This window comes from Mustela putorius, unplaced genomic scaffold (genome assembly GCF_011764305.1).
Source record: "Mustela putorius furo isolate JIRA1106 unplaced genomic scaffold, ASM1176430v1.1 tig00000129_pilon_pilon_pilon, whole genome shotgun sequence".
In the NCBI taxonomy this organism is placed as follows: Eukaryota; Metazoa; Chordata; class Mammalia; order Carnivora; family Mustelidae; genus Mustela; species Mustela putorius.
Genome location: NW_025421290.1, coordinates 35,782,975 through 36,069,928, shown reverse-complemented (window position 1 = coordinate 36,069,928; position 286,954 = coordinate 35,782,975). Strand labels below are relative to the sequence as shown.

General features: G+C 45.5%; 4 protein-coding genes across 8 annotated transcripts; 2 read left to right on the top strand and 2 right to left on the bottom strand.

Moving 5' to 3' along the window:
• Window positions 1-24,681: 24,681 nt before the first annotated feature.
• Window positions 24,682-48,359, bottom strand: ALKBH1 (alkB homolog 1, histone H2A dioxygenase). 2 transcript variants are annotated; one of them, XM_004739161.3, is made up of 6 exons: window positions 48,154-48,359; window positions 45,240-45,348; window positions 41,402-41,531; window positions 30,202-30,292; window positions 27,045-27,238; window positions 24,682-25,855 (listed from the first exon to the last, which is right to left on the bottom strand). In XM_004739161.3, exons 1-6 carry the CDS (start codon window positions 48,325-48,327, stop codon window positions 25,426-25,428), a joined length of 1,128 nt encoding a protein of 375 aa, XP_004739218.1. In that variant the 5' UTR covers window positions 48,328-48,359; the 3' UTR covers window positions 24,682-25,425. The 2 variants fall into 2 exon arrangements, with proteins under 2 accessions (XP_004739218.1, XP_004739217.1); XM_004739160.2 differs by having other exon boundaries at window positions 41,402-41,564; window positions 48,154-48,358.
• Window positions 48,360-48,365: 6 nt separating this feature from the next.
• LOC101692281 (SRA stem-loop interacting RNA binding protein) lies at window positions 48,366-55,728 on the top strand. Its single transcript, XM_004739162.3, has 4 exons — window positions 48,366-48,514; window positions 51,828-51,886; window positions 55,066-55,173; window positions 55,609-55,728. The coding sequence occupies exons 1-4, from the start codon at window positions 48,418-48,420 to the stop codon at window positions 55,678-55,680; spliced, it is 336 nt and encodes a 111-aa protein (XP_004739219.1). The 5' UTR covers window positions 48,366-48,417; the 3' UTR covers window positions 55,681-55,728.
• Window positions 55,718-90,791, bottom strand: SNW1 (SNW domain containing 1). The gene is made up of 14 exons (XM_004739159.3): window positions 90,686-90,791; window positions 85,426-85,579; window positions 80,693-80,854; window positions 70,704-70,799; window positions 70,509-70,615; window positions 69,416-69,520; window positions 67,926-67,995; window positions 66,953-67,018; window positions 64,902-65,018; window positions 63,335-63,476; window positions 60,417-60,513; window positions 58,590-58,707; window positions 56,482-56,645; window positions 55,718-56,402 (listed from the first exon to the last, which is right to left on the bottom strand). Exons 1-14 carry the CDS (start codon window positions 90,697-90,699, stop codon window positions 56,204-56,206), a joined length of 1,611 nt encoding a protein of 536 aa, XP_004739216.1. The 5' UTR covers window positions 90,700-90,791; the 3' UTR covers window positions 55,718-56,203.
• A 32,286-nt stretch (window positions 90,792-123,077) lies between these two features.
• On the top strand, window positions 123,078-244,806 carry ADCK1 (aarF domain containing kinase 1). 4 transcript variants are annotated; one of them, XM_004739158.3, is made up of 11 exons: window positions 123,078-123,189; window positions 131,769-131,914; window positions 134,884-134,967; window positions 175,505-175,708; window positions 202,462-202,620; window positions 213,453-213,611; window positions 221,163-221,279; window positions 234,825-234,974; window positions 236,191-236,388; window positions 241,406-241,599; window positions 243,133-244,806. In XM_004739158.3, the coding sequence occupies exons 2-11, from the start codon at window positions 131,780-131,782 to the stop codon at window positions 243,302-243,304; spliced, it is 1,572 nt and encodes a 523-aa protein (XP_004739215.1). In that variant the 5' UTR covers window positions 123,078-123,189; window positions 131,769-131,779; the 3' UTR covers window positions 243,305-244,806. The 4 variants fall into 4 exon arrangements, with proteins under 4 accessions (XP_004739215.1, XP_044927734.1, XP_044927731.1 ...); XM_045071799.1 differs by lacking the exon at window positions 131,769-131,914; XM_045071796.1 differs by lacking the exons at window positions 234,825-234,974; window positions 236,191-236,388.
• The last annotated feature ends 42,148 nt before the right edge of the window (window positions 244,807-286,954 follow it).

Here is a 286,954-nt window from a genome sequence, read left to right as displayed (position 1 = left end):
GCAGGTAGAGTAAATATATGAAACAGTTCTAGCCAGTAAGATAGAAGAATTTCTGCGGAGACCCTCAGAAAGAGGGATTTTTCATTCACAGAAATTAAGCCTCTTTTTGTCTGCTTCCTTCCTTCTTACTTGATGCAATGATGTGAGGCCATGACATCTGGAGCCATGGAAGCCATATGGAGACCATGAAGACAGGAGCCCAGAATAAAAAGTCAACATACCCCAAAGATGCAGGAGTCTGGGTCTTTGATGATATAGCTGAACTGCACACACCCTAGCTCTGCCTGACTTTAGACTTAAGGAAACGATGTTTCCTAATGGTTCAAGCCATGGTCACTTAGGTTATCTCTTACTTGCAGTCCAATACATCCAGACTCCTGCAGACTTACACCACACTGCTAGTGAACATCGGGGAAGCCAAGGGCAGGGGCTCTCAGACAGGAAGCAGGAACTGGAAAGTGGTCACACTCCTGGGCAGTTACTCGCTCTTCCAGCCTCCCCTGTGCTTCTGAGAACTTGTATCTTTCTTCATTCTTCCCTGCACCAGCGTTCACTGATGCAACAGTCACACAGCCAAGCCCTCTCTGTCTGCACTTTCCTGCATCTAAGAGACCAGCTCAGGGCGCAACAGCGTCTCAAGCTCAATTCCAAAGTCTGGAAGAGAGAGGAGGCTTGACCCCGTTGTGGGTCCTGTATTTCCCTGACACCCTGGGGGCTAAGTCACATGCTGGAACACGGCTACCGAGGGCCCCTGTGTGTGTGTGTGTGTGTGAGAGAGAGAGAGAGAGAGAGAGAGAGAGAGGTTCTTAGAGAAAGGGGAAGCATGGGCTAAAAGATACCCCTAACTATCTACCTCATCGGCTGAGCAAAAAAGGGAGAGAAGATCCAGGTTATGTCACAGAGGGGGCAGGGAGGGGCCTTAGAAAGACGAAAAGATTCTGGCAGCAAGTGGAAAAGCTGGGAGAGAGACGAGCTATCTCTGGCGGCCGGGGGTGGGGGTGCGGGTGTGTAGCTGCAAAATTCCTCAGGAAAGAAGTCAAAATTCAATCCCCTACAGACTCTCCTTGAACGAGGAGTGAAGGAGGGAGGTGGCCAGAGAAATAAGGAGGAAGGAAAGGAGTGGCCCTGCAGAAGGAAAAAGCTGTCACGGAGAAAACAGAGGGTAGCACCGGACGCGCCTCGAACCTCCGCGCCCCTGTCCCCCCAAGAGGGAAAGCCAAGGATTAGGCTGATTTGAGGCCCCAGGACGCGTGCTGGCGTGCGTTCCCTGGCAGTCGCCCAAGAGGTCCCTGAAACAGACTGGGGGCACCCTCAACGCTGTTTCCCCCACCGAGCCGAGAACACGGCGTGGAGGCCGGAACGCGGCCCCCAGGGTCACCGGCTTCGCACGTGGTCGCGCAGATACACGCCACAGCCGGAGGGGGCGCTGCGGAGCTCGGAGCGACTCCGGGGGCTCGGAGCGACTCCGGGGGCTCGGAGCGACTCCGGGGGCTCGGAGCGACTCCGGGAAGGGCGCTCGGCCGGCCGGGGCGGGACGTGGGGCGCCGGGTCTCCGCTGACCCCGGTTCCCTCTCTCGGGTGCACCCGCCAGGTCGGGGCGGAAGGCGTGCGCAGGCGCAGACGCGCGGCCGGAACAGAGCTGGGGGGCGGGGGGTGGGGGCTGAAGGACGCGTTCCCGGAAAGCGCAGGAAGGAAGTCAGGGCGGCCAGATAGCGGGGCCTGGGGCGTCATAGTGGACAATTCTGGGAACACAGAAGCTGGGGTCGATTTGGATCTAACCCCGTCCCTTCCTCCCTCTCTCTCTGCGTTCCTGCATCATTTAGTAGCGCGTTCCTGCGCCCCTGCACACGCACTTTCCACTTGGCCACCGGGAGGGGTCGGGCGTGCTCGGTTCACTCACTACAGGTCATCCAGAGCCGTGCTCCGCGCAGAGGAGGTGCTCAGCAAATACTTCTTCCGTGAGTCAGTGCGTGGGACTTTATCAGCGGAAGAAAGGATCCAAGACATAAGCTGATATGTTGGTTGTCTAATCAGGGGGTGCTCCCGGGGAAGAGTAACCTTTACACCATTTTTGGATTAAAAAATCAAACAGAATATCTTGTGTGCCTTGTGATTATATGAAATTCACATGTCACTGTCCAGAAATAAAGTTTTATTGGTACACAGCCATGCCTGTGCACTTACTGTTGCTTTTGACTCTAGGAAGGCAGAACTGAGTGCTTAGTACACAAAATGTAAGTGGCCCACAAAGCCTGAATATTTACCATCTGGCCCTTTATAGGAAAAGTTGGCTGAGTTCTGGTCTGGCATTCTCAGGGATTCCTTAGGTTTTCAGCTACTTCAGAAAGAGGTAGATGCTGGCATCTGGTGGATTATGTGACAGGGAGTGGCAAGGGTAGAGAGGACTGCAGATATTAGGATCCTTTGATTGAAGGCTTAGAAAGCAAGGGCAAGTTCATGGCCAGCTGTAGGCAGTACAGGAAAGAGAGCAGGCCTAACCTAAACTAGGTAATCATGAAATCAGGGACAACCTGACTTCCTGAGACACTCCCATGTTCTGTTCTGGTTACTGTAGGGTTTAAAAACAAGTTCCTAGGAAGCTGCACAAGTGGGTCACAGTGCTGTTTGAAGACTGTTTACATACCATGAGCTTTAAGAACACTCTGGTAATGATGGTGGGCAATGTTAGCGTCTCACCAGGCTCTGTCCTTAGTCCTATTATATTAGCTAATATTTATGGAACAGTTTTTCTGTACTAGGCACTATCGTAGCACCTTTCAAATATTATTACTTCTATGGAATAGACTTTAGTATATATATTTAAAAGATTTTTTTTATTTGAGAGGGAGAGAGTGCATGCATAGGAGCAGGGGGAGGCAGAGGGAGAGGGAGAGGAAGAAGCAGACTCCCAGCTGAGCAGGGAGCCCAAGGACCCCAGGACCATGACGGAGACAAAGGGGCTTAATCGGCTGAGTCACCCAGGTGCCCATCTCCATTTTGCAGATGAGGAAACTAAGGCTGAGTGAGACTAGTGTCCCTCTATGGAGACTGAACAAGGAAGTGGGTGGGGTCAGGGTCCAAACTTAGATCAGCCTAATTTTATAGTGTATTTTTTTAAAAGATTTATTTATTTTAGAGAGAGGATGAGTGTGCCAGTTGGGGGGAGGGACAGAAGCAGAAGAAGAGAAGAAGACTCCCCACTGAGCATGGGTCTTGATCCTATGACCCTGAAATCATGACCTGAGCGGAAATCAAGAGTCAGATACCCAACGAATTGAGCTACCCAGGCGCCCCTATGGTGAATTTCTTAAGCAGCAGGCTATATGGCCAGTGATGGGTGTTGGGTACATCCTAGTCCATGTAATGCCCCTTGAGAATGACACAGTGAATCATTCCGGGTCTGATCGGGAGAAGGGAAACCACTTTGAGCACTTGAAATGGAGGGGAGTGGGAAGCAGAGTACTGGTGATAGAAAAGCTGAGAAGCCAGTGGAAGACAATAAGAGAGCTCAGAATTAGTAAAAGCAGAAAGGGACCAGCGCTCCGAAGCTGGAAAGGTGTCCTAGTCTGTTCAGGCTGCCATGAGAAATACCACAGACTGGGTGGTTTAAACGGGGAATTTATTTCCTAGAGTTCTGGGGGCTGGGAAGTCCAAGATCAAGGTGCTGGCAGGGCAGAATTCATCCGGAGACCTCTCCTCTTGGCTTGGAGGTGGCCGCCCCCTCACTGTATCTCTGTGACCTAAAGGGAGGGCTGTCACAGCACACTACCGGCTGGACTGGGAGTTCCTGAGGCCCGAGAGGGCTGAGCGCTGGGGCTGGCTGCCCGAGATCAGCCGGAAAGGCCTCACCGCCTGAAGGAAGCAATAAGGCTGCTGCTGCCCGAGCCTCCTGGTTCTACCAGCCTCCCTCTCAGGCTGTCACTGAGGCAAAGTAGCCAGCCAGCACCGTGAGCACAGAGCCTCTTCCAGGGTCCTGCCTCCTCACATGGAGAACTTAACATCCCATGGGTGGAATCACATCGCCCCTTCCTGGGTTGCTGTTCACCCCCTCACCTGCCCCCCTTGAGTTTGTGGAAAGAAGTGGGGGAACCCCTCTCACCTCCTCCAACTAGTCAGAGGTCTTGTACACAGCTCTTCTCTCCCTTCCCTGGCTTCGAATATTCATCCCCTATCCTCCTTTGTGCGGGGAGGTGGGGTGTTTTCAGGAGGCTGACACCCGTTCTCTGCAGGGCCCAGTGTGGATGGCACAAATTAAACACATTACAACTAAAAAAACCCCCACAAAAAACCTGAAAAACAAAAATTAAAAAATGGCGGGGGAGGGGGGTACCTGGGTGGCTCAGCCGGTTAAGCATTAGCCTTCGGCTCAGGTCATGATCTCAGGGTCATGGGATCGAGCCCTGCATCGGGCTCCCTACTCAGTGGAGAGTCTGCTTCTCCCTTTCCCTCTGCTGCTCCCCCTGCTTGTACTCTCTTTCCTTTTTCCTTTTTTCTTTTTTTTTTTTTTAAAGATTTTATTTATTAATTTGACAGACAGAGATCACAAGTAGGCAGAGAGGCAGGCAGAGAGAGAGGAAGGGAAGCAGGTTCCCTGCTGAGCAGAGAGCCTGATGTGAGGCTTCATCCCAGGACCCTGAGATCATGACCTGAGCCGAAAGCAGAGGCCTGAACCCACTGAACCACCCAGGCACCCCTTGTACTCTCTTTCTGTTAGATAAATAGATAAAATCTTTAAAAAAAAAAATCTCTTCTTTGTGCCTGAGCAAAGAGAGCAAGCTCTTCGTGTCTCTTCTTATAAGGGTATTAACGCCTTTGGATTAGGATCTCATCCTGATGGTCTCTTAATTACCTCCATAAAGGCCCTATCTGCAAATACAGTCACACCAAGGGGCAGGGCTTCAACCTGCAAATTTGGGGTGGGGTGACACAAACATTCAGTCCATCACAGGTGAAGAACGAAGGTGGTGTTGGGGAGCCCCGGGATGGAATCAGGTGGTTTCTGACAGAGACCTAAGCAGCTGGAGCCAGAGACACAGAAAAGATTCAGCAGCTGCTGAAGATGCTGCCCAAGGTGGGGGCGCCTGGGTGGCTCAGTGGGTTAAGCCTCAGCTTTTGGCTCAGGTTATGATCCCAGGGTCCTGGAATTGAGCCCCGCATCGGGCTCTCTGCTCAGTGGGGAGCCTGCTTCCCTTCCTCTCTCTCTGCCTAGTTGTGATCTCCTTCTGTTAAATAAATAAATAATAAATAAATAAATCTTTTTTAAAAGATGCTGCTGAAGGCAGAGGGAGAAGCGGGAAGGAGACTGACTTCCTTTTCTCATGCCTTCTAGTCCCCCGTCTCCAGCCAAACTAAGCAGGAAGCCAGCTAACTCAAAGTCCTGGGACATGCAGTGCGTAGGAGTCAGTCCCACTTTGACACAGAGCAAGGGAAGGAGAAAAATAGAATTGGGGGCTTGGATTGGGCCAAAGAGCGTCACAGAAAGTCTCTTGCTCCTCGTTGGTGAGCCTTGAGCCACTGTATTTAACAGATGAGCCAACCTATGCTTGTTCCAACATCGTTTCCGGAAAGATACACAGGAAGCAGGACCAGTGACATAATTTGGGGGCCCAGGGCAACATAGAAATTCTAGGCCCCTTGGTAAAATATTATTAAAAATTTCAGGACATCAGTGACAGAACAGTTAGGTGTCCTTCTGAGCATGAGGGCCCGTGTGACTGTAGAGAGAGTTTATCCACGAAGTTGGCCCTGATAAGGAACTCCTAACACGATTACCTCTATAAAGTGGTCCTGAGCGCTGGGGAAGGGAGGGAGGACTTACTTATCATATTATACTCTGGTGTACATTGAATGCATGTGTCACTACCACAAATTAAAAATATTTCACTCCTGGGACGCCTGGGTGGCTCAGTGGGTTAAAGCCTCTGCCTTTAGCTCAGGTCATGATCCCAGGGTCCTGGGATGAGTCCTGCATCGGGCTCCCTGCTAAGCAGGGAGCCTGCTTCCCTTCCTCTCTCTCTCTGCCTGCTTCTCTGCCTACCTGTGATCTGTCTGTCAAATAAATAAATAAAATCTTTAAAAAATAATAAAATAAAATGAAAAAATAAAAATATTTCACTCCTAATGAATTTGAGCCCAGATAGGCACAACCACCTTAAGGACACAGAGGGCCTTCCAGATTAGCAGAACTTGACACAGTAGTCTGACTGAAACCACTGATCTGTCCTGGGGCACCTGGCCTGGTTGGCTCAGCTGGAGGAGTGTGTGACTTAATTTTGGGGTTGTGAGTTCAAGCCGTACATTCGGTGTAGAGATAACAGAAATAAATAAACTTAAAAAAAAAAAAAAAGATTAAAAAAAAGGAAGAGAGCACCTGGGTGGCTCAGTGGGTTGAGCCTCTGTCTTTGGCTCAGGTCATGATCCCAGGGTCCTGGGAACGAGTCCCACAGTGGGGTCTCTGCTCAGCAGGGAGGCTGCTTCTCTGTCTCTCTCTGCCTGCCTCTCTGCCTACTTGTGATCTCTGTCAAATAAATAAATAAAATCTTAAAAAAAAAAAAAAGGAAGAAACCATTTATCTATCTCAAGAAAAAATACGTTAGAAATGGGTTGCCAGGGTGGCTCAGTTGGTTAAGTGTCTGCCTTTGGCTCAGGTCATGATCTCTGGGCCCTGGGATGGAGTCCCACATCGGTCTCTCTGCTTCTCCCTCTGTCCCTTACCTGGCTTGTGTTCTCTTTCTCTCACTTTCTCTGTCTCTCTCAAATAAATAAAATCTAAGAAAAAGAAATTTTAAGAAAAGGGTTACCAGATTTTACATATATATTTTTATGTTATATATTAATTATATATATAAATTTTTATACATAAAATAATTTAAATAAAATTTAAATTTTATATATATATATAATTTTATGTAGCCTATATAGACGGAACATTTTATTAGTATAGAATTATTTTATAAGTTTAAATGTGTGGCCCGCACCTCTCAGTGAGAAGATATCCGTCAGAGAGATCGTTGGAGATAGTTGCGATCATTGCCATTTATTGTGCTGCCAGCCTCAGAAGCAGAGTTAGCATTTTTGGTGTGTTTACACGTCTTGGTCAGGATAGGTTAGGTTTTTGGTTTTGTCTTCAGGATTCTATTTACTTCAGAGCGAGAGCGAGCACAAGCAGTGGGAAAGGGGAGACGGAGAAACAGGCACTCTGGGGAGCGGGGGTCCTGACAACGGGGTTGACGCCAGGACCCTGAGATCAGGACCTGATCCGAAGTCAGACGCCTGATGGACTGAGTCCCCCAGGCGCCCCAGGATAGGTTAGGGCATGTTGCTAAAACCGATGAGCCCGACATTTCAGTGGCACATAACAAAGGCTTATTTCTCACTCAGTCTCTGTCCAGCAAGTGGCAGGCACTACTCCGTGCTGCCCTCTCTCCGGTCCGTGGCCATCCTCACAGTGGCCGAGAGAAGAAGGACCCTTGGGGAACATCGCCTGGCTTTCAGAGCCCTGGGTCTGACGTGGCGTATATGACTTCCACTCGCATTTTATTGGCCCCAACAAATCGCATAGTCAAGCCCAAGGTCCGCAAAGCAAGGAAATACAATCCCATCCAAGGGAGAAGCCGTGAGTCCTCATCAGCAACAACACCATCTATCACAGCGAAACATCGCAGAAATCTGGATTAACAGAAAAATCCGTGGACGTGATAAGAACTCACCTGGCAATCTCAAGCTCTCTAATTACACAAGTCCCTGGGCCAGAAATAAAAATGAGATCATTTGTTTCCAAGTCGATCCCTAAGCCCTGAGCTAATCACTGCTCATAAATACAAAAGTGAGACTAGAAGCGTCCATCTGAAACCAAGCAGTAAACGATCTACATTTTTTTAATTGAAGAATTTATTTATTTGACAGGCAGAGATCACAAGTAGGCAGAGAGGCAGACAGAGAGAGGAGGAAGCAGGCTCCCCGTGAAGCAGAGGGCCTGATGCGGGGCTTGATCCCAGAACCCTGAGATCAGGGCCTGAGTTGAAGGCAGATGCTTTAACCCACTGAGCCACCCAGGTGCCCCAACAATCTATATTTTGTCACTCTCACCATGTGCCGGGTTAAGCTTTCACTTTTTATTGCCTGGTGGATTCTTCGCCCTGTGATTAAAGTATGTCTCTGGGAGAGGCAGCAGACCTTTGCCCAGCCGTCAGCGCAGTGCAGAGGGCATGCGTTCCAAGGGTGCACCCACTTGGATAATTTCACGTGCGCACATGTGCTTTATCCTGGAATTTTTAATCGGAACCAGTGTCGAACTACAGTCTTCCTAATCAGTGTTGCATTTACGAGGCATTCGAATACACTCAAGGCATGGCCGGAAAATCCACCCCAAGTACAGTCCCGAAGTGTGGTGGTTCTCAAGTCCTGGCATCCGAATAAAGAAACAGAGAGGTCTTGGAAATTCCAATGCCTGGAGCAGCCAGGCTGGCAACGTAGGAGGTCAGAAGGATGAAGAAGGGCACGGACCCTCCGACTCGCTGTCCGCAGGCTGCAGGAAGAGAGGAGACCCAGAAAGTGGCGAGCCTGCCTGCACTTCTAAAGGAAACAGCTACGGTGCAGCTCTGGCCAGTTGTTGCTATAGAGAAAAAAAACCTTTTTTTTTTTTTTTTTTTTTAAGTTGCAAACCAAATTTATATGGGGAATCTGCTGGCTTTATATAGTGGCAGTGATTCAAAATTGTGAAATACAGTGTGGGCCCAATAAACACCTTTGCAGACTGTGTTTGGGGCTGTAAACCTGCTCTCCCTGAGGCAGGTGATCAGGGTGAAGACCTTGAGGAAAGGAGAAATCTGGAGGGCAGGAGAGGAGGCGTCCCCAAAGGGGGACCGTGGGATGGAGCAGAGAGCCAGGAGGACGCGCGTGGGGTCAGCCACCAGAAGGCAGAGACCTGGGGGGAAAGACAGAGGTCGAGAGAGGAAATTCAGAAAGTTGGTGACATGGAACTGCCTCGCTCTCCTTCTCATAAAACCTTGAGGAAGACGGGCTTTTGGCATTGGTTGTTTTGGGAGTCGGATTAATGCTTTCTTGGTGGTCCATTATCGCGCTGAGACCGGCTCCAAGAGGTTTGCTCTGAGTGGTGTTTGAGTCTCCATGAACCGCCCCTTGCTTTGAGCCCACACTGCAGTCTGGATTCCCCTCAGGGCAGGGGCGGGGAGGGGAGGGTGGTGGCAAATTCGGAGCCTGGGTCTTGCAGGCAGGCAGAATGGGGTTTGAATCCCGGGTCCCCCTGCTTATTTGTTCAAAGCGTTTCTGAACCCCGTTGCAAAGCGGGGATAAAGCACTCCATCACATCATGCCGTATGTAGGGACTTCCGGGGTTACTTTCATGTGGGATCGCAAAGGCACAGGGGGAGAACGCACGCTGATCATCAAACACAGTAACTGCCCAGTAACAGCTGGGCAATCTATTTAAAACTTTTATTTCTTATTAGAAAACAATGGAGAGGCGCCTGGGTGGCTCAGTGGGTTAAAGCCTCTGCCTTCGGCTCAGGTCATGATCTCAGGGTCCTGGGATGGAGCCCTGCATCTGCTCTCTGCTCAGCAGGGAGCCTGCTCCCTTCCTCTCTCTCTGCCTGCCTCTCTGCCTACCTGTGATCTCTGTCTGTCAAATAAATAAATAAAATCTTTAAAACAAAAAACAATAGAACGGCCCTCCTGGTCTCTATGCCTCCACTTCTTGTGAGCTTGGTAGTGTGATTCAGTGCAGTGGGGCATAATTTCTGCTTTACCCCTGTCTGGCATCTTACTTTCGGCCTTGTGCTTTTCCCCGTGGTGCCTGCCTCTGCCTCTCTCCCGAGAAGAGGGTTCATTGCCATAGCCTGCGAGCTCTGCGGAGAGGGAGAGGGAACCATGTATGTATCGGTGCCTCAGCCCATCCTTGTGCAATGGGGGAAGGCCTGCTGCCCGCCGGAGTGACTTCCTCCCTCCCTCCTCTAGTACTGTGCCATCCTGGCTTGGCTCCCCAGGGAGAAGAGTGGGGTTTCATCATTATGGAGGAAATAGCATGCCAAGGATACTTATTTTGGTAATAGCAGCAAGTAGGAGCCTTGCTCTGAGGAAGTAGTGTAGGAAGACTTCCTTTGGCTTAGTAAAGCCCACTCTATTTATTTATTTTTAAAAAATTTATGTATTTGGAGGGGACAGAGGGAGAAAGAGAGAATCTCCAGCAGACTCCGCATTGCGTGTGGGAGGACTCACGCAGGACTCAGCCTCATGACCCTGAGATCATGGCCCAAGCCGAAATCAAGAATCGGATGCTTAACCAACTAAGCCACCCAGGAGCGCAGTAAAGTCCACTTTATAAAAGACCTTTTATGACCACGTATAAGGACCCCAGGAATCTTCTGGAACGAAAGTTCCAATCTCCCCTATTCTTAGTCCTCTCCAGCTGAAGTCAGAGGATTCTGTTGGGAGGGAATCTAGATGGTTCTTGACTAGACCTCGCAGCAGGATTATCATTTCAACCTAAAACTACGGGAATAAAATTACCAAAAGAAGTCTTTGCTTATGACTCAAATTAAAATGAAATGAAAACACACACACACACACACAGAGGCGCGCACACACGCACACCAGGCAACAAGGATTGCTGTAAACCAATCGAAAACAGTGGTTATTTTGTAGTGGGATGGGTGGCAACTTTTACTCTCTACTTTAAATATTTGTGCATTTGTTTGTTTGTTTTTACAACAAGGCTATTAGTTTCATAATCACGGAGAAAATAAGGTTCTTTATTTCTGTTTTGAAGAGAGAAGAAAAGAAATGGATGCAGCCTAGAAGCTGGAACACTGCAGGTGAAGAAAAAGTGACTATTTAATGCTGGTTGCTGGATTCGAGAACAGGAAGTAGAGAAGGGAGGCAGGAAGTCCGGCAGAAAAGACGGAGGGAGGAAGGCTGGCGAGGCAGGGGAGCCCGCAGGCAGCCTCCCAGAAGAGGCTGGGTGTGTCAGGGCAAACTCTGAGGTTTGGGATGGCTGGTCTGGGATGAATTAATCCAGAGTTGGGGGAATTAAGGCTCAGTTGTTTTGACAACCAGCCCCAAGTCAGAAGTTATTTCTTATCCTTAGTGAATGTTTACACGATGATCTCGGCCCACAGCTTCTGCCCTCCGAGTGCGACTGGCTCTGACTTGAGTCCAGAACAAGAATTTTGAGCCCTGGATGTGAGATTTACTGAGGAAAAAGTGTAGCAGGCAAAGTCAAGTCTTCCTGTCTGCTGCTCGGTTCAGGTAATCACTTGAATGCTTTGTAGGCCCAGGGGTCTCTGTGCTCCATGCTGGGGATTCAGAGGCAAGAGAACAGGCTTCTCTCCAGAGGAGGAGCTCGGAGGCAGGAAACAAGAACCTCTGACCAGCTACGAGCTGCAGTTGAAGAGATGGCTTGGAGGTGGAGAGAGCACTTGTGACCACAGGCCTCTTTCACTTGCTGTCTGTGTGACCGTGGGCACACGACATGAAGGCAGACTCCGCATTGAGTGTGGGACCCCCACGCAGGATCAGTTTCCTCATTTGTGAAATGGGGATGATAATAGCGCCTGGATTTTAGGGTTATCGTGAGGATTAAAGAGATAATGTCTCTGGAGTCCTTAGCCCAGAGACTGGCGTTAAGGGCTCCATGTTAGCCATTGTTCTGGACACAAGTGTTCAGGGGAACTCTAAGGGTTCCAAGGAGGGGCCCGGGATCCTCCCACAGGGGGCCAAGGAAACCACAGATGCGTGAAGTGGGTCTTGATGGAGGAAGTAAGAGTTGGGTGGACAAAGGCGGGTAGTTTATTGTCAGCAAAACAAACGAGGCACAGAAATATATGGTGGGTGGGTTGAAGGCAATAGCTGTGTGTGTGTGTGTGTATGTGTGTGTGTGTGTGTGTGTGTGAGAGAGAGAGAGAGAGATAGAGAGAGGAGCTGACTTTCAGTGGCCCTAGAAATGTTAAGTTGGCTTCAACTTGAGAAAACCCTTCTAAACCAGGCTAACGGCCCTGAACTTTATCTTTCCCTTGAAAGCACAGGGTGTGTGGGGCAGGGTGGCATGAGAGAGTTAGCTGTGTTTTTGAGGTTTCTAAGCAAAGAATAACAGAATCAGATATATGTTCTGAAAAGTGGGTTCTGGAAGAGGGGTCCGTCCATTCTGTAGAGTGGCCAGTAGCTCTGGCTGTTGTCTCCGGACTGGCCACTAGAGGGAGGTCTGGGCCCAGAAGTGGCACCACACTGCCTGGCATTGAGGGGCTGCCTGTATGGGCGGCTGAGTAGGGGCGCCCCGGCGTTGGCGGGGGCAGCCAAATCTCGACTCACATCAGCTCCACACCTAGGCTGAGGCCGACTTACCCTATTACAGACAAGGGCACTGGTAAGTTTGGAAGAAAAGACAAGACATGCTGTGGGAACCTTGATCTCCATGCATCTAACAACCTACTGAGCTGTCCATCTCCCTCCCAGGTCATTCTCCCTTTCTTCCTGTTCCTGCCTCTGGCCCACTCCGAGTGTGTGGACACCCCAGTCTGCATGGCCAAGCTTTTCCCACAAGCTCACAGATAGCCCAGGGGTGCATCTACTGGCGGAGAAATCAACCTGAGGTTGGGGCCCATGTAGACCCGGAGAGAGACTTGAGCCATCAGGGAAGAGAATTCTGGGGTCTTGGGTGCTCAGAGCACAGTCTAGAAGAGGGTCAAGAGCTCTAACCAGGTACTTCCTTTGGCTGTGGCTGAGTCACTTCTTGGGGAGGGACGTGGTTAAAGGAGGGACCCAAGGATGTGTCCTCTTTCAGCCAGATCTTGAGTGGAAGCATCTTGTGTTATTTCTGCCTTTACACCCAATATTTGGCAGGGAGCCTAGCAATTAGTGGGTTCTCAGTAAAAGCTGTTTGAATGAATGACTTCTCCTCCACCTCCTGACTGGCTTCTTACGTGAGAGAGCCCAGTTACCTGTCCTTTGTTGAGGCTTCTGTGATTTTAAGAAAGATCTGCAAGTTCTTTCCTGAAGAAATGGAGCCTCACCCCCCTTCTGGGACAGCCTGTGAGCAGCTTGAAAGTGTGGATGTGCTACTTTGGGAACTAAGTCATGAAGGCACTGTCTGTGACTTTCTCCCCTTTATTCCTTGGATTGTTGCTCAGGAGAAGCGGCTGCTGTGTCAAGCGAACACTCAGGCAGCCCTGTGGAGAGGCCTGGCGGGGGGCGGGAGTGGAACTGAGGCCTCCTGCCGGCTGCCAGGCTAGAAGCTGGTTGACGCCCCAGCTCCGATCAAGCTTTGGATGATGGCATCCTGACCTACAGCCTCATAACCATGCAGCTGTCACCTCCTGAGAAACAGTGTGAGATAATACATATTTATCATTTTATGTCATTACACGGAGGGTAATTTGCTATGAAGCAATAAGGAACTACCACAGGCTTCAAGGGGGCTCCCCCAAAGTAGCACTCTTCTTTCCTTCTCAGGTTTTGTATAAGTCAAAAAATAAATCAAGGGGCGCCTGGGTGGCTCAGTGGGTTAGAGCCTCTGCCTTCGGCTCAGGTCATGATCTCAGGGTCCTGGGATCAAGCCCCACATCAGGCTCTCTCTGCTCAGTGGGGAGCCTGCTTCCTCCATTCTCTCTCTGCCTGCCTCTCTGCCTACTTGTGATCTCTCTCTGTCAAATAAATAAATAAAATCTTAAAAAAAAAAAAAAGTAAATATAGAAGGTGACGTGTCACCTATTTATTAGCAACAAGAGGCCAGTCTTCCACCAACTGAGCTGGCTGACACTGAATGGAGAATTCGGGCAGACTTACCCAGTCCTAAGAAACACTTGTGGAGACAAGTCTCCCCTCACAGAAGGGTCTAGAGGGGGAAGAAAAGTGACCAGCAGAGAGACAAGGTGTGGGTCAGAGTCAAAATGCCCACATGTTCTTCCCAAAATGGACAGTAAGTCACTGCTCATACCCCTCCCCCCACCCCCAGGGCAGGAGGAGCAGTGGGGTGAAGAGAGTTCTAGAAGCTCTGATAATGAAGCTTCCTTCACAAGAAGGAAATGTCAGGAGTGAGGAAGAAGTCTCCCACCTCATACCCTTCCCTTCTGTCTGTCTCTGGGCCTCTCCCATGCCAGTGACCTCTTTCTTCCCCACAGGGTCAGCACCCCCGGGGGGGACTCCCACCCCTGGAATCTTGCTACTACTTCCATTCTTCTGCCGCTTCCTGTTGTGTCCTGGGAACTCTTTGTTAACTTGGCGCTCTGCCCACTGCTCTGCACAGACCGGCCCGTCTCTCTGGACATACTGGGAATCAGGATGCTTCTAACTTGTCATTTTGAGACTGAGGACTGTGTGTTAAATTGCCAACAGCCGGAACCATCTCTGTATAAATGTGACATCATTACTTTTTTTCACAAAGACCTTATCAGGGAGAAACATTCCATTTTACGGGTGGGAATGCAGTTCTGGGGAAGTATTTAACGGCCAGCCAGCAGTGGCAGAAAGCCAGGAGAAAACGGAAAATCCCGTCATCCTTTCTGACAGCGCAGTAATAACATGCGCATCTGTTTCATGTGTACAGCTACCTCAAAGTCTGGTCACACCTACTTCTCAGTGTTGGGAATGTAGCAGAATATTGATGCTTTCTTCCTTTGCTCTTTCTCGAAGATGCACGCTTCTCACTAGTCAACACGCCACAGCTCTAGCCTGCGATATTCCAATATCCGAGGATTCTCTCCCACTTGCTTAAAAAAAAAAAAAAAAAAAAAAAATCTTGCTGGGCACCTGGCTGGCAGGCTCAGCTTGTGGAGTCTGTGGTTCTTGATCTGGGGCTGTGAGTTTGAGCCTCACATTGGGAGTAGAGATTACTTAAAAAACAAAAACCCACAACAAAAACAGCTTGCCACTAACCTTGAGGTCATCTTTGACCTTTCCGTCCAAATTACGTGTCAACAAAGGCCTCATCATTCTTGGATATGTTTCTTTGATTCACCTTTTCATGTATTTGAGTTTATCCAAATGTCTCTTTGATTCACCTTTTCATGTATTTGAGTTTATCCAAGTAACACAGGAGCATGGAGTGCAGAATCCTGGAGTAAAAGGAGAAAGGTGCCCCTGGCTGTTTGTTTACAAGTTCTTCTCATCCCACTCCAGCTGCCCCGTTGCAAAGTCACTCTGCCATTCCCCTCTTCAGGAGGGGTCTGTTTCCTGGTCCCTTAAACTGGGCTGACTTGGGACTTGCTTTGACTTGCCGAGCACTGTGGCGTGCTGTTGCGGAGTTGCCGGGCCAGCCTCGGCGGGTCAGCGGTTCCCTGCTTCTGCTCTCCCGGCGCAGGGACGCGCTTAGGGGGTCCTGGAAGGAATCTGGCTTCTCGCACTGCAGCGAGAAGCCAAGGAGGCTGAGGTCCCCGGGCTGGTGGCCACCACCCATCCCTGCAGCTGGGTCAGAGCTGGGGGGGGGGGGAGGCGGGGGACCCAGCGCAGGAGTGGCCTAGCCAACCCCTGGAATCAGGAAAGAACAGGGTTTGGGGGGTTTTGATTCTCTAGCTTGGACCGGGTTGTTAGGTGGTAAAGGAGAACTGGGCCACCCCCACCAGCCCTCTCCTGCTCCCCTCTTCCCAGACCCCTCTTCCCAGACCACTATCAACACCCTGGGTTCATAACTGCAGGGACTAAAACATGGAAGTGTGATGGCGCGTGCTCGTGCGGCCACAGATGGATTACATCACTCTTGAATCCTGCAGAGCCCGTCGTTGCGCTGACGTCCAGCCCTTTACCCATCCCTCGTTCACGGACACGGAGGCTGTTTCTGATTCTCGCTGCAGCAAGGAGCAGCCGGTGCACGTCCTCGTGCCTTCCCGCCTCCCCGCTCCAACCCACCCCTGCGCGCCCCTGGGAGGTGAGGGGGGCCGCAGGGACAGGGCAGGAGTCGGTGCGCAGGAGCCTCTGGGTAACCCCGCTCCTCTAGGGAAAGAGGGCAGCGCGCGCAGCGGAGCCCCCGCCGATCCTCTCCCCTTGCCTGTCCTCCCGGGCACGATGAACCGGCTGGAGAGGAGCCCAGGGGAGGTTTATAAAGGAGCGGAGACGCGGGCGTGCGGTACGAGCGCGGGAAAGCAGACGCCCCCTCCCCGTCCCTCTCTCCCGCAGGCTCCTCCGGCGGGGGTGGGGGTGGCTGTCCCAGAGGCTGTGCCCTCCTCGGCGCTCCCTGTCCCTCTCTGTTGTCCCCGGGGCGCTTCTGAACCCCGCGTGATTGGCCGTGGTGTTGCAGGAAAGGGCTTGAGGGCGGGCGTCTGGGCCGGGGGAGGAGGCGAGTGGCGGGGGCTGCTGACAGCGCGCTTTGTGCCTCCGTGTGGATGTGACCGAACTCAGGGATGTGCTGCTGTTCAGTGAAGCGAGGCATTGCCATGGCAACCCAGCTCTCTGCTCCCAGCCAGATGCCAGAGCCCTTAAATTATATTTTTCTGGCTGAAAGCACCTCAACTGCCTCCGGTCTCCAAAGCAATGGGACTGTGGGGGCACCAGATGCCTCTCCCTCATCTCCAACCGTTCAACAAAGCCCAAGAGGTGATGGGGGTGGGGGTGGGGATGTGGGGGGGGGGGCACAGATGAATTTTGTTTGGGGGAGGGCCTGGGAAGAGCCTCTGGTGAAGGGGGTAGGGGGGAGCCCTGGGCAGGCCCCACTTCTCTTATCTCCTGGTCCAGTGATTGGGGGTCACCATTCACCATCACTTCATTCTAGAAGGTAAATTGTACAATAAACATCAGTAGAGATGGCCATCGTTTCTTCCACTAATCATTTCCTTGCCTTCTGTCCATTGTCCTCCCTTTGAAGGGGACGCTGTCCCTGGCTCCCTGGCCACAGCTGATGGACGGGGGTAGACAAGTGACCTGGAGAATATCGGGCTGATTCCCTTTCAGCCATTTGGATTTGGCTTTATTACCTACAAGCAACCAACCTGGAAGGGCAGGGACCGAAGGGGCCACTTGGGGGCAGCCCTGTGTAAGTAAAGTCTGCAAAGAGGATATGCAAAAAAGAAGCAGACAGGAGGAGGGCAGCCAGGACCAGTGAGAGGTGGAGGAGGGAAATGGGGCAGTTGGGGTGGTGCTAATGTCCTTCCTGATTCTGGTTCACAGGGAGGCCGGGGCCACTTTCTGCCCTCAGTGCTTTTTGTCATCAGATTGGTTTGTGTCTTGCAGAGGAATGATCCCTGATTGAGGCATCAGGAGTACTTGGATAGCGTTTGGCTGACAATGCTGGAAATGCTTTTCTAGCCACATCCCTACTCAGGATAAGGAGTGATTGTCAGAAAAGGCTGCTTAGGGATTTATACACACACACACACACACACACACACACACACACACACAATGCGGCTGCTAACTTTCTGCTGCCAATTATTTGCAAAGAACTTTTGTGATACACAATGTCACATTAAGAGTCTGACAAAGGGGAGCCTGGGTGACTCAGTCGGTTAGGCATCCGACTCTTGGTTTTCGCTCAGGTTGTGATCTCATGGGTTGTGACATAGAGCCTTAGGTTGGGCTCTGTGCTCAGTGGGGAGTCTGCTTGCGATCCTTGCCATCTGCTTCTCCCCCTGTTCATGCTCTCTCTCTCCCCAAATAAATAAATTAATTAAATAAAAATAGTACGGCAAAGAAAGTTTTCTTCAATCACCAACAGTGTTTCATTGAGCAGCTATTACGTACCCGGCGGTATTCTAGGGATCAGGGAAACATCAGTGAACGTGACAGGAACAAGCCCGCCCTGAAGGAGCTTGTTCTTTGGAGGAAACAGATGACAGAGTGAACAAAGAGACACCAGCAGACACTGTGAGGGCTGTGAGCAGAGTAAACAAATCTCTTCACATGAGTTGCACAGAATCCACTACAAAGGTTTGAAAAAAATCCTCAAAGATTTCCAGATGAAACAGAAGAGATCATAAATGGCCTTGAGCCGAAGAGGAGGGTTGTGAGGTTAATTCTAACTGACTCTTGGCTTTTATGTTCCTTCTTATAGGGAGCCATTCAGGGCCTCTCCAGTTGCACCTTGCACTTGGCCCCTAACTGCCTGCTTATGTGAGAGTTCTCCGCACTCACTGTGGGACCTGAGGGCGGAAACGACCCCTGTTAAATTCCCATCGCACGGCGACTCCCCTTCTCTGATGCTCAGTAAACAGTCATTGGTGGATAAGCAATGGGGCCAGCGGCTGACCGCCAGCATCAATGTTCATGTTTCTTCTACTCCTGTAGACAATTTTCCCACTAGGGGACACCTCCCAAAAGCAGGAGTTGGCTGATGGCACAGACACGGCATGGCTGTCTTCTGAGATGAGAGAAGTGTCTTCCACAGCCAGAAACCCAGGAGAGCTGGCTTATTCACTTTTTTGTAGCTGTTGAGATGGTGCCTTTGGCCTTTGCAGCACTTGGGCCTGTATCTGATGGCTGTCATGTAGGGCTGGGAGCAAGGAAAGCAGCCAGCCGCTGGTCAGGCACACTTGAAGGCCTAGTGTCACTCTGGGGATAGGACTGTTAACACGTTAACGTGCCCAGGGATTGTACACGTGCACACTCCCACCAGTGAGCCCAAATCAGCAGATTTTACCTCTTTTCCCTCTGGCTCTTGCCTCAGAGCTAACGGAAATACTGCACCACTGACACTGTCTGCCCAGCCCTGTCCCTAGCACTCAGTGATCCTTTCCAGGGGAGAGCACTGCCGTGCCCACAGTGCAGTTCAAGGTTGACAGCTTATTGCCTTCACAAGCAAAGCCAGTGGGCACTTTCGTCACAGAGTCAGAACAAAATGTCTAGCTACAACAGACTACCTAAGCTTAGGAGAGACACAACCGTGATGGAGGCTGGTTCTCTAGCCAGCCCATGAGGAACCTGAACCCAGAGACCACAACAAGAGCCTCGCAGTTGCTGCCAAAACCCGCTGCTCACTGTGTCACGTGACACAAGACTAGATCTTATCCGTAAGGTTACTGGCAGATTTTGGAGAAAGATGAATTTCCTCCCTTTCTTATTACTGAATGATTCTTAATAGGATTTGCTATGCATAATTTAAAGGATTCACAGAAGTAATGCCTAAATATGCTCTTATAAAAACATCAGACAACACAAAAGCATATAGAGTCCCCCTACTACTTCCCAGTCTCCTTCTCACTAGTACATTAGGATGTATCTTTCCAGCTAGGTATTTATGAACGGGTATGTGCATATACAGGTAATAGTCTTATTTAGTTTTCACATAGTATTTTTATTTTTTTAAAAAAGATTTTATTTATTTATTTGACAGACAGAGATCACAAGTAGGCAGAGAGGCAGGCAGAGAGAGAGAGGAGGAAGTAGGCTCCCTGCAGAGCAGAGAGCCCAATGTGGGTCTCGATTCCAGGACCCTGGGATCATGACCTGAGCCGAAGGCAGAGGCTTTAACCCACTGAGCCACCCAGGCACCCCCACATAGTACTTTTAGATATACACTTACATATACATAACTGTACATATAATTTTGTTTTTTAACAAACAAACTGTACGGTTTGGTTTTTAACTGTACATACCATTTTGCAATTTATTTTTCAAATAACCCATGTATCTTGGAGCCTTTTTCTATCAGCCATTCTTGCAAAGGGGTGCATAGTCTTAATATACCGTAGTACGTGAACCATGATTCAATGAACTCTTTTCCTACTAACATTTGGGTTGTGTCCGTACGTCTGTTCAGAGGTGTAGCAAGAGGTCAGGGCGGCCTGAACAGAGTGGGTACGATGCTCAAGAGGAAATGGAGGCCAGGGAGGGCAGGGAGCAAGATTAGAAACAGTATAAGTATTAGAAACGGAGTAAAAGAAATTAGAAGATTTGGGGCCCAAGAATTGCATGGTCTGCCTTTGTGCCATGGCCTTGCTCTGGGGCTGGGGGGCATGAGCATGGGAGGAGCCGGGGGGGGGGGGCTCCCCCACTAATCCATCTGAGAGATGAGAGAGCCCTGGGCCAGGGCAGTAGCAGCGAGGTGAAGAGAAGTGGTTAGATTCTGGATAGATTCCCAACATTTACTGTGGGATTAAAAGTGGGGTGTGAGTGAGGAGACCAGAGATGATCATCTCCTTGATTCTGCCACGTGGACAGGCACGCTTGAATTTGTGTCTCCTTACCTACTAGCAAGTTAGGTTCTTTTCACATGTTTACTGACTATCTGAATTACTTTCTCGAGAAGTAGCGGTTTTTTCTCTCCTTTCCTCTGGTTCATGCATGATTTCCTTAACGAAAATCTCGTCTGTGGGGCTTTTGCTTGCTTATCCAAACTCTGAGGTTAGTTTTTCATTTTAGAAATACAGCATTGCCAAGCCCGCAGATAACCCAGGATTCCTCGGGCAAATCTCTTTACAGATGAGAAAACTGGGGCTCGGTTCAGGTAGTTACTCCAGGTCGCACAGCTCAGCGTGCCGGCCGTTACTAAAATTTTGCTTTCCTGATCACCACTCTATTTCACTTTTCATCTACTATACCATCTTACTAGAAATCTTTTTTTTTTTTTTTACCAATAAACCTAATGAGAGCCAACAAAGCCTTTTCTCCCTGAAAACTCACCTTTGGATAGCTGATCTAAAGGAACGTCAGTAAAAACGTACTAGCCAAGCTAAGGCTCCGGATTTGCACCGCTTTTTTTTCACTGTAACCTTTGAAAGGCGGGGTGTCTTTCCTGCCTGGCCCTGCCCGGCCACGCTGAGATCAATAATCATTTGGCTCCTTTCCGCCTCATTACTGTTCTAATTTGCTTTCATCAAATCCACCGAAGGTGTGAGTGTAATTTTTTTCCCTACTCTATTAAACCAACCTTTTGGATTAAGGAAAAAGAGAAGAGGGATAAGACCGGCTTATCTTAGTGAAAAAGGAATTGGGAAACTCAGAACACGGCAAGCCAGTTCATGCTGAGTTGGGCTTGGTCCGCAACTCAGCTGTCTCCCTGAGGGCCTGGGGTCCTTCTAAGAAAAACCCGATGTAGGGTGCTGGAAACAGGCAAGCAGCTCTACTGAAGTAATAAGCAGAGTCACAAGAGGACCCACCTTAGCCTGGTAGTTTTTAAAAGTTCTATGTCCAGAGTGGGGCTTGAATCGCGACCCTGAGATCTGGAGTCCCATGCCCCACTGACTGGCCAGCCAGACATATTTTAAAGCAGAAGGATCAGAAAGACTGAAAGGATCCAGAGTGGACTGGAAGTGATGAGGGCACATACTTGCAAAGGTGAGTGGACACTTGCCAAAGCTGCTGGGGCTGAGTGGCATGGGCATCGGATCTGCCCCCTTCTAAAGGAGCACAAAGGCCTTCTTTGAAAGAGCAGTTATGGGGCACCTGGGCGGCTCAGTGGGTTAAGCCTCTGCCTTCAGCTCAGGTCATGATCTCAGGGTCCTGGGATCGAGCCCCGCATCGGGCTCTCTGCTCAGTGGGAAGCCTGCTTCCCTCCCTCTCTCTGCCTATTTGTGATCTGTCAAATAAATAAATAAAATCTTTTTAAAAAATTAGGGAAAAAAAAAAGAAAGAATAGTTAAGCTGGGTACAGAAAATTTAGAAGATTTAAGAATACTCTAACCCTCTAGCCTTCTCTGTGCACGTATAGTCTGTGCATATACACTCTGTGCATAGAAAAACACTGGCCAAATGCAACACATGCGGTGTTTAAGCTGTGTTTCTCAGTTAACCTAATGAGCATTTCCCTCCACGTATTTAATGTCTGTATGACATGATTGATAGTGGCCATATAGTATTTTTAAAAAAAATATTTCATTTATTTATTTGACAGAGAGAAACACTGAGAGAGGGAACACAAGCAGGGGGAGTGGGAGAGGGAGAAGCAGGCTTCCTGCCGAGCATGGAGCCCAACGTGGGGCTTGATCCCAGGACCCTGGGATCATGACCTGAGCTGAAGGAAGATGCTTAATGACTGAGCCACCCAGGTGCCCTGCCATATAGTATTTTATTACATAAAATTTTTCCTCAAAGAAGCCTCTTTTGTTAGACCATGTTGATGTTCCTGGATTTGGAGATTGACAGATTTCAGGTAGAGGCAGAATTACCAGGTCAGAGTATTTCTTTTTTTTAAAGATTTTATTTATTTATTTGAGAGAGAGACAGTGAGAGAGATCATGAGCGAGGAGGTCAGAGGGAGAAGCAGACTCCCCGTGGAGCTGGGAGCCCGATGTGGGACTCGATCCTGGGACTCCAGGATCATGACCTGAGCTGAAGGCAGTTGTCCAACCAACTGAGCCACCCAGGCGCCCCCAGAGTATTTCTTAAGGAAAAAAAACCACACACACACAAAACCATGACCCCCCAAACCCATGAACATTTATTCTTTAAAAGAGAAAGATTTAAAAAGATTTTCAATGTTGGGGGGAAACTCAGAAATACATAAAAAGAACAACTAAACATCAACTATAATCCCACCATCATTCATGTTTTGCTATATGCCTATCCTTTGAGTTAAAAAAAAAAAAGCATGTAAACATTCTATACCAGATTACACAGTTTCATGACAGACTTTTCTTATTATAGTATGAGTATTTTCTCGTATCTTTACCTGTTCTTCCAAAACTTAACTTTAAATGGCTACAGATTTCCCTTGTATGGTGATGTCACAGTCACTAGGATAGAACCACAAAGGCAGGTCACTTTTTGCAAAGACCAGTGCCTCTTGATAGAAAACAGTGCTCGATAACCACTTTCCAAATGAACACATGAACTTCGCCAACCAACTCCCTGCTGCTGAAAATCAAGCTCATTTAGGACTCCACTGTTACATTCTTACACCAAAGTCTTGTGGACAGCTCTAATGACTACTTTTGACTCAACTCCTAGAAGTGAGTGAGTGGGTCGAACGGTACACATTCAAAAACAGAATTAGGACGACCATACAGTCTGTCATCAAACGACATCACTTCTGGGAGGACAAGGGTATGGAACCCAGGACTGCCACCACATCCCCACCGGCAGTGTGTCATCTGAGTATCGGTTTCCCCAGGCGCAACGCTGTGACTCTACAGTGCATATCCTACCTCGTACTGAGCATCTATTCAGTATAAAATAATAAAGGGAAAAAAAAGATCTTCCCTTAGCTCCTCCCCCTGGCTTCAGGTTCCTGTCTCGGGGTCCAGCTTCCTTTCTCTGGCATCCACCAACACTCTGCTCGAGGCTGGCTCCCTCCCTCAGGCCCTGTGGCATCTGCGGCCACGGCTCAACTCTGTCCTGTGCACGATGGGGAACAGCCCCAGGTCATCTCTAAACGAGCGTGACTGTGTTCTCATAGGACTTGACTTACGGATGCAGGAATTTGGCTTTCTTCTCATTTTCAGGTGTTACAAAATACTATTCCAACTCCTGACTTTTTCTCTCCAGCCGCTTAGAAACGTAGAAGCTGTTCTTAGTCCGTGGGCAGTACACATGCAGGAGGTTGGTCAGCACTTGTCATCTCCTGACTTGGAGAATGTCTGGTGGACAACTAAAACCAACCAAACCTGGGGGAGGGATCATCCTCACGGAAATGTGGAAAAAGTCACCAATTTTTTCCTTTTTCCTCAATTGCCTCCTTTTCTGCTTACTGTGAAAATAGAGTCACATTATAGAGCTTCAACGATAGGTGCCTCACAAAAATAAATAAAACTTAGAGAACTTAATGGTGTCAATAATTTTCCTCACCGTCCCAATCAGCACATCTCTCGAGGGAGTGTGGGCTGGGAGACTGGGATCTGCATTTCTCTTGGCGGGACCATTCCCACAGGCTTCTCATAGCACACATCTCACTTTGTGGGGTTTGAGTTTAGAGTCTGAGTATGTACTTTTTCGGAACCACATTGTTTCTAAACACAAGTTAGCACCTTCGTCTGATACTCAACTAACTCAAGAGCAAACTATTCTGATGCTGAAGAATGGGCTGACCTACTAGATTGCTAAACAACAGATGTGGATTTTCAGTGGGTCCTGAATGATATACAACTAAGGGAAAACAAAAGGGATTTTTCCAGTGGTGATTTTAGTAATTTAAAATTACTTAAAATACTTTAATTACATACCACCATACACTAATTTTGAGGTTATTTAGGTATAAGGGATGAATGTATTAATTTTTAATTCTTAAAAAACAAGTATCAAAATATAAACTCAATATACAATGTTCCTAAGAAGAAAAAAGGGAGGACAGAGACACGCAGACTCAGGAAGTCTTGTCCAAGCAGCAGGTATCCAAGTGGCCTCTAGACAGTCGTTCACACTGACAAAAGGCGATGTTTCTGGGTCCATGCAGTAATAAAATACCGACACCATGTTTCTAGAAAGGAGCACTAAATTCCCATTATCAACTGAAATGGAAGTTGGGAGTCAATACTATCTTCATGTCATGGATGAGGAAACTGAGGCCCAGAGACATGTAAAGCAGCTCACCTAAGGGTATGGTGACTCGAGCTGGTGGGGGTACAAATATTAAAACTTGGTGCTTCATGCATTTCCCAAGCTGCCCACAATCACAAAAGATAGCAGTGACTAGAATATCAAAGAATATTCTCTCCTGTGAGATAATCACAGAGAATACTTAGGGCAGAGCAGGATGGTACAGGGCAGAACCAGCTAGAGGGCTTCAACAGCATGAATGACGCAGCAAGTAAAAGCAGGAAAAAGAAAACTAATCCCAGATTCGCTAACCCTCGAAGACAGATACAGATCTTTAATTTAAAAGAGAGAGTTTTATTCATGGAGAAAACAGTTACAGAACACCCTTGGGGCTTTTTTAGTCCAACAATTAAAACTGCATTAAAAAGCCAACAGGAAGAGTTTAGACCTAAAGGAAATCTGGAGAAACTACCACTCCTCTTCCTGTGGCTTTATATATATTTTATCTTTTAGGTAAGAGAGAGCTGTGATTAATTTCTTTCCTAGGAGACGAGGTTTCTAGTTCCATTGTCTTCATGTGTATAGGATTTTTCTGTGAAGGCCAGAGAAGACGGAAGGAAAGATCACTGGGTGGCTGCAAGAATGAGGAGGAGCCTACTGACTGGTTCCTGGGACCAGGATTTTATCACAAATCATTAGAAGGGGTAGCAGGAAGGGTGTCAGGTTTCCCATTAATAAAATTTGAGGTATTTAAGGCTCCAATAACATGGCAACTCACTTCTGCCTCTCTCAGAGGTACGGCAGAGGCTGGGAAGGCTGTTCTGGCTGCTTCTTGGACTTCTCACATACAACAGAACCAACATCTAACCAGACTGGCCCATGTCCAACACATCTCTGAGCGAAGTGGCTAGCTGCTTTACTCTTCAGGATGGGTTCCAAGGCAACACTGTGATCCATGATGAGTTTTTCCCTGTCTCTGTTTTTGGCTTGTCTTGATGTTAAAGTCTATGGCAATACAAGAAAGCATGGTCATCTACTGTGAGACCTGCCTGAGGAAAAGAACGGGCTCCCCAAGTCTCAGCTGTCAGGGTTTAACTTCACTCGTTTTACTTGGCAATTCTCGTCATCCAAGTGGCAGAAACCTTCTGTGGTGATGTCTCTCTTCTTCTCCTCCATGGGTTCCACAGGGAAGTCCTGGTCTGTGGCCAGTACCTGTCGGACAGTCATGTTCACACGAGCAGTCTTCAAGTAGCTGGTGCACACCTGCCAGTCCTCCTCGGAGCAGGGTTCTACCACGGAGTCTCTGGGGAGGACGGTGGGCAGAGGAGTCTCTAGGCAGCACGGCAGGCTCTCCCCCTGAGGACTTGGAAGGACCTTTGGGACTGCATGATTCAACAGGCGGCTGAAACCTGACATTACCATGATGTCACCGCTGTGCATGAACATGGCTGTGGGCACCTCATCTCTTTTGAGGCCACCCAGGAGAAAGATGGCAGACTGTCCGAAGCTATAAAAAAATAAGTAAAAGAACACACAACAGTAAGTTTTTGTTACTAACCAAGGCTGGGAAAGTTACTGCCAACTGCATTCTTTGCATATTTCAGCTCAACACCTACTGCTCTCACATCCTTTTTAATCTGTGTTAAGAGCCTTTGCTTCCAGCTTGCGTCTGTAAGTGACCAACCCATGATCTGCTGCTCAAACTTAGCAGAGCCCACAAGACTGCTATAACATAAAATCTGAAGCGCTTAAATAAGCAGATTAAAAATTTAGTTTTACTATTACCCATATAAGTTTTAGTGATGCATCTTTAAGATTTAAGCCTCCCAATAAATTGAGTCCTTTTCTATATTTATCATGCCTGTTCACTTTTTTAAAAGATTTTATTTATTGGGGCGCCTGGGTGGCTCAGTGGGTTAAGCCGCTGCCTTCGGCTCAGGTCATGATCTCGGGGTCCTGAGATCAAGTCCCACATAGGGCTCTCTGCTCAGCAGGAAGCCTGCCTGCCTCTCTGCCTGCTTGTGATCTCTCTGTGTCAAATAAATAAATAAATGAAATCTTAAAAAAAAAAAAAAGATTTTATTTATTTATTTGAGAGTGAGCGAGAAAGAGAGCACATGTGCAGGGGTAGAGGGAGAGGGAGAATCTGACTCCTCACAGAGCGGGGAGCCCGATGTGGGGCTCGATCCCAGAACCCTGGGATCCTGAGCTGAAGGCAGACACTTAACTGACTGAGCTTCCAGCCTGTGCATTTTAAAGATAAGGCAATTAATAAAGGACACCGTTCAGGCACTTTCTTTGTAGGATACAGCTGCAGCACTTTGCCCAATTTAAACTTATGTCTAGGGAGTCAAGAGAGTAAACTAGTCAGGCCTCCATGCTTTTCTCTTCCTTATTCTGAAAAGGTTGCTTGTTTTGCCTTATGGCCTTCCACACACACTGATGATACCTTCCAATACAAAAGGTAGACTCCATGCATCTTAAACACAAACATTAACTGTAATTTGGTTACTACTCTTAAGGACGAGGTTAATTTTACTTATGACAACATTGTTAAGACACCCAGAAGTAAAAGACTGTAGAGTCCAACCATTTCTTAAAGTCCTATGTTTTTATTTATTTAGTCAGTTTAGAAATGCTTTTGAATAAGGAATGAAGTGGCAGAAGGTAATCCCAAATCCCTAGAACCAGCTTACCTGAAAGACAGCAGGGGTTTGGAGTGATCTAGTTCAGATCTATCTACGTGGATTCCCAGTGTGGAGTCCAATCTGTAGTAATTCAGGATACCTGCCTCGGCTCGGAAACCCTGAAATCCACAGGCTGCGGCTACTTGCTCTGAGAGGAAAGCCAGGTCAGAAGGGAAAGGTGTATAATGATCGGCTGAGTATTTCTTTGATAAAAGTAGGGAAAATAAGAAAAATAAACAATGATCTCAGGAAAATACGAAACTGTGGCATAAGATTAATTACCACTTTAAAATGATCTAACTTATATGTAATCCTAACATAGCATGATTTATCCATCTGTTTTTGAGGCATCCAGTAATCTAATGAGATGTTCAAAACAGTGAGCACCTAGGACACGGCAGGCACCATGCCGCACAGTGCTAAATCAGACAAGTCCCACCCCTGCATGGAGTCTACACGTGAAGCAATTACTATATCTCTCTCTGGTATACTTTAATCCCAAATAGGATCATTTTCATAGGACAAAAAAGTGACTCAAAACTGTCACTGCCAAGAGGCACATGATGACTAAATGTGATGTGCATCCTGGAAGAGAAAAAGGACATCAATTAAAAACTAAGAAAACCGGGGCGCCTGGATGGCTCAGTGGGTTAAGCCTCTACCTTCAGCTCTGGTCATGATCTCGGGGTCCTGGGATCGAGCCCCGCATCGGGCTCTCTGCTCCCCTCCGCCTGCTTCCCTGCCTACTTGTGATCTGCCTGCCAAATAAACAAAATCTTAAAAAAAACAAAACTAAGAAAACTGAATGAACGCTAAGAAATTATGAATGAAATATGGACTTCACCACTGTAATAATGCATTAACATTGGTCCACTAATTGAGACAAAGGTACCATAATAATGTAAGATGCTAACAGGGATAACTAGGTGTGGGGTATATGGGAACTCTGTATAATCCTTTCAGCAAATTCAGAACTATCCTAAAATACAAAGCTTATTTAAAAAAAAAAAAGGAAAGCAAGCAAGCAATTCTAATACAATTGCCACTTTGGTTTTGAGCCCCCAGCCCACAACACGGCATGCTGCCAGCTTCACTGGTCAGTCTGATGGGATGACATGTTCAAAACATCTGAACTGAAACTACCTTACACCATGGTCAAGACAGAACCTTAATATGGAAGTAATTTCCAACATTTACCTTTCTGAATTATATGTAGCATGTAAAGATCACAATACTCCTTTTCTCTTAAATAGAACAAAACAAATCAAAGGGCAGAACACTCTCTACAAAACCCAGCAGCTCAGAACAAGGTGGCAGTCTCCTCGGCAGACAAGGACGAGGGCTGCTCTGCTTGGTAAGCTCACAGCGGCCCGATGTCCCTCCTTTGTTTTGCTGCTGTTCTCATGTCTCTCTCTGCCCAACAACCTCAAAGCAGATTAGCAGACCCACTTCTGTCTCACCTCTCCACTAGCACCCTGACGTATCCCAGGGTACAGACGTATCCCAGCTGTAGCAACAGAGGCACACCTCTGGAAAGAACTTTGGCCAGAAGTGACCTTTAACTTCACATTAAGGAAGACTTTTGTAGAAGGTCTTTAATGGATGGACAAGCCTCTTCATTTGGAATTTGTGTTTTATGTTTTCTTTTTCCTTAAGTGCACATAAGAAGAGTTCCCATTTAATTTCCCCAAACCAGAGAACTATAAGGTTTTTCCTCTACCCTTTTAAGTTTCAATCCCTCACAAGATCAACTGGTCAGAGGGGCACGTGGGAGGCTCAGTGGGTTAAGCCTCTGCCTTTGTCTCAGGTCATGATCCCAGGGTCCTGGGATAGAGCCCCACATTGGGCTCTCTGCTCAGCAGGGAGCCTGCTTCTTCCTCTCTCTGCCTGCCTCTCTGCCTACTTGTGATCTGTCAAACAAATAAATAAAATCTTAAAAAAAAAAAAAAATCAAATGGTCAGAGCTACTGTTCTAGCACTAGGTTACCTCTGTGGGCTTTCAACCCTACCCCCAACTGTCTGTGCACTCGTCTTCTTACTTCTCTTTCACTTTTTGCCGTTGAGTCACTCAGTTTCTGATAGTTTCTCACTCCACATTTTTCTTATTAAGTGAGAGTAACTTTAAGCCCTTGGGGAATAGCAGCATCAGCAATAAATATAATATCATAAAAAACAATAAGCTAACATGTATTGTGTTAATGCACTTAACTGCTCAGAACAAGCAGGCACTGCTGCAATCACGACGCAGGCATTACACCTTTGACGCTCGCCACCCCTCCACCCCAACCACATTAGGAGGTACACACTATGGTAGGCCAGGTTCAAACCCGGGCTGGCTAACCCAGAGAGAATCACCTGGCTATTTCCCCAAACAGAGATATCCAGTCTTCCACTGAATCTGCATCAGTGAAAGTAAGAATTATGTCATGAACATTTCCAAGCAACATTTATCATTATTTTGAGCAGTTAATGTAATTGCTAATAGGCTGATTTGATTGAAACTATGGAGCTTTTAGAAAGTTACTAGTTAGCAGGAAGATGGTCTATACCAATCTCTTTATTAAGTTTATTCTCAGAATGAGTCCTTCTATTTGGTGACGAACATCTAATGGAGGCAAGAGGCACTAAACTGCCCATGATAAAGGAGGTACTTTTGGAAACATGGAGGTCGGGAATGAAGAAACTGTACCTCAAGAAAACACCAGACTTTGTTAGCTGAAGGACATTCTTTCCTATCTGTGTATTGCTCAGACCTTATACAGCAGGCAAAGGTGCCTTTAATTGAGTTGATGGAGAACACCAGAAGCATATGGAGTTCCTTTTACTCCAAACAGATATTAAACAATAATGGAAATAAAGGTTTTAATTGAGAATTGCTCTTGAATGCAGTAAAGAAAAATCTGTACCCTTGAAATGTACTTAAGAGAAAGCACCAATGACGTCTGATGAAATAATACGACGTAAGGGCATATGAATTTTCTCTTGGGGGAAATTATTCATTCTTCTTGGGATACTGTTATCAAGAGGATTTTAAGAGATAAATGAAAGAGATCCTTCCATCAATGGATAATCTGACAGTGTACAGGTTTGCCCAGGAACATATCCAACTACTGAGCCCAAGGAGTGTAAAAATGAAGACAATGGAATTTGCAAGAACTCCGCGTACCTTACTGTCCCAGTTGTAATGGTAGCCTAGAGTCACCCAGCGCAACTTCTCTAGTAAGCTTCGGGGTCTCCGTTTATTCACTTCTTTGTTCCTGTGAAGATTGGGGACAAAAGAGGATTTATTCACCTCAAATGGCAGCCAACAGCCCTTTGCATGCATGGAATTTGGTATTCCTTGGTATAAGCTGTTAGCAAAGACCTTGAGAGGGGAAGTGAGAACAGACAAAGGAGTTGACCCAAATATATAACACTAAAAAACATGTTAGCATTTGTTTCTTCTTCCTCTTCTTCTTCTTCTTCTTTTTTTTTTTTAAGATTTATTGGTTTGAGAGAGAGAGAGTGCATGTATGCTGCGGGGGTGGGGGTGGCGACGGCAAGGGGGAGAGGTAGAAGGAAAGAATCCCAAGCAGACTCCCTGCTCAGCAGGGAGCTGGGCCAGGGCTCAATCTCAGGACCCTGAGATCAGGACCTAAGTCAAGATCAAGAGTCGGGCACTCAACCGACTGAGCCACCCAGATGTCCCCATGTTAGCACTTCTTAGTCCTTGGTTCTAAATCCTCTGCTGAATGGGATCAATTTTATTATTATTTTTTAAATATTTTATTTATTTATTTGTCAGAGAGAGAGAGAGAGAGAGAGCGAGCACAGGCAGGGGTGGGGCAGAGGGAGAGGGAGAAGCAGTCTCCCCACCGAGCAGGGAGCCCGATGTGGGGCTTGATCCTGGGACTCCATGTTCATGACCTGTGCCAAAGGCAGATGCTTAACCAATCAAGCCACCCAGGCGCCCCCATGTTAGCATTTCTAATTTTTAGTCCTTGGTTCTAAAACCTCTGCTGAATGGGATCAATTTTAAATGGCAAGTTTCCAGCATCTCAGTAATGATAAGAACAACACAGAAATATCTTTACCTGTCCATTGGAAATGGGACCAAGGGCACTACAGGTAATTGAAAATTTGGCTAACAGAACAACTGAACAATTCGGTTTGCTGAAAGTGATGTATAATTAATTATAGTTATCACTATGTTTATAACGATGGTAGCTTCCCAGAATTATAGGTTGGGGGAAAAAGTTTGGCAAAATATACATTGTATACAATAAAAAATAACTGGTTTAACATGACTTCTTCAACCCTGTCTAACAAAGCTTAGATAATTGAGGCTTAGCTAACAATTAAGGACCACTGTAATTGATATGGTTTCTGACATCCCCTTGTTCAAACACAGGAAGCTTCTGTAAAACAGAGAGGTGCCCTTTTTGCAATTATATCCTGTCTGATCAAATCCATGGGATTAACTACTCTTCTTCTAGAGGAAGAAGCTTCTTTGATTTACCTCTAAATATCTAAAAATACAAGAATGCCAGGCCTAATAATTTTAGGGTTTGTTTCTCCTATGCAATTTACATCAGTAATCAAACAATTTTTTTTGGTTCAAGAACCACTGCTGTTTAAAAAAGAAAAGATTAGACTGCTTTAAGGAGTTTACATTTTGACAAGAGATGACAGGTAAGTATAAGAAAAAAATCAAAGGAAACTTCAAGGCAGTATAAAATTTGTACTAAACTGTAGAACATGAGACTTTGAGGGCCACTGGAATTAAGAAAAAGCTATCTAATCAGTTAAGTCCTTATGGCAGAGTTGGGAGTTGAACGTGGCATTGAAGAATGGCTATCATTTAAACAGAGTGGAGCAGTGGGCAATACTGGCGTACCACCTAGGCAGAAGCAAAGGGTTTATTAGAGGCTCAGACTGTAAGTGGCACTCGCCTTGATGTTTGAAAGAGTTTACAAAATAGATGCTATCTGGGGGCACCTGGGTGGCTCAGTGGGTTAAGGCCTCTGCCTTTGGCTCGGGTCATGATCCCGGGGTCCTGAGATCTAAGCCCCGAGTCGGGCTCTCTGCTCAGCAGGGAGCCTGCTTCCTCCTCTCTCTCTGCCTGCCTTTCTGCCTCCTTGTGATCTCTGTCTGTCAAATAAATAAATAAATATTAAAAAAAAAATAGATGCTATCTGTCCTCACAAAGTTTACAGTCTAAGGACACTGTGACACAGATATACATCAAGGCCAGTAGCTAAAAAGGAATGGAAAAAATACTCATTGATTGAGAGTGGTGTAGAAAAAAGGCAGAGCCTCTGAAAGGCCTGTTTACAAGGTTGGTTGTTGGCAGGCATCTGGAACTTGGACTCTGGGGAGGTTCACACCATTCCCAGAACTGCTACTCACTATGCCTAAATTTTGTGCAAAACAGTATGGTTTTGTTAAACAGCTGTTTTCCTTCTGGGAGCCTGGAATTTGGTTTGTGTCACAGAGAGACTATGAGACCAGCCCCCAGTAAGAACCTGGGGACTAAGTTTCCCTGGTGGACAACAATTCATGCATGTTGTCACAACTTACTATTGGGGGGAATTAAGCACACCTTGTGTGACTTCACTGGGAGAAAACCCTGGAGGCTTGAGCCTGGTTTTCCCAGGACTTTGCTCAATGTGTCTCTTCCCTTCACCTTTTTGGTTTGTATTCTTTGAATTAGAGTTAAGTCTTATCCACAAGGACAGATATGTGCTGACCCCTCCCGGTGTATCATCAAAACTGGGTGTGCTCTTGGGGATCCCTGGCACAAGAGAAGACAGGTTATGATTAGCAGTTCAGGGGAAACAATATATATGCATGGCCAGTGACTGCAACTAGCTGATGTGAACAGTTACCATGTAGAACCACCATTCATTATTTTATTTTCTATGTGTAAAAACTAAAAACTGGGGGGTGGGGGAGAAAGGAATGCATAATTACTAACACAACATGGGTTCTACCAATGTTTCTTCAGATAAAGATACAAATAAAAAAACTCCCTAATGATCCCCTCTGGAGAACATAATCTATTTTAGTAGCCTTGAGATAGAAAAATAAGAATGACCTCTCATCTCTGGACTCCTGAGAATACTGTGGTTAACAGTGCATAGCCCACTTAGTTTCTGCCAAGTGGTTTCCAAATTTTAATGCTCAGGGGAATCACCTAGAGGGCTTGTTAAAAACCAAATGGCTCGGCCCAGGCCTATAAATTCTAATTCAGCAGGTCTAGGATAGAGACAAAGAATCTGTATTTCTAATAAGTTCCCAAGAGATAGGGATGCTGCTGAATGAGGGAACACACTTTGAGAAATACTATGCTAGCCAAAATTAAAAAAAAGATACCTTCCACCTTTCTAGATCAATAAAGGATCGTTTTATTCTTGATGAAAAGCTCATGCTATTATATCAAAATTAGATTGATCTAAACTAATAAAGGTAAAAGAATGCAGCTCTAAAAATAATTCAGGGGGCACCTGAGTAGCTCAGTCAGTTAAGGATCTGTTCTTAATTTCGGTTCAGGTCATGATCTCAGGGTTGTGGGCTCAAGCCTCGCGTCGGGCTTCACACTGAGCATGGAGCCTGCTTTAGATTCTCTCCTTCCCTCTCCCTCTGTCCCTCACCTCTACCACCTGCCCTAACATAAATAAATAAATAACTAAAAATAATTCAGAAGGCGATGGCATTTTAGACATTCAATATAGTATCACCAAGCTGCTTTTCCATCAAGAGTCAGTCTAATGTTCCTCAGGACAGGGCATACGCTATTACAATTAACACAGTTTTATGGTATTGTTAACAATAAAATCATCAAAATCATAGTAATAATTGAGCACGAATAGAAACATCCTATATTATACCTTTTAAAATCTTTCAGAAAACCAAAAGCACATCTCTTTTCTACCTTAGCTGTATCACTATAAGGAAGGCTTTGGGCTTTGCCTTGTATTATTGAGGGAGGCTAGTGTAAGGGTGTAAAAGCATTAAGTCTAGGCCACCTAACAAAAAGGGAAAAAACTTAAAGACTTGTGTAGTAAAAGAAGAGCTGTGATCATTGATTACACCATCTGAGGATGATTTTATACACACACACACGTTTTGTGTAATGTGTCAAACCCAGGTAGGTTTAAGATTCCACCCCTCATTTCATAGCCTCTGAGAACACAATTTCCTTTCTTTGTATGGAATTTCTGGTAGGAAAGTAACAATAATTATAAGATTGGCCTTCCAGATGTGACAGTAGGACAGGCTAACACTAGTCACTTCCTGTCTCAGCACTACTTAGGGACCATTCTGGTCCCTGTGGGTTTTGGGTAACCAAGATTCCAAAAAACTCAGTATTGATCACTGTGAATAGTTTAAGGCCAAAACCAAATTTAACGCATGCCCAGATGATTTTCAAGCAGGAAATACTGAGAGATGAGTAAGGGGGGGGTGGGGAGAGGTGGGCTGTTCTCTTTTTAAACTTGACTTGTCTAAAAGGAGGCCAGGAAGCTCAGTGCCAAAAGAGCTGCCATATCTGCTCTAAGGAATGCAAGGGATATGTCAGTACCTAACTTTAAATCTTGATCCAATTATCCAGAAGAATGTTTTTAAGCAAGTATGACCCTGATTATGGGTTCTCACTGCAAACAGAAACATACTGTGCTCCCTGCCCCCGCTGCAGCTCCAAGCACTGGTAGGAGGAGGATGGATGGGTGAGCCTTCTCCTCTGGTCAATGTGCCTACACAGCAGTTTGCTCACTTTCTGTCATGGATAAGTGCTTTATGTAAGTGCTGGTATTTCTCTCAGCAATCATGTCCTCTAGTGCTGCTTTCAAATGCACCCTAACTGCATGGAAATGAACTGCCCTGCTCGTCCACTCTTCGTGCAGTGTTAGTTTGAGTGTCGTAACTAAGCACTGGGAATTCCTTCCCTTCCTTGCTTCAAGGGACGTTAGTGAATCATTATGAAAGCAACAGTACTTACTCAGGGCAGAAAATGTCTAAGATTGTTTATGATAAAAAGCCTTAAAAACCCCATTACAGATATTTGTTTTTTCAATCATTTTTTTAAAATTTTATTTCTTTACGTAATCTCTATACCCAGTGTGAGGCTCAAACTCAACGATCCCAAGATCAAGAGTTGCCTACTGACTGAGCCAGCTGCACACCCAGCTTTACTATGGTCTTTACATGTAACTGACAGATCTCCCTCTCTCTGACTTCACTCCAAAGCTCAGTTCCGTATTTCCAAAGGCATACTGGACATCTTTGCCTGGCTACTTCAACAGGCATTTCCAAAAACATTAATCCCCAAACTACACTAAGAATTTTGTCTCTGCTCCTTCTCTTCTTCCAAACCTATTTCCATTAAAAATCTTAGTATATAATGGTACAATGAGCACGGAGTTGCAAATATTTTTTTGAGAGACTGATTTTTTTTCCCAGAAGTGAAATTGCTGCATCCTCTGGTAATCCTATTTTAACTTTTAGAGAGACTTCCAGAGTTTTACATAAATAATTACAGCAGCTAAGACAAAGAAACAACCTGAGTGTCCATTGATGGGATGAATGGATAAAGAAACCACGATACACAACACATAAATGAATACTATTCAGCCATAAAAAAGGAAATCCTATCATTTGTGATAACATGAATCTTCAGGGCATTGTGCTAAGTGAAATGTTAGTGAGGGAAAGACAAACACTGTATGATCCTACTTAAATGTGGTATCTAAAAAATCTAAAACTTGCAGAAACAGAAAAGACTAAAAGCTGCCAAAAGTGAGGGTGGTCGGGTATGGATAAGTGAGTTCTGAGGATCTAATGTATAGCACGATGACTACAGTTAAGAAAACTGTATTGTGTATTTGCTAAAAGAGTAAATCTTAAAAGTTTTTATCATGAGAAAAAATTTTGTAACTACGTGAGGTGACTTAACTTACCTAGATAATTATTTTGCAATATTTACATACCAAATCATTATACACCTTGAACTAATATAATACTGTATGCCAATTATGTCAATAAAACTGGGAAAAAAACCCTTCACCAAAAAATTCAATTTTACCCTGTAAGTGCTACAGAGAAATCTGCGGATAATCCTTAACTTCTTGTCTCCCACTTCTCATAATCTCTTGGTCACCAGGCCTTGTTGACAATGTCTTTTCTATTAATAAGCTAAATTCTTAATTGTGCTTTTTGCAACAACTGTATTTTCTGTCCATATTCCTCACTGTAAAGAATTGCCATTCTAGGGGTGCCTGGGTGGCTCAGTGGGTTATGCCTCTGCCTTCGGCTCAGGTCATGATCCCGGGGTCCTGGGACCGAGCCCCGCATTGGGCTCTCTGCTCAGTGGGGAGCCTGCTTCTCCCTCTGTCTCTGCCTGCCTCTCTGCCTGCTTGTGATCTCTATCAAATAAATAAATAAAATCTTTTTTAAAAAAAAAGTTACCTTTCTAAAGTGAAAAATCTGATTAATCCTGATGAATCTCCATAGGGATTCATAGGACAAAGTCCACACTTTGCCAAAAGGCACGCAACCCCCCTAATAATCCAGTTCTTACCTTTCCCATCTTACCTCCCTTCCTTTTCCCATAGGGGGCACTACCCTCCCCATCCTTCATGGCTGTGCCTCTGGCCATACAGTTTTCTCTACTGAAATGCTCTTTCCTCTCCTACTCTCTTCTCTGTACAGCAAATTTTTCTGACTTGCTTTTGCATACACAGTTTAACCTCACTTCTTCAGGGAAATCTGTCCTAGTTTCAGTCTGTCCCTCCACTGTGCCACCACAGCACTTTGCGACTTCTATTCACCTACAAATTCTGTATGTCAGTACCTGAATCCTTCCTTTAACTGTCCCTTCCTCAAAGGCAGGGAGTGAATTTTAAACTTCATATCTGTTTTAGCATCAAGTATTTCCTAAAACACAAATGTACATTATTCAGTAATGAAAATAAGATGAAAAGGTACTATATAGTCTTTAATTGATCCTTCTCAAATTCAGCATGTTTTCATCAACCTAACGGAGGGGGTTATCAATTTAGTTAAAGTAATATTTAAAAAGCAGTTTCTAATATAGACAAAGAACTGTGGTTGGCACTGAGGTTACAAAGACTTCAAGGTCTGGGGCAGAGGAGGGGCCTGGCAGGCAGTGGGAGGGAGAAGGGCCCCATGACTGGATCCACTCTAACAAGTGCTTATAATAGTTTCATAAACAAAGTCTTAAAGGAGTAGAAAAGGGGAAGAGATTAATTTTGCTTCCACACTGAGGATATTAATGCAAAAAACTTCCACATATACAAAAATGGATGCAAAACATTTCATAAGCTAACTTATGGAATAGATAAAGCGAAGTTGCTTTATTGAAATTAATATTTCTCCTCATCATATTCTTCTTCTTTTTTTTTTTTTTTAAGATTTTTATTTATTTATTTGTCATAGAGAGAGAAGCGACAGAATGGCAGGCAGAGGCAGAGGGAGAAGCAGGCTCCCTGCCAAGCAAGGAGCCCGATGTGGGACTTGATCCCAGAACGCCGGGATCATGACCTGAGCCGAAGGCAGCCGCTTAACCAACTGAGCCACCCAGGCGCCCCTCGTCATATTCTTTAAGAAGTTATTTTTGAATAGATGATATATTCACAAAATTCAAAAGGTACGATAGGATCCACTTATTAATTCCACAAATATGTGGTAATTATTGTGCACTGAAGAGTAAAAACAGAGGGCAAGGGGATGAAGAGTGAGGGAAAATGGGGAACTATTTTTAATTTAATGATAAGGGAATCATCTCTCATAAGATGATAAAACCCAGACTTAAAGGAAGCAAGTCCCTGATTACCTAAGGGAAGAGTTTTCCAGGTAGAAGGAACAGCCTGTACAACGAATCTCAGCTTGTCTGATGTGTTGAAGGGAAAGCACGGAGGCTCCTACAGCTAGAGCAGAATCAATGAAAGGACTGGTCGGAGATGAAACTGGAGGTGGCTGGGGGATGGATCACCAAGGTCTTTGCAGGCCATGGTAAAGACTTTTGATTTTATTCTAAGAGTGATGGAGTTGCATTAATGAATTTTCACTGGCCTTTGTCCCTGGCTCTTGGGAAGGAGGTTTTAAATCCTTGAATTTCTTGGAGAAATAGAGGGGTATCTTTGTTATTCACAGTGGGCCCTATGCCACAGCTAAGTTTATGCTAAGGAGATGACTCAGGATAGGAGTCTGTCAGGCTAGGAAGCCCAACCATGTGATTAGAGGGATGGAGGCTTTCAGTCAAGTGATTAGCTAAACCTCAGAGGCCGGGCTGGGGACTAGAAACGGAGTAAAATCATGTGACTAATAATTCAATCAAACATGCTTAGGTAGTGAAACCTGCAAAAAACCCTGAATACTGGGTTTGGGAGAGCTTCCTGGGAAGGTGACACTTCCTGATTCCATGGAAAGAGGACATGGAAGCTCTGCAGTCAGGACCCTCCCAAACATCGCCCTACATTTTCCTCATTGGGACGGTCCTGACTCGTATCTTTTATAATAAAACTATAAACATAAGTATGATTATATACTTGAATTTCTTTCTTAAATTCTTTGAGTTGTTCTAGTGAGCTATGAACCTGAGAGGGTCATGGGAGCTCCCCTGAATTTGAAACCAGTTGGTCAGAAGTGTGGGTAGCTTGGGATCTCCCAAGCTTGTGCCTGGTGTCCTAAGTGAGACTGGCTTGGCTGGAGACCCTGGAGACCTAGCCCTCAACTTGTGATGTCCTTGTCCATTCTGGATGATGACATCAGAACTGAACTGCAGTACTGAAGATGAGAAACTCTAAGAGAAGTGCAGGGATTTCCATACAGACTGAAGAGGGGCGCCTGAGTGGTTTGGTCAGTTAAGCATCTGACTTCGGCTCATTGGGGCCCTACGACAGAGCCCTACATCAGGCTCCCTGCCAAGTGGGGAGTCTGCTTGTCCCTCTGCCTGCTGCCTCCTCCACCCAGCTCATGTATGTGCACATGCTTTCTCTTACAAATAAATAAAATCTTAAAAAGAAGAAAGACTGAAGCGGCATGAGAACAGACACAGGGAGACGGGCTAGGAGGCTACTGCAGTCAATGATGGTGGCTCAGACTGAGGCGGCCATGACGAGATGCTAAAAATTGATTTTACTATGGTGGTAGCCTTCCTATATTTGCTAGAGTTGGATTTAAGATTTTTGAATGGCTGTGTTGTGGCTGCATTCTATTGCTGGGGTATGTCACTCTTGATTTATCTGGTCTCTTGCTGACAAACACTTAGCATGCTTCTCATCCCCCACCCATTACGAACAATGCTGCAGGGAAGATGCTTACACCTAACTACTGCGATCTTGTGAAGGCTCCAGCGACACTATGCACTCACAGAACTAAGGTGCCCTAATTTTGTGAATAGACTTATTTTCCCCTCTAAGTTCAAATATTTCTTCTTCATTTCCTACTTAAAAGTTTCTTCTTCCTTGACCACAGAACACTAAAAAGTTAAAATGGAAAGGATCCTTAGAGGTCCTCTGGCTCAGCAGTCCTCAATGTGGATATTATGGTCAATAATCAGAATTTCTAGGGAATCTTCTTCAATGACAGGCCCTCTCCCTTTCTGAGCTGCTCTGGAAAAGTGGGGACAGCTGGCATGTACTGTCCAGGTGACTCCAACCATGATCCAACCACCTGAAATGTCTTATCCAGTCCAATCCCTTTGTTCCCAACATAAGGAGATCAAAACACGTATCACATAGTGACAGAAGAACTAGGGTCCTAATCAATTTTCAATGCCACCAACAATGTCTGAGCCTATCACTTTCTTCCAACCCTGGACAACAGAAGGTAGGACCACCACATTTTTTATTTTTACTAATTGGCAAGACAAAAAAAAAATCAAAACCCCCAAAAAGACCCTCACCACTGTTTACAATGATTTATTAAGGAGATTCATCTGAATTATCACGGAAGATGATAACTGGGATTTCTGCAGTTATTTGTCAGAAGGAATAAAATCAATTACTTGAAAACACAGGCTGGTTTAGCCTCCAACTCTAGCTCTCTAACAAATTGCACTCAACCATGATCTTCCTATACTTCACCCTCAGTTCTAAAGAAGACATCACCAATAGCTTTACAGAGGGTGTTTCCCACTGCTCCTGCCTTTCTCATAACCTGCAGACCAAGAAGGCTTCAAAAGAAAACCAAATAATTTTAGTTTTCCTTTCCTCTTGCAACTAAAAGAACTCTTCTATTTCCCCTGTTGGAATCAGTATGACACAGTTTCTGAAAACTGAACCATTAGAGATCCTAAGTCCAAAGAGAAGACACAAAGCCAGAGCAGGGGTTTTAATGGGCTGCTCCGAAGATTTCTCGTATATTACCCTGTTTAATCCTCACACTGTTAAATGAGGGAAGGACTACTATGAGGCACAGAAAGGTTAAGAAACTTGCTCAAATTTACATACCTAGTAAGTGGCAGACCTGGGATGAGAACCCAGGTGGTCGTAGAAAGAGAATAATAGACCCAATTAAAAAATAACTTTTTCTTCCTTGATACCTTCTTCTGCCTAGAGGAATTATGTCTCTCTCTGGCCCCCACAGCATTTTTCTAAACACCTATTCTGACACTTTCTAAGCTCTGCTATAATTATTCCTGTTGACACTGAGTTCCTGCCATAGACTATGCCCTCCTAAGTACAAGGAAAGTGTCCTGAGAATCTTTGTATCTCCAGTGCTTAGCATCATGCCTGTATACAATTAATCCTCAATAAATTTCTGTGGAACGATGGGGCACCTGACTTCAAAACAATTATGTATTTGTGAATGAATAAAGGTTGATTCAACATTAAGGTGCAAACATTAGTTCTCATGAGGAACAACTGATTATAAAACTGCTAGTAGCGGTGACTTCATCTAGGAGGGCAGAAATAAAGAGGTTTTGGTGTTAATTTCTTCCAGGGTACAAGTCTTCAAAGGAACTCACAGTTCACTTTTTAAAAACATCTTATTTTTTTAAGTAATCTCCACATGCAATGTGGGGCTCGAATTCACAACCCTGACATGTAAGTTTTGTGGTCTACCACCTGAGCCAGCCACACGCCCCTGGAGCTCACTTTAAGTAGAAAAAGGGCTGAAGCTGGACCAGTTGATGATTAATGAGGATAAACTCAAGATCTGAGCTATGATAAGGAAATACTTAAAATGGATCTCAATTTAATGTAACTGTCAAAGCATCTGTCCAAATGTTCCCAGGGGAAAGAATGTAACTGTGCTGCTTCTGCCTGGAAACAAGGAAAAAATACAGTTCAGTTACTTTCACTGCATTGTTCTAGAGGTCCTCTAAGGATGTGCAGGGTGCTGAGCTGAATATGAACACTTACCTCAGAAACTCTTTGCTCTGTTCCCACAGGTCCTGAGTCTCTTCCTGGGTCATGTGCTTGTCCAGGTTACACACATTTGGTTTCTGGGAATATAACTTAAGGCACTGCTTCACCCAGTGCCACTGGTAACCTGGGAGGAAGGGGTTTGGGATAAAAATAAATCCTATACAAAAGGACAGGTGGGGAAAAGGAGAGGAGAAAATTCTCCATCAGTTATTGATATAACTTGTTTTCGATGACATCCTTATACACACTACTGTATTATTTATTCCCTCTCCCCCTTTGCTCATGCTTTGTGGCTTCCACATTCATAAGCAAATGTTCTCATTCCTATTCTCTGATTTTAGAGGAAGGGAAGAAATAAAGAAATTCTCAAGAGAAACAAATATTCCACAAGTATCTGCTGTGTTACCCCAAGGCAAACTTAGAACTGCTCACGCCACAAGTCACCCCTCAAATCTGTACCAGGTATTTATCATTAAAAAAAAAAGATTTTATTTATTTATTGGACAGAGAGAGAGAGAGATCACAAGTAGGCAGAGAGGCAGGCAGAGAGAGGGGGGGAAAAGCAGGCTCCCCGCCAAGCAGAGAGCCCGATGTGGGGCTCGATCCCAGGACCCTGAGATCATGACCTGAGTTGAAGGCAGAGGCTTTAACCCACTGAGCCCCAGTATTTATCATTTATAAAGGTGGTAGCTGCTTCCTGCAATTACTACCTTTGTGAGCGCTCAGTGGCCCCCCTCCCGGCCTTTTCTGTCTTCTAGTATCTGGCTAATAATTCTTACATTAAATTCCCCTAGTTAAAATAAACTGGTGTGATTTCTGCCTGTGACTGAAATCTGATGGACAAAACAGGGAAGATAGACGCTGTGAAGTACATCCACTCAGGACGGCACGATGCAAATACCTACAGCACGTGTGTGGAAAGGATTTTGTGACCTTGACAGTAGTCTAACGTCATTCTTCTCCTGTGTCGAAGAGGAATAACAATATTTAACTGGAATCCTATGCAGGCAAAGGATCCATTCTTTAAACACTCAACGAACATATGCTATGTACTTTCTTAAGAATTAGAGATGAAAAACTGTCCTCAGTGAAGCCTCTGGTGACTGAACAGCAGAGACCGCCTTTATCAGACAATGCCTTGCAGAAACCTGGCTATAAAAGGAAACAAAGGTTGAAGAGCAGGCATGGAAGAATAAAGAATTTAAGGGGAGAGTTTATGGTTTTTAGGGTTGGGAAAGGCCTACGCATGCTTACAGATAATGCAGAAGAACCAGCAGAGATTGGAACTGGTCGAAAATGGGAGAGAGGAAAGGAGCAGAGCAAGGTCTTAAAAGCTGGAAGGGGTGAAAGAAGGTGGAATCAAGAAGGTGAAGGCACTGGCTTTGAACAGAAGGTGATCCTCTTCCTCTAAAATCGGAGGACAGGAGAGAGAACATTTGTTTCTGAGTGGAGGCTACTTCTGCACTTCATGCACCAGCAAAATTCTCCAAGTAACTTTAGAGTATGACAGGACTGTCAATATTCTGAGAGAGAGAGAGAAAAAAAAAAAGATATGAAAACCCCCAACTTACCCACCAACAGCATTACTTCACAAAATAAAGATTATAACATTCCGTAAAATATCAGATTAAAGGAAGACTACTGCTTACCCAGTAACAGGAAAATGAATACCTTTTAGACAGTTCACTCTAGACGACTGTTGCTTTCTTTTACTGAATTAAAATTTGTCTCCTTTTAATTTTCATGCATTGATCTTAGGTTTGGACACACAGAGCAACCCCTAAATTAGTTTCACATTCTTCAAAAATACCTCTAGCTTTCTCTCATTTACCAATCATTTACTATGTGCCATGCATGGGCTTAAGTACTTCACAGTGTACTCACATTTAATCTTCACAATAACCTTACAAAGGGAGCACCTTTTTATACACATTTTACCTATCAGAAAACCAAGGCCAAGAAAGATTAAGAAACTTGCCCAAGGTCATATAGTGGACGGTAGAACCATGACTTGAACCCAGGTAGCCTCGTGTCAGAACCTAGGCCTTCACTACTAGTACCTACTGCTCTCATCCCTTTGTGGTATGACAACCTTTCAAATGTTGGATGCTGTCAGGTTCCCTCTCAGATTTACTCTTCTTTCGACCCATGACTTCCTGCACATTCTTAAAAGGACAGGTTGTGGTTACTCAGGTTCCTTCACAACAAGCAGAAGTTCACACAATCCCTCTGATCAAGCCTGAATCAGAGATGGTCATTTCCCACGTTCTGGACATCGAACTTCTACTAAATGCAGCTTCAAATGTCAGGGAAGACAGAATGAAGTCTCTGAGGGTACCTCTAATGAGGTACCAACTCACAAAATGTGACTTAACTGTGAAATCCCAGAAAACCTCAAAATCAATACAATTATTTGGACAATAGATAAACCGAAGTAGGGTTGATAGCTTTGTAGTCTTAAACAATTTGTTAAGAGAAGAGGGCATAGCAAGAGAGAAACAAGGCCTTGAAAACAGGAGGTAGGCCTGAAATGTCAAGGGCAACCTTCAAGAACAAAAGGTACATATAAGACTACTGGTGATGGACGCTCCTCATTCACCCAAATTCATGGCGAGCCACACTTTCACACATTAAAGCCATCATCTGACTCTTCTTTCATGAAGAATTTAAGTGTACGAGGCCTTTTAGGGAAGTACTGATACTGTTATGCCATCCTATACTGTTAACAAATATATCAGTGGTCATAATTATTAAGAGCTGTGACACAGACCTGGCCCATGGCATAATGAAAACTGGTATTTTTTTAGGCATTTTTCTTGCTTTTAATCTTTGAAATCACAAATACAGTGTTAACTTTATGTCCTCTCCATGAAAAAGGATGACAGATAAAAGCTTATTTGATCACATAAGGCATTTCTGTATTTTCTATTTAATCAATTTATTTGAGAGAGCGAGAGCATGAGGTGGGGGGAGGTGGGGGGAGGTCAGAGGGAGAAGCAAGCTCCCCGCTGTGCAGGGAGTCTGATGCAGGTCTGGATCCCAGGACCCTGGGATCATGACCTGAGCCAAAGGAAGCCACTTAACCGACTAAGCCACCCAGACGCTGTGCATTTTCTAAACAGTTCATAATAATTAATCTACAATGGCCCCATGATCCTAAAAGAAAAAAAAAAGATTAGGGGCGTTTGGCTGGCTCAGTCAAGAGTATGCGACTCTTGATCTGGGGTGTGAGATTGAGCCCCATATTGGGGGCAGAGTTTACTCAAAAAAGATTAAAAGCATTACCCATCTTTCATTATGTTAGTTTCTAGATGTGTAATGTGAGCTACCCAACATTACTGAAGTGCAAAATGCTAAATGATTTAGTTTATTAGGGCTTTTTGATCGCATTAACTCATTAATGTTCTTTTCAAAAGCTCAGCCTTAATAATAGCAACAATTTTTAGGTTGTTTTCTTTTTTTTGCCACACAAAAACGTAGAGATTTTGTGATTAGAGCGGCCATTATGAATTGTTCCGTCATTCAAAGTGGTTCTTCTGCCAGAGTAGCTGTTTGGAATTGTGGCAGGGAGCCCAGAATCAATGTGATAATTTTTGATTTGTACCTGGTGTGTCACTTTCTGCACTTCAGGTAGGCACTACTGACTCCTGTTCTAACCTTTGGAAATTCTAAATAAATGGACATCTTAGATGAGGCAGACTTAAAAGGAGTTTGGGAGTGAAATATTTTTGTGTTCAGTTTTCCTCCTTGTCTATTTACCTGCTTACAACTCCTCTCCTGAAATTAGACAAATGATTATCTGATTTTGTCTTCTGAGGTCAGCTGCACTCACCAGGATAGCCTTGGAGTCCATAAGCTTGCCACTTGCTGACTGGCTGAAGTCCTGCTCTATGTGCATCGTGGTCACTGACAGAAGACACACTCAGCTGAAATCTAACCACCTGGCAGAAAGGAAAGAGAAGTTGGAGGGCTAAAGCTATTTTGCAAGTCAGATCTGATAATCTCGAACTTCTAAAGATATTTCTGGTATAAGGAAAAATTAGGAGTCCTAAGTTTGGGCTCCTAAACTTAGTTCTACCACTTACTTGATGTAACACTTAGGTAGGTCAATTAACTTTTTTTTTTTTTTAAAGATTATTTATTTATTTATTTGATAGAGAGAGCAGAGGCAGAGGCAGCAGCAGGCAGAGGAAGAGAGAAAAGCAGGCTCCCTGCTGAACAGAGAGTCCAACATGGGGCTTGATCCCAGACCCTGGAATCATGACCCGAGCTGAAGGCAGATCTTAACCAACTGAACCACCTAGGCGTCCCAAGTCACTTGACTTCTTAGAGCCTCAGTTTTGTCATCTATATACTAACAAATATTAGAAAGCAATACAAAATTAAGCAGTAGGAGAAGCAGGCTACCATTTTGTATGACACCACACCTTTGTAGATTTCTTCTAAGGCTCTAAATTGTGAGAGATGTACTGAAATATTCTCAGTGAAAATTCTGTTGACCTCAATTCGGTCCAACAATAACGCTTCAGAGGCACTTGTATACAGTTGGTGTTTTAACAGACTTGTGAGGAGCATCAGGCAGGGGAGGTTAAGAGAATGAAGAGAGTGCTCCAACCAGACAGAAAAACTGGAAAACCCTGTTTCAGTAAAACTGGAAACCCTGTTTGCTAAAAGCATGTTTATTCTTTTAGATGAAACTTCAAACTGAAACTCAGAGCTTTTGCCTTTGTTAATCACTGAGAAGTTTTCTTTGCATATAAGAGCATCTTACGGATGGATGGCTCATTAAATTGGTTAAGGGATCCAATATTCAGTCACTAAAGTAAGGACATTCAGAAAACAAAATCCTTTATTCCTCCATTAGTAACAAACTTAAGAGTCTGGCTTGCCTTAGAATACATCAGATGTTCTCTTCCAAAATGATATGATCTCTTATCCTATCAACTTCACCAAGTGTAAAGATTTCCAGAAAAAAATAGCAACTAGTGGCTGGTCTATTATTACCAGTCTCTGTAATAAAATGGTTATCTGGAATGTTCTGAGAGACCTCACCAGCCAATTGTTCCAGGTACTGATAAGATGTTTTTATTTCAAACACTTTATAATGATCTTTCAAATAGACCATACTTAGTGATGCACTGTAATTCAGCAACACCCTCATATCTGAAGTTAAATTTGTGGACCTATTCTCCATGCTAAGTTGAAACAAACCTCTGAGTCTTTAAAAAAAAGCCCTCCTTCCACTCTTGCCTGTTAGCTATCACTTTCTTCATTGCTCATTAGTTGCTCTTATAGCAACTTTCTTCTCCGGTTTGCTACTTTCAATCTGTTTTGAGTTGAGGAACGAAACATCCCAAGGTTTTGTTTTGTTCTGTTTTGAGATTGAATCCTTATTTGAGAAAGAGAGGGAGAGCACAGTGAAGAGTGAGAGGAAGAAGCAGACTCCCTGCCGAGTAGATAGTCTGAATGCTGGGGGCTCATGACCTGAGCCAAAGGCAGAGGCTTAACCAACTGAGCCTCCCAGGTGCTCCTAAATATCCAAGTTTTTACGTACTGAATGGATAATGTATTTATTGAGTGCTTACTGTTTAAGATACTGTGCTAGACATAATCATCTCCTCAGAGGCTTACATTCTGAAAGTATTTTTGAGAGAGAGAGATAGAAAGAGAGAGAACAGGCAAGCACAGCAGGGTGGGTAGAGAAGGAGGGACTCTTAGGCAGGCTCCATAGGCTCATTGTGGAGCCTGACGTGGCACTCGATCTCACTACCTTGAGATCATAACCTGAGCTGAAATGGAGTCAGAAACTTAACCAAATGAGCAACGCAGGCACCCCCATTCTAGAAGTATTTAAGTATTGCAGCAAAATATGGGCAAAAGGAGCTGAATGAGGATCTGACCCATGTATATTATTCTTAGAGAACTGACTTTCTGTATGCTATTTTGACAACTCTAAGACCACTTCTGTAAACAAACGAAGTTCCTAAGAAGCTGAGTTCTAGACAAATATGGTGCTACGATAGCATTCTGATTTTATTGCGGGCTATATATAAGCTTAGAAAGAATTCTGCATGCAGCCATCTGTGGACAACACTAAGGCCAAATTAAAGGATCAGGGATCCTCAGTGCGACAGCGACGGTAAAGAAATTACGCATTATAGTACATTTGTGATTCTCCCTGTACCCCCTGTCCTCCTTTAGGTTGCCTTTCTTATTCCACGGGGGAAGGTAGAAACAATGGATAGTGTTTGGATTCGTTTGCCCTTTACTTTCAAACGTGGAGAGATCATCTCAATCGTTCAACGCCCTCTTGCTAAAGGGCCCAGGGACGACAGGGAGCAGTTTTGTGGACAACGGTTTAACAACATCGATCCCTCTCAGTTCTGGGACTACTCAGGTAATTGCCCCCCCCCCCCCAAGCTGCAGAGCGTTATCCTAACATCTATGAATACAATTTATGCGTTTTTACACAAACCGACGTAAAGATGCAAATGGACAGTTAATGTTAGGAATACAACAATTCCCAAGCATTGAGGCCGCAGCCAGGAATGGCCGCGTGGAGGAACCGCAGCGCAGCTCTTCACCGCCGAAGTGTGACGCTTCGTGGACACTTAAACTCCGCGCCCACGGAGAGCGGGAATTACTCAATAACAGTCTGGCAGCGAAAAGAGATGAGGAGGACCCTGAAGCCCCTCCAAGAAGCGAGGCGAGGCGACCGGGGACCCGGGATGCTCCTCTGTCCGTACCTTGCGGGCACCAGGCCCCGAGCCGCGGGGTGCCGAGAAGTCAATGACCGCTCCCAGGTCTGCGGTCCCAGGGCGACTCTGCCGGTAGAAGCGGAAAAGCTTCCGAAAGGCGTCCTCCCCTGGCTCTGCCGCCAGCGTCGCTACAGAGCCCACGGCTGCCGCCATCTTCCCCATGTCGCTGTCTGGCCTCTTCTGACCCGGAAGCAGATCTGCAAGATTCTTCCGGGGTCGCGACCGCAAGTCGCAGACGTCCTCGATCTAAAGATGGCTGCCTCTGCAGTGAGGGGTGCTGTGGCGCTGCGAACGAGTGTTAGCCGGCCCGTGGCTTTTGTCAGAAAAATCCCCTGGACCGCGGCCTCGAGTGAGTGATGGAGACGTGTTAGGAGTTGAGGTTTTAGGTAAAAGCGATCCTCAAAAGCACTGCTTTCGGCGGAATGCGTGTCAGCGTGGTGGCTGGATTAAGAGCTGTGGTTCCTGAGCAAGCCAGTGAGCAGAAATAAAAAAAAAATTTTTTTTTCAATGAATCGTTCAGGGATGCCCCTTAAGCTTTTGCGGCACGTATTCAGGGTCTCCTGCCTTTCCACTGTGGCTCGGTGGAACGGTTCGTTACTTGAAAACTTAAGATTTACGATTTAGAAGTGATTATTTTGACAGCGGTGTGGAGGGTGGATTCAAACTGGCAAGACTGAAGGCGAGGAGACGCATTAAAAGGCAATTTCAATAATTTAGTTAGTCCAAAGACGAGGATCTGAAATAGGGTAGTGGTAGAAAGGGGGTCAGATCCGCTTATGTTAATAAAACAAAATCAACGGCTTTTCGCGGTGGCTTGCGTGGGGTAGGAGTAAGGAATGAGGGAAAGGGAAGAACGAATTCCAGGTTTTTAGCGTTGGTGAATATCGTGGTTAAATGTAGGGGAAGCAGATTAAAGAGGAAGAGGAGTAAAGTTGAAATGTGTTGAGTTTGAGAAAAGCCTGTGAAGTCTCCGTCAGGCAGTTGGACAGAGGAGACGGTGTATCATTTATTGAGAAGCCATGCTGCCTAGGTTAGAATTCCACCTCGGCCATTTAATAGTTGTGTAACCTAACGGGAGGTAATTTGGGAAAAGGGCTCATTGTTTCTCAGTTTCATCAAGCAATGGAGTCAGTGATACCTTCTTGATAGGACTTTTGATTGGGTTAAATGAGTTTATATGTAAACCACTTAGACTTGTGCTAGGTACAGACTAAGTACTCAATACATGATAGTTGTTTTCGTGATTACTATAATCACTATAAGCTTATGGGAGAGGCCTAGACTGGAGATAGAGGGTTGGGAGTAATCAGTATTGAAATCTCTCATCAACATTGATTTTTGTCATTTGCACTTTTGGAAAAAGGTTTTTAAATTTGCTTACCCAAAATTTAAAAATCCATCGTCACTTTTGTAGGTATTCATGTGTCAGGTCATCTCCTTTAAACAAAAGAATGGAAATAGGATTACTCACTTCTTAGCTTTTGTGGCCCTGGTGTGAGTAGTAGAATGGGAAATAGATTGTTTTGGGCCTCACCTTCTTAATATGTAGCAGATGAAGATCTAGGCAGTACAATGTCTTGCTTAGGCCCTGTGAAACTGTGTAAAGGCTCCGGGATTTCACCATCATCCTGTAGTTGCAAGTTTCCAGACCATAATGGGTTGGTTTAAAACTCATAAAAAGAGTGTAACATACAATTTTGAAGCAGTCTTTCTTGGTTCATTCATACATTCAGCAAATATTTCAGGAGTATCTGTTTGAGGATGACATTGTTCTAGATGCTTGCAGCAGTTTTTCCGTAACAGTTATAGGTAATTTGAGAAGACGGTTACCTTCCAGAGCTTGTTTGGGAAGTGGATGTTTTCTAGAACTTTTAATACCTTGTTTAAGACATGCATATTTAACACTATTTTATTTAGTGTTAAACAAACAACATGTTTGTCCTGGTGCTGATCCATGAGGTCCTGAATTTGCCAAATGGTTTGACCAACTATTAGAGTGCTTCTGAAATTTAGTGTGTGGGGGTTGTTGACAGATTACTAGGCATTTTTTCATTAAGCAGGTACTGCCCTACTGTTGTCAGTTACTGTTGACATAGTGGACTCAACACTCAAGGAGTTTATGGTGTAGTGTAGTGGTGAGGGTGAGGAGACTTATAACAGATACAGGCAGTTGTTGAACCAGTGAAGTTTAGATGAACTAGGGGGAAATAACCCAGTAATATGAAATATTAATCAGGGAAAGTATAAGCACTGTAGTTCAGAAGAGATCAGGTAGTTTTTGATCTTTAAGATGATGTACTATGCATCTCTGAGGCCTCACAGGGGTAGTGCATTGCCTTGTATGGCAGTAGAAGCCCAATAAAATAGTATTTGGCTATATTTGCCCTGGGTCCTGAAAGATAGTTATAATTTAGGCAGGAAGAGATAAGATTACTGACATAGCAAGGGGAAAGAATGACAGGCGAGGGTGGGAATCTGTAGGACGGACACATAGAGCTTTCATTTGCTGTACTAGAGAGTAACTATGGGCCAGCAATAGATAATAAGGCAGGAAGGGTAAGTAGGGTCATCTCAATAAATTTTAGAGTGTCCACTATTTAACAGAGTTAAACTTTATGAAAGGGAGGTAAACTGAGCGTTTGTTTGAAAATCCCTAATATGGCTGGCAATATACTGTATTCTAATTATCTGTCTTGTGTGTGAATTTCTCACAGGGATTATTATCCATGTACCTAGTACAGTAATTGATGAAGACAGTCATCTGCTGGGAGTAATGACTACAGTCGACTCAGCAGTTTATTTGCCCGCACCCCATCATTTCCCCTCATCTCTGGCACATTACAGCTTTATACAGATGGTTGCTGGCTTACTATGGTTTGATTTACAGTTTTTTGACTTTACAGTCAAAAAGTGATAGGTGAAAATAATAGGCATTCTGTTTGATTCTATTTGATAGGCATTCTGTTTGATTTTTCCCCCATGCTAGTGATAGGCATCGTGATGCTCTCTTGGGTTAGGAGCAGCATCAGCAAGGGGCATCTCCCAGTCAGCCATGTGATCACAGGGGTGAACAGCTGATAGACTTACAGCCATTTTGTCCCTATATAACCATTCTGGTTTTCATTTTCAGTAGTCCATTAATTACGTGAGAAATTCAACCCTTTATTATAAAATAGGCTATGTGTTACGGTTTTGCCCAATTGTAGGCTAATGTGAGTGTTCTGAGCATGGTTAAGGTAGGCTGGCCTAAGCTCTGATGCTCAGTAGGTTAGGTGTATTAAATGCATTTTCAACTTAGGATATTTTTGACTTATGATATCTTTATCAGAGGTAGCCCCATCATAACTTGAGGAAGTAGTCAGTACCGTAGCTACTTCCTAAATCTTAAGGCTTCAAGGAAATGAAAGTAGTTCCTGTTCACAAAAAGTTTGGGGATTCTAGGTCCCCTCTTGGTTTCTCGCTACAATCTAGGATGGAGGATGCAAAATACATTAACTACTTTTTTTTTCTTTTTAAGTAATCTGTAATGCCCAGTTGTTGGGCTTGAACTCGACCCTGAGATCAAAAGTCACATGCTCTACCATCTGAGTCAGCCAGGTGCCCCAAATATATCAACTAATACATTAAGTACTTTTAACATGGTTTTTTTTCCTCCTATACAGGTGAACTGAGAGAACACTTTGCACAGTTTGGCCATGTACGAAAGTGCACTGTACCTTTTGTGAGTATTATCTTTTTAAAAAAATGTTATCCTTTAATTTTTGATCCTCTAATTTTATCCTTGAATTCTTGACTTTGTTAAAGCCTATCAGCTTATATGATTTTTTTAAAAAAAAGGTTTATTTATTTATTTATTTGACAGACAGAGATCACAAGTAGGCAGAGAGGCAGGCAGAGAGAGGGGGAAGCAGGCTCCCCGCCAAGCAGAGAGCCCGATGTGGGGCTCGATCCCAGGACCCTGGGATCATGACCCAAGCCAAAGGCAGGGGCTTTAACCCAAGAGAGGGAACACAAGCACGGGGAGTGGGAGAGGGAGAAGCAGGCTTCCCACTAAGCAGGGAACCCAGAGCGGAGCTCCATCCCAGGACACTCGGATCATGACCTGAGTCGAAGGCAGACACTTAACAGCTGAGCCACCCAGGTGCTCAGAAGTTTACTTCATTTCTGAAGGGTATTTTGGCAAAAATCAAAACTAAGAATTTACATTTACTTTGACCTAGCAATTCCATTTTTAGGAATTTATTCTACAGAAATGGTGTGGTCAAGAATGTTCAAAGCAGGGACACCTAGATGGTTCAGTTGTTTAAGCATCTGCTTTCAGCTCAGGGTCTCTGAGATTACCAGGCCCTGGAATTGAGTCCCTCATCAGGCTTCTTGTTTCACAGGGAGACTGCTTCCTCCTCTGCCTGCTGCTCCCTTTACTTGTGTTCATGCTCTCTCTTTCTGAAAATAAAATCTTTTTTAAAAAAAAAAGAAAAAGTTCAAAGCAGCTTTGTTTAATAATATAACTGGAAAGAACCTAAATGTTCATTAATGGGATTAAATAGATATTAATTCACTGATACAATGGAGTTTTAATACAGGTAATTAAAAGAATGAGGCATAAGTATTATGGACACAAAAATTTTTCTATAAGCTTAAAAACTAAATTTTTACGAAGAGGATGAAATTCCTATTTGACGAACATTAAAAAAAAACATTCTCCGAGGGCACCTGAGTGGTTAAGTCCATTAAGTGTCCAACTCTTGGTCTCCGTTCAGGTTTTAATCTCAGAGATCATGAGTTTAAGCCCTGCATTGAGCTCCACACTAGATAGGTATGGAACCTACTTAAAAATTTCTCCCAAAATAGTAACATTTTTCACCATTTCCTTCTTGAAAGTGTAAGCAAAATTATTTGGGACCTGGAGTTAATACCTTAAACAAAAGAAAACTTTGAGGGGCGCCTGGGTGGCTCAGTGGGTTAAGCCTCTGCCTTCGGCTCAGGTCATGATCTCAGGGTCCTGGGATCGAGAGCCCCGCATCTGGCTCTCTGCTCAGCAGTGAGCCTGCTTCCCCCTCTCTCTGCCTGCCTCTCTGCCTACTTGTGATCTCTGTCAAATAAATAAATAAAATCTTTAAGGAAAAAAAAAAAAGAAAGAAAACTTTGATTCTTGGTAAAACTAAGTAAAATGTTAACAGGAGAAAAGTTAAAGGAGTTTTTTTGTTTAAGATTTTATTTATTTGACAGAGATTGTCAGTAGGCAGAGGTAGAGGGGAAGTAGGCTCCCTACTGAGCAGAGCGCCCTATGCAGGACTTGATCCCAGGACCCTGTGATCATGACCCGAGCCGAAGGTAGATGCTTAACTGACTATGCCATCAAGGTGCTCCAAAAGTTAGTTTCTTTCTTTACTTCCTTCTTTTTTTTTTAAGATTTTATTTATTTGATAGGCAGAGATCACAAGTAGGTAGAGAGGCAGGCAGAGAGAGAGGGGGAAACAGGCTCCCTGCTGAGCAGAGAGGATGACTCGGGGCTTGATCCCAGGATGCTGGGAGCTTTAAGCAGAGGCTTTAACCCACTGAGCCACCCAGGCGCCCCCCAAAAGTTAGTTTCTGATAAACAAATTCATGTATTCAAATCCAGGTTCCTTTTTTTGTTTTTGTTTTTAATTAAGATTTTATTCATTTGTCAGAGAGCAAGTGAGTGCACAAGGAGCTTCATTCAGAAAGAGAAGCAGGGTCCCCACTGAGCAAGGAGCCTGCTTTGTGGACTTGATCCCAGGACGCTGGCATCATGACCTGAACTGAAGGCAGATGTTTAACAGACTGAGCTGCCCAGGCGTCCCATCCCTTTGTTTTTTAAAGATTTTACTTTTTATTTACTAATTGACACAACAGTAGAGGGTGCGGGAGAAGCGGACTCCCACTAAGCAGGGAGCTTAATGCGGAACTCGATCCCAGGATCCTGGGATCCTGATCTGAACCGAAGGCAGATGTTTAACTGAGCCACCAAGGCGCCCAGAAATCCAGGTTCCTGTATCTTAGAATGCACAGTACCTAAGTTTTACACAAACACACATTTTTAAAGGCTTTTACTAACAGAAATGGGCATACGGAAGTAGAGGAGAAACTAGCTGAGGTAAGGAGTGAATCACCGGGATATTACCAGAAACTTCCTGCAGTAGAAGTTAAGACTTAAAAAGTCACCTTTTAAATTTGGGAACAATTTCTAAAAATTTGGTTTGGGGGTGGTGCAGAGCATAACGTAACTTTGTAAGAAGATTGGTGAGGTACTGAGTGAATAGACATCTTTATATCTGTTCTTAAATAGTGGGGCTGGTGTGGTGGGGGCAGGGTGCACCCAAACACACTAGAATCTTCTCCACATGTGCTGTGTATAGGTTGGATGATAAGCACTCTGTGTTTTGCACAAAGTAGCGTTACTTCAACCTAGAGCTAGGTAAATGAGGGTAATATTTTTTTTTTTCTATTTTTCACTAGGACTATATAATTATAATGGTAGTGGTGGTGATGAGAGTAATTTTTCTCCAAAACTACAAGAAACAAACTAGGGTTTGAGGCCAAATTTTTTAGTTTCTAGAATCGGGGAAGTTAAGAGTTGTTTCTTTCTGTGATCAAAATGTCCCTTTTATTTAGTGTGGTTTGTATCTCGAATGACAGAAACTTCACTGCCCATATTTTACTTCCTCCAGTGGCAGGCAGCAGAAAAGCAGAATAAGATTAACACAAAGTTGACCTTTGGTAACTAGGAGGCTAAGTATGTATTAAAGCAAGGTTTTTGACATTTATTAAAATCTCAGTTATTCCATTTGGGCAGATGAAAAAGTTGTTAGTTTGATTGGAGTTCATGAAAACTTTCTCTAGTTCATAATTAATCTTTTCTAAATTTTGAATTTTTAGGACAAAGAGACTGGATTTCACAGAGGTATGGGTTGGATTCAGTTTTCTTCAGAAGAGGAACTTCAGAATGCACTACAACAAGAACATCACATTCTTGATGGAGTAAAGGTAAATATTTTTCTGTATAACATCATGAGCTTTCTGTATATCCGTTTAGTAGTCAGAAGTATGGAATGACAAGGACTTTGGGAGATTTGTAACTGAAGTTCCTTTAATATTGGTTAAAGAGTGGTGGTGGTGGAAGGGTGCCTGTCCTATGGTGTCTGGGGAGGGTAGTTTAGGAAGACCCTTTAACAGTTAGCAAGGTAGATCTAACACAGAACAGTAGTCTGCTTACAAGGTAGGGAGACTGGCTTTTCCACTTACTGTGCAACTTTGGGTTAAACTGATTTAGTCTTAAGACCAGGGATCAGGTAATATCCTTTTGACTTACTGGTGCTGACTCCCTCATAAAAGGCAGTCTTAAAGTTGCAATCTTCAGTTGGAATGCTTTTGCAGATACTATCTTTCCTTACAATATTTATTGGATTTTTTTTTTTTTAGCTCTACGTTCAAGCTCAAAGACCAAAAGTTTTGCAAGGGGATCAGACATCTGATGAAGAGAAAGACTTTTGAGACTATTACTGCCTGTTAGAGTAAATAAAATAAAAAATTTTGTCTAAATGTTTTTATTTGAAACAAATAGTTGCACCAAGCAAGAGCTTAATTTCCCCACTCCAAATTAAAACAAAACGTAGTAGGGGCAAACGTCATTTGGCAGGACAGTTCTAGTATGTGAACATCCTTCTACTCACTGTGGCTGGGGCAACTTTATTCATCAGCAATCATTCTTACACAAAATATTAACCCCAAAGTACTAATGTCACAAAAAGAAGTGGTCTTAATTTCATGTGTGGGGTAGTATGTTCTATAAATGCCAAAAGGTAGGAGAAGCACAAACACAACCCACTCTTTAAAAAAAACTAAATAGTTCAAAGAATTTTCCCCCTCCCCCCTGACTCCCGTAATAAAAAGTAGTGCTGGGGTCTGACACCCAGATTTGGTTTTTATCCTGGCCATGTACAAAGTGTTTTTCCCCATCTGACTTGCATCATTAGGGTTATGGGTAAAAGTTCATTGACTTTGAAGAGAGGTGTGTCTACTCCTTTCTCCTCTTCTTGCCTTCATGCTCATGTTCCTTGGGGCGGCTGCTATCTGATGGTCTTTTAGAGCCACCGTGCTGTTTGGCTTCTTCCAAAAACTTGTCCAAACCGAAAGGATCTTCCTCAAACTGAACTGGTCCTTCTCGGCCTCTTTGTCTGCGGTCTGAACCAGAAAACTCCTTATCGGGAACAAATCTAGGGAAAAAGAGAAAGGACTATGAACTGCTTTGTTTTCACTGGTTCAACAGTGAAACTGCGCTGTCTGCTTAGGTACCTGTTGGTCTTTATTCTGGCTTCTAGGTCATCACCATACATGTCCTTGTCCAGATTTTTACTGGGCCTATAAATATTCTGGGCCATATCTTTGCCACCTCTCCAGGCTTGATCATAAACGTTGTAAATTTCATCTTCTCCACCTGCAAAACCACTGTCCATACCCTGTGGGAAATAAAAATGTATTAAAAGTTGGATCTGACTACATTCATGTAATCATTACTAGCGTACATTTTCAGCAATCTGAACTGCAAATCAAAAAGATCTTCATAAAAAAACAAAGTCCATAAACTTTATTCTTACCAGGGTTGGTCCATAAGTAAAGTGCTAATTAACAAGTTTGACCACTTTAGTGAAGTAGTCATTAAAATTGGATAGTAGGGTGCCTGGGTGGCTCAGATGGTTAAGCGTCTGCCTTCGGCTCAGATCATGATCCCAGGGTCCTGGGATTGAGTCCCACATCGGGCTCCCTGCTCTGCGGGGAGCCTGCTTCTCCCTCTCCTTCTACTGCTCCCCCTGCTTGTGCTCTTTCACTCCCTCTCTCAAATAAATACATAAAATCTTTAAAAAATAAATAAAATAAAATTGGATAGTATAAGCAGGTACTTAATTTCAGTTGTACAGATAGTGGCAAGAAGACAAAAGAACTATAAAGCATTTATCTGATGTTACTCATTTATTAAATAAGTAAGTTCTATGCCCAACATGGGGTTTGAACTCAAAATCCCAAGACTAAGATACGGATGCTGTACCAACAGTATCTCATGGCATTTAGAATAATGGTGCTATACTTCTTAACTCCCTGAGAACATCACTATTATAGCATGAGACAGGCTCTAAGAGCAAATCCTAAGTCAACAATGAACAAATTTGTTTCATATACTTGGATGGATCCTCAATACAGGGCTGTGCTCTTCTAGAAAAATTTTTATCACAGCTTTGACATAAGCTTAAGCTTCTAAGATGTAACTGTCCTAAGTATGTGCCTAGGTGGAACTTGCACGCCTAACCCTCCTTTGCTCAGGCTGGTAAGTTACCACTGCACTGTGTTTAAGAACACAACCTTTGACCCCTCAGGCTAAAATTACATTACATGTTAATTTTAAAAAACTGCCAGTTTTATCCCTAAAAACAAAATTTTGAAAAAAACAAAACACAAAAAAACCAAACAAAACCCCCACAACCTTTGAAATCGAACATTTGAATCTTCTATCAATTTCTAGCTAAACCACTGTTCCTCAATTTTCTCATCTATAAGTAGAGATTATAATGAATAGTATGACTTCACATAGTAAAAGTGAAAGACTTAGAATAATGCCAGGAATGTAAAAAAGTATCCAATTAAGTTATTATTAACTAGAAGAGCATATTCAAATGCCACCTTCAAATCTTAAAGATTCAAAGTCATAATAAATTTTTCCTCTGTATCCCAGTAGAACTTTATACTTCCATGTATTTATTGCTGTCTGCCCTGTCCTTACTTATACATTGATATGTCTTTTCTGGTAGACTTGAATATTCCTTGAGGGCAAAGGCACATCTTTGATCTCACTGTCTAATGCACAGTACATAATCAGTGTTGGGTGGATTAACACATAAAGGCACTTCTTCGGGCCTAAGGTATCCTAGCTGGTTAATAACAATAGCTATTAGAAGTCAGATTTCCTGACAACTAGTCTAGCACTTAAATTTAGTTTTACAGCTTCATCATTTAAAGATCTCAAGTTATATGTTTCTTTAGCATTAAATTTGTGTTTCAAAGATCAACAAAAAACCCAAGATACACTTTTGTAGGATACTGGCTTTACTTTATAAATAAAAGACTAATACATTAAAACCAAGTTTTATCAACTTATTTCATTCATTTTTTTAATTGTATCTTAAATTTTAGCCAACTGTAGAGGTCAAAATCAGAGTTGTTTTATCTTATGTCAAATAAAATGAAATAAGATAAAACAGTTTTATAAGTTATAACACACAACTACTAATTTTCTCTCTCACTATGCCAGCACACCTTTGGCTGATCCAAATCTATGACAATGTTAGTTTTCCCTGAGGACTGGTATTCATATCAACACTTAAGACAAGCTATGTCTAAACTCCTGGTACCTTGGATTGGTTGAAAAGCCTTTGGTCATACTGAACTTCATTGGACGTTCGAGGATTGGGCACACCAAGAGCAATGACTTCACTGATATCTCGATTTTCATTTCTCTGTAGTTTCGACCTGTTTCAAAATACAATGTCACTAATAAAACTCTTTACAGATGAGCTGAATTTCAATTTCAATACAACCAATCTCAGAAGCAAAGTTAATGAATATGTCCTGTTCATATCTTGTGAACATATATTCCCTGATAATGCATAATCAGGTTGGCAGTTCTTATAGCATTTCAGAGACATGGTTATTAGAAGAGGTAGGGTTTTATAATCAGGCCTTCCTGTTAGCTGAAAAGAACTGTCAAGAGACTCACTCTTGACACGAATTCTTTAATATAACCAATCACCTTATGGAGAGAACATGCTGAGATATGAAATTGCTACAGCCTATACTTGCTATTATACGAGGACTGCGGCGGGGCGGTGGGGGGGACTGGATGCAAATCAGATGTATCATATGAATCACTGTCAACAAGCCAGAATCTGTTCTTTACCTAAACCACATTCAGTAATTTTATCCTATTAGAATTTTGAGGAAAACATGTCAATGACTGAATTACTCAGAATGATTTTCAGTATTCAGATTATCTTAATGCCCCTGCTGTTCCAGTATGTATGCAATCTACATCGCAATGAAACCAGAGTAACTGTCATCATTTATTTTACCAGAAACTCAGGTCTTAAAATAATTTCTACAGACAACCTGATTTTCACGCAATCACAAGTTTACAGCTTTTCTATGTTATCAATTCCCATAAACACTTTATTGGTTTTAAGGGCCCAATTTATCTACAGAGCCATTTTGATTTTTACAGCTTAGGAATTTCAGACCAAGAGTATCGTTAATTGTGCGCTTTCACATTTCATGTCTCTCTCTCCTACACTGCACATTTACCCATGACTCTAAATTCAGATTTCCTGCTTCTCCATGACTTCACTTATCCAGGAAGATGAGCTATGCCATTAAATAACAAAGAGCACCACCAGCAGGAATCATCTTTTTCATGTTTAAGACATGACTTGAAAAAATGGATTGTATCAGCTCACAAAGTGATGAGAGCATGGAAAACTGCTCATATGGAAAGAAAATGTTTTATATTTGCATTTAACCCTCATTCAGAATTCAGTGTTCAGCTTTTAGTGAAGCATAAACTTCACCAATCCTTACTTTAGTGCAAGCCCCATACATGTGTTTTGTTTGTTCCATGCAGGTCTGCACTTATTAGCAGTGCTGTATTAATTTTTCCTAGGTCATTTTATACAGCAGCACTATCTTTCTGAATTTTAAGTAACTACTCATGAGAAGAGGCCAATTTTCACTTCTCACAAAACCTGCTCTTCTCCCCCACTGTACTGATGACAGATCTCTGCATACAGGCTCTCAATGAAGGTACAGAATCTTCTTCCCTGTCTAGAGGAATAGGCGTGTAATAAGCTTGTCTCACCACTTGAAACAGGAAAATAACAGATCAGAACAGTCCTATCTATTACCTTCTTTTCACAAACATGATCTCAATTCCCTTTTCTACATCCCTATCATGCACAATTCTAGCTGACTCTACAAGGTGATGAAAAAGGATTTCTTCCAGGGACAGTTAATTCCTTTGCTAAGAAAAGCAAGCATCAGTGTTAAGAAAATAAGTGCTGATTTAGGAAGTTATCAATCTAGAGAGGAAAGGGAGAGAAGCAAACTGGTCTCAGTGGACTAAAACTCTTCTTGAAGAGGTTCGCAAAAGCCAATACTCATATTTCGCATTTACCTCAAATAGCACCTACCTCTTATCAGGAGCTGCCCTGGAAAGGTTCCTGTCGTGCTGTCTCTCTTTTCGCCTGTCATGCCGGATTTCATCCCTCTCACGTGCCTCCCCATCCTCTGTGTGAACAGAGTTGAAAATTATTTCATTGCTATATTACCCATTAATATTTGGAACAAAGAGAATATTCTTTAACCCATGACAGATAATTCCACGGACTTCTTTATAGTCACATTCGGCCTTTTAACTCACTTGCAATTAATTTAAATCCAACAGTATTGGTTTAGTTTTTGAATGTGAACTCCAGAATCATGCATGCAGCTCACGTGTTTAGACGCAAAGTATACTGAGGGCTTTAACTTAATTTGAAATGCATCAAAATTGTAAGACGAACTGATAAATGGATAGAAAGATCAGTAGATAGATGATAAAGCAAATTAAGCAATATTAATTGTTTTTTAAAAAGTTAACTGTAGAATCAGGTGGAGGAGATACGGATGTTCACTGTATAATTCTTTCAACTTTTCTGTGTGTTTTTAAATTATCCTATTAAAATTTCAGGAAAAAATCAGGTGTAAATTTACTCCTGTATCTTCAAAGACTGGCTGAATAAAGAACCTTTTGCTTGTGGTCCACAGGGGCTAGTTCTATCTTGATCTCTACCTACTGTGTTTATGTCTATCTTCATTTTCTCTTCTCTCACCAGTCTGAGGGGATACAGCTTTGGAGCCAGCCTGTCTGGATTTAAATCCTGTTCCTAAGACAGATTAGCCATATGACCTCGTAGAGGTCACTCAATCACTCTGAGTCTTCGTCTCCTCCTCTGTACAGTGACAATCCTATAACCTCTGCAAGGGGTTGCTGGAGCCAGGATGATAAAGGCAATACATGTAAAGTGCTCAGAGCAGTGTCTTCCATAAGTGGTATCTTCCAGTAATAATAATAAACATTCGTTCTTTTTACTATCTGGCAACACATTTTTCAGAATTTAAGCTAATTCCTCAAGGACGATTCTGTGGTTTTTTTTTTTTTTTTTTTTTTTTAAATTTCTTACCAGTGTAGAGAATTAGATATAGGGAAATCTGACTTCTAATTCCCTTCAGTGGCTAAGTGTATGACAACAGGTAGGTCTTTATATCTTGCCTCACTAAGTCATTCATATATGATTCAAGGAGGTGGACCATTACTTCTAGTAATTCCGGTGACTTCTCTATAGCTGAACTCATGACTCCTCTGACCAACTGCCTGCTTGACACCTCCATCTTAAACTTACCATGTCCACAACTAAACTAATCTTTCCCTCCCAAACCTCTTCCCTTGCAGTCTTCCCACTATTAGCAAATGGCAACTCAACCCCTCCCTATTGCTCACGTCAAAAGTGCCAGAGTCATCCCCGACTCTCTTTCTTTCATACCTCTACCTAATCCAAAAGCAAATTTTGTCAACTCTACCTCCAAAATCCATCTGACCATGTTTTCCCTGCCTCTCATCCTCATCTCATCTGGATTACTGCAAAAGCCCTCCAAATGGTTTCCCTACTCCTCCACATGCCCATTTCACCCCCTGCTCATTTATGGCCAATTATGCTGTTCCATTCAAACTCTTCAACTGCTTCCCTTATTATCTGAAGTGAAGGCCATGTCCCTAAAATGGCTGAAAGACCACACATGATCTGGTCACCACCCTTCCTATTTATTTGAACTACTCTGACACCTCTTCCGCTATTCAGCTTTCTTACTTCACTCCAGCTATACTGGCCTCCCTGCTTTTCCTTTACCACACCAGGTATACTTTTACCCAACTAGGGCCTTGGCACTCACTGTTCCTTCTATCCAGGGTGCTCTTCGAAGCCCCAGATACCTACAAGGCTCACTTCCTTACTTCATTCAAGTTTCTGTGCTAATGTTACCATCTCAGAAGTAAGGTCCATTCTGACCACCCTCTCCATTTGGTCCTTTTATCCCCCTTCCTGTTTCATTTTTCCCCACAGCAATTACTACTATACTATTATCACTAAATCATCTACTAATGGTAATTAACTTTTCTGGTCTGTTTACACTCATTGAAATGTCCTCAACTACACCGCCAACCTAACAGAAATCCTTGTGTCTAGAAGAGAACCGGCATGTAGTAGATGTTCACTATGATCTGAGTGAATGAACTGCTGCACTAGTCTAGGATTTACTAACAAAACAAACCACCCTCACAACTTTCTTGAATTAGAATTACTCTTCTCACTCTAAATGAATTAATATATCAGTGTAAACCACTAAATAAAGCCAGAGGGAAAATATTGGCAGAGTTAATGATTACAGGTTTATCAGCCTATAGGACAGAAAAAGTGGATTGTTTTATTATGTGGAAGAACTGGATTATTCAGTTGATCTCATTTTTCTAAGTTTCAAGAAAATTAAAATGAGAGAAAAATCAAGCCCATCATTTGAGTAATACATGATTTTTAAAAGTACATTACTCTGAACTTTAAAAATGTCCACTGTAGTCCCATATTGAAGGCCCTTCTTTACATACATATTCTTGGGGTGCCTGGGTGGCTAGTTGGTTAAGCGTCTGCCTCCGGCTCAGATCATGATCCCAGCAACCTGGGATCCAGCCCCACATGGCGGGGCGGGGGGCGGAGGAGATCCCTGCTCAGTGGGGAATCTCCCTCACCCCTGCTCTTGCACTCTTGCTCACTCTCTCTCTCCCTCTCAAATAAATATAATCTAAAAAAAAAAAAATTTTTTTTAAATATATAAAACACTTTCAACTGCTACAGCTCAGTGGCAGAAGTTACTCTTTCATTTCTATATTATTTGTGAAATATCTACATTTTCTTTCTAGATGGGTATTGGCTTTGTGTGCAGTAAGAACAGTGAGTCTCTGAAATGAGATACGTATTGTTCACACTGTAAATTCAATTTAGGAAAGACAGTGTCATACCTTTTTCCACATGGGTTTTGATCCCAGCTCTTCTCTCCCTGGCTTTCTGGGCCATTTCTCTAAGTTTCTCTTCATGTTTCTCCTTTTCTTTTTGAGCCATCTTTCTCTCTACTTGAGCACGCATTTCTACAGCTTCACGAGCCTGTTAGTAAAGTTGAAAGCTAAGTAAGACACGGTTGGGGGAAAAGTTACAGTTATCATCCAACAGCCTGACTCAAGTCTGGCTTGAAAGAGCAGGTATAAAGAATTCAGATTTGTTACTGCTGATTAAAACAAAGATTCTTGTCTACTAAAAGAAAGCTTGCCTGGAAGACACTGCAAACTTACATTTTTCACTCTGGAAAATGTCTTAGTGGTTGAAACTATATAAAGACCCCAATTAATCTTGCAACTCACCGTTTGACTAATCCTTTCTCAGAAACTACCCAAAAAAATAAAAGTTAAACAAAACTCTAAAAAAGAAATTTTCAGTGTCAGTAACATAGCAAGACTTGATTATATGTTCAAAATCAAGCAAGTCTATTCAAGATAAAGCCTTAACAAGAGATGATTTTTATAAGGGTGCTTGCTGCAATGCAGGAGATATACTTTTCTATGTTCTAAATGCATGCCATAATGTATGTGAACTTATAGGTCACACAAATTAATAATATTAATGCCATAGGGGCAAATGGGTGGTTCAGTGGGTTAAAGCCTCTGCCTTCAGCTCAGGTCATGATCTCAGGGTCCTGGGATTGAGCCCCACATCCGGCTCTCGGCACAGCAGGAAGCCTGCTTCCCCCTGCCCTTCTCTGCTTGCTTCTCTGCCTGCTTGAGATCTCTCTGTCAAATAAATAAATAAAATCTTAAAAAAAAAATAATTATGAATGCCATAATAGTAAAGGGCAACCAATATTATAACTATCATTTTCTATAGCTTTCATCAGAATGTTTATTTGCCTTTCTATGTTATCCACCTTTTGGGAGACATCTATATTTAAAATAGAAAAAATTATGAAATCTAAAAACAGTAGTCAGCTTTTTAAAAATGAGATTAGGGGCACCTGGATGGCTCAGTCAGTTAAGCGTCTGTCTTCGGCTGGGCTCATGATCCCAGGGTCCTGGGATTGAGTCCCACATAGGGCTCCCTGCTCTGTGGGGAGTCTGCTTCTCCCTCAGCCTCTGCTTGTTTCTCTCTCTGTCAAATGATTACATAAAATCTTAAGAAAGAACAAATAAATAAATAAAAATGAGATCAGCCTACTGAACATCGTTCTGCAATGTCATGAGGAAGCAGGATCACCAGTGGTTAGGGTGTGTGTACAAGTCTGCAAAGGCTGAGACCAGGTACAGAGCTGCAGATAACACGTGCCATCTCTGGTGCACATACCGCAGGTGAGAGCCTCTCTGGGAACTTACTACTGTAGCTTAAACAGCAGTATCTTACATAAGTCAAACCATCATGCTGTATGGCTTAAAACAGTGATGTATCAATTAAACCGGAATGAACAAACAGTATCTTAGGTAACCAAAAATGGACTTAACGAATTATCAAGAGCATTAAACCCTTTCATTATAAGAGACCAACCTTCCGATCAGCAATATAGAGGGCTTCGGCCAGCTTGGCAAAGTTCTCATTGATGTGAACTGTCTGAAGGCCTCTTCCATCAGCAGCTAGACGTTTGTCTAATGGAATTGTATACCCCTGTGTGACAGCAGGCAGAAAACACCAGTCATAAAAAAGCAGCAATAGATTCTTTAAAATTAGATTTAAATATGTCCATTTTGACCACCACTGAGCTGAAGTTCTTTTTCTTACATCTTTCTTCCCAATTATGCAAGGGCAGCAGCAGCTAACACTGAGGGTTTTTCGTGGAGGCCAATTTTAAAAGCACTTCACATGTGTGGTCCTGTTTAACTTCACGGTAACTCTGGAAGGCTGGTAACGTTGTGTTTCCATTTCACAGATGCTACTACCGTGGTAGGGAGCTTAGGTAATGTCCCCAAGGGCACACAGTTAATAAATGGATGAGCTAAAATTTAAACTCGGGCAGTGTGATGTCAGAGCCCAAGCTCTGAGCAGAGTCTCATGTCACTAATTTTGAGTTACAATAAAAGGAAATCACTATCAAATAGCTAAGCAGTTGTGCCTCAAGTAATAGAACAGTCATACAAAAGTGGAACAAGTCACTAAAATCAGAGTATCTATAGGTAGTTTAATGCACAGTACTGTTGTAATGACTAGTCAAGATTCTTAGAATACCATACGTTTTAGTAAATGGAAAAAAGATGAAATTTGACAGAAAATTGAGAATCTGTGTTTTGAAATTTTGCATCCTATTTTCCTCCATAACTCGAGGAATATGCTTGAACATCCAGGACATTTCAGGCTCAGCTTTATTTTTTCAGATTTATGACTACACTCCCAAATGTTGACCTCTTGTCCACAGCCTTTACTCCTAATACAGGGAAGTGTTACAGAATCAGTTTAAGATACCACATAGTTATGTACACATTAACAAGTCAAACTGGACCACCCGATAATTTTTTCATTATAGGATGAGTGCATAACTTCCCCGTAAGAAATAATTTATAGGGCGCCTGGGTGGCTCAGTGGGTTAGGCCTCTGCCTCCGGCTCAGGTCATGATCTCAGGGTCCTGGTATTGAGCCCCGCATCGGGCTCTCTGCTCAGTGGAGAGCCTGCTTCCCCCTCCCCACTCCCTGCCTGCCTCTCTACCTACTTGTGATCTCTCTCTGTCAAATAAATAAATAAAATCTTAAAAAAAAAAAAAAAAGAAATCATTTACATTTACCTACAAATTAAAATGGCCTTCTTCACCCATTAAAAATAGAACTATGAAACACAAATTGGGGGAAATGGGGAAACAGTGATTAGAAAATATATTTCAGGGGTGCCTGGATGGCTCAGTCAGTTAAGCATCCAACTCTTGGTTTCAGCTCAGGTCATGATTTCAGGGTCCTGGGATTGAGCCCTGTGTTGGGCTCTGCACTTGGGTAGCGTCTGTTTGTCCCTCTCCTGCTGCTCCTACCCAGCTTGCGTGCTCTCTCTTTCTCTCAAATAAATGAAATTAAAAAGAAAAAGAAAAGAAAATGTATTTTATATTACAGATACTGATACGGATACAGATTCAGATTTTACAGATACTTCATAACTCGAAGCATTTGGTGCTTAGAGATATGAAGAATTTAAATAGCTTATGCATACCCTGTTATAAACAGAAAAAAATGTTTAAAAATTAAAGCACTGAATATATCCAAACATTTACTATTTTGTCATCATATAAACTGGTTTCTTTAAGAAATAATTTTAGATACCAAGTTCTAAATTTTCTGAATACTATCATTCATTGCTATGTTACTTTATTCTACCTATCCCTTCTCTACATGCTTCTGATAACTACAGTTCACCAAAAGAATCTACACGGTATTCATGTGACTAGAACACTACGTTTCCATTACATTAAAAAAAGAAAATTACATAAGTTGGGTGTTCCTTTTTGAAAACATTCAGCTAAATGAGATGCTGAGGATTTAATTAAAGTTTCTGAGGCTAAAACTCTTTCCTGTTTTCTAGTAGGTTCTAATCGTAGGAGACTGATTTTATGAAACTTAATTACCTTTGCATTTTTCCAGTTTGAAATACAAGGAGGAATCTTCCACTCTTGTTGCTCCTTCACAGTCATCTGAGTGAATGACAGAATAAAAGAGACATTTTTGGATTTGTAGTCCAGCTAGAAACCCAAGTGCAATCTTCTCTTCAAAGACAGGTTAATGAACACTGATATGTGAACAGATTTAGTCAAATGTCAAAATTCCATTTGTTTGGTAGCACTATATATTATGTTTCCATATCATGGACTCTAGTAATAACTTTAATATAAAAAATGGAAAATAATCTATAAATCTATTTTTGACAATTATAAATGCTAGTTAGTATTTTTCCATATGTAAAAGTGATGTGAGAAGCACCTGGGTGGCTCAGTCAGTTGAGTGTGTAACTCGTGGTTTTGGTTCAGGTCATGGTCTTAGGGTTGCAGGATCAAGCCCTGCATTGGGCTCTGCGCTAAGTGGAGAATCTGCTGGGGACTGTCTTTCCTTCTCTCTCTGCCTCTCCCCCGTTCATGCATTCATTCTCTAAAATAAATAAATCTTTTAAAAAATAAAGAATTGGTCTATTAAAAAAATAAAGTGACAAGACTTCTTTAAGATGAAAATTTGCTCTTTTAGTTGGATAATAAATCATACCTAAAAAATGGCACTGAGATTATCAGAGGCCTATTAATTCCTCACTTTCTCTAATTATAATATCCTGCTTGTCAAATAGCAGACCCTGCTCATTCCATTTAAAGGAGAGGTTAGGCTAGTAACTGAAAATTAATGGCTAACATTTTACACACATTCTCATAAGCACTCTGGAACTACACACTATAGTCCTGAGGGGGGTCCCCATTTGATCTTGAAAATCAAATCTAAAAAACAGTGTGACAAAATGTACCTGTATAGGCATCTATACTTTGTTCTATAGGAGGTTATTTATAAAATTAATAATCATGAGTATAAAAAAAGATGTTAGACTATAGTAAAGATTACCTTTCGGCTAGGAGAATGCATGACAGGTGCAGGAGGAGAAGGTGGTCCTCGGGGAATCTTCTTATTGATTCTGAAGGATAAATTAAAGCACAACCAGAGGGTGTTAGACATTTTTCCATTTTGGTTACTATGTTTCAAGTTTCCCCTTCCCATTTTTATATATTTTTATAAATAGAGTATATAATGAATGTTCATCTATCATACCTCGGTCACTCAGCTTCCACAACTGTTAAAACACAGCCTACCTTGTCATCATTACTACCCAGCTCACCTTCACAATATCATTATCATTTCATAGTGTAATATACTTTTGGTTTTTTAATGAAAGCTCCACACCCAAGTCGGGCTTGAACTCATGACCCCAAGGTCAAGACTCACATGTTCTACCAACTGAGCCAGCAAGGTATCCCTACCTTTTTTTTCTTTTTATTTTTTAAGAGAGGGAGTGGAGAAGGATGGAGGGAGAGGGAGAAAGAGAATCTCAAGCAGACTCCATGCTCTATGGAGCCCGATGTGGGGCTCACAACCTGAGATCATGACAGGAGCCGAAATCAAACGTCAGATGCCTAACCGAGTAAGCCACGGAGGCACTCCTATTTTTATTTTTTTGAAGTGGGGGGAGGGGCAGAGGGAGAGAGAGAATCTTACACAGCCTCCACACCCAGTGCAGAGCTTGACATGGGGCTCAATCCCAGGACCCTGAGATCACGACCCAAGCCAACATCAAGAGTTGAATGCTTTACTGACTCAGCCACTCAGGTGTCCCTTTTTTTTAATACAGCTTTACTGAGGTACAACTGACATGCAATTAACTATGCATGTTTAAGTCTGACAGAGTATACATCCGGGAAGCTTATCATCACAATCAAGATAGTGAACATACTTATCACCTCCAAGTTTCTGCATGTTCCTTGCCTATTCCTCTTGTTCCCCTCATCCCCTCTGTCCTCCCCTCCTTCACCACAGGCACTGATCTATCTCCTGTCACTACAGATTAGTTTGCATTTTCTGGAGTTTTATATAATTGGAATCATACAGAGTACTTATTTTTGTCTGGTTTCTCTCACTCAGCATAATAATTCTGAGATTTACCCATATTATTTCATGTATTCAACGTTTACTCTTTTTTATTAAATTGATTAATTAAAACAGTTGTTTTAATATCAATAGTATTCCATTTATAATTAAGTGTCAGAATTTATTTATCCTCACTTACTGATGGACATTTGAGATATTTTGTTCCTCTCATATCTTTTTTTTTAAGAACAGGGTTTTATTGGGATGGGGTGGGCTTAGTTTTTCTGCCTTGGGATGGGTCAGATTCCATATTGGGGATGGAGTTTGTCTTTCTCTCTCTCCCATTTGTTCTCTCTCCCCCTTGCTTACGCTCTTTCTCTCTCCCAAATGAATAAATAAAATCTTAAAGAAGAAGAAGGAGAAGAAGAAGAAGAAGAAGAGGGGGTTTTATTCTCACGACGCTACCTACTTACTTGAACCTTGGAGGCTCCATTGGGTCTTTCTGCATTTCCACCATCCGAATAACTCTCTGTTTAGCTCCAGAATTGAAAGCCACTCCTTGTTGAGATGGTGTGTATCTGAAGAATGCAGATGAAACTAAAGGTGTAACTAGTTCAAGCTCAATAGGTATTTTTCTTCTGTTATAATGCTAAGCTAGACTATACTGTTAATTCCTTTCATAAAGTATTAATAGAAAGTTGCAAAATACTTAGGCAGAGCAGACAGTAATGGAAAATAAGAGAACAGCAATAACGAGTTATAAGCAAAATGTAAATGAGTCATATGAGTTCGCAAATAATCCATCCCTGTCCATTTTCCACCATGGAAGGCACAGTGTTCAATTTCACAGATAAGAGGTCTAGAAAATGGTACCTATTTTGTAAGTTTGCATGTGCAGAAGGAACACCCCATAATGTTCCCAGCAGGCAGCTTAGAATTAGTAGTTCTTGACTAATCACAGGTTGTAAAACAGAAAAAAAATAATAGTAGCAACCCTACAAGCTCTCATTTCTCCTATAATACCTACGTGTGAATCATCTCTCTACACAAGGATTTAAGTTGAATGAAATCCCTCAAAATTTGTAAGTATTTTAAAGATGCCTATTATTACATAAATGGTATCAGTACACTATTAATATCCTGTTATGATACTATTATTACATGTTATATAACTACTATTACATAATAAATTATATTATTAATATACTAATATTGTTTATACTATTATATAAATATTACATAAATACATGTTATATAAAGCCTATTATATACAAATGGGAAACTATAAGCAATATCTGTGGTTTGGATCTTATGCTGTAAGTAACTATTAATTTCTAAAAACAAAAAATATATTTTGAAAATAACCTAATAGTTAGTATCTTTTACTAGATATCTTTAAAAAAATTCTTCTGCTTTCAATAGTCTGCACAGAGTCAACAGACTTCAGGTCACTATTCCAAAAAAAATGACATTAAAATATTACTAAGTAGGACAGTGAAAGAACACCAAGACCCTTAATCCCCATCAAGTCTGACATGAAACGAAGCCTTCCAGGCAAGATCTTACCGAATATACTGAGCTGGAGCCAGTTTATCAGCAGCTCGAACTGGCATGGCGGCAGCGACCTTCTGTGATACAGATTTTTCTAAGGCTACCCTTGTCTTTTCTGTTATCTGAAATAAGAAATACCATATTGAGTGTCTGGAAGTTAATAAAGATGTAGAAAGTCATCTAAAATACTTAATTTCAATGCCTTATTACCTCTTTAATGGCTTCTTCATCAGGTCTTTGCAGGTCTGGGTCATCTGCATTCATGACTTCCTTGGGAACCAGGTCAGTATACTTGCTATAAATGACCTAAAATGTTCAAACACAAGCAGGCTCAAGAAAAGCAGAGAATGAAAAGAAGCAACCTCATTAAATCATTTCAGAAGTCAGCACACTTATAAATTTAGGACATTGATTTTGTCTTTTAGATTTTAAAACCAAGGAAGCTTAAAATATATACACAAATTACTGCCCTGGCTATATAAGTTAATAATTTTCCTTTGACCTCATGTATTTAAATTATTTGAGATCTTCTAATCAAGTCAGTATCCAAATAAATTGTGCCAACAAAATCTTATGCATCAGTGATCCCTATTTTTGAGGCTAAGACTTGAAATTAATGATGATATAAATTGCCTGTAGTACCATTATCCTGGATTACAAGCTCATCAGAATTTAAGTCAGGTTTCCAAATAATTTCTAAATTCACTGGGCCTAGAAAATTTCATTGACCTCACCCTACTTATGTTTGTCTTTTCTGGCATCAACTCTATTCACAGACTAAGAAAATGAACATGTGCCATGGTAAAAAAACCCAGAATACTTCCTTCTGTGGGGGAAAAAAAGAGGAAAAATAAAACCCAGTCTATATACATAGCGTATTTTACACTCATTGCCTATATTTAGGACAGCTATTGTTTCTATTGGGCTCACCATGTTTCTATGAGGCTGACGCTGATGTGGTAGAACCACAACAAAGAGTACTACTTACTTTTGTGTCCATCTATACTTTCTGAATACTTTCATAAAACCTTACATGGCAGACTATAGAAAAAAAGAGGTACTGGAAATACAGCATTCTAGATTTTGCTGCTTGAGTCAGGAATTTTTGATACATATAAAGAAAGAACAACTGATGAATATGAAATAAAACCAAATTCCCAGGTACTTAAGACCTTCAAAAATTACTACTATGAGCCAAAGTCTTATATCAACAAATGTATTCTACCATGACATTCCTTACAAATAGCTTAAATAAGGGGTGCCTGGGTGGCTCAGTTGGTTAAGCATCTGACTCTTGATTTCAGTTCATTTCATGATCTCAGAGGGGTGAGATCAATCCCCGTGTGAGGCTCCAAGCTCAGTGCAGAGTCTGCTTGCTATCCCCTTCCTCCGTGCCCTCCACTTCTACTCTCAGTCTCTCTCATAAATAAATAAATAAATAAAATCTCAATTAAAAAAAAAATAGCTTAAAGGAAATGCAGGCTATTCTTAATTCTTATTCCAAACAACAGAGCAAAAAATACTTCCTGGCCTGTACAACCTGACCTGGCTTTGTCTACAGCTTTAATCTCCCCCTGTAGCTCTCACTTCCTCATTCATTATGCTTCAATCACATTAGTTCTTCCTGTTTTTTTTTTTTTTTTTAGCACAACATGCTTTTCCCCCAGAATTCTGGGCCTTGAAAGTGGTGCTCCTTGTTCTTCATGAGAGTTTGCAAGCTAGGACACTCAGTTCAAAGGTCATGAATGCACTGATGAGGCCTCTCCTGACAATTCTTGATAAAGCAGCAACCCCTCCCCACCCCATCACTCAGTGTCACAGCACTCCAATTACTGTTTTCAAAGCATTGCTCAGAGTATGAAATTATTTTCCACTTTACTTGCTCATCTGTATCTCTATTAATGTAATAATAGCTAAAACTTATTAAGCACTTCTTTTGTGCCACTATTCTTTTGCTTTATATATATAAAATACCTGAATTTTTCTCTCAATCCTGAGGTTATGTACATGTATATGTATATGATATGTATATGATGTATACATATATGATTATATCTATGTTACCAATGAGCAATCTCTTATTCATTCAAGTATCTCCAGGGCTTGTAACAATGCCTGGCCCACAGGAGGCATTCAAGTCAACATTTTTTTGTACAAATTAATGAATATAAGAATTTTATTTTATTTTTTTTACTTTTTATTTTATTTATTTATTTATTTATTTCCAGAGAGAGAGAGGGAGAGAGAGCGAGCACAGGCAGACAGAATGGCAGGCAGAGGCAGAGGGAGAAGCAGGCTCCCCGCCGAGCAAGGAGCCCGACGTGGGACTCGATCCCAGGCCGCTGGGACCATGACCTGAGCCGAAAGCAGCCGCTTAACCAACTGAGCCACCCAGGCGTCCCGAATATAAGAATTTTAGAGACGCTCATTTCTATGCTAAAGGTGATGATTACTGTAGGCCCCGCAGAATGTTCTCTATCCCAGAAAAAAAAAATCTCATGACTTACAGAGAACTCTCTAGCTTGTTTTTCTCAGGAATGAGACAGAGATCAGGCAAGAAAGTGTATATAGGGTGGCGCCTGGGTGGCTCAGTGGGTAAGCCGCTGCCTTCGGCTCAGGTCGTGATCTCAGAGTGCTGGGATCGAGCCCCGCATCAGGCTCTCTGCTCAGCAGGGAGCCTGCTTCCTCCTCTCTCTCTGCCTGCCTCTCTGCCTGCTTGTGATCTCTCTCTGTCAAATAAATAAATAAAATCTTTAAAAAAAAAAAAAAGAAAGTGTATATAGTTTACCACAAAACATGACCACTGATAGGTGAGCTGCTAGTGTCACTAACCTCTCAGTGTTCATTTGGAAGGGACCTTAAAGTCACTCTGGGGACAATAGTGAGGCTCAGTACATTAAGATCACACAGCTACTAACTGACCTCAAAAGTCTTAACTTCTTTTCAAGACTGAAAAATCTATACCACATCAGTTTAAAATTATATAACAGTACTCTAGAAAATAGTATCTAGACTATGAAGAGTTAATTACTTTTACACAGCAATCATACAGGAAGGGATTCCAAGTAAACGGCTCCCTGGTAGACATACACACTCAGCAAAGTCTCAATAGTAATTTAGCATACAAGAGCCATTTGCTGCTTCTTATTTGGGTGTTCCAAAGTTAATAACCCTTTAAATGAGCATCAGTAAGATTCTAGCATCTCAAAAGCTGAGTGAAGGACGTCTGAAGAGCAAGATTCCTCCATGGCGATTAACTATAAAACCCCAAATTTTTATTGCTTGAGAACTAAATGTGCTAAAGAAACTCAGTATATCCCAGGAGGCAAAGGGGCTAGGGAGGGTTATCTGAAAAATACAATATATTCTAGAAGGTATGAGGAGCATAAATGAGCTGTGTGAACCAGACGAAGCCATAAGTCATCTGTGAAACTTTGTTTTATTACTGAAAACTGGCAAAGAACTGGACTGACTCGACCGGATAAATGTTCAACATATTTAGCACTTGGGGGATAAAAAGAAAACACCATCTTTAGACTTAACTTGTTTGTGAAATCATATGAACAAGGCAAATACAATTTATCCTGGGGTCAGTTTAAAGTTGCTGTGAGTTGTTTTTCTGGGGGGAAAAAGGGGTTGAAGGCATTCGTTTAGGTAATATCATGTATGTAACATTTCCCACAGAACTATTTCAGAAGGAAAAATGTAAACATCAAGGCCTTTTATTTTAAGATTTATCACTCAAGTCACAATCGGGGGGGGAAAAAAAAAGGATTTAGTTCCATCAAAATTTAATTAAAGAAATGTTTTTCCCTACCAAATTTGTATTACTGTAAGTCTTGTGTATACAGTATTTATTTTACATGTAGAGAGATCTATGGCCTTAGACTTGCCCTAGAACATTATCCCTTGCTATCTTGCCTTTTTTCATCTCTTACACCTAGGGCTAGCATTTACCATTCTTGACCTTTCACTATTAATACTTCAGTGAGAACTCTCACGTTTCTGAAGAAAACCAGATCCTTCTGATATAAATCAGAAATCTTTGCACTCTAAAACAAATTCAATAATCCAATAAGCTGTTTTCATCCTATGCCAAAGACTCTGAACACCAGTCTCCTGAATGATATTGAATTTTTAAAGCCCCATTTTAGAGCCACATTTAGTAGCCAAAACAGGAAAATCAGTGTTTTGTTTTTTTTTTTTAAAGATTTTATTTATTTATTTGACAGAGAGAAATCACAAGTAGATGGAGAGGCAGGCAGAGAGAGAGAAAGGGAAGCAGGCTCTCCGCTGAGCAGAGAGCCCGATGCGGGACTCGATCCCAGGACTCTGAGATCATGACCTGAGCCGAAGGCAGCGGCTTAACCCACTGAGCCACCCAGGCGCCCCAGAAAATCAGTGGTTTTAAAATAGGGCATTGCTGCCACCTCCAAGGCACAACAGGCATTTAATAGGTAGTGGCAGTCATGTTAAACATTATACAATGCTCAAGTCAGTACCAAACAATCAAGAAGTGTCCCCTCCTCCCTATCTATTTGCCAACATGTACTCAGTTAATGTTGAATTATTACATCCATTCAAAAATTTCATGCATTAACCCATCCACTTTTTTAAAAAATTAAAATACTTATTTATTAAATCTGTGTAAGAAGCTCAAATGTATATTCCAGGGCATAAAGTCCAGCAAGGAAACATATCTACCAGGAACAATGTTAGAACAATCCAAATAGCCACTCTATTCTATCTTCCTCCTGAATTAATTCAGTGCCTTGCTCATTCTGTTAAAAAAAATCTTCACTGTGTGTGGGTGTGTGTTTAAAAACTATGTTTTTAGAGTTTTAGGTTCACAGCAAAATTAACAGTAAGGTACAGAGAATTCCTATATACGTCCTGTCCTGACACATGCACAGCTTCCTCCATTAGGATTAGGGTTAGGGGTTGGGTTATGGACATTGGGGAGGGTATGTGCTATGGTGAGTGCTGTGAAGTGTGTAAACCTGGCGATTCACAGACCTGTACCCCTGGGGCTAATAATACATTACATGTTAATTAAAAAAAAAAAAGGATAAGGGTTAGGGTCAGGGTTGAACCTCTGAGTGGTACCTCTATAGAATATTAGTTCTGGATTCATCAGTAATGGCTGCATTACAGACAAACATGTACAAAGGAACATTATTTTAGAGACCTTTTTGGGCAGAATACAGAAATCTAAAAATAACAGTTCTAACACTTTTAACACTCTAACTCCATTCCACTTTCAAACCAAAATAATCACCAACATACATGGTTGTTAGAGAAAGAAAAGAAAGAAAGAAAAAAAACCTTTCAGACATTCTCTGGGAATCAGAAAATTTGTGGTTTCCAATATTAAAATTTAATGCAAAATTGGGCTAAAATGGTAGACATTCAAAATTATCAACCTGTCAATACCAAACTTTTGTCCTAAAGTGTTGCCTTCTCCCAACCAATGAGAGGAGAGGCAGTCCATACCAATAAAGAATAGCGATTATTCCAAAGAATGAGAGATGTGTTAAAACAAAGGCGGCTAAAGCCCAATGAAGGCCTCCATGGCACAAAGACATTGTATGTCCTGCTGTATAGAGACCTATTTCTTCCTTTCGCAGGAATGAACTATGCTTCCCTACTGGCTCTGCTATTCAATGAAAACTGCTATTATTTCTCCAAGAATCACTGACAAATGTCTGTGTGCCAAGCTATCAGGCACAAAGGTGACAAAGAGGAATCCTGAAGATATATTTTCTGTCTTCATAGAGCTTATAGTCAAATGACATAGATAGTGGTGAAGTAAAGCAAAAGGTGATGACTGCTATGATAAACACAGAGAAGAGGAAGAAAGGAAACCCTATTTAGCCAAGGAAGATTAGGAGGAGTACCCTGAAACAGTGAAGAGCGAGCTGCAGTTTGAAAGCAGTAGAATTTCATCAAAGAATATGGGGAGGGCTTTCCCATGCACAGGAGGGCATCCATGGGAAGTTCCCATGGTAAGAGAGAATGTGCCATATTAGGGGAGCTTCCAGTAGTTCCTCATAGCAGATCTTCAAAGAAAATGCCTGAAAGCTTTTTCTTCTTCTTCTTTTTTTAAAGACTAAAAAAAAGTTTTAAGATATCTCTACATCCAATGTGGGGGCTCGAACTCATAACCCCATGATCAACAGTCACATAGTCCACTGACTGAGCTAGCTAGGCACCATGAAAGTTTTTTCTTCTTTAACAACCACTCACAATGGTGATTACTTTGTACTGAAAATAAACAGAATGGCTAAAACTGGACTTTTTGACTTTTGGATTTCAGTATTCTGGTCATGGGAGTTGAGACTAGGTTAGAAAGGTAGGGAAGTGGTCAAGTGTGCCATAAGGAGATTGGCTGTTTACCCTTAAGGTCATGGAAAGATTCTAAGTGTGCATACTTGTGCATGTGTGTATGTGGAGGAGAGAGAAAGAGAAGGCCAAACAAACAAAGATGAATTTGTTTTCCTAGGCAGGCAAAACAAATGCCAAGGAGATGGGTTAAGACTCTGCTGTGGTAAATAAAGCAAGAAACGATAAGGGCCTGAATTAAGTAGCACAGAAGGGTACATAGTTGAAAAGTGTTAAGAAGATAAATCATGGTGACTAAACAGATGGAGAGCTAAATAAACAAAATAAAATGGAATGTGTTCGGCAAAGTCTTTTTAGAGAACACATAGCTTTATGTGTCACATTTTACATCTGAATATCCTTTGACCCCGTAAGTCCACTAAGAATCTATTTTACACAAATATTCAAGTCCAAAAGGTATTTGTATATGGATCTTACAAAAAGCACTGTCTGAAAACTAAAGAACTAGAAACCAATGCTTTTTTTTCTTTGAAACCACCAGTGCTTAAAAATAAAAATATAAACCCAAGCACACCATGGAATTCTATATAGATTTTTATTTATTTTTTATTTTTTTAAAGATTTTATTTATTTATTTATTTGAGAGAGAGATCACAAGTAGGCAGAGAGGCAGGCAGGGGAGGGGGAGAAGCAGGCTCCCTGCTGAGCAGAGAGCACAATGCAGGGCTTGATCCCAGGACCCAGAGATCATGACCTGAGCCAAAGGCAGAGGCTTAACCCACTGAGCCATCCAGGTGCCCCTCTATAAAGATTTTTAAAAAATAAAACAGACCAGGGTACCTGGGTGGCCCAGCGGTTAAGCCTCTGACTCTTGGTTTTGGCTCAGGTCATGATATTGAGTACCATGTTAGGCTCTGTGCTCAATGCTGAGTATGCTTGAGATTCTCTCCGTCCCTCTGCCCCTCCCCTACACGTGAACACACTTTCTCCCTAAAATAAACAGACTTATATATAAGCAGACCTATATATACTAATAAAAATCTTCAAAACAGGGGCACCTGGATGGCTCAGTGGGTTAAAGCCTTCAGCTCAGGTCATGATCCCAGAGTCCTGGGATGGAGCCCCGCATTGGGCTCTCTGCTCAGCAGGGAGCCTGCTTCCTCCTCTCTCTCTGCCTACTTGTGATCTCTGTCAAATAAACAAATAAAATCTTAAAAAAAAAAATCTTCAAAACATATTAAGTAAAAAAAGCAAGTCTATGAAAGTTATGAATATTAAAACCTCATTCATGTTAAAAAAAAAAAAAAGATGTTTGTGTGTGTGTATGTGAAGTGGGAATATGTATACATCAATGTCTAAATCCACAACAAAGATCTGGAAGGATGGATATCATTAGAGTAACAGTATTTACCTCCGTGAAGTAAAGTGGGAGAAGCAGGCAGAACTGTATATACATACTTAAGTACTGCTGATACCTTCTACAGTAAGAACTTATTATTAGTGTATTTTTAAAAAATCAATAAAATAATGGGGGAGAAAGAACTCCCAGACTTTTAGCATAGTCAGTCAGAAGATATCACTGCCAGTGGCTAAGTCAGAGAATAAGAGAAGGTAGATTAAGTGGAAAATTATGCACTTAATTGGGTTTGATGAGCAGTGCTTTGGGAAAATCTAATAGATCTGCCATCACAGGCACTAAGATATAAGGACCTGGAGCCCAGGAGAGAAAACTGGGCTGGAGACATAGATCCAACAGTCAACAAACTAAGTGGCAATTTTAGCCAAGGGAATAAATTAGATAAGTCAAAAAGATGGCGTTGTGAGAAACAAAGTCTGAGAGACTTTTGCCAGAGTTTATCTCCGCAGACTGGCTGAGATGAGGCTCTATTGCAGTGAAATGAAGAATGAAACAAAGTGAAGAAGTAGAACAGGTTAACAACAAGCAAAAAGCTTGAAGGAAAGTGAAGGCAACTAGGTGGAAATTTGGTGGTAGTGAAAGGGAGTCCTGAGGGTTGTCAGGGAAAAATTTTTTTTACAAAAGATGAGATAAGAAAAGCAAGCGTATTTAAAAAGCTCACAGGGGGCGCCTGGGTGGCTCAGTGAGTTAAGCCTCTGCCTTTGGGTCAGGTCATGGTCTCAGGGTCCTGGGATAGAGCCCTGCATCAGGCTCCCCCCCACCCCTGCCTGCCTCTCTGATCTCTGTCAAATAAATAAATAAAATCTTTTAAAAAAAGAAATAAAAGCTCACAGGAAGGAGCCAATAGAGGAAGGGAGATGAAAGTCATGGTTAAGAAGAATAAGAAAAAGTGAAGTTGTAAAGGAGAGGTTAAGGAATGAGATTCAGGACACACGAGAGCACAATTGGCAAGATCAGGTTTAGATACATGAGCTTTCTTAGAGAGACAAAAGGAAACATCAAGAGAAAGCTGTGTGCGGGATAAAGAAAGCAGACAATTTTCTTCCAATAGTCTTTGTATGCAAATAGATGTCATCTAGTCACCTGTTAAGCTAAGCAATGGAGAGAAAGAGTTAGAGCTTGGAGGAACACCAAGGGAGCCCAGCTGAGACCCAAGACACAGATGTGCATGACAGTGTAACTGTTTTCCCTAAGAACTCAGGAGTTCTTGACGCAGGAGCAGAGGATGGATTGTCATCAGTGTAACTTTAGAAGGTAAAATGAAAATGTTTCTAGGACAGTGAGACAAAGGGCAGGTACTGAAGGTTCTCAACTATTCTTTCCCAATATATTCAATTCTAAAGAGATCTCTACCTTTATGTGGAGCACTTATTTACAAGGGAAAAAACTAGGTCTTCTTAAAAACAGTTCCTTGGCTCTGAGTATAGCTGCTCTGTGATGAGATTATTTTAAGTAAATTTTATTTTTGGTCTTTGGATTACTTTGTAAGCAGGGCCATCATAAATCTAGATAGCAAGTGCCAGTTTCATACTTAAGGGAGAAAAAAGTTAGTGTAATTCAAATGAACTCTTAAAATAATCAGATATCTATGTAAGTACTTTGTAAGTACACGAGAAAGAATCAGAAGACTATACACAAAATCTAAATTTTCACTTTTTTGCGGGGGCTGGAACTGTAGATTTTGAACAAATTTCTAGTATTTAAAATATGTTAATACTATAAAAGAGCTTGGGATGCCTGGGTGGCTCAGTTGGTTGGACGACTGCCTTCGGCTCAGGTCATGATCCCGGAGTCCCGGGATCGAGTCCCACATCGGGCTCCCAGCTCCATGGGGAGTCTGTTTCGCTCTCTGACCTTCTCCTCACTCATGCTCTCTCTCACTGTCTCTCTCTCAAATAAATAAATAAAATCTTAAAAAAAAAAAAATACTATAAAAGAGCTTTAAACAATTAAAATTTAACAATTTCAAATTGCTTTTAAAATGTTAAATACATATGTTTTCATCAATTTGGGAGTCATTAAAGTCATTGCTTTAATATATTACAACTGCAATATATTGCTATAATATATTGTTCATATTGTTATGAAGTCCTATCTTCAGTTAGCCTAAGTATATTTCATTGCTACTTTTTTTTTTTTTAATTGTGAGAGAGTATGAGAATGCATGAGCAAGGGGAGGGGCAGAAGAGGAGGGAGAGAAAGAGAGCGAGCATCCTCAAGCAGACTCCCCACTGAGGGTGGAGCCCGACACGGGGCTTGATCCCAGGACCCTGAGATCATGACCTAAGCAGAAATCAAGCTTAACCAACTGAGCCACCCAGGTGCCCCTCATTGCTAATTTTTATAAAACGAATTGGCCAGATATGTATCATTTATACAGTATAAAACAAAAACAAACAAAAAAACCTCTTCAAAAAATATCTATCATTGAGAGGATTACCTTGTCTTTTGACTGTCCTTGCCGAGCAATTGCATCATATTTAATTTTTCCTTCAGCATCCACTTGAATGGCCAGTGCATTTGACATTTTTTTCTTTCGCCCCATATCCAGCGGATACTGGGCCACATGGATCTCTGGAAAAGCACCTCCATCTCCAAAATCCTATATATTAAAAAGAAAAGAAGAATATTTAATTGTAATTTCAGATTCAAGATACATTCATTCACTCAACAATCATTGAGACGTTGTTATGCTAGATGCGAGAGATATAGCAATAAAGAAAACAGAGGTCCTTGGTCTTGTACGTTATATATTCTAGTGGGCAAAGATTTTTATAAAAAGCCTAATCTTTCGCTCGTGAAAATGCTTTGAAAATATAATGGGACTGCAAAGACAGGCTACTTTCAATAGGGCAGTAGGGATGGCCTTTGTGAAGAAGTAACGTGAGGTATAGCCTGAATAACGAGAATCAGGCATGAGAAGATTTAAGGGAAGCACTTTCTAGGCAGAGCAAATAGCGTGAAGGCCTTGCTGCAAGAATGAACTTGGAATGTTCTAGGAAAGAAGTCCCAATGTGGGGCTGAAGCCTGCTGTGGACAGAGGAGAAGACACACAGGTGATAAGCTTGCATGGGTAGAAAAATCACCAGATCATGAAAGGGGTTTCTAAACCATGGCAACAAATCTGGATTTTTACATATTTACATAATTAAGAAACTAAGCAGAGTGTTTAGGACAAGGAAAAGATTTTTAGTTTTAGTATATGTAATTTTCTTAGTAACCACTGAAGTTACACTAGCACAGGAACGTAAAGAATTTTTTTTTTGAATCAGATTTTAATATCAGATTGATTCGTGTTCCATGAGAAGCAAATAAAGAGAATAGGAAAGCCCCAGAAATGAGTTCACCACATTTCTAATGTGATTGTATATAATTATTTAGAAGACAGGGCAAAGACTTCTAAAGTAGAACAAGCTAAGTAAAGCCTGTTTTTGTTTTTAAAGACTTTTTAAAAAAATTTATTCATAAGAGACAGTGACAGAGACAGAAAGAGAGGCCAAGGCAGAGGGAGAAGCAGGCTCCCGTAGAGTAGGGAGCCTGATGTGGGACTCTATCCTGGGACCCTGGGATTATGACCTGAGCTGAAGGCAGATGCTTAAACAACTGAGCCCCCAGGCATCCCAAAGTAAAGCCTTTTGATGAAGTTTAGCATTACAAAAAAAGGTAGCTCATCAAATAAGCAAAGAAATAGTAAATATAATTTTTAAATAATTTTATTAAATTTAGTAATATTTGCTTAGGACCTTATTACAATATACAAAATATAATCCACACTCCTTTAATTCTTTTTTTAAAATCTTTTTTTTTTCTTAAGATTTTTATTTATTTGACACAGAGAGAGAGAGATCACTAGTAGGCAGAGAGGCAGGTAGAGAGAAAGGGGAAGCAGGCTCCCCGCTGAACAGACAGCCTGATGCAGGCCTCGATCCCAGGACTCTGAGATCATGACCCAAGCCGAAGGCAGAGGCTTAACCCTCTGATCGCCCAGGCACCCTCTTCTTTTTTTTTTTTTTTTAAAGATTTTATTTATTTATTTGACAGAGAGAGACACAGCAAGAGAGGGAACACAAGTAAGGGGAGTGGAAGAGGGAGAATCGGGCTTCCCGCCTAGCAGGGAGCCTGATGCCGGGGTTCGATCCCAGGACTCTGGGATCATGCCTTGAGCCAAAGGTAGATACTTAAGGTCTGAGCCACCCAGGCACACCTACACTCATTTAATTCTTGTGTTTCTTCAACACGTCATATTTTCACATGGAAAAAATTCAAGTTTAACAAAGTTAGTGATTTTCCCAAGATGTCATAGCTAGCATATGCAGGACCTGAACTCAGATCTTATGACTCCAAAAAACTTTGTATTTTCTACTGAACTAAAATTCCCTTCTTTTAGTTCAAAAATGGTCAAGTCATACTATTAAAAAATGATAGAAAAAATATTTTTAAAAATTTTTATTTAAATTCCAGCTAGTTAACATACAGTGCAATACTACTTTCAGGAGTATTACTCAGGGATTCATCACTTACATACAACAAGATAGGAAAAAATATTAAAATCAAACACTTAGAGGAGGTTTGACAAAAAAAAAAAATCAAAAAGACCGTATGAAAATAACAACTTAAAAAAAAAAGATTTTATTTATTTGACACAGTGAGAGAGAACACAAGTGGGGGGGAGGAAGACAGAGGGAGAGGGAGAAGCAGGCTCCCCACTGAGCAAGGAGCCTGATGCAGGGCTTAATCCCAGGACCTTGGGATCGTGACCTGAGCCAAAGGCAGATGCTTAACCAACAGACCAGCCAGGTGCCCCCAAAATAACAATTTTTATAAGAGCTTCTCCTTCAAGAAATATTCCATTAGATCTTGAATATGTGATTTCCTAGGTACAATATGCTGACCTGCTGAAGAAAAATTCTGACATTTTTAAAAACAAATAAACAATAAAGCTAAGAGAGACATTTTCTTATAAACTGGGCAGAAAACTGTTACAGCATTCCCAAGAAAGGTGCTACCTGTACCAAGGCCATCACTGTGACACATGCTCAGATTTGCTGGGGTTCTTGAACTATAATAAGCACTTCAGAACTGTGGATGTGGCATTATGCAGTCATTAAGCTTGCCAGAAAATCATAGCTTTTACTTTGAAAACTAGAACAAAATGCTCTCCCCACAGAACGTTCACTCCCCTACAAAAGCATTCACAGTATTTCCAGATTAGCTGGCCATTTTGGTTTGATTTTCAAATAAGCTGTTCTGTTCCACCAGGATAGATGAAACCTTTCGTCAAGTAAGATTTTAAAAAGTTAATAGTCCCTGAATGTCATAATGCTGAAATGGAAATAAGGATGAGATTTCTGTTGTATGTAAAATGATGCCTGCCACCCCTGCCCTATGATCTGTTGAGAGGCAAACAAAGAATATCCAGCATCCCTCCAAAGAGACCACTATCCTTCTCTGATGATGTGATAATGCTAATCACTACCTTTTTGCCCCAGATAAGAGGGCATTATAACCTCCTTGATAATCTTTTATTTTGTCCTGCTTCTCACAAATTACACCATCAGTGAAAACAAAAGCAGTAACAACAATCTCATAGTAATTTTAGTAAGGCTGGCCTTCACACATTAGAATTAATAAGGTCTAGAGAGCTGAGGAAAAATAAACAAGGACATTTTTTTAGAAGACATGATCTCATTGGGAGTTTGTCTTCAAGGCTCTAGCGTGTTCTGGTAGGTAGGGAGGGATGCTAAACATGGGAGAGACTGAGAATACAGATGGCATCTTGTTGGGTGCAAAGAAACAAATTTCAGTCCAATGAATACTTAGTTTACCAGGATCACCCCTTGGAGACATACAAAAAAAGGTAAGGGCTCATGCCTTCCACATTTGTTAGGTAAAAATCACAACCATGAAAGGATAGAATGTAACAAATTTCATAAAATGAAAATATGTGGGTATAAAAATGAATGGTATAAGAACAGAGAATTTTATTTTATTTTTAAAGATTTTATTTATTTATTTGACAGAGAGAAATCACAAGTAGATGGAGAGGGAGGCAGTGAGAGAGAGAGGGGGAAGCAGGCTCCCTGCTGAGCAGAGAGCCCGATGCGGGACCTGATCCCAGGACCCTGAGATCATGACCTGAGCCGAAGGCAGCAGCTTAAACCACTGAGCCACCCAGGCGTCCCAAGAACAGAGAATTTTAATAGGGCAGGGACATTCCTTGGGAAGTGGAGGGAGAAAATTTGCAGGAGTCAGAAGGAATATTGAGAGATGGAGAAGAAAAAGGCTTGATCAAAGAGGACGTGGTCTTGGGGAAGCAAAATAGTTAAGTCTCAAATATTTGCTTCTCTTCCTGAATGAAAACGGTGGTCAAGCATGGGAATTCTGCCCTGGAATCAGGGAAAGGAATAAGTACTGAACAGCAGTACAGTATAAAGAGTAACTGAGAGGACAGGTACTGCCAAAGAAGTTTGTTTTCTGGGAACAAGCTAGAGATTTAAAAAGATTTTTCCAATTTTCTTCTTTCTCCCTCACTGCCTCCAAACCAACCATCAAATTCTCTTATACCTTCTTAAAAATGTATCTAATCCATATATTAGACCTATATAAACATTCTCAAACTGAAGACAAGAAAACAGATGAAGAGAGGTCAGGATCTGCCCAGGATCCACAAATAGTAAGCAGCATAGGTATGACGCAAAACACTTATTTTAATTTATTCTTTTAAGCTTCTTGCCAGTGCTTTTGCCACTATATTTAATGAGAAGGAAATCAGAAAAAGATATGCTGCTGGAGTTTTCCCCAGAGGAAGGCTGTCTCTGCAGGGTTAAGTAGCATTGTGCATTCAAGGAGAAGGGAGGGAAAGGCACCTGAACATAAATGTGTTCTTCCCTTTTCTCCTCCCATTATTTTCCATATGCGGTAATTGCTGTATTTATAGAGGATATGTTAGTTTCTTTTGTACAAGTTTAATAGTTGGACATAAGAAGACACATAAGCAGGTACAATAATCTTGTGATCACAAAGCAGTGATAATAAGCAAGAAGAAAAAGATCAATGCCCTAAGGGGAGTATATGTCTTACGAACTCACAACCAGGATTTCTAGCATACTGGCATTCATATGCAGAAGTTCTAGGGTTTAAATTTATTCTACAAGGGTCAGCACAATTACTTACCTCTAATAACCGAGGTATCCAGCCCTTCCGGTACCCGTACGGGGGAGGTTCTCTTCGGGAGGAGACCAGTGAGGTCTGTCGTGATCTCTGGGATCTTGCCTTTTCTTCAGCCTCAAGCTGGTCCTGAGATAGCTGAGTAGGTGCAGGTAAAAAGCTATAAGCAAAGATGATAAAAGTCAGAATTAAAAAAAAATTCTTACATTTGATCATTGTAATTTGGCCATCAGAGACTTTTACCATAATACCTTTTCCCTTGAGCAGAAGGTCAAACATTTCAATGATTTATGGCAGTATGAAATATCAGTCATTTTATTTTGTCTGGTAAGAAATAAGTATCGGAGACATACAATAAAAAATGTTTGACTAGGTGCCCAGAATAAAAGAATTAATAGATAATTCATGTAACAGATAAACTACTGAGTATACTTTGACATTTCCTTTCCTATAACAAGCAAGGAAGCATCCTCAATTACCCAAGGGATAACTCCCCAGTATATGGTTGCCTTAGTGTCTTTACTATTTTCAGAGTCCTTATTTTTAACTGGTTTACTTTTAAGCTTCTTACTTTTAACATTTTAGTGTCAATACAAAAAAAATAAGGATCAGCACTGAATGTAACAAAGAGATGGATAAAGGAAAATACAAGTTGCATATTTAAGTGTGTTTTCCCAAAAGTATCTAGTTTAGAAGGCAATTTAACAGTTAAGAGGTCAAAGATTCAAAGCAGAAATTCTAAAGATGTAGTTTGTTATTCTTTAATCAAAGTAGCCTTTCTATCAAACAATTCTTTGCAACTTTGTAGTATGATAAATATTATTAGCGATACCCCAAAGTACCATAAAAGGATCCCAATAAATGAATACATTTAATGGGAAAGTTAAGGTTTCTTCGTGATTCTTGGCTAGTAAGCGTATCTGAGTAAACAACAGAACTTATTTATTCAAAATATTGATCAGCTGGGTGCAGGTACTATGCTAGGTAGGCAATGAGACTATAAACTGAGAAAGACGGGTTTCAGTTTTGTAGAGGAGAGACAATCCCTCATACAAATCCGTAATTACAAATTCTATTAAATGATGAAGGAAAAGTACAAAGTGCTAGTGACAACATATATAAGAGGGATCTAATCCGATCTAGAGTTGAGTACTGTGATGGTTAAGAGCCCAGAGTTCAAATCCTACCTATGCCAGGTAGTAACCCAAATAAGTTACCTACCTCTCTGAACCTGTCTCTAATCTATAGAGACAGATCGAAAGACTACCTACCTCACAGAGTTGCTCTAAGTACTAAATGAGAAAATCTATGAACCCCTTGGCACAGTGTCTAAATACCGTTCAATACATATTTGATTATTCAGAGCTCCCCCAACTTGGGTTAGTTGCCCCCACCCATGCTCCTACAAGACTCCCTACGTACCACTACTAAAACATCCACCTTACTCTATCAGAATCATCTATTCATTTACCCTTCTTTTTCTCACTAGACTGAGCCACTTGCAGGACCTAACTCTCCAGGCATTGTCTAGCTCACAGCAAGGGCTGCTTAAATGCTTGTAGGAGAACTAAATTCATGCTACCCTTTGCATTCACCATCTTTGTGTCACTACAATGGCCTTCAACCATCTCAAGATCTTCACATTTGCTCTTGCATCTGCCATAAAATATTCTATTTATTTAAGAACATTCTTTCCTGGGGTGACTGGGTGGCTCAGTCAGTTAAGCTGTTGCCTTTGGCTCAGGTCATGATCCTAGGGTCCTCGGATTGAGCCCTGCATCAGGCTCCCTGCTCAGTGGAGAGCCTGCTTCTCCCTTTCCCTCTGCCTGCCGCTCTGCCTGCTTGTGCTCTCTCTGTCACATAAATAAATACAATATTTTTTAAAAAGAACATTCTTTCCTATATTGCTTTTATATAACTTTTTAATGAACTTTTCCCCAGTTCATTCAATCATTCATTTTATGTATTATTTTTAAAAAATTATTTTTATTAACATGTAATGTATTATTTGCCCTAGGGGTACAGGTCTGTGAATCATCAGGCTTACACATTTGACAGCATTTATCATAGCAAATACCCTCCCCAATGTCCATAACCTAACCACCCTCTCCCTACCCCCCAGCCCCAGCAACCCTCAGTTTGCTTTGTGAGATTAGGAGTCTCTTATGGTTCTTCCCTGTCCCAATCCCATCTTGTTCATTCAGTCATTTTTAAAGATTTTAATGAGTAATCTCTAAACCCAATATGGGGCTTGAACTTACAACCCCAAGATCAACACTCACGTGCTCTACTGACTAAGCCAGCCAGGGGCCCCCATCCTAGATCTTTTAGTCTTTCCTTCTTGGTATTCATGTCTCTTCTCAATTATACCTGCCCCCAGCTGTTTTCTGACCACCTCATCCAAAACAGTACTCCACCCCACACATTCCAGTCACTCTGTCCTTTTATCTTTACCTTATTCCTAGTAATTACTATCTGAAATCGTGGTTGGTTTGTTTGTTTGTTTGTTTTAAGATTTTATTTATTTATTTGTCAGGAAGAGAGAGAAAAAAACCACAAGGAGGGGAGTGGCAGGCAGAGGGAGAAGCAGGCTTCTATCTGTGCAAGGAGCCTGATGCGGGACTCAATCCTAGGACCCTGGGATAATGACCTGAACAGAAGGCAGCCACTTAACTGACTGAGGCACCCAGGTGCCTTGAAATTGTATTATTGATTTGTTTACACACACACACACCTATATATATAGTCTGTCTCCTAAAATCTAAGCTCTTTGAAAATAAAGGAGTTTGCTTGACTGATTTAATACTGTAAAACCAGCACTAGAATAGTGTTTGGCACATGGTAGACGTTGGACAAATACTAACTGAATGACGAATGAATGGATGGATGAATGGAGTCAAAAGTTCTGAGCTTCTATCACAGTTATATTCAGTACACTGCATATATCCAAATACATAGGAGGGATACAAAGACGGTTACAAAGAAGCCCAAGTATTCACTTATTTTCTCTTTTCTTTACGTTCTGCTGGAAGAACTGGTTACTAGTATGATCAAAAGGTAGGCAGCCGACAAAAGCAAAGAGTTCAGACAATCCAATAAACAGGTAATTTGGCCTGGATTAGGGTCTGAACATACTCTAGCCTTCCAGAGGGTCTTAACTGTGCTGTTCCTTGTAAAGGATGATATTCCCACAAAGAGGCACATTCCTGTGGTGCAGGGTTGGGGCAAGGAGTACACAGTGGGCTGTAGGCTATACACGCAAGCAGAAAGTCTACCTCAGTGGATCTCAGCTGGGGGGTAAAATAACTACAATGTAGGTATTTGACAACTTCTGGAAACTTTATGATTGTCAAGACTTGGTGATAGAGAATGGAAAGGGGGTGGGGGTGGGGCTGCCACTGGCATCTAATGGATAGAGGCCAAAGATGCTGCTAAATATCTTACTATACATAGGACAGCCCCATTCCAGAATGAATTATCCAGTCCAAAACACCAACAGGGCCACTGCTGAGGCATCTTAGTCTACCCTTTCCCCTTCACCAAATAAAGCATATTAAACGCAGGTGATATAATTAGATATATAATAACCCCCAAATACACTTGAATTTAGAGACCTAAATCAGTATGACTTTAAATCTTTTGTAACAATAACTGGTGACACCAGTACTGTAACACATCAGTATGTCAAGTCCCTGCTGTTAACTAATCCTTGGTAGATCTTAGAGATAAGTAACATTTCACTTGGAATCAAATCAACCAGAACTCAACGAAATCAGAAAACTATGTCGTTCCCAAGGGTAGTCATTTAAACGCTGCACTCTGCCACTGCAATTTTAAGCACACAATACCCACAACATCTCTGTTATTTTTCCCGTGTCCTTTTCAAATTCCACCTTTTCCACAATACCTTTCCTCTTAACTCTGGTAATTTTTGCACTCAAATGCTTGCTGCTTGTAACATTTACTAAAGCAACCTCCCTAGTCCATTCAACTTAGTTTTCTAAAAGATTTTATTTATTTGAGAGAGAGGAAGAGAGAGAGGCAGAGGGAGCGGGAGAAACAGACCCTCCACTTAAACAGGGAGCCCAACCTCAATCCCAGGACCAGAGCCGAAGGCAGATGCATAACCAACTTAGCCACCCAGCTGCCCCAGCCATTCAATTGATCTAATCTAATTCTTTTGCACTTAAGCTTAGTATTACACTGTGAGTATTCTGTGCTATTCTTTATTTCATATCTGTATGCCTTGTACCCCATCTTCCCTGCAAAGACTGTTGGATTTCTTTTTTTTGTATACACACAATCCCTAGGATTGAGCAAGGCACCCAAAATGAATTCCCCCAAGACTTTTCTGAATTAAACATTTTGTGGGACTCATAACTGTCATCAGCCAGGAAACACAAGTGTGAAGAGAATCAAGCGTGTTTAGGGAGCTCAAGCTCATGTCCTAAAACGATTACTTTCTTTACAACCACCCCTGACAACTCAACTTTTCCTGCTTGCATTCGCTGGTAAAGTTTTTCTACTTAGATGGGGCAACAAGGTCGCGGACTAGTAGGAGTTACGTAACCCTTCGGGATCTCCCAGTTAAACATCTTTTTCTCAAAGGCGGGGACCACTTTACATGCGGTTACCAAGGCAACTGGGAACAGCAAAAATCTGAAGTGGTTCTATCTACGGAAGAAATTCTAAGGTCCAAAGTTAAAGTAGGGAGCAGCGGCGCATTAGTAGATAGTGGTCACCACCGCGACTAATTTAAAGATCTCTGTTCAGTGCGCCCCCCTCCCCGCCGCCTTTGTCAGGAATCCTTGTTCCGGGGCACAGGCGAGAGTTCGGCAGACACTCGGCGGTAAGCCGGGCAGTCGGCTCCCGCCGCTTCACTTCGCCCAAATAAACCACTGCCCTCCACACCCCCGCCGTGTCCGCCTGAGCCGTGGACCGGACGGAGCGCTCTCCACAACCCCATGATGCTCCAGCGAAAACCACGTGCGGCTCCTTGGCATCTGAGGCAGGAGGACTATTCACCACGCCGAGGCTTTCGGCCCTAGTGAGAGAACGAACTCAACCCGGGAAACAGCTCAGGAAAGACCCCAGCTTCGGTGAGGCCTAGTCGCCCCGGAGGCCGGCAGGAGTGCCTAGCCGTAGTCGCGGCCCACGTTGCTCTGTGTCCCGAGCCAGGTCAGTGCCCGGAGACAGTGGGCAGAGAAATGAAAAAAGTGGGTGCTCCCAGACCCTTCCGTATCGAGGACCCCCATCAACAACCCACCTGGTGAGCGCCATCTTCTTCCGCTTCTTCCAGCGCGAGCGACAGCACCGCGGGGCGGGTCTTTCCCCTTGATGAGGAGGGGAAAGGAAGAAGTCCGCGATGCGCAGGCGCCTCGGCCGAAAGGCCTTCTGGGATTTGTAGTTCTTTGGACAAGAGTACGCTTCGATTCTGTTTTCATCAGACTGAGCGGTTATGAGATAAGGGTTCAGTTAAGAAAGGCAGATGCATCCCTCGTATAGTGTGACAAAATAGGGCGTTCCCTAGGCAAAATAACGAAGGTGAGATGCCTTTTAAGATGCTTATTTTATTCCCCACTCAGTCTCATTCCCGGATTGTAGGGATCTCCAGTCCAAGAGAATCGGGAAGAACAACGTTAAATAAAAGGGTGACTGGGTTTTAAAACAACAGGAAATCGTGAGACTGTCGAATGGAGAGTTTGGGAACGCTCTAAAAACATTCACACTCGAAACTTTTCTTTAAACGCTGTCCCCTAACTCCACAACCCACCCCCAAAACTCTCTCCTGGGGAGGTATTGTGTGATCTGGGTAAGTTACCTTTACAACACTTCTGGGTATTATGTTTTGTTTTTATGTATGTACGTGTTTTATATTATGTGTTTTACATAGCTTATGGGTTAAGCATAATCTCTGATGAACTGGTAGGATAAATGAAATCTGCTTATAAATCCTGGAGACAGGGAAGTGGGTAGACGAAAAGAGAACAGCTGGTTTTGATCACTGTTGAAGCTACATAATGGGGAGATTATCCATTGTGTGGATAATTCGTCACACTAACACATTTGACATGTTCCATGATAAAGCGTAGATACAAACTTTTAGTTGCAGTGTAGCACACATACGGAAAGGTGCATACACTGTAAGTGTACAGCTCTTGGAATGTTCACAAACCAACCACACTACTTTGAGCAGCAGAAGCAGCATCCCCTACCCAGGATGACTCAATTTCTGGTGACAAGATGTTGTAGGTTCATCTCGTATTGTTTCTACTCCAGACTTGGAATCAGTCATTTCTCCAAGGAGCACTCCTTTAAGTGGGAAAGGGATATTTAAAGAAAACGATTTGGATGCTACAAATGTTTATTGTTATTGTGTTGATTATTGTTTGTAAGCCTTTTTTGGACTACAGATCTAAAAAATTTAGATTTACACACATTTTTTTAGAAAATGCATCATGAATTTATATTAGTATTTTCAATGCAAATTTAGGATTACACAGACTTTACTTAACTTTGATTTTATATACATATCTCTTCTGAAAATCTTGGTACCTAATGACTTTAACATAATTACATATGGAAATAACTATTAATTATCATAATTAATTAATATAATTGCTTTATCCTACTGTATATATAAAATCTTTCAGAATAACATTACTGAAATGATTACTAAACATATGCTTAATGATAATAGTTTCTGCTTTTCTTTTTTTTTTGGCAATTCTTTTTGCCCTTAGAGTATATTTCTTTAGGCGTATATAGTCAAATTGCACTGCTCTAAAGTGACTTAGGGAGAGGTGCACCTGATTGGCTCAGTTGGTAGAGCATTCAGCTCTTGATCTCAGGATTGTAAGTCTGAGCCCCACGTTGGATAAAGAGATTTTTAAAAAATAAATAAATACAGTGACTTGGAATAGTTCCTCTCTGTGGGATAATGCCACTAATTTGCTGGTCAGGTTTATTTCTTTTTCCTTTGAATTCTTAGACATTGCTTTAAAAAAAGTTGTTTTGTGAAACAGTTTCATGGTTTCAAAGCCAAAATTTACCAAACAGATAGTACATTTAAGGAAGTCTAGATTCTTTCCCTGACCCTTCTGTCATTTCCCCTTCCTCTCCTTATAGATAATCTTTAAAAAAATTTTTATGGTTTATTCTTTCACTTAAAAATATACACAAATACATATATATTTGTATGCTTCTCTTTCCTAGACAAATGGTAGATACTGTACACACTTCTCTTCACCCTCCTTTTTTCACTTATTATGATATCTTTTATTTATTTTTAATTTTTAAAAGATTTTATTTATTTATTTATTTGACAGAGATCACAAGTAGGCAGAGAGGCAGGCAGAGAGAGAGGGGCAAGCAGGCTCCCTGCTGAGCAGAGAGCCTGACATTGGGCTCGATCCTAGGACTCTGAGATCATGACCTGAGCTGAAGGCAAAGGCTTAACCACTGAGCCACCCAGGCGTCCCACTTATTGTTATATATTGGAGATCACTGTTTGGTAGTATATAGAAATCACACTGGAGATTTTGAACAGAGAAGACACACGATCTGATTTGTTTTAAAAAGATCCTTGTGACTGCTGTGTTGAAAATGGACTCCAAGAAGGAAGGAAGGAAAGAAGGAAACCAGCTGGGTGGTTTTTGTGGTAATTCAGGGGATAGATGCTGATGGTTTAGGGAGGGAGGTAGTATTAGAGGTAGTAAGAAGAGATTGGAATCTGGATCCATTTTGAAGGTAGAACTAACAAATTTTAATGATAGAATTGATGTGAAGTATGAAAGAGAATAATCAAGGATATCCCCAAGGGTTTTTGTCAGAGAAATTAGAGGGATAGAGTTACCATTTACTAAGATGGGAAAATTGCAAGAGGGTCATGTTTTTGGAAAAGATCAGGAGTTTAGTTTTGAACATGTTACATTTGAAATGGTTGTTAGACAAAGACAACCTTTAAGGATATTACGTATGCAGTTGTATATACAAGTTTGAAATGTGGGGGGAAAGGTTTGGGTTGGAGACCTTTGGGGTTAGATGGTATATAAATTGAATGAGATCACCTGGGGAGTGAGTATAGTTACAGGGGAGAAGCAGTTCAAGGGAAGATTGGTGAGATGAGAAACCAGTGAAGGAGATTGAAAAGTAATGGCCGTAGGTTTGACCAATGGAATTAATGAAGACAATGCATCTGTCTTTCGTTTGGGTCAGAAACTATACGATTGTATGCTTGAGTTACCAATATTTATATATCCTGGAAGACAGCAAGAGCCTGTGACAGGAAAGAATGAAGCCACTATGCAAGAAAGACGGAGTCCGAAAGGGTAAAGAGAAGGATAATAGACTTGAGAGATGTTGAGACCTCTGACAACATCTTGGGAGTTCTTGGATGCAGCAGTGCGTGAAGACTGTACTATACTGAATTTTTAAATTTTTATTTATTTATTTATTTAGTCATCCTGAATTTTTTAAATTAAGTGAGCCAATGAATTATTTTGTTGGCTTTAAGTTGGCTTAAGTTAATTCTCTATCATTAACAATGGAAAGGAGTTTATACGATATTTATTTTCTGTGCTCTAATAATGCTTGTTTTTCTCCCAGTCTTAACATTTATCACACTTTATAGGTTTTAATGGTTTACTTCACTGCAAAGAAGATTGAATATCTCTTATCTCCTGTGCCTGAACAATCTTGGGCAAGTCCTCTACCCTCACTGGATATAGACGCCTTATCTGTAAAAGCGTAGAGTGGGACAAGATAATATCAAAGATCCCTTCTACTGTCAATATCCTTTTATACTTGGTACTTTTTTCTAGGGTTTTTTTTTTTTCTTTTTCAAGTAAGGTCTACACCCAGTGTGAGGCTTGAACTCACAGCGCTGAGATCAAGAGTTGCATGCTCTACCACCTGAACCAGCCAGGTGGCCCTATTTTTTTCTGGTTTTTAAATCTCTAGATAAAGAGTTTTAAAAATCTGCCATCCTAGGAACTATCAATACACACAACTTAGATGATTTGAGAGCCATTATGCTGAGTGAAAGAAGCCAGTCTCAAAAGATTATATATTACATTGGTCCTCGAGCAATGCAGGCATTAAGAGACATTGATCCTCCGTGCAGTCACAGATCCTTGTATAACTTTGACTCCCAAAAAACGTAATTACTGTAACTTCTTGTGAAATAAAGTAACTTAAAACTTACAATGTGGTAAGCTAGAGAAAAGAAAATGTTATTTTTTTAAAAAGGTTTTATTTATTTATTTGACAGAGACACAGCCAGAGAAGGAACACAAGGGTTGGGGGGAGAAGGAGGGAGTGAGAGAGGGAGAAGCAGGCTTCCCGCTGAGCAGGGAGTCCCATGGGGGGCTTGATCCCAGGACCCTGGGATCATAACCTGAGCTGAAGGCAGTCTCCTAACACCCAGGTGTCCCCCCAAAAAAGTTATTAAGAAAATCATAAGAGGGATGGATGCCTGGGTGGCTCAGTCTGTTAAGCCTTTGGCTCAGGTCATGATCCCAGTGTCCTAGAATCAAACCCTGAGCCCCACATCAGGCTCCCTGTTCAGCAGGGAGGGAGCCTGCTTCTCCCTCTGTCTACTGCTCCCCCTGCTTGTGCTCTCTTTGACAAACAAATAAGTAAATATTTTAAAAATCACAAGAGATAATACACTTACAGTACTGTACTGTCTTAAAATAGTACACCTATTTTAATTGAAATCCACCTGTAAGTGGACCTCATGGGTCAAACCCATGTTCAAGGGTCAGCTGCATTTATGACATTCTTGAAATGATAAAATTTCAGTGACAGAGAACAGGTCAGTGGTTACCAGAGATTAACGGTGGGGGCAGATGTGACAGCCACAAGAAGTGTTTGGCGATGATGGAATTGTTCTGTATCTTGATTGTGATGGTGGTTACATGCCTTTTAGACATGTGTTGAAATTCCTAGAACTGTATACCAAAAAACTCAGTTTTACTATATGACAATTTAAAAAGCTGGGTCTTGTTCCTACTGCCCTGCTGTTAGAAAGGAAATGGAAAATGAATTAATTTTCTATTGTCAGGTAACAAATTACTGCGAACTTAGTGGCTTAAAACAACACCCATTTATTAGCTCATATTCCTGTGGGTCGGAGGCTGGCACAGTCCATCTCCGAGCCCTTTTTTGTTATTGGGAATTTGCTTGCTTACGGTTGTAGGGTTGAAGTCCCTGTTTTGTAGAGTGCCATCAGTAGGGGCCACGCTTACTTCCTGCTGGCCACTCTCCACCCCTTTCCATTGTGGATATTTGCTGGGCACATCTCCTCTGACTTTCTCTTCCTGCCTCCAGACTGAGAAGTGAGAAGACTCTCTGCTTTTAAAGGGCTCATTGATTAAGTCAGGCCCATCCAGAACCTCTCTTCATCTTAAAGTCAACTTTGCCCTATAATGACATATTAACACCCCAGGGATTAATGTAGGGCACGTATGTAAATGCTGGGCAAGAAGGAGATCTTGGGATAGGACTTAGAATCCTGTCTGCTACAGGATATAAGCCAAAAGCAGGGGTGGGTGGGTGGAGGGGAGGAACCCACCTTATTTGGGTAAAGGCAGGATTATCAGTCACATCGTATAGTTTAACAAGCATGATCTAGGAGTCTGAAGATATAAATTCAAGCTATAGCTTCACCAGTAGACTCTGTTATCATGGTCAGTGACGTGATATGGACCAGGAGTCTTCGAAGAAGGGTCATGGAAGAATTCTTGAGATGTTTTCGGTGCAAAAAGGTTTAATAAAAGCAGAACAGGACCTGCCGGCAGAAAGAGGGTCCCTGTGATTGTGAGTGATTGATTATATACTTTCAAGTTGGGAGGTTAGAGATAGAGGAAAGTTCCAAAGAGATTTTCATATGTTAAAGAAGATTTAGGGATCCTGGAGGTCTGGCTATAGCCAAGCTAAAGTTGCCTTTTGCCTCTAGCAAAGCATTAACGGTGAGACAGTTGTGAGTTCCTGGAGGAGTGCCATGCTCTGTCTGTCTCAAGAATTTATCAGAGGGCTGCAAATTGTGAGGAAATTTAATTTTATCTACATGTCTTTTGCCTTTGTTCTCCTCCTCAGTCAAGACACTTAACTTTTCTGGGCCCCAATTTTATCAAACTTAAAATGCTGATCATGTTGCCTGCTGTATATATATCATCGAGGGATTTGGGGGACTTAATTGGGGTAATGTAGGTGAATATGTTTTACTCAACTCTAAAGCACTGTGTATATATATATATAGCTATTACAGTTAATATTTTGGTTGGCATTGATCTGCTTTAACCTCTGCTCTAGGAATGTATTATTTCTAAAAAGAGAATAAAAGAGGAGCAAATTAGAGAAGGTCCCGGAAGCCAAGATCAAGGAGCTTAGATTTAATTCAGCAGGTGATTCGGAGCTGAAGGAGGACTTAAATAGAGGGCTGGGTCACAGAAACTGTCAAGAAAGACAGTTCTTAAGTCAGAGTGGGTTTCTATGGTGATGAGAGACAAAGGAGGCGGCTGAGGGCAAGGTTAAAGTAATTAACACGGGAAGTCGGTAAGGTACAGACCAAGACCTGGGATGCAGGATTGAAAGAAAGGGGCAGAGAAGTGCTGCGACCATCCCCTCTCCTTTCTTACAGAGGCACATTCATGTGAAGCATTTCTGCTAGTGGTGGTTTCGCACTGTCCTTGGGGTAAATAGATTCGAATAGCAACTGGCTTTAATAGCAATCTTGACAAAACATAATTAAGAAGGCAAATCTACTGCAAAAGCAATATGATATTTCTACCCCAAGGCCAAGCGCTTTATTCAGTTTTGTCGGGGAGGGGGCTTGCGTGCCACTCTGGTGGATCTTCCTTGCAGCATTCATCTCTCATTATCGCAGGTAATTAGCAGCTGCCTGCACAAAATAGAGAGCCCCGTGAAGCCCCCCTCACCCTGTGGCCAGAAACTATCAGCTCACTCCGTGTGTTGGAAATAGAGAGGGCATGCGCTCTCAGGTAACTTGATAACTAACTAGCTGGGACTCTATAACCACAAGTGACGTGACGTAGGAGGTGGTAGGGTTGGAGGGGTTAAGGAGATTCTTGGGTCAGCTTCCCCAGGCTCCTCTCCCAGCTCCCTCAGTTGCTTGCTGTACCTCCTGGACACGCCATTCAACTTCCCTCTCTGTTTTCTAACTAGCCAAAAAAATGGGGAGAGTAAGTATAACCTATTTTCGTAAAGTTGTCAGGACAATGAAATGATGAAGCTCAAGTAAAGTGCTTTTGGCTCAGTTGGTTGAGCAGCTGCCTTCGGCTCAGGTCATGATCCCAGCGTCCTGGATCGAGTCCCACATTCGGCTTCTTGCTCAGCTGGGAGCCTGCTTCTCCCTCTGCCTCTGCCTGACATTCTGTCTGCCTGTGCTCGCTCTCCCCCCACCCCACTCTGATAAATAAATAAAATCTTAAAAAAAAAAAAAAAGAACAACGTCCAGTTATCTTGGCCTGAACAACATAAATTAAGCATCTTGAGCCTCACATTTTGCATTCGTAAAGTGAGTTATTAAGTTCATTTTTAATTAAGTTTATTAATTTTATTTCTAGGTTACTGTCCGCTTAACAGCCTCGTCTTCTATATGATGGATGTTTTTATTTATTGCATAAAATTTTATTTTATGTCTTGATGCCATTCTGCTTTAACTCTTGATTGCTGCTTTATTTATATTCATTCTCCAGTGAGAAGTAGCATTGCCCCACCTCCCTTTGTATGCCCTCTCAATCTTTAAAAATTTTGTGGAATCAAAGTATGTTTGTATCAAAGTATAGTGAAAGAGGCCAGACCTACAGATTACTTAGCAACTGTAAGAGAAAAAGTGTAACTTTATAATGGAGAAGTCTTGCCATAGTCACTAGTGTCATTTTTAGAAGGACAGTCTGACATCAGGTGCTTCCCCAGTTACCTGATCAAGTCAGACCTAGCTTCCAGTTCATAAGAAATACAGGCGATAGAGGACAAGTTAAATAACATAAGGAAAGAGAAAAATCTAGAAGGCAAGATGTTCTACAGGACAACTGGCCTAGACTCTTCAAAATGTCAAGGTTTTAAAGAAAAAAGTAATAAAATAGATGAGAAGAGCTGGACGAGACATAGCGAATGCACAGAGTAAAAGCTTGATTGGATTCTGTTTCAGTTGGGGAAAACTGCAAAGCTATTCTTGGGACATTTGAACAGATTTGAATATGGACTGGTATTACATTATGGAGTTTTTGCTAAAAAATGTCAACAGTTACTAACATTTTGTTATATTTGTTTTCTCTGTCCCTTCCTCTCCCCTTCTGTCCCCTTTACTATAAATGCGTGCACGCATGCACACACACACATGGACTTTATTGTTGTTAAGTTGAACCGTTTGAGAGCAAGTTGCACACCTTTATCCCCAAACCCTTTGGCATGCATCTCCTAAGAATAAGTACATTCTCTTACAGGTAATATCATCCTAAATGAGGAAAAACTGAGAGCTTTTCCTCTATGGTCAGGAAAAAGGGATGTTCACTCTCAACACTTTTATTCAACTTGGCAATAGAAATGGGTTTTTCATATACAGTCTTTATTACATTGATGTATTCTCCCTCTAAACCTACTTTGTTGAAGGTTTTTTTTTTTTTTATCATGAATGGATGTTGTACTTTGTCAAATGTTTTTTCTGCATCTATTGAAATGAACATATGGTTATCCTTTCTTTTGTTAATGTGGTGTATCATGTTGATTGATTTGCAAATATTGAACTACCCTTGCAGCCCAGGAATAAATCCTGCTTGATCGAAGTGAGTGGTTTTTTAAAAATGTATTGTTGGATTTGGTTTGCTAGTATTTTATTGAGAATTTTTGCATTTATCTTCATCAGGGATGTTGGCCTATAGTTCTCTTTTTTTGGTGGTGTCTTTTTCTGGTTTTGGTATCAGGATAATGCTTACCTCATAGAATGAATTTGGAAGTTTTCCTAACTCTTCTATTTTTTTTGGAATAGTTTGAGAAGATTGGGTAGTAACTCTTTTTTAAGTGTTTGGTAGAATTTGCCTGTGAAGCCACCAGGTCCTGGACTTTTGTTTGTTGGGAGTTTTTTGATTACTGATTCAATTTCTTTGCTGATTATCCATCTGTTCCAGTTTTCTCTTTCTTCCTGTTGCAGTTTTGATAGTTTATATGTTTCTAGGAATTTATCCATTTCTTCTAGGTTGTCCTGTTTGTTGTTTTATATAATATTCTTTTATAACTGTTTGTATTTCTGTGGTTTTGGTTGTTATTTCTCCTCTTTGTATTTCTGTGGTTTTGGTGGTTATTTCTCCTCTATCATTTGTGATTTTATTTATTTGGGTTCTTTCTGTTTTCTTTTTGTTAGGTCTGGCTAGAGGTTTATCAGTTTTATTAATTTTTTCAAAGAACCAGCTCCTGGTTTCACTGATCTGTTCTATTGCTTTTTTGTTGTTATTGTTGTTTTTGTTTTTAGTTTCTATACCATTTATTTTTGTTCTGTTCTTTATTATTTCCTTCCTTCCACAGGCTTTAGGTTTGCCAAGAGCATTTTCACAGACCTAGAACAAACAATCCTAAAATTTGTACAGAACCACAAAAGATCCTAAATAACCAAAGCAACCTTGAAGCAAACTTCAAGTTCTATTACACAGCTGTAATCAAAAAAGTGTGTGCACAAAAACAGACACACAGATCAATGGAACGGAATAGATAACCCAGAAATGAACCCATATCTATATGGTCAATTAACCTTCAACAAAACAGGAAAAAAAATACCAATTGGAAAAAGATAGTCTGTTTAACAAATTGTATTAGGAAAACAGGACAGCAACATGGAAAAGAATGAAACGGAACCACTTTCTTACACCATACACAAAAATAAAATTCAAATTGGATTGAAGATCTAAACATGCTACTTGAAACCTTAAAAATCCTGGAAGAGAACACAGGCAATAACCTCTTTGACATTGGCCATAGCAACTTCTTTCTAGGTATATCTCCAGAGGCAAAGGAAACAAAAGCAAAAATAAACTATTGCAACTTCTTCAAAATAAAAAGCTTCTGCACAACAAAGGAAACCATCAATAAAACTAGAAGCCTACAGAATGGGAGAAGATTTTTGCAAATGACATACCCAATAAATGGTTAGTATCCAAAATCTATTAAGAACATATCAAACTCAACACCTAAAACAGAATAATCCAATTAAAAAATGAGCAAAAGACGTGAATAGACATTTTTCCAGAAAGGCCAACAGACACATGAAAAGATACTCAACACCACTCAGCATCAGGGAAATGCAAATCAAAACATCAATGAGATATCCCCTCATACCTGTCAAGATGGCTGAAATCAACGCAAGAAACAACAGGTATTGGCGAGGATGTGGAGCAAGGTGAATCCTCTTGCGCTGTTGGTGGGGATGTGAACTGGTGCAGCCACTCTGGAAAACAACATGGTGGCTCCTCAAAAAGTTAAAACTACCCTATGATCCAGGAATTGCCATTATTTACCCAAAGAATACAAAGATCCTAATTCAAAGGGGGTACATGCACCCTGATGTTTATAGCAGTATTATCTCTAAGAGCCAAACTATGGAAGCAGCCCAAATGTCCACTGATTGATGAATAGATAAAGAAGATGTAGTGTGTATGTGTATGTTTCTGTGGGGGGGGGTATGCATATGTGTATATATATGTTGGTATATTACTGAGCCATATAAAAGAATGAAATCTTACCATTTGCAATGACATGGTTGGAGCTACAGAGTATTACGCCAAGTAATAATGTAAAAATAAGCAAAATAAGCAGAATAAGAGAAAATAAGAGCAAAATAAGAGAAAGACAAAGTTCATAAAATTTCACTCATATGTGGAATTAAAGTCTTTAAAAAGAAAAAAGAAACAAATGAGCAAAGGAAAAAAAGAGAGAGAGAGAGAGAGAGAGAAAGAGGCAAACCAAGAAAGAGACTCCTAATGATAATGAACAAACTGATGGTTACCAGAAGGGAGGTGGCTTGGGGATGGGTTAAAAAGATAATGGGGATTAAGGAGTGCACTTGTGATGGGCACCAAGTGATGTATACAAGTGTTGAATCACTGGATCATACACCTGAAAGTAATATGACACTCTTTGTTAACTAACTGGAATTTAAATAAAAACTGGAAAAAAAGCCCCCCCCACCACCACCAATGAAAACAACTTTTGTGCTGCAAAGGATACCATCAAGAAAGCGAAAAGACGGGACGCCTGGGTGGCTCAGTTGGTTAAGCAGCTGCCTTCGGCTCAGGTCATGATCCCAGCATCCTGGGATCGAGTCCCACATTGGGCTCCTTGCTCCGCAGGGAGCCTGCTTCTCCCTCTGACTCTGCCTGCCACTCTCTCTGCCTGTGCTTGCGCTCTCTCTCGCTCTGTCTCTCTCTCTCTCTGACAAATAAATAAAATCTTAAAAAAAAAAAAAAAAAAAAAAGAAAGCGAAAAGACAATCTACAGGACAGGAGAAAATATTTGCAAATCGCATATCTGCTAGTGAACTTGTAGCCAGAATATATAAAGAAACACTTACAGTTCAACCAGAAAAAGACAAATAATCCAATTAGAAGGCAAAGGATTTGAATAGATGTTTCTTCAAAGAAGATACACAAATGGCGGGGTGCCTGGGTGGCTCAGTGGGTTAAGCCGCTGCCTTCGGCTCAGGTCATGATCTCAGGGTCCTGGGATCGGAGTCCCGCATCGGGCTCTCTGCTCAGCGGGGAGCCTGCTTCTCTCTCTCTCTCTGCCTGCCTCTCCGTCTACTTGTGATTTCTCTCTGTCAAATAAATAAATAAATAAAAATCTTAAAAAAAAAAAAAGATACACAAATGGCCAATAATCACACAAAAAATTGCTCAATGTCATTCGTTGGCAATCAGGGAAATGCAAATCACAACTCTGTTTACCAGGATGACTAAAATAAAAATGACAGACAAAAACAAGTATTGATGAGGCTGTGGAGAAATTGGAATCTTCGTGCATTGTAAAATGGTGCAGCCACTTTGGAAAACAGTTTGGCAGTTCCTTAGAAAGTTAAATGTAGAATTATCTATGACCCAGCAATTCCACTCCTCGGTATATAGCTAAGAAAATTGAAAATATATGTCCCGACAAAAACTAGAGCATAAATGTATACAGCAACACTTTTCATAGTAATCCCATAGTAGAAACAACCCAAATGTCCAACCACTAATGAATGGACAAACAAAATATGATCTATCTATCAAATGGAATATTATTTGAAAAAGGAATATAGTATTGATATGTGCTAAAACATGAATGAATCTTGAGCAAGATTCAGAGCCTTCACTTCTAACACTAATTATAAATCTGAGGGTTCCTAAAGCCCTCTTAACTTGGATAATTCACTAGAGGGACACACAGCACTCACTGGAAGTTGATAGTCTTATGGTTTGATACAGGAAAAGGATCTAGAGTAAAATCAGCCAAGGAAAGAAGTCCGTAAGACAGAGCCCAGGAGGATTCCAAATATGAAGCATCTGGTTGACCTCTCCCTGTGTAGCCAGGACAGCATTGTTCTCCTGGCACTGAAATAGACAATATGCAGGCAGTATTGCCAACTAGGGAAGCTCACCTGAGCCCTGCTGTCCAAAGTTTTTACTGGGTCTGCATCATGTAGGCATATCTGATTGCTTATGTGGCTGATCTCAGTCTCTAGCCCCTCTAGATATCTATTGATAAACTGGGGGTGACCTAAAGCCCACACTAAATCATATTCCTAGTCTTTCTGGCCAGCCCCCACCCTAAGACTATTTGATATGGCTGGCCTCCACCCTGAATCATTTTCAGACCATCTGGTGACCCAAGACTCCCAAGCAAACAAAGATATTTCTATTAAGTATGTCATTTCAAGAGTTTAGAGATTACTCCCAAGAAGCTGAGGACAAAGGCCAGATCTCTGTGCAAGGTTAAATTCTTGAGTACAGAAACCTTGGAAACATTATGTTAAGTGAAGGAACCCAATCACTGGACACCTGGGTAGCTTAGCCCCACATGGGGCTCGGTGCTCAGCAGGAAGTCTGCTTGAGATTGTCTCTCTCGCTTTCTCTCTCTGCTCCTTCCCCCACTTGCACTCACTCTTGCTCTCTTTCTTAAATAAACAATTCTTAAAAAAAAAAAAAAGAAACCAATCACAAAAGGCCAGATATAATTCCATTCATTTAAAATTTCCAAAATAGACAAATGCATAGAAACAGACAGTAGATTAATAATTACTGGAGTCGGGTGGGGGTGCCTGGCTGTCTCTGTCCATAAAACATGGGACTCTTGATCTCAATGTTGTGAGTTCAAGCACCACGTTGGGCATAGAGCTTACTTAAAAAAAAAAAGTTACGTGGGGCTTGGTTTGGTGGGGTGGAGGATGGAAAAGGTGAGTAACTGCTAATTGGTACAGGGTTTCTTTTTGGAGTGTTGAAAAATTATATAGTGCTGATGGTGTCCCAACTCTGTGAATACACTAAAAAGCACTGGTGTGTACACTTTAAAAGGTGAATTTTATGGAATGTGAAATATAGTTCACTAAAGTTGTAAAAGTGAAGTCAAGTAAAATGCTAAATTAATAAAATGAATAAAGTGAATCAAAAGTATGATATACTATCCCTTCATTAATTTTTTCCAAGTTAAATTTAGAATTATTTTGTTGAGCATGTCTTAAAAAGCTTGTAGGAACGTTTTTATTGAGTTTATCATGAATTTATTTAAAGCTGTTATCTTTACAGTTTTATGTCTCAGGAACACCATTTTAGGTGTTGACTTATTAAAATCTTTCAATAACATTTTGAAGTTTTCTTTATATAGATTGTACCCATCTCTCAGGATATTGATTCCTAGGTATTTCATTTCTTTGTTATCATAAATGTAATCTCTGTTTTTATATTTTTCCTAAATACAGCAGTAATTTTTATTAAGCAAACCAAAAATGTTCTGATAACCTAGTGATTTAGGAGTAGAATCAATGTTTCGGCTGTCGGTGACTTAACGTTAGGGTTCACTTGTATATGGTGAAATGTGTTCCTACCTTTCCTTCCTTGGACTGAGCAGTCCTTTGGTTTGAGGTACAGGAAAGCAGCTTTGCTATCAGCGACTTCCCTCCTTGGGCTAAGAGACTTCCTGCTCAAAAGCACTTGCAAGCCCTGCTGACCCCATTTCTTTTCGGATTTAATTATTCTTTTTGAAAGTTGGCTCCAACCTGAAGGGGATTTGAAACGTAAGGCTCCAGTGGGGATGAAGCTTTAGACCCAAGATAACGATTCCTTTTTCTGTTGAACAGCCTGGCGGGGGAACAATTTGCCCCCTGCCCTGAGCACTGTCATTTGTTTTGATCATTTTCATTCCCTATCAAGTGGGCTGCTGGCTCAGAAGGCAGCCATCTGATACCTGAAGTGACTCCTTACATTACTTCCTTGTCTTGTCACTGGTGACAAGAGAGCCCACCAGAATATGCCTGTTTGTGGTTTAAGAAGCTGCAGTGTGTCTGGGCGCCTGGGTGGTTCAGTGTTTAAGCCTCTGCCTTCGGCTCAGGTCATGATCCCAGGGTCCAGGGATCGAGCCCCGCATCGGGCTCTCTGCTCAGCGGGGAGCCTGCTTGCTCCTCTCTCTCTACCCACCTCTCTGCCTACCTGTGATCTCTGTCTGTCAAATAAATAAATAAAATCTTAAAAAAAAAAATGAAGTGGCAGTGTGTGTGTGCATGGCTATGGATTTAATAACCCTACGGGGAAAAACACTGGCACAATAAGAATAGTGACTATTTGCTGATGAGTCCTGTTTATTCCATTTACCCCCTTACAACAGCCCTGTGAGTAGTTAACTCTTGTCTCCATTTTACAGACCAAGAAATGGAGGCTCAGAGATGTTATGTAAATTTCCCTGGATGACAAACAGCAAGTTATCAATCTGGACTTTCATCCCAAAGAATATGCTCTTAACCACTATTCCGTACTGGCCCCTGAGTGGGAAAGCCTGCTTGTCTAAGAAACCTGGGGTCAGACATGAGTTTGAGTCCTGCCCCCGCTTTGCTTCCTAACTCTGTAAACTTCAATAAGTCCACCTACCCGAAAAGGCTGTGAAGATGCGGTGAGATAATGAATAGAAAGGGCTTAAGGGCTTGGGTCACCATGAGGGCTAAATAAATATCAGGGCTAAATAAATATTCTTCAAAAATGTACCACAAATTTGGCAGAAGATTAGATTTTTCTGTGCCAGACCCTGTGCTAATTTGGGGGACTCAGTGAAATACTGCACAGCCCAAGTCCTAACAAGTAGGGGCTTGGTCCTTCTGGGGCTTGTGGGCTGAATCTGGCCTTCAGAAGTATTGTGTTTGTCTCCCTACCCCCACACACTTTAAAACATTTGAATTAGATGCAGACAATTCAAAATGGGGAGATTTTAATAAAAATCTGGACTTCCCACTGCTTTTGGAAACCAGTAGAGTGGGTACCACTGGGCCTTCATTCTCCTGTAGTGGCTATCATCTAGAATATAGTTTGTCACGTGGGACTGAGGGCCACAGACCCCCCCCCCCCAACCCCTGTTGAGGGAGTCCCTGGTCATTCATGGCTGCAACTGTGCTGTTTTTCTTATGATAGAAGTAAAACTTCTCATGTACCTAGGATGCTCTCAAAAGAAATATGATAGGTCAAAGGAGCTGCATGATTTAAGAAAAATGAGTGCTATTTTTGCCTAAAAGCCAGGATTATTCTCACGTCTGACCTGTTTCATTTTGATTATCTCCTCAGCCTCCAGAGGCATATGTGTTGGCAGCCCCTGGCATGAAGAGGCAACCTCACAATGTGATAAGTGCCGTGCTGGTGCTCGCTTCGGCAGCACATATACTATAATAAGTGCCGTGCTGGAGGTGAGCCCAAGATGCTTTCGAAGGATCCAAGACCTGGTACTTAATCTGGCCTGGGAATTCAGAGCATGTTTCCTGTAATGTCACCTGATCAGGGTCACGTTCTATGAGTGAGGCCCAGGAGGACAGTGACAGGGGTTTGGGCCGTAGATGGGGTTGGAGAGTTGCTTAAGCAGATGGAGCAGCTTGAGAAAGGGCTGAGAGGTAGTAGTGGCAGCCTTTGGATCTATGCCTATCGACACGACTTTGGCCTTCTACCCTGACCCCCTCCCAGAGGGGCTGGTGTCTCTAGCTCTCACATCACTAACAGACAAAAGATGACTGTTCCCAGGCAGTGGCCAAGACCTCCTGGCTCCTATACCAGCTCCGCCACATCCCCAGGTCTCTCTCACTCACCAGATACACATGTACCCTGGGGCAGCACCCCTCAAAAGTTCCATCAACACAAGCTCTTAACAGAAGGAGTTTTCACACCCATCACCCAGTTACACATCAATAATAATATAGAGCGATTTGTTCAGATAAGGGGCTGAGCATATCTTAGAGTTTAAATCATAGAAGTCAGAGTCTGTGTGGCTGGTGGAATTTATACCCCTTTGCAAAAATAAGCTACCCCTAAATACCCGTTCCCCACAAAGGCAAATTAATTTTTTCCCAGGGCAAAAAGAAGAAGACTCTAGGAGTGAGGCTTTCTCTAGGAGGAGTCCAGAAAAGTGGAGAGAGAAGGAATCTAGCACCTCTCAATTTGAGAATGGAAGCCCAGCTCTGCCCATAGCAAAAGTAATTATGTTCATGGTGGGTAAATCCTGTGAACTTTATTTTTGTTTGTTTGTTTTTTGGACGGCATCCATCCAGCAAGGGAACCAGCAGGTCTAGCTGTGACTGGTGGGAAGGTCAAGTGAAAGTGAAGGACTTGAGTCTATCCTTGCTCACAGGAAGGAGTCCATTCTTACCAGGGGTCTGAGAGACTTGGCAGAGGCTGGGTGAAGGCTTGAGAATAAAAGAGATTTTCCTTGCTGAGTTCAAGGTCAAGTTCAACATCAGTCAAGAATTCTGCTCTAAACCATGATAGGATACCACTCCACACTCACTAGGGTGGCTAGAAGAAAACAGACAGACAATAACAAGTATTAATGAGGATGTAGAGAAATTGGAACCCTCGTACATTGCTGGTGGAAATAAAGCATGCAGCTACTTTGGAAAACAGTTTGGCAGTTCCTCAAAACGTTAAACATAGAGTTACTGTATGACCCAGAAACTCCACTCTTAGGTATACGCCCAAGAGAAATGAAAATATATTCCCACAGAAACCTGTACACAAGGTTCATAGCAGCATTATTCATAAGAGCCAAAATATGGAAACCACCCAAATGTCCATCAGCAGATGAATGGATAAACAAAATGTTTCCCCACAGGGTAGAATATCATTCAGCAGAAAGAAACGAAGCAGCAGTGATAGGGTCCGTGATCAAAGGAGCAAGACTGATACAAACCGAAGGTCAAGCAAAGCTTTATTTTGAGCCAAGCATCAAGAGTCAAACCGCCCAGTTGGGGCTGCCTCTTACAGAGAGGGTGACCCCTCCCAGCCTCACAAACTAACTTATATAGAGCAAAGGCCATGTGATTGAGCCTGGCCACACACAGGTGGTCAAGGAGATTGTAACACACAGAGAAAGTTACATAGTCATACTAGGTCACACACAGGTGGCCAATTGAATTACAATTCACCCTATAGTGGCTATTTGAACCAGCCTATCACCTTGGTCAGAATTGGCGCCCAAAAGATGCCCAAAAAGCGGGGCCCACATTCTTTAGGGAGATAGTGATTGGATGTCTCCACCTGGCCTGACTCAACCTTGCATTCGGGCTGTTATCTCCACCTGACCTGACCCGCCCTTGTATTTGGGCTCTGTTATCAGGGACTGGTCAACCATATTTTACTGCATAAACAACAAAATGGCTGTTTAATCTGAGATGGAATCGCTCTGGCTAAAGAGGCCCTTACAGTAGGACATGTACACTAACTCAGATGCAACATACACTAACCCTGAAAACATTATACCAAGTGAGAGAAGCCAGTCACAAGAGACCAGACATTATGATTCCATTTACGTGTAAAGCTCAGAACAGGCATGACCGTAACAGCCTGGGGTAGTGGTTGCCTGAGGCTAAGGCCAGGGTTGGGGGGAGGTGACTGGGAAGGGGGACCTGGAAAGACCAGTGGGTTTCTTTTTACAGTGTTGAAAGGGTCCTAAAATTAGATAGTGATGATTGTTGTACAACACTATGAATATAATAAAAACCACTGAAATGTACTCTTTGAAAGGGTGAATTTTATGGTATGTGAATTATATCTCAATAAAACTGTTATTTAAAAAAAGATTTCTGCTCTAAGTTTCCTGAGACCCCATCTGAGATAACTGGAAGCCACAATGGACTTTCTCCTTTGTTTTTTGTTTTGTTTTGTTTTTGTTTTTTTTTTAAATTCTCAAGGCTCTCACTATTAACTCCGTATGTGCTGGTTGCCTTAGACCTTTTTTCTAATGGGTATGCGCCATGAAGGCAGACTCCTAGCTTTACCACTAGTTGTATGATATTGAACAAGTTAGTTAATCTCTTGACTTCCGTCTCCCCATTTGACAAAAGAGATATTAATTATACCTTCTTCATAGATTAAGTGTGAGACATGTGATAAATACATGAAGCCTATTTAGAAAAGTACCTGACACATAGCTAAGCTCTTTATGTATGTGTAATGATTATTTACATATTAAAACCCTAGATCAGTAGTAAGTGCCCTATAAGGATTAGTTATTAATATTACTCTAACTATTTTTAGTGCAGTGAGTAAGGGGTCACTTGTCTGAGACTTTATGTGTTCTGCTACTGATGAACATTTGAGCTGCTTACAATTTGGAGTTAGTACTGAACAATGAGGCCTTAAATATTGGTGTATTAATTTCTCTAGGGTATATACACTTAGGAGTGGGTGTCTGAGTCATAGTATGTAGAGCTTCCTGTTTCTGGATAATGCCACACTAGGTTCAAAGTGGTCGAGTCAGTTTACAGTCTCACCTCCAACACTTGGTAGGCTCATCTTTTTTTTTTTTTTTAAGATTTTATTTATTTATTTGACAGAGAGAGATCACAAGTAGGCAGAGAGGCAGGCAGAGAGAGAGAGAGGGAAGCAGGCTCCCCGCTGAGCAGAGAGCCCGATGTGGGGCTCGATCCCAGGACCCTGAGATCATGACCTGAGCTGTAGGTAAATGCTTGCTTAACCAAAGGAGCCACCCAGGTGTTCCTGTGTATGTTTTCCTCATCAGTTTGTGGCGATTCTTCATGTGGTTTGGAAACTAGTCCTTTGTCCATTGCAGGTACTTCTAGTTCTCTGCTTTTTTGTTTTCTCCAACAGAATATGTTTTTTGAACAGAAAATTTTGATTATTGAGCACATTTATGAATCTTTTATCTTCTGATTAATGTTCTTTGTGTGTTGTCTAAGAAATTCTCCTCTGTCCCAAGGTCTTGAATATGCCTTTCTGTATTCTCTTGTAACAGCTGTCTAGTTTTCCCCTTTACACTTGGGTCAGCTCCACCTGGAACTCCTTACTGTACATGAGGTGAAAGAGGAGTGTAATTTCAATTTTTTTCTACATGGATGTTCAATTGTATCAGTACCGTTTATTAAAAACTCTGCTCTTTCCTCACGGATCTGCCGGCCACCTCTGCCATGTAGCAAATGTCTGTTTGTGTAGATCTGTTTGGGGTTCTTTATTCTGTTCCTCTTACAACTGGTCCTCTCACCTTGTTCTGCTCATTCAGTAGCCTCAGAAATATTTCTCATGGCTCTTCCCTTGAGAATCAGCTTATCAAATTCTACCCCCCCCCAAAAAAAATTAGAGAGTAAAAAGTAAATAAAACTGTTCCCAATCGTGTATCTCAAGGTCTAACTGGAGGGTAGTGGGCAAGAACTTTCTTTTTCCACCCAGAAGTGAATGAAGAGGTCTGTAGATTTAGTTGCCTCTCTGTTGTTGGCTAGCTGTATTACCCCAGGGACATCGGTATGGGGTTGAAAACAACAGATCGAGAAGGCAGACCAAGGGAGTTGCTAAGGACATAGTCAGACAGTGTTCTCTATGGCCTTCTTACCTTTGGGTGCTGCAGCTTTTTCATTTTTGACTTGGGTTTCTTTGGGATGCAACCCCAAACACCCTAACTTATTTCAAATACAGCTTGAATGCAGAAGGAAGGGAAAAAAGCCTCTTCAGCTGTCACAAGAGCTATGAATTGTTTTCTATAGGAAGGTAATATGTAATGGTAATGATAGTGATGATAGTTACAGCTAACATTTACCAAGCCAGGCCATGCTAAGAAATGTACACATAATATATCATTACATTTATGATCTTACTCAATGGCTATGACCTCCCAATGCTATTCTTTCCCCAGATCCAGAGATGTTAAGTAACTCTCACAATATGTCACAGAGCTCATAGGATTCAAAGATAGGCCCATCAGGCTCCAACACACGCATCAGTGGTTCTTTCGAACTAGAATTCCTTATGAAATAGGGAAAAATAAAAGCTGCCAGAAGTATAAGGTTTTGGGAAAAGGGGAATTCTACCTCACTCCTGGAAGGAACATAAATGGATAAAACTTTTCTAGAGAACAGTTTGGCAGTGGGTATGAAATACCTGAAAATATGTATATTATTTTAACTACTAGTTCTACTTTTTTCCCAAATAAAGATCTTCAAGATGTTCAGAGCAGCAAAATTTTTAGTTAGCAACATTGAATTTTGACTAAATGTTAGGAGCTAAAATACTATTGCAACTATTAAGACTAATAATGTTTTAGAATTTTTAATGACAAGGGAAATATATACTATCGTAAGTGAAAGAAGCAGATTATAAAACAATACTCACAGCAGGATTCCTAATGTGTTATTTAAAAGGCAAGAAGGGTATAGTGTAAACTGATAGTAGTGATTATCTCTGCGGGATGGGATTACGGATAATTTAAATTTTCTTCTCTTACTTTTCTGAAATTTTCAAGTTTCAACCATGAATATGCAGAACATTTTATTTATAAAAATCTCAAACATATTCAAAAGTAGAGAGAACAGAAAAATGAACCTGATGAATTCAGCACCAGCTTTAACATTTTTCAACACAGGGCCAATCTTCCCCATGGTGCTCCTTCCCACTCCCTCCCCCAGATTATTTTGAAACAAATCTCAAATGTCATATTTGATTTGCAAAAATTTCAGTGCTCTTTTCTAAAAGATGCAGTCCTTTTAAAACAACCACAACCACACCTAAATGTAAAAATAACAAATTCTTCAGTACCGTCAAATATCCAGTCAATTTTGGCATTTCTCTGATTGCCTTAAACATTTTTGTTTTGTATCTTTCCTGTGTGTACTTGATTTCTTTTTTTAATATATATTGCTTATTTGAATCAAGGTCCAAGTTAAGTTTATCCGTTGTGATTGGTTGATGTGTCTCATACCTCTTTTACATGTAGATTCTTTCTTTTCCTTTCCATCTCGTTTTTTTCATGCAATATTTTGTTGAAGAAATCAGATCATTTGCCTCCTAGAGTTTCCTATACCCTTGATTTTGCCTCTTTGTGATGGTTTTCCTCCTCTGTTTCTTGTAAATTCTTCATTAGATCTAGGAGCTTGATCAGATATAAGGTTTTGACTTTTTGTCGTGGGGTTGGGGGAGGCACAGAGCGACTTCACAGATGGTGGTGTTTACTTCTATCAGGAAAATTCAAAGTCTGGTGGTCTTTCTTGGGATATTAGTAGACATTACCATTGCTACACCCATAAATCATTAGGAACTGCAGACTGGTGATGTTCTCTCATTCCCTTTTTGCTCACTGGCTGGCATACTTCTGTAAAAGAGAATTTCACAAAGGAAAAAGAGAGAATGAATGCCTGATTCTTTCTCCTTAATGACCCGTCTAAAAATAATTAGGTGGAAAAACTAAAAAAATAAAAATAATTAGGTGGTTTTCTAGCATTCTTCAGAGGTGACTTAGCTTTTTTTTGTTGTTATTGTTTTGAAGTATCATTATAAACTCATAGAGGTAAAGATACTTGCTTGACGTGCTTCAATCCATTGATAATTAGAGTGTCCTACCCTTTTGCAAGTGGGAGGCTCTTCATGTTGGCTTCTGAGTTTTCCTGACCCAATTCAAATTGTCTATGCTTTTTGGTGTCGCAAGATATTTCAGGATCATCTTTCATTTCCATCTCCAGGTCTGGATGGAGCCTTGGATAGGAGGCTCTAAGGAGCCTCAATTTCTTTTCGTGGGACAATCTGTGTCCTAGGAGGTAGTAAATAAGTGATTTTAAATAAAGGAATAGCAAACACTGGATGGTGAATAAAAGTACAAAATAAATAGAATTATAGAAGTGTCACAGCCCAGAACCCTTTAGAAAAGGATACATAGTCCCATACAACTCAACAGAAACGTCTATACCATATCATGGATGTGACTCCTAGTCATCCAGAAAACTTAAACTCTACTCAGCAAACTTATTTTACAAGGAAGTATAAAATTAGAAAAAAGTCATATGTGTGGATAAGCCCTACTTATCTGGAAAATTAATGTAGATAGAATGTTTCATTCAGGGGCACCTGGGTGGTTTAGTGGGTTAAACCTCTGCCTTTAGCTCAGGTCATGATCTCAGGGTCCTGGAATCGAGCCCCACATCGGGCTCTCTGCTCAGCAAGGAGCTGCTTCTCTGCCTCTCTGCCTGCTGTTCTGCTTACTTATGATCTCTCTCTCTCTGTTAAGTAAATAAATAAAATCTTAAAAAAAAAAACAAGGAATGTTTCATTCACCTCAATAGTGGTTCTCGGGCTTATGCGAGACTAGAATCATTTAGGGAGCCTGTCAAAATATAGATTTCTGGGCCCTACTTCAGGCCATCTGAATCCAGGGAGGAGGGCTTGGAATTTGTCTATAAGATGACTTTCAAGGACTCTTGGGTGGCTCAGTCGGTTAAGTGTCTGCCTTTATCTCAGGTCAGAGTCCTGGGATGGAGACCCACATGGGGCTCCATGCTCAGCAGGGAGTCTGCTTCTCCCTCTGTGTGTGCTCCCCGCACCTCTCTCAAGTAAATAAATGAAATCTTAAAAAAAAAAAAAAAAGACTTCCAGGGGATCTGGAAGAAGGTGGTCCTAAAAACTACCCTTTGGTGAACTCTGCCAGATAGATAAACAGATAAAGTAAGGGAAGGAGGAGAGATGCCTTTGGAGAGTGCACATTGGAACATACTCTGAGAACTAAATCACATTAAAAAAATCTAGTGTTTGTCTTTTTCTGATTTCAAAAGGATTCTGTTCTCTGTGAAAGTTTGAAAAATAGAAAAACAAACAGAAGAAAATAACCATCAGCAATCCTATTCCCCAGACACTATGTCCATTAAGTTGATGTATAGCCTTCCAGCCTTTTTTAAGGGCATTTCAATTGTTTGTTTGTTTGTTTTTTTTTTTTTTTTGCTAGCAGACACCTTCACTGACTTGCCTGGGGGCTCTCAGCTAGTGAGTGTGAGAGTCTACACTGGAACCCAACTGATGAATCCTGAATTTTATCATGTTCCATTCTAACAGAAACAGAGGAGCTCCCCGCCTGCCCCTTCTTCCCCACCGCCCCCTCCTGCCCAGCTTTACTTTATACATTTCTACACTGCATTTTAAAAATTGATTGTAAAATTAAAAAACAATAATCTGTGTCCACCATCAGGCTGTGGGTTTTACAGTAGGGTGGGAAAATCACATTATTTCTATCAGTGTGCTCAGAACAAGACCTGGTGCTTAATAGTAGCTCAGTACCTGGGACACGGTAGACACCCAATAATTGTTTCTTCCAGATACAGAGTGGAAGACAATTAGGTCTCCATGGCCTCTTGTGGAACTGAACTTCAGGTGTCCTAGATTTTTCCAGACTGGCCTGGTTTTCTCCCAAAGAAACAGTTTGTGGCATCCCAGTATTCAAGAAACAGGATACCTTCCTGAGAGCACAATGTGGGAATGTGAGGGTGTAACCTTCCAGATATTTCCCAATGAGGCAGCACACTTCCACCCTCTTAATTTTCAGGAGGATGGGGCAGCTGTGAACTGTCAGTGGCCAATACTCACAGGAGCTGAGTAATGAGGATACTGGCCCGGTAAAGAGGACCTGGGCAGAACTCAAAGTATGTATACTACGCCACCTAAAATTGTCTAGTGCCTACCAGGGGCACCTGTCCTGTAGCTGAGAAAGTCCCAGTATAGAGAAGGCCATAGTAAATGCAGTATTTTACGTGGTGGTTTGTGGAATGTCTGTGAGGAAGAGGAGTCTGGAGGAAGTGGGACCGGATGGAAGTCTGTGGAAAAGTCTACACGTGGGGATGCATGGGGAGCTTGACAATGCTTGTGATGACAGGAATGGTGAGGAAGGGAAAGACAGGAAGGGTTTATAGAAGGAAGTGTCTGACTTAGGTGGGACCGAGGAGAAGGAAGGGAAGAGGAACCTGGGGACCCAGGAGAAAAGCAGTGCCCAGGCAGGCAGAGAGATTCAGGGCGAGGAAGCTAGCTTGGTCCTTCAGTCACAACCAAGAGAGCAATTCTCTAACACGAATGTTTGTGGGCATATCTTCTCCTTTGCTTTTGTCCAGAGTATCCCTTGTTAACGGTAAGGATTTGCTCAGACTTCAGTAAAAGAGGCAATGATAGGCGGAGGCCAACACCCTCGTGCCTCGTCTTCCCATACAAACGTCAGCCCACCCCTCCTCAGGGTAGGACCAGGTCGGACCAGCCCCCCAAGCAGCTCTTGGGGGAAGCTGTAAGACCCTTTCCTCTTTCAGGATCAAATTAGCCCTTGACATAAGTCATGTTTCCAATTACCTTTCTTTTCTGATGAGGGGGGTCCTCACGGTCTCTTCTGCCCTTTTTTCTTGGCAACAGAAGGGTGGTGTGAGATTTAATGTCTCAAGAAAACTCAAAGAGACACAAAATCCCCAGCCTCTTTCCCCAGCTTCTATCTCACGTGAGCCAAGATCTCTGGGTATAGAGGGTCAGTGCAGACAAAGGCGCTCTGATCACTTGTGATAGTTTCTCTCTCTAATTATAGAAAGTATTTAACTATTGTTCTGTAATTGCTTGCTGCAGTTGGGTTTGAGCATTGTAATTTTTTTTTTTTTGCTTTTTTTTTTTTGTTTTGACAAAGGCCTGCTTTCTGATGAGTTGTTCTTTTTTTTTTTTCCCCTCCCCTGCGTTGGTCCACAGCCATACCAGTCCCTGGCTATTCCACTACGTAACTGAAGGAGGTGGTATAGTATTTCTGGAGAAGCCACTTTACCTCATCCAATTGCTTTCATGGCTCCCCCACTCCTCCCCGTTACCTAATAGAGAAAGGGAATCAACCATTTATTGAGCACCTGCTTAGTATTTGCCAGGCATCGTACTAAGCCCTTGCACGGACTGTTTTAGTCAATCCTTACAGCTAGCCTGAGAGCAGATAACATTATCCCCAATTCACAGAAGAGGAATCTAACACACAGGAAGGCCACAGCCAGTGAGCAGCTGAGTCAAGATTCAAACCCAGATCGGTCAGACTCCATGTCATCTCTCTTTCAGAGATGAAGGGATTTTTTATAGATTGGCTGATAAAATACTGGTGTTGATGCTCCTAGCACTGTGGGAGAATTGGGGAATTCTGCTTCTACTCTGAAAGTGCCAGTCTCTAGGTCCGTAGTTAGTGGTAGGGCTTGGTGGGGAAGCCTGTATGACTTTGATGGGGGGCAGATTTCTGTGTTGTGGGGTTCCTGTGTTGGAGTCTGCAACTCCTGGGACATGGAGAAATTTCTGATGTCATGGCAGCAATGACAAGGAGGAAACCACCTCCCTTCCTATGGGGGCTGCAGCGGTCAGGGTCCTATGGGGAATAGATGCATGTTCAGGGGTTGAAATGCAGTGTTGAATGAATGAACTGCTTGGAGAAGGGACAGGCAGTAGGGACCCATCAAGTGGTGGGGAAGCAGCGGGCCGCTAACAGAGCAGAAAGCCGTCACTGCTCCCAGGCTAAGGGGGTTCAGTGTGGATATTCCTGCAGGCCAGTGAGAGCTAGGGCTGGGCAGAAGGGCCCCGGCAGGAGCTGTGGCAGAAGAGAAACACAGCCACTGCCTGAACGCAGACCCAAAGAACAGCAGCACACACAGTAAGTGATAATGCGTGTGTGTGTGTGTGTGTGTGTGACAGAGAGAGAGAGAGAGAGGTGGGGGGGGGGACAGATATCTGAGCCTCTCTCTCCTTGGCCCCCCTGTCTCCTGCCCATGCTTACCAGTGGCCAAACCCAACCGTAAGACAGAGGACAATGGAGCCCCAGGGATGCAGCCGGTGCCGCCTGGGCATGGGGCAGGGCAGAGAAGGGTGGAGAGAGGGCCTCCAGCAGGGTATGGAGGGTATTCAGCCCAGGGGCTTGCTCAACTGTGCCCTCCATGTCAGTCTATGGGAGGCTGGACATTGCTTACAGACTCAAAGAATCGTGGAATGTGAATGCTGGAGGGGTCTTAAGTGTTCTTCCCCCCAAATTTGTTTACTTTACAAAAGAGGATCCTGAGTCTCAGAGAGGAAAAATGGCTGGTCCAAGGTTCGAGGTCAGCAGCCAACCAGAAGCATAGGCAGGGCTAGAACCAGCTAACCAAACTCGCAGCCCATCCTGCCTCTTAACTGAGAGCTGTGGTCAATTAATGGTTGATAATAAACCTGAGCCAGCCTATTTTCTCAGGGCCATAGTTTACTTTGGCTCCAGACATTTGTCTCAAATGATTCCCTTTTAATACACCTATGATCAGTGTGGGCTGCTCATTCCAGAGCATGGGCTCTGGAGAGAGACTCATGGAACAGAGTCCCAGCCATGCCCTTGCAAAGTGATCTTGGACATGCTGCCTGACTTCTGTGCCTTAGTTTGCTCAGCTATAAAATGGGGATAAAAATGGTATCTATCTCATATATCATGAACGTTATATGAGAAAATATAAAGTACTTAGACTAGCATCTGGCAATAGTAAGTGCTTGATAAATGATACCATATATATGCATAAATAATATTTATTAGCATACATACATAAATAAATATATGATATATGTGTACACACACCCCTTAACACTCACACACACAAATCTCTCCAGTATACTGATTTAGAATTCTGGTTAAGAATTCATTTGGTGGGGTACCTGGGTGGCTCAGGGAGTTAAAGCCTCTGTCTTCCGCTCAGGTCACGATCCAAGGGTTCTGGGATCCAGATGCACTGGGCACTCTGCTCAGCGGGGAGCCTGTCCCCCCACCTCCATGCCTGCCTGCCCTGCTTCTCTGCCTACTTGTGATCTCTGTCTGTCAAATAAGTGAATAAAATCTTAAAAAAAAAGGAATTCATTTGGTTTTTACCTGGAGATACATTAACTGTTTCTTGCGAGGAATTTCCCCTTTTCTTTATGACAGATAAGAAAACTAAAGGGTATGGCAATTATAACTCAATAAAGCTGAGAAAAAAAAGAAGAAAACCGAACTGTGTAATGTGCTTTTTTTTTTTTTTAAAGATTTTATTTATTTATTTTACAGAGATCATGAGTAGGCAGAGAGGCAGGCAGAGAGAGAGAGGAGGAAGCAGGCTCCTGCTGAGCAGACAGCCCGATGCGGGACTCGATCCCAGGACCCCGAGATCATGACCTGAGCCGAAGGCAGCGGCTTAACCCACTGAGCCACTCAGGCGCCCTGTAATGTGCTTTTTGTGGGATCCCTCAGCTAGTCAGAGGCAGATTAAGAAATCCCTGCTTTCCATGTCACTCCAGCTTCTGGGTTGGAAATGAATTCCGAATAACTCATCTTGATTTCCTTCCTTCCAGGTGTTAAAAAATCTCTTTAGATTTCCATCAAGCCCAGGCCAGTCTGAACATCCCATGGGGCAGGCTGGGCAGGCTTCCATCTCATGGTCATTGATACCCAGAAGTGTTCAGAGCCAGCAGACCCTGCTCTCTCTTCAACCTTAGCCTCTGCTCTTAGACCTTCGCATACAAATGCATATGGCGTATGGATTGGTCTGGAGATCCTCTGGGCAATGTTCAGCTGCCCTCTGGGGAAGCTGGACCCTGACCTTCTCTGGTCCTGGCTGTGGGTCGACACTCTGTCCTGGGCAGATGCTAACACAAGCTCTGGCCCTCCAGGTCATGCTTCCTTCTGTGGCTGTGACTCCAGCAGGGCATTGCTCGCCTATGGAATACTGCTGCGAACCAAATACAGCTTTCCTGCTTCCTCTACTACAGGCCTTAAGGCTCTTCCCTTCCGTAAAGAACACAGTTCCCTTATTACTTCTTCTGCAGTAATCTTTTCTCATTGCCATAACCAAGAAACTTGCACGTTGGATTCTCTTGCTTTTCCTTTGGTTGGCTGCTGTCTGAGGCCTCCTCCTGGATGGTTCACTTTGGGGACAAGACACACAGCATTCTACATGAACACCTCTCTTGGATAGTATTCTGAATACGCAGTCTACCAACTCCCAGCCCTGCTGCCTCAGAAACTCAACTGGGACTTTGGCAGGTTCTGAGATAAGTTAGCTGCTTCCCTCTGTGGTTTTGTTTGCTCAGTGCATTTTCTATTTAGCTTCTTTGGTTATATTCCATCTCAGCATAACCCTTCAATGGCTTCCAAGTGCAGTTGGACTAAAATCCAAACCCGTGAGTGCTTTGAGGCCCTGAGTGACCTGGCCCCTACCTGCCTCTCCTACTTCCTCCCACACCATTCTCTCTGCCTCAGTTACACTGGGCTCCTCTCTGTTCCTCAAGCATGCCGGGCTCTTTCCTACCCCTGGGCCTTTGCACTTGTTGTTCCCTTTGCTTGGAATATAATTCCTCAGCTTCCCCGTGGCTGACTTGTTCATCCATCAGGTTGTAGTTTCCTCAAAGACAACTTGCCTGACTTCTCTATCCAAACACTATCTTGGGCCTCTAGTTAGTCTTTTTCACACACTCCCTGCTTTTTTCCTTTATAGGATTTATTACATTATGCAACTATCCTGTTGTTTCTTTGGTCTGTTGTCTGTCTCTCTTCTAGGCACTAAGGATCTAAATCCCTGCTTTAATGAAGCTTATAGTGGAGGAGACAGATAAAAGCCATCTAAACAAATGAATAATATTTCAAGTACTGATGAGTGTTATAACAATAAAGCAGTGTAAGAGGATAGAGTGTGCCTCAGGGAATGTGGTGGATGGGGGTGGTTATATGAGAGTAGTCAGGGATGGCCTCTCTGGAGGGGTCACATTGGAACAGAAAACAGATTGCTGGGATGGAGCAGACCTTTGAAATTATGGGGGAACAGCAAGTGTAAGGGCCTCTTAGCAGCAGCCAGTTTGGCAGGTGCAGGAATAGACTCAGGAAGCTGGTTGGGCTGGAGTGGCATGAGCTGGGGGAGGGAAGGTGGGAAATGAGGCTAGAGACAGAGGGAGTGGGAACAGGTCTGGGGGAGCTGTGTGAGTTGGGTAAAGAGTTTAGATTTTCTTCTAAGTGTGATGGGACATGTCTTCAGAGCAATATCCAGTTTCCAAAGAACGCACCCCGTCTCACCTGACCCTCACAAGAAACTCTGAGATAGGTAGGACTGATAATAGTTAATACCTTTTATCAAGAAGGAAACTACCATTTTATTATTGTTAAATCAAGAAGGAAGTTCAGGCTTTGCCAAATTAGCAAATTTGCTTTTAAAAATAAATTTTTATTAACATTTACTGTATTATTAGTTTCAGGGGTAGAATTTAGTGATTCATCCATTGCATACAACTTACTTTAAGTCACACAGTTGAAACAAGACTCTCTAACTCTAAATCAGGGGAGTCTAACCTTGCATGGACATTGAAACCCTCTGGGGAGCTCTACAAAATCATCACACCTGGGTCCTCCCCCCAGAAATGACTTAAAAGGGCCAGGGTATGGCCTAGGAGGATCGTTGTTGTCAATAGTTTCAAAGATTTTATTCATTTATTTGAAAGAGAATGAGAGAGCGAGCACACGTGTGTGTGTGCACACGGGGAGAGAGGCTGAGGGACAAGCAGACTTCCTCTCTGAGAGGGGAGCCCAACACAGGGCTCCATCCCAGGACCCTGAGATCAGGACCTGAGCCAAAGTCAGGTACTTAACTGATTGTGCACCCTAGGAGGGTTGTTAAAGCTCTCAAGGTGATTCTAACCTGCCTGTTTCTCAATTCACCAGATTTTCACTACATGAACTGCCTCCTTTTCCACTCTTTCACTACATGAACTGCCTTTCTGTCCAAAAGAGAGCTTTTCACTAAGCTGCCCATTAAAATCACTGAGGGAGCTTTCTAAGGATTATGGAGGTCCAGATCTCAGACTAGACTCTAAAATAAGAACTTCTGGGGCTTTTCTGTAAGTGCCTCATTTGCCTGAGCTTCCCAGATTTATTTTTTGATTTTTCCTATCTGCTATTGTCTCTTCATTTGTTCCCTTTCAGTGTTATGCTTTTTTTTTTTTTTTTTAAATTCCTTTCCTGTCATTTTCATGGGATTTTAGGAAGGAGTGGACTTAAAGGAGTGTACTCAGCATACCATATTGAACTTGAAGGCTTACAAATTTAAAAATTTTAAAAATGTTTAAATAATTAAATTTTAATTGTAAAAGTTATACACACATTCATTGTAAAAAAAATTCAAATATAAAAAGGCACAGGGAGTAAACTGAAAGTTCTCCAACCTCCCTCCCCCATTTCCATTCCTCAGGGTAATAGCTAGCCTGCTAGTAACATTTTCATGGTTAAACTTTGGGTGCAGTTAGAGTAACCATATTAAGTATTTAATATATTTATTCTGTCTTCTCTCTGGTTTTAAACTTCCCATTTTAACTTAAATATCCCTTATCTGTTTTACTGTATTTTACTGCATCTTTATGCTTTCTTTATATGATTTTTTGGATGCAAACAACCTTTTCCAGGGAGCCCCTATTCAACCTTTAAATCCCAGCCTCCAAGTCAGTTCTTAGTTTATGGAGCATTTCAGACTCTCCTGGGCAAAATTACTGTTCCCTTCTTTGTGTTCCTAAACCACTTTGTTCATACCTTCAGCTCACACTTCTTACACTGCTTGAAAATTATTTATGTTCCTATCGCAGCATGTATACACCACAAACTTGAGACAGCAGGGACTGTTAGGCAATTCTACCCTACTGCTGTCTCTGTGCATCGGTTGTCTTAGTCTGTGGTTTGTCTTTTCATGCCCTTCAATGAAGAAAAGTTATTGAATTTAATGCAGCCCAGATTTATCAAAGGTTTGTATATAGTTTGTGCTTGTGTCATTTAATAAACCCTACCCTGAGATCACAAGATGTTTTCCTCTACTTTCTTCTAAAATTTTTTATTTTGTTTTTCCCCTTGCAAGTCTACCTGTGGGGTGAATGAGGGATCCAACAGATAACTAGTTGTTCCAGCTCATATACTGAATGATGTGTCTTTCCCCATTGACCTACAATCTGGCAATATAGGTCACATATCTGGGATTTGTCATATAATAAGATACCACATATGCCTGGGTCTGTTTCTGGATTCTCTAAGCTGATTTCTTTTCCCCACTCTGGTTATCTTTATACTAATTAATACCAAATGGCCTTAATTTTTACGTCATTATAATAAAATTGATTTACAAAAGGCCAAGTCTTTGAAACATATTACTCTCCTTCAGGAGTGGCAATGCTTTACCCTTTGTTTTTGCATATAAATTTTAGATTAGCCTGTGATAGTCCAGAAAAAATCCTGCTGGAAATTTGACTGAAATTTGTATTGCATGGATAGATGAATTCTGCCCCACCCCTGCCCCAACTCTGCTCCCCCAGGAAGTAGCTCAAGACATATCTGTGAAATGAATGCCCGTCTGATGGATGTCTCCAACTTACATCTTATAAACATGCAAAACAAATTAATGAATGAACGAATGGGGGCTAAAGATAACGAAGATTAACCAGCACATTCTCACTATTGAGCAACTGTCAGTTGCTTGCCTACTTGTTCTAAAACGTTATTTAAAATACACAAACCCTTGGGGCGCCTGTGTGGCTCAGTGGGTTTAGCCTCTGCTTTCAGCTCAGGTCATGGTCTCAGGGTCCTTGAATCAAGCCCCCTCTGCTTGGCGGGGAGCCTGTTTGCCCTCTCTCCCTGCCAGCTGCTCTGCCTACTTGTGATTTCTCTCTCTCCCTGTCAAATAAATAAATAAAATTAAAAAATACATAAACCCACATCTCCATCCTTCAATGAAACACGAATCTATGACTCCTTCGTTAAGACTGTTGAACTCAAGTTTTCAGGAAGACTATGGGTCCTCAGCTGGGTTTGAAACAAGGCCTTCTGATAGGTGAGGTGTCTTTTTTTTTTTTTTTTTAAATATTTTATTTATTTATTTATTTGACAGAGATCACAAGTAGGCAGAGAGGCAGGCAGAGAGATTGGAGGCAGCAGGCTCCCTGCTGACCAGAGAGCCCGACGCGAGGCTTCATCCCAGCATCCTGGGACCCAGCATCATGACCTGAGCGGAAGGCAGAGACTTAACCCACTGAGCCACCCAGGTGCCCAGGTAAGGTGTTTTGACTCCTCCGACTCCTCCGTGGAGAAGCCAGGGAAAGTGCGGGCTCCCAGCCCGAGGTTTAGGGAACCACGAACTACAAGTCCCGGCAGGCCGCGCGGCACCACCGCTTCATTAGGCGCAATCAGAGGGTGGTGGAGAGCAAAGTCCCTGCGAACCGCGTCACCCGCGTGCGGCGTGGAACCTGGCGCCACGTCCCCGCGTCCCTGGGGGTGAGTAGGGCAGGCGCGCCGGAGCTGCACCGCGCGTGGAGCGCGGGGGAGGCGATGTAGACGCGCCCAAAGCTTGCGTCTGCTCGGACCGTGGGGAGAGAATCCCCGGCCTGCGACCTTGTCACCGGGGCCCGGTGCCTGGCCACGTGACCGGCAGGGGCGGTCCTCTGCGGGGACTCTCCAGCCCCGCTCACCAGTGGGCGGAAGCGGGGACCGGCTACTTGGGTGGCGCGCTCTGGCACGTAGGCAGGGCTGGGGCTGGATGAGGGGGTATCAGGTGGCTTATCCAGGCGGCTTCTCCCTAGGCGGTCTACGGGCTCCGAGGCGCCGGCGGCGCGGGGCTGGACTTGGTCTGGACGTGATCTGGACGAGAGCTGGGGGCGCCGCCGAAACCCCTGAGCTCCGCCTGGACTCCGGCGTGCTCCAGAGCGCTCCGGATCTTCCGCACCTTGCGGTGCCCTGCACTTCAGTTCGCCCTGTAAACGTGTGCTGTGTATGGAGAGCTGCCTCTGGGAGACACCTAGCACAGCTCTGTCCCCGGTTAAGTGGCGTTTACTTCCTACTAGGTAGGAAGTCACCCAATTCAACAAGTATTTATTGGTCCCGTCCATGATAATTGGCATTTAGTGGGTGCTCAAGAGATATTTGAGGAGTTGAAAGTGAATTTGACTTCTCTGTGCCTTCGTAAGTTTTCTTTAAGCATTTTCTTATCGCACAGGTTTTCAGACTGCATCAGAATCCCCTGGAGGGCTTGTTAAACCACACGGAATGCTGGACCCCATCCCCAAAGTTTCTGACTCACCAGCTCAGGGATGGGGAGCAAGAATTTGCATTTCTAGCATGCTCCTAGGAGATAGAGAAGCTGCGCGGGACATGCTTTTGAGTACTTCTGCTTTGTAGGAAAAAAGTCCTGTGAACTCAAGCACCAACTTTTTCTTCACATCAGGTTATGGGCCTTTGTGTCCTTGTTTGCCAGTTTCACTTTCTGTAGTGAGGGTGAACAGGTGCATATGACGGAGCACACTGTTAATTTGCCCCTACGTTATTGCATATGCAGATTTTCACGAAGTCTACACTTGTGTCATTTTTCCTGGGTTACATCATGTTCTTATTGTGTCATTATTGGCTTGGCCCTCAGATATAAGATTTGACCTCTGCTAGGAGAGCTTGCATTTTGTTCCTTCTTGATATATACATTTTCTTGTCAGAAAGGGGACCTCAAGATAAGACTAGTGCTTGCTTCTGGCATCCATCCCCCGCCTCCCTGCTCAGCCCTCTTGCCCCCAACTCACTCACCAAATCTCCTGGGTTTGGATTCTTGTGTCAGAGGCATTCCAATGACCCATCTCTTACCTGCCACGTGCTCTCTGTGGTTGGTTTTCCACTGTTCTCCCTGATTCCCCACTTTACCAGGATGAACCGAATGGAGAATTTCTATTCCTTGCCTGGGTGAGATTTATTTTCCCCGTCTGCGCTGGGACCTTGGTCTCAGCCAGGAATTCCTTTATTTTATTTATTTGTTTTTAAAAGATTTCATTTATTTATTTGACAGACAGACATGACAAGTAGGCAGAGAGGCAGGCAGGGGTGGGGCAGGGGAAGTAGGTGCTCCACTGAGCAGAGAGCCTGATGTGGGGCTCGGTCTCAGGACCCTGAGATCATGACCTGAGCCAAAGGCAGAGGTTAAGAGGCTTAACCCACGGAGCCACCCAGGTGCCTAGTGATTCCTTTATTTAATCAATATTGATTCAATCACCTTCTGGACGTCAAACCCTAGGGAAGGGGGTATCCTTACATTTGGACTCATCATTGATGGTAGGGCAGGTTAGAAACCTGCATCAGGCCAACGCTGTGGTCCCTGGGCTTTGACTCTGCCTCTTTCCAGACTTGAGACATGATGGTATCCTCTACCTTGTTTGCTGTTTAGCCACGTCATGAAACATTTTCAGGTCTCCCTGAAAACCTGATCCTCTCATTGGGTCTTTTCCAGTCTTGGGTGCAGACAGAAGAAACAATGCTCAATTCCTCTAATAGCCTCTTTAGGAGGTGGGGGGGGGAGGCTGTGGTCACTTATGGGATTGATGCAATTAGAGCCAAAGTGCTTTTTTCCTGGTCATTCTCACTTGTGCACCAAGCAGGGAAGGGTGATTCCCTGCTTCTTGTCCTGGGATGTGGCATGGGGAGAGGGCTGCGGGTGGGTGGTAACTGATAGGCCTAGCCACTCTTGACCCACCACAAACAGTGAGTGCTTGGTTCCCCATTTAGTTGTGTCCAGGGGTTGGACATTTCACTTGACCATCAGCTTCCCGTGTGTAGGTCTTTCCGCACTTCCCTTTTGCCTTGGTTTATCACCTGCTGGGGTATTCCCTTATGGCCCAGCAAGATGGATCCCATTCTTCTCATAGAGTTAATGATAACTCAGCTCTTCTAAGGTTTCTGGACTGGAATGGGTCGTTTCTGGTGCGGTGCTTTGGTGGACAGTCTGCTGTGTTGATTTCCATGTCTTCTATATGCTGCCATTGTTTGGGCCTGGTAGAGGGTCAGAAATCGAAGTTGCTGCCCACAGTGACTGACTCGGTTACCTGTGAACTGTGGTAAGAACACTGGTGAACGGAGCGTTGCAAGTCCATGAAGGAGGTCATGTGCCATAGACAGGCTCAAGCTTTAATGCTGCTGTTTACTACTGAGTCACCTGGGAAAAATCTCACCCCCTGTGCTCCTTCCTTTCCTTATTTATGCCTGTGGGTGATAATAATATTTGTTTCATCTTCCTGGGTCGTGTTCAGTATCTAAGGAGGTAAATGAGAGCAAAGGGCTTTGTAAAGGTTGGTTGTTGCTAATAATGTTATCCGATGTGGAGGTGTTAGGGTCCTCGTGTCCTCAAGCTCCCTTCCCCTCCCCCAAAGTGTGTGCTCCTGGGAGAGACAACTCAGGTGAAAGTCAGACAAGTAAACAGAACAGGGGAGGCGATTCATTAGCAAAGGGTTTAATAATGAAAGGTGTTTTTCACCGACAGACATATTTCACGGCTGACAGGGTCTTTTAAAATACCCGGAGGGAAGCGACTCATTTGCATGTTAAAGACTCACTGACACCTTATGGAAAACTCCAGCTCCAATCTAATTTAGACATACTTTGGCTCCTATATCATCTATTTTATGTTTTTCAATTTGCACCTCTTTTATTACTGAGGACATTTGCATGAAAACCGGTCTTGGGAATCATGTCTGTTTGGCTGAGGCTTTCCCTCCCAGGGTGGGTGATCTCAAGGCTAGGGGTGGCCTCATTGCCCACAGGGACTGGCCTGGAGGATGGAGCATGAGGCAGATGGGGTTTAAAAGAGGCAAGAGCTGGGAGGTGGTGCTGGGGGTAGCTGGGGGAGGATGGCATCCAACTGACAGCCCTGGGGTGGTTCTCACCTGGGAACCTGTGTTGGTACTGGCTCAGCACAGCCTCATGGGGTACCATTTCTCCCTTGATTCATTCAGCAAATACTTTTGGGGCACCTACTGTGCTAAGGCAGGTTTGGCAGACTCTAGCCACTGGGCCACTTCTGGCCATACCCATCACTTTGTATAATGTCTGGGGCTGCCCTTTGTAGGCCAATGCTTACAATTGCCTGAGTTCTTCATCTGAGTGAGATGGGAGGTATTAGAGAGTTGAGAGCGGGGGAATACATAATTGGGCTGAAGTTTCCATGTTGAGAATAGAGGGGGGATAAGTGTACTGTTTTACTCATTCAATCATGTATTTGTTAGCAGACTTATTAATTAATTATATGATATGTTAACAAATTCTGCCCTTTGCGTGTAATAGAACAGGCAGATACAGGACCAGATCCTTAGAGAAAAAAGCAGTGCATAATAAGACCAGATAGGAACCAACAACTCATTCTAAGTGCTTGGCTCACAGAAGGCTTCAGAGAGGGCTTGGGTGGGGGTGGGGGGTGGTTGAGAGTGGAGAGGTATTTGGGAGATGAAGCTAGCAAGTTTGGGCGAGTCTTGAATGCCTTGCTAGAGAATCTGGACGTTTTCATTGGTGGAGGGGACGTGGGGTAATGTGCGTGCACAGGAAGGTTGGGGTAATGATGACCTGGGTGGAGAGTGAAAGTCAGGGGATGTAGGGAAATGCTTTTGGAGTGGGGAATGGTTGGGCTGTTCAGGCAAGATAGGGTGGCCTTCCGCCCTCAGTTTATTAACTGTACGAGGTTGTGCCAAATCCGGGTCTCCCAGGTGCTAAGAGTTCTCCATCAGCTGTTTCTTCATCAGGGCTTCTGGGAAGAAGAACGAAGTTTAAAATAACAGTAAGGAAAAGAAGTCTTATTTGCAGAATATGTTTGGCATTATTGTAAAGCAGCATCTCATTGAACGCTCACAGTAACCCTAGGATGGAAGTACTGTCAGGGACTTCCTTTTGTAGATAATTACGTGGGAGGCCCCAAGAGGCTGTGACTTGCTCAAGGTCACACAGCTGGTGAGCGGTAGAGCAGGATTCTTCCTGACTCTAGAGGCTGAGTTCCTGGCCACAAGTGGTTCCCTAATGTGGGCATCTCTGAAGGCCCCACGGGGATGGTCCCTGGATCAGCTCTCATGGACCTTCTTGCACTGATAATCTTGAAGAAGGAAGGTGTATACGGAGCTGAGGGCACGCAGCCCAGTGTAAGGCCTGTTTCCAGGTCCAGTTGGGAAGCCGTGTCTTGGCGGGACAAGGTAGAGGGTGAACTCAGCATGCTGCCTTTTTGATAGAAAACACTAGAGAGCAAGGTGAAAAGGTAAGGTTAGGTGGGGGCCTGCCAGGATGTAAGAAGGGAGGCCTGCAGGAGTCCTCCAGAAGCCGACAGGCAGGGGAGTAAATAAGGTCCTTTACCAAAGCATGGCATTGGGAGAGAAAATAATTAATAAGTCATAATAATAATAATAATAAGAGATGAGTGGTGGTAGGAGTCGCAGTTGGTACTGTGTTTGTACTGTGTAGGTGGTACCTGCCTATACATTTTGCATGATTTCCTCGTCCCTCACCACCACCTCTAGGAGACACTGCTGTCATCATCCCCATTTTATCGACGGGGTCACAAGAGTCAGAGGGAGTTAGCAATTTGCCTGCTTACCCAGTTGGGAAGGAAGTGTAGGGACCCGAACCCAGGCCTGCTGGAGTGCCTGTTCTTGTTTGGAAGGAACTCTTGGCTTATTAAAATGTCAGCAGGAAAAAAAAAAAAAAAGCTGGCAGAATGATGCAGGGATAGGGAAGTTTTCATAAATAAAGAGAATATTAAAAAAAAAAAGATTGTAAAGAAAATAAAGCCTTTTCTACAAAGCAAGGTTTTAATTTCTTTTTATTTACAAACCCCTTTCTTGCAGAGTTAGGAACCGAACCCAGGAGCTGGGCTAGAGGATTTGTGTTTAGGGCAACAAATGAGTTTCTTACATGATTTCTTTAAAAATAATTGTTTGGAGTCACACTTGTAGGGTGATTGCAGACCCCTGGGGTTGGGAGTAGGTATGATCAAGTTGGAAGGCTTGTTTTTTGGGCATGGTTTCACTGATGGATTCGAACACATGCAGACTCTTTATTGAAAAGAAAATATTTAGAAGAATGGTTCTCAAATTTTAGCTTGCATGAAAATCACCCATTATGGGGCGCCTGGGTGGCTCAGTTGTTAAACATCTGTCTTCAGCTCAGGTTATGATCCCAGAGTCCTGGGATCGAGCTTTGCATTGGATTCCCTGCTCAGTGGGAAGCCTGCTTCTCCCTCTGCCACTCTCCCTGCTTGTGTTCCCTCTCTCTCTGTCTCTCTGTCAAATAAATAAATAATTAAAAAAAAAGATTTTATCTTTTCAATAAATGCTTATCACCGTTTATTGAAAAGGCAGTCCTTTCCCCTGTGTATGTTCTTGGCTCTTTTGTCGTAAATTAATTGCCCATGTGTGTATGGGTTTATTTCTGGACTCTCTGTTGGAATTAATTGATCTATGTGTCTATTTTTATACCACTGCCATACAGTTTTATTACTACAGTTTTGTAATGTAGTATAAGAGACCATGATACTTGCAGCTTTGTTCTTTCTCAAGATTTCTTTGACTATTCTGTGTCTTTTGTGGTTCCCTACAAATTTTAGGATAGTTTGTTCTATTTCTGTGAAAAAATGCCATTGGGATTTTGATAGGGATTTCATTGAATTTGTAGACTGCTTTGGGTAATTTGGAAATTTTACAGTATTCTTCCAATCCATGAACACAGAATATCTTTCCATTTATTGGTGTCTTTAATTTCTTTATTAATGTTTCATAATTTTCAGTGTACAGGTCTTTCACCTCCTTGGTTAAATGTATTCTTAGCTTTTTATTTTCAATGCAATTATAAATGGGATTGTTTTCTTAATTTCTCTTTCTGCTTATTCACTATTAGTGTACAGAAACAGAACAGGTTTTTGCATGCTGATTTTGTATCCTACAGCTTTATTGAATTGGTTTATTCTAACAGTTTTTTGGTGGATTGTTCAGGGTTTTCTGTATATAATATCCACTGCAAATAGTGATAGTTTTACTTCTTCCTTCCCAATTTGATTGGCTTTTACCTCTTTTTCTTGTCTATTGTTCTGGCTAGGGCTTCCAGTACTATGCCGAATAATACTTGTCCTGTTCCTAATGTTAGAAAAGCTCCCTGCCTTTCACCAATGAGTATGGTGTTAGCTGTGGGCTTGTCACATATGATCTTTATTATGTTGAATTATATTCCCCTGTCCCTATTTTGTTGAGAGTTTTTAATCGGAAATGGCTGTGGAAATTTGTTAAATGCTTTTTCTACATCTGTTGAGATGATTATGTGACTTTTTAAAAAAGACTTTATTTATTTGGCAGACCAAGATCACAAGTAGGCGGAGAGGCAGGCAGAGAGAGGGGGAAGCAGGCTCCCTGCTCAGCAGAGAGCCAGATGTGAGGCTTGATCCCAGGACCCTGAGATCATGGCCTTAGCTGAAGGCAGGGGCTTAACCCACTAAGCCACCCAGGCGTCCCTGATTATGTGATTTTTATCCTTCATTTTCTTAATGTGGTGTAAGAGATCTGCATTTTTGAGATGGAAGAAGATAGTAAAATTAAATCTACATTCACAAGTTATATTAAATGCAAGCAAAAGAAAATGAACTATATGTTGTTTAGAGAAGTAGTATAAAATGTAAGTTGAAAGTAGAAGAATGGAAAAAAGACGTACCTGTGAATACGTAAGAAAAATCTGTGGCTATAGTGTGAGCATGAGTTCAAACAGATTTTGAAGAAAATGAAGACAAGGCTGTGTGTAGCATTAGTTTCCCATGTGGGGTTGGGGGGGGGGCAGGCATAGAGCAGGGAGGGGATGGTCACAGGCTGCGTCCAGAGCAGAAGCAAGTGGTGGCTCACTTCTGGATGGGACTTCTTCCCTGCTGCCTGCAGCTGTGGTCTGGGAGTTTAGTCTGATACAGAGTTCCCAGAAACTGAAGGGGAAACAGCTTATTGGGTACAGTGGCCCCCAGAAGCTCCAACGGTCCACCTGGTGGACTGAGCTAGTACAAGTAGGGTGAGGAAGGCCATTAGAGAGCCCTGAGCCCGCTTGATCCCACTGACTTGGAGTACTTCTGGTTCAACAGACCAAATCAGCAGGTGGACATTGAATCCCTACTCTCGGAGTACCCTGCAGGACCGTGAGTCAGCGGAATAAGTCATGGCTTGTGCCTTCAAGGAGCTCACGATCTAGACAAGGGGCAGTTTACTCTAACTGAAATAAATATTTTGGAAATCAGCCAGACGTGGAGAGCTTATCTGGCTGATTCTGACCAGCTGCTGTTTTGGCCTCGGCTTGAGCACTTCTGACCCGGACACAGAAGGCAAATGATACCTGTGTGTGCACGGTGGTAAAGTAGTAGTTACAAGTAACAAGGGTTAGCATGCTCTGCCACATTCCCTATCTAAAACAGCATCTTCGTCTCATGCGTGTCATCTCTACTCTTACCCCCTTTCATTTTCTTCTCCGCACTTCATACCTGCTGCTGTTCTAATATGTCTGTGTGCTGCGGACCTGTCGTCCCATCTAGAGCAGAAGCACCACGAGGGCAAGAACTCTGTTGTGTTCCCTCTCCCCCCGTGCCTCGAATGGTATCTGGCACTGTGCAAGGAGTAATAACTTGGAGAGTTGACTTGTGCCCGATACTCTGCTAAGCGTTTTATATACACAATTTCATTTTATCCCAGTAACTTTTTTAAAAAAAGATTTTATTTGTTTATTTGACAGGCAGAGAGGCAGGCAGAGAGAGAGAGGAGGGGAAGCAGGCTCCCCTGCTGAACAGAGAGCCAGATGTGGGGCTCGATCCCAGGGCGCTGGGTTCATGACCCGAGCCGAAGGCAGAGGCTTCCGAGCCACCCAGGTGCCCCTCCCAATAACTTTTGACATAGGTATCATCCTGTGTTACAAGTGAGGAAACAGATGAGCAAGATTAAGAAAATGACCCAAGATCATATAATCTTTTAAGCAGCAGAGCCTGAATTTGAGCCCGGGTCTGACTAACTGTGGGATTCGGCTGTCCCTTGTTGTCTCCTTTCCTTCTGCAGGGTCTGGGAACATGGCCAGAAAGGCGCTCAAGCTTGCTTCATGGACTGGCGCGGCCCTGGCTGCCTCGGGCTTCTACCTTTACAGTAACAAGTACTTGGATCCTAATGACTTCGGTGCTGTCAGGGTGGGCCGAGCAGTTGCCACGGTAGGTTTTTCTCATTGTCAGGTGGCCGAGGGACTGCACTGTTACCCGCAGGTGTTCATACAGACAGCAGATGCGGAGGTACACGTGTAACACTCTTATGTGTGCCAAGCTTTGAGCAGGCATGGCCGTATGCCCTTCTTTATCTCTATTCTCGAAGCCCCCCCCCCCCCGGGTTCTACCAAATCCTAGTAGAATGGAATTGCACACAGCCTCTGTTGTAAAGCCTTTACATTTTATTTATTTATTCATTTATTTATTTTAAAAAAGATTTTAGGGGCGCCTGGGTGGCTCGGTGGGTTAAGCCGCTGCCTTCGGCTCGGGTCATGATCTCAGGGTCCTGGGATCGAGTCCCGCATTGGGCTCTCTGCTCAGCGGGGAGCCTGCTTCCTCCTCTCTCTCTCTCTGCCTACATGTGATCTCTGTCAAATAAGTAAATAAAATCTTTAAAAAAAAAAAAAAAGATTTTATTTATTTTTTAAGAAACTTTTTTTTTTTTTAAAGATTTTATTTATTTATTTGAGAGAGAGAGAGTGAGAGAGAGCATGAGAGGGGAGAAGGTCAGAGGGAGAAGCAGACTCCCCACAGAGCTGGGAGCCCCAGGACTCGATTCTAGAACTCTAGGATCATGACCTGAGCCTAAGGTAGTTGCTGAACCAACTGAGTCACCCAGGTACCCTTATTTATTTATTTGACAGGGAGAGAGAGAGATCACAAGTAGGCAGAGAGGCAGCCAGAGGGGGGGGGGGAATAGGGTCCCTACTGAGCAGAGAGCCCAATACGGGGCTTAATTCCAGGGCCCTGAGATCATGACCTGAGCCGAAGGCTGAGGCTTAACCCCCAGAGCCACCCAGCCGCCCAAGCCTTTACATTTTAGATTCTGTATCATATTTTAGTGACAGACCCGGGCCGGTACTCCTCAGCCAATGCATATGGAAAGGCTTGGCAGCTTTGATGAAATTCTATCAGGAAACCTGGTTTCTCTCCCGTGAGCTAGTGTGCATGGTTCCTGAGGCAGGGCTTGGACTCAGAGCATCTGGGCCTTGGAAGATTTTTGAGGATCCCCTGCAGCCCCCGAACTAACAGAGAATCTGAGTTGAATATTTTGCCATTAGAGGTTTTCTCTGTGGCCCAGGAGCATCCTTCCGCTGCGATCGTGGCCTCTTGATGCTGCTGAGAGCCACTCTCCCGGACATGCACGTGTAACTGCCTCACTGGTGGGCAGAGGGCCACAGGCCTCTGTGCTCTCTCTCTGCCTTTTGTCTGCTGCAGGATGAGCTCGTCCTTGCTTCTCCTTGGTGTGGATAGACTCTGAGGCACGCTCTGTTTGAGTTGTTGTCTGATTGTTTCCTTAATACCCAGTGTTGTGAAGTCTTCTCCTGAGCTAGTTATAGAACCCAGACGGACAAATAGATAAACAGGCCCCGGGATAGAAAATGATTCCCGAGTATTTACTGAGGGCCTTTTGGAGGCCCAGCATTGTCTTACGTGCTTTGAGAGGTAGAATGAACTGTCCCTCCTCGACCCAGCTTTGAAGGATCTTATGACTGAGGAGTGCTCACAGGAGTGGGTCAAAAAACAATCACTCTAAAACCATGGATCGGGTCAAGATGTGTGACTCAGGGCACCACTGCTAGGGGACTTCAGACACAGGAGTGAGACCTGTAGGCTGCGAGTCAGGATGAGTGCCCTAAGGGAAGCAGGCTTTAATGGATCCTTAGGGATTTGAATACAGTTAACCCTTGAACTACGTGGGGGTTAGGGTGTCAGTTCCCATGCAGTCAACTTTGGACTCCCCAGAACATTCAGGACTGATAGCCTGCTGTTGACCAGAAGCCTTTCAGATACCATGAAGAGTTCGTTAACACATTGTTTGCATGTCGTATGTATCATATATATTCTTACAATAAAGTAAGCCAGAGAAAAGGGAAGGTTATTAAGAAAGTCATCAGGAAGAGAAAATACATTTACAGTACTGTACTTCAGTTTACCAGAAAAACCCCAAAGCCATGTGTAAGTGGACCCGTACAGTTCCAACCCATGTTCAAGGGCCAGCTGTAGCTGGGAATGAGGGAGGAAGGTATCTGCCAGTGCCTTACACACCAGTCACTAGGATGTGCCTTCTTTAAAGGCCAGGGCTCTGGTCTTGATTGGCCTTGTGCCTTGTTTAGTGACCAGCGCTTGTGGTTGGTGTTTAACACGTTTATGTTGAGTGGAGTAAAGCTTTGGGGGGTGTAAACAAGGGGATAGACTTTTCTCGGTGGCTTCTAGGGACCTCAGTTGCTCAGTTCTAGAAGGGAAGGTTTGGCCTGGGTAGTTCTCCAGCTTCCTCCATGTCTGTGATATCTGGAAACCTGTGATTCTCTGATTCAGGACATGGGATATGGATATGGGAATGTGGATATGAGGACTTCTTCAGGGCTTTTGGCCAAGGGTCCCAGAATCAAAACTCAGGCTGTCAGTGCAACATAAATATAAAGCGATGTTTATTTATAATGCTAAGTTTATCCAACAGCATTCCTTCCTCTCGTCTCTACTGAGCATTTACCTTTGTGTCTGGCACAGTGAGATGGTGCTGGGGATACAGTGATGAACGGGAAGGACAAGGGTCCATGTTTGTAGAGCTGAAATTCTAGCAGAGAGCATAGTCCATATACAAAGAAACAAACGAGTAAGGTAATTTTGGGTATGATAATGTCATTATGATAAGTAATTGAGAGTTGCTGGCAGGTGGGGCAACCTTAGACTGGGCTCTCTGCAGAGGGGACATATGTGTAGAGCCCTGATTGTCAGGAAGAAGGCAGCCAGGCTAAGATCTGGGGGGCGGAGCATCTTAGGGGAGGGGTTGTCTACTTCTCTAGACATACTGCCTGTGTCAGGGGCGTGTAGCTGCAGGATATTGGAGGGGTGGGGTGGTGAGGAGCAATATTTGATGCCCCAGGTGTTAAGCCTTTCTTTTCCTTGGTTCACAGACAGCTGTCATCAGTTACGACTATCTCACCTCCCTGAGGAGTGTCCCCTATGGTTCTGAGGAGTACTTGCAGCTTCGGTCCAAGGTAAGGAGCCCTGGGGACCCATGTGAGCCAGACCAGGACCGGGTAAGTCCTAAAGTAACTGCAGAGCTAGCAAGCGTCTTGTGTGCACCTGGGGGCCGGCAGGGGGCTGTGAGGGGATTGGCGCTGGGGGCTTGGGAGCAAGGAGGGGAGGACCGTCTCCTCATTGGAGTTGTTTTTGTACTGACAGGCTAGGCTGCCCAGCTGCCATCAAGCTGGATCCCATGGTACTGAGGTCATTAATTGACAAGGCACTGTTGGGAAGGCTGGTGTGTGTTTCTGGGGGAGCACAAGGTGTCTGGGATGACTCAGGAGGGATGAAGGCTCTGTTCCTGAGATAACTCAGTTGGCTTCCAAAGTGCTTTGTCAGGCAAAATCCAATTGAAAGAGGTTAATTGCTTTCCTGTCCTCTCAGGGCTACACTGGGGCTCCTTGCTAGTCCTCTGAGGGGAGCCGTCCACGCCTCACCCTCTTTCCTCGCTTGGAATAGGTCGGTTGATTTTGATGCTACAGCTAGATGAGTTGGAGCATCAAGCAAGAAGGTGTCTTTTTTTGGATATAAGTTGAATTTGGGGTCAAGTGTAGATACTTTTGTTTCCTCCAAGGAGAGGTTTGGGATAGATCTGTGTATCTTTGCTCAGCCTGGAATGCCCTTGGCCCCTTAGAAAATTTCTAGTCATCCTTTTGGCCTTAGCTCAAATACCTCTCCTCTGTCATGTTTTCCTTCTCAATCATTCTTGGTGGATGGGATAATTAATTTTAAAATTTTTATTTAAACTTTTCATTATAGAAATTTCAACCATTAACAAGAGTAGAGAGAAAAGTATAATGAACCCTTATGGAATTGTCATCCGGCTTCAGACATGATCAACATTTCGTCAGTCTTGTATTATCCATTTGCCCCTTTATTCATTTATGCATTTTTAATTCATTTATTTATTTTTGCTCAAATATTAAAAGCAAACTTCAGGCATCATATTTTATCTGTAAATGCTTCAGTCTGTATCTCTAATAAAGAAGTACCTTAAAAAAACTTCCAAGGGTGCCTGGTGGCTCAGTTGTTAAGTGTCTGCCTTCAGCTCAGGTCATGATCGGGATCCTGGGTTGAGCCCCGCAGCAGGGTCCCTTCCTGGCGGGAAGCCTGCTTCTCCCTTTCCCACTCTCGTGTTCCCTCTCTTGTCTCTCTTTGTCAAATAAATAAATATAATCTAAAAACAAAACCCCAAAAAACAAAAAAAATTTCTGTACCATCATCATAACTAACAAAATTAATAATATTTCCTTAATAACTTCTAATAGCTAGTTTATACTCAAATATCCCTAATTCCAAAAATGTCTTTTTAAAGTTGGTGCATTACATTATGGACCCAAACGAGGACCATGCATTGCATTAGGAAACATCAACCAAAATCTTCTCAAATCTATAGTATTTCCCTTCCCTCCTATTTTTTGAGCTATTTTCTTGTTGAAGAAAGCTGATCATTTACCCTGTAGAATGAGGCCCGTCTCATCCTCAAAGCATCATTTAATGGGAAGTAGATCCACATGGCATGCAATTCGTAGTATGTCACATTTGGACATGCAGAATGATCCTCCTGTCCTTGTGCCTCAGGCGCCCATTGTTCAGCCTGGAAGTGATCAGCGTGTCCTATATGTCCTTCTGGAGACGTCTTCCCTCTGGAATGTAGTCAGACTTCTTTATTCCTACCACAGATGATAACTGCTTCCATGTCTTCCTTTCACTTTACACTATAGATTCTTTTAGGTCAGGGATGGGGGTCATCTTTTTTGTAGGCAGAAAACTGCCTCTAGTGATGATGCCTAGGACTGAGTTGATTTCATGTCTGTTTTAGGCTGCACCCAGCTAGGTCTTTCCTTGGGAGGGGATCTGGAAAGGGTGCAAGGTTTGCACGCCGAAAACCTGATTTGTGCTCTGTCTTTGGGATGGTCATTTAGCCTTTGGAGCTACCATTCTCCTCGTCTGTAGACTACAGTTGACTCTGCCACATGTTGGGGATTACATAGATAATATCTGAGACTGTGTGTTGTGAAGTGTGAGTGTGAAGCAGGTATCAGTAATCAGTCAGATGTTGGCGCTCCTGGGTGGCTCGGTTGGTTTAGCACCTGCCTTCGATTTGAGTCCCAAGTTGGGCTCCTTGATTAGTGGGAGGCCTGCTTCTCCCTCCCCCTCTGTCTGCTGTTCCCCCTGCTTGTACTCTCCCTCTCTGCCAAATAAATAAATAAAATCTTTACAAACATAATCAGTCCGATGTCTACCAAGAAGGATGCTCCGCGAGGACAGACACTTGTCTCCGTGTCTGCAGCACCTACAGCGGTACCCAGGACACAGTAGGTCCTGAATAAAGAGGTTTGCTGAGCAAATGAATGGATGAAATGTTAGTTTGTGTCGCAAGATCTCACAGCCTGGGATCTGAGACTCGGTGCTGTTCCCTGCCCCTCTTTCTCCATCTAACCAGTGCTACAGGCCTTAGAGCCAACCAGAGTGACATTCTACACAGAGGCGCAGGCCGGGCAGGAAGGCAAGCTCCCTGCAGAGCAGACAGGGGATGGGTGACATGCAGATAGTGGCCCCTCACGTGTAAGGCACCAGCAACCCCCGGGGAAGTTGACGGCTTTGGAGGATGCAGGAAGGAAAGTGCAGGCTGCTTTTTGACAGGAGGGTAGTTGACACAGATAACAGGGCTGGAGGCTGGTCCCCGGGACTTGTGCCTGGGTAGGGGAGCTCGCTGGCACTGAAAAGCCAGGAGCAAATACTGCAGGAGTGTGTTCTTCCGTTGGAACACTTATCTCTTCTTGTCTTTGTGACTGATAAAGGAATGAGTGAAGGGTAAAACATAATTATCTCACTGTCAAGCCAGTGTCCCCAGGTCCCAGAGTATGCTAGAGCAAGAGACAGTGACTTAGAGAAGTGCTTTCAAGGTTGGTGCTTGGCCGCCTGGTGTGTCAGTGACTCAGCTTCACATTGCGGGGGATGGAAAACAAAGCCAAGGAGTGTTTTCTGAGGCCTCAGTGGCACTTTGCTGGGCAGCTGAGGGGGTGTGCTGAGGCCCCAGTACTTTGAAGAACCAGACTCTGGGTGTCCAGGCTGCTTATAACCAGAGGCGATAGGTGTGGACCAGCCTGGAGGAAGTCACGGCCGGTACAGATGTCCAGATGGGGTTGGAGGAGGCAGGACTGAGCTGATTCTGACCGAGGGATTCTGGTATCGTAGACATATGTTAATTTTTCAGCTCAAGAGCCACTCACGTTTTGGGTAGTAGCATCTAAAACTTCCTTTGGGGATCCACCCATATCTTATGTACTCATTCCGGGGTTTGAGGGAGGGTCACCCCACCCTCAGCTCCAAGAGTGGGCACATGACTTAGGCTATCGATGGAGTTCATTCCTCTGGCCCTAGAGATTGATTCAGGGATGGGCACTTGAGCCAGTGTTGATTAGGACTTTTGGGGGTGTCCTGCATAAGACACTGCCTTTTCTGCTGCATTAGCTGCCAGTAAAGGGTATTGACTTAAAAGCTGCTGGCAGCCATCTTGCCACCATGAAGGGAAAGCCTGTCTGTGAATGGAGTATTGTAGAGAGAAGTGTCATTTGAGTCCCTAGATCTTGCTGAGCCTGAAGCCCCATTGGACTTTCCAGTTATATGTACCAGGAAATTCTTCTTTTGCTTCAGAGGATTTGAGATCAGTTTTCTGTTACTTGCAATCAAATGAATCCTGATACACTGGGTACCATTAGAGAAGCATGCTGGATCTTGAAGCTCAGTTAAGGTTTTGATAAATCACAGAAGGTCTAGTAATTTAAGGAAAGAAATGAAATCGAGAAATTCCAAGGCCTAAACAGGATGATGAGAGGTTTGCATGATGCTGAGTCGACTAGTAGGCTTTTGGTCTGCCAGGCTTCTGGTCTACCACCAAACACCTGTACTATCCTATCTGTAAAGTGGTGGCAGTGGCCTTTGCCCCAGCTGAATTGGTAGAACAGAGACGAGCAGCCTTGTTTAAATAAACACTGGGGATTATTTAATGCAGCCAGAGAGGAGATCCAGAGGCACAAGTTTTACCTCAATGACTCCTTATCATTTTAATGAACAAGTTAACGATTTTCTATTTTCCTTATTTCTACATTTGTTAATTGGAATTCTCATGTAAGGAAGAGCTGGCCCTTCTCCTTCAGTTGTTTATTTAATTATTTTTATCAGTATGAACTCATGTGGATATTTATATTATTCTATGGGTTATAATCCAAAACCATCATTATTTTTATTGTTCAAATTATTCTAATTTTGGCCATTGGGAACTCCTTCAGGTTGATTTCTGTGTCCGTTCTTTTTTGAGCACTATCTTAACTTTCTTCTTTTTTTTTTAAAAAAAATAGGATTTATTTATTCACTTTAGAGGGAGAGAGAGAGAGTGCAAGCAAGTGAATGGGTACACACATGGGAGAAGGGGCACAAGGAGAGGGAGAGGGAATCCTAAGCAGACTCCATGCCAAACGTGGAGCCCAGTGTGGGCTGTATCTCACAGCCCTGAGATCACAACCTGAGCAGAAATTAAGAGTCGGACCCTCAACCAGCTGTGCCACTCAGGTGTCTCACTATCTTAATTTTCTAATCCCCAGACTCACTGTGTATTTTCCTTCCTGCAGCCCTGGAATCAATCACTTCTCCAAGGAGCCTTGGTTCTTTTTATTGGAAGAGGGTATTTAGAAACCAAGTTGTTGGCGCTAGATGTGCACGTTGCTATGGGAGTGCCATTGTTTCTAGGCCCTCCCAGGAGACAAAGCAAGGAGATATATGTGTGTATACTCATATGCACACACACACCTATCTATGAAGAAACCATGAGTTCATAAGGATATCTCCAACTCCCATCTAATGTCACAGAATTTTAGCTCTCTCCCATTCCTTATGTATAACTTATTTCTCTATTTCTCTAACAGTGAGAAACCCACCTCTCTTTATCTATAGTATATTTACTTACTTGTTCAACTAGTATACCCCAAAATAGTTAAGACCCTTGAGGCATATAAGAGCAGAGGGAGTGGCCCATTCTGGGTGAGACCGAATAAGTTAAGGGGGTATTTGAGCTGGGTTTGGAAAGTGGGTGGGATTGAAATGTGTAACACTGGGGACAGGTGATTTTGGTTGAGGTTGATGGGTAAAATTTTGGGGATTGTCTATAAGAAACAGATTAGTTCAGTGTTACTAGGGACTAGGGTATGGGTGAGTGAAGGTAATACTGGCAAAGAGAATTAGAGCTAGGTCACAGAGGGACGAGAGGCCAAGGTTTATACCAGAGGTAGTAGGGAGCCATGGCAAGTTCTTGGGTGAAGTTTTGTTAAGCCTTCAGTGAATACGAATGCCCTGGTGTAAGTCATCAGTCACTGAAAATTTTTTGAGCATCTACTCTCTTATACGATGAGCAGAAGCATGAGAGAGAGAAAGTGTGTCTAGGGAGGAAGGGAGAGAGAGAGAGACAGAGATCGCGGGTGCCTTTTCCTTTCTTAATCAGAATCCGAATATAGGAGGGTTCTCAACTGCTGCTGTGACCAGGAAGCTTTTGTGTTGAATCGCATTGCTTGTTTCTGAGTAGGTTGCGGGACTCCTATGGTGTCAGATGTGTCCGGTCAGCCGTATGTGTGTGCATCGTATCAGTCACACTAGTCCTTACTGCTTGGGCTTGAAGAGGTGGTGATTAATACTCTGCTTCTCCTTGTCTAAGAAGCAGAACCAAGGAGATGTAGGTGTCTGCCAAGAAGAACTGAGAATGTTAGCTGTATTACTGATAAATGCTGAGTTGGAGCTTGTGTCTCGGGCCTGTGAGCCAGTGGGCTTGTACTTCACTCCTGAATTTGCTAGACTTACCTACACAGTATAGATGTGGCAGAACAAGCTTTTCATGGGGATGGGGGGGTGCTACCTATTAGGGCAGGAAGGAGTGGAGCACCAGTGTCCTGTGGAACTGTGCTGATCCCAAAAGGGAGATGAGAGGCAGCAGTGGGCTGAGCACCATAGGCTGAGCACGATCTGTTTCTTCTCACAAACTCACCAGTCTGATTGGTGACTCCTCCTCCCATAGGGAGCAAGAGGGAAGAGAGAGATCAGCAACATTACCCCTCTATGGGGCTCCCATAAAACAGAGATGGGAGGTTCACCTGCAGTACTCACGTGCACATGGGAAGCAGCGGCAATTTTGTTGTAAGAACTGTTTGTGCCCATTAAATTCTGGTGATGTTTATACCTGACCTTGTTTAGGGACATGGGCTACTTCGGGCTTGAGTATGTGTAACAATTTCAACATTTCTGAAATCTGTGTTTAGAGAGAAGGGTTGTCGATTGTCAACCTTTAGAACCATGGCATATGGTAGGGTGTTTTGGGGGAAAAGGATATTGATTAGAGGAGTAAAATAAGGGACTGAGGTGGGGTGATGACTCTTTTTATATTTATGCCATTGACCTTGAGAAACACCTCTTTGGCACCAGCTAGCTCAGGCTTCTAATGTACAGATGAAACTGGAGGTCTATAGGGGTGTTGGGATTTTTTTCTTTATAGATTTTATTTTTTAATTAATTATTTTTATTAACATATAATCTTTTATTGCTCCAGGGGTACAGGTCTGTGAATCGTCAGGCTTAGATATTTCACAGCACTCACCATATCACATACCCTCCCCAATGTCCATAACCCAACCACCCTCTCCTTACCCTCCCCCCAGCCACCCTCAGTTTGTTTTGTGAGATTAACAGTCTCCAATGATTTGTCTCCCTTTCGATCCCATCCTGTTTCATTTTTTTCCTTCCCTATCTGCCAAACCCTCCATCATGTCTCTCAAATTTCTCATATAGGGCATATCATATGGTCATTGTCTCTCTCTGATTGACTTATTTCACTCAGTATAATACCCTCTAGTTCCATCCATGTTGTTGCAAATGGCAAGAATTCATTTCTTTTGATGGCTGCATAGTATTCCATTGTGTATATATACCACATGTCTTTATCCATTCATCTGTTGATGGACATCTAGGTTCTTTCTATAGCTTGGCTATTGTGGACATCACTGCTATAAACATTCAGGTGCACGTGCCCCTTCAGATCCTACATTTGTATCTTTAGGGTAAATACCCAGTAGTGCAACTGCTGGGTCATAGGGTAGCTCTATTTTCAACTTTTTGAGGAACCTCCAGGCTATTTTCCAGAGTGACTGCACCAGCTTGAATTCCCACCAATAGTGTAGGAGGATTCCCCTTTCTCCACATCCTCACCAACATCTGTTGTTTCCTGACTTGTTAATTTAAGCCATTCTGACAGGTGTGAGGTGTTACCTCAATGTGGTTTTGATTTGTATTACCCTGATGCTGAGTAATGTTGAACACTTTTTCATGTGTCTGTTGGCCATCTAGATGTCTTCTTTTCAGAAATGTCTGTTCATGTCCTCTGCCCATTTCTTGATTGGATTATTTGTTCTTTGGGTGTTGAGTTTGATAAGTTCTTAACAGATTTTTGGATACTAGCCCTTTATCTGATATGTCATTTGCAAATATTGTCTCCCATTCTGTCAGGTGTCTTTTGGTTTTGTTGACTGTTTCCTTTGCTATGCAGAAGCTTTTGATCTTGATGAAGTCCCAATAGTTCATTTAGGCCCTTGCTTCCCTTGCCTTTGGCGATGTTTCTAGGAAGAAGTTGCTGAAGCTGAGGTTGAAGAGGTTGCTGCCTATGTTCTCCTCAGGGATTTTGATGGATTCCTGTTTCACCTTGATGTCTTTTACCCATTTTGAGTCTATTTTTGTGTGTGGTGTAAGAAAATGGTCCAGTTTCATTTTTCTGCATTTGGCTGTCCAATTTTCCCAACACCACTTGCTGAAGAGACTGTCTTTTTTTTTTCATTGGACATTCTTTTCTGCTTTGTCAAAGATTAGTTGACCATAGAGGTGAGGGTCTATTTCTGGGCTCTCTATTCTGTTCCATTGATCTATGTGTCTGTTTTTGTGCCGGTACCTACTGTCTTGATGATGACAACTTTGTAATAGAGCTCAAAGTCTGGAATTGTGATGCCACCAACTTTGGCTTTCTTTTTAAACTTTCCTCTGGCTATTTGAGGTCTTTTCTGGTTGCATATAAATCTTAGGGTTATTTGTCCCATTTCTTTGAAAAAAATTGATGGTATTTTGGTAGAGATTGCATAAATGTGTGGATTGCTTTAGATAGCATAGACATTTTCACAATATTTGTTCTTCCAATCCATGACCATGGAATGTTTTTCCATTTCTTTGTGTCTTCCTCAATTTCTTTCATGAGTATTTTATAGTTTTCTGAGTACAGATTCTTTGTCTCCTTGGTTAGGTTTATTCCTAGGTATCTTCTGGATTTGTGTGTCATTGTAAATGGGGTTGACTCCTTAATTTCTCTTTCTTCTGTCTTGTTGGTGTAAAGAAATGCATCTGATTTCTGTGCATTGATTTTATATCTTGACACTGTACTAAATTCCTGTATGAGTTCTAGCAGTTTTGGAGTGGAGTCTTTGGGTTTTCCACAGAAAGTATCATATCATCTGTAAAGAGTGAGACTTTGACTTCTTCTTTGCTGGTTCAGATAGCTTTTCTATCTTTTTGTTGTCTGATTGCTGAGGCTAGAACTTCTAGTTCTATGTTGAATAGCAGTGGTGATAGTGGACATCCCTGCCACGTTCCTGACCTTAGGGGAAAGATTTCACTGTGGGTTTTTCATAGGTGGCTTTGATGATATTGAGGTATGTACCCTCTATGCCTGCACTTTGAAGAGTTTTGATCAGGAAGGGGTGCTGTCCTTTGTCAAATGCTTTTTCAGCATCTATTGAGAATATCATATGGTTCTTGTTCTTTCTTTCTTTTATTAATGTATTGTATCACTTTGATTGATTTGCAGGTGTTGAACCAACCTTGTAGCCCAGGAATAAATCCCACTTGGTCGTGGGGAATAATCCTTTGAATATACTGTTGCATCCTATTTGCTAGTATTTTGGTGAGAATTTTCGCGTCTGTATTCATCAAGGATATTGGTCTATAATTCTCTTTTTTGTTGTGGTCTTTGTCTGGTTTTGGGATCAAGGTAATGCTGGCCTCATAAAATGAGTTTGGAAGTTTTCCTTCCATTTCTATTTTTTGGAAGTGTTTCAGAAGAATAAGTATTAATTCTACTTTCAATGTTTGGTAGAATTCCCCTGGGAAGTTGTCTGGCTCTGGGCACTTGTTTGTTGGGAGATTTTTGATGACTGCTTCAATCTCCTTACTGGTTATGGGTCTGTTCAGGTTTTCTATTTCTTCCTGGTTCAGTTTTGGTAGTTTTTAGTCTCTGGGAATACATCTATTTATTCCAGATTGTCAAATTTGCTGGCAAATAGTTGCTCATAATATGTTTTTATAATTGTTTGTATTTCTTTGGTGTTGGTTGTGATCTCTCTTGTTTCATTCATGATTTTATTTGGGTCCTTTCTCTTTTCTTTTTGATAAGTCTGGCCAGGGTTTTATCAGTCTTATTAATTCTTTCAAAGAACCAGCTCCCAATTTCATTGATCTGTTCTATTGTTCTTTTGGTTTCCATTTCATTGATTTCTGCTCTAATCTTAATTATTTCTCTTCTGTTGGGTTTAGGTTTTCTTTGCTGTTCTTTCTTCAGCTCCTTTAGGTGTAGGGTTAGGTTGTGTATTTGAGACCTTTTCTTGTTTCTTGAGAAAGGCTTGTATGGCTATATACTTTCCTCTCAGGACCGCCTTTGCTGGGTTCCACAGATTTTGAACAGTTGTGTTTTCATTATCATTTGTTCCCATGAATTTTTTTCAGTTCTTCTTTAATTTCCTGGTTGACCATTCATTCTTTAGTAGGATGCTCTTTAGCCTCCATGTATTTGAATTCTTTCCAACTTTCTTCTTGTGATTGAGTTCTAATTTAAAAGCATTGAGGTCTGACAATATGCAGTGAATGACCCCAATGTTTTGGTAGTGGTTGAGACCTGATTTGTGACCCAGGATGTGATCTGTTCTGGAGAATGTTCCATGTGCACTAGAGAAGAATGTGTATTCTGTTGCTTTGGGATGAAATGTTCTGAATACATCTGTGACGTCCATCTGGTCTGGTGTGTCATTTAAGGCTTTTATTTCCTTGTTGATCTTTTGCTTGGATGGTCTCCCCATTTCAGTGATGGGGGTGGTAAAGTCCTCTACTATTATTGTACTATTGACAATGTGTTTCTTTGATTTTGTTATTAATTGTTTTATATAGTTGGCTAGTCCGATGTTAGGGACATAGATATTTAAAATTGTTAGATCTTCTTGTTGAACAGACCCTTTGAGTATGATATAGTGTCCTTCCTCATCTCTTTTTATAGTCTTTGATTTAAAACCCAATTTATTGATATAAAGATTGTTACCTCAGCTTTCTTTTGATGTCCATTAGCATGGTAAATGGTTTTCCACCCCCTCACTTTAAATCTGGGGGCTCTTTGGGTCTAAAATGAGTTTCTTGGGGTGGCTGGGTGGCTCAGTGAGTTTAGCCTCTGCCTTTGGCTCAGGTCATGATCTCAGGGTCCTGGGATCAAGCCCTGCATCAGACTCTCTGCTCAGCAAGGAGCCTGCTTCCCGCTCTCTCTGCCTGCCTTTCTGACTGCTTGTGATCGCTGTCTGTCAAATAAATAAATTAAATCTTAAAAAAAAATAGAATGAGTTTCTTGTAGACAACATATTGATGGGTCTTATTTTTTTTATCCATTCTGATACCCTGTGTGTTTTGATTGGGGCATTTAGCCCATTTACATTCAGGGTAAGTATTGAAAGATATTAATTTAGTTCCATTGTATTGCCTGTACGGTGACTGTTATTGTATATTTTTTCTGTTCCTTTCTGGTCTACTACTTTTAGGCTCTCTCTTTGCTTAGAGGACCCCTTTCAATATTTCCTGTCAGTCTGGTTTAGTATTTACAAATTCTTTTAGTTTTTGTTTGTCCTGGAAGCTTTTTATCTCTCCTAGTTTCAATGATAGCCGAGGTGGATATAGTATTCTTGGCTGCATGTTTTTCTCATTTAGTGCTCTGAATATATCATGCCAGTTCTTTCTGGCCTGCCAGGTCTATGTGGTTAAGTCTGCTGCAAATCTAATATTTTTACCATCGTATGTTACAGAGTTCTTTTCCTGAGCTGCTTTTAGGATTTTCTCTTAGTCACTAAGACTTGTAAGTTTTACTATTAGATGATGGGGTGTGGACCTATTTTTATTGATTTTGAGGGGCGTTCTCTGTAATTCTCTCCCAGATACCTTCTGCCCCCCTCTCTCTTTTTCTTCTGGAATCTTAATTATTCTAATATTGTTTTGTCTTATGGTATCACTTATTTCTCAAATTCTCCCCTCATGGTCCAGTAGTTGTTTGTCTCTCTTTAGCTCACCTTCTTTATTCTCTGTCATTTGGTCTTCTGTATCACTAATTCTCTCTTCTGCCTCATTTATCCTAGCAGTAAGAGCCTCCATTTTATTTTTAAATCTTTTTATTTTTTTTTAAATTTATTTATTTGTGACAGAGACAGTGAGAAAGAGCATGAGTGAGGAGAAAGTCAGAGGGAGAAGCAGACTCCCCATGGAGCTGGGCACCTGATGCGGGACTCGATCCCGGGATTCTGGGATCATGACCTGAGCCGAAGGCAGTCGTCCAAACAACTGAACCACCCAGGCGTCCCAAGAGCCTCCATTTTTAATTGCACCTCATTAATAGCTTTTTTGATTTCAGCTTTGTTAGATTTTAGTTCTTTCATTTATCCAGGAAGAGATTTTATTTCTCTAGAAAGGGTTTCTCTAGTATCTTCCTGACCTTTTTTGAGCCTAGCTATCACCTTGAGAATCATCATTCTGAACTCTAGTTCTGACATATTACCAATGTCCATATTGATTAGATCTCTAGCCATTGGTACTGCCTCTTGTTCTTTTTTTTGTGGTGAGTTTGTTTTTCTGCCTTGTCATTTTATCCAGATAAGAATATATGAATGAGAGAATAATATAGTAAAAATGTGTCAAGGATCCCAGAAAAATGTATGCTAACCAAATCATAAGAGACCCAAAACCAGGGGTAGAAGGAAGGGGGAATAAAGAATAAAAAGTGTGTATATATATATCTATATCTGTATCTATATATATATCTATATATAGTTGTATATAGATATATATATAATTAGACTGGTGAATAGAACAGAGCCACACACTTGATTTTGGATGTATTTTGGTCTGTTAGAAGAAAATGTCTTCCAAAATTTTAAAGAAATTATATATATATATATATATATATATATATACATATATTATGTATATATATATATAAGAGTAAACACAATGAAGGAATAGAATTTGGCTGTAAACATGAAAATTTAAGAAGATTTTTAAAAAGATATTGATAAGATAAGAAGTTAGTTGAAAAAAAAAGAGAATGTGATCAGGCTGGAGAGTAGAATGCTAGATTTAGGGTATGTTTTGGTCTGTTAGAAGAAACTGTATCCCAAAATTTTAAAGAAAGAAAAACTTAAATGTATATAAAAAATATGGTTAAATACAATGAAGGGATAGAATATGACTATAAAAGTGAGAATTAAAAAAAATTTAAAAAAGATATTGATAAGATAAAATAGTTAAAATAGGTTAAAATAGGAAAGAAAAAACATTAAATAAAATAGGAAAAGGGAAAAAAAATAAAATTTAAAAACGTAACCTTGAAAGTCTAAAGAATTATTGGAAAAAAGCCATGAATTCTATGTGTTGTGTTCCCCAGCTCTGGAGTTCCAGAGTTCTCATTGATCGATGAACTTGGTCTTGGCTGGATGTTCTTGGTTATCTTCTTGGGGAGGGGCCTGTTGCAGTCATTCTCAAATGTGTTTGCCCAAGATGGAATTACACTACCCTTGCCAGGGGCCAGGCTAAGTAATCTGCTCAGGTTTGCTCTGGGAGCTTTTGTTCCCTGAATGCTTTCTGCAGAGCTTTGGAGGACAGGAATGAAGATGGCGGCCCCCTAATCTCTGCCCTGGAGGATCTGAGAGCTCGGGGCCCCAGTCCTCAGTGCGCCCTCAGAGATAAGCAGCCAATCCCTCCTGTCTCCCTGGTCTCCGTCTGCGCTCTGTGTTCACCTGGCCTGTGACCGAGCATTTCTATTTCTGGCTGGGGGCCCCATTTGGAGTCTCCAAACCCAGCAGATTCCTGCTGTGTGTTCCTGCGCCACTTGTCCTGGAGGAGGAAGGAGGGAGTTTCTCTGGTTCAGCCACTTGTGGGGTCTCTGCTCAGAGAGCAGTGGCCTGACTGTGCCTTGGATCATGGTTTAAGGTAACCACGATCTGAAAGTTCACTCCTTGGCTCCGTCTGTAGTCGGCTTTCCCGCTCCAATACCTGGGGGCTCTGCCACACTCAGGCACCCTCGGTCTTTCTGTGACCCTGTGGGAACTGAGACCACACTGTCCCCGCAAGGGCTCCACCCCTGCTTAGCCTCTGGAGTTATGTCCCTCAGTAAAGCAGACTTCTAAGAGTTCTATTTTTGTGCTCCATTGCTCTACCACTTGCTATGAGCTGGCCCCCCCCCGGGGTCTATCTTCCTGTTGTTTCAGATTCACTTCTCCCCAAGTCCTACCTTTCAGAAGGTGGTTGATTTTCTGTTCCTAGAATTACTGCTCCTCTTCTCTTCTATCTCCTGTTGAGTTTGTAGGTGTTTGGAATGGTTGATAACTATCTAGCTGAACTCCTGGGCCTTGATGTCATTTCAGTCTCCTACTCCACAGCCATCTTGGCCTCCTTTTTAAGTAGTCTCCATGCCCAGTGTGGAGCCAAATGCAGGGCTTTAACTCACAGCCCTGAGATTGAGACCTGAGTGGAGATTGAGAGTTGGGTGCTTAACTGACTGAGCCACCCAGATATCCCAAGCCTCCTGCAGTTTTGTGGCAGATCTTGGACTTGGACTTTGACATCTAGATCTTCCCTGATGGGTTGCTTCTCCCCTGAGTCCATCCATGCTGGTGTGAGCCTTGAGGCTGTTGTCCTGCTGGTATGGGTTCGAGAAACACAAGAGAGGAGGAAGGGCAATAGAATCCCCTTCCAGGAAACATCTTTTTTTTTTTTTTTTTTTTTAAAGATTTTATTTATTTATTTATATGACATGGAGAGAGAGTGAGTGCATATGCAGGGGGAGCGGCAGGCAGAGGGAGATAGAGAAGTAGGCCCCCTATCGAGCAGAGACCCCAACATGGGGCTCAACATGGGGCTTGATCCCAGGACCTTGGGATCATGACCTGAGCTGAAGCCAGATGCTTCACCAACTGAGCCACCAGGGAATTCCTTTTTATATTTAATCAACCAACCAGAGAGTTAATCCAACAAAGATTTAGGATTTGCATTTCCCAGTGGGGGGAAGTATGGACCCGCCAAAGGAACTGATGGATGCTAGCTCTTTGCTTTGGGAAGGGGTTTCAACCCTTAAGCTACTGAACAACTGGCAGTTCTGAGGATAACCATGCCACCTGCTTAGTGAAGGTGTGCTAAATCAAGAAGCACTGTAAGGTTCTTGTTGCCCATTAAGAGGAACTGTAGCCATGTGTGGCTCTTCAGGAATATTTTCTGAAACCTGGGGACTGTCCTGGCCACACCACAGCATGTCTTCACTGTTCTTCCACCCATCCGTTATTTTAACAAACTTTAACTGAGCCTGCTCTGTGCCAGGTCTTGCGTGAGGCCCAGCCTCAGAGGATATGAAGGGAAATAAGACTTGACCCCTGCCCTCCAGCTGCTACAGTCCAGCAGGGGGAAGCAGGTGTGAAATCACCCATTGCAGAAGGATCGATTTGTCTTCATTCCAGCTCTGGCTCCTGACAGCAGCTGACTCCCAGCCAAGAAGTGGGGGCTGGGTGGGTGGGAGGGGGGGGGGCAGGAGCCTTGCACGGGAGGGGCTCCTAACCCAGCATGGAGGGTGATGGTGGGGTGAGTACCTGGGAAGGCCTCCTCTCTTATGGTTAGACCTAATTGTGCTGCCCTTCCTTTGCATGTGCACCATCTGTCAACCCAGTGTGCAAGCTTTTGGGTGAGTTTTCATGCACCCTGTCCCTCAGGCCCCCTTTTGCTGCTTTCCCTTCTCATCCCAGAACATTTTGTCTGAAAGTATTGTGCACAGGAGCAAAGGAGAGAAATGGAATCCTTGCTGTCTTGGTGACTGGCTTTCTTGGAGTTTGCAGTAATTTTTGCAGGAGCATGAGCTGCATTTAATGTGTTCTGCTTGGGTCATGTAAGGACCAGGCCTGTGGAAAAGGGAGACAGAGAGCCTGCAATGGCACCCAGGGCTTCCTTTTTAGCTTTGTACCCAAACCCTTTTGAGCACTGTGTTGCAAACCTGCACAACTTTGCATGTTGGCCCTGATTTGGGGTGAGTTCTGGAGGAGTACCAACTTGGGCCTTAGTGTGGTCTGGGGAGAGACTTGGTGGGACTGCTTCCATCCATGGGGACCCTGGAGGAAAATGGCGTCACTTGGGCATTGCCCGGGAGATTGTGCTCTGTGTGCAGTGGATTGTCTGTGTTCCCAAGCAGGCCATGCACCTGTCACGTTGTCTTCTTTTCTTTTTTTTGTTTTAAGATTTTATTTATTTATTTGTCAGAGAGAGAAAGAGAGTGAGAGAGCACAGGCAGGCAGAGAGGCCGGCAGCGGCAGAGAGAGAGAAGCAGGCTCCCCACTGAGCAAGGAACCCAATGTGGGACTCGATCCCAGGACCCTGGGATCATGACCTGAGCCGAAGGTAGCTGTTTAACTGTCTGAGCCACCCAGGCATCCCTCATGTTGTCTTCTTGGTTGTTCTAGAGGTATCAGTGACCTATGGACCGGCATATCCTTGTATTTAGAAAAAAAGCAACAACATAAAATTTATTTTTTTTTTAAGATTTTATTTATTTATTTGACAGAGAGATCACAAGTAGGCAGAGAGGCAGGCAGAGAGAGAGAGAGAGGAGGAAACAGGCTCCCTGCTGAGCAGAGAGCCCGATGTGGGACTCGATCCCAGGACCCTGAGATCATGACCTGAGCTGAAGGCAGCGGCTTATCCCACTGAGCCACCCAGGCACCCAACAACATAAAATTTTAAAAAAGGTGAAATACATAAGATATAAAGAAACATATAAGAAATAATTTAGCGATCACTCTTCTTTTGCACTGTATCTGAAATAATCCCTTACCCATACAATTGTAGCCACTGGGGTACTTCCCTGATTCCAACTTTTCTCCTACAAAATCAGAAGCAAGCACTATCTTGAATTCATTAGTTATCATTCCCATGTACTTTTTGGAAACCAACTATTCATGTATTTGTATGGTATTTTTTTATCCTGTTGACTTTTTCCTTTACTTGGTTTTGTTCTAAGCAAGATTGCAGGCTTGATAGATTAGCTATCTTTTTTGGGGGGGACTGCATATGCAAATAAGTGTCCTGGGTGGGGGTGTCCCTGGGTGGCTCAGGCATTAAGCGTCTGACTCTGGCTCAGGTCATGATCCCAGGTTTCTGGGATCAAGTCCCTTATTGGGCTCCCTCCTCAGCAGGAAGCCTGCTTCCCCCTCTCCCAATCCCCCTACTTGTGTCCCCTTTCTCGCTGTGTCTCTCTTTGTCAAAAAAATAAATAAAACCTTAAAAAAAAAAAAAAAAAGGAGGTGTTCAGGTACCACTGGAAATTGCCTTTCCTACCATCTTTTTGCACACCATCACCCGGACCGGGTCGCCCCAGAAGAAACAAGACTTTACCAACAGATTGCAGATGCTGGGCTGAACTCTGGCTTGTGCCCACCATTACTGTGGTCTTTCCCCTACTGGGTTTGGCCATTCTCTTTCTAGCTCTTCTCCTCTCCTAGCTCACCGTGTGTATTTCCTGGGGCTGTTTTGGACTTGCAGTTGCCTGATGAGATGGTATTTGCAGTTGCTCAGAAGCAGTGATCTCTTTCCAGAGGCCACAGATGAAATGAAACCAAAAGCCTTGTGTTTCTGGTGATGGGAGGCCAGAGCCATGTGCTAGGCATCCCTCCATACTGGTCAGTGCAAATACCGCCTTAGTTCCATGTTTGCATGTATCTGTAGCTTTCTTGTCCACCCAGGCTGCCTGGACACACAAGGCTGGCTTCTTGCTGCCACAGAGCCACTCTCCAACTGTTCCCACTACCTGGTTCCTGTGGGGTGGGTGGAGGAGGCCAGTGAGTACTGCTCCCCAGACTTGATGCTGTGTTGAGGGTTAGCCTCCACCTAAGGGAGCAGGAGCTGGAGAAGTGCCAGCGGGAGACACCGTCCTTGCCCATCTCAGACTCCATCCGGACTAACCATGGCTGGGCTTCTCTCTGCTTTATTGCTTTTCCCACTGAAAACCCCCCCACAGTTTCCTTTCCTGCCCTGGATTGGGTGCTTCCACCACATCCTCGTTGTTTCTCCCTCTGCTGAACGCGGTACCGAGAAGTGGGGTGATGCTACGTGATGAGGGACGGCATAAGCTTGGACTTCCTTACCTCTAAGGTGGTTTTCTACTGCAATGGGTTACCAAGGATGGCAGGGAAATCTATCTGGAAGGGCAGCTTTCCAGAAACAGAAGAGATTCTGGCTGGCTCTCACGGAGGTGGGAATGGCTCTCAGAGGATCAGTGACACCTGAGGACCTTATAAAATGCAGGTCCCTAGACTCTATACTCCAAAGTTCTGTTTTCAGTGATTCTGGTTTGAGGCCTGGGAAACCTTACTTTTAATGAGTTCTTCAGGCGGGATTCGGAGGCTAAGAACACGTGGCCGAAAAGCATGGGACAGGCACAGCACTAAGTGTTCTCTCTGTATTATCTCCTTTAACTTAATGACAATCTGAGGTATCTACCCCCATTTTACAGACGAAGAAATGGAAGCACAGATTAAGTGATTTGTCCAAGGGTCTACGGCTAGTAAGCAGGTGTATTAGCTTCCTGTAATCTCTGTAAGAAATCATCACAAATTGGGTGCCAATGGCAACAGAAATGTATTGTCTCACAGTTCTGGAGACCAGAGGTCCAGAATCAAGGTGCCAGTGAGGCCATGCTGCTTGTGGTGGTTTCAGACATTCCTTGTGGCTGTGTCATTCCAGTCTCTGCCGCTGTCTTTTCTTGCTTGGAAGGATAGTTGTCCTGGGGTTTAGGGCCTATCTGGGCAATCCAGAGTGATCTCATCTCAAGATTCTTAACTTAGTTCCATGTACAGAGATCCTTTATTCCAAATAAGGTCACAGTCTCAAGTCTAGTGGGGTTAAGACAAGGGCATACCTTTTTGGGTGCCGCCATTCAACCCACTACAGGGTCTTTGGTTTAATTGCAAATCAGGTGGCTCCCGAGCCCTTGTCTATAACTGGGTGCCTCCTGGCTCTGTCACCTGGACTGGATGAACTTCTAGGGCTCCTCTAGGCCAGCAGCCGAGGCATGGATTTCCTTGCTGTACAAGGGAGTTTGAGCATTTGTTAAGCCATGACAAATCAGAGTTTTCCTGGCCCTCTCTCCCACCCCCTCAGCCCTCTGCCATCTCTCCTGAAACCCTTTGGGATGTTTGTCCCTGACTCCACAATTCCCACACCTTCCTGTGCTCAGGAGGTGAGGCCACAGGGGCTGTGAGGCCCAACTCATACTGGCTTGGGTGGGATGCACTTCTCCTGCCTCAGTGTCCATGTCTCCAAAATGGGACTCACTGGAACAGCAGGGTAGATGGAAAGCCATGATATAACTAATAAACTCGGTGGAAGGCAGTCTGCAGCCATAAGGTTGATGGAGATGCTTGTTAACCGCACTAATAATCTAATAGCCTGTTCTTGATTTCCCGCTTCTCACCGCTTGGCCCCAAGCAGCTATTTTCTACCAAATTAAAATCCACTCAGCTCCCTTCCTGTCCCTGAATAAAACTACCCTCAAAGCTCTTGCCTGTTACGGCAAGACTTTTTAATAGACTTTTCCTTGTAGAACCGTAAGACATATGTCCAATTAGCAGAATAACTTCACTTAAATATACAGATAAACTGTTGACTGGTAATGGCGGGACATCTGTGAGGCTAATTTCAGGCAACGTGGTTCAGGGACTGGGGCAGTGCCCCTCCCCCACCCTGGATCCTCATGGCCCACACTCTGTAGGATGAAGAGGGATGTCTCTGTGCTTTGCCTGGTCACCCCGCAGAGTGCCTAAGCCACTCACTATTCATACAAATTCAAGCAAAGTTTTTATTTTTATTTCTTAAAGAGAGAGAGAAAGAACACATGTGTGTGCATGAGCTTGGGGGGGAGGGTCAAATGGAGAGAGAATCTTAAGCAGGCTCCATGGAGCTTGACTGGGACTCCATCCTATGATCCTGAGATCATGACCTGAGCCAGTGTCAAGAGTTGGATGCTCTGGGGCACCTGGCTGGCTCAGTTGGTGAAGCCTCTGACTCTTGGGTTTGGCTCAGGTCATGATCTCAGGATCCTGGGATGGAGCTGCCTCAGAGCTGCATGCTCAGTGGGTAGTCTGCTTGAGATTCTCTCCCTCTACTTCTCTCTCTATCCCTCCCCCTGCTCTCTCTCTTTCTTTCTCAAAAAAAAAAAAAAAAAAAAAAGGAATCGGATGCTCAACCCACTAAGCCATCCATGTGCTCCAATTGTGTAGCAAATTTTAATTGAGCACCTGCTATCGGCCAGGCACTGTACCAGGTGCTGGGTCTATGGCAGTCTATTCTTGAGGGGTAAGAGATAATTAACAATCAGTGGAACTCACAAGAACATCCTTTTCAGGAGGGCAGGTGTGTGTCTTCCCTGCTTGCTCACCCTCAGCACTTAGAACAGGGCTTGGCACACAGTGGGCTCTTTTTAGTGAATCAGTGAGACAGGCAAATGAGATAATGTCAGCTGTTGCTGAGTGCCCTGAGAGAGAGAAACTGTGGTCATAGGATAAAAAGTGACTAAAGCAGGGCTGGGGAAGGGCTCTCTGATGTGGGGTTTTGTAGCTGAAACTGAGAAGTGATGAAAGAATGGCATGGGGGAAGAGCTGGAAATTCTGTTAGCAGATGAGGCAGGGCTGTATAATTTACAGGACTCAGTGCAAAATGAAACTGTTGGGTACTGGCTGGGGTTGGGGACATCAGTCTTCTCTTCCTGTGGCCCTACAGCCCCAAGCCACAGTCGCTGGGCAGCTCCCAAGAGGTTGCAGCCTCGGTGCTGGGATGTGCTCAGGATCTGGATTGGGGGCGGGGGAGGGGTCCCTGCTGAGTCTCCTTTGAAGCTGATGCTAGTCTAGAATAGGGAGGGTTACCACCTGACCTATGTATGACTCTGCCCTGCCTGGGCTTGCACTCAGGCCCCCAGGGCAATGGAGGGCAGTGGCAGAATGCAGATCTCTCCCACCAGTGTGATCTGATTGCTACTCTGGGTGGAGAGCAGCCTGGCTGGGGGTGAAGGTAGGGAGACTGGGTAGAGCCTGGGTTCTGGGGGTGGAGTGGGCAGTGGGCAGCTGAGAACTCACTGGGGACGTAGGGCTGTGCATGAGCCAAATCCCCCGGGGCATGCTCCTTTGTCTCATCTGGCTTCCTTTGCAAAACATAAATTAAAAGATAAAATTAAGAATTTCGAGGCAAGTGACTGTATTAGTTTCCTATTGCTGCTATAACAAACTGACCACAAACTTCGTGGCTTAAAATACTGACTGATTCATTAAATTCTAGAGGTCAGAAGTTGAATTGCTTCTCACTGGACTGAAATGAATGTGTCAGCAGGGCTGTGTGTTCCTTCTGGAGACTCTAGAGGGGGAGCTCACGTCCTGGTGTTTTCCACCTGCATTCCTTGGTTCATGGCACCCATTCTCCACCTTCAAAGTTGGTAACATCTGGCCAAGTCCTTCTCATGCTGTCAGCCCTCTGGTTCTTTTCTGGTTCTCTCTTCCACATAAAAGAACCCTTAAAATTACACTGGGCCCACCTAATAATCTGAGATCAAATCTTGATCACAAGATCTCAAGATTAGCAACCTTAATTTCATCTGCATCCTGAGTTCCCCTTTGTCACATGGGGTAACATTGTCCCATGTTTCAGGAATTAGGGTGTGGACATCTTTTCTGGGGAGCAGGCATTATTCTGTCTTTCACATTAAACTGCAAGCATGGGGCCCTTCCAAGAGTGGGTCCAGTGTGCCCTGGGAAGAAGAAATATCAAGCCTAAGGGCCCTGAGATGGGAATGAGCCTGTTTTATTCAAGGCCCTGAATGGAGGACAGTAGGATGGAGTAAAGTGATTGACAGAACATGTGGTGCAAAGTGAGGCAGGAGAGGTTGACTTGGGCCAAGAACACAGTGCTCCTAGGCCACATAGTGAAGGGTTAAGAACAGCAGGCTAGGATCTGTCTTTGAGTTTTAAAAAAAAAAATCTATTTAAAAATTCAGATGAATTAAAAATTAGACAGAAAATATGATGAACTCTGGCACTAGATATAAAATATGTTGCTATAGAGGCACCCGGGTGGCTCAGTCAGTTAAGCATCCTACTCTTGATCTCAGTTCAGGTTTTGATCTCAGGGTCATGAGTTCAAGCCCCACGCTGGGTTCCATGCTGGCTCCCCATTCTGGGAGTGGAGCCTACTTAAAAAAAGTCTAAAAAAATATGGTGCTATCATTCTTTCATTTTCTTTTTCTGCTGAAGAGTTTTAAAGTGTTTCTTTTTTTTCTGCTGAAGAGTTTTAAAGAGTTTCTAAGTATTCCCATCATTATGACAATGAATGAAATCAGCAAGAATTCTTTCATTTTTTAAAATTTATTATTATTTTTTTTAGAGAGGGAGGGGTGGCGGGTGGGGCAGAGGGAGAGGGAGAGAGAGAATCTTCAGCAGACTCCACGTCCAGTGTGGAGCCCAACACGGGGCTGGATCTCATGACCCTGAGATTGTGTCCTGAGCTGAAACGAAGAGTTGGATGCTTAACTGACCGAACCACGCAGGCACCCCTAAGAATTCTTTAATTTCGTCTAATTCCTATATGTGTTATGCTGTTATCCCCCAAATGCCCCTCCCATTGATCCTCATGGTGCACCTGAACTTTGTGCCTGTTCCCTCTTTCTGAGGTTAGAGTGAGGCTTCCTTTCCTGTATCTTTGAGGATTTTGTTTTCTCTTCCTTACTACCGGTCCCCAAGGTCTCCAGACTGTGAGGAAATGAAGAGGACTCCTGTCCCCCACCCAAGGCATGGCCTGAGCAGGGATGGCGGAGGGAGGGGAAGCAGGCTGGCTGGATATGTTATTCTGCTTGTGGCCGAACATTTGTTTTTCTTGTCTGTAATTGCCATTCCAGAAATGCCCTCGCTCTTCTAGCCACAGAGCAACTGTTGAGAACAAATTAATTATGCATCTTCTCAGTGTGTGTGATTAAGGGGCAGATGGAGGGAAGGGTTCTCTTCAGTTTTTCTGGCAACTAGGTTCCCAAATGGATGCTTTCCAGACCAAAGAGTGCATGTCCTGGGCTCCTATGGGCATCTGGATTTGTCTGTGTGGTGGCAGGCTTGCTCACTGGCAGGCAGACTTACAAGTTGCCAGTAATAATATTATTAATCCCTTAAATTTGCAGCATATTCACTGTTTGCTGAGGGCTTGCACACTCACATCAGCTCATTTGTTGGGATTTCAGGGATGCTAGAACAACTTTCTTCGCTTAATACCCCCTAAATCATTGCTGATGCTTGTAATTCCACCATTAGAGATTAATTCCTTTGGCCTAAAACTGTTTCCTATTAAAATGCAAGTATCCTTGGCAGCTGTGATGCATGTTTTATTCATTAAGCCTTCTCAGCCACTAGCAGCTGCCCTCCCCAAATGCCCCCTCCTACAACTTTCTTTTTAGGATGGCCTTCTCTGAAACAGAACCTATATTTGGAACCTATCTCTTTCCATAGAATGCTGCTCTCAGTTTCTGAGGCTGGAAAAACAGGTAAAGAAACTCCTGCCAAGGTGACAATGACAGATAATTTCGTGTTTTATCATGTTGAGGGCATATTTGCATTTTAACTGGAAATTTCTGGAAACACAGTGCTTAATGCAAAGGAAAGGGTACCTCTTCATCCTATCATATCGTCCTATGATGGCTTTGGATTCCCCCTTTATCAGGCTGTGTTAGAAAAGCAGAGGAAAGGTGCCTGGCAGGACGCATTGAGAGCAGATCATTCTGTGTAACACAGATCAGGCATTGGCTTGGAGCATTGTTCATCCCAAGATGGGAGAAAGAAGTAGATTTGGCCACATGTAACCTAATGTCCATTTTGCAGAAGGAAGATCGAGGCGTAGGGACAGCGGTCTCGTTGCAATGGGGCTAGAATGAGGGTTTTGACTTTAGAGCCCCAGTAACACAGTTGTGGATTTTGAGAGTCAGAAGACCCCTTAGGAACAGTCTAGCTCTGGGAAAGCAAACACATTTCATCCGCTGACTTCATTCGGTAGGTAGCATTTGTCTGACACAGGGTAGAGCATACACATGTCTTCACCTGGGCTCAGTGACTGTCTGCTGTCGTTGATCAGTAACGTCTGGTGTGTGCTAATAGAGGGGAGACACGTACGCCCCCCATCCCCGCCTTGCTATTGCTGCTTCTGGCTTATCTCTCATTTTCCAGGTAGGCCAGCTGAGGTCCAGAAAGCTGGGAGGATTCATTCAGGATTTCTCCAGCAGGGCCAGTAAGTGTTTCTTTTTTTCTGCTGAAGAGTTTTAAAGAGTTTCTAAGTATTCAGCAAGAATTCTTTCATTTTTTAAAATTTATTATTATTTTTTTTAGAGAGGGAGGGGTGGCAGGTGGGGCAGAGGGAGAGGGAGAGAGAGAATCTTCAGCAGACTCCACATCCAGTGTGGAGCCCAACATGGGGCTGGATCTCATGACCCTGAGATTGTATCCTGAGCTGAAACGAAGAGTTGGATGCTTAACTGACCGAACCACGCAGGCACCCCTAAGAATTCTTTAATTTCGTCTAATTCCTATATGTGTTATGCTGTTATCCCCCAAATGCCCCTCCCATTGACCCTCATGGTGGATGCTTAACTGACCGAACCACGCAGGCACCCCTAAGAATTCTTTAATTTCGTCTAATTCCTATATGTGTTATGCTGTTATCCCCCAGAACTGGTGCAGGGGTGCCTGGGTGGCTGAGGCGTTAAGTGTCTGCCTTTAGCTCAGGTCATGATCCCAGGGTCCTGAGATCGAGCCCCACATCGGGCTCCCTGCTCAGCGGGAAGCCTCCTTCTCCATCTCTTACTCCCCCTGCTTGTGTTCCCTCTCTTGCTGTGTCTCTCTCTGTTGAATAAATAAATAAAATCTTAAAAAAAAAAAAAAAAAAAACTGGCACAGAATCCAGGTTTGCTGAGTTCTCTTTCAGAATCTTTTCTTCTGAAGAAGCCACATATTCTAAGAAGCACTTCACTGGTTAAAGAGCACTGTGGCCCCTTTCTTTTTTTTAAGGATTTTATTTATTTATTTTTGTCAGAGATGGAGCGCGTGCACACAAGCAGGGGGAGTGGCAGGCTCCCCGCTAAACAAGGAGCCTGACATGGGACTTGATTCCAGGACTCTGGGATCATGACCTGAGCTGAAGGCAGACGCTTAACCAACCCAACCACCCAGATGTCCTAAGACCACTGTGGTCTTGAAAGTTGCAGTGCCTGGGTTCAGGTCCGAGGTCTGCCCCAAGTTAGCTATGTGCCCTTGGGTGGATGATTTAATCCTTTTGAGCCACGGCTTCTTTATCTGTAAAGTAGGTGATAATAATTGTATCTATCTTATAGGGTGGTTAGGGAATGAAATAAGAGAGTACATATATTAAGTGTTCAGGCTAGCGCCAACACATAGTAAATAGTTAATAAATACTAGTAACTTAATTTAAATGTTAAATTTTATTTCATTGTCATTTTTATTTAAGATTTTATTTAGAGAAAGAGAGAGAACGTGTGTGTGAGCAGTGTGGGGGAGGGGGAGAGACAGGGGGAGAGGAAGGGAGAGACTCTCAAGCGGACTCCATACTGAGTGTAGGGCCTGATGCAGGGCTTAATCTCATGACCCCAAAATCATGACCTAGGCTGAAATCAAGAGTCAGATGCTTCACTCACTAAGCCACCCAAGCGTACCTCATTGTCTGTTTAGGTTCTTGATGGATATGGGCCCCAAGCCTTTCCACAGTCACCCTGTTTACAGAATCGCTCAGGGTTACCCCTCAGACACCTGCTTCTCATCCTTCCCTGTCGAATGCTCTGGGATTTTCTGGGTTTGAAGTGCTCTTGGGATCTGTAATTTGGTGACGAAATTCCCATAGTTTTTTCTTTTTTTCCTTTTCTTTAATAGCTTTTTAAAGATTTTATTTATTTGTCCGAGAGAGAAAGAGAGAGAGAGAGCGCGAGCACAAAGCAGGGAGAGCAGCAGGCAGAGAGAGAAGCAGGGGAAGAGGAGAGAACGGGCCAGGCTGAGGCGCAAAGGGGAGGGGAGGAAGGCCTGGGTTCAGGCTGCAGAGGATTTTCACAGATGGAAAAGCAGGAGGGGTGGTAAGATTGTGGAGTGACCTGTATGGAGAATGGGGAGCCGAGGATGGCGTAGGACATGACTGGTCACTGGGTTGGGGGACAGCCATTGAGGTAGGGCAAGAGATAAAGCCAGTGGGTGCCTGGGGTGGATCCTTCCGGGCCTGCAAGTGCAAGTGGAAGTTTGGATTTCATACTGAAGACCCTGGCGACTTTCGGAGGGTTATCAGTGAAGGTTGTCTTCCTTTCCCACCGTGGCCAGTGTCCACAGCGTTCTGTCTCTGTGGGCTGCACAGGCCTGGACCTGCCTCTGTGGGCTGCCCAGGACTGTGGTCCTATCCAGTCGCTGTACTGAGATCTTACTCCTGAGCCTCTCTTGCTTCCTTCTCTTAGTGGCACCCTGATTTCAGTACTCCTGGTGCTTTCCAGGCCCCTGTGTGTTCGTGAGTTTATCTCTAATCTCAGTGGCCTAGCTGGCTTACTGGAGCAGCTTCGGGAAGTCCAGGCTTGACCAGGCACCACGGTGGCTGTGTGGCCTGGCTGTGGGAAACAGCTGAGGCTCCGCAAGTGGTGGGAGTGGGGCGTTGTGAGCACGCAGGGAGGCCACACTCAGGGCCCATAGCGGGCACTGGCTGCCTGGAGTTTTCTTCTAACCCATGAGCAGTGTTTGACAGTGTATGTAGTGGGCAGCAGAGTTCAGTAGAAAGAGATGGGTTTTGGAATCAAAGGCAGTGACTTGAATCCCGGATCTCCCCACTATGTATTGGCTAAATAACCCTGGGAAGCCACCTAACAGTTTTGAGCATCAGTTCCCACATCTGTGTAATGGGGAGAATGATAGTTCCCTCCCCACAAGGGCTCTTAGCCTCAATCAGGTGAGATAATGTGTGTGAAAGGTTTCATGTGCTGTAAAAGGACTGTGCCTTTACTGGTGACGATCGTTAGTACAGAGTGTGTGATGAGCAAGACTTTGTTTCTTGACAGCTTATATTCAATGCTGGTATGGGGAATCAGCAACTCGATAGTGCTGATTATGGAGAAGATTATGTGAAACTTATAAATCAAGAACCTATTTGTGCTTGCATTACACTGATGGGTCATTTGGCAACTTAAGTTTGATCTTTATTTTAATATGAAATTATTAGATGTCAGTAAAATATAAGATGATAGGAAGTTCATACATGGATATTCACAACATTTACCATCTATTAATGAGCACTGATAAATTGAATGAAGTTTTTTTTTTTATTTCAAAGGCTCAAGACTTCATATATACATGAAGTGTGACTAAAAAAAACATAACTGATTTAAAAAAATAAAACAGTGTTCTGAAATTAGGTAGTAGTGATAGTTGTACAACTTGGTGGATATAGTAAAAACCACTGAATTGTATACTTTAAATGGTAAATTTTTTGGTTTGGGAATTATTTCCTAATTTAAAATTAGAGAAGCATTTATTAAAGCAGTAATAATGTTGCTAAAAAATTTAGAGATTCAAGAAAAAATTACCCATAATTTTAGCAAATCAAACTCATTATGATTTCAATATACCTTCTTTTCCTTTTTAAAGAATATTTATTTATTCATTTTAAGAAGGAGAGAGAGAGTTTGAGCACATGAGTAAGGGAAGGAGCAAAGAAGGGAGAGAATCTTTCAAGCAGGCTGTGGGCTCATTCCCACAGCCCCCGAGGTCACAACCTGAGGTGGGACCGATTGGACCCTCAGCAGGCTGAGCCACCGAGGGCACCACTTGATATACTTTAACACTGTTATGTTACATCCATAGTGTTCTATCAATATAATGAACTGTTTTTCTCATTTAATATGTTATCCTTAGCATTTCCCATGTTGTCATGTAGTCCATTTAAAATAGCTATTTAATACTTCTTTTACTGTTACATGATCTGCTTAGCTATTCCCATTTCCTACTTTATGATGCATCTGCATATGTTTTTCTATTACAATTAACACTGTGCTGAACATCTTTGTATATAGACTATTTTCCATGTCTTAGATTATTTTCTTAGGAGAAATTTTTAATTCTATTTTTATTTCTATATATGATGTATATCATATATATATGATGTATATCTATATATGATGAATCAGAACATCGCTGAAAGAAATTTTTAAAAAGGTCTAATAAATGGAGAGGTGTATAATGCTCATGGTAGAAAGACTCAATATTGTTAAGATGTCTGTTCTTCCCAAATAAATCCTTAGATTCATAGCAATCCCAGTCAAAATCCTAGCAGGCTCTTTTGTAGAAATTGACAAGCTGATTCTAAAGTTGATACGGTAATGCAGGGGTTTTGGAGGTAGCACTAGAAAGTAACCCTGAAAAAGAAGAACAAAGTTAGAAGACAAATACTATTTGATTTCAAGCCTTACTATTAACTTATAGTAGTCAAGATCGTGTGGGATTATTGTAAAGACAGACAGACTGATCTATGGAACAAGTAAGAGAGTCCAGAAATAGACCAACGTGTATATGAACAAGTGATTTTTCATGATGGGACAGAGGTTATTTACTGTAGAAAGATCTGTCTCTCCAATAAACTACTGGAACTGTTAAATTATTCATACACAGAATTATATTTTAATCTATACCTCCTCCTACATGTGACAGCTGATTTCACATAGGTCACATACCCAGATGTAAAAACCTAAAACTATAAAACTTGTAGCAGAAAACATAGGAGAAAATGGCTATAGCTTGGGGGTAGACAAAGATTTCTTAGGTATGCTACCAAAAGCATGATCCATAAAAGAAAAAGTGAATAAATTTGCTTCATCAAAATTAAAAACAAGTTCTTTTTGGAAGATGTTAAGAGAAAGGAAAGACAAGCTAAGACTGGGAGAAAATATTTGCAAATCATGTATCTGATAAAGTACTTGTGTATGGAATATATGAAGAATTCCTAAAAAAAAAAAAAAAAGAATTTCTGTAACTCAAGTATAAGAATACAACCCATTAAAAAGTGGACAGAAGATTTGGACAGACTTTTGGCCAGAGAAGATGTAGAGATGGCAAGTAAGCATAGGAAAAGATGCTCAATATCATTAGTCTTTGAGAAATACAGATTTAAACCGTAATGAAATATCATCATGCATGTATGAGAATGACCAAAATGAGAGATACTCCTTACACCAAGCTTTGAGGGTACGTGGAAGAGCTCTCATACACCGTGGTGGGAATGTAACATGCACAACCACTTTAGAAAATAGTTTAGTTTCTTAAAAATTTAAACATTTACCTGTCATGCAATTTGACCATTACATATCTGAGTGTTTACCCATACATTCACGCATAGATTTGTACATGAATGTTTATAGCAACTTTATTGTACTCCAAAACTGGAAGCACCCCAAATAAATATCAACAGATGAATGAATAAATAAGCTGTGGTACATTCATACAGTAGAATACTACTCAGTAAGGGAAAGCAATAAGCTCTTGATACATGCAAGAACAAAATGGATCTCAAAAGGTTACATTGAGTGAAAAAGGCTAGCCACCCCAAAAATAGTTATGAGCTGTATCACGTTATTTATATAAAACTATATAGAAAATTCTAGATTTTACTGACAGAAAGCAGATCAGTGGTTGTTTGGAGATGGAAGGTATGTGGAGGGTTGGAGCTTGGCAAAGGGACATTGGGAGCTTTTGGGGAGTGGTGGATATGCTTGCTTGATTATAGTGACAGTTTATGGATGTGTACATATATCAAAAACCATCAGGGGTGACTAGGTAGCTCAGTCAGTCAAGTGTTCCCTTCAGCTCACGTCATGGTCCTGGGGTTCTGGGATTGGGCCCTGCATCCGGCTTCCTGCTATGTGGGAAGCCTGCTTCTCCCTCTCTCCCTTTGCTGCTCCCCCTGCTTGTGCATGTGCACACTCTCTCTCTGTCAAATAAATAAAATAAAACCTTTTTTCTTTATTCCTTTCTTTCTTTTCTTTTCTTTTTTCTTTTTTAGATTATGTACTTATTTATTTATTTCAGAGAGAGAGAGAGAGAAGATGAGAGACAGAGAGAGCATGAGAGGCAGGGAGGGTCAGAGGAAAAAGCAGACTTTCTGCAGAGCAGGGAGCCCAATGCAGGACTCAGTTCTGGGGCTCCAGGATCATGACATGAGCCAAAGGCAGTGGCTTAGCCAACTGAGCCACCCAGGTGCCCTAAATAAATAAAATCTTAAAAAAAAAAAAAGTATCAGATGGTACCTGTGTAGTTTATCATGGGTCAACATACCTCAGGGAGGTTGAGGTAACAATAATAGCAATGGACTATGATCTCTTGAAAAAAGTAGAAATCCATGAATCCAAATGGACAAAAATAAACAGATGAATAAATTGAGAGTTTGATAAGATTCAGGAGTTCTTCTTGCACAATACTTAATTATAAAAAGAAAGCAAGTAACTTTTAAGGGAGGAAGCAGGTGGATAGCCATCTTAATGAAGTGATCAAATTAACATTGCCTGTAGGGAGACAAATCAAAATTGTGTACCACCTGATAGGATGTAATGAGAATAGAGCCTTTTATTAAATTGTTGGATTTGATTAGCTAAAATTTTTTAAGAAGAATTTTTATATCTATTTTCACAATGAATATTGGTTTGTAGCTTTTATCCCCCCTTGTATTTAATGTCTGATTTTGATATGGGGGTAATGCTGGTCTTGTAGAATGAGTTGGGAAGTATTCTGTCTTCAGTTTTCTGGAAGAGTTTGAGTGGACTTGGTATTATTTCCTGCTTAAATATTTGGTGGAATTCAGCTGTGACACAATCCAATTAGATAGAATTAGGTAGAATGGATAGAAATTTTCTTGTCTGATATGAATATCACCATTCCAGCTTTATTTTAATTAGTGTTGGCATTTATTAGAGAGAGAGTGAGGGAGAGTGAGCAAGCATGAGTAGGGGAAGGGGCAGAGGGGGAGGGAGAGAAACAATCTTAAGCAGGCTCTACACCCAACACAGAGTCCAATGTGGGGCTTGATCTCACAACCCTGAGATGATGTCCTGAGCTAAAATCCAGAGTTTAACTGACTGAGCCACCCATGTGCCCCAGGAGTCTTTCTTTTCTATCCAAATTGACAATCTTTGGCTTTTAATTGGGGTGTTTAGACCATTTATATTTAATAGGATTATTGTTATGGTTAGATTTATCTCATCTTGTTATTTGTTTCCTGTTTGTCCTATTAGCTCTTTATTTATTATTTCCTCTCATACTTTCTTTTGCATTGAGTATTTTTTATGGTTCTTCTTTATTTCCTTTGTTGCTTTTTTGTTATTTTAGTGATTGTGTGAGTTTACAGCATACATTTTTAACTTGTCACATTCTGCATTTAAGTGACACTATACCATTTCACAAATTCTTATAATAGTATACTTTCATTTCTTTCTTCCCAGCCTTTGTGCTGTTAATGTAATACATTTTGCTTTTGCATATGTTATAAATTCCACATTACTTTGTTATAATTTTTGTTTAAGCAGTCACTTATCTTTTAAAGAAATACAGAATATAAGGAAAATTCTTGTATATTCACCTATAAAGTTACTATTTCTCGTCTCTCTTCTTTCATATAGTTCCATATTTTTCTCCCATGTCCTTTTCCTTCTATGTGAAGGATATCCTTTAACATTTTTTTGTTGTACAGGGAGATGAGTTCTGTGAGCTTTTATATGCCTGAAAGAGTTTCATTTTACCTTTCTGTATCTTTTTAAACAACTTAAAAAAATATTTTATTTATTTATTTGACAGAGAGAAAGCACAAGTGGGGGGAGCAGCAGGGAGAGGGGAGGAAGAAGCAGGTTTCCCACTGAGCAGAGATCCTAGTGTGGGACTTGATTCTAGGAACCTGGGATCGTGGCCTGAGCTGAATCAGAACGTTAACCGACTGAGCAACCCAGGTGTCCTTTGAAAGCTGTTTTTCCTGGGTATGGAATTTTCTTTCAGTGCTTTCAGTGCTCTACTCATTGCTCTATTAACTTCTGCTTGTGTTGTTGGCACGAGAAATCTGCTGTCATTTTTATCTTTGTTCCTCTCTCCATGATGTATATTTTTTCTCTGGATGCTTGTAAGATTTTTCGCTTTATTACTGATTTTGAATAACTTAATTATGCAGTTTCCTTCATGTTTCTTATGCTTGGGGCTTTTTGAGATTCTTGGATCTGTTTATAGTTTTTTAAAAAATCATATTTGAAAATTCAATCAATTTTGAAATCATTTCAATCATATTTGAAAAATTTTCAGCCATTATTCTTTACATATTTTTTCTCTACCCTCTCCTATCTCCATTCCTTTGGAGATCCCAACTACATGTTTACTAGGTTCTAGTTTGCAATTCTAGGTTGCTTGAATTTGTCACACAGATCACTGATCTCTTTCCATTAAAAAAATTTTTTTTGTGTGTGTGTATTTCATTTGGAAGAGTTTCTATTGCTAGTCTTCAAGTTCACTAATCTTTTCTTCTACATTGTCTAATTTGCTATTAATCCCATCTAGTGTATTTTTTATATTTCACCTTATAGTTTCATCTCAAGAATTTTCATTTGGGTCTCACTCTCTTTTTAAAAAAAATATTGTTCTTGTTTCTGCTTAACTTTTGAACATATGAAGTGCAGTTATAATGATGGTTTTAATGTTCTTCTGTAATAATTCTAATATGGGTTTCATTTCTGGGTTTTTAAAAATTATATTTTATTATTATTATTTTTAGTTCTGAGTTGGTTTTGATTAATTAGATTTCCTCTCATTTTGTGTCATATTATTCTGCTTCTTTGCATACCTAGTAATTTCTTATTAGGTGCCAAATAGTACACTTTTATTTTTTTGTATGGTAGGTATTTTTTGTATTCTAAATACTCTTAAGCTTTGTTTTGGCACACAGAAATTTTTGTATTCTAAATACTTTTTGTATTCTAAATATTCTAAATATTTTTATATTCTAAATACTCTTAAGCTTTGTTTTGGCACATAGAAACACTTGTTCAGAAACAGTTTCATTCTTTTTCAGACCTTTCTTTTAATATTCATTGGATGGGAATGGAGCAGTATTTAGTTTAGGATATTCTTCATTACTGAGGCTAGCCCCTTCTGGGTATTATAACAAGTGCCTCAATAATTACAAGATTCTCCAGTCTGGCTGGTGGAGAAGGTCCTATGTGAGCACTGAGTACTGTTAACTCTTGTCTTTTTGGGTTATTCTTTCTCTGGACTCAAATGGTTTTCTCATGTGTGAACTGAATATGTGAGATGGATCCTCCAGACATCTTCATTGCTCCTTCTTTGTATAGCTCTCTCCTCTCACAGTACTTTGTCCTGTGAGCCTAGTTGTTTCGGTCTTTTGACTTCCAGCTCCATCTCCTCAACTCAGGTATTTCTCCCGGCACTTCCTGGATTCCCTTTCCTGACACTGGGCCTAGAAATCTTGATGCAGTAAAGTGGGACTATCACAGGGTTCACCTTGTTTGTTTCTCATTGCTCAAGAATCATTGTCCTTTGCTGCCTGGTGTCCAGTCTTTTAACAACCATTATTTTGTAAATCTGAAAAAAAAAAAAATCAGCTGGACTTGTATGTTTGTAGAAGATATTGAAAGAGGGATGTTAAAAAACTGTCTTCCCCACTATTGACACAATACATGTGAGCTTTAAGAAATTTGGAAAATATAGAAAAAAGCTATGGAGAAGGAAAAAATACTCTTGTGGTCTCACAGCCTAGAAATGCCACTGTTTATATTTCATTACATTTCCTTTGGGTCTTGACTTTTTGACTAGAAGAATTAATCAAAAATCTTTGTTTTGAGGTCTATCTCTTACTTTCTCTTTCATTCTCTCTCTCTTTTTTCCTGTATCGTGTGTGGTTGGTAATGTGTGTCTGTCTCTTTCCTCTTTGTGTCACAAACCCCCCTAAACCCCATTGGAGATTATGGTCCAGTTCTGATGGGGAGCCTTATTGATTCAGCCTGACTTTGGTACCTTTCTGCTGAGTTTGGAGGCCAAAGCTTCTGCTTCTGGGTATTTAGACATGAGTCAGGAATTGCCCTCTTTGGGCCTTTGCTGTATCCCTCCCAACCAATAATTAATCAGCACCGAGTTGATCTTATTAGCTATTCACTGCCCCCTTCTCAAGCCCCAAACCAAGCTGGCTAATAACAATGCTTTTAATTAATATGAGGCAGATTAAAACTCATTACAGCAAGGTTATTGGTAATGAGATAATCATAAGGCAAGTTATTGAGCTGGGAGTGAAAATGAAGTTAGAGGAGGGGCCGGGAGACCACACCAGCTGTTCCTACCCTGTTTTGGCAGGGATAGAAGGGGGAACGTCAGGCCTCTGTAGTGGGGGCTGCTGCAGCCACACACCCAGCCAGCCAGTCACACCAGGTGCTTGGTAAAGGCGGCACTTGGGTCAGTGAGCAGATGGGTGGTCAGTGTTAGGGTAGTAGAAGAAGTAGGCGGGCCTTTGGGGCAGAGATCGTAAGGTCAGTGTATTTAGTAGGATAACGCTCTATTACTATTTGCATTCCTTATGCAAGGATGGTATGCCATTTAGATGACAGAGTATGAAATTAGCTATTGTTTCTATTAGATTATGGTCCAGACTTGTGAGTCTGAACAAAGTATAGAGAGTGGATGGGCCTGGAATGTTCTTTTCTTTTTTTTTTTATTAAATTTCGTTTTTCTAGGAACATTGGCTCCCCCCACCTGCCATCTTTTTTGACTGATATATTGAGCACTGACTGTGGGTTGAATCCCGTGCTGAGCTCTTGTTTATGCTTGATTCATGGGATCATTCCAATGACAGTTTCCACTGTTCTCTTCCTTTTACTGATGAGGAAAATGAAGCCCTAAAGTGAATGAACTTGTGCAAGGTTTTATGACAAGTAAGTAGCAAAGTAGAATTTGACCCCAGGACTTTTTGATTCCAAAGCCAATGCTATTAATCATTATGTTTTATGACTCTTGTTGTATTCAAGACTGACTATGGCATTCATTGGCCTTCCAAATTGTATACACTTGATCCAGTTTCCGTGGCCACCCTGGCACCAGGCAGGTGCTCTGTCCAGCCCATGTCATACCCGGCTGCCTTTATCGCCTGCCATTGGTGATTCCAGCTCATGGGCGCGCGTCCACCCCCCTGTCTGGATTATAATAAGCTCCTTGCCCATGGAGACCATCCCCACAATGCTTGCGTCCCTACAGTGTGCATACATAGAGAAATTCAGCTCATGCCTGGCCCCTGGCACATGGTTAAACACACCAACATCTCACCGTTGCTGATGCTGGGACCTTTGGAATGTCACCGAACCTCTTTGAGATTATTTTGTCATCCTTAAAGACACATATTAAGATCTATTTTACAGAGATATTAGGCAGGATTAAAAACAGTAACAACCACTTATATTTTAGCTTTTATTGTAGCTCAGGCATAGTACTTGAAACAGGGCACTACGGGGCGCCTGGGTGGCTCAGTGGGTTAAGCCTCTGCCTTCAGCTTGGGTCATGATCTTGGGGTCCTGGGATTGGGTCCTGCATTGGGCTCTCTCCTCGGTGGGGAGCTGCTTCCTCTTCTCTCTCTCTGCCTGCCTCTCTGCCTGCTTCTGATCTCTCTGTCAAATAAATTAAAACAAAACAAAACAAAAACAGGGTACTATGTAAATGATTATTTATTATAGTTACTGATTTATAAGACTGAGCTGTCCAGTATGGTAGCCACTAGCCACATGTGATGATTTAAATTTAAATTATTTAAAATTAAGTAAAATGAAGAACTCAGTTCCTCTGTCACACCAACCACATTTCAAGTGTCCAGGGGCCACTGGTAGCTGGTGGCTGCTATGTTATTGGGCAGGGCAGATGCAGAAGGCTCTGCTGGACAGAACTGGTACCACTAACTTTCACCTGCCTGCGTGTCCTTCCTGGGGCCTGTGTTGTAAGTGCAATGCCTGAAGTTATGTAGCATACAGGATTAGATTCAGGGGAAGGCTGAGGTCCCAAGGTTCCAGAAGCTTTGCCTTTTCATCAAGCAGACTCCTTGTCGAAGGAAAGGCCCCTTGGCGGGGAGAGAACTGTAAAATCCTTGTGGATAGTCCCTGCCATCAACAGGTACAGCCCCTTAGGGGATCAGATTAAGGAGGTGAATGGTGGGACCTGTCTTCTGCTTCCGAAGAACAGTGAAGCCCTTGAAGCAGGAGCTGAAAAGGGACCCTGGAGATCAGCATTTGTGTCATTTGGTCTTAAAACAAACATTTACTGGTTTTTGGTGAATGGCAGCATCCCTCACTTCTGTGTGTGTGTGTGTGTGTGTGTGTGTGTGTGTGTGTTTGAGAGAGAGAGAGACACACACACACACACAATTTATAAAGAAGCTGGTTGAAGGTGACTTTGGGGCTTCTTTAGTTGAAATGTGGGTGCCATTTGCCATAGATGCTGACTCAGCTTCATGGGTGGTGGTTTTGTGAGTGTGTAACCCAGAGTCGTCATCAATCTACATTAATGGCGTATGCACAGCTTGCCCTGAGGTACACAGAGGGTGCAGGGGACACACACGATCCGTGCCCCTATGGCTGATGTACCAAGATGCTGGTGAGTTGGGCCTCGACCAGCTTTCCTGGGCTTCTGTGAGCAGAGAGGGCTCCCCATATTGTCCACACATTGTCTTGAAGGTGACCATCACTTTGTGCCAAGAGACCCCGCGTAGGCCTGGCTCCAGCTGCTGGTGAGGGCCAGGGGGCTGATGCTTGCTTTCTCTTCTTCTTCTTCTTCTTTTTTTTTAAAATCTTTCCACTAACATCCTCTAGTCTGGTGCTTCCTGAGGGCTGCCAGCAGCAGAAACAAACAGATGTGAATTGAGTCTAAGGAAAATGGTAGAGCTGGTCTTCAGCTCGCAGACACAAGCTGCTGTATTGTCCTCTTGATCTGAAGTCCCTTCTTTTTATCCTAATTTATTAAAATTGGATTTCAGGGACCAATCCTGTGTATCCATCAGGGACCAGTCACGCCAGTAATCTGATGGGGGAAACCATTTTATTTGTTTAATTTCCGAGATCTTATTTTACACTGATCATCGTGTAAGTAAACTGCGGAATGCACACTGTATTAAAATGTGTAGAATGGAACCCAGTCTTTTCTTTCTTTTTTTTAAAGATTTTATTTATTTATTTGACAGACAGAGATCACAAGTAGGCAGAGAGGCAGGCAGAGAGAGAGAGGAGGAAGCAGGCTCCCCGAGGAGCAGAGAGTCTGATGCGGGGCTCGATCCCAGAACCCTGGGATCATGACCTGAGCCGAAGGCAGAGGCTTTAACCCATGGAGCCACCCAGGCACCCCCAGTCTTTTATTTCTTGATTGACTATTTATTTATTAAAGTTTTTATTTCAATTCCAGTTTGTTCACATAGAGTGTAATATTGGAGTTAGGTGTACAATACAGGGACTTAGCACTCCCATCAGTCTTCCAGTGCTCATCACGGCAGATGTGCTCCTTAATCCCGGTCCCCTGTTGCTCTCTCCCTCCACCAGCACCCTGTCAGTTCTCTGTAGTTAAGAGTGTTTCTTGGTTTGCCTCTCTCTCTCTCTTTTTCCCCTTTGCTCATTTCTTTTGTGTCTTAAAGTCCACATATGAGTGAGATCATATGGTATTTGTCTTTCTCTGACTGACTTATTTATTTTGCTTAGCATTATACTCTCTAGCTCCATCCATGTTGTTGCAAATGGCAAGATTTTGTTCTCTTTTGTGGCTGAGTAATATTCATATATATATATATACATACACACACAAATATATATATATATTCATATATGTATCACATCTTCTTTATTCATTCATCAGTCACTGGCACTTGGGCTCTTTCCATAATTTGGCTAGCGTAGATGCTGCTGCTATTAAACACCGGGATGCATGTATCTGTCTGAATTAGTATTTTTGCATGCTTTGGGTAAATACCTACTGGTGTGATTGCTGGATCGCAGGGCAGCTCTGTTTATAACTTGCTGAGGAACTGCCATACTGTTTTCAGCAGTGGCTGCACCAGTTCATGTTCCCACCAACGGTGCAAGAGGGTTCAAGTGGGGAAAACCTAATAGAAAAGATTATTAACTGGTGAAAGTAGAAAGAAGGTCGTTAACTCCTCAAAGGAGTAAAAGAAGATTCTATGGATGGAGAAGTAGCAAGCTCATAAAGCACCCACCCTATCTGGGGCTTGGGGGTAGTGAGCAAGGGCAGAACTCAGCCGAGGTCTCCCTCCGGCAAGGCTGAGTTGGAGGTCTGCCCTGTGGTGAGGAGATGCACAGTGGAAGGCACGGTCCATAGGAGCAGGCTGCTGGCCTGGTCAGAGCATGTGCTGGAGAGCCTGGGCCAGAGTGGGTCCATTGCAGGAGCCCACCTGGTAGTGGGGAATTTAGTGAGGGTGGGCCGGTCTGGGAAGGCCACTGCAGGGAGCATCCCGAAACCACTGGCATGCTGGCTGCTGAGCTAAAAGGCCGCACTGGCACTGGGAAGAGAGCCTCCTTGCCCTGCTGTGGCCTCAGTGTGGACAAAGCCAAGTAAGAAGCCATCTGATAAAGGAGAAAGGACAGGCTGCAGCCCCGAGGTCACAGCGCAGGGCGGGGAGGGGTGAATTTGGAGCTTGGAGGCCATGCGCCCAGCAGCACACACCCACTTGCCCTCTTCCGAGCTGAGCCCGGCCTCTGATTCCAGCCCCGTTGTTCCCTGCTCCTGAGTTCCGGTGGGTCTCGGTGTGATCCTGGTATTGGGAGTCATTCTCCGTGTGCTGGTGGCTGGGTCACGGCTTCCCCTGTGCTGGGGGCACGGAACCTGGCCTGCTGGAAGTCCCAGTGAATACATGGTGGCGGAGGACTTTCCTGGGCAGGGAGGGGAAAGTGGGGCGTATCCTCACCACACCTTCCACTCCTCTGATTCCGCGTGGCCTTGACTCCAGCGCATTCTGATGTGGGGGCTGAGCGTGCCTCCCTGGGGGAGAGGGCCGCTGGTGCCAGCGCAGCCTGGCCGGGACTGTCGGGCTGGACGTGGCAGCCGTCGCTCTGTGTCTCAGGACTTACGGGTTGTAGATGCCTGTCTGTTGCCTCTTACTCTGCCAGTGACTATGGCCTCTCCTCTTCTGGGCTGGAATTTGGGCAATGATTATTTGAGCTCCAAAAAGTCATTTGTTCATACCAGCCTGGGCCTTTGCTCTGTGAGGAAATGCCCAGTTCTGTGTTTGATCACGTTTGCCCTCCTTCTCGCTTCCTTAAAGCTAGGGCTTGAGCGTGGCCTTGGCCGGCCGTAGCACTGATTTCCCGCCATCTGCCACTGGTCCCCTGAGTCCCCAGCCGCAAAGTTTTAAAGAGAATCTACCCCTTTCCCATAATTCTTCGACCCATCTAAGAACATGCTCTCTCCCTTCATTTCTTAGGATTAATTTCCTTCTCCCTGTGTCGTCCTCTCGGGGAAAAAAGGCTCTCCGTGGCCCAGTTTGGACCAGGTACCCACATCCAGGCTGGAGGACTCTGCCCTGGGAGAAGGAGCCATGTGCATATAAGGCCCCCTGAGAGTGCACTGGGGCGCGAGGTGGTGGTGTCCAGCAGAGCCTATAGTGGATGCTGTCGGGGGGGGGGAACCTCAGGACAGCTCCCAGGGCTGGAGGCGGGAGCATCCAGTCGGCTGTGGCAGGATGGGGCCAATGGGCTCCCTGGCTGCTGGGACAAGGCTTTTGAGGGCTGTGGTGGTATTTTAATTTCTGAAGTAACAGTTTTCTGTGTGGCTCACCTAGCAACTCATTGTAGGGGATCTTTAGCTGTTTTCTTCCATTGTTGTTGCCAGAAGTTACTTAACTCTTCAGGTGGTTTATTGTCTCCAGTACGTGCTTATGTTGGCATCTTCTGTGACACTCAAGAGAGTGCAAGTCCATCTAGGTATTTCCCCTCTTGGTTGATGGATACACAGGATTGGTCCCTGAAATCCAATTTTAATAAATTGGGATAAAAAGAAGGGACTTCAGATCAAGAGGACAATACAGCAGCTTGTGTCTGCGAGCTGAAGACCAGCTCTACCATTTTTGGGGGTGAAGAGCTTCCCACAGGGCACTGGGCTCCTTTCTGTCTGAGCCCATGGCCCCATCCTGCAGCAGAAGCTGTAGCGCCAGGAAGGATGGGCCCTCCCAGTTCCAAGACCCTGCAATGAACTGGAGTGAGAACGGGGGATACACAGCCTAGGACCCGAGGGGGCCACCCCCTACCTCTGGAAGGACAGAGGGCATCAGGCAGCCTGCTCTGTCCTAGGCGACCGGCCTAGCTGTGTGCTCCATGCCCCTGACATTTCCCAGTAAGACTCCTGAGAGTTGTAAAGTCCCAGTAAGACTTTAATGGAGTAACTTAAATGGAGTAAGACTCCATTTAAGAGGAGATCCATGCAAAAATTTGTTGAGTTAAAAGAGCCCTAGGTTTGGAGCATTTCCTAGACCTTCCTTTGACCTCTATTAGCATTTCTTCATAAGCACAACACCTGGGTTTTTTATTTTTAAAGATACCAGTACCTGGCTCCCTGAGCTGCTATAGGGATTCAAAGAAATGATACAAACCACCATGTTTTAGAGACTGTAGACCTCCGAGCAGGTAGTGTTGTTCATGTGTCTGAGGCTTGGGTGGCATGTACACTTACTCCGTGCGCCCTCAACTGAATCATTAGTAGATTTGGTGAAAAGCCTTGAATGAATGCTCTGGTTCCTGGGCCAGGTGAGTTTCAATGGGAAGATGACCAGAAACATGGGAGCGGGCGGCCAGCCTTAGGCTGAAGCTGGGATTGACTGCCCTGGGTGCTGAGGTTGAAGGAGAGCATTGAGGCAGGAGGCGAGTGAAACGGGCTGTGTGTGTGTGTGTGTGCGTGCGTGTGTGCGTGTGCACTTGCTCACTCGCTCTGGGGAGTGAATCTCAGGGCTTTCCAGAGGGGGCCGGAGGAGGGACCGATGTCCAGTGGACAGTGGGCACTCACACCTTTCCGGCCCTGGCCTCTCTCCCTGCAGGTGCACCTCCGTTCTGCCAGGCGTCTCTGCGAGCTCTGCTGTGCCAACCGGGGCACTTTCATCAAGGTGGGCCAGCACCTGGGAGCCTTGGACTACCTGCTGCCAGAGGAGTACACCAGCACCCTGAAGGTGCTCCACAGCCAGGCCCCACAGAGCAGCATGCATGAGGTCCGCCAGGTCATCCGCGAGGACCTGGGCAAGGAGGTAGCTGCGGGCCCAGGAGGGCCGGGGTCTGGGCTGCTGTGCTGTCGCTGCTGGGGGCTGGGGCTCCGCCCCAGAGTGGAAATGTACTTCTTGGCAACTCTCAGGAGTGAAATCAAAGGGGTTAACAAGGCGCCTCTGTGGCCCTCCGTGAAAAAGATGACTCGAACCTTCTGAAATAGTTGATAGGCGATTGCTTTTATTCTACCAAGTAATGTGATTCATAGGGCTCAATCCCAATAGCATCTGTCTGTTATTTAGTGTTTACTGCGTGAGAACAGCTGTACCGCGTTCCCTGCAGTAGCTCACCTCGTCCTCGCGGCAGACGTAGGAGGTAGGTACTGTTATTTACTTGATTTTGCAGATGAGGGATAAAGGCTTAGGCAGAGGAGATAACCTCCCAGTTTAGGGCAGGAGCAAGGCCACAGGCCAGGAGGAGCAGGGTTAGGATGGAGGGACACCGGCGGAGGGGACAGGATTAGCATGGCACAGGCCTGTGCGTGGCTTTGCTTCTTGCCAAGACCGTTGGCCTCCCGCTTCCTCTAGCACGAGATTCACCCCCAAATTAAAACTAAATAAATCACTGTAATAACAGTGTGAAGTGCATCATTGCTGGCGTGTGGCAGCTCAGTGGGGGCGGCTGCAAGGGAAGAAAGGCAGTAGATTAACCCTTGGAGGCCGGCTTGTCTGTGGAGAGCCAGAGGAGGAGGCGAGAGCAGGTCAGTGGCACCCCTGTAAATCAGGGTGAAGAGAGATGAGAAGTTTGGGGTGTCAGCCCCGTGGTGGGCAGACCCAGCTGGCCAAAGGATGTTTGGGGTCAAAAGATTTCATCTGGATCTTCAGGTCCTCTTCTCTAAGTTCCCCTGGCCGTGTGGTCCTGAGCTTGGTGGCCTGTGGCTCCTGCCCCTCAGGTGTGTCAAGCCCTCGGAGAAAGGAGGCTAATGTCAAGGTCACGGTTCTGAGGGGGCGTTCTTCCCAGCTGGGAAGCTCGGCAGCCTCTGGTTTCTTACCGGGGCCCCCACAGGCGCACAATTGAAATCTTTCCTCTCCCCCTGCCTCCTCCTCCTCCCTTGGGGAAGATGGCATTTGTTCCCTGGTGACACACTTTCTCAGTCTGTGGGTGGAGGGAGGGGAAAGGGGCTGTGTGGGAAGCAGGGTAGGTGGATGTGGGGGTGTGAGGGCGGGGAAAGTCACTCACTTTGCACTTCCCTCCTCCTCCCGCCTCTCCCGTGACACTGACGGAGCAGCTCGCCCTGCCTTGAAGAGGTCTGAGTGGATCCCACTGGTGGTGGGCTCCACGCCTGCCCTGGGACCCTCTGTGGAAAGCTCTGTTTCATCCCTGGTTTCAGGAATGTGGTTACAGGAAATTGGGACTTTCATGTATCACCACCTGCTGGCTGGGTTCAAGTTCTTAGGTGGGCTCCAAAGGCCCCTAGAGATCAAAGTCTGCATAGCTGCCCCTAAATCTCAGGCCGAAAGAGCAGGGAGGGTGGCCAGAGAGAGCTCGAGGCTGGTGTGTTGGGGCTGCACGGGTTGATTGCATCTGTGCCTCTTGAGGAACCTTCCCACCATCAGAGGTCTTACAGGGTCATTAGTGTCCTCATACCAGTCCCTGTCCCAGGCAGATGAGGCTGGCCCCCGGGGTGTCCCCAGCAGGGTGCAGGAGATGACAGTGAGTTTGCATCTCTTCTGAACTCCATGATCTACATGTGACTCTGAATCTGTGCAAATCTTTTCACAGCAGCCAGTCCATGGGAGGGGGCGTAAGTAAAGGGGCACTGTCCTGGCATAGCGCTGTGTGGGGTTGGGGGTGGGGTGGGGGCCACTGAGCTAAGGGAGAAGGGTGTGAGTGACAGGACAAGGCCTTGGATCTTCTGATTACGAGGCCAGTGCTTTGTCTCCTATGTAACAGAGCTTTCTCTCTGGCAGAAATAATTTGGAAATCTGTTTTCTTTCATTTTTCTTTTTAAAATTACTTTTATTAACGTATAATGTATTGTTAGCCCCAGGGGTACAGGTCTGTGAATCATCAGGCTTACACACTTCACAGCACTCACCATAGCACACACCCTCCCCAATGTCCATAACCCCACCCCCCTCTCCCTACCTACCTCCCCCCAGCAACCCTCAGTTTGTTTTGTGAGATTAAGAGTCTCTTGTGGTTTGTCTCCCTCCCAATCCCATCTTGTTTCATTTTTTCCTTCCTTACCCCCCACAACCCCCTGCCCTGCCTCTCAAATTCCTCATATCAGAGAGATCATGTGATAATCGTCTTTCTGTGGTTGACTTTGGTGGACTTTGACTGTTTTCTGTGTCTTGGAAGTTTCTCAGCTAGTATTACCAGAAGGAAACTTGCTTTTTTTTTTTTTGTTCCTTTTATTTTAAATGCTAGGTTGAAGTCCTGAAGGACAGGTTCTGGGAGGCAGTTAGAAGCCCGAATTCTAGGAGGTGGGGTCATTTCTGGTGACTCTAAAATTCCCAGGGTTGGGAATTGTCTCCACCTTGGTCCCCTAACTGCCCTTGGGACTGGAGGTGTGGGTGCAGTGCTTCCCGTAGCCAGCAGATGGCGCCGGAGCTTGAGCGTCTGGGGAGAAGGCTGAAGACTTGGTCCTTTCCATCCAGCAGAGGGGAGCCCTGACAGGTGGCTGAGACTTGAGTTCTTTCTTCTCCTGGTCATGGCTCATGCCTTGGAAGGAGCTCAGGCTGACACCTTTGTGCCCTGAATGGGGAACACACAGGCCTAATCCATGAGGCTATAGACCGCCTTGGTCCCCAGGAGTTCTTGGCTCCCTGCTGGAGGACATGGCAGGGTTCTGACCACCAACCCATCCTTACACATTCCTCTTCTGGGCCAAGAGTCCTCAGAGGCCCCCTACAGGTATGATCAGCCTGTAGTTCTGTGTTTTGATAGCCGTTCCTTCATTTTCCATTCCTTCTATCTCTTTGTTGTCCAAGTAGCTGGTATTTAGTGAGGAAGGTGCAGTGCTGGAAGCTTTGCTTGCAGCCGAGGATGGGTAAGACCTCATTCTAGCCTTTGTAGTCTGGGGTCATTGGGAGGTACAAGTCTCTGTAGTAGCTGGCCATGTAAATGCCCCCTGGTTTATAGGAGAGAGAGACACAGACAGACAGACAGGGAGAGAGTTAGGTTACATTTGGGTGGATTGAGACTGTCTGAAGCAGATGGCATCTGACTCAGGCTCTCAAGGATGGTGGGGATTGGAAGTAGAGGTTGGAGGAGGGGACTTCTGGAGGATGAGATGGGCTAAGCAAGTGTACAGGCACTGGAGAGCATAAAGCACAGAGATTGCATGGTGAATGGTCTTGTTGACTAGCATATGGGGTTCAGTTTGGTGAACAGTGGAGCTGAGGTTGCAAAGTTTGTGCTGAGGTCACACTGTGAAGGGCCTCCGATGTCTTTTTTCATAATGTGAGCCTAAGGGAGAGGAGAACTTGGAGAGGGACCCAACCAAAGGAAGATGGAGTGGAACCAGATTTTCTTAGCAAGGTGGGAGATGAGGTCATCTTTTCCAGGTGGGGAAAAGGGAAGGTGGGAGGTTTGAGGTAGGTGGAGAGCTTGGGGAAAGCAGTTATAGTGGGACTTAGGAAGACATGATAGAATTGTCAGCGGCACTGCTACAGTTATCCATGGTTGTGGACATGCTCACATCCCTTCTCCTACCCTCTCCTTAACTAATACACACACACACACACACATCTGATCTCATTACAATATATTTCAATAAATGATCCAGTTTTGTTTTTGTTTTGGAATATACTTGAATCAGATTAAGGTTCTCTCCAGCTCTAAAGTTGTATGAAAAACGGAAGGAAATGAGATCAGCTGCCAGAGTGATGCACAGAAACACCTTTGTTAAGGGGCACTGCTTGTACTGGTCTTGGGGGTTGGGGTTTGGCGTGTGTACTCTGAAACATGTTGGTGTTTTCATTTATTTATTTATTTATTTATTTAAAGACTTTACTTATTTATTTGACAGAGACAGTGAGAGAGGGAACACAAGCAGGGGAAGCAGGAGAGGGAGAAGCAGGCTTCCCGCGGAGCAGGGAGCCAGATGTGGGGCTCGATCCCAGGATGCTGGCCGGGATCATGACTCGAGCTGAAGGCAGACGCCTAATGACTGAGCCAGCCAGGTGCCCCGGTGTTATTTTTAAACTGCAGTATTTTATTAATTTCTGACTCTTTTTTAAAAAAGGATTTATTTATTTATTTTAGAGAGAGGGTGTGTGTGCATGTATAGTGGGGGGGGGGGCAGAAGGAGAGAAACTCTTGAGCAGACTCCACACTGAACATGGAGCCCAGTATGGGGCTCGATCTCAAGACCCTGAGATCACGATCTGAGCTGAAACCAAGAGTCAGATGCTCAACCTGTTAGGCCCCCCAGGCGCCCCTTTGAAATTTGATTTAGCATTCTCTTACCCCTGAGCTCCCACAAGGTGGGGATCTAGACTTGAACTTGTTCTATAACTTCCCATAGTACCCAGGGACACATGCTGTGTGTCACAGGAGATCCGTGTTCTTGATGGACCATCTGGCCAGGGGGTCCAATGGAACATGGAAAGGAACCACTGTGCATCAGGTGGGAGAATGCATACCTTGTGGCTTCTTACAAATCTATAGGTACAGGTGGAAGGTGACATTCTTATCCTGCTTTGCTCAAGGTATAAGCAAAAAGAAAGTGATGAAGAAGCGCTTCTACCAGGAACCTCTGTCATTTATTAAGCTTGGCAGGGGTGGCAGAGAGAAGGCACTCTTGGCAAGAGACCGGCAAGAGCAGAAGTAGAACGCAGGCAGGTGAGGCAGGAGAGTGCCTGGCCCGTGTGAGGGCTTCCTGGTGGTGGTGGGGCATCCGGTGGGGGCAGTGCAGACCCTGGACAGAGACTGGAGCAGGGGCTTCCATGGAGGCCTTGGGGCTGGCCATGGATAGGGGTTGGCAAACTCTGGGCTGATCCTTGTCATTTCACGCAAGACCTCTGCTGGTACGTGGAGAGCTGTGTGACAAGCAGGGAAAGGCACCCCCTCTGGGCACCCCTTCCTGCAGGTGGCACCTCTGCCAGGGCTGGGTTTCCTTCTTCTATTAGTCAGGGTTCTCCAGAGAAACAGAGCCAATAGGGTGTGTATGTGTGCGTGTGTGTGTATGTAATAAGTAGAAAAATTGATTGGTTTAAAGAATTGACTTATGCAGTTGTGGAGGTTGATAAGTCTTGCTTCTTTGATGTGTGTGGGGAGGCATCTGGCTGGAGGTCCAGGAAGAGTGGAAATTGCAGTTTGAGTCTAAAGGCTGTCTGCTGGCAGAATTCCCTGTTGCTCCAGGAGGTCAGTCTTGATCTATTCAAGCCTTCAACTGATTGGATGAGACCCACCCATGTTACAGAGGACAGTCTGCTTTACTCAAAGTCTACTGATTTTTTAAAAAGGACTTATATATTCATTTTGGAGGGAGAGAGTACGCGTGCATGTGAGTGGGGGGAGGGGCAGAGAGAAAGAATCTTCAGGCAGTTTCCCTGCTGAGCGCAGAGCCCCATGCAGGGCTTACTCTTAAGACCCATGAGATCATGACCTGAGCCAAAACCAAGAATTGGACGCTTACCATCTGAGCCACCCAGGACCCCCCCAAAGTCTACTGACTTAAATGTAAATCTTATTCAAAAAGATCCTTACAGAGACATTAGAATAAAGTCTGACCAAGTGTCCGGGCAGCATGGCTCCGCAAAGTCGACACATAACAGTATCCATGCAGGTCCCCCATGGCCCTCAGTCAGGACTGCCCATCTGTACCTTTGGTCCCTACAGCCGAGTTTCCTGTTGAGAGTAGGAGCTAAAGTGCTTGCCGATGTGTTGGCTGTGTGACCTTGGCTGGGTTACTTATCTTCTCCATCTCTCATTTTCCTCACCTGTAAAATGGGGATACTGACAGCACATGCCCCACAGCCTGACTGTGGGGGTTAAATGAATTCACAGACGTGGCGCACGTGGAGCCTGTAGGCAGAGAGCAAATGGCCTGCCAATGTTAGCTGCCCTCCTGGAGTTATGCTGGATGCTTTATATGCCTGAGGAACCCAGATTCGGAGAGGCCTGCAAATGGCAGGGTTGGATCTTCAACCAGGTTCTCTGAGAGCTCGTACGGCTCTCTGTCCTGATACGGCTTTGCTAGTAGAATTCTCCTTTCTCTTCCCTGCTCAGTACCCAGCATTTCATCTGTTGGTCAAGACTCTCCCCTCCAGGGCCTTGGGAGCCTGACCCCTGGGCTTCTTAAATCCTACCTGTGACCCCCACCTTGGTGGGGGTGGTACTGGCAGCTCAGCCTGGCCGTGTCAACCATAGCCTTGTCCTGAGGCCATCAGCAGCATCTGCTTTGTGCTATTGGTGCCTGGAGCTGACTCCCCAGACAAGGGGTTGAGGACAGCCACGGGTGCCCAGGGTCACGAGTTGGTGGCTGTCCTGTGTTCAGGACCCAGCCCTCTTCCTTGCAGGCTGTCAGCTGGACTTGGCCTCCCTTGCCTTGGAGGAGCTGGGTGTGGACGTATGTGGGGACAGACATGCCCTGGGTTGGACTGGGGCAAGGGACATGGTTGGGGCAGAGGGGCTGGAGGAGCCAGTTTTACCTGGGGGACCTGTGCCTGCGGAAAACTTCCCCTCCTCGGTGACACATGCCTCTGTCTTGTATTCCTTGCTGCCTTCTTTCTAGTGTTGTTCCAGCTTCTCCCTGCTCTTACTTCCTCCCACTGACTGAGCGTAGCTCTCTGCCCAATGCTGTGCCAGCCCCTGGGCGTCCCTGTCCCCTGGAGCTCTTGCCCCTGTCCTTGCACACGGGTAGCGGCTTGGCTGAGGCCAGCTCAGCCTTCACCACCCCAGCTGCTCTGCGCTCTGGAGCTCGGGACAGCCTGGAAGGCTTCGGCTCTTTTTAGATTTGCTTCCCTCGGTCTTCAGCACAACCTTTGTTCTGGCTTCTGGTTCCCCGAGACGGCTGCGGTGTGCGCATTCTGCCCACCAGAAGGAGCTGGTGGCCGCCAAGCTGTCTGTGGGGAGCACTGGGGGGCAAGGGAGAGTGATTCCCCTCCTCTGGGCTTCCCAGCAGCTCTCCATAAAAAATACATTTATATTAAAAACATAATGAAGAATAAAAAAACATTTTCCCCCCCAATCATACTGAACATCAAAAGGAGATTTTTATCAATTATGGGAGAGAGATTTTGGCCATAAAATGGTAATTTAACGAGTGGGAGATGGATGGCGGGAAGCATTAATGTCATCCGGGACGGATAGTGTGCTATTAGTCACTGGGGGAGAGACTGAGGTGGCCGCCATGGCGCTGGCTCTTCTTCTCTGGCTGCCTGGTGTCCCTGCCTCCTCCTGAGCAGCTGCCCTGCCCCAGCCCCGAGAAACCTCCTCCTTGGGGGCTGTGCTCCATCTCCAGGGCCCCTTCATTCTGTGGCCCCACAGCTTCCACGTTGCCCTTACCTAGCCTGGGCCACGTCCCTCCTGTGCCTGTGGAACAGAGCCCCCCAGAGAGCAGGTCAGAGCTGTTCCCCTCTCTCTTTCCTGCTCCAGTCTTCACACAGAGACACTCTGGCCCCACGGGGGGTTCACTGCATGCACCCCAAGGCCTGTGCTCTTACTTCCCCTCCTTAACTCAGCAGACCCCTTCTCATCCTTTGAACTCCGGCTCTAACACCACCACCACACTCGTGGACACACGGCCTGAATGCTCGCTGGGTGTCAGACACTGTCTCAGAAGTTTCCTGGAGATCATCTTACTTCTCACTAGGACCCTCTGAGATCAGTCCTAATATTACTTATTTTACAGATGGGAAACTGAGGCATGTTTTCCAGTGAAATCATACCCTTGTCCTCCTCATGTGCCCCCCCCCCCACCCCTAGTCAGTATTAGTGGCTCTTTTGTGTTTCCTCTGGGCACTTTCTGTCCTATCACAGCTCTAACACCATTGTTTGTTGCATTCAGATTGATTGTTTTTCCATCTCGAAACTCCCATGGGACTTAGTGTGGGCTCTGCACATAGTAGGTGTTAGAAAATATGGTTGCATTGATTGCAGAATGACTTTGTGTGCCCCTGTCGCCTTGAAGCCTTCACCGACCTCTTCAGCCAGGTTGGATTGTGAATCAGAGTACTTGGTTTCCCTTTTGTGTCTGTCTGGTCATTTCAGTGTGGGTGTGTGTTCTCGGGGTGGGTGGTCTCCCACTCTCCTTGGGGTTCTGCCCAGTGCCTGGCACACCAGAGGTGCTACTAATGTGTTGTTAGCCGCACGGAGACACTCGGATGCAGGACATCATGGCGTTATGGGTCCTGGAGTTCTCGAGGTGGCCCGCTCTGCGCCTGCCTGGGTCTTGCTTCCAGAATCCCCTGGGGTGTTCCTGTTGGAGCCTGTGGAGGGCTGTGTGAGGGTGTGTCTAGGGCTGTCTCAACTATGAGCTGAGGGCAAGGGCAGGGTCTGTCTTCTGGAGAGAACAGGAGGGTCATTTCCAAGGTAGTTTGGCATATGGTTAATAATAGACTTTGGAGTTAGAGAGCCTTGCATGAATCCCAAATGTTACCAGATTTTCACTGCATCATTAGTTGTTTCTGAGACTTAGTCCTCTCATCTGTAAACAGGGATGATGGCAAAACCTCCACACTAATAGGGCCGTGATGAGGATTGAGTGCTAGGGCCCATCTGGGGCGCACAGTGAATCCTGGCAGCTGTTAGCTCTGGTCGTCACGTGCAGAGCTCTTGTGAGGACAAAATGAAGCAGGCACACTGGGACCTTCAATTATATCCAGCACCCCACTGGTGCCTGGGTCTTCCTGTCGGTTGACAAACACTGGCTTTTCTGGTTTGGCCTTCGTCATTCAGTGGCAGGCGCCTTAGACAAAAGTTTCCCAAGAGAATCACGTACTCCTGAGTTGTGATGGTTTAGAAATCGCCCTGTCCAAGGCCTGTGTTTCATTGGCAAGGAAACTGAGGCTCAGAGCGGGAAGTCACTGGCTGGGGTGTTGGTGGAACCAGCACTCAAACCCAGGTCTCCTGACTCCGATGCAGTGTTCATCCTCCTGTTCAGGGCTGGGAGCTTGCTGCCTGGAGTGAGGCCAACACTCAGAGACACTCTGGTCTTGCTGTTGGAGAAACCCAGAGGGGCTCCACTGGCTTTCGCCCTCCATGGGACTTTGTGGCCTCCTGGGGGCTTTGAGGAAGCCCTATTTTCTTAAGTTCATCCCTCATGCTGAGAGGATTCTGGATGTTCTTTGTATCCTTTAGCAAGCCCTCCGACTTGCCAGTGGTTGGGATGATTATACCCATGTGCTCACCGTTCACCTTCAGTCCACAGACCAGGCTGTGGTATGTCCCCTTCCCACACCCACCCTCCCACCCCGGCCCTTTAGGCTCTAACCTGTAGGGTCTTGCCCAAACCCAGCCCTCCTCTGAGCTGTGTTGGGCCTGCTCGCTGGAGAAAGCGCCTCAGCTGACAGCAGCCCCGTTTGCAGACTCTGGAAGGTCGGGGGCCACCACCGACTGCGTCGCTCCCTCCGAAAGTACAGATTTGTTGAGCAGCCGATAGGTACTTACCTCCGTGCCAACGCTGTGGGGGATATAGAATGTGTCAAAGCTGTGGTCCTCCCTCCCCAAACCGGGCAGACAGAACAATTCACAGAGGAAGTAATTACAGAGAACAATTAAGCACTCAGCTGTGGGGCTGGTACAGGAAAGGTTCAGGGGGAAGTTCAGAAGAGGGTTCTTAGAGGAGGTGGCCCTCGGAAGATGAGCAAGATGGAAGGAGCGAAAGCCCGAGGCAATTGGAGGCTGGCAGTGCAGCGTCTCCACGGGACCCAGGAGCAGAGGCGCGGGGCTGGGTGGTGGGGCCCTGTGGTTGGGCTGTGTTAGATCATGAGGGTTGCTGTGACACGGACCGGCGGCTCAAACCACAGAAATCTGTTGTCTCAGTTCTGGTGGGCAGGAGCCCGAGACCCGGGTGCCCGGGGGTTGGGGAGGGGCGGGTGTACCCTCGGCAGGGAGGGGGCTCTGCTCCCAGCCTCCCCTCTAGCTGCGGGTGGTTTGCTGGCCGTCTTCATCCTTCTTCGGCCTACAGAAGTGCCATTCTGATCTCCGCCTTCATGCTCATCCAGTGTGCTTCCTGTGTGTGTGTCTGTTTCTGTGTCCAAGTTGCCCCCTTTCTTAAGGACACTGTCATATTGGCTTAGCGCCCCCCACTTGCCATGCCAGGGTGACCTCATCTTAACTAATTGCATCTGCAGTGACACTGTTTCCAAGTAAGGTCACATTCCGAAAGTCAGGTCCTGGAAGTTAGGACCCCAACCTGTGAATATTTGGGGGCCACAGTTCAAGCTGGCTTCGGTGAGGGCATGAGCGCTTTTGCTGGGAACCAGCTGAGGCAAGAGGACTGACATATTGTGTCCTGTGACTATGCTTTGGGCAGGCACGGGGCTGAGTGGGCCTTTTGGGGTGCTCTTCTAGGATTCCTCTCTGTCTCTCATGTTCTTCCTGCAGGCCGGCTCTATTCACAGCTGGTTTCCTCTGTGGGCTGCTGCCCCCGGCAGCGCTCAGCCTCACCTTTTCCCGGGCTTGCCCCAAGCAGGGTCTTACCCTCCTTCCTGTCCCAAACACTCCACTTTCCTTTTACGAAATTCTGGATCAGGACTCTGCCCAACTGAGCCTAAGTCAAGGGTTGTGCTGGGTGGAATGGTGTCCCCCCACACTCCTCCACCTCATTCCTATCTTCCTAGAACCTGAGAATATGAAATGAGGTATTTGCAGCTGTAATTCGGTAACTTAAGTTGATAGTGCATTGGGGTGGACCCTACATCCGGCCACTGGTGGCCTTGCGAGGGAGCCATGCGGCGGCGGCAGTAGAGATGGGATGCCGCTGCAAACCGAGGAGATGCCAAGATCGCTGGCAGCCGCTGGGAGTTAGGAAGAGCCGGGAAGGCTCCTCCCTGGGGCCTGCAGAGGGGATGCAGGCCCACCAGCACCTTGATTTCAGATGGCTAGCCCCAAGAACAGGGAGTCAATACATTTCTGTTGTTTTAAGCACCTGTTCGTGGTGATTTGTTATAGTCGCCCTGGGAAACACACACATCCCTGGCCACTCATGGAGGCCGGAGAAGGTGGGGTCTGTCAGAAGATACCATCCTTCTCATTTAAACCCCAAGGTGACAGGTGGGGTGGGGTGGGAAGCAGTAGGGCAGAACGTAGCCTAAAAGATGTTCATGTCCTCAGATGATAATGGCAGGGGACTTTCTGTTTGGTACTTGCCAGGTAGTACACACAGTGGCTGGCTGTTTTATAGATATTGTTTCTAATGGTTACAATAACTCGACAGGTTGGTAGATTTTACCCTTCCAGTTTTCCAAATGAGGAAGCTGGGGCTCTGGTAGGTTAAGCAGCAGCCTCCATCTCCTAGCTAGAAGAGGCAGAGCCCCCGCTTTGAGCACTGTTGCCTGAGCCCTCACCCCTCCCACTGTGCAGCTGCCGCCCCCGAGGATAGCCTGGTTTCTGGAGGGCGAGACAGTGGGGGTAGGGTTGTAGCACTGGATCTTGATGTGCAGGCTTTAGGGCGTCACCATGGGCCCCAGATCTTAGAACTGTGTTCAGTCTGATCAGCTGATAGTGTCTGTATATGTGTGTGCATGCACACGTGTGTGTGTGTGTGTGTGTGTGCGTGTGTATGTGTGCGTGGGCCTCTGCGGCTGATTTTTGGGCAGAGTCCGCCAACAGTGCAGGACAGCTGGAGGGGTGCAAGGCAGGAGCCGTGCCAGGAGGCTCTTTCCTTCTTCCACATCTGGTCAAGGTGAACTCTTTCTTTTGAGCCTATTTGTGCTGTTTCCTGGAGCTGGGGCGTGGCCAGCTTTTCTCACCGCTGCCTGGGTTGGCACTCAGAGTGGCACTCAGAGTGAGTGTACCTGACTGGGCAGTGGGGTCAGGAGGCGACAAGTCAGAGATGGAGAGCCACAGCCACTGCTCTAGAAGGAGTGGCCCTGACAGCTGACCCTCTGCCCTTGGGACTGCCAAGCCAACCACGGGTGGGGTCCTTATCTTCTCCTTGCATGAACTCATGGCATGCCTTCCCTCCCGTAAGGGGAGGGGTGGGTCTCTTCTTGCAGACTGCTCAGGGTTGGGGTGGGCAGCGTGGGCAGGGTGGGTGTGATTGCTGGGGCTCCGATGGCTTCTTCCCATGTCCAGGTGAGCCAGAGGATGTTCTTTCTTTACTGGTGACGGTTGGGGCAGAAGCAATGGTTTGGAGTCCCGGATCCCACAGTGTCTAAGAGGGAACATGATCGCCGACCTTAGCGGGATGCTAACCACGTGGGAGGTGCTCATCCCGGCCGGGCACTCCCAGGAGACGACTCCAAGGACAGGATTCTGGTGGGAGTGGTTTTGTGGGAAGCTCAGGGGCAGCCAGGAGGGAAGTGGGAGCGTGGTTCAGGAAGAGAAGGGCCTTAAACCCGCTCCCACCATAGGGACACAGGGAACTAGTGTACAACACTCACTTTAAAATCATCCAACCCAGAAAGCCTCTGCCTTTGGCTCAGGTCATGGTCTCAGGATCCTGGGATTGAGCCCTGCATTGGGCTCTCTGCACCTTGGGGAGCCTGCTTCCTCCTCTCTCTGCCCACTTGTGATCTCTGTCTGTCAAATAAATAAAATCTTTAAAAAAAAAAATCTTAAAAAAAAAAAATCATTCCAAGGGCCAAGGGAGAAGGTTGGGTGTTTATACACCAGCTTCCTACCTTCACAGAGATGGTAGCTCCTGAGGGCTGCGAATTTCTCCAGATGGAGAAAGAGCCCCCCTGGGAGCAGACGAAAATGCTGATGTTGCAGGAGGCAGCAGGGGAAAGATCTGAAGGGATGGATGGGTGCGGCAGGTGTGGCGCAATGGTGCCCCCTATAATCCCCAGAGCTGCCGTGTGGCGCAGTACTAGCATCCAAGTCAAGGCCAGAGAGGTTGTGACACGTGTCTGAGGTTGCACAGAGATAGGAGGTTGAGTCGGGAGCAAAACCAGGGCTGACTGCAGATTACAAGGTCCTAAGCCTCATGTTCTCTTGCTCTCTGGAAGGAGCCCTGGGCCTTTCCCCAGGTTTCTTGTCCTAGCAGTTTATGGCTTCTCCCGGCATTCCCAAGTGGGAGGTGGGACAGACAGATGGGGAACCCCTGCAGGTCAAGGAACTGCCTATTGTTTTGTCCTTCCCTGGGATGCGTTAGATGTTTTCAAATACACATCCTTGTTTTAGTATATGTGCTGCCGAAGCAAGCATCACATCCTCGTTTTCGTCCTCACAAATTGAGGTGAGTTAGGTGTCCTTTCCTGGTTTTCCCCAGTCACAGCTTACTCAGCTGTAACGCTAAATAACTTACTCAGGATCACACAGTAGGACAGCAGCTCAGCTGGAACCGAACCTGAGTGTTACCTGACTGTAGAGACATAGCACGCTCGAGTCCCACAGGCTGCTGTAGGACGTGTGGGACAGGAAGGGCTTGAGAGACCCAGTGTGCACCCAAGGGCCGCACTCTTTCCCCTAACAATGCATCAGCCCACCATCTTGCCTTTGGCCCCGGCCCGGCTCTGGATCTTTGTTGCCTCAAGGGCCAGTCACACGGCTGAGGAAGTGCTCGAAGAAGCACGTGGCGAGGTTGGTTGGCTCTTCTCCTCCTTCTCACCTCTGGAAAAGATGCCGCCCCTCTGTGCTCGCAGGTAGGGGGCTAGTGATGGGGGTGAGGGGCAGTCTGCCCTCCCGACTACCTTCTGAGAGCTGGGCCTTTCTGCAGGGAGGAGTCCTCCTCTCTCTCCGCCGGGTCCAGGTCCCCACGTGTGGTCTACCTGCTGCAGCTCCTTGGCAGCAGAGAGAAGCAAGCCAGCCACGTCGGGCTGATTTATGTTCATCGTTGGAACAATAATGTTTAATCTGGAAAGGGCTAATCAATTTTTTATGCTGATTATGAATAGGCCAGCTGTGCCTGCTTCTTTATTCATGGGGCTGGAGGAGCCGGCCCGTGTCCCAGGCTGGGTTCCCGTGGTGGTTTCCGCTGGGGGAGGCCCTGCTCTGTGGCCCGGCCTGTGCCACTTTGGTGGTGTCTCCTTGTTTGTGCGCCTGTGTCACCGGGAAGGGTAAGCCAACGCTGGGTGGGGAGCCAGACTTGGGGTGTGTGTGTGTGTGTGTGTGTGTGTAGGGAGGCTGGTGTGGGCTGGGGCACTGTCATAGGAGTACAGAATGGAAAGTTAAGAGTTACAGAATCATAGAATTAGGAAGGCTCAAGGACTCTAACACCTCCCTTTACCAAGTGAGGAATTTAGACCCAGAGAAACGGAAGCAACTTCCCTAAGGTCACGGGGCTGGTAATGGCAGAGGTGGGACGCGAACCCTAGTTCCCTCACTCAGAATGCAGAACTTGGCCACTTTAATTGAGTCACTGACTTGCCCCACAACTCTGACTCCTGGGCAGCTTTGGTTTAGGGACAGAAAGAGCTAGAGACAGCTCAACAAGAGGTCAGGACGAGATGAGAGAGTCATCTGTGGTTTCAGCTACAGCTCTCAGGTGCTCTCGGAATCCACAGTAGGGTCATAGAGAGGGGGGATTTGGGGTCTTCTGGAGAAGGCAAAACCTGAGCAGGACTTGAGTGCTGTCAAAAGGAGAACAAGCTGAAGGGCCTAGAGAGGGCATCTTGGACAGGAGGAATGGCCTGAGCTGAGGACGTGGTCTCTGGTGGGCATCACCTCGGGCGCAGGTTGGGGGCTGTGCCTGACCCTGGAGAGACTGGAGGGGGCCTGTGCTGCCTGGGCCCAGGGATGGGTCTGGGAACATGGGGCCCTGGGCCAGGTGAGGGCAGGGGCTCAACTTGAACGGCTTGGCTGTCCCGCAGGTGTGATTTTGGACCCTTTACATCTTGTCCTATTGGACATCACGAGTCATTTGTCTGTTTATCTATTGGCTCAGCCCATGTTTGTTGGACTTCGGTCATGTGCGTGCCAGGGGTTATGTAGCTGGACAAGCTGCCACCGCAGTCTTTGATCGAATTGTAGGGGAATGGCAGGATGTTACACAAGTGACCAGAAGAATAAAAATGTAAAAACACCCATGATAAATGCCACAAGGGAAAAGTAGAGGGTGCTCTGCGTTTAGAAGGCTGGAGGGGGGGGGGTCTTTCTGAGGGCTAAGTGGTGATTAAACTGAGACCAGGAAGGGTTAGGAGAAGGAGGCAGAGGGAACAGAATGCAGAGGCCTCAGGTGGGAAAGAGCATGGATCCATCTGGGGACAGAAGGGAGTGGTGGTAGCAGGTAGAGAGATGCTGGAAGATGCAGCTGGAGATGTGCATTGGGCTCACCCGGGGGCCCAAGTTCAGCAGCCAGTGTTGGGCTCTCTGGAGAGAGTGGCACCATCCACAGTGGCCTGCACGGGGACCAGGGCTGGGACCTGGAGACAGTTACCAGGCACTTGTGTTCATCTGGACAAGTGGGAGGGTCTGTGGGGGAGGGAAGGGTAGGGAACACTTGGCTCCCAGGACACTGGCATGATCAGTGAGGGTCCCCCGAGAATAGACATGGTGCTGAGGGGGCTGGTGGGGCTGCATGAGCTGCTCACCCCACTGGCAGTTTGGGGAATGCTTTTTCTTTTCTTTTCTTTTCTTTTTTTTTTTTTAAAGATTTTATTTATTTATTTATTTGACAGAGAGAGATCACAAGTAGGCAGAGAGGCAGGCAGAGAGAGAGAGAGAGAGGAGGAAGCAGGCTCCCTGCCGAGCAGAGAGCCCGATGCGGGACTCGATCCCAGGACCCTGAGATCATGACCTGAGCCGAAGGCAGCGGCCCAACCCACTGAGCCACCCAGGCGCCCCGGGAATGCTTTTTCTGAGGGGCTGGGCTTTGCCCAGTGGACCCCTTTCTCTTTAGAGTCAGTGGTCAGAGAGATGGAGAGTCTATGTGGGACTGAGCAGTTTGGGGTTTGGCATTGAGAGGCTGAGTCTGGCATTGGGTTCCTGGTTTCCAGACATTAAAAAAAAAAAAGTCCTCAGCACCCTGATCTAAGGAGAGTTCTGAGAGAGAGAGAGAAAGAGTATGATTGTCCCCACAGCCAGGCTTATAGGGGAGGCTGTTCCTCCCATAGCTGGAGCACCTCCTGCAAATGACCATCACAGGACTATGTCTCCCTGGGGACCCTACTGCTCTCACATCTTTGCTGTGTGAGCCGATGACTGGTGGTTTTGTGTGAGGTCGTAAAGGAAACTGAGCTTCTTGGGAAGAGGCTGGTTTTAGGATTTGACCTGGGGCCTGGGAAGGAATACCGTGTAAGAGGCCGCCGGGGGAGTGGAGGACACCTGCACAGGCGGGACTGGTTCTCGGTCTCATCACCTGGCACGGAACCAGAACTGTGATGTGCCTTCCTGGTGCCGTGGCTTGGGGTTCTCATGTGACCCATGTTTGCACACTGTGCGTGCAGCCCCTGTCCGCTCCCCAGCCCTCTAGCCTCAACATTGCCCTGGGAAATGCAGCGAAAGAATGAAACAGACCCATCCTGAGAGTGATACGCTCGTGCTCCGCATCAGCGGTCAGCAGGCTTCTTCCTCGTGGAGGCCTGGGTTCGGGTCCTAGCCCTGCTGTGACAAAGAGCACGGCTTTAGTGGCCTCAGACAAGAGAGTTATAATCTTCCTGTTCTGTGGGCCAGAAAACCTCAAATTCAAGGGTTGGCTGGGCTGCATTCCTTCCAGCAGCTCTCGGGGAGAGTCTCTTGCCTTGTCCGGCTTCTGGAGGCTGCCCGCGTTCCTCAGCGTGTGGCCCTGTCCTCCTCGTCCCAGCCAGCCTTGTGGCGTCTTTCAGTCTCTCTCTCTCTCATTCTTTCACCTTGCCTCCCTCTGTCATACTTGCTGCTCCCATTCTGACCCTCCTGTCTCCCTCTTACAAGGACCGGGTGATTCCCTTGGGCCAGATAGTCCTCCAGGCTGCTCTCCCCCTCTGGGTCGCCTTTGAGGACTGGGACATAGACATCTTTGGGGGGCCATCTCTCTACCCACCATTGGGCCAGCTGGTAAATATTTGAGGTTTTTTGGGCCAACCAGTCACTGTCACAGCTGCTTACCTCTGCTGTGCCAACATGGGAGAAGCCACAGATGTGTGATGAATGGGTGGGTTGTGTCCCAGTGAAAGTTCATTCAGGGACACTGACGTTGAATTTCATGTAGTATTCATGTATCAGAAAATACTGTTCTTTTGGTTTTTTTCCAAACATTTAAAATGTCAAAAAAGTATTCTTAGCTGGTGGGCTGTATACAAAAACAGGCATGGGCCTGGTTTTGGCCCAAGGGCCATCGCTTGCTGCCCCCTGCTCTAGATGCCTAATACCCTTTAACACTTAGGAAAACACCCTTGCAAAATGAGTGTTGTTATCATCACTCCCATCTTGCAGAAGTTAATGGACCCAAGCCGCACGGCTGCCTGTCGGCAGGTAGGGCTGCTCACACCAGAGCTGGTGTTCTTTACCCCCCCTCGCTTTGCCAGGTCAGCCAGGCGTGCATGTAATGACCTCAGAATTTAGACTTTCTCTTCCCTGTAGATCCTGAAGGTCTGGGTTTGCCCCCTTTAAAAATCTCTGGGCGCTGCTTCTGTTACATGCAAAGCGAATCTGGAAAACTTCTTACTTGGGTGTTCTAGGAAGATCGCCAGGGCTTGGGTACCTGAGCCCTCGGATTTGGGGCTCCGGGGCATAGGAACATAGCTTAGGCTCATTTGCCGTGTGACATTTTGCCACCTGTCCCAAGGCTAGGGAAGTCTATCCTGACAGGAAATGGTGCCGCCGTAAGCAAGGGCGCCTTCTGAGACGTGTGTGCGCCACCGTGGCCGGGCTTCCCCCCCACCCGCACAGCCCCGCCATGGGCACGAGCTGCGGGTGAGGACTCCTCCCCCAGGGGGAGATCTGGAGGGCCCAACTCAGCCTGGATTCCGGGGTGGGAGTTGTTGGCCATCTTCTTTCTGGCTCTCACTTCCCTGTGTCTTGTTCCCCTTGTGTATGGTTTCCACAAGCCCTTCCCGCTGCCTAGATGTCTCCTCCTTCCTTCATCTGGTTCACTGCCTCTTCAGATCTCAGTTCTTTGTCACCTCCTCCAAGAAGTGCCCCCTGACCAGGTTTAATCCTCTGAACACAGGCTCTTACGGTATCAGCTACTTCTCCCTTCATATCATGTATCAAAGTTGGCCATTCACCTTTTCCTTTGATTACTTGATTAATGCCTGTCTTGCCACTGGACTTCAATTTCCAGTGGTGACTCCAGAGCGGGGGTAGCTGAACCTGATTTGGACCCAGGCCCCACTGAGGCCCTGGTGACTAGCACAGTGCCTTGCTTATATTAGTCACGTAAGCACTGGATGGATGAATAAACGAGTGGCATTTAGCGAACGTGCTCTTCTCTACAAAGTGGAGGCTGTTGTATCTCCTCTGTCCAACCTCAAGAAGGCCGAGAGCACTTAGGAGCACTTTGAGGGCGACAAACAGTATGCAGCTGTAAGAAAGTATGTTCGGTTGAGCATTTAGTCTCTGTTGAGCAAAGATGTCCTGACATCCCTTATACCAAACCAAACTCAAGTTCAAGGAAGAGGTACTAAGTTCTCACCTAGGTAGGTTGCCATAGAGAGGGGACGGAGCTCCTGGCCCCACCTGTCTCTCACTCATGTGCTGGGGGGTAAGCACTGGCTCTCAGGCACCCCATGGTTCCAAGGATGGCTCACTGCTTCTACACGGTGATCACCCCACAGATAACCTACGTAGGCCAGGTCCTGGCTTGTGAGGCATCCTGGCTTCATACTGCACCTCATTCCGCACAATTTCTTCTATCCCGGAGATCTCTGTCACAGGCAGAGACAGAGACACGTCACCCAGGGAGGCTGTACAAGTTATTAAGATGGGGATGTTGAAAGATTAGATTTATGACAGCCAACGGTGGATTATGAAGAATAATTTATCAAATGTCAGTGCCTGCAGCCTACAATTTACAGAAGGTTTGCTTAAGCTGAGGAGATCTGATTGGATTGCCTCCACCCCCACCTCTAATGAGTGACAGATCTAATGGATGGCTTCCCAGGCTGGCCAACCACACTGGGTGTTTATCTGCTTTTTATTAATCATTATTATCACAACATTTCCATAGAGTCCTTCCAACTGCAAGTCTCGAAGTGCCCAGCACCCGCCAGGTTCCCTCAGCTACCCTGAAGGAACTGTAGCCACCTCTGGGAAGTGCGTTCACTCCTCCGAATCATCTGGAAGGCCCAACGTCCTCTCACCAGGAAGAGGTTAGGGAAAATTGAACCTCACTCATTCACTAAGAAATACTTACTGAGTACCAGTGATGTGCCAGGGGCCTTGCATACAGTGCTGAGCAAAAATGGAAAAAGTCTGTCATTTAGAAGGGAAAAGGGAGATCCAGCAAATGTAAGTCAGGGCAGAGTGCAGCTGTGTTCCTTGCTCTCCAGAAGAGCACCCTGAATTCTGAGGACATACACGTATTACCTCCTCCTCCTGAGGAGGTAATCGTTGCTCTGTGATTTGAAGGGGGAGATGGAGCAGGATCAGACTCGGTGGCTTGGGTTAAGGATTTTGGCTCTGGTAGGCTGAGTGGTTTAAAAAGTGGTTTAAACGGAGAGAAATGACATGACCAGTTTATGTTTGGAAGACTCACTTTAGCTACCTGTGGAGGATAGATTGGAGGAGAAAGGAATACGGTGGCTTTTACTCAAGGACAGAATAGAACTGAGAGCCTAGAATTGCTGGCTCTTCGTCCAGTGCTCTTTTTATTATACCACTCTGTCCTCTTTATGGAGGCATTAAATGGGCATCCAGTATTCCTGCATCCAGTATTCATCCAGAATTATCAGGGCTCTTTCATAGGCCATATTCTAGACACTTCATGTGTGTTATTTAATATGATGACTCTGTGAGGTAGGGATTAGAATTCCCATTTTATAGATGAGGAAGCTGAGGCACAGATGGGTCATCGTCTTGGTAACTGACCAAGCCAGCACAGCATGGAGCCAAAATCTGAGCCTGGGAAATCTGACCCAGACCTGGCACTGGAATTACCATGGCCTATTTCTCAGGTCCTACTGTGCTGGCCAGCTGGTGGGCATTCTCAGGGAATACACCCACGGCTTTGGGGTGTGACTGCTCCTGGCTTCTTGCTTCTCTGCCAGTCGCTGGTCACTGTCCTGTGGGAGGAGGGACACTCAGTCTGAACCGTGATGCCCTTGACAGAGCCAGGCGCGTGATTATCCTGTACCTAGAGGCTCTTAGCACATTGGGAACAGCTGAGGCTTATGCCAGCCTCCTCGTGCAAATTTAGAGAGCGGCACTATTTTATAATTTCTGTGGTTGACCCTTGTCAAGAAAGGCCTCAGGTTCTGCTGCTGGCCCTTCGTTCTTACTTCCCAGCTAGGCAATAGCAATAGCTAGTGGCTCTGCAGAACGAATAGTTTGATCTTCCAGAACCCCAGAGAGAACACAGATTCTATGGAAGACAGGGACTCTGTTAATTAATAATTATTCTCATTATTATCTGTATTATAATAAATTGCTCTGTGTGGGAAACCGGAGGTGGGGTAGTCCCACCTTGAGGCAGGGCACCTGTTGAGTGGGGACAAAGAGACACTTGGGTGCCTTGGCCCCCCCACCCCCCACGACTTCCCAGGGTCTACATCATGATATGGGAGGTCTCTTCTTCTGATCTTGCCAGAAAGTCCCACCAGGGTTGGGTGAATTGGCACTGGGTTGGGGGGGCACTGTCGCCAGCAGGCCCTGTTAAAATGCAAGTATGTTTTCTAGAGGCGGTTACCTTATTTTCTGGATGGCGGTCTCCTCATGGCCAGAGATGATGTCTGTGTTGTTGGCCCATGTACCCAGCATGGTTTCTGTCATGTGGCAGGCCTGCAGGTACGTGTTTGCTGACTGGACTTGAGCTACGGAGTGGCAGATCGGTTTCATTTCCTGTATTAACTCTGGGCAGTTGGTAGTGGCAGCCCAGAGCACTGTGTGGGGAGAGAGGCTGAGGTAGCATCTGGGCCCACAGCAGAAACAAATGCTGTGATCAATTAGTGATGTCTGGCATGGGTGTGCGTGGGGTGTAGTCGTTAGCTGTTGCTGCAGAGCAGATTACCTGCAAACAATAAGCACTTGACACAGTACAGTTTCTGTGGGCCAGGAATGTGGGCATGCCTTCCTGGGTGGTTCTGGCTCCGTCTCTGTGAGGGTGGAGTCAAGCTCCGGGCAGGGGGCTGCAGTCATTCGAAGGCCTGAGTGGGGGAGGAGACTCTGCCTCCAAGATGATTCACTGTGGGCAGAAGGCCTTGCTTCCTCATCCCTGGACCTCTCCGTGCACTGCTTGAGTGTCCTATTGGCATGGTGGCTCACTGCTGCGGGAGTGCGCTCTCCGGGAGAGGACAGGAAGGTGTCACAGTGACGTCTCGGAAGGCATGCCCTAACTTCCTCTTTGTGCTGCGGTCATGGCTCTAGCTCACACTCAGGTGGGCAGTGGGCTGCACCTCACAAAGGGAGGGGTATGTAAGCACCTGTGGATATATTTTAAAGCGGCTGCAGGAGGGATGAGAGGGCATGGGTCACCTAGTTGCTGTCAGTGTCAGGTGTTTCTTAGAAGGAGCAGGAATGACCCTGAACAGGTGGGATGCAAAACCAGGCATGTTTAAATGGAAGGAGCAGGAATTGCAGCTAAGTGAGATAGCAGCTGGCGAGGTGACGGTGAGATGGAGGGGTGCCAGCGGCAGGTCCCTGCAAAACGGTGCTGGGAGGAAGGGGTGGATTTCCAGCAGAGGCATATGGGAAGTGATGGTGGGTTTTCTGCTCAAGGCAGACAGTCCGGACTTTGCAGAGTCCTAGGAGGCTGGAGCTATCTTATCAGCTTCAGGCTGGGGGTGGGGAGTGGGGCAGGTTCACTCCAGCTACTCCATTAATACGGGGACTTGTCGCTCTCCCCGTCAGACTGTGGTGGATGGCTGAAGGCCCCTCTCCCCCGCCCCCGCCAGCCAGGCGTGGGGACAGGGGCATCTCTAGACCTCAAGAGCCAGGTGTTGTTTGCTGCTGATGCCATGGTAACCTGCCCCAGGTGCCCTGGGCTGTCTTCCCAGCTCCTAAGTGGGAACTGCCTGGCCTTGGCAGCTAGGCCTGGACTTGCCTGTTTTGAGGCAAGCTCCTATCTGTTCATCTGCAGCCATCCAGTTCTGGGTTTGTCAGATTTGTTGGCATCATCTTATGTCAAGGATATTTGAGGGAGTATATCCAGAAGATATATCCAGAGTATATCCAGAAGTCTGATGTGCATTACTCTGGGGACAGCGGGATGGAATATTTGAAATTGGGCCATCTTGGAAAATCCAGGACATCTCTCTTCCTGGGGCTGGTGAGGGGCCTGAGGCTGGCTGGCGGATGGAGAGACTTAGTGAAACTCCTTCCAAGAGTCATATTATGGCTTTTACAGAAGATCCTGACTTCCCATTACATTATTTTGGGTGAAACGAGGACCCTGGCCAGTGCTTGGCTGCCCAGTGTGGCCTTTTGGAAACATTGACCAGAAAACTGGCTTCGTGGGAAGCTGTAGAGCTAATTTTCTGGAGCTTCTTCCTTTTGGCCCTGTATCTGGCTCTAAAATCACCTGGTCTAGGTTTCCTGGACCCCAGCTGATGCCAGCCTGCTGGTCTTAACCTGAGCTGTGGGGTGTGTGTGTGTGTGACACATTTCTTCTTGCCCTCCTGATGTTTTCTGCTCATAAAAAAACAAACACCACCTCCCACTTTTACACACATGCGCGTGCGTGCGCACACACACACGCAAACATAGACACACCCTGAAAAACCAGACCATACAGAGCTAGAGAAACTTTTTTCCTGATTATTTTTCCTTTTCTAGACAGGGACATCGATATATTTGAATCATGGGCCGACAGTAATTAAAAAGCACATAACCAGTCATTTTAAAATGCAGCTGTTTTACTTAATTGATTTTGTCGCCAGACCCAGAGGAAAAAAAGAGGAACGGGGGAAAGACAGGCTTAGAAGGGGAGACAGGTTTCTGCGAGCGACTGGAGGCAGCCGAGGGCCCTGCTTGAATCTAATTGCTGCCCGTGCTGCAGTTGGTTTCTGCTAATGGCTTTCTGCTCAGAGGGCTGGGGGTTGGGGCCCGAGGGGAGGGGCGGCGTTGATGTCAGCTGCACGGGGGGGTATAATTCTGCTTTCGGGACAGGGTCTATTTTTCCTTACTATCTATCAGCGTAAAGTACTTCCACTGAGCACTTTGAATCAAGGTTCCATTTAGAGATACTTTATTCATATTTAATTACAGGCTGCAGCACCAATCTTTAATTACCTTTTTTATAAGCCAGCTAGGAACATTCACTAGCAATCAATTATTTGTGTGTGTGTGTGTGTGTGTGTGTGTGTAAGCACAGGAGGGTGTGGGGGTGTGACTTGCTTCCTGATAGAGGGGAAAGGATGGCTGCAGGGGCCCTGGGGAGGTGGTGGGTGGGCAGGGGTGGGGTGGGGAATCTGCCCAAGAGGTTCCGTGTGCAGATTGGGTGGTGCATTTCCCATGCCTCTCTTTGCTGCCACTGGTCAAGCTGGGATTAGCTGGCAGGTCCTCACAGCTGGGGCCTCTTTCAGGGTGCTGTGTTGGCACCTGGGCTGAGCTCCAGACCCCCTGCCTGCTCTGGTGGAGACAGGGAACAGTGGGAGGCCCCCTTCTCATTCCCGGGGGATATGGCAGACCGGGCTTCCTCTTACCCAGGAGATGGGGAAATGCTTGCCTCAGCCCTTTCCTTCCTTCACCTCTCCCTGGAGTGCTCCTGGCAGCTGTTCTTGCCACACAGCCCTAGTGATGCCATGTCACTCTTCAGTTGCAATGACTCTGCAACGTTCCTGCAATGACACTGGTTTGAAGCCTGGCTGTCCTTCTTAGGAAACGAGCCAGTGTTCCCAGGGAGCCACGTGGAGGCTTGGGGTGAGGAGTAGAGTCAAGTGACCCCCCAAGTCCTTTTGCAGTGGGCAGAGGGGGCCATTCCAGCTGTCTGGGAAGGTCTGAGTTTGCAGATCTGCTCCAGAAAGCATTCTCCTTGGTGCTCCTTCAGGAACAACCAGAGGGTTTCTAAAGGCAGTTCTTGTTCATTTCATTACGTAATGGCTTGGAATGTTGCTGAAGTCTACCTCCCTTCTATTCCTGGATCCCTGTCCCAGCAGGAGGGCACTGAGGGGAGGGGCAAGGAGAGGGAAAGGAACTCACACTTATTGAGCCTCTTGGGGGTGCCTGGCACCATGCCTATGTTTCTTTCGTCTAACCCAGATGGGGCCTGAGAACTCTCAGTCAGAGCCCCTTCATCCTTGTGTGACAGAAAACAACTCAAACTGACTTAAGCAAAAAAGGGAAGTATAGGGTGCGTCTTCAGGCATGGCTAGATCAAGGGGCCCAACCTTGCTGACCAAGATTTTCTCTATCTCTTGGCTCTGCTTTCCTCTTTGTTGCTACCCTGGGATTCCTAGTAGCTCTAGACTTCAACTTTTACCTTCAAGTTCAGCAGAGAGAAAGAATCTTTTCTCCCACAGTTCAAACAAAAGTGAAACAGTTGAGTCTGATTAGATCAGTTGGGTGGCATGTACATCTCTGAACCCATCAGTGTGACCCAGGGTATTCAAGTTTCTGATTGGCCAGGCTGGGGTCTCACACCCACTCTGGTGTAATGGGTAGAGTCCACCTGGGTAAATCCCACACAGGACATGTGCTTTTACATTGGGGGCCTTTAGACTAGGAAGGGTGTGGGAGCCGGAAGGTCCATCCTTGAAAAGGAAGAAAGAGTTGATTCAGTTCCTCTCCAAGGGATTCAGTCTTTCAACAGATATGTACTTGCCACAAGGTAGTTCCAGTGCTATTCTTTTTTTTTTTTTTTTTTTTTTTTTAAGATTTTATTTATTAGTGTGTATGAGCAGGGAGAGCACCAGAGGTAGAAGCAGACTCCCCACTGAGCAAGAAGCCCGGCTCGGGGCTGGATCCCAGGACCTTGGGATCATGACCGAAGCCGAAGGCAGATGCTTAACTGACTGAGCCACCCGGGTGCCCCTCTGGTGCTATTCTAAGCGCAGGGAATTCAGCAGCTAGTAAGACAGACCAAAAATCTCTGCCCACCTGACGGTGATGTTCTAATGGGATCTACAGGGATGGTGGTTCTTTTGTTCTCCCAAGCCAAGCCCAAGTCCAGGATAAAGGGAGAGACCTAGGATGATTGATGTGGGGACAATCTGGTCCTCAGGGAACCTCGAACTCAGGAGGGAAGGAAAAAGACAAGTGTGTGGTTGGGGAAGGGTGGGAAGAAGTAGGCATGGGGAGGGGCCCAAATAAAAACCCAGTGAAGAAGAAGGAGGCTGGGGAAGCCAATCCGTACCCATCTCCCGAGACAGAGAAGTGTGGGCCCCTCCCGTGTGGCCTGGACCTTTGGCTTCTGAAGGATGTTGATAAATGGGATGGAGTTTAGTGAAAGCCACGAAAATGATGACAGGGCTGGAGGGAGTGATTTATGAGGGAGATTAGCAAGGTGTCTGCGCAGCCTCGGAAGCAGAGCAATGGGATGGTGGCCGAGGGTCGTCTGACGGCTGAAGTCCAAGGAGAGGAGGGGGCCTCAGGGCAGGAGAGGGTGTCTGATGCAGAAGGGGCCTGGGGGAGGCAGGGGCATGGATGGATGGGCCTCAGGGTGAGAGCCTGGGGGACGGGAGAAGGAGGACCACGGGACTAATCCTGTGTGGACACATTCATGTGTGTGTGTGTGAGAGAGAGAGAGAGTGAGAGAGAGAGAAGGAGAGAGAATATGTCTGGACCTTCTAGGATTGGAAAGCTGTATAGGGATTTCAAAAAGTGGGGGGAGGGTCAGAATTTCAGCCTTGGACATTTTTACAAAAGGCTTTTGGGTTTTTTTTTTTTCCCATCTGGTAAAATATTACCACCTGGACCGTGTAGGTGCGATCCCTCAAGTCACAAAGACTTTTTTCCCTTCAGGAAAATTTGGTTTGGCATTTTTAAAAGGGAAGGAGGGAAGGAAGAAAGGAAGAGAAGACAGAAGAGAAAGGAGCAATACATATTCCATTTTGTAGAGGAAGGGCGAGGGGTCTGCCCAAGGCCACCTTTGGGTGACATTGCAGGTGGGGACCAAAAGCGAGGCTGGGGTGTGTAGCCCTAGGGTCTCTGCCAGTTGGCCAGGCTGAGAGTGGGTTTGGGGACCTGTGTTGAGCTGCTGTTCAGGCAGGAACAAGAGGTGGCTACTGCATTTGGAACCTCCAAACTGGGGTCCCTTGAGCTCTTCCATGTTAGTGGATTGGAGTATCTGATCCCTGTATTGGGCTGTCTGGGGCCGGGGTTCTTTTAACTCTTGATTTCGTGTCCCTGCATAACAGCCCTGGGGTGCAGTGTTGCGTAACTAAATGAGCAGATGGTCCTCAGTTCTGAACGTTCTGGACAACACTTCTTTGGCCTTGAATGGAGGTGCTCAGGGCACCCATGCATGCGTATATGGACACCCCTCCGCATGTGTTTTCTCTCTCGCTCCCTCCGTATGCCTGCTGTGAATCTCCATGGCAGCAAAGAGCCCGCACAAGGCATTGGGTTGGCGTACAACTGGTAGAGCAGAAAATCTATTGGCCTGGCCCGTCCCCTCTCACTGAACTGAGTCATCTTAATTGCTCTGTCCTCTCTCCACTCTTGACAGATCCATGATTTGTTTGTGAGCTTTGACGACACCCCCCTGGGGGCCGCCTCCCTGGCCCAGGTCCACAAGGCGGTGCTGCGTGATGGGCGGACCGTGGCCGTGAAGGTCCAGCATCCAAAGGTGCAGTCTCAGAGCTCGAAGGACATTCTCCTGATGGAGGTGAGAGCCTGCCCCTTCCTTTGTCCTCGCTTTATATTTCTCTGGAAACTAGGTGGCTCCAGGGACACTGGTTCAAGGCAGCTGAGTGGAGTGTGACCCATTGAACAGCAGAGTGGCTGAGGGAAGCTCGAGACCATGACAAAGGAGGTGTCCTGACAATGCTGTGACTGGGGGACCTGTGGCTGGGCACATCAGTTCGTCTTGATTTGTTCCTAGGAACGGTCTGGGGATGGTCTCAGAGCATGACGTCTAGCCGCTGGAGCCAACGAGACCTCAGGTGGATGTTGAAGAAATGAGATGAACCAAAAGTGATTTCCTTGGGGGTAGAAAAGTTACATCTTAATTTGTTAAATTGTAACAAAAGGAAGCAAGTGGAGAACCAAGGGATGTAAAAATGACCAGAAGATCCCATAGAAACATTTACCCAGATTCCATGTTGCTTATCTCCTGTTCTGAGTGAACAAGCTTGTCCACCTAAAAATGTTCCTGGGAGAAACCCAGGTGGAGACTGTATCTCTGGACTTTTCTAGTTCTGTCCCCAGAGCAAGGGAGGGTGAGGCGGGTGCTGGTTGGGTGGTGGCCACAGCCTGGCCCCGGGAGGGCGGGCGTTTCACCTTCCAGTGTGTCCCTCCCCTTCTCTGCGGGCTGCCTTCCCCTGTTCTCTTTCCTCACTCTGGACTCATAGTCTGTTTCCTCAGTTCACCCTGACTAAGCTCCGAACATGCATGGAAGGTCACTTTTGCACCAGGCGCTAGGTGGGTCGTGGGGGGAGTGAGGGGGCACCATCTTCATCCCCGGGGGAATTCCCTGTTTAGTGGAAGGGTGTCGGAGGTAGGCCCCTGGCCAGGGCGGCCTCCGCCATTAAAAGATGGCGCCTGGCTAGTTGCCAGGTTAGGATTGCCTCGTGAGACTAAGCAGAACGCCCAAAGAGGAAGTAAACAGCATTGGTTGCTAGTGAAGTTGTTCGTTTAGGTGCACTGCCTGATTTGCTCCCTCCTGTACCCTGCTCGCTGATTGGTCATGTAAGTGTATATAAGTGTGTAGACTTGCGGAAATAGAAGAGAGAGAAGATGCATCCGAACCAGGGCGTCTTGTCGTCCTTGCGGGGCGAGGGCGATAGAAGGGCAGGTCTGGACACCAACAGCCACGGTGTGGGGATGTGAGCTCCGCCAAAGGGGTGTCTGCATGGGGCCCTCAGCGCATGGTGCTTCGACTGGTGTGTTGGGGGCGGGGCTTCACGGAGGGGCCTGTGAGATGGCGGGGCAGGGGGAGGATAGCCAGCCTGTGCGGAGGTCCAGTCTCAGAGGAACAGGGTGGGCTTGGAGAAGAATTGAGCTGGTTCAGGTGGTATGGGTGGGAGTGGCTGCAGAGGGGGCTGGGAAGGTAGGTAGGGACCACACAGAGGGCCCTGATCTCCTGGGTCAAGGCACAGAACAGCATACACAGCAAATCCGGATCTTCTGTGGACCCAAGCAGATCTGATTCTCTCCTGTAGCCAGCCGGGAACCATTTGAGAATTTTAAATCAGGGGAATGTCGTGATCAGATGTACATGAGAGACAAAAGTCTGTTGGCAGTCTGGAGGATGTATAGGAAGGCAGAAAGACTGTAGCCAGGGCGACTAATGGAGGGGCTGCTGCACCGGTCTGAGCCAACAATAATGATGTGACCCAGGCAGTATCGTGGGAGTGAAGGGGAGGCATGAGCCGAGGGGCGGAGTCATCAGGACGTGGTGAGCAGCTTTCCATGCGGTGGAGGCAAATAATGGTAGGAATGAATGGAAGGAGAGTAAAACAAATTGTAGGTTTCTGGCTTACATGATTGGGTTTGGGTGTCTTTCACCAGTGTATCAGTCGGGGTCCAGTTAGGAAGAAACAAAATCACGCTATGTATTTCCAGCAGACGGAATTTAAAAGAGAAGATGGGGCTCTCTCGGGATAGAATTGCAGAGAGGCCAGATGGGAGGGTGAGACAGTTACCAACGGCTGGAAGCCACTGCCACCCTCAAGGTGGAGGGACAGGGAGAAGAGGTGGTTCCCTAGGGCTGGCAGCTGGGGTCACCTGGTAGAGCCGGGCCCTGGTGGGGGCGGGGGTCCTTTGGCAGGTGGATCACAGCCTCAGAGCCCCTCACCTGGGAGGTGGGGCTGCAGATGCTGTGTGAGGCAGCCGGTTTCCACCTCCCTCTCTCCGCCAGCTTCCCACCAGTGCTGCCCTTGGGCCAAGGCTAGATGGGAAATGCAGTTCCTTTTGAGAGTGGTGGGGTCAGGGTGCTCCCAGAGCCGGGTGGAGTGGGCCATGGAGCCCCCACGAGAGCTTGGGTACTGCCGTCGGGAGACTGGATTGGGCTTTGCTCTGGCGGTCTCCATTCCGGCTGGAACCACACGTGCGGGATTTAGCAGCAAGGGGACTCACAGTGGGTAGGTGAGTCTGGGGGAGTAGTTGAGGTGACTTGGAAGGGCGGGGCAAAGAGTAAAGGAGAGGACAAGGGGAGAGCTGTGCGGAATACTGTCATCGGGGGGAGTACGCCCAGGAAGTTAAACTCCTGGGGGAATGGAGATATGGAGAAGTCACGGCCAGACAGATTGGAGGAGAACCAGTGTTGCTACCTTCCATGGAAACAACTTCAAGAAGAGAGCTAGAAAACAAAGCAGCTTAAAACAACCTGTGTGTGTGTGTGTGTGTGTGTTTTAAGGTTTTATTTATTCTAGAGAGAGAGCCAGAGAGGGAGCAGGAGCAGGAGGAGGGGCAGAGGGAGAGGGAGAAGCAAGCTCCCCACTGAGCAGGGAGTTCAACAGAGGGCTCGATCCCAGAACCCCAGGATCATGACCTGAGCTGAAGGCAGACACTTAACCAACTGAACTACCCAGGTGCCCCCAATAGTTGTGTGTTTTGCTCCTGAATCTGCAGTCTGGGCAGGGCTTGGTACAGAGACTCGTGAATTTCGTGTGGTGCCGCCTGGATGGTCTGATGGAACCGGAGGGTCTACTTCCAGGTGGCTCATTCACGTCCCTGGCAGCTCAGCTGAGGCTGGGGTCAGGGCCTTGGGTCCTTCCAGATAGGCCTCTCTGAAGCTGTTGGGGCTTCCTTGCAGCATGGCAGCTGGGTTCTAAGAGTGAGTGTCCCATGAGAATAAGGCAGAAAGCACATGACCATGGTATGACCCTGCCTTGGCAGGCACATAACACTACTTCTTCCTTACTCTGTTGGCAAGAAGAAGAGTCACAGAGGCTCCTTTAGTTTAAAGGCGGGGGGGCAGGAGGTACTCTCCTTCTTGATGGGGGTGTGACCAGGTTCTAGAAGAGCATCAGAATGGGAGGTATTGTTGCAGCCATTTGGGAAAATACAGTCTGCCAGAATTAACTCCGTGTTGTCAAATGGTAGATAAAATTAACAAAGCTCTGGAAAAGGCCTCTCGGATTTGGTGACTGAGAGTCCTTCAGACGAGCAAGGAGACTGGGTTGAGGGGGTGGGAGTAAACTGAGGCCCCAGGGAATGGAGATGGTTGACATAAGAATACTCAGGTGTCACTCAGGTGATGTCAGGAGGGTCCTGTGTGCTGTTTAGAGCAAAGCTCAGGGTCAGAGGTGGGGACAGGAGCAGGCTGTCCCTGAGGGGGAGGGTGGCCATGGATTGGTTGGGGGGAGGTGCTGGAGATCCAGGAGAGGGAAGTAACTGGCAGGTTTGGTCCTGAGGGTGACTCCAGCGATTGGGCTGTAAGGACCCGGGTGGAAGCATTAGCCTCGGTCAGTCTTTGTTTGGAGCCTGGAGCAAGGTGGTGAGGCCGCGTGCACATGAGTGTGGGGGGCAGGGAGGATGGCGGAGGGAAGTGGGCAGCTGAGTTGTAACCAGCCTGATCGCCCTATTTTTTTCGCTGCAGTAGGAGGCAAGACCATCTGCTGAGAATGAGGGGGTAGGAGGTGGCATTGGAGGCCGGGGGTGGGGGTGAAGGTTTGGAATAGCTGCTCCGTGTGACGGGAAAGGGAGCTGACCAGGGCTTGGCAGCGGGCTTCCTGAGTGGCACCAGGCTTCCTTCTGGAAACCCGAGTTTTCTGGAGCACCTGTCAGTAGCTACGCAACAGCCACAGTTGGGAGTGAACTGGGAGTCTCGGAGCGTCCCTGGGTGTCCTCAAACCCAGCAGCCACTCCTGTGTCGGGCAGCAACCTGCCTCTCCCCAGCGGTGCCACCGGGGCCCACTTGGGCTGGAAGAACAGCTGACACCATTTCTCTACGCAGAGACGCGCTGACTCCCTAAGTAGTGGCTGCCGGCAGCTCAATGGCAATGACAGCGCTCGTAAAGATTTGGCGTCTTCCTCCAGGAGATAAGCATCAGACGCTTTCCTTGGGAAGTACGGCCTGGCAGCCGTGTGCAGAGGACAGGGGTCAGGCACCGTAGCTGAGGCCGAGGTCACCACCTCCACGTACCGTCAACATTAACAGCAGCACCGCCGGGCTTGGTCTCTGGTGGGAAACATCCTCCTTGGCTCAGCCTTCTCTGTAAACGAAGAGGAGCCGAACTGGGAAGCTCATCTCATTTCATATTTGAAATGAGTCTTATAATTTTGTTCCTGAGTGCTAACCCAGAATAGTACCCCAGAAAGATTCTCATGTGTGTTAGCAGGAGAAGGGTGATTTCGGCGGGGGGGGTTGGGGTGGGCATAAGGCCACCTTAGCCACCGGCAGCTTGAGAACAGGGTGAGGAAAAGCATAGCTTTCTGGTGCTTCTCTTTATGACCACTGCAGGTGCTTTCTGTCCTCATGCCTCTCTCCCACTGCCCACTGTTGTCCCTCTCTCTCCTCCAACTGTGCGATGCCTCCCAGCATCGTCTTGAGAGGAAGATGATCTGACTAGAGTGATTCCTACTAAGGAGAGAGTGACTAATAGGGGGTAACCTTTGACTGTTTGCAGTTGAAGAGGTGAGCTGCTTAAATCCACATACATACCGGCTGTAAAGTCAGGTGTGGGAGTGAGGGTTTTGAGAGTGAGAAAGTAGGGGACTGCTACAGGTTATATCCATTAAGATGGTATAGGCTGCAAGTACCAGAAGAATCCAACTAAAAGTGGTGTAAATAATAGTAACTTCTATTATGTCACATTTCCAGACATCTAGAAGTAGTGTTGGCTGTTCCAAGGTTGACTGATCCAGCACTTCAGTATGGTTTTTAAGAACCCAGTTTCCTTTTGTCTTCTAGTCTGGTTTGTTCTGCTCAAGTAGTGCTCCTCACGGTCCCAAAATAGCTGCAGCAGTTCCTGCTGTTACAAGTAGACAACATCTAGTGCCAAAGAGGGCCTGTTTCTTCCACCATATTCCTTATCAAAAAGGAGCCCCTCAATAGCATTTCCTTTATTTCTCATTGGCCAAAAGTAGGCCACATGCCCAAGTATAAATCAGTCTTGGTGAGAGACAGGAGATGGATCATGATTCACCTTCTCATGCTAAGACCTGCCTTCCTTGAAGGACATGAGAGATGCACAGAATTGGGGTTCTGTTATCCAGGAAGTGAGGGAAATGGCTTTTGGGTTGGCACCTACTAGCACATGCCACCTTTGTGTTTTGTTTCTCCTGAGAACCTGGCACTCCTCTTGGGGGAGGGGACAGTCTCTCGGATAGACTTTTGAATGATGCCCAGAGGATGGGAGCCAAGTCTCGGTGAATGGGATTTGATGTACCTGATGGTGTTGGTGACTTTGCACAAAAGAGAAAGGCACAGCCAAGTGTGTTTTTCAGCTTTGTCATTATCACCTGATATTGTCCCTTTAATAGTTGGGGCAACTCTACTTCTAGATGCACGGCCAGTGACTCTTATTGATTTGAGTGGCTGTCCAGAGCCAGACTAATTGGGCCCAGAGATTGGAACAATGATTCAGCAGGAAGGGGTGAACTGACAAGGCAGAGTCTGTTCGTCTGCTGGCGGGCTGGCTTTGCAACAACCCTTGCCCACAGTAGCAGGGAGCTCAGCGGGCTGGATCTCACTGCCATTCTCACTGTCAGAGGGCACGGCAGGACTCAGAGGACCTGCGTGCTGGTGGTAAAGCCACAATCCCCCGGTCCCAGTAGCACCACTCCGTATCACTCTCTGTTCCCTCGTAAGCTTCTGGAATTGATGGTGAATCCCCCCCCCCCTTGCTCTGACACTCCCTAAAGCATCTAATTCCTGCTCTCCACATGCCACCTGTCCCCAAGACACTCTCCCACATGGGGGTGGGACTCCAGTCTGAGTACCAAATCCGATCCACTGTTTGATATCATCTGGCCCATGCCAAGGGTCTCTAAAAATAAAGGCCTGTCACGGTCATGTCGTTGACTTTTTTTGAACAACATTTTTAGCTCACGCTTGTCTGTCATCTTGTTTCTTTTGTGAATGTGTTGATTGAACAGTGGGTGGCTAGTAATGTTTGTGTTGGCACAGACGCCAACAGCTGATTTTATTTTCTAAAATACATTAAAAAAACCCAGAGATGTAGACTATCCCATGGAAGCTTCTCTTCACCCTATAATTCTGTTTCGTAAAAAGTGTGCACTTTAATAACTTATCGGAATAAAGATAAGCCCCATGAATGGCAAGCTGTTTACATCACTCTGAATTGACTTTCGATCCTTGTCGAACATCCATTTTTACCAGTTCGGATCCGTGTAGGCATTCTGTTTAGCGTGCTGTTTTCCCATAGAGCGTTATTTCTTTTATAAGATATAATAACTTAATAACAGTCAGTCTTATTTCGGTTGCAGTTTTAACAGTCCACAATGGTTCTTTTTATGCCTTGTCTCACACTTCCTATTGTATTATCCTGTGTTGCGTTGCATGAGTCAGGGCTGTGCAAAGAAAGGAGTGAGAAAACCCTGGGTCCAAGTCCCGCATTTGAAATGACAAACTCTGTGACCTTGAGAAATGCTTTAACCTCCTGGGACCAGTTTCTTTTTCTGTAAAATGGGCAAGAAGAGGATTAAATGAATGCATGTCTATAAAGTGCCTCATAGCACAGTCTGAAGTAGGTACTAAATAATGATAATTTCCTTTTAAAAATTATTATAAATAGCAGTCACGAGTTTCCAAACTTTTATGTGACTTTCAGGTTTTTTTCCTTTATATTTCTGTGTGGCTCATAATTGATTTTTCCTCCTGTGAGCCAATCACCCCATTGGAAAATATTTTCATTAATCCACCTTGAAGGAAATGTTAATTTTTGAACATGCTTTGATGGACTTACAAGATTTCAAATCACGTAGAAGATTCTCAGGCATTCCAAAACTGTGGTCACCGAAAATTCAGAGGTAATCCCTTTCCCCGCCACAACCTCAGAAATAGAAAAACTGAATTTATTTGAGCAAGACACATGTGAACATCTCTGGGGAGAAGACCGGCCCTCTGAAATGTTCATTTTTTCCCTTCATTTATTCACTCAGTGATTCACGTGAATATTCAGTAAACATCTGCTGAGTATAGAATACGTGCTAGGCACTGGTGGGAACATTGGCTGTTGCAAGAATTTTATGGAGAAGATACATTTTGGGAGAAAAATCAAAAAGCCAAATTGATAACAACACCTGTTTTATTTTAGTTGACTGCAGCTGTTGTCAAAAAGGAATAACTTAAATGAATCTACTTAGGGCAGGCTCTTAGCAAGAGAATTCGATGAAAACAGAAGGTGAAATGGTTTTGTTTTATTCTCCTCAACCAAGAAAAGTCTCTAACCTCAGCAGCCCAAACCATTTTAGATTTGGACCAGATGGCTCTGAACCTGACCCATTTCCCTTCCCTTGAAGTTCAAGGGGTTGGTAACCCCCCAGAATTATGTACAAGATGATGTGACTATGTACATTTTCTGGGCTTCATAGCTGGCATCATATTTTCAAATTGGTAGACTTCCTGTAAAAAGGGAGGGTATCCTTTTAGAAAGTGGTGAACCACTGACATCCATTCTGCCAGAACCTCTCATTCTCTGTTAACGAAGGGAGTGACTGAGCCACTACCCACACGGTGCTTTAGACATCAGCTTTGTGGGTACTGTAAAGTATTTTGGGTAATGAATTAGTTATTAGCATATAATCAATCAAATCTTTGACTGCTTTTATGTTAATGGCATTAGGTATTCATAATAACCAATAGTCCTAGTAATGACTTACTATATAATTGATTAGGAACAGAAAAATCTGGAAAGTGACTTTCAATGCTGTTTGGATATCAATGATAGTTTAAAATTTCACAAATAATAGTGACCGTATATTAAACGATGAGGATATATCATTTGGTCAGAAGCCCCATCCCCAGGTAGAGATCCGACTAGGGTACAAGGGGCTCCCTGTGTCTCCCCACATCTGGCCCTGGGTAGTCAACTGGAAGGGAATCAGGAATTCTCGACTAAACAAATGATAAGCCTCACCATGGTTCCCTCCCTTGCCCCTCCTGGGTGAGAACCTCTGGAATTAAGGCTGGAGCAAAATGTCCAAGAGGTTTCTCCCTGAACCCAGAGCCCAGAGAGTAGAATTCACTTGTTTTCAGATGTTGGGTGTGCACTTGGCCCTGGCCTCAGGCGAGGGAGTCTGTCTCCCATGTACCAGCCCTGCCTCCCCTTTGGTGGCGGCTGAGGGTCATCTGAGGGCAGGGTGATGAGCCACCATGCCTTGGGGGCTGCTGGTCCCCACTGCCGGGGCCCGACATGTGCTGCCCAGGCCTTGCTGTTGCCACCCTTCCCGCCCAGCTTGTGTGACTCAAACAGCAACAAAACATAAACTAAATCAATTATCATAAGGTCACAGGTCTAGCCCATGAAAGACTAGACAAGACTTAAAAGAAATTAGACTGCAGCTGAATGTAATTAAAAAGGGTTTTGATAGGAATGGAGTATAATAACCTTGTGTGATGATTCCTTTAGAGTGGCATCTGGTACATCGTCTAGGACATAGGGTTTAAAAACAAAGCCATAAATACCTTGTAGTTAATGGCCTTGCTTTAGATCTCTTTCTTTTATATTGCGTGGGCCTGTCCCAGTGGTGGGCACCGTACAGACCACGGCAAAAGGAAGCCCAAGACCAGGCTCGTAGCTGGGGCTCAGTGGGTCCTTCTGGGTAGATGGGATGGCCTCTCCGTCTGTTCAGGCTGCTGTAACAAAATGCCGCAGATTGGGTGGCTTAAATGACAGACTTTTAGGGAAACCTGGGTGTCTCAGTTGGTTAAAGGTCCTACTCTTGATTTCGGCTCATGTCCCTCATGTCATGATCCCAGGGTTGTGAGATCAAGCCCGGCCTTGGGGTCTGTGCTGCGCGTGGAGCCTGCTTAAGATCTTTCCTCTCTCTCTGCCCCTCCCACTTGCTCTCACACTCTCTCTTAAAACAAAAACAAAAACAGGTGTTTATTTTTTGTAGTTCTGGAGGCTGGAAGCCCAAGGACAAGATGCTGGCCAGTTTGGTTCCTGGTGAAGACTTTCTTTCTGGCTTGAAGAGAGCTATCTTCTCTCGGTGCTCCTACGTGGAAGAGAGCACTCTGTCTCTTCCTCTTCTGACCAGGACACTAAAACCATCATAGGTGCCCCACCTTCCTGACCTCGTTGAAACCTACATACCTCCCCAAGGCCCCATCTCCCAAACACCATCACCCTAGGGATTAGGGCTTTGGCACTAAATTTGGGGGTGGGGGATACAAACATTCAGTCCACAAAAGATGGGGTAGGTCTTTAGGTACCAGTGAACCCATGGGCTCATCGTTGTCTGGCATAACCAGAGGGTGGAGGTGGGTTTTCTCAGAGAACTGGGACTATAATCCATATCAAGAATTTCTGGGAAGAATGGTCACTTTGAACACTGAGAGGAGGGTTTATAGTAGAACAGGAGAGTTCTTTTCTGTGTTTCTTTTGGGGAAATGCACCTCCTGTGTTCCTGGTCTCACCCTCCTAACCTACTGCAGAGCCATCAGCCACAAACTTCCCAGATTCTCTTGAATCCAGAGCCCTGGGTGGGGCGGCCTCAGAACTGAGTTCCAGCCCATGGTGGGGGTCATGGCAAGTTCTGCAGATGTCACCAGGGTCCTGTTCTCTGCCAGGAACATTTAATTTCACATCATTAAATTGATAAGTGCCCTATAGGTCTACTAAAATCCCGGTTTCCATCGTGTCCTCACTCAAGAATCCACAATGTGGCCAAATTGCCAGAAACCTGAGCTTTTTATCCCAGGGGTCACATCCCTTATCTCTTACTCTTGCTGCCTTATCCAGCCCTGTTTTGTTATTCCAATATACTTTTTATCAAGCAATATTTTAGACATGCGGGAAGTATAGAAAATAACATTATAAATGCTTGGGTATCAACCCTTCAGCTTAAGAAATGAACAGAGCGTCGTACAGTTGGAGCGCCCTCCCTGCTCTCTGTAAAAAGGACTAGGAGGAGCACGTCTGGGAGCAGCAAGTGAGCTAGATAGAGCAAGGGTTTGGGGGCTGGGTGGACTCAAGTGGAATTCTGGCTCTGTGCTTCCTTGTTGGGAAAATTTGGGACAATCCTGTAACCTCTCAGAGCCTCAACTTCCTCATCTGTAAAATGGGGATAAGGGTATATCACAGACCTCCAAGAGTTGTGAAGACTGAGCGGAGTAATAATGGAAGGGCTTGGCCCAGCACTGGGCACACGGGATGCTCGGAGATGGGGGTTCTCGCTGCTGGTGGCTGTTGGGCTTTTCTCATCTTGGATTTCAACTACGGGGATAGGCCCCCGGGAAGCAGGGAGGTTTCGCTTCAGGCGAGGCCTGGGGACTTGTCAGTGCCCAGGTCCAGGCAGGAGGGTGGGGAACGGAGCTCCCGTGATGGGTGCCGTGGTCTGACTGATGGGCTCCTCGGTGGATTTCAGGTGCTTGTCCTGGCTGTGAAGCAGCTGTTTCCAGAGTTTGAGTTCATGTGGCTGGTGGATGAAGCCAAGAAGAACCTGCCTTTGGAGCTGGATTTCCTCAATGAAGGGAGGAATGCCGAGAAAGTGGCCCAAATGCTCAAAGACTTTGACTTCTTAAAGGTAGGAGGGGCAGGGCAGTGGGGGGCATGGTGGTGTGGTGAGAGTGTTAGTCCCTCCCTTGCAGGACATGAGTGGGGACGCCTCCTTCCAGAGGCTTCTTTCCGAGCCTGAATGATTTGTCCCTAGTGTTGCACATCAGAGCTCTTGAGGGCAGTGTTACAAAGATATACCAAATGTGATTGTTGACCTATCAGCCAAACATGTTTATTGAATGATCCGTAATTCTAATACACTGAGGGCTACCCAAGGGCCCGTAAGCTGTGGTCTTTGCCTCCGTGAAGCCTGGGATGAGGACATTGATGACGATGGTTGCTACTGTGCTCTAGCACTGTTCCCAACACTCTACGTATAATACCTCATCTAATATACAGTCAGTTCTGTTGTAATGCTATGTATGTGTTCCTAGAAACCTCCATAGTGTGCAGACTCACACAATAGAAACCACAGGGCTTATGGGGAAAATAGGGCTGGGCCTACAGCGGTGCCAACGGACCCACAACAAGATGCTCACCATCACTCATTTTCAGGGGAACGCAAACCAACACCACAGTGAGATATCACCTCACACCTGTCGGAATGGCTAGAATTAAAAAGACAGGAAGTCACAAGTGTTGGGGAGGATGTGGAGAAACAGGAACCCTCCTGCACATTTGGTGGGAATGCACATTGGTGTAGCCACTGTGGGAGTTGGTGTGCAGGTTCCTCAAAAAAACTGAAAACAGAACATGTGATCCAGATAGAGGCAACCCTGTGTCTATTACCGCATTATTTCCAACATCCAAGATCGGGAAGCAGCCCAAGTGCCCATCCACAGATGAATGGGCAAAGAAGATGTGGTGTGTACACAATGGACTATTACTCAGCTATGAAAAAGAATGAGATCTTGCCGTCTGCGACCACATGGATGGACTAGAGCACATAGTGCTAAGTGAGATAAGTCGGACCGAGAAAGACCAATGCCTTATGATCTCGCTCGCATATGGAATGTAAGAAACAAAACAGATGAACAAACCAAAAAAGACAAAAACATGGACTTAAATATGGAGAACGGACTGGTGGCTGCCAGAGGGGAGGTGCATGGAGGGATGGTGAAATACACAATGGGGTAAAGAGTATAGTCACTGGGATGAGCACCGAGTGAGGTGTAGAGCCGTTGAACCATCCGCCTGTACGAATTGTAGCACTGTTCGTTATACTTCAGGAGAAAATAAAATAGACAACTCACAAAGGAGAAAATGCAAATCTAAAACAGTGTCACCAGTGACACAGAAAATAAAAGAAGGTGGGAGCCTACTAGAAATAGCGTAGTTTTACACACGTTACATGGCTAAGAAGTACGTAAGACCACCGAGCACATAGTGCCCCAACCTGACAGCTGCTTGTGAAAGTGAGCGCGGTTGGAGTTGCCGCTTGTGCGTTAGTGTGTGGTGGTGGGAGGCTGGTCATCTGGGTGTGGGCGGAAAGTTTTAACCCAGATGTGCATGGGTGGGACTCATGGTGCCTGTGGCAACGTTGGGGTGTGTGTGTTTTGTGTATGCCTGGGTCAAGCCCACCCGAGGGAAGCCATTTCCTGTGTTCACGGGGTGTTTCCTGGGGAGGATGGCTCACATAAGCCAGTGCAAGATTTGTATTACAATCAAAGTGCCTCCCCCAAGTATATCAATCACATTTAAAAAGTTTGTGTTTTCAAGTGTTAAAGAAGAACTGACTGTCTGATATAGACGACTCTGTGGGGAAAAACATCAGATGATACAAAGTAGCAGCTTTGCAAGAGGTCCTCCATTCAGGAGAAGGGACTCCCGTGGTCCTTCAGGGCAGGGCAGGCTCTGCTGAGGACCTGGTTCTGGAACAGGTCTTTGAGGTTGGCCTGACGTTCCCCGTGGGCTCCCTAGGCTTCTCCCTAGATAGATGCACGGCACTGTTCTTCCAACATACGTGGTCCTTCATGGGTCTTAGACCTTTTTACCCTGGGGGTTTCTCTTCATGATACAGGGGTTGGGCCCCTCTGGTACCCTGCATAGTGAGCTTGGCTTTCAAGTCTTTGAAGAGATCAGCCCTTCTCTCTTCACAGGAAGCCTGGAGCGTGCGGGAAGGGAAGTCATAGAACCGCTAGAAGCTCCAGGTGCTCTTTCCAGAGCAAATAGGTGGTGCTGTTCTTGGGGGGGGGGTGGTCTCAGTACCTTGAATTTGGAGGTCTCTTGCTCTTGACTCAAGTGTTCACGTGGCTTCTGAAGACATCAGAAGAAAGGGAGGTAGTGTTTCTACTTCTGCTAATCCAGCTTTATTAACAGAAGTGGGGAGACTGAGAGTGTGCCTACCCTAGGCACCTGAGGATCCTAAAGCTCATATCATGGCAGAAAAGCCACAGCTGTGGATTGGTGTCACGTCTTCACACTGATGGAGCCACTGGCTGAGTTTGACCCTCTGAGTGAGCTGAGAGTCAGGTCTGTCTGGCCCCCAGGACGATGTTCGACTGCCTTTGCCTCAGCTGGCCTTCACAGATGTGTGTGTACAGACCTGCTTGCACCTGTAAATCCTGATGGGCAGACTAGACCTGGTAACACTGCCCCAGCCTTGAAGTTCAAGCCACCAATTCAGTAAACACATGGCCCTCTCACACAAGGTATCATACCAACTCATTAGCCTGGAGCTGTGGGTTCTAAACTTATGTTTGGTTCTGCTTGTCTCGCCCATGTCTTCTGTTGCTTTATCCCACATCTCCTGAGCATTTCCTGAGCTTGTTGTTCTAGGGGCTGGGAGGCCTGGCTGAGTAAGAGACGGTTGGCTACTGCATGAAAAAAGGTCCCATGTAGTGGGGTACAGAAACACTGTGTTGCCACAGTGCAGACATCTTCATGCACAGAGGTACAGCCGATGACAGAGACTTGGCTGCATTTCTGTGCATGCCCAAGAGCAAACCCTCCCTTCTGCTCAGGGTAAGGAGCTCAAAGGGGCAAATGGTATTGATCAAACATTTCTTCTGCTTCCTCGGACTCTACACAGGTACCATGACATCGGCTCCTTCCCATAGCCAGCACCCCGTCTTACAGGGGATGGTCTTAGAGGAGAGCAGCTAGGGCCGCCATCCAGATTTTCTGATTTCATCTCTGGTGCTTGCCTAAGGACATTCTGTTGCCTCTTAGCGTCAGGGGTGCTCCTCAGCACCAGAACTATGAACTAGACAAACAGAACCATCTCCTTCACCGTTCCCATGGAAACAGCAAATCATCCTCTGGCTGGGGCCAACTAGCATCTGCCAGACCAAGACATGTAATAATAATAATAACACACATTTCAGAAATGAGGATGCCAAATGGGTAAATAATTAATGTAACAATTTGACCTGCCGCTTCTAAAACCCACACACTGTTCCTAAGACAATGGTGCGACTGAGGCTCCTGAGTAATTAATTTTGCCTAAACACATAACAAGTGGGAAGCAAATTTTGCACTGTGAACCCAGTTCAGCTCTTAAAACTGGAGATAGATTGCCTTTGCATACGGGCACCCCATCACAACATCTGTGCGTAATTAAGCCTCAGCGAAGAGTTTACCTCTCCGTGTATGAGGCACCTTCCGGTGGGGTTTCATAACCTCAGCCTGTGCTCTAAATCTCCAAGCCTCAGCAGCCGAGCACCGAATGGAATTGTGGGGTCAGGGAGACCGGGAGAGGGTGAGAGGGCAGCCGGGCCAAACAGTCAGGACAAGGGGATTTGTGGATCTGTCGTGTGCTGTGGGGAGGGGCTGGGACAGGCAGTGAGGTCTGTGACTAGCCTGGGGGGAAAGCTGGGGCACGGGAGGAGGAGAAGCCTTAGAAGCACAGAGACTGAGACCGGAAGAGATGAGAGTGTGCCTGGACATGGGGAGGCAGGGCGAGGGAAAGAGGTCATCTCCTGAGCGGGCCCACTTTTGGTGGGGGTGGGGGTCACTTGTTAGAGCAAGGCCAGCATCCCGGGACTCTCCAGAAATTACGGGCAGACCTTGAGGGACGTGCATGCTTTTAGAGAAGCAAGCACCACAGCTTCCTATGAATTGCAAAGATGAAGAACCACTGATGTGAAATATTTAGGAGGAGTTAATATTTTTTATGTGCCTGTCTATGTGAGACCCTTTTTAAAGTGCTTTACATGTATTTACTCCTTAATCATTATAAAGTCCCATGAGGGAAGGGCCATAATTAGCTCTTTGTCAATGGTAGGGAAATTGAGGCCCAGAGAGGTTAAACCCTTGGCCCCAGGTTACACAGCTTCTGGTAAGGGGCCAAGGTGGCTTGTGAATGGAGGCAGCCTGGCTCTCAAGGCTGTGGGTTAAATAATTTATGGGGCAGAGCTGAATTGTGCTGAACTGTCTGTAGCATCAACTCTCAGCCCTAGTCGTGTGTCAGAACCACCCGTGACCCTCTCCATGGCTGTCACATGGCAGCTGCTGTCCATCCAGCAGGTGCGAACGAAGTGTGTGCTGCTGTGTCGAGCACCTGGATCCCACACGTGCTAGTAGGAAGTCGGGAATGTTGCTTTGCTGTAAATGTCATCTCCGTTTCACCAGTGGGAAGCTGGCACTCAGGTTATAAAACTTACCCACAATCACACAGCTTGGAGGGAGCAAAGCCAGGGCTCTAGCCCGAGAATCTGCCTTGGGGGGTCTGTGCTCTGCTTCCCTGGACTCCCCCAGTGATGGGCATGGGCCCAGGCGAACCAGGGCCTGCTTCACAGGTATGGTGACCAAAGCCCAAGAACAAAATGGAACCACGGGGTCAGGGCCAGACTATGAGACTGAGGCCCAGGGTCTTGGGCTTGAATTTTCCATAATCTGTACCTTCCTTCTTGGGATTAAGATTGGCCCCAGTGTGTGTGTGTTGGGGTGGGGAGCAGGTGGAACCCATGGGAGTGGGGCCTCTGATCCATAACAAGGAGATAGACTTTGGACCCAGAGTCCTGATGGCCAGACTGTGACCCTGCCTGTGGGGTCACTGGGTCCCCTGGCCATGACCCCCCTGAGTTGAGTTTTGTTTGGGGGGCATGAGAGGGTGGTTCTCATGCCCCTTTAGAATGATTCTTCTTCATCTTTCTCCACTTCGATGGAAAGAGCAGAAGAAGGCACGGGGATGAAACATGGGTGTTGGGGTGAACTTCGTCTTATGTTCCCAAACCCTCCTACCCACCTGGTGATTGAGGGGCAAGTCGTTGACCTTATGTCTCCCGGTCAAGCCACGTTTTTCCTAAGTGAGCAGGGAGCAGATCTGCATTTTGTAGTCATTTCCGTGATATAGTTGTCAAGGGACAGTTTGCCGTGAGCTCCCTACCTCTCTACCTCCCAGGTTTGGTCTTGTGTCATTTCAGATCTGAGCAGCTGTGGCAGGGGCCGTTGTGTGTTCAGACAGGGACCGTTGCCTTGGGAGGGAGGCTGGGGAGAAAGGTGGAGGAGTGGGGAGCGGAGCGCTCCCACCGCCCCGATTAACAAGCCCAGAGAGTCTCCTGACTTTGGGTTTTCTCTTTCCGTCTGTGGCTCTTTAAAGCGATTTCCAAGTTGCCCCAGGCAGGCCCAGATGGGGGTCTGACCTCCTGTCTCCGGAGCCCCAGGCGCCCACGGCCAAGCTTAGATTTCCAAACAAACTGAGAAAAGAGTTTAACCTCAAAAATATGTCCCTTCCATTTGGAAGCCACAGCCAACAACAGCAAACTTGCACTCATGTTTTTAAAGATAGCTTGTGAAAAGTGCCACACAAGACTGAATTTTAAGTTCACAGTCAGAGAGAGTCACAGATGTCTCTACTAGCCCAGATTCTCAAATGGCAAGAACTGCAGGCAAGTAGCAAACCACAGTACCTTGACTTCAGTTGGAACCTTTGTTCCAGGGAGCCCAGAGAGTTCCGCATGTGTGTGCAGCCCCAAGCATCCTCCGAGCTCCTTCTTGAAATGGGGCGGGACCATTTCCTCTGTGATGAGGAAAACGGAGGCACTGCAGGTTAAGTGGCTGAATCAAGACATGACAGTATTCGCAGAAGGAGGAAGGAAAATGGGTTTCTTGATTTGAAGGCTGAGGTCTTAGTGCTAGGTCCTTATTCCCCCAAACCCTTGACTGAACTCTCCTTGGTTTCTTTCCCCCCACACCTCCGTTTCTTCCTTTCTTTTTCTTTCTTTTCTCTCTCTCTTTCTTCTGTTTTGTTTTATTTGAAAACAAGCCCATCACAAGTTGTTGGGGACATGTGGCATGGGGAGATCCCAGTCATTCCTCCCTCCTGGCAGTGGTGGCACTCTGAGGTCTCACTCACTCATATGGCAGCCCAGGAGCCCTTGGTGCAGTCCCATCTCTTGCCTCTTCGTGGGGAAATCTGTTCTCTTTTTTGCCATTGGGTTTTCTTAGAGTCAGAGGGGGTTGGAGAGCATATCACTTAGGAATGCATTTGTCTGCAGGGAACCAACAGCCCATTTTAGACTGTCTTAAACAAAAAAAGACTAATTTTCCTCACATGGCAAGACGGCTTACAGCAGTTGCCTGCTGATACTATGTTAGTGGTGTGGTGCTATCAGGGCTGGCATCTCTGATTTTCTTGGACTTTTCCTCATGGTGGCAAGATAGCTGCTACAGCTCCAGGAATCATATTCACTTTCAAGGTAGGAAAGAAGGGTAAGAGGAGTTGTGCTGTTTACAAACATCCCCCCCTTTTTTAAGACCACTTATTTATTTGAGAGGGAGAGGGAGAGAGCGCATATGGGCAGTGGGGAGGGGCAGAGGGGAGAGGGAGAAGCAGACTCTGTGCTGAATAGGGAGCTGGATTTGGGGCTTGATCCCAGGGCCCTGAGATCACAACCTGAGCCCAAGGCAGACACTCAACCCACTGAGTCACCCAGATGTCCCACCAAACATCGCTTTTTATGAGGAAAAAAAAAAAAAGGCCCTAGCAGTCCTTCCACATACGTCTCATAAGCCAGCACTGTGTCATGTGACCATCCCTGCTGTGGGAAGGTGGGCAGGAAAAGTATGTAGTTTTTCCTATCTCTGGGGAAGAGGACTGGGAAGAGCTGCCGGGTTAGGATCCAGCATTGCCACAGAGGACCTGTAGGAAACGCACATGAGAAAACCCAGGACTTCCTGACTGAACAATTTATCACCCCATAAAAATTCGTTCATTTGTTCGTTAGTTCATTCGTAGACATAGACATGGAATACATCCGTTGCACCAGTGTAGACACTGAGGCAGAGGGTTGAGAGTCACATGAGGAGGCTGCAGTGGGCCTGGTGTGAGAGGGAAATAGATTTTAGTGCCAACTCTGACTCAGGTCTGGCAGGTTCCACACCTGTCCCCCTAAGTCCCGATTTTAGTTTTGGCTCTTGCTGGTGTCTAGAGGCATTGAGGAGGGTGGGGAAGCTGTTCTCTGTTCCCTGAGCAGGAAGGGGTCTCTGAAGGAGGGCCCGGGGGCCTGGCTGGTGGAGGAGGCAGCATGGCCCAGCCCGCCCCTGCTCCCCTCCCCTGTCACTGCTCAGTCCCTCTCAGGCTTTGTCTGGAGCATCTGGCCCGCCAGCCCTTCTGACCTGCCCCTGACTCTTTCAGGTCCCCCGCATCTACTGGGAGCTGTCCACCAAGCGGGTCCTTCTGATGGAGTTTGTGGATGGCGGCCAGGTCAACGACAGAGACTACATGGAGAGGAACAAGATTGATGTCAATGAGGTGAGCTTGAGTGCACACGGCGGCTGTGCAGGGACACGGGCTTGGTTGGGGCCACCCACCGAGGGCAGGCATGTCCCTGTGAGGTCTTACTGCCTTGAAATGGAGTCTGTGGGCTGAAGAATTCCAGTGTTCCCGAGTACAAAGCATCCTCCTGGGGTGTCTGGGACAGCTCTCTGCCCTGTCTCCTAAAGCTGGGGCTGGTCACCCCCAGTGGGGTGCAGGCCCATGCTGAGCCCTTTCTTGCCCCTCGTGCCCCAACAAGTGATGGCCATCGGTCTACTTGTCCGAACCCCACAGAGCTGAACAGCCCCAGAGAACAGTGGCATGAAATCCATAGGACTTACTGCTTCTGTCCTTATGGGGCGTGGGCACAACCTCCCCCTTTCTCCTGCCCTCCCCTCTCCCTGCTGTTCGCCAGACCTCAAGGGGGTCAGGCCAGCAGGGGCCAACTGCTTCTACTTCAGAGAGCTACAGGAAAAGGGAGGCCTCTGTCTCCTGCTTCCCACTCTGCTGGGCTCAGGGAAAGAAGGCTGGCCGGTGTGGGGCGACCTGTACCCCATTTTCATCTTCTTGGTTGCCATAGGGGCCACAGGTGGGAATGGAGTTGTACTTTTTCAGCAACACCCATCATTTTTAAAGTCCCTTCTCTGAGCCTAGGTAGGGGCTTTGGAGGGAGTCAGATGTCATTCCCTTCTTTAAGGAGCTCACCACCTAGTGTTGCTGTTAGACCCTCAGCTAAATCCTTACGAGCCCCTCTGGGTGGCAGGCAGGAGGGGTGTGAGCGAGACCCCAGGGAGCTGCTGATGGTGGTGCTTTGCTTCTGCCGCAGGTTGGCTGCTGCAGCAGGACGGGTGGGGATTTGCTGGGTGCAAATCCAGGGTGCACCCTGTTGCCAGGGTGGAGGAGTTGGGGGGCAGCGATGGCACCGTGAGGAAGGGGAAGGGAATGGGGAAGCTTGGCAGTGTTTCCAGGGGAGCGTGGAAAAATAGGGTGGGGGCAGGTAGTGACGACATTGGGCAGGACCCCAAAGGTACTGGGGAGTCACGAAAGGTGTCAAGGCGTGTGGTGACGTGATCCACTGGTCTGGGTAGGCGAGAGGAAGCAATGAAGAGAGGTGAATGCTCTTTCTTCCTCCCACCCCAGGCAACATATGAAGATGAGCCTATGGTCCCAGTGGTGGGATGAGCGGGAGGAGGAAGCTCCAGATGAGCCAGTGGAATGTAGGAGAGGGTGCACGCAGGGAGCTCAGGCCTCTGAGTGCCTGTGTGACCTCTGCCAATGGGGACAATGACCTCCTTCTAAGAAGGTTGTGAGGGCCACACGAGTGCTGAGCACCGTGCCTAGCAGGTACTTCATGCTTCATATGGTAGCAAGATTGTTGTTTTTGTTCTCATTTGGGCTCTGTCCTTTCCTGCTTCCTCCTTTACCTCCTCTTGCCATAAATGTTTATTGAATGCCTAACTCACTGTACCAGGTGCTTTTTTCCATAAGAAACTTGGGAGGCAGGTCTCATTGTCTTCATTCTTCTGATGAGGAATCAGAGATTCAGAGAGGGAAGGTAACTCATCCAAGGTCACACAGCTAGTAGAGCTGGGTTCGAAACTGAGGCCCTTGAGTCCACTGTTTCTTAGTTTGTAAAAGGAGATTTTGCGTCAAGAGCATAGGGCACTGCTGCTGGGGACCTGGCTGGGAAATGCTCAGCCACAGCTGGCCTTGGCCTCCTGGAAACTGAGAATGATGCTCCTGGAACCCTTGAGGGCCTCAGGGGTGTGTGTGTGCAGAATAGAGAAGCCAGACAGGCACCAGGCCACACCACCCCCCGCCCCACCCCATCACCAGAGTTGCCTCTGGGGCTTTTCTTTTCTTCTTCTTTTTTTTTTTTTTTTTTACGATTTTATTTATTTATTTGACAGAGAGAGATCACAAGTAGGCAGAGAGGTGGGCAGAGAGAGAGGGGGAAGCAGTCTCCCCGCTGAGCAGAGAACCCGATGTGGGGCTTGATCCCAGGACCCTGAGATCATGACCTGAGCCGAAGGCAGACGTTTTAACCCACTGAGCCACCCAGGCGCCCTGCCTCTGGCTTTTCTGGAAGAGGTCTCCCTTTGGGAGTTGGGAAGGGACAAGAGAAGGACTGTTTTAGTTCAGCCTTCCACTTTCCAGTTGGCAGGACACTCTGAGGGAGAGCAGAGGTCTTTCCCGAGGTCACTGGGCCAGTACCACAACTTGGGGCTTCTGATTCTGCTTGTCACTGTTGCCTTCTAGGGTGGGCCTGGGAGGGTGTTGGGGTTGAGCTCCTGCACAAGAGGGAGGGAGAGACCTGCTTGCCCATCTCCCCCAGTGGTGGTTGGGGTGGTGTGTGTCCCTAGACATCTGTCCAGAGATCCTCTGCCCGCTGGGACCCTTGGGTATAGAGTCTTTGGCTCCAGTGGGCAGTGGAGTGGGGCGACGAGGGGGATCCCCTCTAGCTTTTCCTGAACAACCTTAATGGGAGCAGGGTCTCTCTGCCGGTGGCTCAGGAAAGACACCAGAGGTCTCGTACCGTCCCCTCCCCCACCAGGTTCCTGGCATTTACTTACTGCTGCTGCGGTGGGATTTTCATTTCAGCAGCGCCCCCAAATCCATTAATCTCTTTGGATACAGTGAGTCCAGGGCAGAGAGTGGTGTTTTATCAGAAGCAGCTTTGATTTTTCAAAGACAAGTGCAAACAGAGATGTGCTCTGCTGTAGTTGCTTCTCACAGCTGAACGAGGTGCCTGGGACAAGGGGCAGCCAGGCCAGAGGGGGTTTTCAGGAGCTGGGCAGGGTGCTGCCCTCTGAGAACCCCATTCATCTCCTCCTGCCTCTGGCCCTCTTTAAACGTCCTGGTTCATGAGGCCAGCGTTCTGGGTCGAGCAGATTTTCAGTGGACATCCTATGAGTTAGGGGAGAATACATCAGCCAGCCTCGCACCCTGGGTTAGCCTCTGGGAGGCAGGCCTGGGGCAGAGTGCTGGTTTTTTGTTTTCTGTGATCATGCAGGGTGGGGCAGGCCGATTTCAGAGTGATTTGGGGAAAACAATAACAACAACAATAATAATAATTACAAGCAACTAATCTGTGCCAGGCCCAAGGCAAACATAATCTCTATTCCTTACAGCTCGAGGGTGCGATGGGGAGACCAGAAGCCCAGGACTGGGTGAGAAAGCTAAAGCTCAGAGAGATTGAACCACTTGCCCAACCGCACACAGCTAGCGGGGGCAGAGCTCAGCTTTCTATCGGAGGCTGCTTGTTCCTCCACCTTCTCCATCCCCTCCCGGGGATTGGGATCCGACTCTGGCTGCCGTGGAACCAGCCCACCTGCCCCCAGCTCCTGAGTGACGGCCACATCAGTAATTCCCCGAAGAAGGGGGAGCAGTGCTGACCGAGCAGCTCGGCCCAGCACGCGAGTGCTAACTGAATGCAACCCTTCTCCCTGGAACTCCTGTCAGACATGGTTTTTTCCTTTCCACGCGATGCTGCTCCCCTTTTAGAGGGAGGAGTAGACGAGCGGTGTGTGGGGGGTGTGGTTGGCGCTGCAGACTGGGAGTTAGTCGATTATTGTTGTTTTCACGATTATTACCGTCGTTGGACCCTGTCCTTTCCTTCTTTACCTCTTTATATGGTTAGTGTTTCCCACCCGCCCAGCCGTGTGCCAGACGCCTTCTCCACTGCAAGCTTAGGAGGGAGGGCTTTGTGCCTCTCTTTGCAGGTGAGGAATTGGAGACCCGGAGACACCCAGATCCTGACGGTGTACTTCCCCGTTTTCACATGGATCTACCATGTCATCCCCAGCCCGATAAAGATGTGAATGATCTCGAACCCTCTGGCAGGCTTCCCCACCCTCACTAAACTTGCCTTTTTGACTGTTGCAGGACGTCACTTCCGCTCACTACTGAACTCCATAGAAGTGGAATCCCACAGTGTAGTCTTTTGGGTCTGGCATCTTTGTCATCAGTCATCTGTGGGTCTTTTCTGGAAGCTCTGTTCTCTTCCCTTGATTTATTGGTCCATCCTTGCAATAGTACCACACTGTCTTGATGACATAATTCCTCAGTCCCCTGGCCCTGGCTTCTGGGGTTTGCATGACCTGGGAGCCTCTTTGGTATTCTGTGATGTTGTTATTAAAGACTGCTGCAGAAAGCCCAGGCTGGGCAGTGGGCGGGGATGGCCCCTTTGCTCTACTGGGCTGTTGCTGACCACCAGTTGGGAGAAGACTGGGGACAGGCCCGACTTTACAGAAACTAATCTTTATGTCTCTTACCATGCGGCATCAGAGCCACAGGCCTCAGGGAAGACTAGTGGGCTTGAGTGTGGGTGTGTGTGTTGGGGGGAGGCGTGGGGACCAGGAAGGGGGAGGTACGGGAGACTCCACTTGGCTGAAGGCTTCTAACAGACTTCTGAGTTCTAAAGTCTCCTGCGGACTGTGGGACTCAGTGAGTTGTCCCTGGAGTGAAGAAGCCCTCCTTAGGACAGCCTGTCTGTGAGTGTTCCTTGGGGAGGGAAGTATGGGACAGCTGGAAGTGACAAGGGACAAATATGTCACCCCGTATCCTGGGTGGCAGGGTGTTTAGTGGCATCCTGGCTGCCACACGTGGCTGACTCCGCTTGCAGTCCATGCTCAGGAAGTGGCTGTAAAAGGAATCGCTTTCCAGGTGGGTGGGGATGGTTCTAGACCCCCCCAACCGCTTGTTGAGTCGGCCCCACTCCTCTTCGAAGAGGCCTCCTTGCGCTGCAGCATTCCAGCCTTGCTGGGCCTCGCGTGTGAGGACCCGAAGACCAGTCTAAGTAGTCAGTATGCAAAGACTTGGGTACAGAAGTGCCAGGTTGGGAGGCAAGAACTTGAGTTCCAGTCCCTGTTCTGCCAGTGGCTTGCTGTGTGACCTTGGATAAATCACTCCCCCTCTCTGGACCTTGATTTTCTTATTCAAGGCAGTGGATTAGCTGGACTCTAAGGGCACATCCTGCCTGGCTATTTTACACAACAGTGATTCTTGGCTTGCTGGGAGCAAAGACCTCAACCATTTATTTCACAATCTCCAGAGGGAGCTTATTTAATAATGCAAATTCCTGCTGTACCCCAGACTGACTCATCAGAATCTAGAGTGGAAAATGTTGCAAGAATCTGCATTTTAACAGACTCTTCAGGTGTTTCAGACACTGACTGGAGTCCAGGAACCACCTGCCACAAGGCCAGCCTCCAGACACTGTGCAGCGCTAACCCGAGTGTGCTCATTCCTGCAGGGAGTGTGAGGCCTGCAGGGGGAGGGCAACAGCCTGGGGGGGCCTCTTTTGTTTGAATCTCTGCACCTGCCATGGTGATCATATTTGCCAGTCACATTAAGAACTGGTGACAGTGACTGTCACTGATTTTATTAAAAGTAAAGGTCGAGCAGGAGCACGCTTTCCTAGGCCGGATGGAGCCTCCTCAAGCCACAGGACGACTATTGATTGCAGACCTTTTATCGAAGGTTAATTGGATTTCAGGGAGTGTGTGTTTAAGACCCTGCCTGGGCTGAGGCCCAATTGAATTTGTGTGAAATTAGCTAGAGAGAAATGTGACCAGGTTGGGAGTTTGGGGAGGTGGGGATGGGCACTGGGGTCTGGTAGGCAGACATCTGCTGCTGTCTGTGAAGAGTGGGGGAAGGTGCAGAGATAGGGAGCTAGCGAGAGACGCCTGGGGGCCAGCTAGGGGAAGAGAGCAGGGGGCTTCCAGGGATCACTGGCTGGACTTTGATTCAGGCCCCTGTCTTTGGGATGGCCCTCTTGGTATGTGGTGTGGCCTCCAGAGCCCACCCTTTTACCTTTCCAGGAAGTAAATCTTGCCTTGAGTCAGTGGGGTGGGGATCAGGGGTGCAGCTCATACTTGGAAAGCCTTCCTATGAATCTTCCTTTTTCAAGACCCCCAGCTCCGGTTTTCAGAGGTGTCAGGGACCTTCATTTGCTGAGCATCTCTGGGCTTGGGCAAACACCAAGCCTCCCTCCCCCACCCCCGCTTGCCAGCCTAGGGTCCAGGTCTCAGTAGCTCTGTCCCCCACCTCGGCAGAGGCCATCTTGCTCATCCCTTTCTGTCTGTTCTCTCTGTTGCTGAGGGCTCTTTCTACTCTTTGTGTCTTTTAACCTTCTTTGTGAGGTCAGGGAGGGAGTGGAGTCAGCACATGGGTTCAGTTGGCCATGTTTAGCCAGAAGCCCTTGTCATGCTTCTTCCTTCCAGTACGTTTTTTTTTTTTTTTTAAGATGTTATTTATTTGGGAGAGAGAGAGAATGAGAGAAAGAGCAAGAGAGGAGAGAGATCAGTGCCCTGCTGAGCAGGGAGCCCATTGTGGGACTCGATCCCGGGACTTCAGGATGATGACCTTAGTCGAAGGCAGTTGCTTAACCACTGAGCCACCCAGGCATCTCTCCTTCCAGAAGTTTTAAAATCAATTCCGGGTCATTCTGGGAGCCATGGAAGGGTCTCAGATGTGTCTTTCAGCCGCTGTTCCTCATGCATCTACTGTGTGTGCACATTGTGTGTGACTGCTGTTCACAGGCGTGCACAGAGCTTGGTAAAAGGGGAGGCTGGGAGCCCGGGCAGGAGGGGCAGAAGGTTATGCCTGGCTCTGCCATTTGCTGGCCAGGGACCCCTGAATGAGTCACTTAAACTCTGAGTGATTGTCCACAGCTGTGCAGTCAGAGTCTGAACAATACTTACTTCACAGGGTCATTGTGTAGACTTTAGGCTGTGAAGTTGTGTAAGATCATTTAATTAATTGATTCATTATATTTCTTAGGTTATTTATTTGAGAGAGAGAGAGAGAGAGAGTGAGTGTGCCCGAGCAGGGGGAGAAGCAGAGGGAGAGGGAGAAGCAGGCTTCCTGCTGAGCAGGGAGCTCGATGCAGGACTCGATCCCAGGACCCTGGGATCATGACCTGGGTGGAAGGCAGACGCTTAACTGACTGAGCCACCCAGGAGGCCCTGTGTGAGCTCATTTATAATTCATGATGTCATTCACAGAGGCATGTCTTCCTGGGACTCGTCTTTAGCCCCCTTCCTTTGCACTTACCTCTGTTGTCCTGGGTACGGAGATGTGGAAAATGAGCAGTGGTCCTCGACTGAGCAAACAGTGACTCCTGCCCCTGTCTGTAAAGGCCATGCTGCAGTCAGGCCCTGGTCTCCCTGTGTTGAATACCACACTTACTTTTCTTCAGCATCGTCTCCCACTTCATGGGCCTCTGACTCCATGGTAGAAGGTGCCCAGAGGACCAGGGGAGCAAAGCTGAAGAGGAATGAGGGATCCTGTTTACCGAAGTCTCTAGAAACAGAACATCTTCTCCACTGTCCTCATGTAGAACTCCATTAACGTGTCAGACCAAATCTTGAGAAGTGCGGGGTTGTTTGAGAAAACTCAGTGCCCGAGATGGGCTCCTGGAAATTTCTTTCCCTAGCAACGGGGTGTTGGGAGTGGAGTCAGCTTTCTGGGTCTTTGGTACTGGCTCTGCTTATAAAAGGGGAGGCTCCCAGCCTCCCCTTTTACCATACCGCCTTGGTGAAGTCATTCGCTCTTTGGAAGCCCCAGCTGCCCATTGTAAAGTGGGGGGCAGGAGAAACACCCATGGGAGTGTTTGATGATTGCAACATGAAGTGTTTGGTACAGTGGCCCCAGTATGTTCTCAACACAAGTTGTTATTACATTGGACTTCCAGCCCTCAGCCCCCCTTGCCAGAAAGAGGAAATGTGTAGGGAAGAAACCCTTTCCCCATTTCTTTCTTTCTTTCTTTTTTTTTTTTTTACTATTTTATTTATTTATTTTGACAGGCAGAGATCACAAGTAGGCAGAGAGACAGGCAGATAGAGAGGGGGAAGCAGGCTCCCTGCTGAGCAGAGAGCCGAATGCAGGGCTCGATCCCAGGACCCTGAGATCATGACCCGAGCCGAAAGCAGAGGCTTTAACCCAGTAAGCCAGCCAGGTGCCCCCCTTTCCCCATTTCTTATACTGACCCGGGTCAGGTAGAAGTATTTCTCTGGAGTGCCCTGTTGCCTGAGGCAGGGGACGTTGGATGTCAACAGCTCCTCCTTCACTGTCTTCCATAGTCATGGCTCCCAGGACCCCATGCCTCTGGTCACTGTGACGCTTTGAGTCTGTCTGGCCAGGAGGCCTGAGGACCCCTTATTGGCCTTGGGGATATCTTGTGTCCTGGCTCTCAGGTGATGTCCCATTGTAAGCCTAACCCAGAGAAACTTTCAGCGGGCTCCACAATTAGCGTAACTCCCCAGTTTCCTAGAATTAACTTCTAGCACGGTGTGTGGTTGAAGAGGTTCCCGCCTTCACATTCGGGTATTTCATCTCCGTGTTGGCTAACCCAAGATTGACCCTCTCCACGAATGGATTTGGTCTTGCTGGGCAGCAGCAAGTAATCTGAGGTATATGTATTCCTAGGGAAGTTCCCAGGGGTGGTGAGGGCCGAGAGTAAAATCCCGGTGTTTCAGGCTCCGGTGCTTCAAGAAGTCTGGCCGTAAACTGATGGAAGAATGAAGATAATTTGAATTATGAACCTCTTTATACTTAACATCAGGATACTTATGTGATTATTAATATCCTGCAACCAACCTCCTATTTCTCTGAGAGATCTTGGCCTTGCTTGCACGACACCCCCAAGAACACAAATAGACTTTCCCTTGGGGATGGGAATAAATTAATCCATGCAATTATAGAATAATTAAAGCACTTCCAGCCAATTCAAGTTTTGAGAAAAATCCAAAAATAATTCCTTGATTTAAATATTATTTACTAAATTAATTCTTCACTCAACCTTTTTATAGATTTCTCTTTTTTTTTTTTTTTTTTTAACCTCCCCACTGTCAGGGAATGAAGGCATTGTGTAGTTACTGAAGTCACTTGCATGAATGGCACATTGTTTTTACACAGAACAATGAAGACTTGTCACTGAATTTTTTTCTATAAAGAGCTATAGTATGGCTTTAGTTAACAGTGAGTGTTTTGGTTAGAGGAGCGGTCCTGGATTTCCCTCGGAGATCCTTTTCTCCAAATGGAATGCCTTTTTGGATGCCCTGTGGACCTTCAGAGTGTTTCGCTTCAGCCGCTGCCTCGAGGCAGGAGCTTCCGTGCATGTGGAGAGGCAGGAGAGAGTGGGCAGTGGACAGCATGTTCACTGGACCTGGGCCACCTGGGTTTGGAGCCCGGTTTCACTCACTGCTGGCTGGGTGACCAAGCTGCTTTCCTTTTTTCTAATTCTTCCTTCAGCTGTCTACTACAGAAGATGGCTGTGAGTTCATGGAAAATGCCCAGAATGGTGCCGGCCCCCAGTACTGGCTAATACCATTCTAAGACGTTGGCATTCCCCTGTCTTTATGCAGATGCTACTGTCACAGGGCAAGGGGCAGCTTTAGAGGAACAGAACCGATATTTTCTCAAAGAAGATGTACAAGGAGCCAGTAGGTACCTGAAAAGGTGCTCAGCCTCACTCATCGTCAGGGAGATGCAAATCAAAACCCCAAGGAGACATCAGTTCACACCTGTTAGAATGGTCCTCAAGAAGTTAAGAGAGAAAGGTGTTGGTGAGGAAGTGGAGAAGGAAGAATGCTGGTGCCTTCCTGGTGGGAAGGCAAACTGGGTCAGCCACTGTGGAAAATAGTGTGGAGATTCCTCCAAAAATAACAAACAGTAGTACCATAGGATTCTGCAGTTCCTGCTGGGTATATATCTGAAGGAAATGAAATCGGTATCTGGAAGACATATCTGCATCCCCACGTTCATTGCAGAATTTACAGATGTTTGCTCTTAATCACGAGGCAAAGCTAAACTATTATGGAACGGGGGTGGGGGAGAGGGTTGTGCACCCAGTGATCGCCTTGGGTTTCTTCTGGGATCCTCTGTGTCTCTCTGAGTAGGAGGGTGCTGGCTGCCTCCTCTGGGCAAATTGGTTCCAAGAAGCTATTTACTGGGAGTCTGACAGATGTGAAGAAAAATTTCCCAAAATTTAGAAATTAAGGCCAAGAGTGTGCAGTGTATCCTTTCAGAGTCATTCTTGGGCATTGTTCGGGCAGCCCACCGAGGGCTTTTTAATATCTAGGGGAATGTACTTTTGTTTGACTCTGCTATTGACAATTAATTAAGGGCTCAGACTGAAGTCATACGTCAACCTGTAGATCTTATCTGGTAGAGATGCAAATAATTCCTGCTCAGTAGGAAAGATAACCTCAGAGGTTACGATTTCCTTATTGCTCTGTGAGACTATAACCAGTTTTATATCTAATCCAGGAATCTTAGTCTCTTATTCCTGTTTAAATTCCCATAAATATGCAGTCCTTCAAAATTCTCGGAACCAGCTCTACCTTCTTATTTGCTCCTTTATTGGTGAATTAAACAATCTTTGACATGTGTTCATTCTATATTTTTGGGAGTTAAATTTTTAACTTTTTGAAAATTACACTTTGATGAAAGTGATATTGGGTACATTTCCCACTCCCCTAAGTTTTAAATAATAAGCCACCGCATTATAATAAACACATTTGTGTGTCTTACGTAGTAATAGAAGCACTTTATAGTGTGTGTGTGTGTGTATGCACATCTGTCTATCTATCTATCTATTTATCTATATTGTGTATAGTATATAAAGTGTTTTCCCAGATGTGATCATGTTTTGACATTGAATGTTGAGGTTACTTTGTGAGGAAGTGGAGCAGATGGAATTAGTCCCCCTTAACAGCCGGGGAATGTAGACCCAGACCAAGAAGGAAGGTGACTTGAACCCAGGTCAGGCATGTCCTAGGTGACAGGACCAAGATGGTGCCAGAGTGAAGCTGGCGGCCTCAGCTGGTTTTCCCTCTTGTCTGTGCCTGCTGTCTCTATCTATGTTGGTGAAATCTGATTAAGGTGAACATCAGGAGCATCTCCCAAATGGCAAGACACCCAAGTAGGAGCAGCTGGATGGGGTGTTGAAATGGGGAGGCCATTTGATGGCTTTCCTTGGGTATGTATGAGCTACAGTTGGCAGCACCTCTCCCTCCTCTGGCAGCAGCTCACTCCTTGTGGGCAAGGGCTCCCCCATCCTGAGTCCCCAGGCCCCTAGGGGCCATCTTTCAGTGTGGTAATAGGGGGCCCAGAGCGATTAGCAATATTTCAGAAAGCTCAGGGGAGATCATACATCTCCCTATGACAGGTCTGCCCAGACTAAATGAAATGTCATTTCTCTGCTGTTGGCTGGCATTCTGTCGGCTCAGTCTGGCTGTACTGCTTATCTTAGGCTGATCAGGAGCCCTGCTTGGACCTTATATGCGTCCTTGACAAATAAAAATGAATTATTACTTAATAAATGCAATTGGTTTGGCAAAAGCAGCCTTTCAGAGCATGGCTCCATGGAGCTCCAAAGGGCCTAACAAAAGGGCTTCTCAAAAGGGGCCTTGCTGGCTCAGCCAGGACCAAGTCTAGCTGGGCCCCTCCCTGAGGAAACAGAAAATGGTGGCCCTGGGGGAGATGACATCTTAGCCTGAGGCTGAGAACTTGACCTGGGGCAAAGTCCTCCAAGGGCCTGGAGAGTATGGGGCATTCATTTCATCCACTGCAATGTCGGATAGGTGTCAGGATTCAGACAACCTCTTTACTGAAGCTGAGAGAAGCAACTTGTTAAGGTCACAAGGTTCACTTAAGAAGTGCAGAGGTTAGCATGAGCCTTTATGTAGTAGCATGGTTGCTGGGAGGTGGTGGGGTCACACCTGGCTGGAATCCTGGCTCTGTGTGTAGCCCGGTGGCCCTGTGTAAGTTGAGCATCGAGGAATCACAGCTCCTTATCTGCAAAATGGGCATCATAACTGTACCTGCTTTTTAAGCCAATGCAAGGATGTCAGCTATTGCTACAGTGGGGTTATTCTTAAAGATTTATTTTGCGGGTCAGAGGAGATCCGTGGGGTCAGGATAAGCATCAAGACAGGAACTACAGCATCTCAAAAAACACAGACAAGAATCTCATTCATATTGAAGGTGGAGTCCTATATTCACATGTTTGGCCCGTTATAGGTTAAGTGGATGCATTGTAGAACTGGTTGACAGTACATATATTATACCCCAATAAAGCCGTTTAACAAAATAGAGCCAGTCTCTGCCATCTTGGGAGCTTATAATAGTGGGCTATGTGGTCATTAATCAAATAATGACCCAAATAACGTGCTTGTCTCATGAAAGAAAAGTACGAAGTTCTATGAGAGCTTATGGCAAGAGAACCTCATCTAGGCTGGGAGGTAAGGAAGGCTTCTCCAGAGAGGTGATGCTGAGCTAGGGTGGGAAGGAGGAGAGGAGTGAACTAGGTGAAGGGGAGGTGGGAGAAAGGCTTTTGGCAGAGGGACGATCATGTGCAAAGGCCCTGAGGTAGGAAAGCACAGGTCCATGGGAGAAGAGAAAAAGAGCAGAGGTGGCCATAGTGTCACGGTGGTATGAGATGAGACCAGGGAGGGAAGCTGGGCCTCATTGTGCAGGGCTTTACAGGCCAAGCAAAGGAACTGAGCCTTCATTTTAAGACCCTACTCCAGGGTTCCCGCACCACCCATGGGCCCCGGTTCCTCTTCTCTGGCTGGGATATGATCAGTAGGGACCATGGGTTCCAGCAGGGACTGAGAGCAGTGTCAAGGGCAGAATGTGTCCTGGGGTGTCAGCTTTGTGAGTTGAGCTTCTCTTTGTCCTCTGGAAACCCATTGGCAGACCATCTGTGGGCCCAGGTCTGGCGCTATTCAGCAGCTGTTCCCTAGCTGGGAAGAGGCTTTTAGCTTTAATAAAAAGAGAGTAGAGATAAGAAGACCGCCTCGGCAGGGAGGGCAGCAGTGACAGGATGATTTAAATGGCCTCTCCAGTGTCATTTCTTCTGTGCAGACCTCATAAATCAGATTAGCATTGGGCTCTGACGGGGAGGTGCAAAGGGAAAGGGGCCTGAGGGAGAGGGGAGCAGGGCTTGTGGCTCTGGTTCCTCCTGGGCCTGCCTTGGAGCGGCTGGGACAGCCCTAGGGAGTGCCGGGGGCCTGTATCCCTAAGTCACAGCCCACCCCCCTAGCCTTGCTCTTCGAGAAGGGGAAGTTGGGATGACCCCACTCCCACTGCAGCTTTCCAGCCCATCTTCAGCTTTGGGGAGAAAATAACGAGGTTGGGACGAGAATAAGAAAGAGAAGGATCTGGAAAGTGTAGAGGGTGGGGGTTGGGGAGAGAGTTCCAGTCTCCAGAAATGCTAGAAGCAGTGGTTCTACCTTGCCGTGTATTACAATCACCTCGGGAACTTGACAACGGATGCTGATGCCTGGGGCTGACCTCCAACACTTCTGAGTTCCAGGTGACCCTACATGCAGCTGACATTGAGAACTGGGGTTAGAACTGAACTTCTGTCTTACATTCAAGAACTGTGTGATCACAAGCCATCATTCCCGCCATGACCCGCCCAGGCCCACCCAGCCTTCCTCTTGAAAGTGATTGGATTCAGGGGCCAAAGTCAAAGTGTCCGAGACAGGTGTTCATGCGGCCTAACTCCCACCCATGTCCCTCCTCTTTCAGATCTCGCGCCACCTGGGCAAGATGTATAGCGAGATGATCTTTGTCAATGGCTTTGTGCACTGTGACCCCCACCCCGGCAACGTGCTGGTGCGGAAATGCCCGGGCACAGGGAAGGCGGAGGTGGTCCTGCTGGACCATGGGCTCTACCAGGTAGGAGACACCATTCCCACCTGGCCAGCCCAGGGTCTCTGGGCCTGTCTGGGATGGGAGCTTGCTCAATTCCTCAACTGGCCACAGACACTGGAGGCAGAGAGCCAGGGTGGGTGGAGAGACCCTTCCTGCCCTGCCCCTAGGGCTGCCATTTTGTGCAAGTCCTGTCCGACCAGCTGTCTCCAGTCCAGTAAGGTTGGTAATACCTTCCTTTAGCGCCTGCAGTGGAAGTCGACGGGGAGGTGCCTGGGTCTGTGTGGGTGCCTGGGTCTGTGTGGGTGCCTGGGTCTGTGTGGGTGTGTAAACACCGTGCTTCCCTGGGAAGCCCAGCCAACCTGCTGGGAAGTAAGCTGCCCTTCGATGAGCTGGGGCTTTGGGGAAAGAGGGTCACTCAGCCCCCGGGAGGAGGTAATGTGCACTGGGAAAGGGGGCCCAGAGCCGGTAGGGGCTCAATGGGCCCGGCCTCTGTCCTCTGGAACTTGGAACTCATCTGGTTCGCATGAGCCATGAGCTTCTGCCTGGAAGTTGCTAAGTTCACTGCCAATGCCTGGACCCAGGGCCTATCTTGAGTCCACAGCAGACGGTCCTGGAGAGGTTTCACCAATGGTCTCCTGCTCTTCCCCTCAGAGCCCTGATCTTACCTCCCCAAATCTTCACCCCTTTGAAAGGCTTAGTGAATCGGGACATGAGTTTAAGGAAGGCTAGCTGCTGTCACACAACCCTCACACATGTGATCGCCCAGACACAACAGATGTCTAGTTGCTCGTTCACAGATCTTTCCTGTCCTGGAGGTGTCTGCAGGCAGGGGCTGACTGAGGCTCTGCCCCCCGGGCTTCGCTGGGGGTGGTCTCCTCATCCTCCAGCAGCGGTGAGGGCTTGGAGGAGCATGCATGGGAAGGTTTGCAGGCGCTGAACATGGGGTTCTGCCACGTTGCGTTGGTTGGAGGTCAGGCAGAGCGCTGCACCTAACTAGGAGGGAGGCGGGGAATATGACTTTGGTGGGCAGTTAGTGACCGCCACCCCTCAGGACCGAGGCTGGCCAAACAGTAGCCTTCACTTTGGACCCTCAATGATGGCTGACCTTTGGGGGAGAAGCAGATCATGCACAGGGGCTCTGGTCTCCAACAGTCCCCCTTCACAGTGTCACACCAACCAGGGGCTAGGTCTCCCGGGGGGAAAGGAGACTCAGGTCCTGCCACACGGCTCCCCACCTCAGGTGCTCACCGACGAGTTCCGCCTGGATTACTGCCGCCTCTGGCAGTCGCTGATCTGGACTGACATGGAGAAGGTGAAGAAGTACAGCCAGCGCCTGGGGGCCGGGGGTCTCTACCCCTTGTTTGCCTGCATGCTGACTGCCCGGTCTTGGGACTCGGTCAACAGGGGCATTGGCCAAGCCCCGGTCACTGCCACAGAGGTAGGCATGCTTCTCCTGAATGTGAGGGGTGGGGCCAGGGGTGGCCTTTGGACCCTGTCCAGTCCAGGGTCTGGGGTTCTGGGCTGGTGGGCTGTGGCCGTGGGGCAGTGGGCAACAGCGGAGAGCTCCTGGAGGAGAAGCATTCCTGGATGCAAGGTCACTGTGTCCCTCCTGGCCTCAGCAACCCGCTCACGGTAACCATGTAATCCACACTGCTGTGGCTTTTGCTCTAACCCAAGATTTCAGGCTTCCACCAAGTTCTCCTCTAGGACTTTCGGGAATCCCCAGGGACTGTCTCATCAGTAAGTCGGGCTCCTCTGTGCCCCTTGCAAACTTCCTGTGTGCCTCCCTTCTTGGGGGGGGCACCTCAGTTCCTCATACGGCACTGAGCCACTTGCCCCATTGTCCTCCCCGAGTGTGTGGCAAATAGCTTTTTCAGTTTCTCTTTGTAGCTCATTCTCCATTGGATCTAGACAAGAATCCCATGGAGCCTGGGCTGAGACTGATTCTAGGAGCCCCTCCTCCCTGCACTCCTAGCCGCCTCCTTCCCAGACCCTTCATCCTGTCTTGGAATTGTCTTGTCTCCCAGTCCTTCCCTGTGCCAGACCCGTGCAGACTTGCCCATAGCCACATGGGGACCAGCTTGGACTCTGCCGAGGCCCGGGCTCACGGCAAGGGACAGGTCCCGCTTGTGCAGTCAGATAGACCTGGGTTCTAGTTTCAGCTCCTGCTTTTCCTGCTGGCATGACCTTAGATGGTTCTCATCAGGTCTCCGAGACTTGTTAGTCCTCCCCTGTAAGCTGCCTTGTGATGAGGGCCTTAAGGAATGGCTGTATGGAGTCTTAAGCAATGTCACAAAGAGACCACCTCTCACCATCTCTGCTTTCCTGCAAATGGACATCATTCCCCAGCAAGCTTGGTGGCCGTGATTACTGCCAGCAGCCCCAGGCTTGCATGGCTTTAAAGCTTGATATCTCAGAAGAGAGACCATCTCCCTCCGTTGTTAAATAGGGATGATAATTTCTGTTTTATTGATAATGTATGTGAAGTGCCTCCCTATGGTTCCTGAAATTTGTTCATCAAACAAACATTTGTTTTTGCTGGAACTGAGACTAGGTGCTGGGGATCCAATGATGAACAGACAGACAGGCAGGCCTTCCATGATGTGCACTGTGCTTGAGGGAGACAGACAGTAAACAAGTGAAGAAACAGGTAAATGGAATAATTGCAGGTTGCAGACACTGGAGGCAACAGGCAGGGTGAGTAATGGGGGAAGGGCTGTAGATTGGGTGCTCAGAGAACTTGCTGAGAATTCTGGAGGACAAGGAAGGCAGCAGCCGCAGGCAGAGCTTGGAGAAAGCATTCCAGGCAGAGGGCACAAGATATGCCAGGACAGGGAGAGAAAGCGTTGGCACCATCTGGAGTGTGGAGAGGTAGGTGCTGGAATGAGAAGAATTTGGGGTGCTGGGCAGAGGGGGCTTCGCATGGGGCCTCCCAAGCCATGGGAAGAAGTTTGGAATAGTTCTCAGTACAAAGCAAAGCCTTTGACAGTTTTCAAGCAGGAGAAGAGTGTGCTCAGAGTTGTTATTTTAAGTATCTGGAGGGAACAAGATGAGCAGTGGGGCAGTTGGTGGGTAGGCTGGGAGGTGATGGGGGCGCAGACCACACTAAAGGCAGAGGAGGTGGAGGGAAGCGGATGAGCCTTACTGCTTTGGATGCAAGACTGAGAGGCCCTTCTGTCGACTCAGGTGTAGAGAGGCGGCAGCGGGAGGGGTCAGAGTTGCATCACACCTTTTTGGGGTGAGTTATAGGGTAGGGGAGCTACTTTCTGGCACAAGGAAGACTTTGGGAATGACATAGTTGGAGGGTAGGAGGCAGGAGTTAGAACATTCACATGGGGGCATCGTGGGCAGACAAGCTTGGAGCTCAAGGACATAAACTTGGGAGTCATGTACATGGTATTTAAAGTCTCAGGGGTGGACACAATCATGCGGCACACAGTAGGTATTTAGTATACAGTACGTGTTTTCATTAACCAAATTAGGGTCTTATTTTGCATTTTCGCTCACTTACAAAGACCCAGCAGAAATGCTACCATGTTAGTCTGCCTGGGTTGCTGGTAGAGCATGGCTAGCTAGGTGGGTTTGTACAACAGAAATCTATTTTCTCACAGTTCTGGAGGCTGGAGGTCCAAGACCAAGTCACTGGTGGGTTGATTTCTGGTGCAGCCTCTCTTCTGACTTGCAGACGGCTGCCTTCTTGCTGTGTTCTCTTATGGCCTTTCTTCTGCATGGACACACTCCTGGTCTCTTCCTCTCTTCCTAAGGACATCAGTCCTGTTGGGCTAAGGCCCCGCCTTTATGAAGTCCCTTCACTTTGATTACCCCTTTAAAAGCCTCCTCTCCAAATACAGTCACACTGGGGTTAGGACTTGAACATCGTGGTCTGGCAGAGACACAGTGCAGTCCGTAGTGCCGGCCAGAAAGCCTCTCCTCTTCGTCTTTGCCAAAAGTGGCCTCTTAATACTTGTATCACTCATGGGCATGCACCGTAGACTCTCTCGAGGAGGAGCTGTTTGTGTCCTTGTATGACTTCTCCAGCTAGTTGGTGAGTACTTGGGAGGCAAGGATCCTGTCTTGTATGTCTTTCTATAAGGTCCCTGCAGTCCTGGGACCACCTCTAACAGAGGGGTGTTCAAGTAGGTTCTGCAGACATGGACTCTAGTTGCTCACTTTGGACAAGAAAACCAGTGAGAGAATAAACTTGGCCACTGCAGGCCAGCCCCACTCTAGTCTCTGAGATGTAAGGGCTCAGTTTTTCTGAGTCTTAGTCTCATTGAGAATTCGGGGACCCCTCAGCATTGTGTCAGGGAAGATGTTTTCCAGCTATAAATGGCATAAACATTTAGGCATCTGTTCTGTCCATAGCAGAACGCCTGGAGGTGAGTGGGTCCTGCCTGATTAATTGAGGTGATCAGAAGCTCAGGGCTTTGGGCTGACTCTTAGGGTTCTTCTGGGAGAGTTCCAAGCTTTACGCTTTTATTCCCTGATCCAGGGGTGGGAATTAGGGGCCATTTCTTCTCATATATTGTTTCTTAAAAACAGGAAAACCTTTCCCAGAAGTCCCCCTAGAGACTCCCCTTGGTCTCATTGGCCAGAATTGTGTCTCCTGTCCATGCCCGAGCCAATCACTTGGCAGAGGCCTTGTGCTCAGAGCTGACAATGGCCGAGATCAATCAAGATTCCCCGTGGGGCTAGGGAGGGGCTCTGCCTTCCTGAAGAGCATAGCCCCAAGGGGTCAAGTGAACAAAAATGGGGTTCGCTTGTCAGAGGAGAATGGGGAATGACTGTTGGGTAGGCACCCAACCGGTCTACTTCAGGCAGCCACCATCGGGGTATTCCGAGCTCGAGGAGATGCCCCCGAGAGGGCGTCTGGCTGGGTACAGGTGCCTGCCTTTGCTCTGAGAGTTGCTGAGAAGGACTGTCTCCAGGCCAGTCCCCACTTTGCTGAGGAGGTCCCTGAGGTGAGCAAAGCCTTGATCTGGCCGTAACCCTAGGCAGGCTAGTCCATAGCTGTGGTGAAAGGCAGTGGGGAGACAGCAGCCTCAGTGTCTGGCTTCGTGTTCAGATGTTCCAGTCTGATAGCTCCTGCCTGAGGGACATTTCGAGTTTCACAGCAACTCAGTTATCAGCAGCACACATGTGTTCTGGAAAGGACCGAGAGTCCTACTTGTGCCACAGAAGGCAGCCACATGGGGAAACCTCTGGCAGCACTGCTGGGCCCCTCTTGTGACTTCGATTAGCACCAAGGATCTCCCCATTCCTTATCTCTGCTGATCCTCTTGGTCCTGCTGGGAGGTGGGCACAGAGGGTATGAGCATTTCCAGTTTTTGGATGAGGACATCGGGTTAGAAGAGGTGAAAGGACTTACCCAGGGTCACAGTCCCACTGAGAGGTGAGAGGCAGCAGAGCCTGGTGGTGAGGACATGGGCTTGGGAGCCAGACTGCAGGGGTTCAAATCCTGATTCACCACTTAGTAGCTGTGGCCCATGGGCAGGGTGCCTAACTTCTCAGTGCCTCAGTTTTCTCCTCTTAAATGGGGGTGATACACTTGCCTGATAGGGTTGTCGTGAGGATCAAATGAATTAATTCCTGCAAGCATTTTCCCTGGGGACAGAGATGTCAGAGGTGTACCGTCGTGCTCGGGGCTTTGGCCGGGGGCCGTTATTTGCCCAGAGTCTTGTAGAGTTCAGGGACAGGGAAGGGTGGGAGGCCAGACCTCATGCTCAGACACGAGGGTGGGGGTAAGGACTAGCCCTGGCTCCTGCTCTTTGGATCTTGGGACCTCCAGCACTGGGCCGGCTGAGATGGGCTCCAGCATGGAGACAGTGATGGGCAATGGCTGTGTGGGCAGCAGGGGCTTTGGGAAGGTCTAGTGGGGTGCAGAGTCAGGCAGAGTATGGAGCTGGGTTGGGGTCAGGAGCTCAGGTCTGTGCACTGCACCAGCCTGGGCTTGGCTGAAGGGATGGGGGACATGACTCAGCAGATACCAGCTCCCGGGGCTCCTTCTAAGTCTGGTCTGAAATCGGTGGCAAGTGGAAGACGCCTTGGAGAGTAACACACAGGTGAGCCCTGGGCTGAGAGGCTGGCTAAGTCCAGCCTCAGCAAGGGGTTGGGGAGGAAGCCGACTTCCTGCCCCAGTCCATACAGGCTTGTGGGCCTGGAGCAAGGGTGCTGGTGACCGCGGGGGGCTGGGGACGACAAGGGGCCTTGCTGACGTGCTCTTGTCCTGTGTCTAGGGCTTGCTCAGCAGCTGGGGTGAGGTGTCTCCTCCATGTCTGTCGGATTATAGAGCTCCCCCCAGGGGAGGTTCCTGGCGGCCCTGAGGCAGCCGTGCTGGGAGCTCCCTCCTGGAGGGTCCTTGTGGCCTCTCCGCCCCAGGCTGCCCTGACATCTACCGCCCTGGGCCCCTCTGTCCACTCCAACTCTCCACGTCTGTCTCTCTGTTGCTGCTTCAGGACGCGGAGATCCGCAACAATGCGGCCAACTACCTCCCCCAGATCAGCCAGCTCCTCAACCATGTGCCCCGCCAGATGCTGCTCCTCTTCAAGACCAACGACCTGCTCCGAGGCATCGAGGCCGCCCTGGGCACCCGGGCCAGCGCCAGCTCCTTCCTCAACATGTCGCGCTGCTGCGTCAGGGCGTTGGCCGCGTGAGTGCGGGCTCCAGCCGCCCTTCCCCTCCCAGCTCTCCTTGCCTGCCCCGCTGGTGGGGGAGGGGAGGCGGTCCCGGTTACCTCCACTTTCTCCCACCAGTCCCCAGGGCCCCGCCTGAGGTCCCCAGTTGCCAGCTCCCCCTGGAGGAAGAGTTTGGGGGTGGGAAATGACTCCAGCAAAGTCCCTGGTTTCAGGCTGTGTGTTTGAGTGGTCCAAAGAGCTACCTGTAACTTTGTCAGATTGGTGGGTTCTGGGACATCGCCCTCCTAGTTCAGCTTTCCAGGCGATTCTTATCCTCAGTAAATTTTGAAACATTTTCTGAGAGTCTTAGTCCCACCCAAGTGTCCACTGGACTTGGAATCCTGATGTTCATCCCATTTCTTTTTTTTTTTTTTTTTAAGATTTTATTTATTTATTTGACAGAGAGAGATCACAAGTAGGCAGAGAGAGAGAGAGGAGGAAGCAGGCTCCCCGCTGAGCAGAGAGCCCAACGCGGGGCTCGATCCCAGGACCCTGAGATCATGACCTGAGCCGAAGGCAGTGGCTCAACCCACTGAGCCACCCAGGCGCCCCATGTTCATCCCATTTCTAACCGGTCCCAGGACCTGTCTCCCCAGCATTGTCTAGGCTGCAAGGCCAGTGTTCTCTCCTTGCAGGTGTGGCCGTGACTCGGGAGTATTGCCAGCAGGCTCACGGGGGATCTCAGACCTTTTTAGATGCCTCAGGACCTTTAGAGTGTTGGTGAGGGAAGGAAGGTGCTTCCTCAGGGAGATACTGCTAGAGAAGTGAGGGTTCTAGGCCCTTTTTCCTGAGTGTGCAGATACATGGGAAGGGCCATGCCCTGGCTGAATTTTCTCATCTGAGAGGGGAGCCCCAGACTAGGGTCAGATGCCATCCATCCTGTGCAGGGAATGTTTCGTTCTGGCAAAGTGTCTGGTGAAGGGAGCATTGGCCACGTATCTCCTGCACCCATGATCAAATATTGAGTTAGATTATAGCAAAATAGACTGCACAAAAGGGCTGAACATGATTTATTCTTCCTTTGAGGGTTCTGGAAATGAGGTCTTGAATGAGTCATTATCATAAACATCAATTTCCATCCCGTCCTTTTGTTAGTGCAGAAGGAATTGAGCTGTGGGTTGACTCCATACTGGGCTTAGCCTCTCAGGACCACCTGACCTAGTTTCCAGGTGCTTTAGCCTCAGAAAGTTTGGGAAAGCTTTTATATTTGGGTTTGGGAGGTTCAGGATTGGCATATATTTACTGAACATAGTGGGTCCTCTAGGTCTTTGATGCCCTGTGAAACAGCTGCTTTTGATCATTCCACTTAACTGGAAAGCTGCTATGGAGTAGTTGAGTTCCTCTGGTCTCTGGGTAGGCAGTGCTAAGATCACTTAACCAGAAGTCACCCACTAGGGCGGGGGTCAGGTGAGTAGGCTAAGCCATGATCTTCCATTGCTCTAAGTGGTAAGGAGTGCTTCTTCCTCATTTATCTCTTGTTCTCTCCTTCCTTCTTGTCCCGCCTGCAGGCACAAGAAGAAGAACAGCCGCTCACTCTTCAGAAGGACACAGATCTCTTTCAGAGAAGCCTTCAACTTATGGCAGATCAACCTTCATGAACTCATTCTGCGTGTGAAGGGATTGAGGTTGGCCAGCTGGGTCTTGGCCCTACTTTGCCGGCTGTTGCCCACTTCATACTGAGCGCATCTGCTATCCCCTTTCCCTTTCCAGGGTGACTCTGTGGCGGGCAAGTGGAATTTTCACTCTTCACTCTTCTGTCATGTCTCCACCCAGGTGCCCTGTGTCTGTCACATGGTAGCCTGGAGCCCCACAGTCATTTTCTGTGGCACCATTGTACTCCACCCTCAGAATCCCTCTCCTCAGCTGTGGCCCTTGTCTCATAGGCTACACAAGCTGTCCTATGCAAGAAATTTCTCTCCTTATCCAGGGAGATGGCATAAACAGTGTTTCCCACTCCTGGTGGGCGCCATTGGGCTGGATGTCCCCTTACTTCCGGTAACCATTCTTCCTGTCAGGATGGACTGTGAATCCCACTGACTTCCTACATGAATTTCTATATTTAACTGATGGGAGGTTTGATTTTGTTGGAGGAGAGCAGAGTTTCTGTGCTTGGAATGGATTCCCTCTCCTTGCCTTGCCGCTCCCAGAGGTATCATACCCGAGCAAGGTGGCTTGGCATCCGAGACATGAGTTCACTGCTGTCATGGTGACCACGCTGATGTTTTATGTACTGTGTTTCAATAAAAATCCCTTCAGGGTTACAGGGAAGGGGTTTGTTGGTGGGATTTTTATTCTAGATCGGGAGTGAATCCACATTGGCCGTTAGGTAAGAGTGGGCCTGGGTGCTGTGGAACACAACTGTGTTCTACTTGGCAGCTGGTCCCTGTCATCCTTCCAGCCTTTCCCTGTGTGACCACTTCCTGCCCCTTGTAGGTGTTTCTTCCCTTCTAAGACTCTGAGACTTTGTCTGGAGAAGTGAAGAAGCCCAACTCAGTTCAGGGCTAGGAACTCAGAGGCTCTGCTGAAACCTCTGACTTGGGTTTCCCTGGGTTCTCACCACATTCCCTGTGAGCTGGCATCTACTTTGTTTTACTCCTTGCTTCCTGCCTTGGGTTCATCATTTGATGCCACCGTCCTGGAGACTATAGTGTAAGCCTCAGCCACTGTGGGTAGGGTTCCACTCTGAAATCTCCCCGTCGCCTGTCTGGGCTCCATGTTTCCACCTCTTGCACGTGCCAGAGCTGCCCTGCCCCCACTCACTCATCCGCTCCTGTTCCTGGGACTTCCCCGAATTCCTGCTGTCACTCCAGGTGCCCGAGAGACCCCATATTCGGCAGGTCCTCCTATCACTGAGCTCACAGACAGTCATTGTATTTGAGTCTCTCTGATCTTACTTCACCCCGTTCACAGGGACAGAAAACTGCTAAATTGGAACCTCCTCTTCTCTTTATTCCCAATACAACAAGCAGATTTTCCACTGACCAGAGATGATCGGCAATCCCTTTATTTCCTAAAAGAATTAATTGTTCTTGGTGACCAGTTGGATGCACCCAGAGACCTGAGAGAATAATTTGCAAGATCTGTTATTAATCATGAGGATACATGCTGCATATTATATTTTATGGTGTCTTTTATTTTATAGCCACTGAAGTAAATATAAATGTCCTTTTTGTTCAAGGTAATGGTTACTTGCTTTTCACTTTTAGTGTAATGGTTGGCTTCCTGCTGCCCTGGGATCTAAAACACCAGCAGGTTGCCAGTGAGCCCAGCACCCAGGACAGTTAACAACCAGGGAACCCACCCAGAGAGTTTGGGGTATAGGGCAATTTGAAAGTAGGAGGGAAGTTAGTAGATGATTTTTGAGTGCCTTCCTCGGGGAGAGACCCTGCTGGGCTCTTTGTCAATAAGTTACATCATTGAATTGTCCCACCAGCTCTGTGAGGGGGAAGGGTCATGAATCTCATCCTATAGAAATGGGAATCAAGGCTCAGAGAGCATTAGTAATTTCCCTAAGGTCACACAGCCGCTAAGTAGGGTTCCACACTTTGGTTTTTATTCCCCAAGGCTGTAGATCTAGATCACACTCACTCTTTGGCCTGTCAAATGTTCCTGAATTGAGTCTCAAAAACCCCAATTTCAGGAGGGATTGGGTTTTCTGTGGAGGAAGTGGGGAGTCCAGCATATCTGCGCATCCCAGGGCAGGAGCTGGCCCACTGTGGCCTGCATGCGGTTCTGACCCTGGCCATCTGGAGTCAGTGCCGAGCCTACCGGCCTCAGGGCATAGTTCTTGGAAGACGGTCCTCACTTTAGACATAAGCTGCAGGTGTGGGGGGTTTGCCAGGCCATGTGAGCTTCTGACCAACTGGCTTCAAATGTGGGCATTCCCACACACCCCCAGACTTAGGAATTTGCTAGAATGGACTCAGAACTCAGGAAAGTAACGTACTTGGGATTACAGTTTGATCAGGACTAGTGATCCTGGTCCTGGTCACTGAAGAGACACGTAAGGCAAGGTCTAGGAGGATCCTGAATGCAAAACTTCCACGTCCTCTCCCATGGCATCAGGACACGTCACCCTCTCAGCGTATCGGTGTGTTCACTGAGCCTCAGTGTTTAGGCTCTTTATCGGGATTTCCTCACATAGACACCATTGACTGAATCATTGATCGCATGATGGAACTCAGTCTCCAGCCTGCCCTTCTGTCCCCTCCTTGGAGAAGGTGGGATGATATGACTCCTTCCTGGGTCCTCTAGTTAAAACTCAGGTGTGATCCAAGGGGTACCTTAGAAAAACAAGGGTACTCCTATGCTTGAGAAATTCTGAGGAGTTACAGTTATCTCCGAGGAGCTGCGGACACAGACCAGATTCTTTATTATATAATAACCACTCGGGGGTCTTGTTCTGTCCCCTTGGCCTGAGGTATGTCTGTATCGACTGACTGCGGGCCTGTGCCTTCTGGTTGGCCTGGGTGGGGCCATATTTGGAGCCCAGATTCTCTCCCTCTCTCATTTCTGTGGGTCCGCGACAACATGACTGAGCTTCCAGGTGGGACCTTGCTCTGCTCCCTTCTCTCGCCTCAGGAACTTGCCTTGAATTGATTTGGATTGGATGCTTCCCAATAAAAGCCTGTGACTTTTTTCCTCCCAGTAGTGACAATGTTACATTGGAAAGTCACCACCAACTTATTTTAAAAGACTGTTTTCCCTTTTAACACTTAAATATTTACTCAGTTTAGGTGTGGGCTTCTTTGATTTGGGCAGCATGGATATTTTTTCCCCTTCCTCTTTTCAGGCAGAGTAGAGAGAAATGCCAACTCTGTGGCTGTGTGTTCTAGAGCCTCTCAGGTATGATGCTCAGTTCATGGGAAATTGAGAATCCGCTAAATAAACATGCCAGTATCTAAAATCTCAGAATTCTTTATCTTCAGGGCTGTTGAAATCTGTATATGAAAAATAAACTACACGTGACCCTCCTCCTCCCTTAGGAATATTGTGGCTGATTGTCATGTTAATTTTGACATTGCCCCAAGCCCACTCCCCAGGCCTCTAAGAATGTATATAGCCCTTGAAGGTCCTCTCAGAAAGCCAGAGTGGCTCCTAGAGGCACCCAAGCAAATCCCCAGGGGCAGGACACATTGGGAGGTTGAGCATTACTCTCCATGTGGTAAGAGTTAGCAGGAGCCCTGTAAGGGGCACCTGGGGCTTACGTGGTTTCCAGATGTAACCATTGGACTAGGGCTTAAAAGTTGGGAACTGGGGATGGGGCAAGATGTTAACAGGCAGGATGAACAGAGCCACATGGAGTGGTGTGTTCTTTGCAGCCTGACCTTTTGGATGGGTGGTGTTGGTTGGGAGGGATCGGGAGGGCACAGTGGAGATGCTACTGGCAGGTGACTGGCCGGTGGGAAGCTGCAGGAGGCCCAGTCTCCTAATCCTGAAATCTGCAAACATTTTGGGAAAAGCTGTTTGTTCAAAAAGGCTGCGGTTACCTCCTCCCTTCCTGCAAAGTAAAGCCTATTATGAAGCTGCCCAGACTCGCTTGGCACTCTCTCTTTTTCTAAAGGATGGATGAGGTCAGCCCTCAGCGGAGTAAATATTAAGCTCTTGGTTAGCTCTGCTGTCCATTTTCCTGTGGTGAGTGCCTCCTGGCCTGCTTTCTCCGGAGGCTGCCTCGGCCCCTGCCATCAGCCCGCTTCCCTCCCAGCCAGGTCAGCGTGCCCCTGTCTGGCACTACCAGGGGCAGAAAACACTCTTCCCAGCCCTGCTTTTGGCTCAATAGATGCATAGTTGCCCTGGTATTTCTAACTTTTTTTTTTTTTTTTTTATTTTCAGCCTAACAGTATTCATTATTTTTGCACCACACCCAGTGCTCCATGCAATCCGTGCCCTCTCTAATACCCACCACCTGGTACCTCAACCTCCCACCCCCGGCCCCTTCAAAACCCTCAGATTGTTTTTCAGAGTCCATAGTCTCTCATGGTTCACCTCCCCTTCCAATTTCCCTCAACTCCCTTCTCCTCTCCATCTCCCCTTGTCCTCCATGTTATTTGTTATGCTCCACAAATAAGTGAAACCATATGATAATTGACTCTCTCTGCTTGACTTACTTCACTCAGCATAATCTCTTTCAGTCCCGTCCATGTTACTACAAAAGTTGGGTATTCATCCTTTCTTTTCTTTTTTTTTTCTAAAGATTTTATTTATTCGACAGAGAGAGATCACAAGTAGGCAGAGAGACAGGCAGAGAGAGAGGAGGAAGCAGGCTCCCCACCGAGCAGAGAGCCCGATGCGGGGCTCGATCCCAGGACCCTAGGATCATGACCCGAGCCGAAAGCAGAGGCTTTAACCCACTGAGCCACCCAGGCGCCCCAAGGATATTCATCCTTTCTGATGGAGGCACAATACTCCATAGTGTATATGGACCACATCTTCCTTATCCATTCGTCCGTTGAAGGACATCTTGGTTCTTTCCACAGTTTGGCGACCATGGCCATTGCTGCTATAAACATTGATCTAACTTTTTTCTTTTTCCCATGTGTGAGAGGGAAGGCCAGGCTCTTAAGGCCGGTAAAGGGATACGTAGTAAGCCCTTGACCTCTGCCTCCAGCTTCCCCATCCTCATCCTCTCCCTCTAGAACAGGCTGAATCAAAATTTCACATAACAATGAACAGCCTGGGCTCTTGTTAGAACACAAGATTCTGATTTGGTGGGTTTGGGTGGGGCCTGAGACTCTGCATTTCTGTCAGGCTCCTAGGGGATCTATTGCTGCCCGTCCACAGTCCACACCTTGAGTGACAAGGACCCAGAGAGATGGCTCCAAAGGTATGGTTCGGGACCAGCAGCATCAGCCTAACCTGGGACCTTGTTAGCAATGCAAATTCTCAGACCCAACTCGAGCTCTGCTGAAACTCTGGGGGTGGGGCCAGCAATCTGTGTTAATCAGCTCTGCAGGGAGTTCTGACACCCATGCTTACAGTTGAAATCTCCGGTCTACAGTTTACAACCCTACCTGCACATGGCAATCACCAGGAGAACTTTGAATGCCCGAGATTCTAATTGAAGTCATTTGAATGAGGAACAGACATTTTAAAATTACTTTTTAGTTGTTTATAACTTCCTATTTTGAAATAACTTTAGATTTACAGTAGAGTTGCAAAGATAATATCCAGAGGGTGCCCCCATACCCTTTAGCTTGCTTTCCTTAATGTTGACATCTTACATAACCATGGTACCTTGGCGAATATTAAGGAAATATCATTAGTGTAGTACATTTAACTAAACTTCCTATTTCACCCATTTCCCTGCTAATGTTTTCCCAGTGCTCCTGGATCCAGTCTAGGATATCACATTGCATTCTGTTGTCATGTCTCCTTACTGTGTTCTGTGACAGTTCCTCAGACTTTCCTTGTTTTTCATGGCCTCGATGCTTTGGAAGAGTACTGGTCAGGTAGTTCGTAGAATGTCTCTTGATTGTGGCTTGTCTGATGTTTTCTTGTGATTAGACCTGGGTTGTGGGTTTGGGGACGAACCACAGAGGTGACGTGCCCTTCCCATTACATCATATCCAGGGGAACATGATATGGACATGACTTACTGCCTTTGTCCTTAAAGCTCCCCAGCCAGGGTTGGGACCCTGCTTTAGGGTGTCTAGAAGACACCCTTCTGTGTGTCTTCTAGAGAGGGAAGAAATACAGCTGATAAACTCCACCACAGGTGGGCATTAGACACAGTCTCTTTGAAATTAAGAGAGACCTGGCTATTTCCAAATTAGAAGGCCCCCAAAGAACTAAAAAAATGCAGCTATGCCAACACAAGGTCATAAAAATGGCAGTGTGGTATAGTTTTAATGCTGATATGTACCACACGCTAACTTTAAGCAAACACACAGTTGGAATGGCAAATGGGTGAATATCAGAAGCTTAAACGTTGAGCCCCATTTTGCAAAAGATAGGCCTGATGCTAGGTGTTTTGTTTTCCAGATTTATTTGTAGTTCTAGAAACAGAAGTCACCAGTGGGGCATTGGCAGGGAGCCCTCTGGTCAGTCATCTCTGAGCAGTGGGCTGGGCACCCTCTGTACCAGCCTTACCTGGCAGCTGTCTCCCAGTGGATCTTAATGAAGTCCCAATAGTTCATTTTTGCCCTTGCTTCCCTTGCTTTTGGTGATGTTTCTAGGAAGAAGTTGCTGCAGCTGAGGTTGAAGAGGTTGCTGCCTGTGTTCTCCTCAGGGATTTTGATGGATTCCTGTCTCACATTGAGGTCCTTCATCCATTTTGAGTCTATTTTTGTGTGTGGTATGAGGAAATTGTCCAGTTTCATTCTTCTGCATGTGGCTGTCCAATTTTCCCAACACCATTTGTTGAAGAGACTGTCTTTTTTCCATTGGACATTCTTTCCTGCTTTGTCGAAGATTAGCTGACCATAGAGTGGAGGGTCTATTTCTGAGCTCTCTATTCTGTTCCATTGATCTATGTGTCTGTTTTTGTGCCAGTACCATACTGTCTTGATGACAGCTTTGTAATAGAGCCTGAAGTCTGGAATTGTGATGCCACCAACTTTAGCTTTTTCAACATTCCTCTGGCTATTTGAGGTCTTTTCTGGTTCCATATAAATTTTAGGATTATTTGTTCCATTTCTTTTAAAAAATGGATGGTATTTTGATAGGGATTGCATTAAATGTGCAGATTGCTTTAGGTGGCATAGACATTTTCATAATATTTTTTCTTCCAATCCATGAGCATGGGATGTTTTTCCATTTCTTTATGTCTTCCTCAATTTCTTTCATGGGTACTTTATAATTATCTGAGTACAGATTCTTTGCCTCTTTGGTTAGGTTTATTCCTAGGTATCTTATGATTTTGGATGCCATTGTAAATGGGATTGACTCCTTAATTTCTCTTTTTTCAGTCTTGCTGTTGGTGTTTAGAAATAGAACTGATTTCTGTACATTGATTTTAAATCCTGACACTTCACTGAATTCCTGTACAAGTTTTGGCAGATTTGGAGTGGAGTCTTTGGGTTTTCCACATAAAGTATTGTATCATCTGCAAAGAGTGAGAGTTTGACTACTTCTTTGCTGATTTGGATGCATTTAATTTCCTTTTGTTGTCTGATTGCTGAGGTTAGGACTTCTAGTACTATGTTGAATAGCAGTGGTGATAGTGGACATCCCTGCTGTGTTCCTGACTGTAGCAGAAAAGTTCTCAGTTTTTCCCCATTGAGAATGATATTTGCTGTGGGTTTTTCTTCGATGGCTTTGATGATATTGAGGTATGTACCCTCTATGCCTACACTTTGTAGAGTTTTGATCAAGAAAGGATGCTGTACTTTGTCAAATGGTTTTTCAACATCTATTGAGAGTATCATATGGTTCTTGTACTTTCTTTTATTAATGTATTGTATCACATTGATTGATTTGCAGATGTTGAACCAACCTTGCAGCCCAGGACTAAATCCCACTTGGTCATGGTGGATAATCCTTTTAATGTACTGTTGGAGCCTATTGGCTAGTATTTTGGTGAGAATTTTCACATCTGTGTTCATCAAGGATATTGGTCTGTAATTCTCTTTTTTGATGGGGTCTTTGTCTGGTTTTGGAATCAAGGTAATACTGGCCTCATAAAATGAGTTTGGAAGTTTTCCTTCCATTTCTATTTTTTGGAACTGTTTCAGAAGAATAGGTATTAATTCTTCTTTAAATGTTTGGTAGAATTCCCCTGGGAAGTTGTCTGGCCCTGGGCTCTTGTTTGTTGGGAGATTTTTGATGACTGCTTCAGTCTCTTTACTGGTTATGGGTCTGTTCAGGTTTTCTGTTTCTTCCTATTTCAGTTTTGGTAGTTTATAGTCTCTAGGAATGCATCTATTTCTTCCAGATTCAAATTTTCTGGCATATAGTTGCTCATAATATGTTCTTATAATTGTTTGTATTTCTTTGGTGTTAGTTGTGATCTCTCCTCTTTCATTCATGATTTTATTTAGTTGGGTCCTTTCTCTTTTCTTTTTGATAAGTCTGGCCAGTGGTTTATCAATCTTCTTTCAAAGAACCAGCTCCTAGTTTCGTTGATTTGTTCTGCTGTTTTTTTTTTTTTTTTTATTTCTATTTCATTGATTTCTGCTCTGATCTTTACTATTTCTCTTCTCCTTCTGGGTTTAGGCTTTCTTTGATGTTCTTTCTCCAGCTTCTTTAAGTGTAGGGTTAGTTTATGTACTTAAGACCTTTCTTGTTTCTTGAGAAAGTCTTGTATCGCTATATACTTTCCTCTCAGGAATGCCTTTGCTGTGTCCCATAGATTTTGAACAGTTGTGTTTTCATTATCATTTTTTTCCACGATTTTTTTCAATTCTTCTTTAATTTCCTGGTTGACCCATTCATTCTTTAGGAGGATGCTCTTTAGCTTCCATGTATTTGAGTTCTTTCCAACTTTCCTCTTGTGATTGAGTTCTAGCTTCAGAGCATTGTGGTCTGACAATATGCAGGGAATGATCCCAATCTTTTGGTACTAGTTGAGACCTGATTTGTGACCCAGGATGTAATCTATTCTGGAGAATCTTCCATGTGACTAGAGAAGAATGTGTATTCTGTTGCATTGGAATGGAATGTTCTGAATATATCTGTGATGTCCATCTGGTCCAGTGTGTCATTTAAAGCTTTTATTTCCTTGGTGATTTTTTGTTTGGATGATCTGTCCATTTCAATGACGGGGGTGTTAAAGTCCCCTACTATTATTGTATTATTGTTGATGTATTTCTTTGATTTTGTTGTTAATTGGTTTATATAGTTGACTGCTCCCATGTTAGGGGCATATTTATTTATTTATTTAAAGATTTTATTTATTTATTTGACAGAGAGAAATTACAAGTACACTGAGAGGCAGGCAGAGAGAGAGAAGAGAGAAGGAAGCAGGCTCCCTGCTGAGCAGAGAGCCTGATGCGGGACTCGATCCCAGGACCCTGAGATCATGACCTGAGCCGTAGGCAGCGGCTTAACCCACTGAGCCACCCAGGCGCCCAGGTGCATAGATATTTAAAACTGTTAGATCTTCTTGTTGGGCAGACCCTTTGAGTATGATATGGTGTCCTTCTTCATCTCTTATTATAGTCTTTGGCTTAAAATCTAATTTAAGTGTATAATTAAGTGTATAAGCCACCCCAGCTTTCTTTTGATGTCCATTAGCATGGTAAATGGTTTTCCACCCCCTCACTTTAAATCTGGAGGTGTCTTGGGTCTAAAATGAGTTTCTTGTAGACTGCACATTGTTGGGTTTTGGGGTTTTTTAAAATCCATTTTGATACCCTGTGTCTTTTGATTGGGGGCATTTAGCCCATTTATGTTCAGGGTAACTATTGAAAGAATTTAGTGCCATTTGCTTTAGTGCCATTGCTTATAAGGTGACTGTTACTGTATATTGTCTCTGTTCCTTTCTGGTCTACTACTTTTAGGCTCTCTCTTTGCTTAGAGGACCCCTTTCAATATTTCCTATGGGCTTGTTTGGTGTTTGCAAATTCTTTTTATTTTTGTTTGTCCTGGAAGCTTTTTATCTCTCCTTCTATTTTCAATGATAGCATAGCTGGGTATAGTATTCTTGGCTGCATGTTTTTCTCATTTAGTGCTCTGAATATATCATGCCAGTTCTTTCTGGCCTGCTAGGTCTCTGTGGATAAGTCTGCTGCCAATCTAATATTTGTACCATTGTATGTTGCAGACTTCTTGTCCTGAGCTGCTTTTAGGATTTTCTCTTAGTCACTAAGACTTGTAAGTTTTACTCTTAGATGATGGGGTGTAAACCTACTTTTATTGATTTTGAGGTTGGTTCTCTGTGCCTCCTGGATATTGATGCTTGCTTGTTCCCTTTGCCCTATTAGGGAAATTCTCTACAATAATTCTCTACAATATACCTCCTGCCCCCCCTCTCTTTTTCTTCTGGAATCCCAATTATTCTAATATTGTTTTATCTTACGGTACCACTTATTTCTCGAATTCTCCTCTTGTGGTCCAGAAGTTGTTTGTCTCTCTTTTGCTCAGCTTCTTTATTCTCTGTCATTTGGTCTTCTATATCAGTAATTCTCTCTTCTACCTCATTTATCCTATCAGTAAGAGCCTCCATTTTTTACTGCACCTCATTAATAGCTTTTTTGATTTCAGCTTGGTTGGATTTTTATTTTTTTATTTCTCTAGAAGGACTTTTTTTCCTCCAGGCAGTGTTTCTCTAATATCTTCCATGCCTTTTTCGAGCCCAGCTAGCACCTTGAAAATTGTCACTCTGAACTCTAGATCTGACATATTACCAATATCCATATTGATTAGGTCCCTAGCCTTTGGTGCTGCCTCTTATTCTTTTTTTTTGTGTGTGTGTTGAGTTTTTCTGCCTTGTCATTTTATCCAGATAAGAATATATGAATGAGAGAATAAAATACTAAAAGGGTGACAAAGACCACAGAAAAATGTATGAAACCAAATCAGAAGAGACCCCAAATTGGGGGAAGAAGAAAGGGGATTAAAAAGAAGTTTAAAAAATTTTTAAAAAATTTAACTATATATATATTTTTTTCACCAGTCTATCATATATATGATATGATAGGTGAATAGAACAGAGCCACCCACTTGATTTTGGGTGTATTTTCGTCTCTTAGAAGAAACTACCTCCCAAAATTTTAAAGAAAGAAAGAAAAAAATATATATATATATGGGTAAACACAATGAAGGGATGGAATATGACTGTAAAGATGAAAATTTTAAAAAATTCTAAAAAAGGAATCGATAAGTTGGTTGGAAAAAGAAAGAAAAAGAAAGTGGAAAGAATGTTCTCAGGCTGGAGACTAGAATAAAGCCCTGTGCTAGATTTAGGGTATATTTTGATCCATTAGAAGAAATTGTATCCCAAAATTATTTAGAAGGAAAAACCCTATATGTATATAAAAAATAACATTAGATACAATGAAGGATAAAATATGACTATAATAATGAAGGTTTAAAAATATTTTTTTAAGAAAAGTATTGTTCAGATAAACTAGTTAAAAAACGTTAAAAGAGGAAAAGGGTAAAAGTTAAAAAAATTAGCAGAAGAAAAAAATAAAATTAAAAAAATTAACTTTGCAAGACTAAAGTATCATGGGGAGAAAGCCATGAATTCCATGCTTTGCTTTCTCCTCCTCTGGAATTCTGCTGTTCTCCTTGGTAAGTGAACTTGTCTTGGTTGGATTTCTTGCTGATCTTCTGGGGGAGGAACCTGTTGTAGTGATTCTCAAGTGTCTTTGCCAGAGGCGGAATTACACCGCCCTTGCCAGGGGCTGGGCTAAGTAATCCGCTCGGGTTCACTTTCAGGAGCTTTTGTCCCCTGAACGCTTTCCGCTTTCCGTAGAGCACTGGAGGACGGGAATGAAAATGGCAGCCCCCTAGTCTCTGGCCCAGGGGAGCCGAGGGCTCGTGGTACCACTCCTCAGTGCACCCTTGGAGAAAAGCGTTCAATCACTCCCGTTTCCCTGGTCTCTGGCCATGCTCCAAGCTCACCCGGCCTATGACGGAGCGTTTCTGTCTCTGGCGCATGGCCCCGCTTGGAGTCTCCAAACTCGGCAGATCCTGCTGCTCTGCTCTTCCGGCGGATGGAGGTGGGTCTCCCTGGGTCTGCCGCTTGTGGGGTCCCTGCTCAAAGAGCAGTGGCTTAACTGTATTGCAGATCACAGTTTAAGGTAACCCCGAGCTGAGAGCTCAGTCCTTGGCTCCGTCTCTGTAGTCGGCGTCCCCCACTCTGATTCTGTGAGCTCTGCTACACTCAGACACCCCTGATCCTTCTGTGACCCCGCAGGACCTGAGGCCACACTGTCCCTGTGAGGGACACTGCCACTCCGTTTAGCCTCTGGAGTGATGTCCCTCAGTTGAGCAGACTTCTAAAAGTTCGAATTTTGTGCTCCGTTGTTCCGCCGCTTGCCAGGAGCTGGCCCCTCCCCCTGCGGTCTATCTTCCCATTTTTTTGGATTCACTTCTCCGCACATCCTACCTTTCAGAAAGTAGTCGATTTTCTGTTTCTAGAATTGCTTCTCTTCTTCAATCTCCTGCTGGGTTTGTAGGTGTTCGGATTGGTTTGATAACTATCTAGCTGAACTCCTGTGACCTGATGTTGACTCAGTCTGCTACTCTTTTGCCATCTTGACTCCTCTCCCTGAGGGTGTCATTTTTTAATGTGGTCCTTCTCTGCTCCTTCTTGTGGGGGAGTCGGTATGTGGTTTTGAATATTTGGAACTATAGCAGCCATTTTGTAACTTTGAGGCAATGATGTTTTATTTGGGCACCTGTCATTTTCTGCTGAATGCCAGACAGCCCCCCAGGCCTTTGTGGATCTTGGAACAAATGACGCACAAGCACTGATGGGTGGGAAGTGAAGTTTATTGCTCACATAGTAACTGGCAACAAGATTCCCAGAGAGAAGGCTCAGGTTTGGTCTAGAGTGAAATGTGAACAAGGCATGGTAGGGTGGAGGCTAGCTTTGCTTTTTCTTGAGGCAAGACCAGGATGAAGGCTCCTCTGCAGGGGCCGTGGTTTCCATGATTTGACATTTTCCACCAGCATCTATGGAGGGAGCACTTGGACTTTCTTACTGGTTTGCCCAGACTTGGGGCCAAAGGGAAGGGGAACTGTAGGGCTTAATGTATCAATGTCAAAAATGGAGTCAGAGTCTCTCTCACCCATGAAAATCCAACAGGCTGAGGACAGCCCACCAGAAGTATGGAAGGAGCCTAGATCTTGGATGAGTCCCCTCCTAAGTGGTGAATGTGGTCATGTACTATTTGCAAGAATGGACAAGTGATAAATATTTGTTGGAGAAATGAATGTGAGGGGGATGGTTTGAGAGCACAAGGAGGCTTTCTTCTGGAGTTTTTTAATCAAATGCTCCCTACACTGTGGCTTAAAGGTGGTGGTCAGGAGCCCCATGCCAGGTCACGGTGATCTGAGCATTGAGTGGCTTGAAACAACACAAATTGGTTATTTTATCCTTCTGGAGGTCAGAAGTCCAAAAGTCAAGATATCAGACAGGCTACATCATTTTTGGAAGTTCTAGAGGAGTATCCTTTTCTGGTTTCTAGAGGCCACCTGCATCCCTTAGCTCACGGCTATATTTGTTCTACCTCTTTTTCATTTATTATAGCTCTTTCTCTGATTCTGACCCTCCTGCCTGCCTTTTATAAGCAACTTGTGATTACTTCAAGCCCCGCAGGATAATCTGGGAAGATCTCCCCTTCTCAAGAGTCTTAATGCCATCACTCCTGCAAATGCCTTTGCCTACCATGTATGGTGACATTTGCAGTTTCCAGGGATTGGAAAGTGCACATCTTTGGGGTGGGAGGGCAGTACTATGCTCTCTACCCTACTGTTGAATCCCGCAGGCAGGGTTAGGAATGCTAAGATAGGCTTTGTTCTAAGCAGAAGGGTTAGTTATCAATAAATGATAAAATATTAGCAATAATAGCAAATTCTGAGCACCGACCACATGCTAGCCTTTTTGCATGGATTTGATGACATCTAATTCACGTGATAACACAGTGAACTCTAGGGGCCACTATTATCCCCTCTGTGTAGGTGAATAAACAGGCACAAATGGCTTAGGTTTCTTGCTGCAGGCACACAGGCAGGGGATGGTAGAGGCAGGCTCTGAGCCGAGGTGGTCTGCAGCCCGGGCTGGGCTCTCAATCTGTGTCTTTCTATTTCCTTTGGTAAGAGTGGACTGCTTCTGCCAAGCCTGCTGGAAGTTGAACCCTCCCTGCATTCCCACAGCCTCCTTGGTCTGGAGCTGGGGGGCTCTTGCAGTGGGTTCAGTTGGGCTGGGATACCCTATGAGCAGTCATCTTTCTGCAGAGGGAGGGCCTGTGTGGCCCAGGGCTCACCCAGCCAACAGCATCTGGAACACCAAGCCCCTCATGCTGTGGACGCTGCGGTGCGCCCCCTTCTGGGGACAGCCTTGTATGGGAGCTAAGACAGGTGGGATTCATTGTGCCCCATGGAAAATGGGACTATAGAGGGCTTCTGCCTTTTTCATTTCTCTCTCTCCCAAGTATGCAGGGAGAGGTGACAAAACAGGGGAGAGGGGAGAAGCCACCAATGTGGGCCATTTTAATGAGCTGGTTAGAAGTGAATTGTAACAGTTAATGTAATAATCTTATGGCAAGGTGTGTCCAGAGCAAACTCGGAGCTTCTTCCTACCTTCCTACCTGGCCTGGACCAGGTTCTCTGGGCAGGGGCCAGTGTTGTCCACACCAGGCCAGCCGGCTGGAGGTCAGCCGGTTGCCCTAGTTTTGCTATTACTAGACAGGTTGCTTTGGTTTGGAGCTTCTGCTTCCCCTGCTGTGAAATTGCCTGGTTTCCCATAGGTTGCCCTTCTCAGAGGGCTGTGGTGAATGCGAGCAGGTAGAGCCAGTAAAAGTAACAGGGAAAAGCAGATCTAAACAACTATTAGACAGAGGCACAGCAGGTAAATTGACAGTTTTTATCTACTCAGCCAACCCTGCAGCTTTCACAGAACTCCCCCTTCCTGCAGAGACACCTATTCCTGCAAGTGTACTGATCCAGGATCTCCCATAAACCGTGGGGGTAGACAGATGGCCCCCTCTCTGGACACTGAGATTGGTTTCGGTAGGGATTCATGATTCCAAGGACCTTCCTGTGACCTCAGCTAGAGCTATGGAAAAGGACTACGTTTCCACTGGTTGCTAAAGACTACCTTTCCACTGGTTGCTAAGCTCTTGTGGCTCTCTTGTCTGCCTCATCTTTTGAACCCCTAGATCAAGCCATTCCTGCAGGCCAAATCCATCCTTGATTTTTCAATTACTTGAGCCAACAAATCTGCCTTGCCTTTTTTCTGTAAATTACTTTGAATTGGGCATTTTATATTTAACTAAAAAGGCCCATATCATTGCAGCAATTACCTTTAAGGGCCCTGGACTCCTGTTCGGAGGACATGGAGAGTGTAGAGAAAGTCTAGAAGGGAATAATAGACACATCCATAGGGCTAGAAAATAAGGAGACAATTATAGACTGGACACTCTCTACACAACCGAACAAGAATGAACAGGGTTAAGTTGCAGTAAATTTTTTATTGCTGTTGTTGAGACAGTGAGAGGAAGGGCTCCTAACAGGTTCCTTTAAATGACATTTTTTTTCTGGTCAAAATCACCCCAGACACCCATGCTGGCTGGATTTGTGTATGGATGTGCTTTTTAGAATAGTCATGCTTGTTTACTAATGACCCATGGGGTTCTTAGGAGGGGGCTGTTTGGCTGAAATAGGCTTAATTTCTCTTATTGATTCTGCTAGTAGCTGTCCACAGGTCACCCCCAGAGAGCGGCAGGAGCTCTTTCTTTAATCACAGTGTTAGTTTGATAGAGACGTCCCTGGGAGCATTTAAGATAAAGGCAGGTGTTCCCTGTGGGCCTGAGTGCTGGGCGGGCTAGTTCCCAGAACTTGAGTTTAACCAGGAGCGAATTTAGAAACTGGACTGTGTGCATGGAGGCCTCTGTCCCCCCTGTACTCCTTAATGTCACTTGTCTGCCTGAGTGAGATGAGGGCTCACGGGAGGGGTATCCCCTGTCCCTCTGTCTGGGCTGTGGGCTTTCTAAACAGGCTCAGCTGTCTCCATGGCCTTGCGCTTGTTGTGCACTCTGCCTCCTCTGCTCTCCCTTATGTGCAGGCCCCCTGCTTTCTGCTCTTAATGGCACTCAAGTTCTGCTTTGCCTAGGGAGTCTCCCAAGACCACCGTGCCTTTGTGGCCTCCTCCTCCTCCTCCCAGTTCTCCTTACCCTTCTCTCCACTCCCACAATCTGCTCACATTTGTCTACCCGCCCTCTGCAAGTCTTGGAGGGCAAGGAGCACTTTGTCCCTTGTGTGACAGTGGAGGCTGCAGTAGGCCCCTCTCTGGTCATTGTGGGGCCACTTACTCGTGCCTCCGTTGGTGTGCCTCTAGCGTGTGTTCCTTCAGCACCTATTTATGGGGGACGGGTGGGGAGAGACCGAATGAATCAGACCGAATGAATCAGACAACTTGGCCTTGGGTAGGAGGGAGGCTCTTGCTGGTGGAGGCAGTGGTGAACCGGGATTCTGTGGCCTGGGGGGAGAACAAGGGATCTGAACAACTCATGGGGATCAGTGAGGCCAGTCAGCAGCTCCACTGAAGCAAGATTGGATGAGACTATCTCTGTTTCTCTTTGGGGCCATTCTTTCTCCAGATTCCATTGGGAATAGAGGGTCCACGTACACCGTCTCAGTGGCTGGTGCTGCCTCTAGTCAACCAGGTCTGTGAGCCAGGAGTTAGCCTGTCCACTTCTTGACCTTCATAATACCCACCACCCCCAGACTCCACCTCCTCGGATGCCTTGTATCACCAACCCTCCTGTACCTGTTTACCACCACTGTCCTGGACTGGATCTGGTCCCCTCCCTGGGCCTTTGTCTTCCATCTTGTCCTACCAAACTGGCTCTTGTCCAGTTCACCTAAGCCCAATTTGCTTGTCGTCACAGTGCCAGAAACCCATTTGCCTAAGGATCAGTTCTTCCAGGGACAAGTTTATCTCAATTTAAGTATTCTCGAATGTTTTCAGATCCACTTGAACTTCCTATTATTTCTGCCCCCCCCCCTTTTTTTTTCATTTTTAAGATTTTTAAAACCAGTTCATTCAAGAGCGTTTGACTTAATTTTGTATTCCTAATAAATATTGCACAGACAGCCTTTTTGAATGATTATTTTGTATTCTTCTAGATGTCTTTTTCTAGGTTACCTACTTTCATTAACTTTAAAAAGAACCAATATTTAGCCATTTGTCTAAAGACACTTGTACTCAAAATATAACTGTCCTAGCAAGAAATATTCAAGGCACTAATTACCATCAGTCATTATGCACTGTGTCATCTTGATCTTTTAACTAAGGGTACATCAATTTCAGATAAAGAATGGGGGGTAGTCATGCTGAGTTTTGTGTGATGCATCTTTGTGAATTAGGGACCTTGAGAAAGGATGATTCTTACGTGCAATACGACAGGTTTGCCAGTGATGGGCATATAACATATACTCAACATGTGTGTACCACGTGAGGGAGGGAGACTCTGCGATGAGGTCCTAGCATAACCACTCATAGCAATTCATCTCACGACTGAACTGTGTCAACCATCATGAAGGAGATTTTGGTCTGAAATTTTAAACAAGGAATTCAGTGGAATGAAATAGATGTCACTGGTAAAACAAATGAGCTTCTGACCTAGGAAAGTAAAATGGGTTTGTCTTGGGTTCTAAAATGGATACAGCAAAGCCATGACAAGGGGCTACCAGCCCCTACCATGGCCAGTGCCAGCTCTATGAACTGATCACAGCAGCCTGTTGGTTTGAGCCGGGGTATGATTCTCGACTCCTTCTTCTTCGTCGTCGTCTTTTTTTTTTTTTTTTTTTTTTTTTTTTAAGATTTTATGTATCTATTTGAGAGAGACAGAGAGAGAGAGGGTGCACAAGCGGGGAGAGGGAGCAGAGGCAGAGGGAGAAGCTGGCTCCCCTCTGAGTAGGGAGCCCAATGTGGGACTGATCCCACGACCCTGGGATCATGACCCAAGCTGAAGGCAGATACTTAGCTGACTGAGCCACCCAGCATACCAGTGCAGCATACCAGTCAGCTGCTACTGATTGAGCAGTGTTGGCAAACACCCAATTGCTATTTTTGCTCTCAACATTGGATCCTTTCTTTACCTGGAATAGTTTCAGCGCTCTCATTCATGAACACAAGGGGACAATAAGTTAACTTCTTCACACTGACAGAACATGCCTAGCTTACTGGTGATGGGGAAGGGATATCTTGGGTTCATTGAGAGAGATTGATTTAAAGGCATCATGATGTCCTAGCTTAGATGACTTTATCGACACAGTGTGGCCATGTTTTCTTTTGCAGGGAGTTTGATCTTCTGGGTTCCTGCATTGGAACCCAAAGGATTTCTGAGCAAGAGCTGGATCCCCTCTGACCATGTTCAGCTTGGGAAGCTGCAGTATGGAGCTAGGAGGGATCCTGGAATGGGAGCCCAGAGACCTGGGTGCTATTGGCTGTGGCTAGCTGGTCATGTAGGGTCAATCTCCTCCATCTCTCTCATTTCTCACTTGCAAGGAGTTGGGGTTAAATCAGTGGTTCTCAGTGGGAGTGCTCCTACCCCCAGTTACTGCTTGGGAATAGTTTTGGTTACCACAGTGACTGGGGGATTGCTCCTGGCATTGAGTGGGTCGGCTCAAGGAGGCCAGATGTCTTCCTGTGGGCGGGCACAGCTTCACTCAACAAAGAATCTTCCTTTGACCTGTGTGATTTCCAAATGTCCCAGGGGATATTTGTGTGGTGAAAATCCTATTCATAATGAACTGAATCTACACTCTAAATCAGTTTCACATGTAAAGGCAAAGCATTTTTTGCTTGGTTTTACTACCCATTAAATTTTCCAGAGATGTCATTGTCATTGAGGGATGGTTTTATTTCTTTAGGAGTTAATTGTTCACCGTTTTAGAAAAGCACATAACCAATGGCAATGCTGAGCCCACCTGTGAATGGCTATTACAACCCACCTGTATCCATCTGGCTTTGAAAAATTACATATAATAATTATATAGGTAGATTATAGTTTTTATGGATTTCATTTCAGATGGTAAGGGGCAATACAAAACATTTGTTGTAAAAGGGTGTGTGAAGTCTGATTGGGCTAAAAGCAATTGTGTAAAGATTCCCCAAATATCCTTCTTTAGCTCTAGCACCTTTTGGAGCTGTGAGATTTGAAAAGAGATTCACATAGCATGAAAAATGGAAAACATGCAGCAGTAGAAATGGATCAAGGCAAATTAATGCCCCCAAATTAAGCAGATTCCATAGTGGAGACTGTCCATGGCTCCCATAAGCCTGGTATCGTAGTGAAGTCCTTGATTTTTGGACTGTGTGTCCAAATGGGATTTAGGATCCAAACCCCCTTAGTTCTACAGTTGCAGAAGTCTTTTGTTGTTGGCAAGAGAGCCATCTCGATGTGCACCTACTCTCCGTGGAAGCTTCGCTCACAGCTCCTTTCTTTCGCTCTGAAATCCTTCTTCCAGCCCCGGTTTCATGATGTGATTTTAGTAGAATTAAACCTGAACGGCCCAAAATTATATAATTAATTACATTCAGCTTCAATTACAATCGCTAATTGATCAAAGCCTGCTAGCACAACACTTTCATTATTTGGCACACAATTATTGAGCGCCTACTTTGCACTGGGAATAAAGTAGGAAATGGTCAATTTCTCCTGCGGTGGGAGGATGGGGGTGGGGGTTAGGGGTGTCCTGAAAGGCCTCCTAGGGACACTGGGCAGGAGGAAGTCACAGGTGGGTAAGTCCCGCTGGCCTAGTAGTTCACTTATGAATGTTTATAGGGAAAAATATCATGCATGCCACACTGTGAGATCAGACGGGCTGGTCTGGCACCAGACGACACCTGTTGTACTCTAGGTCTATTTTTTTTTTTTCTTTTGGCTGTCAAATAATAATTAGTTAAGAAATTAATAGATACTATGAACACCTGCCACCTAAGGTACTTGTAATCCTCTCACCAGTCTTTCCACTCCTCGTGGTCTCTCCGGGCTCTTTTCCTTTCTGTCTGTAATAGAAGGCCTTGCTACTGAAGCCTCAGGATGCATTCCTGTTAAATGCCAAATCTGGGGGCTCCTGGGTGGCTCAGTCGGTTAAGCGCCCGACTCTTGGTTTTGGCTCCAGTCATCATCTCAGGGTTGTGAGATCAAGCCCCATCTCAGGGCCCACTCTTGGCAGGGAGTCTGCTTGAGATTTTTCTCTCACCCTCTCCCCTTCCCTGCTGCATGCACACGCTCTCCTCTCTAAAATAAATAAAAATAAATCTTAAAAAAAAATATAGGGGCACCTGGGTGACTCAGTGGGTTAAAGCCTCTTCCTTTGGCTCAGGTCATGATCTCAGGGTCCTGGGATTGAACCCCGTGTCGGGCTCTCTGCTCAGCAGGGAGCCTGCTTCCTCCTCTCTCTCTGCCTGCCTCTCTGCCTACTTGTGATCTCTGTCTGTCAAATAAATGAATAAAACCTTAAAAAAATACAAAGGCTGATTCAGTAGATTTGGGTGGGGTCTGAGAATCTATATTTCCTACAGATCCCTGGTAATGCTGCTGGACTGCAGAGCACACTGGGAGTAGCAGAGCACTGGGGCACAGTATCACCCTCTTTGAGGGGTTGTTACTCCTTGAGTGTGAAGCCAAAGCAAAGCTATTCAACCCTTGGCTTGCAGGGATTGTACCATTGTGGTTCTCTAAGCACGGAACAGTTATAGTCAAATTGCCACTTCCTGCCCTTCTGTGTTTTTGTTTGTTTTTGATTTTTTTTTTTTTTTTTTTTTTTTTGTATGGGGCAGTCCATAGTTTCTTCTCTTGGTAGTAAGTTGTATCAAGGAGCTCACCACATGTGTTCAGATGTGGTCATGGAAGTGGTCTGTCCCAGAGATCGGTTCGGCACTTGTTAAGGGATTTATTCTCGCCATACTTCCTGCCCACTTAGGAGGAGCTGAGTTCTACAAAAAATCGGAGAAACAAAGGTTTAAAAAAAAAAAAAAGCTATCCCCTGGTTTGGGTAGCGAAGCCGGTCAGCTTGGGAGCTTGAGTAGGAGGGCCCTGTGGGAATCAGTCTCTGCTTTTCTCTTTGTCCTCTGCCCCCCTCATCTACAAGGAGTCTAGCTGCAGGGAAGGGGTACACGCAGGCCCGCTCTTTCTCAAAAGGAAGGAGGAAGAGCTGTGGTCACATGGACTGTTATCTGGGATCTGTGGCTGCTCAGCTGGCTGTGGACCCTGGAGCTGTGGGACCCCCTTCTCCTCTTGGCCTCTCCCTTCCTGCTCATTCTCGGCGGCATGTGTGGCACTTTCTGGCAAGTGCAGCTCAGCCTCCGCCTGCCCCTTTGTGCCTGGGCTCCCTCAGCTGGACCTCCGAACCCTGTGCTGACTCTCCCCGCTTGGAGGCTGGCTTCAGGAAGGGCACTGGACCTCCCCACTTCAGACCCAAGCCTGTTCTACCAGGAGGGAGATTCATCTTAGTAATTCCCCTTCCCCTCCTGAGTTCCAAAGGTTTCCCTGGGGCCCGGACCTCCAGAGCGGCCATCTTGCTTTTGGTGCCATCCAGCCACGCAAGCATCTACAGGGTTGGGCCAGCCCTCCAGTAATCCGGGCCACTGCTCACCTTTTCTCGGGATATTTACCTCGTGAGCCCCTAATCCTGTGCCTGCCTGGGCAATGGGCCTCTTTCTCTCTGCTTCACCTCATCAGGGAGGGCAGCCCAGTCAGGACTTCTGTGCACATCAATCCCAAGAATGCTGCTCTTGAACCATGCTGGGGCACGGGGGAGGCTCTGAGACCTACTCTTTTCTGGGAACCTGTGTCCAGTCCACAGACAGCTCTACCTAGGAAATGGTCACAGAACACTGGACCTCACACCTCTCTTCACTCCCGAGAGTCACATAGGAGAAAGGAAGAGGGTCTAGGGCTCCAATCTGGGCCCCAGTGACATCTCAGCTTTCCTAATTGTCCCCTGGCTGTCTCCTGGTCTACCAGCCTGGAAGATTTTTTTTTTTATTTAGTTGGGTTTGGGTTGGGGGAAGTGGTGGAGAGCACAGAGGGGGAAGGGAAGGCTTGTTCTTACTCCTAGCAGTTTCTCCCAGAGGCTTTGCTTAAGTTTTGAGTCTATTGCATTCCCTGAGGGAAGATCCCAATAGCTAATTTTTTGAAATCAAATGCCAGTAGGGGATTCCCCCTACCCCCTCTCCTCCTCTTCTGGAAGTCTCGTCTCCTCTCTTCCCAGGCAGTCAGCAGAGAGAAGCCTGTTGCTGCTTGATGGTGGCGTTAGGGAGGAGGGAAGTGGACAGGAAATGGGAGGGGGTGGATCTCCTCACTGAAGAGTGCAAAAATCTTAATCGGCCACAACTATGTCGCGTCTTCCATTTGCTAAAGAATCTATAATGAGGGGCGCCCGAGGGGCTCAGTGGATGAAATGTCTGCCTTGGGTTCAGATCATGATCTCCGTTCCTGGGATTGAGGCTCACCTCAGGCTTCCTGCTCAGTGGGGAGTCTGCTTGTCTCTCTCCCTCTCCTGCCTTCTGCTCCCCCTGCCTGTGCTCATTCTGTCAAATAAATTGTAAAAAAAATTTTAATATGGTTTTTTTAATTGTAGTTCTCTTTTGGAGTGCTGGATCGTGCAGCTGCCAAAGACTGCCTCTCTCTTCCTTTGCCCCATCTTGTCCCCCAAAAGCTATGCCCACACGCTCTCCCCTACCCTCCAGCAGAGCCCATAGGTGGTAGGTAGCATGGCAAGGAGGTGCGAGATCTCTCACCCCGAAGTTTTGTTCACTTTGTGTATTTACCGGGATTTTGAAGTTTAGGTATGATCTATCTTGCAGTTATGCGGGAGTGTGTTTTTTGTGTAGCTTTAATTTCTTGTTCTCTATTGTTTCCGGAGGAAATCTAGAGGGACACAGACATGGGCAGACATCTTCTGGCTGGTGGGGGTGCAGCAGACAAGAGGCAAAGGAACCATTTAATATCGTGCAAGATGGAAGGTGTCCAATGGAGTTTGTTTGCATGGAATTTGCCAGACAGAGCTGGATTAAAATTCTGGGTCTGCCTTCTATTATTATTATTATCATTACTATTATTCATTCACTATCTCAAAGAAACTCATCCTTGACAAGCATATACTCTGATAAGGATGGCTTAAGGAGGCTTTTTTTTTTTTTTAGATTTTATTTATTTATTTGACAGACAGAGATCACAAGTAGGCAGAGAGGCAGGCAGAGAGAGAGGAAGCAAGCTTCCCACTGAGCAGAGAGCCTGATGTGGGGCTTGATCCCAGGACCCTGGGATCATGACCTGAGCCAAAAGCAGAGGCTTTAACCCACGGAGCAACCCAGGCGACCCGGTATTTTTTTTTTTAAGTTTTTATTTATATTCCAGCCAACATATAGTGTAATATTAGTTTCAGGTGGACAGAATAGCAATTCAACACTTACATAACCATCCTGTGCTCATCACAAGAAGTGCCCTCCTCAATCCCCACCACCTGTTTCACCCATCCCCCCACATCCACCGGTGACCCACAGTTGGTTCTCTGTAGTTCAGAGTCTGTTTCTTGGTTTCAAGGAGGCCTTATAGTTCAACATGAAACCATTAAACATTTTCCTGTTAATTCTCTTGGGTAGTGGCAGTAACACATTTCCAGTTTTGGTTTCTTGTCCTGATTAAACTCCTCAGTCACTGCCGTGCGTATAGTAAGTAGGTGCTCAGCCAATACTTGTTGATGAATGATAATCTATATTTTCCAGGAGGATCCAAAAGTAATGGGGACATTTTTTAGACTTTAAATTCTCCCTCGTTCTAGCGCATGCACTCAGGTACACCCCATTTTTAAACCACATTCAACAAGGCCTTAGGCAGATACAGAATTTATATTAGTTTTCTATTGCTGTGTAACAAATCATCACAAACATAGTGACTTCAATTGCCACGCATTTTTCTTAGCATTTTCTGTGGGTCAGGGGTCCCACAGCTTAGCTGGGTGCTAAGCATCTCACAAGGCCTCATTCCAAACAGGAGAGGGTCAGCTTGGCTGTGTTCTTTTTTGAGGCTTGGGATCCTCTTCCACGTTCATTCAGGTTGTTGGCAGAATTCAGTCCCCTGTGATTATAGGATTGAGGCTCAGCTCCAAGGCTGCCCTGCCCTTTCTGTAGGCACTACACGACATGGCTGTATGCTTCTTCAAGGCCAGTCTGTCTCATCTCAGGGAGGACTTAAAGGCTCTTAAAGTCCCTCTTAAAGACTCACCTGATTAAGCCAGGCCCACCCAGGAGTATGACTGTTTCGCTTAGTTCTAAATCAAAAATGCTGCAAAATTCTTCTACGTTTGCCTGTAACACAAGTGAATTGTGAAGTGACATGTCATCATATTCACAGTCTGGCCCACATCTCAAGGGAGGGAATTATACAAATGTGTAGGGTTGTGTTAGGGGTTTGGGAATCTTGGGGGGCCATCTTAGAATCAGCCTAGCACAGCATGCCTTTTCCCCTGACAGTGGCAGCCCAGTAGACATTTTTACATATAGAAACTCTGGAGCTGAGATACTCTCAAGCAGGTGGGGCCTTGTGGAGGGCAATCCCTGACCCCAGCACCGTAAGATCAATGGCATTAGTAGCTTGTAGATGCCAAGTACCCTTGAGCACTTCCACAGCCCTGCGCCCTACCCAGGAGAGCTAGGGTGGGAGCCTGTGCACCCTGACTCTGGGGCCTGCTCTCCTAACTCCTGTGTCCTACATATAGTTTAGAAAAATCGTGCGGGCAAACGAATGCATGGTAAATGATTTGAAATGATGGTTGTGATGGCACATTTTATGCTGGGCCTTTTTTCTTGCCCACTCTCTCTCCCACTCTCACCCCTCCTCCCTCCTTCCCTCCTTCCCCCCTTCCCTCCCTTCTGCTCTCTGACATTAAATGCTTGGTTACTCAAGGCCACAGTAACAGGATGCTCAGTAAACACTCCCTCCCCACCCCGCGCCCTTATTTTTGAGATGAGAAAATGGAACAGATCATTAGGGAAGGAGGCTGTCCTGATGTCTCAGAGGGGACCATGAGGGTGCCTGGCCCAAGGTCGTGCTCATGGCCACCTGGGCTGCTCTGTGCTACTCTGAGACTCCGAGCGGCTCCTACTGTAATGTTCAGTGCTGCTCCGAGTGCCAGTGGCTATGTGCCACCCAGGGTCCTTCCTGGGCTCCAGGATGTCCCTTCCCTGGGTGGTGTCCAGAATAGTCAGGAGGGCCCTCCGTGGCCCCTGCAGAAATGGGCTCTGAGGCACAGGGCTAGAGGTCAGTGAGCTGGGACTCCACACTGCCTCCCTCCCCTTCCCACGCCTCTGGCTCCCTCAAACCAGGACTCAGCGTCTGACCTCCCCCCAGCCCCTGGGTGGGGACCCAAGCTGGCACTGTTTGCATATTTAGCCTATAGATATATATTTTTTGCTTCCGTAAAGAACTAGGAGCACTCTCTCTCTCTCTCTCTCTCTTTTTCTGTAGAAACATGCAGCTCTTTTATTTATTTCTTCTGAGTATACACAAGAAATAGGTAGCCCTTTCCCACTAAGAACCTTGTTCCACGTGTTTTGGATAGAGCTAACCATCCCCCACCCCCATGCACACAGGAGTGGGAACACAACTCAGGCCTCACCAATCCAGTCATCTCATTCCTCTGACCACAGCCATTCGGTAAGGCATGGTTGCATGAGCTGTGCCAGACCAATCAGAGTGCTCCCTGAGACTGCCCTCCTTCCAATTTCTGGGAAGAGGAGCTGTTCCTTCTGAGGCTAAGTGGGACTCTGGCTGCTGACAGCTATTCTTATCTCTAGAGAAAGCTTGTATGAGAAATGGAAACGTAGGCAGATATCAATTGAGCTCCTGGATACCACTATGTCTGAAGCCTTTACTGTTTCAGTTTGTAGTTATATATATAAAAATATCTCCCCTCTTTTGACTTAAGTTGAGACCAGCTGGAATTCTGTCACTGGTGACTAAGAAGTTCTTATAAAGGAACCAGCCTTCTGGAAAGTTGTACCATGTGTCAGGCCCTGTCCTTTAAATACTTCTTGATTTCAATCTTTTGCTTAAGGACCTTGCACGGTAGATATGGTTACTTTAGTCTTACAAATTGTGAAAGGGGGTCTCAGAACAGTTAAGTAACTTCGTCATGATCATACAGAGGGTAGTAGAGCAGAAATCCTGTGCTTTCTGCCCTGAACTCCTGTGACACTTAACCATCTTTGCTGTTCATTGGTAATTGGGTTTATACCACCTGATAGCATCATTTCCCTTCTCCATGAACTTATAGCTGACTAAACCATCTAAATTACAAGATCCTTGATGGCAGGGATCATGACCTATGCTCTGTTTGCTAACCCCTGTGCCATTGCCACCACACAGGCCCATAGCAACTCCATTGTAAATCCTGAATAAACTCTTACTGAACTCATGGTATGTCCATAGCCCTTCGCCAAAGACCTGTCATAATCCAAGTCATAGAAGAAGAGACCCGGAGGTTAGTTAATTGTACCTTCTGAGCAAGACAGGCTCTTTGCAATCACTATAACCAATTCTCCCCAGGAGTTGACTCTCATGAGTCTCCACTATTCATTCATTCATTCATTTCCCCATCCATTCTTATTTTTAGTAGCGTTTTCTAAATATTTATCATATACCAATCATATTATAAGACTCAGGATACTGAGTAAATAAGACATGGCTCCTGCCCTCAAGGATCTTAATTGTAATTGTCTTTTAATTACCGTGAAGCAAATTTCGGTTGGAATATTGGCAAGTTGTTGTTGGAATTATTGACCACCTCTCTGGATGGTTCATCACTGGGGCTCAAGCATTATCCAGGAGGGGAACAGCAGCCCCCATACTGGTTTTTGTCAACCGACTTAGCCCTACTTCAATCAACAGGACTGCCACAAGACACAACTCCAGGGGGCACCATTCATGTAGACTAATGACATTCTCAGAAATTGAGCAGTGCACAGCCTCTACGGCTGTATGTGGCAACCCTAACTCAAACATTAACCCCTTAATGATACCTCTTCCTGTTCAGCCACATTGGTAGAGCACTTTATAGTTTACAAGGAATTTTATGTATATTATGTCTTTGAACTGAGAAATTATATTTTGGTTCCCATAATGCAGTCTCTCTCCTCTACCCTTCACCCGATGGGCTTCTCTTTTGTCTCCATGAGCTCCCTGTAGCTCCCTCTCAGCTGGTGACAGCCCAACTGAACTGGTGACAATTACCAAGCACCAAGTCACATTCCCAGCTGCAGGCTTTCTTCCACCCCACAGCACTTACCTGGAATTAGCGGCGGTCGCGGCTCGGCAGAGGTGACTGTGCTGGTGATTATGAACGTACTTCTTGTTTGTCTTTTCAGCCCCGAAATCCTGTCAGTGAGAAGAAGCGATAATAACATGTTATTAAGTTCTTTCTGGGTAATGTAATTCAGGAGTCAGGAGGCAGTTTGGTCATTTATGTCTTTGGAAAGCTTGGAATAATTTTCAGTGTCATTATCCCCCATTTTAAAGAGCCAGGCTCCAATACATAAATCTATATCTGGCCAGTCCTGTGGGTATATATAGATATGCATGCACTCTGAGACGCACCCATGTGAGCACGTGTCCAGGCTTGTGTGCACGAGCACGGTGTATGGACAGGTGTGTACAAAAAATCAACACAGGCTTTTACTTATTTATAAGCATGAGTATGTCTAAAAATTCCTCCTTTTTAACATGATGTCTTTTACGATCTAGGTTTTCAGGAATTAAATTTTATTCTTGGCCTCTTCCCTGACATGTGGGGTCCCCAGTTTTGCTCACCAGTATAATAATTATCGTACCAAAAGGAAGAGGAACCCTGATGATGAACACGCATCCAAAATGTGCAGAGCCCCCCCTGAAGGATGTCCAGTCCTCACCACAGCTTCCTTTCCAAGTCTCTAGTGTTTAGTAACCTTCTTAGAGCTTCCAGTTCCATCAGAAAGGTCTGTCTAGCAGGCCCTCGTTATTTGCTGATTTTTCCCGACAGCCTTGCTGCTGGGTGTTTCGGGAGAAGTGCATCTTGTAGGATGTACTTTGCTCTCTTGTTGATGGAGTTGATGCCTTGGTTGTAGACTGGGATTTCTAAGCCAGAAGCTGGCTCCCTCTTTGCCCAGTGGGGCGGGGGACAGTCAGAATACACAGTAACTGGGCCAAAGTTCCTGAGTGTTAAGTGGCAAAGCCAGGATGGGAGCCCAGGTTGGTCCTCCCCGCAGAGCTCATTTCAGTAACACGTCTTAACCCCCTTGGAAGGCCACATTGACTCACTCCAAGGATGTTCTCCCTGCCTTCCTTGGTGAGCACGGAGATGGGGACTGGAGAGAGGATCCTCCACAACCTTGATACAGTCCCCAGCAGCTCCCATCAAAGAAGTTATAGGGCCATTAGAGTAAAAACACAAAGGCTAAAGCCCAGCTTCTGACCCCAGTTTTGCTAAATGGCCCTGGGGAGGTTCTTAAACCTTTCGTACTCACTTAGTTGTCTGGAAGTTAAGAATAGTAATGGTATTGAACATGTAGGGTTGTTGTAAGTTAATACATTTGGGTGCCTGACATATTTTACACTGTGGTTATTACTCTTTTAAAAAAAACACACACATTTATTTATTTTTTGAGAGGAAGAGAGTGAGCATGCAAGCAGAAGGGAGAGGCAGAGGGAGAGGGTGAGAGAAACTCAAGCAGACTCCACACTAAGCACAGAGCCCAAAGTGGTGCTCGATCTCACAATCTTGAGACCACAACCTGATCTGAAACCAAGAGTCAGACACTTAACTGACTGAGCCACCCAGATGCCCCCTATACTTTGGCTATTACTCATGGCGTCTCAAGGAAGAGGAATGGCCATTTTTGCTAAATGTTCCTGGTAGTATAAATAAAAAAATCAAGGTTGATTATTAGATTTGATAATGTGGAAGTCTTTGGGGACGTGGTAAGATTAGGGTCCTGGGGTCCAAGCTTTGTGGTTGCAGCCGTGACACAGTGAGCTGGTGGCACAATGCACAGAAAACACGATCCTCATGGCTTCTAAACATATGAAAAGAGGTTCACTGTCACTGAATGAATGAAATGCAAACTCAAGCTACACTAAGATACCTTTCTCACCTAAGAGATGAGTCAAACAACAAGAAACTTAATAATACACAGTGTTGCTTCGAGGGCAAGAGGCACTTTTCAGCTTTGCAGATGGAAATGCAAATTTGTACCAACCCCGCGGAAGAGTCTGTCAGCATTCAGTTCAGGGAATCAGAACCTCCTTAGGTATTTCAAGCAGAAAGAGATATAATATAGGGACTCAGATGATGATAAAAACCACTGGGTGGGCAGAAAGAACAATTAGGATTATAGGTCACACTGCTCTAAGCTGTGATCGAAAGGTCTGGAAAGCCATTGCTGACACCCAGAGACTAGGAAATCACAGCTAAAGTCACAGCTGCCTTGTAGCCCTGAAGCCAGTGATAGGCTGGCTACTGCAAAACTCTGGTGGCCAGAACCTGTGTGTGTCAGCTGCCATCAGAACCAGGCTAAGAACGGCTTCTGCCGGAGCGCCTGGGTGGCTCAGTGGGTTAAAGCCTCTGCCTTCAGCTCAGGTCATGATCTCAGGGTCCTGAGATCCAGCCCCACATCGGGCTCTCTGCTCAGCAGGGAGCCTTCTTCCCCCTTTCTCTCTGCCTGCCTCTCTGCCTACTTGTGATCTCTTTCTATGTCAAATAAATAAATAAAATCTAAAAAAAAAAAAAAAAAAAAAGAATGGTTTCTACACCCTGCAGTGTTTAATGTCTCACTGTGAACACATCTCATTGGCAAAAACTAACCCTATTTGTATCCCAGTTGGGAAGGACATCTGGGAAATGTTCCTGCACTTCTATCCCCTATGATCTATATCTTATCTCCCTATGGAAGAGTAGAGGAGGGCATCGAAAGAGGCATTAAAGCCTCTGCCTTCGGCTCAGGTCATGATCCCAGGGTCCTGGATCGAGCCCCACTTCGTGCTCTCTGCTTAGCAGGGAGCCTGCTTCCCCCCCTTCTCTGCCTGCCTCTCTGCCTGCTTGTGATGTCTCTCTGTCAAATTAACAAATAGGGTCTTTAAAAAACAAAAGAAAGGGGTGTTGAGAGACAAGAGATAGTAGAGAGTAGATAGCATCTCATATGATCCACCCACATCATCCATATGTGCCCTTTTGTCCATAGTTACATTTCTAATAGCACTGATAAAACAACATGCTTCCATGTAAAAGAAAGCATAGCTAATAAATAAATAAATAAATAAAAATAAACGCAGGGGGACCTGGATGGCTCAGTGGGTTAAGCGTCTGCCTTTGGCTCAGGCCATGATCCCAGGGTCCTGGGATCGAGCCTGAGCCTTCTTCTCCCTCTGCCCTCCCCACCACTCATGATCTCTCTTTCACTCTGCATTCTGTCAAATAAATAAATAAATAAAATCTTTAAAAAAAGTAATGCAAACAAGGTAGCCACTCTCTCCCTAAAGAGGAAAGACCCCAACCCTCGTTAGTCATGATGTCCATCTCCAGCTGATGGTCTTTTCCCTTCTCGCTCAGTCACAGTCTGTTTGATCGTCTAAAGACTAGGTTATAAGAGCAGCCGTCATTAACACTCCTTATATAAAATAATAGGGGAGAGAAAGTGGAAGAAAATAGCTAAGAAAACAAGGAAGAATATCTCTGCATATTTGCATATTTAGTCTATTTTGGTTATCACAACTTCCTTCTTCTCGCAACTATTCCTTGTTCCTTTTGCCATCAGCCAGCATTCGGCTCTTCGGGGTACTCTTAACTATGGCATAACCCAAGCCTGCCTTCCCGAAGACTGTCCTCTCCCAGTGGTTCTTCCTGTGTGTGGCTACTGTAGCTTTCCATTCACGTTTCCTAATGGATATAGAGGTACAGGTAGGCACCCCAAGGAATCCTGTGGTTCCAGACATAAGCCCTCCAGGTCCCCACTGCGTAGTAGCGGTCTTATTTTCCCTCCGCAGTCAAGATCAGTCAGAACCGAATCCCACCAACCACTTTAATGAGGTTAGAAGAGGAGCTTGGGCTCCAGATGACAGTGTAGCCTGCTGACATCTTGATTTGAGCCTTGTGATACCGGCAGCTGAGAACCTGGCGACGCCATGCCCGGCTTCCCACCTATAGAACTGTGAGCTAATAGTAGGTGTTGCTTTAAGCCTCCCAGTTCGTAGTAATTTGTCGCACAGCAATAGAAAATACATACACATTCAGAGATCAGAAAGCGACAGGAACGCAGTGTTCAAAATTAGTATCATTAATAGTGGGACAACTAGACATTACCTGAGGATGTGCTAAGTTCAGTAGGAAGTTTACAGCATCACTTTAAAATATTTTGACCAGTGGTGTTAAATCTGAATCAAACCATCTTTTAGATTATCTGACTGTTGTATCTGTCAAAACGGGCAGAACAGAAAGTATGTAAAAAAAAGGATGATGTTTACTGTATATAAGTTATACCTCAATAAATCTGGCTGAAAAAACCCCAAGCCTTTAGATCTCCCTCATTTTGCAGGAAATACTAGGAATAACGAAATGACAGAGTCAGGAAATAGACGTATTTAGAATGTGGGACATTCAGCATGACAGCTGGCCTGATCTCTTCAAAGAGTCAATGTCGTGAGGGGGGGAGGTTGTCCCAAATAAGATATGGCTTAAGATGCGTAACAAACAAATACATCGCATGAAACCTATTGGATCTTGGTTTTAAAGGAACAGCTATAAAATATACCTCTAGGACAATTGTAGAAATTTGTATATGAAGTGACTTTTAGGTGATATTAGGGTATTATTGCTACTTTTGTTAGGGGTATTATTGGTCTCGTTGTTAATTGAAAAAGCATCCCAACATGGAGAACATTGGGAGACGGAGAGGAGAAGTTAGTTGGGGGAAATCGGAGGGGGAGAAAAACCATAAGTGACTTTGAACTCTGAGAAACAAACTGAGGGTTTTGGAGGGGATGGGGGTGGGGGGCTGGGTGAGCCTGGTGGTGGGTATTAAGGAGGGCACGGATTGCATGGAGCACTGGGTGTGGTGCATCATCAATGAATTCTGGAACAGTGAAAAAATAAAACAAAAAAAGATTACTGGAAAGAAATAAAAAAAAAAAAGGAAAAACATCCCTACTCTTTGGAGATATGTGTTTAGGGGTGAATTGTTACGATCTTTTTAATTTACCACGAAATGATTCAATTATGAGGCAAACAATGGCAAACTTTTAATGCTGGCTGCGGTTGGGATGACAGTACGTACGTGGGCTGCGGTTGGGATGACAGTACGTACGTGCTCATGTGTGTTCTGTGCTTTCCTGCATGTGTGAAATGAGAATGGAAATCACACCGAAACAAATAAAGAAAAAACCCAGCAGATGAAAGCTGCTGCTGGACCCACACAGTTGCCCTCTACAGCTTGTAGACCCGAACTGGGTGATGGATGGACTGCAGAATATGGAGCCTGATAGCCACCCAGAAACTCCTATCTGCTGACACCAGCACCTCAGCACCTGCCACAGGCAAAAAAAGAAGAGCTTGTGCCTCCCTTTCCACATTCCAGATCCTGGGGGTGTGATTGAGAGGTCTGAATCCAGAGCCTTGCTGGCCAGGGGCATTGTGCCATGCAGGTGAGGGAGCTGTACTTTTGGAGCCCTTCACTCGCACGGGCATTGCCCCAGGAGAGTCCCCGGTGTGTTCACGGGGTCAGGTGCTCTTGTAAAGTCTTTGCAGAAGTCAGATGTTTCAACTGCACGTGGTTCAGACTGCTGTCTGTTTCTACTCTGGTTTCCCTTGTGTCCCACTTTCCCTTGGGTTGGCTGGTATTGGAATGGCCGTGGGAATTTGGGGGATCCAGCTAGGAGGAAGTGGGATGGGGGATGTGTTTAGTTGGTGTTGAACTGGATATACTTCTGGGGTTTGCCTTCACTGACTAGTCGCCCCGCTGTGGGAACGGCTTCCATGAATACCCCTGTTGCTCACTGTGCTAGCTCCCCTAGCTTTGCCAGACCGAGATGCAAGGGGTCATATCACAATGTGAACATGCCCTACACCTGGCATCAGAAGATTTTGGTAGTGGAAGAGCAAAAGAGGTTAAAATGTATGGGGCCAGAAGCTAGTTTGTGTAATATGTTCCCATTTATAAGATGTATAAAACTGTAGGTGGAGAATTTGGTACTCACAGATGCTAGGTAAAATGCAAATTTCTCCTACTGGGTGTATGCTTACTAACCTGAGCTTATGCATTTATAAGCACACCGGATATTTTTTTGATGGGCATTGGGAACCGTAGACATTATCAGAATTCCTATATTTGTAGGGCAAAATTTGTAGTAGTACTACAAATAGTATGTCTCACATGTTTTATACATTTTAACTATGTACAATAATAATAAATTTTAATGAGCCATGCTGAAGGGAAAATTCAATTATCTTTTCATTTATTTTCCAGGAGGTATTACGAAACATTGTTCTGTGGTAAAGTGATCAAAGATCATGTAGCCAGAAAAAGTGGGGGAAAGACCTATTATAAAGATAGAGTGGGCAGTTGAGTAGTTATAATATTACTTTTCCCAGATGTGATGTTTGTGTTATTTCAGCTTTTAAGAACTTATATGTATTATGTTATGATTTTTTCTCACTCTATAGGTATTTGTAATTTTGTATTCTTTTACCAAAAAAAAAAAAAAAGGCCTCCATAGTCAAAAGAGGATGGTAGAGCAGCAACATAGAATCCTGGTCCCTCTTGACACTTGGGAACCCAGGGCAGCTCTGGATGGCCCACTGCCAGTCTCCTTTTATTTGAGGGAGAAATAAATCTCTACCTTGTTTAAGGGACATTTGTGTTGGCTTTTCTGTTATGAGCCACCAAACAGAATCTGAACTGATATGCCCTTTGACTCAGCAGTTCCACTTCCAGGAATTGAGCCTACAGATGGACTGGCACATATACTAGATGATGCATAGTCAAGGTCATTCATTTATTGCAGTAGAAGATGGGAAACAATCTATGTGTCCATCAGTGGAGGCTGGTTGAATAAATTATGTGCATCCATACAGTGAAATAGTAAGCATCATATATTAGGGGGAAGCTTGTCATAATGATATGAAATTATCTCTAACCTGTATTATTAGGAGGAAGAAAATAAGTGCAGAACAGTATAAATGCTGTGCTATTATTTGTGTGAAATATTGATATGTATACATATGTGTCTATACATATATATGTATGTATGTGTATATGTATGTATGTGTATGTGTGTGTATGTGTGTGTGTGTGTATATATATATATATATATATATATATATACACATATATGCTGCTGGGTTCTGTGCAGGCAACTGAGTGGCTGAGGACAGAAATCAGAGGGAGACTTCTGTGTTCTTTTTGAATAATCATTGTGAATTTTAATCTGTTTTAAAAGAAGTAAAACAAAAATTAAAACTAGAAAACATTCTTATATTTAAAACCTGCATAACAAAATGTTATGTTTGTTAAAAAAAAACTCTTTTCAGATTAAAAAATAAATAAATAAAAATCCCTTAAGTCACCCATAAATAGAGATGCCCTATTCCTGAATTGCTCAGGATAGTCTCAATTTATGCCTCCTGGTCTGGTGTAATTCTCAACATCTCTTGACCTCACTCTCAGGGGTGTCCTGGCTCGAGTGATAAACTCTCTGTGCAACTTACAAAGTATATCCCAGCCCACAGCCAGTCCAGCCTACTCCACTGATTGTGGTGAGCATGGAGTAATGTACAGAGCACAGGAGTAATGTCAAGTCCCTATGTTGTTCACCGGAAACTAATACCGCATTTATGTCAACGGCACTGCAACAGTAAGTATATTAAAAAAAGGAAAAAGAAGTCCAGTCCAGCCTATGATGAAACTGATGGCTGCTTCTTTGGCTGATGACCAGACGAAGTGGTTGGCTTGAGGTGAGGGACCTTGAGTGAATCTTGACTCTAAAATGTGGCTTTTTAATCATGAGTGAATATCAGTCAGACAGGCAATGATCATACCAAGAGATTCTGGGACGTGGAATCCACTGAAGGTGCACTCATTTCACGTCCCACCTCATGCCTGTGCTGGGGCATAGCTCACTGGGAGGAATGGTGAATGAACCACTGTGTTAGTTATCTGATTTTTTTCTCTTTTTTTTTTTTGCTATATAATTGCACACACAAACATTACATGTATGTGTTGTGACTCAGCCCTGTAGAACTTAACTGTGCTGCGTTTGCAATCTGCTTACTGTTCTAGATTGTGAGTTCTTTGAGGGCAGAGACCATGTCTGATTTCTCCCTGTGTCCAGCACACAATCATACTCCCTGAGTGTTGAATGAATGAATGAACTCTGCAGAGACCCACACTGACATCTGGTGCTCTCTTCTCCACAGATTCTGGTTGTCTTATCTTGAAGACTATTATCTTTATGAAGACAGGAACTAGATTTACTTGAATCCACATTGGAACCTCGGCATAGAGCATTGATTATATGATGAATGCTAATTCGTGTCAGTATAAGCCTAGTAGATAGTAAGTAGTCATAAATTCAATTTGATGAATGAATGAATGATACTATTTTCGCATTAGTCACCTGAGGACCAGTCTTTATACTGATTTTTCCCATCACTGGTGCTATGGAATGAATGTCTGCGACCCTCCCAAATTCATATGTTGAAGCCCTAACCCCCAACGTGATGGTACTTGAAGCTGGAATCTTTGGGAGGTAGTTAGAGCTAGATGAGGTCATGAGGGTGAGGTGCTCCTGATGGGACTGGTGACCTGATAAGAGAAAAAGAGAGAGATAGGGAGAGACAGTGAGGGAGAAAAAGAGAGAGAGAGAGAGAGAAAGAGAGAGAGAGAGAGAGATGTCTCTCTCTGCACTTACACACACCAAGGAAAGGCCATGTGAGGACATGGCAAGAAGGTGGTTGTCTGCAAGCCAGAAAGAGAGTCCTCACCAGGAGCCCAACCTACTGGCACCTTGATCTTGAGCTCCACAAGCCTATAGAACTCTAAGAAACAAAAGTCTGCTGTTTGAGCCTCTCTATCTAAGGCATTTGTACAGCAGCTGAGCTGACTGAAGCAGGTGGACCCCTTGGCCCTGGGAGAGTTCTGGCCCTCGGCCAGATAGTTCTCTCCCACTGCTGGAGGAAGAGCTCAAGGAGGAGGCAGGATTTGGGGACCTCCTTGAATGAAGCCGGGAGCATCTTACAAGATGTCTTACAATCTTCCTGATGTCTCTGCAAAGTGCCCCTTTGAGCCCACAGTTTCTTTAGAGCCTCTTTTCCTAGCTCTTGTGTTCGTGATGGATGATATTCCCGTGTCAGGGCGTATACTCCCCTGGGGATACTCCAGTTTTGATATAGTCTAAAAAAACCTGGGAGAAAGTGAAGTGCTATAATAATTCCTAAATGCTGCATTACTAATAATATAGTGGTCCTAATTATTCATGTGGATTGTGCCGTCTTCAGAATGGGTTGTGAGTTAGGCATGTACCAGTGAATGAATTGTCATGCCATTTTCTCTTCCATGCAAGAATACATATTAAATTCAAGTGACTATGATGTGGTTTTAGGGAAGATCCTGAATTTACTCCAGTTTTCCAACGTACTTAATCCGCAAATTTTAGTATTTTCACTGCTAGTAGGGACAGATTACCTTACAGCTGATTGAGACATTCCAAGGTAGGGGAGCAACTGTTCTTTTGTTTTAGGATTGCCTCCTTCTGCATCCACTTTAAAACTATGCCTGCTCTTGAAGGATGACACATCCCTAACTCCCTACCCACTTCTCTCTATAACAGTGGAGTACTGTCAGGGCAGAGACGGGGGCTGAAGGCTCCCATGCCTCCCATTCTGCTTTGGGTCTCAGGACAAAGCTCAGAGGCAGGCATAGGGTCATGTTGGTTCTGGGTCATACGTGATAATAGTTCCCCTCTTCTCCTTACCTGGGTATCAGCTGGCCTTATCATCCTTTGATAATCAGTTGGGTCTGGGATACCATCTTCCCACAGACTTTGGTGTCTGGCACACATTTGGGCTCCCTTTTGGTGTCTGGGTCCTAGTCGGTCTCTGGGAAAGGGTGAGAGGAAGCTGAGAACTTGTTGGATGGATCTGGGCTTGAGTTCCAGATCTATCACTTACCAGTTGTGTGATCCTGGGCAAATCACTTGACTTCACTGAGCCTCAGTTTCTTTATAAGTAAATGGGGTTGATGATAAAACCTTCTGCCTCATACAATTGTTATATTAAAACCAACATCATGCTTAACATAGGTCTTGGCACATCAAAAGCCTTTAACAAATATGAACTACTATTTGCTTGCATTTGCTTATTCTTTTGATATTTTGAAGACCTAGTATAAAGCGATTTTAGTTGGGGTGTTACACAGTCATCACTGACAATTTGCTATTCAGCTTGGGATGAGGTTCAGTCCTAGGACAAACTCCAAAATGGGTGGGGTGAGCCTAGTAAGTGTTCATCAGGGGGGGCCTGCCTTTACTGTCTGAGTCACATCTGCGGTGCAGTCACAGCTGAGTCACAGAGCTTCTTTGAGGTCGCCTGAACATGCAAGAATTAAGCAAAAGTTCAATTCTGGGAAAGATTGTTGGAATCCAAAGCACAGGTTCTAGAAAGGTGGAGTCTGGGTGGTCTCCTCAGAACAGTCCTTTGGTAGGAGAAAGGCAGTGTGGGTGAGCTGGGCTACCAGGAGAGGGAATGACCATCCCACACATCACTGATTACTGATATACAGCCTGGGAGCTGTCTCTCCTAGACGATGAGCTGCTCACGGCTGAGGGCATGCCATGGGAAGTTGTACCTACAGCCTGGAATGGGCCAGCCTGAGGCTCAGATTTTAACAAACCATGGGCAGTGACTTCAGTATTTGGAGGCTTGTCACTGATCACAGGACCTTCGCTAGGCCAAGTCGCCTATCTGGGTCTTGGCTTTATCACCTGTGAAATGAGAGGACAGATATTTCCTGAGATGCCTTCCACTGCTGCCCCTCTGTGGCTTTGAGATGGTGAAGGAGGAATAAATGGTTTGGTTTTGGCGGGCTGCCTTTTCTTCGTCTCGTGGTGCACTCCTCTGGCTACTCTCTGGGGGCCCCCGTGGACCTTCTGGCTGCTACCTCATGCATGGTCTAGACCTCCACAATTTGTGCTCATCTCGGTCACCGGTACTGGTTACTGTGCAAATTGTCTCTTCATCTCCCTCTCCCTGCCCATCCACAAGGATGAGTTTCTTATTCCTCTGCTTCCCTTTCCTTCATGACGATGGTGCCATTGGATCCTTCGTTCACCTCCTCACGCATTCATTTACTGGTCCATTCCCTCGGTACTAGGCACAGGGCTAGGGGCAGAGGATACATTGAGAGAACAATGGGCATTGTCTCGTGGAGGAGGCATGATGTTGGGAAAGAGAAATCTGGTGACGAGTGTAATGAGAAAGGACAGGCTCTGTGTGGGGTGGGGATGGGGGAGCTGATGAGGAAGGGGGGCAGTAAGATGTCTTTGAGGTTGGGACATTTGAGCTAGGACTTGAGTGGTAAGTAGGAGTGAGCAAAGAGAAAGAAGCAGGTGTACGTGTTGGGGAAGGATGGGAAAGGGGATACAGGAGGAAGGAGGCCAGTTCCACCAGGGCGAGGATTCCTGACCCTTGGTCACTGCTGCATCCCAAAGCCTAAAGGGGTAGGCACTCGATGAGTAGCTGTTGAGCGAAGGAATAAATCGGGCCACACAGGTGAAGTGTCTGTGGCGTGAAAGGAGCCGAGAGGAAGCAGTGCTGCCTCTCACGAACACAAAGAAGTACGGGGAAAGGGAGTAAAAGTCGGGGCTGGGTAGGAGGCTCACCTAGTTTGGATTCGCCCAGAAGCAGACGCTGAGACAGGGGTTTGGGTGTAGGCAGCCTTTGTTTGGGAAACACATCGGAGGGAACGGAGGACCTGAGAAGAAAAGAGAGAAAAGCCAATAAATAAAGGGGGGGGGTGGGTGGGCATTGATGACTGGGCCTGGGAGGAGGCGCTGGATTTCCTGGGGAAACTAAAGAGTCTTATGGACCCTGTCCTCCCAGGGTGTGGGGGGGGGTTATTTGTCAGGGAGTCTGGCTCTCATGGGTTGTGGCCTCCCTGTTCCAGGGCTGGGCGACTCCTCGGCTGTGGACGGATGCCCTCTGGCGAGAGCTTCAGTCCCACCCCAGCTGCAGGTGAGCCCGGAGGGGGCCAGTGGGGTCTGGGGTGGGCACCACCAGCCTGTGCTGCAAAGGAGATGCAGGGCTCAAGGGACAGAGGGCGCCACTCTGATGACGGTGGGGGCATTGCCTGTGGAGAGAAGCTGGAGAATCTGAGATACTCTGTTACCCGTGGAGAGTCGAGGCTCTCTCTTCCTTCCCTTCTCTCACAAATGCGGATTGTTGCAGTCGGGCTTCCTGGCAAACGACTCAGGCAAATTTCGTGGAGGAGTTTGTTGAAGGATGTCCTGGGGCCAACACCTGCGGAAAGGAGGGAAGAGATGCAGGATGCGGCAAAGGGAGGACCGTCCGTGGCCTCAGCCAGCCCCGCGGGAGCTAGCGAGCTGCACCTGCCTCTGCTGTCCTCAGTGGGGCCCAGGCCTGCACCTCCATCCGTCCGGGGATGGGGGCCCACCTGGGAAGGGCCTGTGGGACCGTGGGCCAGGCTGCCCTTGCCAGCTGAGGTGGTTGCTGTCCTAGTGTCCAGCACAGTTACTAAGAGTGTCGCAGGCCGGGTACTGACGCAGGTGCAGGGAGCAGGGCAGCCTATGAGAAAGGGGGTATTGAGGGAGAGGCAGGAACAAGCAAATATGTAACATCCAGAAGTTCAGAGCAGAAAACAAGCGGGGTTAGCTGAGTGGTGATGGGCCGGAGGATGAAGGTGGGGATGGAGGTGAGGCACACTTGGGAGACAAAAGCTACCCGACCGGGATACTAGGGGTGGGCAGCCTCTCCCAGGAGCTGCCAGCCGCCCATCTGGCTGCCACAGTTCCCGCCTCTTTGCGTGGGGTAGGGTGTGTGGGACACCACACCCTCCCCTTGGAAATTTGCCCTGGGACCCTCTGCTTGCTTGTCCGTGGGCCGCCTGGGGTTTTAGGAGTTGGGGGATGGGGTCGGCAGTCTTCTCAGTGGTGCTGCTGCCTTCCACCCGGAACAGCTGGCACAGCCCTGGGCCTGATCATTATTAACCCAGGGAGGGGGGGTAGATTGGCAGAAGGCGTGCCTGGGCCCCAGCCAGGGCTGACGTTGTGTGTGTGTGTATGTGTGTGTGTCCCCGTCTGCACGCGTGTCCCCGTCTGCACGCATGTCCTTGGCCCACCTCACCTGGGCAGGTGCCTGCAGGGCGCCCGATCTCCTGCCCCTTACTGGGGGCCTGGGATGGGGGAGGCACCCCCAGCCAGCCAGGCTCCACCTGCCACCCTCCCTAACCAGGCCCTTGGGTTAGCAAAGGAAGGTCGTGGTGTAGCCTGCCGCTGGGGGGAGTCGGGCTGCGGGTGTCTGTGCGGTCACGGATCATTAGGGCCACGCGGGCGGGTGCAGGCGCTGCCTGGGCAAGGGCTCTGCGACTGGCAAACTGGCGGCCTAGGGGCCGGGGTGCGGGGGTAGAGCCAGTCTTTGGGGTGCGACGGCCCCAGGGGAGAGTGCCGTCCAGTGGGGCGCGTTACCGGCTGGGTTGAACCTGTAGCAGGTTTCCCATCAGAAGCCACGGCCGCTGCCCACGCCCCACACCCCCAACTGGCAACCAGCCCCTTGGTTTCTGACATGCCGAGTTGGCTTCCTGGCGACTGCAGAAATGAAGCCGGCTGAAGACTTTTGGAAGACCCAGCGCTTGCCCACATTAGGAAATAAAACCGGTACTGACTCGGAAAATAAATGCACGGAAGACAAAGGAAATTTTACCTTTATGTGCCGGTGCCGGTGGTGGTGGGCAGTGTGGCCGCTGCCCCAACCCAGAGCACCTAAACAGCCCTGGGGTGAGGACTTCCTCCTCCTCTTTTCCCTTCTCTGACATCCTTGGGGCTGGGCTGGCAGAGGCCTCTGGGACTTTTTAGGGTTGTGGTATTTACCAAATGAAAGTACCAGTTAAATCTGAATTTCGGATAAAGGAAGTGTGTGTGTTTGTGTGTGTGTGTGATGCATTATTTGTAAAATGCTTATACTAATATAATTCATTATCTGAAATTTTAGATTTATAAAGTATATGTCCCAAACAATACATGGGACATACTTAGGCTAAAAATTGGTCATCAGTCTGAAAGTTTCCAGAAATTCAAACTTAATGGGCATCTGAATTTCACCTGGCGACCCACATCTCCCGCGTCCCGTCATGTGCAGGAAATCAGGAAGGACCGGCAGAGCCCTCTGCTTTTGCACCCTTCCCGGCCCTACTCGCAACATTGGGAGAGCTCCCTAAGCTGCTTCTGAGTCCAGGCTCTGGCCTGGAAGTGTGCGGTGGCTGTTGAATGAGAAACCGGAGGGCCTGGGCTCTGAGTCTCTGCCCTTCCAACGCTGAGTTAGGCACAGTTAGTCTCTTTGAGACCAACTTACTCCACTTTAAGTGCGTGTAAGAGCAGATGTCTGGCCAGGTGAACGTATGGCTGGCAGATCATCCACCCTAACACATCCAGTCCGGGCATCTTAAGGAACAGAGAGGAGGAGTCTCAAACTCAGGTGCCTATGGGCGCTGCCTGGCCTAGGGGGGTTGGTAAATGAAATATGAGCAGTTCCCCAAAGGGCATCATCCAAGGAAGGAGGTTGGGGAGGGGCAGCTGTGATCTGGCTCCAGCTGGTTATTGTCACATGGTGAAGTGAGGTCAGAGCTGACAATTTTTCCAAACAGTCTAGATATCTGGATTTTTTACAGAAAAATATGATTTTAAAATATTGGCAACCAGTTAATATCGTTCTTTAAACATTTTTTATTTATAAGGTTTTTTTTTAAAGAATTTTTATTTATTGGACACACAGAGAGAGTGTGCGTGAGAGCCTGCACAAGCAGGCAGAATAGCAGGTAGAGGGAGAAGGAGAAGCAGGCTCCCTCCTGAGCAATGGGCCCGATGTGGGGCTTGATCCCAGTACCTGGGAACATTACCTGAGCCAAAAGCAGACACTTAACCAACTGAGCCACCCAGGCGCCCCTTCTTTAAACAATTTAGAAGAGATTTTATTTATCTGTTTTTTGAGAGAGAGAAAGCCGGGGGGTGGGGGCAGAGGGAGAGGGAGAGAAAGAAACTCAGACTCCCTACTCAGCACAGAGCCTGATGAACATGGCTGACCCTGAGATCGTGACCTGAGCAGAAATCAAAAGTCGGATGCTTAACCCACTGAGCCACCCCCGCGCCCCTGTTCTTTAAACCTTGTGTAGCCCTAACAAATGAAACCTAATAGTTACATGGTGCTAACCATACACCAGATATTATTCTAAGAGCCTCACATGTGTTAATTCATCCAACCACCCTATGAGGTAGATAATATTATGATCCCCGTTTTACCAGTGAAGACATGGAGCATAGAGAGGCCAAGAACGGACGCCATATTTGGTCTGAAGGCAGTCAGTTTGAAGAGTGTTCCTTTCTGAACTTGCTAGCACTGGTTATCCTGAGCTATGCTGAGGGCAGCCCAGTGGCGAATAGCACCAGCCTAAGAGCGAGAGAGACGTGGGTTCAAGGCCCCACCCTTCATTCTCTCAGCGGCTGTGGTGTGCTGCATAATGTCTAACAGTGGACTCTTCAAGGTGTTTGTCCATTTCCATGGTGTAAATACTCCCACCACTGCTGACCTGAGCTACCAAGGTGCTGTTCTGGAATGTTCTGTTGGGGAGTGAGGGAAGCCATTGGCTCCATTGTGCTACTGGGGCTATGTGACCTTAGACAGGCCAATCCATATTTGCAGGCTCCTTGCCTGTGACATTCAGAATGCCTGTGAAATTGGAATGCCTACCTGTCCATGTGAGAAGTGAAGAGGTGAAGAAATTTGGGGAGTGATGTGCTTTCACTAAGCCTAGCTATTGTAATTGTGATTATTTCCCAGTGTGAACCCTCTCATTTGTCACCAGGCTTTGGCCTCATGCTCAGGTATACAGTAGGTGCTTAGCAAATTTTGAATGAATTGTTCTCCCTATACTCTTCACTTACTAAAATCCTCCTTCTTGCTCAAGCCCAAGCCAGTTCCGCCTCTTCCAGGATGCCTTCCTTATTGTTCTTACCCCCTTTCCCCGGGTTCCTCCCCTGCTTTAAATTCCTCCAGTTAAGGTGGAGAGGTCTCTGACCCAGGAGTGGTGGGTGCCCCCTTATGGCAAGGAGCGGCAGCAACCTCTAGGGGGCAGCAGGCTGGCCTGGTTGCAAAGGCGAACACCGGAAATCTTCCACCTTTTCTGGCCCAGAATATTGTTTTCTGGCCCAAAATTTCTCTGCCTCTAGAATCATGGTGGTAACCCTTTTCCTGTGTCCCAGGTGGCTGAGGGGCAGATATGTGCCTACTGAAAGGAAGACCCTTTCAAAGTTAATTCATCACATTTTTTGGTACCAGCTCTTCCAGCCTCTCTGTGCTTTCAGTTTTACCATCTGTAGAATGGGAATAACTGTTGCAATCTCATAAGGTCTTTGTAAGGACCAAATGAGTTAGTGTAAATTAAATTAGGTTGGGCCTGCT

What these genes read in the sequence shown, in the direction of transcription:
- ALKBH1 (XM_004739160.2), bottom strand. Translation starts at nt 48,327, where the DNA reads ATGGGGAAGATGGCGGCAGCCGTGGGCTCTGTAGCGACGCTGGCGGCA. An exon ending in TGGACTCCAAGGCTATCCTG is followed by an intron (nt 41,565 to 45,239) that starts GTGAGTGCAGCT and finishes CCTTTTGTATAG; the next exon opens with GATTTATTTTTATCCCAAAC. An exon ending in ATTACAACTGGGACAGTAAG is followed by an intron (nt 27,239 to 30,201) that starts GTACGCGGAGTT and finishes CTTTTATCAAAG; the next exon opens with AAATACTCAGCCGATCATTA.
- SNW1 (XM_004739159.3), bottom strand. An exon ending in CAAAACCCATGTGGAAAAAG is followed by an intron (nt 60,514 to 63,334) that starts GTATGACACTGT and finishes CTGTTCACACAG; the next exon opens with AGGATGGGGAGGCACGTGAG. An exon ending in GCCAGAATAAAGACCAACAG is followed by an intron (nt 56,403 to 56,481) that starts GTACCTAAGCAG and finishes CTTTTTCCCTAG; the next exon opens with ATTTGTTCCCGATAAGGAGT.
- ADCK1 (XM_004739158.3), top strand. Translation starts at nt 131,780, where the DNA reads ATGGCCAGAAAGGCGCTCAAGCTTGCTTCATGGACTGGCGCGGCCCTG. An exon ending in TGGACCATGGGCTCTACCAG is followed by an intron (nt 234,975 to 236,190) that starts GTAGGAGACACC and finishes TCCCCACCTCAG; the next exon opens with GTGCTCACCGACGAGTTCCG. An exon ending in CCCCGGTCACTGCCACAGAG is followed by an intron (nt 236,389 to 241,405) that starts GTAGGCATGCTT and finishes TTGCTGCTTCAG; the next exon opens with GACGCGGAGATCCGCAACAA.
- LOC101692281 (XM_004739162.3), top strand. Translation starts at nt 48,418, where the DNA reads ATGGCTGCCTCTGCAGTGAGGGGTGCTGTGGCGCTGCGAACGAGTGTT. An exon ending in GAAAGTGCACTGTACCTTTT is followed by an intron (nt 51,887 to 55,065) that starts GTGAGTATTATC and finishes TTGAATTTTTAG; the next exon opens with GACAAAGAGACTGGATTTCA. An exon ending in ACATTCTTGATGGAGTAAAG is followed by an intron (nt 55,174 to 55,608) that starts GTAAATATTTTT and finishes TTTTTTTTTTAG; the next exon opens with CTCTACGTTCAAGCTCAAAG.